We start from the raw sequence: 284,183 nt of genomic DNA on the forward strand, positions 1-284,183 counted from the left end.
CCAGGTTATAGAGGATTTGTTAGAAATCTTTGATAATTCACTTTTCACTAAATAAAAGTTCAAGGGAGTTCAGGTGAGCCTACTATTCACAGAATTGAGCTCCTGATGGACCCCACTTTGTCCATTCTACAAAATTCCTACTAGAGGCTTGAAGCTGAAATGGCCTTTGGGTCTTTCATCTTGTATTCCATGGCTCTTGTCACAAGGAAATGTCACAGGCTGATATTTCCCATACTTGTAGGTTGATCTGTGAAATTCAGATAAAGGATCCTGGGAGGAGAATGATAGGGAAAGCTCCAAGTTATTTTAGAGTGAGAATCTGAACACAAAGGTCCTTTAAAGTCTGTTGTGTGCAGAAGGGAACTGAAGACTTGGTCCTGACATCCTGCTGCCAGGACTCCTTGATTATCTGTGCTACTGCCCGGGACTCCTGAGATGTTGGCACAGATATGGGCCCCTAAGACAAGATAGATTCCCATGTCCCTTCCTGGAATGAGCACTAAAAGAAATGACTAAAGTCCCAAAGCTGGGAAGTGAGAACAGGCAGGGCAAGAGGCAGATGTCAAGAGACGTCTGAAGTGGACCACTGTTAGACAACCACTGTAGTTGGAGCTAGAGTGTACAAAAGGCCCTTGGAGTTTTGTGGGAAGTCAGTTCCTGTTTCTGACCCTTGGTAGATACATAGGTCCAAACTTCGGTTTTCCGGTAATGGACGACAGGAGGGCCTAGGTTTGGTTTGCCTGCAATGCAGTTGGTTTACAATGAACAGAACCTACATCCCCATCCTTAACTAAAAAGCCCAGGTTCTTCTTTGCCAAATGTCACTTTGAGACCTTTTCAAAACATTCTGCTCCGAGCCAGATACAGTGTTCTATAGATTGCTCTGTCAGCTCTGACAGAAAGGACAATTCCAGAATGGGGAATTAAAGGAACGAACCGGGAGGTGTCTCCATCCCTCTAGGAATAGTATCCAGGGAAGCTATTCTGGTTGGTGACATGGGCAGAGGCAGAAGCCAGAAACCGATTCTAAGGATCCCAGAAAGGACGTGGTAGGACTGTAATGAGGAAGTGTGGGGTTGGTAGTGGAGGATGTGTGCCTACAGGAGCAGAACTGGCTACAGAGTGGGGATAGCCATGAGGCGTTCAATGAAATACGTCTTCCTCAGCTCCTCTCCACCTTACATTTTGATACAGGGTCTTTTCGCTGAACCTGAGGCTAAGAGATTTATGTAGACTGGTTGGTCAGCAAGACCTGACCAAGGATTCTCTTCTCTTACCCCCTATTGCTGAGATTACAAGCGCACATTGCCCTGTCATTTTCTTGGAGACATCAGGGTATCAAGCATTTCCAGACTGAGCCATCTTTCTGGCCTCCTAAATCTGTCCATTCTTTTTCTATTTTCCATCTATAAATCAAGAATGTGAGAGCTGTCCTTGACATATTCAACCTGGAACCATTCCTAAACGTGCCTGCCCTCTGCCAACATTTCAAGTCTATCCAGGATCCGGGAGGTAACGGCTCCTGACTCAGAACTTTTGGATTTTTTGCATCACCATTTACAAATTATAAGTAAATGGTTTTGTGTGGCATGTATGTTCCTGCAGTTGGGACTAGTGTCTGGTAGCAAGCTAAGCAACCACGTTAATATTTTTGTAAAATTTGATCATAGCAAAATATATTTAGTGAGAACCTGTCACAAAGGTGCCACCTGAGCTTTAAGATAAGAGCGTTAACAGGCAATCTGTTTAGGAAGTGGCCAGAGAGTTTGGATCAGGCGTTTGAGACCAGGTTTATGGCCTGGATCCCCAAGCAAACTTCCAGGCAGGAGAAAAGTCACAATAAACGGATAAGTCCACTTCTGGAGTTGTTGGTTACTGAGTTCACGTTTTGGTGAATGATAGTCAAACCTAAAATCTCTTTGTCACTGTAGCTTTCTGGCATTGCCGTAGGAGACTCTTCCAGTGGCCCAAACACATAGAAACACACGGTTGGGTAGGTCCCGCTCGTCCACACTCCAGCCTAGGCAGGGACATCTCGAGAATGGGGTACTCGCGCCCAGGCGCAGCCGAAGCTCCCGGGACACAATCCCCACACACTCCACGCCCTTGTCACTGACATCCAAGGTCAAAAAGTCCGGTCCTCAGGCCCCCGTGCTGGGTTTTGCTCCGACCGCGTTTCCCGCGCAGGCAGAGCCTTGGGCAGCCCGAGCCCGTCGCTCGCCATGACGTCACTGCGCCGCCCCTGCGGAAAGCCTCCCTCACCACTCGTGGCTGTTCGTGGCGCTTGGGACGGAGGCATGGCGCGCGAGCTGCGGGCTGTGCTGCTGTGGGGCCGCGGGCTGCAGGCTACACTGCGGGCTCCCACGCTGGCGGGTGTCCGGCGAGGTGAGCGCGGCGCAAGAGCGCAAAGGCGGCGTCTGAGGCCGTGCGCTCTCTTGACTGGTGGGAGGCCGCACAGCAGCGGGGCTGCCACGTTGGGACGGGGACAGGGAAGTGCGGTTGCTTCTAGGGAGACGAATCGCAGGCACCCCCAGCATGGTCTGGTCAGCCCCTGGCGTTCCTGATGGCCGTCTCCCGCACTTGGGCTCACTCGTTCGTTTGCACGCAGCTGTGCACACGCTCAATTCCCGCAGAGCTCAAGCCCTGGGGTAGAAACTGAACAAAACCAATAGTCACCCCGGACTTCAGGAAACCGGTGAACTCGAAGGGGTTGGTCCCTGCATCCCCAGGGTCTGGAATTAAAGATACAACAGGGAATGTAGAGAGTAAAGGACCTTAATCTGTGCTTTCCCACCCACTATTCAAGTAATGGTGAAGGTGTTAGCGTTGCATACACATAAGGTATATGTATTTACAACTGTTTACATAAAAGGGCCCAAGTCAAATATGAGTTGTACTAAAGAATCTTATTCAAAGCTTCCACCATTCCTTACACAACTTTTCATGTTAGCATATACTGGTACAGTGGCTTTTCCAGCAGCTACTCATCCTCCACTAAATGCTCTGCTGAACACAAAAAATTGTTACTATGTGGTAAAGGTTGAGTGAGTGCTTTAGTCTTGAGGAAAGTGTATTCAGTTTTAGAATTGTTCCAGAGTGCCGTTTCTTTTGTTTGTTAGCCGATTTTGCCAAATTGCGACTTTATTTATTTATTTATTTGTTTGTTTTTTGAGGCAGGGTTTGTCTGTGTATGTATTCTCTAATAGCAAAACTGCCTATTCCATAGTATCTTCTCCAACATTTGAGTATGCCTTAAAAAAAAAAAAAAAAAAAAAAAACAGTGCACAGTGTCTAAAGGTCAGTGTGTAACTCAGTCGGAGTTTTCTGTTTGGCTTGCATAGGCCCTCAAGTGGTCCTCAGCACCACCAAGAACACTAAAAAGAGCTTGCTGTAGAAGACACCTTCTGTGATTTGCATCTACATGGATACTAGTGAAAGACTGTTTTACTCCTTTAACGGTGGATTGGCATCTTCTCTATGATTTCCTCTTTGTACCCTTGCATCATGTTCTGCAAACACCTCCTCGGCCTTGGCTAGACGGTCAGGTTTGTTCACAAAGGCTGACTCCAGAGTCTCCCCGAAGTATATCTGCAAAATTTGGTGCTCCTTTTCACCGACTAGGATTCCCTTTTATTTCCAGCTTCTGTGGTGGCACTAATTCTCCTTGGGTATTAAGCGGAGAAACTATATACGATTTGGCCACTTCATTAAAGCTCTGATTTCAGTCTGCTTCCATGTTGTATCAGCCCTCCAAACCCCCTGCTGTTGATTGATTGATTGATTGATTGTTTCTCCAGAGCAACCCTGGATTTTGACTTTGTGGTAGTCCTGAATTCACGGTTGTCATCTAGACTAAACTTGTCCTGGTAGGTAGGATACAGCTCCGCCAGACAGGAAGTGGCCCTCCATGTAAACTAGCTCTCGCCTGTGCCATAGAGATGATCTGATTGAAATTTCTAATTTCAGAAAAACAGCCAGCATGTCTCACAACTTACAACGCTGCTCACCCCTGAGGTGCCTTAGTGAAGCGGAGCTCTAGTAAGAACAGTTACAGGTCTGTAGGAAGGCTGGGTGACCTTTGTGAAGTCAAGCCCATAGCTCATGTGTTTTCTCTCCTAGCTCACTTGAGTGGCCCCTGTGGTCAGGTGACTTTCCCCCTTGAAAGCTGGACTGAACAACCTCTGCAAGGTTTCCTACTCCCCTGAACCAAAAGCTGTTTCTGTTGGAATTCAGTGATGCTGGGTTTATATTCTCAGAAAGATCTACTTTTGTAATAGATGCTTTTTGGCTTATGAGAATTTGATACCAGGAAATGAAAGCCTGTCCCTGTTGTAATTTAATGAGGCAAATTATATATTAACGAATTAATAGAAGGGATGCCCCAAACCAGCACACAAAAAATAATTTGAAATGAGCAACGTAGAAAGTGAGTGGTGAATTCATAGTAGGGAGGGATTACTATGAACAGTGGGCGAAAGCAGGCCTGGGAGGACACCACAAGAGGCCTTGAGCCAGGTCTTGAAGCAGTTCTTGTGGAAAGAGGGATGTGGTTGCAGCGAGGGCAAACATCATGGACACTAGCTAAGAGTGTGTGAGTGCGTGTCTACACAGTCAGCGATGTCACAGTCACATTATCAGTGCTCCTCTGTGAGCTCCAGGCCAGCCAGTGCTGTAACAGGAGAAGGCTGGGGCCCGCCTTTGAGGTTTGTGGCTTTTCTTTAGGGTGTGGGGGAAACATGAAAACCAATATTGTGCAGATAGTGTGTTTAAATGTCTTATTCAGACACTATATTGGGTTATTGGTTTTATTTTTCAAGGCATAGAAAGTTCAGCTAACCTGGAATCAAATCTGGTCCTCCCCACTTTTTAATGGATGTATTTTACAAAATACACTGGAAAAACATGCAATGCTGCCTGTATTGGATGTAATTCTGGGCCACAAGTCTGCACACTCCTTAGCAGCTGGACCTATGATGGCAGGACTTTACCTCTTCTGTTTTGTTTACTGTGTCCTCTGCTTTTATCTTCAAAATAAAGACACACCCCATCTCTTCTACCATACGACTTTTGCTGTCAAATTACCACTACTGGATGGACTTTTTTCTTAGATCTGGTTTGTCTTAACTGTGGAATCACCATATCACCCACACTAGCAGCAGGAAGTCAGTTCAGCTGTCCGTTGGTTCCCTTTGCAGAGATGGTAGACAATTTTTTGGTCCAGTTACAGAGGGTTAGTTTATAACCATCATGGTGGGGAGCATGGCCCCAGGCAGGCATGGCGCTGAAGCAGTAGCTGAGAGTCCACGTCTGATCTATAAGTTGTAGACAGCCTGTTTTGTTTTTTTTTTCTGTTTTGGGACTGTTTCCCTAATGCAGTTAGGCTGGCTTCAAACGTAGAGTCTTCCTGTCTTAGCTCTCCAAATGCTAGTATTGCAGCTGTGCACCATTCAAATTATTATTTGTCATTATTGTGTGTGCAGAGGACAACTTTTGAGAGAGCAGTTTTCTCCCATGTTTATGTGGGTTTCAGGAGTCAGACTCAGGTCACTGGGCTTGTGTGGTAAACACTACCCATTAAGTTATCTTGCCAGCTCCCCCAAATCTTTTTTTAAGACAAGGTCTCATGTAGCTCCAGCTGTTCCTTGAACTCTTGATCCTGTATTCCTGATCTTAGTTGTATCTCTTCCATCTTCTGTCATCTCTGAGCTCCCCTCAGTCAGTCTGTCTGGACTGCAGCCCTTGGGAGGAATTCCAGCCAGTGGTCTTCTAGGATGTCTGTCAGTTTAAGGATTATCTAATGTTTTCTTATGATTAGATAGAGATGCAGTTTTGGCAAAAAGATACCAGAGGAAGGATAATGTGTCTCATCATGATGTTGGCAGGTCTCCTGATGTGGGAGTCATTTAAAAAGGAGACCTGTCCTTTTCCCTCTACGATAAATTCATTGACTTTCTCTTTGAAATCAACAATGGTTTTTCAGGATACGAAAATATTGTATAGTTGTTTGTTGACATCTGTCAGTAATTTCTGTCTGCCACAGATATGAGCGTGATTTTTCTACTTGTTTTCCATGGCAATTTTCCTCTTTAAAAAAAAAAGCTTGTTCTCTCTTCCCTGTACATCAAAGTATGGATTCAGTTTGCTAGACTGAAGTCTGGAGTAGCTACTGTTACAGTTTTGCTCAGATCATCCCAGTTTCTACACTAAAAGTGCCTTCGGGTTGGACGTGTTGTCCTGACTCACCCCTCGGTGCTGAGTCCTTCTTCACTGTCTGGCTGCACAGAGTTCTAGGCTCACGTGTGCACCCACCACACGGAGCACTTGTTCCTTTTACTAGGAATGGCAGAATGGTTCCAATTTGCCCGGGACCAATGTGTTCCTAAGAAAGGGGTGACTACTAGACAGCTTGAGAAGGCCCTAGCCTGAGGGTGCTTGTTGCTTTCAGGGTGTTATCCATCAGTGGACAGGGTTAGGAAATGCATGTGGAGGTGGGGTGCACCCGGACAGGTACACACGCTGTGTGTCGGCTTTTATTTCTGGTCGCCATGATGAGGGATCTATGTCCTGGTTGTGTAGTACCTTACTCCAGGGCAGCACTCAGGTCCTAGTCCTTCCCCCTTTCCTGCTCCAGCTTTAAGAAACCAGGCTCATTTCACAGTGTGTTAGTGTGCTTGACCTCAGTCTGTACCCAGGACAGTTTCAGGCTGGACAGCTGGGGCTGGTGAAGAGCCAGTTTTACCAAGCCGAGCACGTGTGGGCAGTCCTTTGGAGGTCAGCTTTGTAACCTGCAGTAAAAATGACACTTTCTGGTAAAGCCTTTACACATATGGTCATCTTCAAAAGCATTTTAAAAATCATACTGGAAAACTAATTACTTGTAAACTCGTATCATATTCACCAAGTCTCCTCATAGCAGGAACTACTACATTATTTTCTAACTGTTGTGGGAGGGAGAGATACATTTTCTTTCCATATCCCTTATGCTCACATGGCCTGCATCCTGAGTGACAGATGATATACCTTCCATGTCTTTGACATTGACTTTGACAGTGCTCTTCAATATTGTGGCCTTCTAGCATCACATCTCTGTAGAGATTCTTCAGGGAAGGAGCCAGCAAAGCCCACTCTCCCAAGTGTCTCAGTCACTGTTCTTTTGCTGTAAAGAGACACCATGACCACAGCAACTCTTTTCCTTTGTTTGTTCATTTTTTTTTGTTGTTGTTGTTGTTTTGTTTTGTTTTTTGAGACAGGGTTTTTCCGTGTAGTTTTGGTGCCTATCCTGGATCTCACTCTGTAGCCCAGGCCGGCCTCAAACTCACAGAGATCCGCCTGAGTCTGCCTCCCGAGTGTTGGGATTAAAGGCGTGCGCCACTGCTGCCCGGCATCCACAGCAACTCTTATAAAGGAAGATGTTTAATTGGGGTGGCTTACAGTTCAGAGGTTTAGCCCATTATCGTTATGGCGGGAAGCATGGTGCCATGCAGGCAGATGGTGCTGGAGAGATGGCTGAGAGTTCTACATCTGGATCAGCAGCAGCAGGAAGAGTGAGAAACACTAAGCCTGGCTTGAGCTTCCAAGACCTCAGAGCCGCCCTGACCCCCATGACACACTTCCTCCAACAAAGCCACACCTCCCAATAGTGCCAGTCTCTATGAGCCTATGGGGCTGCTTTCATTGAAACTACCACACTGAGTGAAATTCACTTGCACAGCCTCACAGGTTGCTGCAGGCATGTTCTAGGAAGGGTTGAGCCCCCCTGGATGCTGTGCTTTATTGTGTCTATTGGCATAGTAGTTTGTTCAGGTTACTATGGCGATAGGGGGAAAAGTTTATTTAGAGATGGTTCAGCCGTTAAGAATGTTATTGCTCTTTCAAAGGACCTGGGTTCAGTTCCTAGCACACCTACCTGTAACTCCAGCTCCATAGGGATCTGATACCTTTGTTTAGCCTCTGGTCGTGTACACTTATGTGCATATAATTCATATACAGATGTTGGGAGCACAAAGGTCCTTGTGCTCACAGATAACACTAGGGAAACTTGGAATGTTAAACCTATGGAAAAGATGTATAACCTGTTTTTCCACCCAGAAGGCTGGGAGTGGAGGTGGTTAATAGCTCTGTGTTCTGCACTATCTGTAGGGCCAGGTCATGCCAAGCTCCCACGAGCAGGACCAGAGGTGGCTAATAGCCAAGATGACCTCTACACTATCTGTATGATGGAGACCAGGTCCTCCTCTAGGCCTTAAGATAACACAAGTAGACTATCAACAGAACTGAGAAGAGTTTTGATCTAATTATGCTTGTGCACAGGGGATTGTGTTACAGCAGGAAACATTTCCCCAAATTGTACCGTACTTAAATATGCCTACAGTAAACTGCCCAGTGTCGGACTCTAGAAGTTTGAACCAACACTGGCTCCTGAATCGTGTTGAACTGGATTTCCTACTTCCCCCTCACGGGTCATTATTCTGCCAGCCATTGTGTTTCAGAGACACACAGGCACTCAAACTCATTATTTAAAATAATAATAATAAGCCGGGCGGTGGTGGCGCACGCCTTTAATCCCAGCACTCGGGAGGCAGAGCCAGGCGGATCTCTGTGAGTTCGAGGCCAGCCTGGGCTACCAAGTGAGCTCCAGGAAAGGCGCAAAGCTACGCAGAGAAACCCTGTCTCGAAAAACCAAAAAAAAAAATAATAATAATAATAATAATAATAATAATAATAATAATAAAAAAATTACATTTTTATTTGTGTGTATGTGTGGGCATTTGTGTGCCGTGGCACACATGTGGAGGTCAGAGGACAGCTCTCAGGAATTGGTTCTCTCCTTCCATCGTGCAGGTTCTGGGGATTAAATTCAGGTCCTCAGGCTTGGTTACCAAGCATCTTTACCTGCTGAGCCATCTCACTGGCCCAGATATATTTGTTTTTAAAAACTACTCATCTCTGGCTATTCTTTTATTCCCTCCCTGGATTAGAGATTAAAGGTGAGCGGAGCTGGCAGGAGCGGGCTTCCTTTCAGTCCAGATGTTCACACAGACTGTCTTGAGGACTGACTGTACCCCTCAAGTGTTACAGACTTGTTAAATGTCTACTAATCCAGGCCAGGTTCATGCCTCTGGCTGGAGTACAGTGTCTGCTACGCTGCTAGGTTTGTGTGGCCGTTGAAGGCTTAGGCTGATCCCACTAAGTAGAGACACCTCACACCTAGTTCTATGCCAGAGGCTTCAGGACCCATCATGCTTGCCAGGAAGTTACAAAAGCAATTCCGAGTCCCCTCCTGGCTAAACATGACCAACCAGATGTCTTTTGGTAAAATACATAGGACAGTCAACCTGTAAGGGAAGGCCGCTGAGACTACAGCAGCTGTGCCTGAGATCCACTTCAGTCTCCGCAAGACAGGCACAGTGTGAGTGAGCTAGGACATCTGCCTTCCAATAGGAATTCCCATCCATTTTTCACAATTGTCCTTTCAGGAAAGCCAGTTCTGCACCTTCAGAGGACCACAGTCCAGTTTCGGGGCCCCACACAAAGCCTGGCGTCAAGGATCTCTGCAGGACAGCTGTATAGCACACAGGCAGCCGAGGACAAGAAGGAGGAGGCCCTGCACTCCATCATCAGCAGTACCGAGGCTGTGCAGGGTAAGCCTAGAGATGTAGGTCTTCTGGGAAGTGTCCACCATCTCAACGCCTGCAGCTCCTGGCGATCACCTGCTGTGTCTTGCCCCCTCTGGTGGTCGTCCGAAGAAGCTGCCAACTGGCAATAATGACAAGTGGTGGTAGTCACTGAAAGGGAATACTTCCCCAGCAGTTGCAGGACAGGAAGGCTGTTTCCAGGCCCAAGGGCCATCTCCAGGGCCCAGGGGCTCCACTTCTGGCTTTTGATGGAAACAAGGACAGAACTGTTGATGTTGACAAGTGAGGCTTTCTTATAATTTTGTTTTTTGAATAATTTATTAGAGCACATTCTTTTGGAGAATACACAGTAGAACCTGGTAGCTAAGGCCAACCTGGGTCTCCAACCACACACTCTGGGAACTCGGCCTCCCCAGTTTGCTGAAGCCTTACTTAGTCCTCACGTGGCCCTCTCTATGGCTGCAGCGTTGTTCCATGTCCTTTATTCTGAAAGAGTCTGTTTAAGTGTCCACTTCTCTCAGTCACTCCTCTGTGTTTAAGAGTCAGGACCTTAACCATTCTTTCAAAAGGTACAGAAATGGAAATGCAATTTCATTGATTGTGTCAATGACTCATTACCAGGTTCTGTCTCCAAACATGAGTTCCAGGCAGAGACAAAGAAACTTTTGGACATTGTGGCTCGTTCCCTGTACTCAGAAAAGGAGGTAAGATGTGTGTGCATCACTCCCCAGGCTGGTCAGGGGTTTGGCAAAGCTGCTTCCATGACATCCTAGGAAAGTGCCAAATCTAAGTCCTGTGCACGCTGTCAGAGGGCGTGAGGTGTGGGCTGAGGACAGGCCCCACTCTGGGTCCACTGATGAGGGGTTCTTACAGTGCCTGTTTTAATTTCTCAGATCAGTAATCCAGATGGTTCTTTGGGAGTTAATTAAATCTTGCTGATAGTCTTTAAGTCTCCCAGTGCTGGCCCAGGCATCCACTCTGCTCTGTTCCTGCAGGGCGGTGCTGTGCTTTGAAGCCCTTGTGCTTGTATTGCCTCCTCAGACTGCAGGCCTGGGCCTCTGTAGTGAGGACCAGAGAGCGAGCGCTGCAGCAGAACTTTACTTCTTTTCCAAGACAGGGCCTCTTATGACGCTCTATAGCTAAGGATGACCTTGTTCTTATTGTTTTCTCACCTTTATTTATTTTGTGTGTTCATATTCGATAGTACTCATTAGTGGTCAGTGGATTCTCTCCTTCTACCTTGTGGGTCCTGGGATCACACTCAGGTCACCAGGCTTGGCAGAAAGTGCCTTGACCTACTTAGCTCTCTTGCTGGCCTGGTCTGGAACTTTTTTTATACAGTCTAGGGCTTTCTTTTGGTTTTTCGAGACAGGGTTTCTCTGTGTAGCATTGCACCTTTCCTGGGACTCACTTGGTAGTCCAGGCTGGCCTCGAACTCACAGAGATCCGCCTGGCTCTACCTCCTGAGTGCTGGAATTAAAGGCGTGCACCGCCACCACCGCCCAGACTTTCATTTGTTTTTGCACTTTAAGCCTGGCTAGGAATGTCCATCAGGGCCCCAAATACTCAGGGCCACTGGCTTTTGAACAAGGGGGTGGGGGCGGGTGGAGTAGTGGGTGCAGTAGGCCAGCACTTCAATTCAACCTAGATGCCTTTCTCTTTGGCTTCCTTTTTTCCTGACCATTTTCCTTCACCCATGACGGGAAGCTGTCTAAGCTCTCAGAGTGCTTCATGTGTTCAGTATGCAGCACACTAGTTCTCTCAGTGGCAATCTCGCATTTAACAGCATGCTAGATGACATTGTAATCCCTAGTTTTGCCACAGTGAACATTTATGGAGCATTCCTTTTTGAACAGTGTTTAGTCCCTTGATGACTAGCACCCTTCTTGTGGACTTGCGTGTGTGTGGCTGAAAGAACACTCCGTGTTTTCTAAAAGGCCTGAAGGCCATGTGTCTGGTGCTTCTCCTCCTTTCCTTTGTGTTTGTCATTTGGAAAAATTCCTGGAAGATGGCAGCTCACCCATCCTTCACCCTTGCTTCCACCACACCAGCTGTGAGGGCTAACATCACGGACACGTGTCCCTGCGCTTCAGTTTAGAGATTCTTTTTGAGGAGGTTAACATTCATTTTTTTGGGTGCTGAGAATCATGCCCATAGTCTTAGTGCTGGGGAGAGTAAGACAATAGGATTATGAGTTCGAGGTCAGCCTGGGCCACACAGAGAGACTGTCTCCCAGACAGTGGCAACAACAAAAACAAAATCTGTATAGGTGTGACAGACAGGACTTGGGAAAAGTCAAGAAAACTGCCACCAGCAGAGGGTGGTTGTACACACCCGGAACTCTAGCACTTGGGAAGCTGAGACATGAGAATCAAAAAAGAAAAACCTGAAAAGAGAAACTTGCTCTCTCAGTGCAGCTAACGCTGAGATTCTGAAGTAGCATTGTGCCTATTTCACAGAATTAAAGGATCTTCAGGAAGCGCTCTCCTTGGTCTCGTGTTATCCACTTCCTGTCTGTTCTCATGAGCTCTGTGTGTAATTGAGGCCTCTGACCTCCTTTTCTGTAAAAGGTCAAGGCTTGTGTTTGACCCCCTGGATGAAATGAAGCAGCACTTTCTCTTTTCATGGTGGTCAGGACAGAAGCCAGACCCTGGTGTGATCAGGCAAGTGTCCTGCCTGTGTTCCCAGCCTCACCTCCTCTTGGGGTAGGGAGCAGAGTCTCACTAATTACCTAGGCTTCCTCTCATGAGTATTGAGTTCACAGTCTTCTGCCTCGGCCTCCTAAGTAGCTGAGACTACAAGCCTCTGCCACCGGGCTGCCTGGCTTGGCAGTGTCCCTTTCCTCATAGATAAGAGAGGCAGACATTTGGAGAATGTTTACCGTCTTGTGCAAGTCAAGGACCGCTCACAGGCTTCGTAAAGTCTGAGTTCACATGTAACTTCAGGCTTCATTGAACAGGAACCTGAAAGGAAAGGTTTGCTACAGAGCATGTGCTGAGGAGATGCCATCCACTGAGGGAGACTGGGTATTGTGTGCAGGTCCTCAACTACAGCCATTGCAACTCACCAGTCAGAGCTCTGTCAGCGCCTTTCATCTTCCTGCCTCTTGCTCCATTCCCTAGGTGTTTATTCGAGAGCTCATCTCCAATGCCAGCGATGCCTTGGAGAAACTGCGGCACAAGCTGGTGTCTGAAGGCCAGGTGCTGCCAGAATTGGAGATTCACCTGCAGACTGATGCCGAGAAAGGCACCATCACCATCCAGGTACTTCTGTCCCGGCATTACCTGGCTCTTCCTCAGGAAACAACCAGACTGAGCAGACTCGGGGAGGCGTGCATTCCAGTTCTAGCTGGCCCCAAGTGCTGTGCTGGCCGTTCTTCAGTCTGAGGACTGCTGCTCACCCACCGCAGGAAGCTCAGGCACTGACAGAAGAGAAGGAAGTTTAGAATTACCTCAGTGGTCTCTTGAAGAGTGAGACTTGTGGGGGTTTCTTTTTACTCTTTGTGGTCCTGGGCATTTAACCTAGAGCCTGCTACACACTAAGTAAGTTCTCCATCGCTGACTTCTTTGTACTCTTGGGTCAGAGTTTATCATTTCTTTTTGTTTGTTTGTTTTCAAGACAGGGTCTCCCTGTGCAGCCTTAGCTGGCCTGGAACTCGCTCTGTAGACCAAGCTGGCCTCAAACTCACAGAGATCCACCTGCCTCTGTCTCCTGAGTGCTGGGATTAAAAGGCGTGCGCCACCACCGCCTTTCTCTCTTTTTAAAAGATGTATTTATTTTTATTTATGTGCATGTGCGCTTATGTGCGTGCGTGCGTGCGTGCGTGCGCACCAACATGCATTCAGATGCCTGAGGAGACAAGAAGGGGGCAGCACACCCCCAGGAAGTGGAGTTGACCATATGGACGCTCAGAACCAGCTCTGGTCCTCTGCAGGAGCAGTCAGCATATTGGCGCTGGGCCATCTCCCCAGCTCTCGTCATTTATTTTCTTGTATGCTTTTACTGATTTGAAGGGAAAGTTTTGCTTCTGAAAAAGACAATACTTTTTTCTTCTAGAAAACATTCAGAAAATGTTTTCTTCTAGAAGTTTTTTACTTTAGCTCTTCCATTAAGATCTGTGATACTTTGCGGTGAACTTGCGTGTATGGTATGAGGTGAGGGCTGACCCTGTGTCCCTGGCTCCCATTTCTGCACTGTCTTAAGAAGTTGACTCCATTGCATCATCCTGGAACCGTGCTGAGAAACGCAGTGGCACACTGCCTGCACGGCTTCCGGTCCTGGCAGCCGCGGTCCCAGAGCACTCTGCCTTCACTGCTACTGCTTTATAGCAAGTCTCAAGATAGTTCTTTTGAAAAATATTCCAAGTTCTCTGGATTGCTGTATAAATTTTGAGTCAGTTTGTCAAGTCATATAAAACTTGGGAAGACTTGTTGGAGTGTGGTGAATCTACAGGTCAGCCTGGGAGGAAGGCAGAGCAAGTCAGAAGCAGAGAGTACCAGGTACATTTTCTCCCTTGGATCAGCCTAACAGGAATATTTTCTTTAAGGGGTCTGTAGAAAGTTCCAGGGTGTCTGTGGGATGGCATATACCTATAATAGTTTATATATAATATAGCACTGGGGAGACTAAGGAGAATCACAGATCCAAGGCCAGCCTGGGCTACATATTGAGACTCTCTCAAAGCAAACCAGAACAAGAGCAGCTTTAAAAATCCTGGTATACTAAGATAAGTATTTCTTTAAGTTATTTAATGACCAACTAGAAACCAAGTTTTATATAAGTTTATTGGCATAGTTAATGCATTGAAATTAATTTTAAATCATGCTTTAATTATAATTTTTCATGTCCCACAACAAAAGTTTCAGACGATATCTTGGACACTTCGTCTAGTAGCTTGGAGGGAATTAGTTAGAAGGTTTTTGTTGCCCTTTGTTTCGGGTCCTGGCCCATGCCTCAGGCATGAGCTTGCAGATGACAGCACTGAGGCCTTGTCCAGCCATGTTGCGCTGCCCACTGCTGGCACAGCTTCTTGTTCCAGCTTGATTGTCAAAGGTGCTTGCGCGCTTGTTCATTTCTATTTATTTACTTGGTTGTTGAGAATCGCATTGTGAGAACCGTGCTTACACTGTGTCTAGCCCCTCTCCTCCACCCAGCCCCCAGTGTTGAAGTTCTGTCTTGCTCTGGTCTGTGTTAATGTCATTGCCCGAGTCCTCAGTAGGGCTGGAGTCCTTCACACCGCCCTGGAGTGGCGTCCCCGAGGAAGAGACACTGCTTCTGACTGCTTTTCTCCAGTTCTCAGTTGATGAAGCGTTGGCATCTGGAGTATTCTTCAGTTGTGTGGAGGGGCAGCGGAGAGGGGTTGATGAAAAGCAGTTGTTTTTGTGGTGAGGAACTCAAGTAGGGTGTGGTGGGACTTTGAAGGAAGAAGAGCCTGTAATGGCGGAGACCTTGGGTTTTCACAGATGCAGTGGCCTGAGTCTGAATCTGCTCAGAATGCTGTCACCTGATAGTTTATGAATGGCAGAAAGTACTGTCACAGTCTGGACACTGGGCAGCCCGTGACCAAGGCATTAGCACATCACACATCTTTCCGTGTCCTTACATGGCCTCCGTATGCTGGCTAGGCTAGAGTCATCTGAAAGGAGGGGCTTAAATTGAGAAAATACCTCCATAAGATCTGGCAGTAGGACATTTTCTGAAGTAGTGATTGATGGGGCAGGACCCAGCCCATTGTGGGTGGAGCCACCTCAGGTAGGTCGTCCTGGATTCTGTAAAAAAGGAGGCCGAGCCAGCCATGATGAGCAACCCCTCCATGGTCTCTGCATCAGCTCCTGCCCTGCTTGAGTTCCTGCCTCATGGCTTTTGATGATGAACTGTTCTGTGGGACTGTGAAAGAAACAAACCCTTCCCTGTCCAAGTTCCTTTGCCATGGTGTTTCGTCACAGCAGTAGTGACTCGAAGACACCATGCCAGTAGGCTCCTCAGGCCTCTTTGGAGTTCGAGCTTGGTGTATGTCTGTGTGTTCCCAGGGATGGAACCCAACCTTGCGCAAGCCAGGCAAGCGTTCTGTTCTGGAGCCCAGGCTGACTGGGAACTTAGCAAGGAGCCCAAGCTGGCCTCAAACACACCTCAATCCTTGTGCCTCATCTTTCCAAATACTGAGATTACAGGTGTCAGTCAGCACACCTGACTCACAGCCTTTGACTTTTATTTATGTATTTATTATTATTATTATTATTTTATGGGCATTGTGAGGGGGTAGTTCCCATGACCTACTCCCCTTCAGATGTCCACATGCTAACACCATCCCTTGGGGGAACAGGACCTAGCAGAGGCCTGCTGCAGGAGGAGAAGACCTGTGGCCCCACAGGAGAGTTGCACTGGCCAGGGGACTGCAGGACATCCTTCCTGCTTGCAGAATTAAACCGCCCCCTCACTTTGCACAGGACGCCACAGTTGTAATCACTGCCTCAATTGTTCTGTCTGCGTCAGAAGAGCCACTAGAGGATGGGTGTGGCCAGGGTATTCCTCAGTGATGGGAGCTGGATGTTTACATGTTGACTTGCTGACTTAGTTCCTTCTTCCCAGGATTGGTTTTGTTTGTGTTTGGGGGCTGAGGATGGAACCCAGGCCCTCCACAAAGGAGCTAAACTACTGAGCTGCACCCTGGGCCTGGGGTGTTTTCAGTGATGAGTTCTCTGATATTGCAAACTGACAGGACTGAACTTTCTGATGAGCTTGTAGTATGCTTCCTCAGCCCTGCCTGCCCAGTGTCACAGAGACTATCAGTAATCCTGGCGCTGTCCATCTGCTTTGGCCTAGCTGTACAGGGACTGTGTGACAGTATCTCTCTCTTCAGGACACTGGCATTGGGATGACACAGGAGGAGCTGGTATCCAACCTGGGTACAATCGCCAGATCGGGGTCAAAGGTAGGTATAGCCTAGGGCATTGTCCCTCCCCTCCAGGGTGGGCACTGTGGGACCATAGAGAGGTTTCTGTTAGTGGCCTCATTTTATAGCAGAGATTGAAGTCACTGCTCAGAGCTGCAGCATAGTGAGTGATCACTTTGAAGCCTGCCTGTCCAAGTCCAGGAGAAGCCATTCCATTTCCTGATACTTGTCTTCCAGTTAGCTCTCAGCCACCCCCTGAGACAGTCAGCAGAGGTGGCCACTTCTCCCAAGCAGCATAGCTTTCAAGAATGACCTTGGGCCACCCTGCCTACAGGTGCAGTGGCTCTCGGGACAGCCAGCCATTAGTAGTCCCAGTGAGATGGAAGCTATGCTGGGCAGACAAGATGTCTCTGTCCTGGGATCCTCAGCGAGGATCCTGTGTAGTTTTCTGTCTCTTTCTGTTTGTGTAAATGGCATCATTAATAAGCCAAATAAGTCTCACAGGAATTTCTACTTTAAAAAATTTCTGTACTGTGACTTCTGCCCATGAAGTTCTTTATTGAGTTTTGTGTGAGGTAGTCTGCACTATCTCAGAGACCAGCTGTGAGCTACACGTGCTGGTTTAAATGAATGAAAACAGAATGAAGCCGGGCAGTGGTGGTGCACGCCTTTAATCCCAGCACTCGGGAGGCAGAGCCAGGCGGATCTCTGTGAGTTCGAGGCCAGCCTGGACTACCAAGTGAGTCCCAGGAAAGGCGCAAAGCTACACAGAGAAACCCTGTCTTGAAAAACCAAAAAAAAGAAAAAGAAAAAGAAAACAGAATGAGATGTGCCATCAGCTCATTGGTCACGCTGGCCAGATGTGCTGGAAGTTGCCGTGTTGCATGTATGTGGAAGACAGATCTGTAGGATGTTCTGGACAGTGGACTCCGGCCACGTGAGGATAGCCAGTCTGGCACTGGGGTGTTTGCAGAAGCATGTGTTCACCCTCTGTGTCTATGGGACCCCAAAGTGAAAGTATTTATAAAAAGTGGTGCCTGTCCTGAACACACTTGTTCTTCAGTGTGCTCTGACTGTTTATGCTCTGGATACTGTAAGCAGGGGTGGTCCTCAGGATGGGGGCAGAGAGCAGATTACAGAGAAACTGCTTTAAAGAAGATGCTTAGCATCCATGGATCTTGTACCCTGGCCCTGGAACTATACCCCAGGGCACCAAGGCACAGTGTGTCAGGGTTGTACTGTTTCCCAAAAGGTTTAGAGCCTAGGAGACATAGCACCCCGACAACTTTCACAGTTCTCTGGGCCCGCCGACCCAGAAGGTCAGGTTGCCTCTTTCCCTGTCTGGTATGACCTGAAGTTGTTGGCAATGAGCAGTGTGAATAGCGTCTAGCCATGTCCCTGCCTGGGCCAGCAGGATGGCTCTGGGCAGCTTGGTCCACCTTTTGTTGACTTAGTCCTTTATGAGAATGTAGGGTGGCAGAGAAGGTAGTGATGCTAACTACACTCTTGGCATATGCCAGAGGACCATGCTAGGCACAACCCAGGTGGAATCAGCCTCTCTGACCAGTCTTTCTACCACAGGCCTTCCTGGAAGCACTGCAGAACCAGGCAGAGACCAGCAGCAAGATCATTGGCCAGTTTGGAGTGGGCTTCTATTCGGCCTTCATGGTGGCTGACAAAGTTGAAGTCTATTCCCGCTCAGCGGCCCCAGAGAGCCCAGGTTACCAGTGGCTTTCAGATGGGTAAGTAAGAAGGGGCCCACCTAACAGAGGCGATGTCCCTTCCCTCATGGCACTCAGAATCTAATGTCATTTGGCACACAAACTAGAATTCCCTGGGAGCTCGCAGAGTTGACTTGGGGGTGTTGAGACAGGGTCTTTCTAGTTAGCACAAGTTATCCTGGAATTCCGTATGTATCTAGTTGGCCTTGAACCCACAACAGTCCTCTTGCCTTAGCTCCTGAATGTTGGGATCGCAGATGTGCACCACTGTATCCAGCAAGAGTTAGAAGTTCCTTAAGATGCAGTTGTACAGTTTGAGGGCTGTTTATAGGAAGCCTGACTCTTCTGCTTTGGGAAGCCAAGTGGCCTTGGGCATGGGTCACCGTGCTCTGTGGTACTGTCCTACTTGGGTTAGGCTCTTGGTAGTTCAGTGAAGAACAGGCCTTCCTCTGGTGCCCCAGCCTGCAGCTAGCCTTCCCTGGCCTTGGTGCTGTGGGAACCCCTTTTTCCTCCTGACCTTTATGTTTTCTAGTCTTGACGCAGTCACCTACCCAGCTCCTTGGGGTCAGGGGCAAGCCAGTGTGGGGCCTTTCCCAAGACAGGACTCACCTTGCCACCCTCTCTGTCAAGCACGATGCTCTCAGGAGTTTCTTCTCCCATGTACACCTTGGGGTGATGTCTGAGAAGGAGACTAGGGACAATAAATTCAGACTTCATTTGAAGAGAGTAGGGCCTTAACCAAACTGAAGCTTGCTTCCGTTTTTCTAAACTTGGTATCTGATTTTCTCAATTTTAATTAGTCCTTGAGGTTCCATACAATGGATTTTGGTCATAGTCAATCACACCTCTCAGACCTTCCCAACCCATCCAACTTGGTGAACTAACTCACTCTCTCTCTCTCTCTCTCTCTCTCTCTCTCTCTGCATATCAAGTTCAATTTGTGCTACTTATATATTCTTGGATGCCTTCATAGTGGTCTGCTTGCCAGATGACCTTAAAAGTGATTTTTCCTGCCAGGCAGTGGTGGTGCACACCTTTATAATCCCAGCACTTGGGAGGCAGAGCCAGGCGGATCTCTGTGAGTTCGAGGCCAGCCTGGTCTACAGAGCAAGATCCAGGACAGGCTCCAAAACTACACAGAGAAACCCTGTCTCAAAAAACAAAACAAAAAGTGATTTTTTTTATTTTTTTTTTTTCCCTTTCTGAGCAGCTCTCAATTGCAAATAACTCCTTAGCTAGTGCTCACCTCCCTTTCCCATGCTGGGATTTGTCTGGCTCGAGCTTTTGTTGGTCTTGTGCATGCTGCCTCATCTACTGTGAATTCCTGTGTGTAGCTGCCTCTGGCTCTTCAGTCTTTCCATCCCTCTTCACAATGACCCTGAGCTTTAGGAGGAAGGGCTGTGAGACAGATATTTAGTTTATGGCTAAGCGTCCCAGTCTCCTGGTCTCTGCACCTCTCAACAGTGTGGGTCTCTGTGTTAATTGCTGTCTACTGTGTTCTGTCGCTGTGACAGACACCACGACCAAGACCATAGAAGAAAGAAAATGTGTAATTGGGCTGATGGTTTTAGAGCGCTGAAGTCCGTGATGGTGGAGCAGAGGCGTGGTGGCAGAGGGCATGCTGGGAATGGTGCCAGTCTTTTGAAGCCTCCAAGTCGGCCCCAGTGGGACCCTCCAACAGGACCACACTTGCTAATCTTCCCCAAACAGTTCCACCAACTGGGGACCGAGTATTCAAATATGAACCTCCGGGAGCCAATCTCATTGAAACCACCACGTGTTGTGAACCAAAGCTTCTGTGAGGAGGGTTGGCAGAAGCACTAATCTGGGGTATACCTGTAAGTTGTTGAAAGTCAGTTGAATACTGTGTCCATTCAGCAGAGTCGTAGAACTAGCTTCTCCCCTGGGCCTATGACCTGCCTGGCCACAGGTTCTTCCCTGATAATTGTGCCGGGTAAGGAAGGGCTTCGACCTGTGGACTGAGCTCCCGTCTAATCAGACAGCAGCTGGTTGCTCTCGTGACGGCCGTGGCGCTGTTGCACCGGTGGGCGTGTCCTGCCGGCCCAGCCATGGTCGCAGCTTCAGGTCCACAGCTGGGGAGAAGAGTGGTGATGTCTTTTCTCCTTGGGAGTGTGCACAGCGCCTTCCAGCACTGGGAAAGCTAGCCAGTGGGGATGAAGCTTCCAGGTGAGTGCCAGCTTGATTTTCCATGTCCTGTGACTCAGTGTGTGGTGTCTGCAGCGGTAAGATCTTATGGTAAACTTTGAAGGTAACCAAGAGCACTGGCAGGAATGTGTAATGTTCTGGTTGGGGGGTGTGTGTGTGGAAACTCACTAGCTAACAACTCCAGAAGAGGTAGCCTATTCCCGGCACTGGGCGCTTTGCTGTCCTGTGTATTAAGGAGGGGCGCTGTTGCCCCATTATAGGGTAGTGGGTTTAAACTGTTTGTACGTGTGTGTATATATTTTAGGAAGCATCTGTAGTAGATTTCCATAGGACTTTTCTGAAATGTCCTTAGTATTAAGTTATTCCTTTCTGTATTCCCTCCTCTCCCTATGCTTCCGTCCCTCCATTTTATCCTTTATACCACTGTGTTCTGACTCCCCTCCTGTGATATCCACCTTGCCTGTGGCTCCTTAATAATTTCCTGACCTTGTGGGTATTCCAGAATGAGCGCACACTGAAAATTCAAAGCCAATATCCACAAATGAGAGAAAACAGAAGGCATTTGTCTTTCTGGGTCACATGGGTTGTTGTTGTTGTTGTTTGCTTTTTTGTTTGTTTGTTTGTTTAAGGGCAAACTAGCAAGGTTTTATTGAGAATTAGAGTAAGGTCTCCCTGCAGGGGTCTCTGAATGGGTTGCCCTGAGTTAGCTTTTTAGTTTCATCTGCACACTCCTGGGCCTGGAAGCTGCCTGCACACACCCTTCTTTAGTCTGTATTTCAGCAAATTCCTGAGAGCAGTTCATAGTGGACACTACACAGTGCTAGCAGGGAAGGGTTGATGGCAGAGCAGAGGACCTTACCTCTACTTGCATTTCTGAAATTGTTTCTGCTCACCTTGGGGGTCCTCTAGCCATTACCAGTCATGAGCCACATAGAATCAGCCCCTTCCCCCAACATCCTGTGCTCACGTGGAGCTGAGCTAGGCCTGCTCCAGTCATGTGCCCAGGAGGTTCTCCTAAAGGGTGACAGGATGACTGAGGAGTCCCAGCACTCATACCCTGTACCAATTTCCAGCTGTCCTTGACCCCAATATCTGTTCGGTGACATGGGGATTTTGCCAGAGTCAGAAGCTAGAGTGCTAGGTATGGGAGTGCAGAGCTGTAATTCCAGCATGCAGGATGCTGAGGCAGGAGAATCATGAGTTTAAGTCCAGCTTGGGTAACTTAGCAAGATTCTGTTTAAAAAAGGAGAACAAGGGAAGAACGGGCAGTCAGTCTTTGCTCCTTTCCACACTCTAGTGTGGGCTCCACTTGTGAAAATCTCAAGGAAGTGATTGAACCTGCCCACCAGGCTTCTTAGCAAGCTCTGGAACTCACTGTGCTCTCCTCGTGTTTCAGTTCTGGAGTGTTTGAAATCGCTGAAGCTTCCGGAGTTAGACCTGGGACCAAAATAATCATCCACCTCAAGTCAGACTGCAGAGACTTCGCTAGCGAGTCCCGGGTGCAAGGTGAGGACAGGCAGACCTGCAAGCAGACGTGCCTGGGTGAGGGCATGGGCACAGCACAGATGGGTCAGGAGAGGACTCAGCCTCCCACTCAACTGCTGCGTCTGTGCAAAGAGAGTTCCCCCAGCCCTGTTTCAGGAATCTCGGTGGTGGGGCTGTGTAGCCTCTGTCGCTTCCTGCTGGGGTTGGAAGTCTGTCGTGCCCTGAGATCCAGGGACTCTGCCACTTTCTGGGCAGAGCCTTCTAAACCTAGGCCTCTGAGAGCTGGGGAGAGGTGAGGGCTTCAGCAAGTCTCGGCTCTCACTGAGGGCTCTTGAGAGCTCAGAGCAGACCCTGTGCCACCAGATGGCCTCCTGTTCCCGTGTGGATGGTGACCGGAGGGGTCTGTGCCTGTCTAAAGCTTTGCATCTGCCTGCCTTGTGCAGAACAGGCAAGACCTCCCTGGGGGCTGTTGGTCCTCACTGTGTCTCTCTCTCCTCCAGATGTGGTGACAAAGTACAGTAACTTTGTCAGCTTCCCCTTGTACCTTAATGGAAGGCGGATTAACACCTTGCAGGTGAGGCCCTGGGCTGCCTGTGAGGCTCAGGCAGCTGCAGACACCCTCTCAAGGATGTAAGGGAGAGATGAATATAGGGGGACATTGCTTAGAATCACAGGAGAGATGAGAGCTAAGGATACAGGCAGTTTTCCTTGAGGTATAAGTCACATATCACAAAGTGCCTCCCCCCCACCCCCAGTTTAGTGAGTGGTAATTGTTTATACAGCAAGTCATACCTTAACAACTGGTTTTAGAACACTTCTAGCATCCTGAAAAGCAGCCCTGTCCACTAGCAGTTCTCATCCCAAGACCTTCCTGACAGCCACAATCAACTTTCTCTTTCTGGATTTGCCTAATTTGAACATTGTCTATCAATGGAGTTACACTGCAGCAGGCATAGCCTTGTTCCTTTTGGTGACTGAGTAGTATTCCATCTCTCGGATAGATCAGGATAGATCTCATGTATCGGCTTGCCTGTTGTCTCTGCTGAGTATACCCATGCCCCGTCCCCTGGTTAGTCCTTCCCAGCATGCTGTCACAGGGAGGGGCTCTTGTTCCAGGGCCTTTTGTATCTCACTCACCTTCAGCCTGCACCAATGTGGGGGCTTCCTAATCCCTGCTGGTCTGTCTGTGGGTCTCATCCCAGGTCTATGCAGTCATTGAGAAACACTGAGAAACATTGAGAACATGACACTTCCCTTTTGATATCAATCTTTAGGCCATCTGGATGATGGACCCAAAGGACATCAGTGAGTTGCAGCATGAAGAATTCTACCGTTACATTGCTCAGGCTTATGACAAACCCCGCTTCACTTTGCACTACAAGACAGATGCACCACTCAACATCCGCAGCATCTTCTATGTGCCAGAGACGGTGAGGTGCTTGGCTGTTCACAGCATTGCCCTGGATCCAGGACTAACTCACAGCGCACGCGGAGGGGTGGGGGCTCCCTCAGAAGAGCTGCATATAGTTGCCGGTGTATGTTTGCCATTGTGGTGCAGGCTTGAGGCTTCTGCAGACGACTGCTGCTCCCACCTCCCCTCTGCCTCCCTGGTGTGCAGCAGCAGCTCAGCCGAGTGGAAGCCTAGTCAGGTTCTACTCCCTGCCCTCCCTCAGTGGACCGTGGCAGCACTCAGTTCATATTGCTCTCTGGAACAGGGCTGGGCTGGCGCTGGCCCTACCTGTCCATGAGTGAGGTATTTGGGTAAGACTATTGACATCCGTGGATTAGCAGAAATGCTGAGTCTCAGTTCATTGGGACTTCCTAGATCAGCCCCCACGGCAGCTGCAGCCAGTGCAGAGTGGGTGTTTTCTAAGAGGGGGCCAGCAGGGTTTTGGCTTTGTGATCCCAGTGTGAGCATTGCTAACTCTCAGTCGGTGCCTCAGTGGACCAGTGAGGCTGCAGGCCAAATTCCAGCTCCGTGGCTTCATGTGTCGGGAGAGAGTCCTGTTTTCCCAGGGCCAGGCCCCGTCTGCAATGTGCTGGGAAGGCTCTGCTGATGTTGGCCTGGAGACTCTGGTTTGCTGCTTCTGACTCCTGGTAACATGTGACTGTTTGGGGGACAGAGGAGACTTGTTTGGTGTCCTCTGTTGGGTGCAGCTTGGGGAGGGTGCCGCATCCCCTCCAGAGCACTTGTAGATTTTAGCAGAGCTGACCCATGTGAGGACTAGGTACATTCTTCTCTCATCTTGGCCTTGTTCGCCCCAGGGCATCATCTGTGTGGCCTAGGGAGCTGTTGGCTCTCTGCCATGCTGCCCTTGATCCTACCTTCCCTTTGTCTGGAGGATTCTGCTGTTACCACCTGATCATATCTTTCCTTCCTTCCAGAAACCATCCATGTTTGACGTGAGCAGGGAGCTGGGCTCCAGCGTGGCACTGTATAGCCGCAAGGTCCTCATCCAAACCAAGGCTACAGATATCCTGCCCAAGTGGCTGCGCTTCGTCCGAGGTACTGCTGCTGCCACCCAAGCTCTGGTGTGGACCTGGTGTCCTCAGTGTCACGGTCATGTGTCTTCACGCTGCACACTGCATTTGCTGTCTCAAACCACCATCACCCAGTGGGACTCGGCATGCAGCAGGCAGGGGCCTGCAGCGCCTCTGGGAAACAGCTGAGGTGTCCTGGTGGATCAAGGAGGCAGAGGAGCGTTGAGTTCTTTCATGTTTAGAAATTTGGCTTGAATTTGAGATTTATGCCTGAGTTATGCCTGACTGAGATTACAGTTCAGTACAGAGTTCAGCATTCACTTTCATAGCGCACAGACCAACACTATCCATGATACAGTTAGACACTTTTTTCTTTTGAGACAGTCTTAGGTGTAGCTCAGGCCTCAGTCCCTCGAGTTCTGAGATTACACACTAGCTTAGTACTTTGAAGTTGAATGCCAGGACATGTTTCCTGTGTGCCCCAACAGGCACCAACCCCCTGCACAGGCCAGTCCTGCCCTGAGACGGTTTTACCCTGGGACTACTGTACTGCCCACCACCCTGTGCAGGACTGAGGAGCAGCGTCCCCTGCCCTTCCTGACCCTCTTTTATCCCCCATGGCTCCCATGAGGCCAGAAAGTGAGGAGAAGGCATTCAGAATGTGAAGACCTCAGGTAATGGCTGAGGTCTCATCTGTACAGCGGTTCTGATGTTTGCTCTCTCCTCAGGTGTGGTGGACAGTGAGGACATCCCCCTGAATCTCAGCCGAGAGCTCCTGCAGGAGAGTGCGCTCATCAGGTAAGCCTAGAGGACACCTGGCCTGGCATTCTCGTGAGGGCCGTCCTTTACTTGGTCTGCCCAGGTGTAGCTTCCAGAGCCAAAACCAGAGGGAGAAGAGAGGCCTGCGGGCAGGGTCCCCCCATGACCTCCATGTCCTGACCTTTGTCTGAGGTTTACTGTTGAGCAGCCCATTCATTCTGTGGTCAGGAAGAATTTGGGATTGGCTAGGCAACTGCTGAGGTCGAGCCCAGAGGCAGTGGAGCTATGGTGGGGCCAGGCTGGGCTGTCCCCTTTGGTCACAGGCTCCAAGTCGTGTTCTGGGAAGCACTTGGAGCGACTGCACAGTGGGTACATTTTATTTATCCAGGCTCTTAGGGTGGAGCACAAGTTCCTTTCCCCATTAAATATAAACGCACAATGAATGGAGAAAGGACTTGGTCCTCTTCTCAGCCCACTCTGATGCTGTGAAGAACCCAAAGCTGCAGAGTGCATGCCGGCAGTGCAGGGCGGCTCCGCCCCCAGGACAGTGCCTTCCCATGCTGGTGGGGAGGGTGTCGTGGTACATGCGCAGGCACAGGACAGCTCGGAATGCCCTAAAGGGGCAAGTGCACTGTGGCCTTGCTCTCCACTGATAAAGAAGGTTGTGGGCTGTCTTGGGCTGTCTTTGAAGAATTACTGGTGTTGGGAGATGACCCCAGCTCTGACCCATCCCCTCCACCCAGCCTACGTATGGCCACAGTTGGAGAGACTCTAGGCACCACGTCTCAGAGTTGGGTGAGGCAGGGGTGACCCTGGAACCAAGCCCAGAGATGATTTGGGTCTGGGAAGCTCTTCTGAAACTAAGGTCAGGCCTGACCTGTGTGGAGACAGCCTAGAGTCCTGGGGTGAGGTGGCCGGGCTTTAGCTTCCCAGTCTGACTGGGAGGTCGTGCTCATCCTCCACCACCAGCAGCGCCAGGCACTGAGGCATTCTCCTCAGGAGCCTAAGTGACAGGGGTGTTCCGCCAGCGCCTCCTTCCTGTTTGTCAGGACTGGTGATCAGTCCCGCTCCCTGTGCAGAAGCAGCTGCCCTAGTCAGAATGTTAAAAGAGTCAGAATCGTCCGGAGTGGGGGAGTGGGCTAAAAATATTTCTTCTTTGGACCCTCTGAGGCAGAGGTGTCTTCCTGATCCCGTTTCCCTCTGTTTTTGGGTGTTGCCAACCTACGAAGACTTCCTTCTCCCCAGCAGAACTCAGAGCCAGCAATTGGCATTGCTCTATCGTTGCTATTGTCTGTCCTCCAGCCCCCTGGGGCTGGGGCTTTTACTCCTCAGGTTGTGAGCATGCACGTTTTTGTGATGCTGTGTGTCTCCTGGGAGACACAAGAAATGTGCCAGAGTAGAGAGGGAGCTGGCAGGGAAAATAAAGGCTGTCGGGGTCTGCTTTGTGGTGACAGTTGGGGTTACCTCACAGGAGCATGGTGACTCACGGGGGCTGCACCAAGTCCACCCCAGCCAACTCCCCACACTTACACTTCAGCATTTCCAAGGCTGGGTGGCTGTGGCAGGAGAATGGTTGGAATTTCAAGGGAGGGTTGGTTTCTGTCCTGCGAAAGTCTTGTGGCCCTCTCTCTTCCTGGAAAAGGAACAGTAACCACAGCAGGGGAGCTGTCTGTGGTATGTGGAGTATCGTCAGTGCCGTCACTGCTTTGCGCCTGGTGGCAGTGGTCCTGTCGAGCGAGCCCTGAGGAAATAGTCCCAGTTCACTTGCTTTCCCCAGAGCAAGTGGCTTCCTTGTGGCATCGAGCCAGGCATTCTCTAGAAGGTCCTGCATTGGAAATGTGTGATGCTCCCAGGGAAGAAAGGTTGGTCCTGTGGGTGGGGTGGGATTTTGACTTGTCCCTCAATTAGTGGTGTTCTCTTTGACACTGGGGTAGAGGGATGTCTTCCAGGCTTCTCTCTGTTCGATGCTCTTGCTCTCTCCCAGTGAGTGTCATGTGAAGTGTAGGTGTGGAAGTTTGTACATATACACACACATCGTTGTTTTAGGGGGGGTTGTTTTAGTTTTTTTCCTTCTGTTTCTGTTTGTTTTTACAAACAGGTTATTGCCAGGCAAGCCTTCTACCACTGAGCTGCTTTCCCAAACCAGGGTACTTTTTTATTTAGAAGAATGTAGCTGTAATCTTCAGCAAATCTTCAGTATTTCACCTGGCCTAGGAACACCAGGCACTGGGATTCATGACTCTGGTTCATCACAGCAATAGAAAACCTAAGACGGTGACCGTCCTTTACTAAAGCCCTCTCCTGTGCACTTGACCCTGACGCCATGAATAAAACTACTTTGGTGATAACCTTTATGGGATAATGCAGTAAAAGTGTAAAAATGTCCTGCTTACAGAATCACATTTTGCCAAACTACACCGTGTGCGTGTAATCTACTCCGTGTGTCCCAGGTCATGGCTGTGCACAGTACTGACCTAACTACGAGGAGCTCTGTGGTGTAGGTGCCGCTTTTGCGTGCACACATACTGTGCTGTTCCTGGTCCCTACCGGGCTTTTCCTGGGTTTCGTTTTTGTTTTTATCAAGACCAGGTTCTCTGTTACAGCTCTGGCTGTCCTGGATCTCACTCTGTAGACCAGGCTGGTCTTGAACTCACAGAGATCCGCCTGCCTCTGCCTCTTCAGTGCTGGGGTTAAAGGCGTGCACCACCACCGCCTGACTTGTTTTCTGACTCAGCCATTTCTTCCTTTTGCTAGGATTGTTAGGGGGCAGTTTCTGGTGGCTTTAGCAGTGTTTGCTCCGTTTTAACCCTGAGCCTGTTCAGAACTGTTTTGTCATGTTCTACAGTGGCAGTCACTCGCCTTTTTTCTGATGCGTGAGTCCTGCTGGTGCTCAGGGTAGACACCTTCTCAAGATGTCGGCTGCTGGCTGTCCTCTGGAGATTCTCACTGCCACTCTCCGCAGGGTACAGTGAGCATCTCACTTGGGGCCAGTGCAGGGTCTCCTGTGTTCTGTAGTCTCTGTTCGGCTGCAGGTGTGCTGCTGGGCCTGTTCCTCCCATTTCTGGTGCAGTGTGCATTTCTCACGCCCCTGTGGCCCTGGTGCTTCGTAGAAAGCCCTGTTCACAGTCAGCAACTTCTGTTCTCTAGGAAACTCCGGGATGTTCTACAGCAGAAATTGATCAAGTTCTTCCTTGACCAGAGTAAGAAAGATGCTGAAAAATATGCCAAGTTTTTTGAAGATTATGGCTTATTCATGAGGGAGGGCATTGTGACCACTGCAGAGCAAGACATCAAGGTAGGCTGATTTCCGGTCCTCTCGGTCGGCCTCGGCCCTATTACACAGGAAACTGGTGGAGGCTCTCCTGGACGTGGTGATAAGGCAGGTGGGCACCTGCCCTCTGCTGCCAGGGGTCAGCAGTGGGAACTCTGGGCTCCTGGGTCTCCTAATAAACATAGCATATGTCCTTCACTGTGTGGGATTCTAACAAGTGTAGAAGGGGCCGCTCTTGGTGACAGAGGTTTCAGTTGGGTGTGGAGAGGAAGATGTGGCTGGAGCCGAGACACAACTCCAGTGTTTTCTGACTATCTCTTTTTTCTCTTGTCTTTACCTGGGCCCCAGTCTCTGGCATGGTGCCACCCACACTCAGGACGAGTGCTTCCCTCACTTAATTGTGGCTCCTTCAAGTTGATTTTCTTAGGTCTTTTGTTAGTGAGGGGAAACGAACAGGAATGGAGAGCTTAAATCTGTTAAAGCTGTTGGAATCCTTTGTTTGGTGCTGGGGAAGAGGCTGGAAGCCGCCTCCCAGACTCACCCAGAGGTGTGCTTTGCTATCTCCTAGGCACCTGAGTCCAGTCAAGGTGACAGTCAAGACCAACCATCACATACCCTTGTCCCACAGGCCTTGTGCTCTTAGCTGTAAAGCCAAACCTCTTGTCTCTTGACCCTGGCCCCAGCAGCTGGCAGGAAGAGGGGTGTTGGGGTTCAAGGAGAATATAGAAAAGCAGAGTAAGGATGGGGTACAGTTACTGTCTTAGTTACATTTCTCTTTTTCTTTATTTGGTTTTTCGAGTTAGAGTTTCTCTGTGTATCCCTGGCTGTCCTGTAATTCACTCTGTAGACAAGGCTGGCCTTGAACTCATAAAGATCCAGCTACCTCTGCCTCCCTAGTGCTTGGATTAAAGGTGTGCGCCACCACCGCCTGGCTCAGCCTGCTTTCTTGTACAACTCAGGACCACTTGCCCAGGGTTGGCACCACCCCACCGTGACCTGCACCCTCACATCAGTCATGAATGAAAAAGATGTGCACAGACTTGCCTCCAGGCCAGTCTTGTGGAGGAATTTTCTCAGTTGGAAGTCTGTTCCAAATGACTGTAGCTTGTGTCGAGATGGCAAAACCTAGCCAGTAGTCACTGTGTTCTTGGTAGAGTCCTTAACACCTCACTGGAGCCAGGAATTTAGCTGATTATACAGCTAATTGCTGAAAAAATGATGCATTGGTTCCTAAACAGTTTGGAACATTTTTATTGAAGTATCACTTGCATGCTGTAAAATCCATCACTGCCCACCAGATTGTCAACAGGTCGGCAGTACTTGTCTGTTAAAGTCTCCATTTGTTCTTTGTCCATCACTGTAACAAGAGTCAGGGGATCAGCTTGGAGAAGGAAAGATTGATTTTCACTCAGTGACCCTTTGCCTTTGGTATTTGGGGGCTTTGGTGAGGCATCAGGAGCATGTGGTGACAGGAAGCTAACAAGCTGTGGACAAGGACACCCCAGTCCTAAGGTCCCCACTTCCTGTTAGCCCATTTAGCCATGAGCTCATCAGTGTGCCAGAACCCTTGGGAGCATTTATGACCCAGTGTATGATACCATTCACTCCCATTGACTTCAGTTTTCAAGATTTATTCATTGATGTGTGCATCTGTGTGTGTGCATACATGTACGCAGTGTGCCATGAAGGCCAGAGAGTGTCAGGTGGTCTTCTCTCACCCTCATCTATGTCTTTTAAGGCATTCTATCTCCCTAAACTCGGAACTTATATTTTCTCAGCTTGCTTGGAAGCTGGAAAGCCCCAACTTGGAGCTGGGGCTGCAGGTGCATGAGACACCTAGTTGTGTGAGTGCTGGGATCTAAATTCCAGCCCTCGGCAAGTGTGTACAGCAAACTCCTGTAACCATTGCGCCTTTTCTCTACTCCTGAGCTCACTGTTAGCTAAAGCATTTGCTGGGCCAGGGCCTGTTCTAAGTGCTCAGTACATGTGTCCACTAGGTGGATTTTGTACAGGAAGAGCCAGATGAGCCCTGATGTGGATGTGGCTGCACCTTGCCTTGGCAGGCCTGAAAGCCTTTGTCTTTGTCTGCCTCTGTCTACTTTGCATCCAAGGCATGGCGTGTTCATTTGATCTGTCCCCGATTGTCCTTCACACCCTCTCCCCAGGCGCTTGTGCTGGGACGGGCAGAGGTGGCAGTGGCTTGGATAAGGGAGCATCTGAGCCAGCAGCTCCCAGGCCCTGCCGTAATTCCTGCCAGTCTTGTTCTGCACAGCCCGTAGGGGCTGCATTGGTCCTCTCTGTGGCCCGTTCCCTAAAGGCCTCTCTCTGCTACATACTCCAGAACTGGTACCACGAACACTCCTGGCTCTGAGGAGGCTGGGAAATGTGGGATTTTTGTCTGTGTCCAGTTGTCACTGAGGACAGAGAGAAGATACTAGGCCCCAGAGTAGTGTCTGCCACGAATAGAGGCTGGCAACCCTGAAACAGTTTGCCCAGCTCTTCTGGAAGCCACCTAGGTTAAAAGGTTTTTCCACAGACAGTGGGGCTCATGGGCCTGTCTGAACTCTGAGTCCACCATCGTGTCTGGGGGACAGGCCAGGGAGTCATCAAGAATCCGAGTTGGGGCGCTGCTTTGGTCTCAGCTCTGGGTAGGCAGTGATTCATCCACATGTCTGTAGGAGGACATCGCGAAGCTGCTTCGGTATGAGTCCTCAGCCCTGCCTGCTGGGCAGCTGACCAGTTTATCAGACTATGCCAGCCGAATGCAGGCTGGCACCCGCAACATCTATTACCTGTGTGCCCCTAACCGTCACCTGGCTGAGCATTCACCGTACTACGAGGCCATGAAGCAGAAACACACTGAGGTGAGTGGGCTCTGGCCTGCTGCCGGGCCAAAGATGGTATCTTAGAGGGTCTGAGCTCTGAGGGAAGGGCTTGAACTCCCAACTCTGTGTGGGGGAAAGTGACTGACTTTGTCACAGTGTTTGAGGCTGTGTGGTGTAAGGCAGAGCCCTGTCTGTGTGGCTGTCATTAGGTAGATGTATAATATGTGCATCTGCGCCCAGCCACCAGAGCCAGTGTCCTTAGCGTCCCTCTGTGCTGCGGGCTGATCGGCTTGGATGCCTGCAGGTACTCTTCTGCTACGAGCAGTTCGATGAACTTACTTTGCTGCACCTGCGGGAGTTTGACAAGAAGAAGCTGATCTCTGTGGAGACAGACATCGTCGTTGACCACTACAAGGAGGAAAAGTTTGAGGACACATCTCCAGGTTGACTCCCATCTCTCTCTGGGGCATGGTCCCATGTGACTTTTTTTTTTTTTTTTTTTTTTTTTTTGGTTTTTCGAGACAGGGTTTCTCTGTGTAGCTTTGCGCCTTTCCTGGAACTCACTTGGTAGCCCAGGCTGGCCTCGAACTCACAGAGATCCGCCTGCCTCTGCCTCCCGAGTGCTGGGATTAAAGGCGTGCGCCACCACCGCCCGGCCCCCAGGGCCTTCTTGACAAGTAGTGGGGAATGTCAGGGCCCAGGAGTTGATGATGCTCTTCCTATGAAGGGTCCTGCAATTGACTAGACTTTTGGAGAGAGTTGGAATTGCTCCTACCCTTTTGTTTTGTTTTGTTTAAGATAGGCATTCATTTTGTAGCCCAGGCTGGCCATGAACTCCTGATCCTCCCGCCTCACTGCTCTGAGTACTGGAATTACAGGTCTGTGCCACCATGGTTAGGCTCAAATTTTTCTTTTTAAAGTCCTAAAAAATTTACAGAAGACAAGGGTGATCACAAGTGTTTTCAGTGCCAGTGAAAGGCATTTCCAAGAGCCTCTATCTCTAGTTCCTGGGGAGTGAGCTAGAGATAGCTCAGGAATGTGCTAAATGGCCCCCACAAAGTGAGACCATGGTTAGGCCCTGGGCTCACTCACTTCTCTGGCACAGCTGGTGAACGCCTGTCCGAGAAGGAAACAGAAGAGCTAATGGCTTGGATGAGGAACGCACTGGGGTCTCGTGTCACCAACGTGAAGGTAACGCCTCCCTGCGGTTACTGTGGAGATGGTGTCTTCCCAGAGCCTGACTCAGCTGTCAGATGCCGGCCTGCTGGGGTCCACAGGATGGCACTGGAGCCAGGGTCGGACTCCACCAGGCACTAGCATCTCACCATCAAAGCTTTGTCTTGCCTGGCACTGTCACTCTCTCAAGCCTGCCAGTCTGTACTGTCTCTAAACCCCAGTGGGGTCTAGGCCTCAGGAGGGTGCTTCTGAACTTTGGCTTCCTCCTGACCATACTCTCCTGAGGACCTAACACAAGTGTCCTGTTTGTGCCTCCTGTCATGAAGAGGCCTCACCTGAGCAACTCAGGCTCTGCCTCTCCATGCAAGAGGGTCTTCTAGCCACTGGGGAGCAGGGTCGGAGCCAGTCCATACCCCTTGAACAGCTAGCTGTGATCTTTGTCATCATAGCCTGGACAGATTACTGGAGCAGTTGATATAGAAGCCACCATAGGGCCAGTCTGCCTTCTGCCCGGTGGCCTGGTTAACTTGGCCCTGCTTCAGACCCTGTCAGCCCTGGGCCCTCACTACTGTGTTCTTCCTCATCCTGGGCCTTGCCTGCAGGTGACTTTCCGCCTGGACACCCACCCTGCCATGGTGACCGTGCTGGAGATGGGGGCTGCCCGGCACTTCCTGCGCATGCAGCAGCTCGCCAAGACCCAGGAGGAACGTGCCCAGCTGCTCCAGCCCACTCTGGAGATCAACCCCAGGTATGCCCAGGCTCCAGCCCGCTCTGGAGATCAACCCCAGGTGTGCCTAGCCCACACCTGTCAGGGGCTCCTACAGATTGTGTGAGCAGAGGATCTCCTGTCTGGAGAGCATTTAAAAAAGCGTGTGTGGGATGTAAGGATGGTTGTAAGAGAAGGCCCTTGGAGTTAGGCAGAAGTTAAAAGGTGCTCCCTGGAAGTTTAAACAGAACATTGCTGATCTAATCTGTTTCCCATTTCCCTTCTAGAGCTCTGTTTACTTGAGTTAAACCACTTCGCCTCTGGTCGTTTTGTTTTTTGTCTTTTGCCTTCTCTGTGCCCTTAAAGCCATTTGTGGCAGGTGCCATTTTTAACTTTATGGGATGGATCTTGGGGCTCGTGGCAGAGTACTGTTCTCAACATTCACTGTGTGGATCCACCTTAGGACAGACACTTGTGTGACTTCCAGTTTGGAGCTGTGGGAACTGGTCACTATGAACACATGCTCCTCTAGGTTGTAGCGTCCTCAGTGGTCCAGGCAGTGTGAGCTGCTTCAGCCTGTCCCCACAGAGGGGACCCTAGGTCCATGATGGGGTGAACACCTCACATTTAGTGACTGCCTTAGAACCTGTCTTCCCAGACTTCTCTCCTACTGAGTTCTCTTCTTTGGTGTTCATCTGTAGTTAGTTTGTTTGAGATGGTCTCACCATGTAGCCTTGGCTGTCCTGGAGCTTGCTATGTAGACCAGGCTGGCCTCTCCCTGCCTCTGCCTCCTGTGTTGGCATTAAAGGAGTGTGCCACCATGCCTGGCTTTAGTTTCAAGTATCTGCTGTCTTAAGGTAGCTTTTTTTTTTTTTTCCGAGACAGGGTTTCTCTGTGTAGTTTTGGTGCCTGTCCTGGATCTCGCTCTCTAGACCAGGCTGGCCTCAGACTCACAGAGATCCTCCTGGCTCTGCCTCCTCAGTGCTGGGATTAAAGGCGTGTGCCACCACCACCCGGCCATCTTAAGGTGTCTTTTAATAACAGGAAGATCTTAATTTTGTTATAATCAAATGTATAAGCCTTAGCTGTTTTAGGGTTTCTGTGGAATCAATTCTTTAAAGAGCTCCATAGTTTTGTTGTTGTTTGTTTGTCTGTTTTTGTTTTATGAGAGAGGGTTTCGCTGTGTAGTCTTTGCTGTCCTGGCCTCGAACTCAGAGATCCGCCTGCCTCTGCCTCCTGAGTGCTGAGATTAAAGGCTGCACCACCACTGCCCGGTGATAACTGATACTCTTACAGTAATTGTTGTCTGGGTGACTTCTAGAATCTGGGTATTTCTTCATACTGAACAGATCCATTGTAGTTTTTAATGTTCTAATAATCATAACGTAGCAGCAGAAGCTCTGGGTTAGTGATGCTCAGCTAGAGCTGGCTTCCCTCTTGGTTTCCACGACACAGGCACACACTAATAAAGAAGCTCAGTCAGCTGAGAGAGCGCGAGCCGGAGCTGGCCCAGCTGCTGGTGGACCAGGTGAGAGCGACTGCATCTCTCTTTGGCTGCCTCGGGCGTAGGAAGCTGCTCTCTTCCTAGGGGTCACTTATAGGTCAGGCTGGACTTGAACCCCTGATCCTGATTTTACTGTCCAATCCCTCCATTTCAGATCTATGAGAACGCCATGATAGCAGCAGGACTGGTTGATGACCCCCGGCCCATGGTAGGCCGCCTGAATGACCTTCTGGTCAAGGCCCTGGAGAAACACTGACAGCCCAGAGACTGGACCTAGTGTGCAACCCAGACCTTCTCAGGCGACAGACGCCTGGGGAGGAAGGACTTGATGCACAGATAATGCCACCGACTGCTCGAGCTCAGCTTTATTTACCTCAATTAAACAGTATTCTTAGTCCGAATGGTGGACGTTCTGTCTGTCCTGGGCAGTAGAACGCTGCACTACCATACATGTCTGGTGGACAGTTGGAGTCTTCCTCACCACAAGCATACGGCTGTGATGCTTGATGGCATCAGGTTCACTTGAGGGTCATCTCCACTGGGTAGTGGTCACTGATGGCTTCCGCCTAGAGAGGTGGGATGCCGGGGAGGGCATGGGGCCAGAGAGGGTGAGCGGGTAGAAAGTCTTGCTGCTCCTGACCTAAACCACCTCCACCCACACATCGTGTGGGAAACAGGAGCACTGTCGGGAATCACTCAAGCCAGCTCTCGCTGACTCGGGTTAGCTTAAACCACGTGAAGGAAGGACACGTACCAGCTGCTTGGTGAGTCCGAATGCTGCTTGGAAGTCAAAGGGACCGACTGAGTTGGGAACAACGGCACTCTGGAGCAGAGCGCCAGCAACCACAATCCTGTAGGACATCAGAGGACAAGGCTCCTTCACCCTCTAGTCCCACACAGGTCATGGTTTCCTGGCCCGGGGGTCCAAACTTGATCCATCCGTGAGCATTAAGAGGGCCCTGCACTGGCAGGAGCTGGCATGTGAGGGACACCCAGATGGCCCCATCCACCTGCAGCCATTCTGACAAGAGAGCCAGGACCCTGTGAACCAGAGTGTCTGCCTCATTTGAGTAGGAGGCAGGGAGTGACGGCCATGATTCTGCGGCTGGACGAGTACATCCTGGCTGCTTACCTGTCATAGGCACAGTGTGTGGACGTGACCGTGGTGTCAGCACTGTCGGGGATCAGCCACTGGAAGGCGGGGCTCGTCCGGAGGCGGATGGAAGACCACTGGGTGGAGCTGACGTAGCTGCAGCCAGCATTGAAATCCCCCATCAGTATGACGTCCTGCCGGGAAACACACCTGTTGGTGCAGGGGCAGCGAGGGCCGGTAGAGCCCGCGGCCCTAGGATGCGCTCACCTCCAGGTCCCACTTTTTTCGGACATCCAGGTAAACATCATAGAGGGCGTCAATCTCAGTCACAGCATCTGATGGGGCTGCGTGCAAGGGCACTATCGCAAACGCGCTGACCTCTGAGGAGATAGCAGACATGCCAAGGCCATGGTATCCAGAGACCAGCCTGGACTGGAGTTGGCCTGCGGCTACGCAGGGGCCTCGTGCAGGGGTGATCAGTGTGTGACGGTCTCCCAGAGGATAACATTGTCCTTGGGAGTGGGGGTGCGGGGGCAGCCCTGCCACGGGCTTCTAGAGGTCTGGCTCTGGGCAGGCCGAAAGTGGAGCCCAGCAGCACTCACCAGTGAGAGGGGAAAAGAACTTAACAATGGCCGGCTCTCGGCTGAAGGTGTCATTTCCGCAGGGCTCACAGCCATCGTCATAGTAATAGCTGTCCAGAACAGTCACCTGGTCGGGCCTGAGGAAAGACCAGGCAGGAAGTGACTTTAGAGCTGGGGGCCACTCTCCAGCCTGTGCCCCAGCCTTCTAGAAACGTACAGTCCTGGGAACGGGAGGCTAGGTGGATACTTACCATGGACATGACAAGGCTAACCCAAGGCCTTCTGGTCTTGTCACAAGCTGTGAGAGGCATCAGAGTAGATGCCCACCTGGCCTTAACCTTGTCCTGTGGCCCTGTGCTCTCGCCCTGTAATATACATTGCTACCCCTACTCTGTAAGGGCCTCCTGGGTACCCTGGGTACCCTGGACTTTCTAGACCACCCTCGTCCTCTGCAGTACAGATTTGGGGTTGTATCTACACCCCGTGCTTGTATTCTCGGGCTTTGACAGCGTAGGACTTTACCTGTACAAGAAAAGGTACTGCTCCTTGTAGCTGTTGCGGCCCAGAGGCTCACTGACCACATAGCGATAGGTGTCAGTTTTGGCCCTGGATAAAGGAAACCAAAAAAAGAGGGAACCTCCTGGCAGCTGGCAGCAAGGTTCTATCCATGGAGCGCCGAGGGAGGGAGGGAGGGAGGGAGGGAGGGAGGGAGGGAGGGAGGGAGGCAGGCTGGCTGCTCCCCTGGAGGTGAACCCCAGCACTGTCACCCACCGATTGAGTTCATCCAGTAGCTTCCCAATGGCCACCAGGTGGCTGTCTCTGACCTCTTGGACAACGGCGATATCATAGCGACTCAGGATCTGGGGGAAGGGCCACAAGAGCTTATAGCAAGACAGGCTGGGTGGACAGCCCTGCCGCCAGCAGCCCTGGGCATCAGACAGCCAAATATCCCTGACATCCACCCAGGTGCTGGTAAGGCCTGAGGCTCACTGACTTCCGGGGCCTTAGGGAAGCTACCATCTCCCCTGGGGTCTGTCTGCTCTCAGGCATGGGCCACCCTGAACTTACTTTCACAATGTAGCTAGAGATGGTGGCATTGGACATCTTAGTCTCCCCGAAAGACCGGATGTTGAAGGCTGCGATTCTCAGAGTCACAGCCAGCTCCAGCAGGCTGACCAGGGTGAACAATACCCCCATCGGCGCTGTGCATCGCATCCTGTGGGATTGTGGGAGGTCAGAACAAAGAAGCCACGACCCTGCCGGCAGCCCTCATCCTCGCCCCGAAGCCGTCCTGTTCCCATGCTGTGCTAGAACACCAGCTGGAAGACGGAAGTCCTGCACCGAGTACCACGGAGAAGCCCCTGGGTCTCCTCTTGAACTTACCTGAAAGCTGATCCTGGGAGCAACGCTGGTCTGAGAGGCTGTGGTCGCCAGAGATGGGACTAGCCAGAACAGACCTGCTCTGTCAGTGGGGGGAATCCCCGTCTGCTCTAGGACTGGCTGGTGGACTAGGGAGAGCTCACTCACGGATGACCAAGCCTGATACGGAGATGCCTGTAGAAATAATGAGAATTCTGCCCAAAACCTGGAATATTCTGATAGTAATTTCTTCCTTTTAAAGGAAAATTCTTTTTACAAAATGTATGAAGGGAAAAAGCAAAAAGCAGAGTGCAATTGCAGAGCTGCTGGCACTGTGGGTCGCTGCCCCGGCAATGCCAGCCTGCCCTGCCCTGCCAGTTTTAAAGGTTCAGGCAGCTGTGACCTCCCCAGGGCACGTGTGTAACCTCCACCTGAGAGCACCGAACAATGGGGCCTCCTATGTGCCCCCCCCACTGGGGCCTCCTATGTGGCCCCCCCACTGGGGCCTCCTATGTGCCCCCCCACTGGGGCCTCCTATGTGGCCCCCCCACTGGGGCCTCCTATGTGGCCCTCCCCACTGGGGCCTCCTATGTGGCCCCCCCCACTGGGGCCTCCTATGTGGCCCCCCCACTGGGGCCCTGGGCAGCCCATGTGCTGACTTCACCAGACATGTGCGTGGTTATAAAATGTCTTTGCCCACCCTGTCTTCACCACCAGGGATGAGCAGTAGGTGTGCTGGCTTATCTACATGTGTCTGGTCTGGGGACCCTAAAGTCACCTTGTAGCCAGAGGATAACTTCCAGACATGTACATGGATTCTCAAGACAGCTGCTTTGCTCTGTGGCTTAGGACCGACCCCTTGCCTCCCAAGCTGGTAAGCTGCTAGAGACTCTGGATGGGAAATGCAAGGCCAGGCAGTGGAAATTCTTCCTGGGGGAACAAACTCAGGGGAGCCCCACGGGCCTACATCACAAGCAGTGTAACTTGGGGCTAGGTCTGCCATCATTTGTTCAATCCTTGTGATTTGTGTTCCTCCCCTGGGGCTGCTGGAACAAGATACCACAATCCATGAAAACTGCAGCCAGAGGCCCAAAACCTAGGTCTCGTGTGCACCCCATTCCAGGGCAAGATTCCTGTCACTCCAGCCTCCACCTTCATGACCGCATTGGCTTCTTTGGGGTCAGCTATCCCTCTTCCATTAGTGGAGCTGCATCTGAGCTCCTCCAGATAAGATCAGGATGGGGTCCCATCTCACCACCCTTGATCGAATCTGTGGTCCTTTTCCCCCTTAACTGTGAGTCCGTGCACATACAGAGGCCAGAGGTTAGGACGTCCTCCTCTGTTGCTCTCCACCTTAGTTTTTGAGACACCAAACTGGCCAGAGCAGGCCTCCAGAGCCCCCATCCTGCCTCCTAGTGCTGGGACACTAATTATACGAGTGCGGTGTATTTGACCCCGGTCTTCATGCTGTGGGTGAGTAAGTAGTTCACCCCTGGAGCCATCCTCCCAGCTCCCAAAGCTCTCTTTGCCAAGTGTCAAGATGTGGACATCTTTTGGGGTGCCATCATTCATCCCTCCATCAGAAGCTCTATGGGAACTGTTGTTGGCTCTCCAAGGACAACATGTTACAGGGACAGAACGTTCTTAGGAAGGAAGAGCTTGTATACCTAGGGAGAAGTGGAGGCAGGGTGTCAGAGCAGGCAGCTATAGGAAGTTGGAGATATCCCAGAGCAAGGTAGCCTAGAGGACAGGATTGACACAGGCTAAGGTCAGCAAACTATAGCAGATCTGCCAGCTGGCCAGGATGCCTGGCATGTAGGACTAGAAGGAATCAATGAGGGTACAAAGGTAAACACACCTCCAGGAGGCCAGTGTCCGGGGCACTGGTGCACATCTGCTCCTGTGTCTTCCACGTGGACAAGTCTCAGATGGAATCACCCACCTGCCTCTCTTGTTGGAACAGGGTCTTGTATAGATAGATGATCTTCATCTTCTAATCCTCCTGCCTCCACCTTGCACATTCTGGGATCTGTGCTGAGATTGCAGGCAGGCATGTGCTGGTTATGAAGAGCTGGGGAACAAACTATGATCGAGCCCCATTCGACTCTTTTCAAAAGTATGCATGCCCATGCTTCAGTTTTCCATCTGAGGCTGGAACAGACTTAGCCAACACCGAGTTCCCACACACCCGGCAAGGCTGCTGTGGCACCTGGTGGCTCAACACAGCTCACATTGTTCTACCTTGTTCATGCATCTGAGAGACCAGTGGCGGGATGGGAGCAGGCCTATGGGCCGGCAACATGTACAGAAAGGTGACTTGTGCCAGCAAGAATGCCATGTGTGGCTTTCAGTATAGGCCCCACCCCCTCTGGTTCTCAGCACATGGTAGGTAGCTAAGGTTCCTGGTTAAGCTGTCACCCGCTCCCTGCTCCTGGAAGCTCCCAGGTACCCCTGCCATCCTTCCAGCCAGCAGAAAGGTTAGCTTAGGCTTTAGGCAGCAGCTGGGGCCTGGGCACCAGTTGCATGTGGTGGCCCCCACAACAGGGCTCCCTGAGCAGCTGGGCTTGGGTCCACCTAGGTTTGATTTGGGGCCATTCACTTAGAATAAGGGCTTCTCAGCTGCTCTGTGGTTTGAGGGTCAGTGGACACACACTAGTTAAATACGAGTTTACCCCTCTTAGAAGGAAACCTCTGGAATGTTACACAGCCTCACCTTCTCTCCTGTGTTCCTCTGTGTCAACTACAGGTGTGCAGTCAGTAGCTGCAAAACTCAACATGCACAATAATAGTTATTTTCTCTCTCGTCTGGAGGCCAGGTGGGATGTCTTTGTCCTGGGGCTGGACCAGAGGGACAAAAGAGAGGAACCTGTGTGCTGTCTCTGCCATGCCTGACGTCAGCAGGAAGACATTCCTTCCATGCCAGAGCCCACTTTGGAGATGTAGGAGCAGGCACCATGGAAGGTAGAAGCAGCTCAGTGCTTCTGGAATTCTCAGTCCCATCAACAAGGAAGTATGTGTTGACAGCCAGTGGCTATGAGGAAAGCTGGCTACTTTTCAGATCAGGTGAGCTCTTTTAAGGTCAGCTCTTAATCTACAATATTCTCTCTTTAAATTACTCTTGTCACTGGTACCAAATGGGGAAACAGCAAATAACAATGGTTTATTGAAGTATGGGCCAAGTCAAAGGATGTGGGACAAATCCTCTTAAGCACCGTGACCAGAAACAAATAACCCCGGTGGGGCGGGCCAGGTCGGGCTCAGTGCCACAGCCATGCTGCAGAACTCTCGCTAGAGAAGGAGCACAAGGTAACTCCAGTGAGTGCGCTCACGGCCAGATGTGTGAAGGGAGCGGTGACGTCAGCATTCTGCACATCGTGCTCAGTGCGGTTCAGACCCACCATGAGGACTACTTTATTCCTTCCTGTAGTGTCTGTGAGGAACTTACTGAGAAAGCATCACTGTGAAAATCGATGCAGGCCAAGACAAGGGTGGTAGCAGCAAAATTTCTGGCGAATGGACATATCCCAGGAATAATTATGATTAAAAATAGTTTATCACCAGGCGGTGGTGGTACATGCCTTTAATCCCAGAATTCAGGAGGCAGAGGCAGGTGGGTCTCAAGTTCGAGGCCAGCCTTGTCTACAGAGCGAGTTCCAGGACAGGCAGGACTGTACTAGAAACCCTGTCTTAAAAAACAAGAACAAAAAATTTAATAATAATAATAATAATAATAATTCATGTTTGCTAACTTTTCCAAATGTTTGCTATAAATTGTGAGGTCATAAATTCTGTTTGGGTTTGCCTAACTATTAAAAATACATCTGGAAGTGATTTCCTTTGACCTAAGGGCCTCTAAAAGTATTATTAATGAATCTTCACTAAGTGTCTGCACCGAAGAGGCCTGGAAAGCTTTGACCTAGTGAGCCAGGCATGGTCTGAACTGGGGGTCATATATCTTACCTTCCTTAATACACCTTCGTTTCTCAATTGTATCATTTATAAGAGCTTGTTCCATAACTTCCTAAGAACTGTTGCCATACATTAAACATTTTACAATACATGAGTTTGTACTGATATAAGACCAGCAGTGAGATGGACCAGTGGGTAAAAATGCCTGCCACACTAACCTGGCAACCAGAGTTCAGTTTCTGGAACCCACATAAAGGTTTAGAAGAAATGACTCCCAAAAGCTGTGTGCACACACACATTTTAAGGTGAAAAATATCAGCAACCTCTGGGGAGTGGTGGGTACAAACATTTCTCCAAAACAAGATCCAAGACTCAGCAACTGACCCCACCATCCTGAGTGCCTCTGATTACCACTATCTACAGGGCAGTCTCCCCATAGGTAAGAGACAAGAAGGGAGAAGACCCTGAACCCAAGTTCTACAGTCCCCAGTAAGGGCTGAGGGTCAGGGGCCACTGACATCACAGAAGGCAGCCAGTACTTCCTTATTAAAGAACACAGTGGCATTCGGGAATGATTTGTGCCCAGACAACCTTGAGTCTGAGCAGACCTCTGTCAGGAGTGTCTAACCCTGTAACACTAACATGGTCTATAAATAGCTGCATTCATAGCTGTCCTGGGATGCATGCAGCCCATAGGATGCATGGCAGACACACTTGTGCCTACATCTAATGCCAGCCTACAGCAAATAGAGGAGATGGAGCAGAGTGGTCATCAGCACCGCCATGAAGACACACAGCTGAACCAGATGGGAAATAGTACCCACTAAGGACAGTATCACCAATAAATTTCCTCAAAGAGAAATGAGAGAACATAGTAAAAAGAAACTGGAGATAAGCTGGTAACTGCAAGGCTGATGTTTATTCAGATCCTGTAAAACAGTGATCTGTTGATCTTACAAACATTTAACAAACCATTTCAGACAAGTGACAGACCTGGAGATACAGGCATACAATCCCAGCTGTTTAGATTGACACAGAGCTATCAAATTCCAGGCCAGCTTGGGCTATACTGTGAGTTCAGTGCCAGCCTGAGTGACTTAGTGAGACCCTGTCTCAAAATGTTTAAAAAAAATTTTTTAGCTCAGTGGTAGAGTACTTACTTGCCCAGCATGTTCAAGGTTGTAGGTACCCTCAACACACACAAAAGAAGCAATCAAGTAGTTTTAAATTTAAGTTCTTCTTGTATTCAAAATTAATTATAAATTTTAAAAGAATGGAGACCTAGTGAATGATAGACATTGTATGGCTTCCAGGTTTGGTTAATGGCACTGGGATTACATAGTCAGCCATGAGCCACAGTGTGCAGAATGAGATTGGCACGGTGTGCCCTGAGCCTGGGTGATAGATGCATGAAAGATCCTTGATGTCTATGGTCTAGATATATTGAAATTTTCCATGATTAATTTTTAAATTTATAAATAAATCAAACAAACAAAAAATCCTAAGGACCTGAATCTGTATTGCTGGGACGTGGCCACTCATATTTCATTCAAAATAAACCTTTTTATTTCCTTAAAAAGAAAAAAAACATTCAGTCATACAAGCAGATACAATGTGGCACCCAAAAATATACTTGAAATGAAAACTCAAGATTATTTAACCCTGAGATTTACATCTCAAGAGAGCTCCTTGAAGAGGGAGTAGTAGAATCTTGGATGCAGAGAGGGAGAGTCTTGGATGCGGAGAGGGAGAATCTTGGATGGGGAGAGGGAGAATCTTAGATGGGGAGAATTTTGGATGGAGAGAGGGAGAATCTTGGATGGGGAGAATCTTGGATGGAGAGAGGGAGAATCTTGGATGGGGAGAGGGAGAATCTTAGATGGGGAGAATTTTGGATGGAGAGAGGGAGAATCTTGGATGGGGAGAATCTTGGATGGAGAGAGGGAGAATCTTGGATGGAGAGAGGGAGAATCTTGGATGGGAAGAGGGAGGATCTGGCAAACTGAGCAGGTGGGTTCTGGGCAGAGGGTGGGAGTGTAAGCATTTGATGACAGGGAGCTGGTAAACTGATGTGGACCATGGGGAAGAGAATTTCTTAGTTGCTGTCAGGTCTGGACTCAGAGCTATTGGGTTAGAGGTAGTTTTTCCTGCTCCAGAACTACTCTTGGGGTTTCTGGAGTCAGGGACCTCATCTCAGACCCTGCTAGGCTAGGGATACCACCCCTAACCTCTGATGGGCATCCTAACGTTCCAGTCATAATGGACCCTAAGTGGTCCTCCTGCCTTCCCTGCCCATCAATCATGGTGGCCCCACCCACCCAGATTTTCAAACCTCTGAACCATCCTAGGTCCCTGCTCCCCCTCAGCTTCTCCAGATGCATGCAGCTTCTCTACTTCTCCCTGAATGTGCAGTCACTACACTAACTATTACCAATACCTCTAGGGCCTCCCTGCTCATCAGGACTCACCACACGGTCCACAGGGCTCCCAGAACACCTCATAAATTTGTAATCAGATCCTTGATCACATTATTCTCCTTAAAATCTGTTGTCAGGTTCTCATTGTCCCTCCTATGAAATCCAATGCTAACCATGACCTATGGAACTAGCTCGGAGCTTTCCATTCAACCTTGAGAGCTGGGTCCTTTCCTGTCTTTTTGGTTTGGGTTTAAAGGTGACCTCCGCTGGAGAAACTGCTCTCCCTGCATTCCTTCCCCAGCACAGCCCCACTTTCTTCTTCTCATAGCCCATGCTGCCTGGTCATGTAAGGTGCTCAGCAGTGTTTGTCTTGTTTACAGGCAGCTTCCTGTAATACCAGGAAATACCAGCTTCCTGAGGCCGAGACCATAGCTCTTCTGTCTGTGGAAGTCTCTGGACCTTCAGACAGTCACACAGACAAAGCTGCAGGATGGCTGAGCAACAAGCTCGCCCAGTCTACTCCTTCCAGAGCTCCTTGAAAAGCATCCTTTGTCTAGGGATCCCCCAGAGAAGCCCGGCAGAGAGCAAGAGGGGCACCCAAATAACACCTGCCACTTGGGTGGCACTGGCCAGAAGCTACCAGGGGTTTGGTAGCCGCTACAGCCACAGGGCCACTTCCTCACGGCCACTGAGTACTCCTCAGGGCCACTGTGCATTGGTCCCATACACATCACATCCTGGGGACAAAGGCAGCAGCCATGTCTTTGCCATGACATTGCTTTGTTCCCAGAGCAGGCCCCAGGTACTCCTCAGTTCAGCAAGCTGCCCTTGGCCCAGGACCCAATGTGGGCTCACCAGCTCTGCTCACTGGAAAGATGCCATTAACCCAGAGTGGAAAATTCCTCAGAAAACAGCACCCGGTTTGTGACTCCCAAGCTGCTGCACAGCTGCGCTTGGCTAGTCATGCTGAGCCCAGCACACCAGTGAGCAAAGTCAACTGTATGGCCTGTGAGACCAATGGCACTCCCAGGCAGACCCCCGAGTCCCTCCCCCACGTCCACAACCCTGCTGCCACCACGACTGCTGTCTTTCTGCCTCTGCTTTCAGGGAACATGGAAATGGAAATGTAGAAAATTGCCGCAGAAGTCAGGGCCCTGTAGCCTAAGCCCATGGCAGGAAGAGAGCCTGTGTTCCCGATGGGCACATGACACCGAGCTGTACCTAAGCCCATGCAGGAAGAGAGCCTGTGTTCCCGATGGGCACATGACACCGAGCTGTACCTAAGCCCATGGCAGGAAGAGAGCCTGTGTTCCCGATGGGCACATGACACCGAGCTGTACCTAACATGGCAGGAAGAGAGCCTGTGTTCCCGGTGGGCACATGACACGGAGCTGTACCTCCCGGGCATAAATAGCAGTTTAGGTGCTGATGTTACTTTTATACCATCCGATTCACATGGCATGTCTTGTCTTAACTTCTATTCTCTCTCCACTAATGGATCTGACACACATACCTGTGACTGACCAGTCTCGTCCTCCAGAGGGTGTGGTGGTTGGAATAAGAATGGCCTCCATAGACTCATATATTTGAATGCTTAGTCATGAGGGAGCAGAATTGTTTGAAAGGATTAGAAGGATTAGGACGCATGGCCTTGCTGGAGGAAGTGTGTCACTGGGGGTGGGCTCTGAGGTTTCCAAAGCCCGTGCCAGGCCCAGGCTTTCTCTCCGTCTGTGGATCAGGATGTAGGTCTCAGCTTCCTCTCCAGCACCATGTCTGCCTGCATGCCACCATGCTCTCTACCGTGATGGTGAGGGACTCAACCTCTGAACCTGTAAGCCAGCCTCTTTTATAATAGCTGTCTTGGCCATGGTGTCTCTTCACAGCAATAGGACAATGACTAAGACAGAGGGTAATCTAAGCTCACAGAGCTAGGACATGGGTAGTGCACTCTGGAAGCACAGAGCACCGAGAACCCAGTGGGTGGAGGGAGGTGGAAGACCTTTCCTGTAGGGAACAACAGTGCTCTGGTAGATTACAGCGTGAGCACCTGGCACGAGGCAGCTCAGACCTTTTCTTAGGCTTCTGAACCCCAATCCAGGTGGGTGAGCAGTGACCTGGGGTGATGGCGGAACTACAAAGCACGGTTAGAACACGAGAGGTGAAGGAGGCCCCAGGGCACTGCTCAGATGCATACACTTCGAGAAAGCAGAGGACCTGACATGGTGTACTGGGTAAAAGGCAGAGAACTTTAGGGCAACAGCTCCCGTCAAGGAGCTACGTGCCCAGCTCTCGGGAGAGGGAGGCTTCCTACACCTGAACCCGAGTCTTGTACTGGCCAGCAGCCCTGCGGCCAATGGCAGTGCTGACAGTACCCCTTTGAATAACAACCACCAAAGTTCCAGCCACTGACCCTCGGACTAGCACATGCCTCTTTTTGTCTTGCTCCACTCACTCCTTCCTGGGAGAGGCAGTTGGCCGCAGACTTCCCCAGCCTGGCCCTGGCCTTGGCTCTGCTGCTCTCCATGCTTGTCTTTGGTTTTGTTGTTTTTTAAAGACAAGGTTTCCCTACGTAGCCCTGGATGGCCTGGAGTTTGCTATGTAGACCAGGCTGGCTTTGAACTCATAAAGACTCACCCGCCTCTGCCTCCCAGATGTTGAGATTAAAAGCATGTGCCATCACACACAGCCACTCTCTGCCCTTTGCGACAACAGAGAAGCAGGGTAGTCCAGCAAGGCAGTCCTGCCTCAGGTATGGGGAGACCACGGCTCACCAGGGCCCCAGAGTGCTTCTCCCACACCCTTGCCTGTGAGCCGTCACGTTCTCTTCTCTGAGTTGGGGACATACACACAAGACGTATTTTCCAGGGGAGCCTGTGGAGATTCAGCATTTCACAAGACCACAATGATGCCTTCAGGACATTCATCTCCCACAGCGTACAACAGGAAGCTGTCCCAACTCCCTACCATCACTGAGGTGGTGGCCTAAATAGAGACAGATAGAGCCCCATGCTCCAGACACAGGTCTGGAGTTGAAGCACAGCATCCTGGCTGTGGAACAGGAAGGTCCCCCCACCCTGGGCGGAAAATGGGAAAGGCGGCTGCCCTGCGTCCCCTCCAGACAGAGTCACGCGTCCCTGAGGAACGGCGTCAGTTCCCCTGCCTCTCACATGCATCCATATCCACTCACTTTACAATGGTGGCATTCTGGACTCTCAACTTTGTGACTTGTGTGGAAGTACAGCTTCCCATCAGGGGTTAGCACTTCTCCAGCTTAGGCAGGAACAGCAAGAGTACCTGGGTGCTAGAGTAGGTCCAGCATTTTGTCTTCTGGTCAACCCAAAGCCAGAGTTGGCCAAACATGTAGATTCGTTGGGTCTGTGGAGCTGCTGGGGTAAGGCAGTAACTCTGCCTTCAAGAACTCTCGGGAACAGCTCCTTTCCTTGCTTGGGCTCCTGGGAGGAGGCATTGATCTCCAGAGGCACCTCAGCTCACCAATGACACAGCAGCAGCCAAATGGAAAGCCCAGCTGGCTAGGAGACCACCAGCACTCTGTAGACATCTTGATACTCCCATGTGCATGGTGGCTGGTTATGAAAGAAGAAAATGGAGTATTGGTAGGGTCAGTTATCTCAGCCAATAGGCACTACCGTTTTTAATTTTTATCACAATCCTGACACACTGGCTCATTTGTTCTGTTTGCATGGAGAGAGCCTGGATAACGGGACCACAAAGGCATAATCGATGCAGCAGTTTACAGACCAGGGCAGAGAGCTCCGTGGAGGGAGAATGAGCAGAGTGTGCCCGTGACGTCAGCAGCTCCGAAGGAGGTTCCAGATTTCAGTGTGGGGGGTGGGAGCCCTTGAGTTCAAAAGACAGGGTTCAGAGAGCTGAAGGGGCTACACTTACCAGGGTGAAGTGTTGGAGAGGAGGCTGGTCACAGATCAGCGTTCCAGGGTCAGGGCTGCAGAGGACTCCGTCAGCTACAGCTGGGACTTAACCATGCCTGGGAAACCACACGAGAGCACGGACAACACCAAAAAAAGGGAGGCTGTTTTTGTTTTTGTTTTTTTGTAAAGCAACAGATGAACGAATAGTCTCCAGAATCAAAACAGGATCAGTACACTTTGGGTACCCACAAGCCACCTTGCCAACTCTCGGGTATTGGTAAGGTAGAGTACCCAGAGGGGCATCAATCACCTTAAAACCACACTAAATTAACTACAGCTTTGGGCAGCCCTGGATTACTTGACCTAAGCCTGAAGCAAACTGCAGAGGACCAAGGAACTCGACCTGCCAAGCCAAAATCCAACACGGTTAAAGGATACAACAGACTGCATCACCAACACTGTAAAGTTCTAACACCCAATAAAAAGGTACAGGTCGCTAGTGAGGATCCTCTCAGGAACACAGAAACCATGCAGTGTGTCAAAGAACAGAGGCTTCATATAGAGAACTATTAAACATGAACAGAAAATTAAGTAGGCAGAAACAAAAGAAATGCCACAGGACACCTCAGGATGGAGATGGGTGTCAAGGGAAGGATTCAGATCTGGCAAAGGGGATGACATCATTCCTCCTGGATGGTGAAGATCCTTGACTTGCAGGCCAAGGCTGGTGACTGAGAGAACTCCCTGCAAAGTTGCTAACAAAATTAGCCAGAAGGCTGCTAATAGCAGAGGTGGAAAGACAAGACCCCCTGGTATGGGGTGAGGTTTACTTATAGAAATCCAACGTGAGATGGCTCTAGCCATCTTGGCGGTAACTCCCATCATGCCTCTCATAAGATTCTGCCCCTCAATCTACCCTATAGGATGAACAAGATTATTAAGATAGTCATCCACCATCATTCAAGTTGTTTCTTCTCTTTCTTCTTAACCTTGATTGATTTATTTAGTGCATATGCATGTGTTTGTATGAGGGCATGTACACCAGTGCAGGCAGGTGCCTTCAGAGGCCAAAGGAAGGCACCAGATCCCCTGGAATTGGAATTAGAGCAGTTGTGAGTGCTGGACATCGGGCTGGGAACCACATTTAGACCCTCTGGAAGCAGTAAGGTCTCTTACCTGCTGGACCACTTCTCTAATCCCCTTAAACATTTAAAGTAGTTACTATTATTGTGCGTATAATGTATGTGTGGGTACAGGCATGGGTGTGCCTTGGTGTACATGTGGGTGTCAGAGTGCAGTTCACTGGAGTGGTTCTCTCCTTTCATCATGTGGATCTCAGGAGTTGGACCAGGTCATTAGACTTATAGCTAGTGTCTTTATCCACTGATCCGTCTAACTGGCCCTGAACTGTTTAACTGACCTTTGAATATGTCAGGAGTCTTTCAGAAAGCCAAGAAGAGTATTTCAGCTGGCTGCAGCTTCTTTGTCTAGCTTGGCATATAAGCTCCTCTTCCTGCCTTAGGAGAGGGGGACTCTTGTCTTTCCAATACCCAGGGCACACTTCTACTTACTAAAGTTTCCAATAATTTGGACTTTGCAAGCTGGATATGGTGGTACAAACCTATAATCCCAGCACCTAAGAGGGTGAGACCTGCCACAGTTTGAGGCTAGCCCAGGGTGCATAGTGAGTACTGGGCTGACCCCAGCTCCAAATCTAGACCCTGTCTCAAAACAATAAAATAAATAAGACTTTGTGCAGTCCGGAATCCACCTCTTCAATCTTTGGTGGATTAGTTCTTACACACTAGGATCAGGGTTTCCAAAACATGGAACTTACCAGAAGCCAGAAGCCAGCTGAGTCACATGGAACGTGCCTAAGGCAACCCCTGGACCCTTCATGCCAGTCTGAATCAGAGGAAGCATTAACAAATCATGCAGGACCAGAAGAAACCCTTTCTCCTCAAGCGCCCTCCACTGATGAAGATTAGCATTGGCAAGAGAGAAAGCTCCTGTCCCAGCAACGCAGGGAGCATTCAGAGTTGAGAAGCAACAAACTAGGAATTGTTATTATAAATTTTCAGAGGAAACACAACCTAGAATCATAAAACACTTTTAACATTTACTAAAAGCAAACCCTGTCTCGAAAAACTCACTAAAAGCCGATCCAGAAATGAGAGTTAAAGGAACTAGCAGACAACAGTGTAGCAGCTAATGTAACTGTCTTCGTATATTCCAGAAGGAAGAGGAGAATGTGAGGAATGGAAGGCCTAACTGGACTCCTTCAGACAAAAAATAATATCTGAAATGGCCAAAAGCCTGCCTCAGAGTGAGGTGATCTGACCCCCACACATTGTGCTTCTTACACACTCCTGTGTTCACACACATGCACACATACGCCTGCATTCATACACAGGTGTATACACACACACCTGCATTCACACACAGGTGTATACACACACACCTGCATTCGCACACAGGTGCATACACACACAACTGCATTCACACACAGGTGAATATACACACACCTGTGTTTACACACAGGTATATACACACATACCTGCATTCGCACACAGGTGTATACACACACACACACCTGTGTTTACACACAGGTATATACACACACACCTGCATTCGCACACAGGTGTATACACACACACCTGAGTTCACACACAGGTGTATACACACACACCTGCATTCGCACACAGGTGCATACACACACAACTGCATCCACACACAGGTGAATATACACACACCTGTATTCACACACAGGTATATACACACACACCTGCATTCGCACACAGGTGTATACACACACACCTGTGTTTACACACAGGTATATACACACACACCTGCATTCGCACACAGGTGTATACACACACACCTGAGTTCACACACAGGTGTATACACACACACCTGAGTTCACACACAGGTGCATACACACACAACTGCATCCACACACAGGTGAATATACACACACCTGTATTCACACACAGGTATATACACACACACCTGCATTCGCACACAGGTGTATACACACACTTTCATTCACAAACAGGTTTATACACACACACCCGCATTCACACACAGGTGTATACACACACACACCTCTACACAGTAAATGAAACAATTAGGAGACTAAAGAGAGCATACAGACTGGGAGAAAATCTGTGCCAGTGATACATCTAGCAGGGGGTTAATATCTAGACTATATAAAGAACTAAAAATTAAATAATAAAAAAACCCACCCACCTCAAATCAGTCACTAGATGGGTAAATTAATTAAGCAGAAAGATCTCAAAAGTACAAAGAGGACCCTACCCACTATGCTACCTCAGGACCATGTGGAGTCCTGTGACCACAACCCTGGTAGATCCCCATTCTGGTGTCTACCCGACCTACCTCCACCTTAGGACTGTGCGATGTCCTGTGCCCCACCTCCACAGAGCACCACCTGTGGTGATGTTTTATTTGTGCTTTAATAAATAAAGTTTGCCTGGAGATCAGAGGAAATAGCAAGCCAATTTATGTAAACGAAGTCAGGCAGCGGTAGCACGTGGCCTTAATCCTATCACTTAGCAGGTAGGGTCTCTGTGTGTTCAAGGCCACACTAGGGAACACAGGCAAGCGTGGTGACACACGCCTTTAATCCCAGTACCAACCATAGAGACCTGGAGGTCTGTACAGACAGACAGAAAGTGACAGAGCTGTGTAGGAAGAGGAAGTGAGGTAGCTGGGCTAAGAGAGCCAATGAGAGGGCAGAACAGCAAGGCAATAAAGTAACAGGAAGTAACGTGCATTTGGAAGCTGCAGAGTTGATAAGGTAAGGTTAGCTGTGGCTTTCCCTATTTCCCTAATCTTTCTCTAAGACTTTCAATCCTATATTTGGCTCCATGTTTTTTTATTTAATAAGACCATTTAGAAATTCATCTCCAACCACCCATTCCCAATGTGACCCCAGCCTCTGCCACCAAGGACCACCTAGAGAACCCAGTGAATCCTCCAGACTTCTGAAGATTGGCAGCAAGAATCATGTAAGCCCACAGAAGGCTTGCTCCTGAGCTCAGAAGCTGCATCTAGCCCTAGCTGAGCTGAAACCACATTAGCACATCAACAGAGTGGCCCCAAGACTGAACCCCAGGCACCATTCAGCTGATCCATGCCTGACAAGTTGGGGTAAAAACAAACAAAGGCCAGACCAGATTATCACACCAAGAAGCACCAGCAATCCTGACTACAGATCACAAAAACACAACATGAATAACCAAAATAGTATGTTTCCTCCAGAAATTAGCACCTCCCACACCATAAAGTTCTGAGAAAAGCAATTTAGCTGATGCACAAGACAATGATTTCAAAATAGCAATTATACGTATGTTCAAGGAACTTGTCTTAGGATCTCTATTGCTGTGATAATACACTACCACCCAATCAACTTAGGGAGGAAAGCGTTTATTTCATCTTATAGCTCATAGTCCATCATCCAGGAAAACATGGACAGGAACCAAAGCAGAGGCCATGGAGGAGTGCTGCTTACTTGCTTGCTCCTCATAACTTTCTTATAGCACCCAGGACCACCAGCTGGGGTAGCACAACCCATGGTGGGCTGGGCCCTCCCACATCAATCATCAGTCAAGAAAATGCCCCACAAGCTTGCCCAAAGGCCAACTTGATGAGGGCATTTTCTCAATTGAGAGTCACTCTTCCCAGATGACCCTAGTTTGTGTTTAAAACCGGCCAGCGCAGAACTGAAAGAAGACATAAATAAATCTCTACAGAAACACAATGAAATAATGAAACTAATTCAGGAGATGATAGTAGAATTTAATAAAGAGATAAGACTTTATGAAGGAAAGCCAAACTAAAATAAAACTCTAGATAAATAACTTAGATGTCAAACAAATCTCAAAAGAAAGACTTACCAAGAGATTGAATTAAGTGACTGATTATTTCTTTTTGTCTATTCTTTTTCATCCCCCCACCTCTGGCCCCACTCCCCCCGGAGCTGAGGACTGAACCCAGGGCCTTGTGCTTGCTAGGCAAGTGCTCTACCACTGAGCTAAATCCCCAACCCTGTCTATTCTTTTGGGGTATTGTTTGTTCTTTTTTTCCAAGGCCTCCAGGTGCATGATTAAGTTACACTAAACACCTATGGGACACAAAGGCAGTCCTGTAGTTGGATGTTTTCTGTCCTGCCAGCTAGCTCCCAAATAACCACACAGAAACTTATTGCTACTTATAAAAGCTCGGCCAATAGCTCAGGCTTCTTACTAACTAGCTCTTACAACTTAAATTAACCCACTTTTATCAATCTACTTTTTGTCTTGTGGCTTTATTACCTTTACTCTGCATTGCCCATGCTGCTTCCTCTCTGTCTGGCACTCCTCCCTTCTTCTTCCCGGCATCCTGTGTGCCTGAAAATCCTGCCTAGCTATTGGCCATTCAGCTTTTCATTAAACCAATCCAAGGGACAAATCTTCAGTGTACAAAAAGATTGTTCCACAACACAGTCCTAAGAGGCAAGTGTATAGCACTGACTACATCTAAAGACTGGAGGGATCTTGTTGTTGTTGGTTTTGCTCTCTGGGGGACCGCTACCCACCTCCCAAATAAATCACACACAGAGGCTTACTTATGAATGCCTGGCCTTAGCTTGGCTTAGTTTCTAGCCAGCTTTTCTTAACTTTAAATAATGCCATCTATCTTTTGCCTTTGGGCTTTTCCTTTTCTATTCCTGTATACCTTTCTTTGTTTCTTACTCTGTGGTTTGCTGTGTAGCTGGGTCGCTGGCCCCTGGAGTTCTCCTCCTTCTCTGACTACTTCCTTTTTTTTCTTTTTTTCAGATTTCTCCTTCTATATATTCTCTCTGCCTGCCAGCCCCACCTACCCTTTCTTCTGTCTTGCTATTGGCTATTCAGCTCTTTATTAGACATCAAGTGTTTTAGGCAGGCACAGTAACACAGCTTCACAGAGTTAAACAAATGCAACATAAACAAAAGTAACACACCTTAAATAATATTCTACAATAGGATCCCATGTTAGTAACTTAAGAAAGCATCTGGAGGCCTAATCAAAAACAGGGCTGAGAAAGAGGAGATAATTAAAAACCTATATTCCACTGAACTAGAAAATCTAACACAGATGGATTAATTTCTAGATATATATGGCTGACCAAAATTAAATCAGAATGAAGCAAGTCATTAAAATGGAGCCATAGGGACTGGAAAGATGGTTCAGTGGTTAAGAGCACTGCCTGCTCTTCCAGAGGTCCTGAGTTCAATTCCCAGCACCCACATGGTGGCTCACAACCATCTGTAATGAGATCTGGCACCCTCTTCTGTATATGTAATAAATAAAATCTAAACAAAAAAAAATGGAGCCATAATAACCAATGAAATAGAGGTAGTAATTTTAAATCTCCCAACTGAGAAAGGCCCAGAGCTAGATGGAAACAACACAGAATTCTACCAGATCTTTAAAGAACTAACATCAATAATTCTCAGATTATTCTATACAACAGAGAAGGAAAGAACACTTCCAAATTCTTTTTTTAAATATTTATTTATTTATTTTATGTATATGGTACTCTATCTAGATGTACACCTGCATGCCAGAAGAGGGCATCAGATCCAATTACAGGTGGTTGTGAGCCACCATGTGGATACTGGGAAATGAATTCAGGGCCTCTGGAAGAGCTGCCAATGCTCTTAACCTCTGAGCCATCTCTCCAGTCCCCAAATTCTTTTTATGAAACCAGAACTATGACCTTGGCACCAAACCTGATGACCTGAGTTTGATGCCCAGAACTGAGATGGTAGTAGACAAGACACTACCTGGGGCTGTCCTCTGACCTCCACACTGGCTTGTGAATATAAGCATGTGCATGCATGCAGCAGTAATAACTAAAATAAAAAGGTTTTTTATTCTTGTTTTTTTTGAGACACAGTCTAAGTAAGTGCAGCATTGACTGGTGTGGACAAAGCTGGTCTTGAACTCACAGAGACCTGAGAGTATCTGCGTCCCAAGTGCTGGGATTAAAGGTAAATGTCAGCACATCCAGATTTTTTTTTTTAAGATTTATTTATTTAATGTATATGGTGCTCTATCTGCATTTATCTGACTTTATGCCAGAAGAGGGCATCAGATCCCACTAGAGATGGTTGTGAGGCACCATGTGGGTGCTGGGAATTGAACTCAGGTCCTCTGGAAGAGCAGTCAGTTCTCTTAACTGCTGCATCATCTCTCTGGCCCCCACATCCAGATCTCAAAATAAAAATTCAAACCTATGCTATGTAAATTTTGTTAAAACAGAAAGAGAGAGAGAGAGAGAGAGAGAGAGAGAGAGAAAGGAAAGAAAAGAGAAGAAAAGAAAACTTACAATGCTTGTATACTGTTGGTGGGAACTTAAGAGGTAAAGTCTTTATGGAGAATAACATGGTGATTTCCCAGGATTTTTTTTTTTCTTTTTTAGGACAGGGTTTCTCTGTAGCTTTGGAGCCTGTCTTAGAACTCACGCTGTAGACCAGGTTGGCCTTGAACTCACAGAGATCCTCCTACCTCTCCCTCCCTAGTGCTGAGATTAAAGGCGTGCGCCACCACTGCACAACTTCCCCCGGAGTCTTAAAGTAGAATGATAATCCAGCAATTCTGCTTTTGGGTCTCAAAGAGGTATTTCTATTCCCATGTTCATAAAAACATTATTCACAATAGTTAAGATGTTACATAACCCAAAGTCAATCCATAGATATATAGATAATCAAAATATGAGCCTGATATATAGGTACATCATGAAATCAAGTTCAGGCTTACTAAGGATCTTCTGATACATGCTATGATATGGATGCACATGTCTGTATGTTATGTGTGGGGGTCACAAATGGGCATTTGTGTGCCTTGTCAAGCATGTGGAGGTCAGGGGACAAGTTTCAGGAGTCAGTTTTCTCCTTCCACCGTGGGTTCCAGGGGCTCGACTCAGGCCATCAGGCTTGGCAGCAGGCAGTTTTACCCACTGAGCCATCTTGCTGGCCCTTGCATGGATAAATCTTGAGGTCATTATGTTAAGTAAGACAGTCACAGAGAAATACTGATTCCACGTCTAGGAGATGCTTAGACTGTAGTTGGTCGAGCACCCAGAACACAACCCCTACGTACTGGCACTGCCGAGGCTAAGGGAAAGTCAGAGGCGAGAAGCAGCAGGCCGACAAAGCCAGTCTCTGCCTGCACTGTGTCCATCATGGATCTGGCACGCCACCTGGAGAAAGCTGGCAAATGTGATGGCTGTCTTAGTGAGGCTTCTATTCCTGTGAGGAGACACTGTGACCACTGCATCTCCTATAAAGGAAAACATTAAATTGGGGCTGGCTTACAGGTTCAGAAGTTTAGTCCATTGTCATCATGGCAGGAAGCATGGCAGCGTGCAGGCAGACACGGTGCTGGAGAAGGAGCCAGCAGAAGGGAGAGTGACACTGGGCCTGGCTTGAGTATTTGAAAACTCAGAGCCCACCCCCAGTGACACACTTCCTCCCACAACACCACACCTATTCCAACAAGGCCACACCTCCTAACAGGGGCTGTGCTCATTCAAACCACCACAGTGACATCGAGGAGGTAGTGATGCAGACATCAGAGGACTCAACAGTGACATCACTCTACCTACCACCTTAGATGCTGGAGCTGGCATTGCCCTCAACAACCAATCCATCAAGCTCATTTCCTGGTATAGCAGTATAGTGGAACCTCATGGTCCACACAGCCTCCAAGGAGTAAAAATCCCTGAAACTCCTACCCCAGGAAGAACAAAACAGTGAGGTCCTGCCCCTACTCAAAACCCAACACACCAAGCAGTTTCTATCCCAGACCCACAGAAGAAGGGAAGGACTTAAGAGAGCCCTGCTCTCTAGAGTATCATCAGTGTAGTTCAGGGTGTGTGTGTGTGTGTGTGCACACGTGCGCGCACGCACGTGCTCATTATTAACAGCAAACAAGTAAAGCAGACTACATTAACAAAATTACCAGTAACAGAGGGATATTACAGATGATAGATGGGACATTTCCCCAATAAAAGAAACATAAAACAAAACTGAAAGACCCATTTATATTATTCAAATAGTCAAAAAGTGAAAAGTTTCACAATACATTCCGTGTCAAAGCAAAATGTGAGTAAAATGGCACACCAATCACTGTCAACTGAATAGAAATTGATTCAGCCTCTTGAGAGGGTAAAATTTAGCAACAATTGAAGGGAACTCCCTCCCAGACCCTGGATCAGGCACAAACTACACTCAAACACCTGTTTTCACATCAAGATCCTTTATTAAGCAGGGAGAAAAGTTAAAATGGCTGCTTTCTGACTCAGGCAGAAAAACAGCAACAAATGACCTTGCAGGTGGGATTTTTAAGAGGAGAAAGGGGGAGGTCTGTGTTAGAATGGCTACATAGGATACAGTGGTAGAGGAGGTAGAGAACAAGGAAAAGGGGGCAGGGGTATTGGTCCCAGAGAGACAAAGGATTGCGTTTGGGTAGAGGAGACAGCCATGGCACATAGGCAAATGGCAGTTTATAAAGGTATAGTTGTTAGTTTTCTGGCTGCGTTGTGTTCTTACCCTGCAAGGAACGTCACAAAACACGACAGAATCCGCTTATAGAGTTTATTAGAAACGAAGGATAGAAAGTGTGCAGGCCTTTGGGAGAGACACGTGCGTGGAGAAGGGGAGTGGGGAATATGGCGCCGGACTTTTAAAACCGGCTGGGGGCATGGCCAGGTCACGTCACTACTCTACGTGTGTACGTAGGGCACATGGTGGTACCGCGCACTTGCATCACCATGCAACGTCACGGGACTCTGATCACGCGAGACCCCTTGGCCCGGAACTTGATGGGTGGAGACTTCCGGGCCCACCGGTATCCTAGCTACGGGACGCTCTTGATGCGGAAGTGGCTGGACGGAAGTGTCCGCCCCGTAAATGGAACCGTGTTGTGGTATTCTAGCTACGGGACGCTCTTGATGCGGAAGTGGCTGGACAGAAGTGTCCGCCCAGTAAATGGAACCGCATTGTGAACCCTTCAATAGTGGGAACCCCGTGATACGATGAGGTATTTAATTTTAATTGGGCAGGTTAATTAGGTGAGCCAAAGGGGACTTCTGATTGCTGGACCTCAATACTTCGATAGCTGGACCTTGGTATTCAGCCATAGGAGGAGGTGTGGGGAGGCCCCACCTTGACCATACAACTGCCATGACAGGCTTAGAGGCCCACACACAGCTTCTGTAACAGGCTTACCAGTAGGTAACACCCAGATCCAGAAAAAAACATGAGCTGACCCCACCCAGGAGGGCCTGCATCTAAGGGGAAACACCTGACATTCCAAACATTCAGTATACCCCTAGACAAATGTCAGCCAATCAGGGTCCTGAGTCCTGGAAATCCCTCACCCTGGCCTCTGCTATGATAAAAACCCCACCCTGCCTGGGCTTGGGGCTCTCTGCTCTCACCACTGCATTGGACAGAGAGTCCAAGCTCAGAGCCTGAAAATAAAGACTCTGCTTTTACATATGGGATTTGGTCTCTGTAGCCGGAAGTTTCTCCAGTGCCACCTGGCCCTGAGGTCCTGTAGCTGCTTATAAAAGCTCAGAGGCTTATATTAATTACCAACTGTGTGGTCTATGCAGGCCTCTTGCTAGCTAGCTCTCGCATCTTAAATTAACCCATTTCTGTTCATCTATGTATCGCCATGTGTTCTGTGGCTTTACCTGAGTCCCATTACAAGTTGCTCCCTGAATGGTTGCTCTTTACTTTCTTTTCTCCTTTTCCTATCTCTCTTGGATTTTCTGGCCTGTCTCCATCATGCCCTGCCATAGGCCAATGAAGCTTTATTTATCAACCAATCAGAACAACATATATTCACAGCATACAGGAAGACATCTCACAGCACTTCCCCTTCTGTCTAATCAAAAAGGAAGGTTTTAATTGTAACATAGTAAAAATACATATAATAGAAGAGTTATCAAGCAAGAATTACAGTTACATTATCTACTTCTATTTATATTTGGCAAAATTAAAAAATATTCTATCATCTATCCTATTTTTGTGTCTAAAATTTTATATCTAATTTATCTTTTATCATGACTAAGGAAAGCTATAATTATAACTATTTAGTCTTCAACTCCATTAAAGACCCCAGAAGGATATAATATTACCTGAGTAAACAGGAAGTGCATTGCAAGCAACTTCCATAATTCTAGAAATGACAGAGACAGTTAGCTGCCTGGACAGTCACCCAAGTTCCTCTGCAACATTAGGGCATCCATCTTCAGCCTATAGGTCTAGAGTCTCTCAGTTGCTTTTCCCTGTGTCCTGTAGAATGTCTGGCAGTCTCCTCTGCAAAGCAGACACCTGAAGGACCACTTCACATTGTTTTGGCAAAATCAGTGGTCATTTTCCTATGGACCCTGTATGTTCAGTTTATACAACATATTATCAAGCAGTCCAGGCATGAGCAATTTCTTGTTCAAATGGCCAGTTTTGCCAAAAAGAAGATAAACTTCATATGGAGTGTCTTCAATACCCATCTTCCTCTTTGAAGTAAATCAGTGCTGCCAGGAGCAGACGTGTCTCATTGTCTAGAAAAGTCTAAATTCTTAAAATATTTTAAATGCCATATTCGGTAGGTCTCTGAAGTGTTTGAAGATTACCTACCTAATTGAAATATATCTTTGTATACCTAAAAAACCTAACTAACATGACAAGTTTTATTATCATAAATGACTATTCTGTATTTTTTTTTTTTTGGTTTTTCGAGACAGGGTTTCTCTGCGTAGCTTTGCGCCTTTCCTGGAGCTCACTTGGTAGCCCAGGCTAGCCTCGAACTCACAGAAATCCGCCTGGCTCTGCCTCCCGAGTGCTGGGATTAAAGGCGTGCGCCACCACCGCCCGGCATGTATTTTTAATTATATATTAATTACAGTTTTAAATGAGTTGCATAAACATAATACCTTAAACAAGAGTAGAAATATATATATAACAAAATTAACTTTAAATTTGTATCAATAAACCAAAATTCACAGCAATGTAAAACATTTCAATAAGTTGTTGCTCTTTAAAAGTACATTCAATAATCTACCCTTTTAGCATATCATATCTATATCCCCTTTTCTTCTTTAGAAAGAGATTGCATTTATAATCACCCTCCTTTAAATAAAAATAAACATTTATAAACACTATTTTGGGTATTTGGGCATAGCTTTTCATACTGCTTCCTTCTGATTGGGGGCACTAGCAATCTTATGGGGGTCCTGAAAAAATTTGAGATAATGTTTAAGTCCTGGGAAGACCAGCTATAACCTTTGTTGATAGGTACCATCTGTTAAAGTTCAGGAGGTCTCCCTTGATCAAATCTGATCCATCTTAACCTGGAATGAACCATAGCCTTTTGCTTCCTATGAAAATAAAGGCAAAGTCTCCTTTCCAAAGCAACATATCCTTTTTTTTTTTTTTTTTTTTTGGTTTTTCGAGACAGGGTTTCTCTTGTGTAGCTTTGCGCCTTTCCTGGAACTCACTTGGTAGCCCAGGCTGGCCTCGAACTCACAGAGATCCGCCTGTCTCTGCCTTCCAAGTGCTGGGATTAAAGGCGTGCGCCACCACCGTCCAGCGCAACATATCCTTATATCCAAGTTTTGAAGTCAAGATACCTTTAAAATATATATATTGGTTTAACCTAGCAGCCTTTACAATCAAATGTCTTTCTGTAGTTAAAAATTCCAAAGACAACACAATCCAGATTCTCTGTGTAATATCCATCTTTATGTGGCTTATTTTTCATATATCTTTTTATTTTTTAAGACCTTATTTTATTTTTATGACTATCTATATCCTTTCTCTTCTCTCTCTCAAGCCTACGTACCTTTTACATACATTGTAAACAATTTAGAGATTTATTCCACCTGAACCTGTCTTTTGTGTATCTATAATCCATTTCTAATCATTGCTTTAAACTGCAGTATGGCTTGGACTGAAGCGGTGGCTTTGACTGCTGACTCCGCCCATCTCAGCTTCCAACATGGCAGAGGTACCTTTACCTCCAGCTCTGGGCAGTGGGTCTATGCCTCCATCAAGCAGCATGTAGCCCAGAACCCATTTTTTTTTTTTTAATTAGCAAAAGCTAAATCCACCATGCAATATGCTGCTCAGCTTGGAGATTCTTCTGTGTACTGCAGCAGGAATCCGCCATGCTGCAGGTCAAGCCTGCATGCTGTGGTGTCTCTGTATCATGGCTTTCCTGAGAGATATAACTAGGAAGCTGCTCTTGACTCCATTTTAGACCTGTTTTTTAAAGTTTTCTCAGGTTTTGGGTGGAAATTTTGATACCACATTGAGTGCCAAAATGTATTCAGTTTTCCTGTGTCCCGCCTGGTCCTGCAGCCACTCAGATCCAAGTAAACACACAGAGGTTTATAATAATTGCGAACTGGATGTCTTATGGCTCAAGCTTCTTGTAGCTAGCTCTTATAACGTAACCTATTTTTATTAATCTATAATTTTCCATGTGGCTGTGGTGTTACTGGTCTGCTGGCATCTTGCTGCTCCTTGGGCAGCGGCTGGTGTCTCCCCCTTCCTCTCCTTTCACTGTCTCTCTTGGAATTTCCCACCTGGCTCCATCCTGCCCTGCCATAGGCCAATGCAGCTTTATTTATCAACCAATCAGAGCAACATTATTCACAGCTTACAGAAAGACATCTCACAGAAGAGCTCTGTGGTGGTCTTTTGGGGGTCCCTGCGATCTGGGCATAACAGAGGAAGTGGCCAAATAAGGGAACAGACCTTGGTGGCTAACTTTAGGAATGTAATCTAATAGTTCTTAGCAAGGCAGAGGGAATGGAAGGGGGCACGACATGCCAGGGCCATACTTGCCACATTGGAGGTGGCTAGAGTTCCTTCAACAAGGAAAATGCCCTTGGGGCTGGAGAGGTGGTTCAATAATTAAGAATGTTTGTTGCTCTATTTTGAGGACGAGTGTTCAGATCCCAGCACCCATGCTGAGCAGCTCACAAAGGTCTGTGATCTCAGCTCCAAAAGATATGATGCTATGCTGGTTAGGGTTTTGTCAATTTGACACAAGCTAGAGTCATCTGGAAAGAGGTAACCTCAATTGAGAAAATGCTTCTATCAGGTTGGCCTTAAGGCAAGTCTGTGTGTCATTGTCTTGTTTAATGACTGATGTGGGAGGGACAAGCTCAATGTGGGTGGTACCATACCTATGTAAGTGGTCCTTCACGGCCTCTGTTTCAGTTCCTGCCTCCAGGTTCCTGTCTTGACTTCTCTCAGTGATGGACTGTAAGCTGTATGGTGAAATAAACCCTTTTTCCCCAAGTTTCTTCTGGTCATGGTGTTTATCACTGCAGCAGAAAGCTAACTAAGACAACTTCTTCTGGCTGCTATATGTACCACATATACACATGTAGACTTTCTCTTTCAAATAATAAGTCTAAAACCCCTTATATTTACTTAACCATAATAGAATCTATTATTACTTTATTGTACCCTTACTTGAGGCATTAAGATAACTTTCAGCTTTGAGGTTTTCTTTGAACAAGGAATAAGGCCACAATAAATATCCTTGGTATATACCGTCAGGTCCAAAGGAAACTCCATTTCCCCAAATTCTGGTGGTTAGGCAAAAGCCAGCATCCTTCAGGAACTGGTTCCCCTCTACCAAAAGAAGTCATTTCCCTTATCACTGGCAAAGGGACAAATGGCTACCTGTGGTGCCTATTAGCATACCAAAGCTGGCCTCCAGGCTCCCTCAGTATCACAAGTACCTGTTACACATTTCAGAGTCCAGGCTAGCATCCAAGGTCTTCTCACCTTGTGCAGTCATGTCCCTCCCTCTCCAAGGACTTCCCCGCTCACAGGCTTTCCTCCTTCCTCCTTACAACCCTGCTGTTTTGGCTCTGCTCTCTTTGGCCCTCTCTTTTATCTCTCGCCCCTCACTCTACTCTGCTCCTGCTTCTCTCCTGGCCAGATCCAGTCTGCTGGCCATGTTGTCGGCTACTTTCTCTCTCTGCTCTGGACTCTTGCAGATGCCTCTGGCTGCCCTCTCCTTCATAGCTACAATGAAAACTTTCCCCTTAACCACACCATGGAGTAGTCATATCATCAGTTTATATATATACACTTTAATGCACATAAACCCGTAGGATATTTCAGTAAGATAAGCCAATTTCCTGGGTCAAAGGGCATTTTTCACTGTTATTAAATCAAGTTTTTCTTTTTCACTTTTCCTCTTTTTTGATGTGTGTGGTATATGTGCAAATGGGGCATGGAGTGTGCATGCCTGTGCCTGCGTGTACGGAGGCTGGAGGCCAGCAGGTGTCTTGTTGAATGTTATTCCTTTGAGATAGGATCTTACTGAATCTGGAGCTAGGCTGAAAGCCACAGACCCCTGCAATCCTCCTGCCTCTGCCCCACAGTGCTGGGGTTACAAGCACACACCTGGCTTTTTACAAGCATGCCGGTGGTTCAAACTCAAGTTCCCATGCTCCTGCAGCAAGCACCCACTCCCTGAGCCGTCTTCCCAGCCCAAAGACATGAGTGCTTCCAGCTTTAATCCTTCCTTTACTGGCTCTCCTACTGGACATGAAATGGTATTTGTGGGTTTAATTGAAATCTTCCTATGATCAATGAAGCTGAATATGTACATTTTAGCCATCTGTATTTTGTATTTCTTTGACATACTCATTTAAGTCTTGGGTCTACTTTCTAATTGGGTTGCCTTTTGTTCCTCTGTTTTTGTTCTAACACATTAAATTCCCATTTCTTTTCTTCTACTTGTTTGGGTTAATTTGTTCTTTTCTCAGACTCTTTTTTAAATATTTATTTATTTTGTATACTCTATTCTGCCTGCCAGGCCAAGCAAGGCTTTGGCGTATCCCTCACACAGATGGACAACTGGTAAAGAAAGGCTCGAGGAATGAGGGATGCCTCACAAGTCCTAGTGACTCATGAGGACCAGATCCTCAATTGGCCTTAACAGCACAAAAACAAAAATGAAATTTGGCTATCTACATTGTCTTAACTACCCAGCAGGGAAATGGGACCAATTTTTAATTTTTTTTTTTTAACAGTTCAGGGAGCTGCAGTCCTCAGACATTATATTTAACCCATATGGAGTGTTAATGGACAATGATTTCTCACTATGATCCTTTTCCTGATATATATGTATTTCCCTGATGTAGAACCAGACCTTGGCTTACTTCAGCTCTGCAGTGTCTATCCACAGCTGAGAAATGGGCCTATCTTCTTAAATAACAAGGCCAAACCTCAAAGCTCTACTTACCAACTATGGAACACTGTTTCTTTCCAGACAAGCACTTCTCACAGCTGTAACATGGCCTTCTGTACCCTAACCATCTATGCTCCCTGATTAAAAGAGGCTGCCAGATACTCTGTCATCAATATCCAAATGTCAAGATATCCAAAGGTTGTCCTTGGAACTTTGCTAGACTATCCTATAAAAAGGACTCCAGGGTCTAGAGAGATGGCTCAGTGGTTAAGAGCACTGGCTGTTCTTCCAGAGGTCCTGAGTTCAATTCCCAGCAACCACATGGTAGCTCACAAACATCCGTAATGAGATCTGGTGCCCTCTTCTGGCCTGCAGGTGTATATGCAGACAGAACAATGTATACAGAATAAATAAATAAATCTTTTTTTAAAATAAATAAATCTTAAAAAAAAAAAGGACTCAATAGGGTTCTATTAAATTGTCTCTATTAATAGTCTTTAAATTGTCGATTAGATGCTGACTTTAAGTGACTTCTTGTGGTGATGTATTGTGTCCCCAAGATACTGTGTCTCCCAATAAAATAAAACTTGCCTAGAGATCAAAGGAAAAAGCCAGCCACTATATAGAAGTCAGGTAATGGTAGCACATGGCTTTAATTCTATCACTTGGCAGGCAGGGATCTGTCTGGATCTCTGTGAGTTCAAGGCCACACTGGGAACAGAGCCAGGCGTGGTGGCACATGCCTTAAATTCCAACACTAGTTAACCATGGAGGTCTGGAGGTCTGTACAGACAGACAGGAAATGACAGAGCTGGGCAGGAAGAGGAAGTGATATAGCTTGTCAGAGACAGCAAATCAGATGGCAGAACAGCAAGGAATATAAGTGTGGGTAGACAGGAAGTAGCTCACTTTGGAAGCTGTGAGTTGGTGAGGTGAGGTTAGCTGTGGCTTTCCCTATTTCCCTGATCTCTCAGGTTTTCACCCCTATATCTGGCTCCATGTTTTTATTTAATAAGACCGTTTAGAAATTCATCTACAACTCCTATTACACAGTTTCCAGGAGCTTATTCCTCATGCAGGAGACATCCTACAGGGCTCTGCTGCATGGTCCATCCAGCTGTACAACGACACTTCATCTTACTAAACAAAACTTACATTAATCATGATGCTAAATTTTTTCCCTTATTAACTTCATCCTTAATGTTCTCCACAAGGTTGTAATAGAGGAGACCCAATATGCAATTCTGAACTTACATCTTGTAATAGACAATAGTGATAAAAATCACCAGTCTTGCTAACCCCGAGGACAAAGCCCACCAACAGTTCTTCAGACAGCTTTCTTGCCTGTTCTTTTCCTGCAATAAGGGCAAAACCACCCTATTTTCTTAACCACACTCTCAGTAGAAATTATAGTAGTACTAACAGTCTCATTTTTTCATGTCACAAATACTATCTCCCTCAAATAACACACTCCAAGAATACACATTACCACCAAGCGGCAGTCTTATGTTCTGAATCTTTGCCATCTGTCAGGTTTTATTGTGGCTCCTTAGATGGACACTCCTCTAACTGCGGCCCTTTCTACACAGCCCTTTTTAATCATCTCTAAGCAGTTAAGAGAGATCTGAGCCTCCAAACCCCTAAGAGCAGTTTGGGGGACCTCTGAAAAGGGGGTTAATGGGCCACCTAACTACCTTCTTGCCACTCTGGGCAATGTTTTCAGGACTCAGAGCTAAAACTGCTAAACTGAAGGCTTTGTTTGTTTGTTTTTTTAATCAAGTAACCTCTCTTTCTCTTCTGCTCTCAGAAAACTTTAAATAAATTTCAGATCAGCTTAACATCCTTTAGGACAACTCAATTCTTTGGCTGCTGTAGTATTCCAAAATTAAAGAGGACTACATCCGCCACTGCTAAGGATGGGGTTTGTGCCCTCCTTGCTTCTCCTTCCACACCAACAAATCCAGATTTGTTCCAGAGGGTGCCCAAAGGCACAGGAACCAGACAAAAACTTCAACAAGCCTCCTCCTGTGGACGGCCTTTTGGTTCCATCCCCCTCTGGACCCTCCCCTTGACCACACCTTTCTTCCTTCTTACCCTGCTTTTTAAATGCCTTACTTACCGGAGGCGCCTTCCCTATATCTGAAAAAGAACGTTCTCACATAAGCTCGCGCCCTACAATGGCTCCATTCATTCCTGATCATCTGCAGGAGGCCATTTGGACACTGGAGTGCTGGCTGCAAGGAGCATTGGTTCCTTTCACCCCAGAGCAGATACGATTCTTTACATGAGCCCTCGGTCAGCCTGCTCTCTTGCTCTGATGTCCTGTAGTCCCCTGTGGCTTCTACCAGCCTGCTTTGATGTGGCACTCCGGCAGTGGAGCCCCGTGACTGCTGCACCCACATTCTTTTACCTGGACTGTACGACGATCCTTGGCTTCAAACACTGTCATCCTTACTTAACCTCTGTTACAGTGCTCCTCCATCTCTAACTTTTCAAAGTGAAATAGCCTTTCACTAGCCACACACCCCCCTTTTCCTTAATCTCTGCATAAGAGAGCGGGGTACCTCTCTTAAACAGAACTCACCAGCTCTCAAAGGCAGCCAGTCCATTTACTCATCTAAATGTTGGGTCTGTCTGTCCACCAATGTCCAGTGAGCCTGGGCTGCTCCTCGCCCCTCTTCACCATGGATCCAGACCCCTGTCACACAACATCTTTACATAATGACCGACCTCTTCCCAAGTCCTATACCCACAACAGGCCTCCCCAGCAGCGCCACCTTCCCCAGCCCTTAACCCCTGCTCTTTCCACAGTCCTAACTGCACGCTATCACTCTCCTTCAACTGATCGGCTCTATGGGCATCCTCCCCATTCTGGCCCGACTCACCACTGCCAAATACCGCCAGCCCTTCAAGACACAATGCAAATCCTTACCCTGCCTTCTATGGGGGGCCCTGATCTATGGACACCCACTTCCTCTTACAAGTCTCTCTGTCTCCTGCTTCTCCCCCTCCCCCTGCCCCTCCCTGCGCAATCTCTCATCTCCATTCTGTAAGCAGAACACCCATTTTCAGCCTCTAACACCCATTATTTTTCAGAGGTTCCTCACGGAAGCAACCAAACAATCCACCACAGCTGATGGAAGTTAAAACTCTCAGCAGGGAGGTGGTGGCGCACACCTTTAACCCCAGCACTTGGAATGCAGAAGCAGGCAGATCTCTGTGAGTTTCAGGACAGCCAAGGCTACACTGAGAAACCTTGTCCCAAAAAACAAAATAAAAACAAACCAAAACAACTTTCCTGCTAGCCCTCTCAGATCGCGGTAGAGCCTAGCTTCACTCCCCCATTACCACTCTTTTGAAGGAAACGGCCAGTGAGAGAATGCATTGCTTCCCTGTGGCGGGACACTTGATTCACACTGTAAACCCTGAGACTGGGTTAATCAAATATAATCAGCCTTTGGCCACAGGCGAAGCCAGCAACTAGTGGAAAGGAAGTAGTCAGAGTCAGAGGACAGTCAGAGTCTGGAGACAGTGGAGAGATGCACAGAAGTCATAGGGAGGGACATGGAGGGTGGCTGTCTGGTTTGGTTTGGGGCAGTGGAAGAACACTCCTGCTGGGTCACTGGCTAAAGAGGAAGGTCAGCTGGTTGCTTCTCGGCCTCTCTGAGCTAGCAAGCTTTCACATTAGCATCTGACTCCCGAATCTTTACAGAATGATAGAGATTTAGTTAAAAAACTGTATTTGGCTGCAGTGGCAAGAGGTGGTTCCAGCCAGACGGTCCCACAGGCCTCTGCCTGAGCAGCGGGTGAGCTGTGGGCAGTGACTGTGGAGTTGCCGTCAGAAGCTCAAACAGCAGTGGGTTTGGGTTTCTTTTTATCTGTCCTCAGGCGGACTTAGAAAGTTCAGCAGAAAAGTTGACTGACAGCGTCTGTGGAACTTCTGATGGCGGGACCCACATGCCAAAGCTCCTGGTGTCCACCACTGCCAGACTGGGGGGAACTGACCTCTACTGTCCTATAACTCCCCAAGTCCCCTGGCCCACATACATCCAGTCTACTCCTTCAGAGACACTGTGGCCCTTTTGTTCTTCTGATTAAAAACAATTCTGCTTCTGCAGATGCCTTTCTTCTTTCTATTATTTCCAAGTTTCCTCCATCAATCCCAATCTAACAGTTGCAGATGGGTGTGGTGGTGCACGCCTTTAATCCCAGCACTCAGGAGGCAGAGGCAGGCAGATTTTTATGAATTCCAACATTATGAATTCCATACATCCTAGGGCTGAGGGTGTAGTTCATTGTAGAGACTGTGTCTGGAATGTATGAGGCCCTAGGTTTCCTCCCCAACACTATCAAACCTGGGGTACAAAAACATACATGAATGTTCACAAGCAACATTACTTATAATAGCTAAAAAGTAGAAACAGGGGTTGGAGAGATGGCTCAGTGGTCAAGAGCACTGGCTATCTTCCAGAGGCCTGGGCTTCAATTCCCAGCACCTATGTGGCAGCTCACAACCACACCTAACTCTGGTTTCAAAGGATCCAACTCCCTCTTTCTGCCCTCTTTGAGCACCAGACATACACAGGGTGCAGACATACATGCAGGCAAAACATCCATATACATAAAAACTAATAATAAATTTAAAAACACCACATGTCCAGACACAGATAAGCAACATGTAGTATATGTTACAACAGATTGCTCAGCCACGAAAACAAATGAAATATCCACTCATGCAAGCCAGACAGAAGAGGCCACTTGCCTTATGATCCTATTTATATAAACACACAAAACAGTACACACAAACTTAGAAGAACAGAAAGCAGATTGGTGAGGGGGGTTGGGGGATGGAGGACAACGACTAGGAACTGACTGCTAACGAGAATAGTTTCTATTTGAGACTATAAAATGTTCTAGAATTCAATAGCAACGACAATACTAGAGTCTTGTGGATAAAGAGCTGCTGAAGTACACACTTTAAAGGGATTTTATGCTGGGTGGTCGTGGCACACACCTTTAATCCCGGTACTTGGGAGGCAAAGGCAAGTGGATCTCTGTGAGTTCGAGTTCAGCCTGATCTACAAAGAGTTCCAGGACAGTCAGGGCTGTTACATAGAGAAACCCTGCCTCCAAAAACCAAAAAGAAAAAAAAATCCCTAGTTCTAATCCTTCTGATCAAATGCTCAGCTCAGACACCTACAAATTCAAAGCATCGGGTCACGACAATTCTATCACCGTAATGTTTCCATCCTTTTTACTCCGCACCCTCTTTCTGACTCCTGGGCTAGGGTGTGGCCTCTTTCGCCCCTTTAACACGCTTCAGCGACTACCGAGGACCTTCTCCTCCGGGGGAAGTGGAAACCCTTCACATGACTTCACAGGGGCCTCTCACGACTGGGCTGCACTAGCCAGGCATTCTGGCTGCACCTGGCGCTTAGCCGCCTGCGCTCCCCATGAGCGGATGCGACCGCACTGTTTTTTAATAAAAACTCTGTACATAAATAGATAAGTACATAAATAGTACGTAGTAGATACACACATAAACAGATGTGCATGGGTGTTTTGCCTGCATGTGCATTTGCACACCAGAAGAGGGCACAGGATCCCATGGGACAGATGGTCGCGAGCCGCCATGTGGTTGCCGGGAATTGAACTCGGGACCTCCTGCGGAGCAGCTCTTAACCGCTGAGCCACCTCTCCAGCCCCGCCACCGCACTTCTTCGAACACGACAGTCACTGCCCTCCACAACAGGATTCATGCAGCGCGCGCTGTCACAGCGCAGCCAGCAAGACGCCTCCCCGGGCTCGCCCCGCCTCACGCTGTCCGGAAACGCTCGCAGCTGCGGAAGAACACCGGAAACGACCCTCTCTCCCTCTTCAGCCCCCTCACACCACACACATAGTCTCGCGCACGCGCAGGCTCTGCGCCTGCGCACTCGTCACTCTCCGCTTGCAAGCCTCGGTGCGCAGGCGCAGTCCCGCGGCTCTCCGTTGAGAAGGTGCGGCTGCTGCGCGGGAGGTAGGAGGAGCCCGGGCATGGGGCTAGTGACCTGGCGGGGGTGTGGGGCCTGTCAGTTCCCGCGGCACCCCGTGTCGTGCGAGGCCGGTCGGCGTCGGTCTCGTCAGCCTGCGCCACCAGCCACTCGATCTCAGCCGACCGTCGGCGGAGTGGCAGGAGCGGAGCTCGGTAGACAGGGGCAGCGCCCGCCCGCAGGGAGCCGGGGACAGTGCTATGGCCACCGGACAGCCCAGCTGTCCCAACGGTGTGTCTGGCTTTAGGACCGTCAGGCCGTTTCCCCAGGCAGGCCCCCTTTCCCCTTCCTCGGGCCTCCAGTAGGGGTAAGCGGGGAGGGTCCGCCCCGCCCCCGGATCCATTCATTCCCCGGACGCCTGCGGGGAGCAGGCAGTCAGGTAGGGCGCTGATGAGGCAGGGGTCCTTTGCCCTCTGGAAGCTCGCAGCCTGGTGGGATCCATTATGTCGTTTAGCAGATATTGGTGGAGCATCTACCGGAGAGGGACATCATCACTCGATTGTCATCAGAGATGTGGGGACTCAACACTAATGAAGTGTCAAATTTACACATCTAGCATGATAAAATTCAGTTTGCTTTATCCTGATTTTCCAGACCCTTGTGCCTAACCTCTCTCCCTGCAGACCTCTCTCTTCTACCCTGTCTCTTCACTTCCACTGTATCAAACTCTTGGAAGTTCGTGAATTCAACAGATAGTTGCCTAGCACTTATTACAAGTTGGGTACCAGACAAACCAAAGAAAATACAAAGCAAATAAATTTGTATCTAACTGATGTGCTGAACTTCATTAACAGATAATTCAGTAAACAAAAATGTAGGCTCTTAAAACCTGAACCACACTGTGTAGGATCTCTGCCCTGCTACTTCAAAACTGTTCCCCACTCTGCTTGTGCCTGATTCCTCAATCTAAAGATGATGACAGTAGATTGCATTACATAGGATTTCTGTAAGGATTAAGTGAGTTAAAGGTTTAAAAAGCAGTTGGCATAGTGTCTGGTACACAAGCATCCAATAAGTGTTATGCACTGCAAATGATTGTAAATTGTGACAGATGTCACTATGACAACCATGTGTGATAATACGGAATGTGGAGCAGGGCCCATGTGAGGGAGCAGGGAAACTCCTTTAAGATTATTGCATTACTAAATTTTGAATGAATAGATTTCTGCCGTTGGGTTATTTAGGGAGGTGTGTGTGCGCAGCGCGCACATGTGTACAAAGGCCAGATGAGAATGTTGGGTATTCTGCTCTATCACTGCCTGCCTTAATCCCCTCAAGACAGGGTCTCTCACTGAAACCCAGAGCTTGCAGTTTTTCAAGTAGGCTGGCTAACCATCCTGCCTCTGTCTCCCTCCCCTCTGCCCAGCACTGGGGTACAAGTGAGCGCTACCACACCTGGATTTTTTCCATGGGTGCTGGATATGTGAACTCAGGTTCCCATGCTTATGCAGCAAACATTCCTAGCCAGTGAGCCATCTCCCCAGACCCAGATTATTCAGTTTTGACTTTTGAACCCCAGTACACTGTGTGCCCCAGTAAACACTCCTGCCCATAAGGCCCAGTGTTTACCTGCAGGCAGTTTAGAGAGCTCTTGTGGACCAAGGGCAGAAAGAGTAGTCTTTTCTCTCTCCGGGTATACAAGGACACGCCCTTTATCTCTTTAGTCCAGTCATTTCGCAGCATTTGCTGACAGCCCCGTCAGCTGATAAAGCGACAGCTGGAGTCCGAGGCCACTGTAGAAAGACAAGCTCCCTGTACTTGGGGAACATTTATTAGTGGCAGCCAGCCTTCACATTTTTCTCCAAATTTCAGTAAAAAACACACTCTCAAGATACACTTTTTTTTTTCTGCCAGAGACAATGCATTGGTAGGCTTCTAGGTGTTTGTGCATGTGTGCATGTGTTGTGTGTCACGTGCTCTGGGCTGGGACACACTGTGGGACAATTACAGTTCTGTCCAGGCTATACCTTGGAGATTTCCCCATACCCTACATGCTCTTGTTCCTTCCTGGAAGAAATGACATAAAATAGCAATATCTGTCTGATTATGCTTAGACGCTTTTGGTTTTCCACAGATACCCTGGATCACTATGGCGATCGTGGAGAATCAGTTCACATGTGTTCTGTCTCAGAAGCAGCAGTTGGACAGCAACATACTCTCCCCTTGTGAGCATTAACAGAGGGAAGTGTAAACATGTTTAACTACAGGTCCAAATTGAAGAAAGATATTTAAGTCATTATGGGGAGGCAAACAGTCCTCTGTTCACAGTTGTGCAAAGTCTCCAAGTAAATCAGAGAGAAGAGAAGAAGCCTTAGTGTGGTAAGTCCTAAGCAGGCTTACGAGTTTCTCATCTACGGACATGTTTCCAGATCTATCCTCACTCTCCTAAAGACAAACCTGAAAACCTTAAAACGGGTCAAACGATGGATGAGTCAGATGATGATTTCAAAGAACTCTGTGCCAGCTTTTTCCAAAGGGTGAAAAAAAATGCAACCAAAGAAGCGTCAGGAGAAAGGAAGAAGCGGAAGGCCTCCGTCAGCACTCAGAAACGAGGCAAGCCGAAAGAAACCCGTCACACTGCCACCAGGAGCAAAGCCCTTCAAGGCCCTTCAGAGAAGAAACCTCGAACAGACAGCCAGGCCTCTAGGACTAAAAAGCAAGGGGCACCCAAATCCCAAGCAGGAGACCCAGCTCTCCCTGTGAACGGAAAGGGAGGCGTCCTTGCTCCTAGCCCTCAGCTCGTGTTGTGTGAAAGAGCACGGAGCATTCAGACAGGTAACCAGCAGGCCCACTGCCGCCCACTGCCACCCACTGCCGCCCACTGCCACCCACTGCCACCCACTGCCGCCCACTGCCACCCACTGCCAGATTTGGTTCTGGAAATGTGTGCTTTTGTAAACCAGGCCTCAGAAAACTTGCTAGTAAAGACCTGGTAGCATACACCTCTAATCCCAGCACTCAGCAGGCAGGGGCTATGAGTGTGAGGCCAGCCTGGTCTACATATTGAGTTCTGGGACAGCCATGGCTATGTAGAGAGAGCCTATCTCAAACAAAAGGCCGGAGAGTAAATACTCTGTTTTTACAGATCATATAGTTTGTGTTGCAACTACAATTGGTCCTTCTTGTCTGTGGGGTTCCAAATCTGCAGGTTTATCCTCTGTCACATGACCGACATTTGAGAAAAGAAATAGTCTATGCTTAAATGTCCTGACTTTTATCTTGTTTTTATTCCCTAACAACTATTTATACAGCTGTGTATTGGGTATTATATTAATCTATAGCTGAATTAAAGCACACTGGATGTACACAGGTTAAATGCAGATAGTATATTTTGTAAAAGGGACTAGAAATTTGTAGGGACTTCTAGACTTATCTCCCCTAGATACAGAGGTCACCTGTTCATAATCATGCTGTAGTGAAAAAGCAGATGTAGATGATAGGAAGTGAATGGGTGTAGCCTTGTGCCAGTAAAAGTTTACAAAAACATGGATAGCCCTCGGACCATAATTTGCTCAATCCAATGTCTGTGTCCCTTGGTGAATTTTCTATGAGTATGTTTAAGAGCTCTGTGCTCAGGGCTGGAGAAATGGCTCAGTGGTTAAGAGCACTGGTTGTTGTTCTTCCAGAGGACTCAGGTTCAATTCCCAGCACCCACATGACAGCTCACAACTATCTGCACATAAAAGTAAATAAATGGTTATTATTTTTTTAAAAAGCTCCATGCTCTGTTTTTCATAAATGTTTATGTGGTTGACAGTAGTCATGTCAGCATAAAAATAATGGTGCTGTTAGTATTTTTGTGAATTAATTCTAAGGTAGGTAAGTTGGAATGGGCCAGCCAATTTGGTTAGGCAGAGGAGGCTTTCAGAGGGTGCATTACAGGTTCAAGTTCCCTGCCCTGTTGTCCTTGGCATCCTCTGCTGTATGAGGATGACATACCCTCTTCACACAGAACTGAAAACCAGCCTTGCACCTATGATGTATGATGCGTTTTCTGATTTCCTCACCTTCTCTTCTTTATCCTAAAGACAGTTTTTTCTAGTGCGGGTGCCGAGTCTTTCAGCAGTGGTGGCAAAGCCTGAGCCCCTGGAAACCACTGAAGGAATGCGCAGTGCTGCCCAGGCATTCTGGGCATTCATGCTCCCTTTGTGCAGCTGGTGAAAGCTCCATGTGCTTTGCACGTGCATATGTGTGAAATAGGTTTGTAGCTTCAGGGTTTCCTCAGTCTCTATGGAAGGCCATAGATGAATCTCAAGTTAAAGAATCAGTCTAGAAAGAGAGAAGCACTTGTCATTGGTATTTCTTTAATAAGAGCTTTATTGAGATATTACTCATATTACATAATTTTACTCTTAAAGTGTACAGTTTAGTGTTTTTAGTACATTTAGAGTTGTGCAACCACCACCACTACTATCTAACTTGAGAGCATTTTCGTCACCCCCCAAGTGAACCACAAGCCATTGATGAACCCAGGACCTTCCTGCCATTGATACATGTCTCTTCGCCATAGCGAGTGAACAGACAGGTCCTGTTCATACAGGTCAGGTCAAACCGGAACTGACTGGAAAGGACATTTTGGAAATTTGAGTCAAACCTGTAGAACAAACGCTGTGAATATTTTCCTCCTTGCCAGAGAGTGCTCCCAGTGGCGGCTCCCAGCCCCTCCCATCCCGTCTCACTACGACTGGTGTGCCAAGCCTCTCCCAACCCAGAGCCTCGGAGCTGGTTCTCCAGCGGATGAAGCAGTTCAAGAGAGCAGACCCTGAGCGCTTGAGACATGCTTCAGAAGAGTCTTCCCTAAAGACCACACTGGAAGAAAATGCCCCAAGCAGCCCTCGAGAGGAGATGGTGGTAGAAAACGGTATGGTGAGCATGTTCTGCTTTCTAAGACAAAGCAGTGTATAAGAAAGGGAAACAAGAAACCTTGTTTGCTTCATTTCTGTATACAGTTTCTTTGTCTGATGTTTATCTCAACCTCATTGGAGCTAGCCAAAGGATGGAATGCCCCTATAACATTTATTTTATTATTTTTAATTATGCATATGTATGTGTCTGTGTGGGGCTATGTACATGGAAATGCAGATGCCTGTGGAGGCCCGAAGTGTAGGTGGAGTTTTCCTATGCCAGCAGCTACACCTAAATAACCACTCAGAAATTTAATATTAATTATAAATGCTTGGCCAATAGCACAGGCTTGTTACTAGCTAACTCTTACATTTAAATTAACTCATACTTCTTATCTATGCTTTGCCACGTGGCTTGGCGCCTTTTCTCGGTATGGCATGCCTCTGCGTCTGCTGGCGGCTCCCCAGCTCTGCCCTTCTTTGTCCCAGCATTCTCAGTTTGGCTCTCCTGCCTGACTTTATCCTGTTCAGCTGTTGGCCAGTCAGCTTCTTTATTAAACCAGTCTGAGTGATAAATCTTCACAGTGTACAAAAGGATTGTTGTACAGCACAGAAGAGTATGTTGGGTCCCCCAGCGCTAGAGTTGAAGGCAGTTGTGAGCTATCTGACATGGGACCCGGTCACCAGACTCCGGTCCTCTGCAAGAGCACTATACTGGTTCCTGCTGAACTGTCTCTCTAGCTCCCAGTTTCTTACTGGGCTTCTCACATGGTCTTGTTTCCTCTTTCCTCCCTCCCTTCTCATTCCCCTCCCCACTTTTTACTGTGAAATTATTTTTTTATAGAAAGTTTTTTTGTTTGTTTTTTAAAACCACAGTAGGGGCTGAGAAAATGGCTCAGTGTGTAAAGTATTTTCTGTGTAAGCACAAGGACTTGAATTCAAATCCCCAGCATCTACAGCTGGGCGTGGTGGTGCACACAGTAATCCTAACACTGGAGAGACAGACAGGATGATCCCTGGAAAGGTCGAAAGCAATGGAAGAAGACACCTGACATTGGCTCTGGCCTCCACACATGTGTGCAGCACACACACACACACACACACACACACACACACACACACACACCAAAAATCAAAACAAAATAACAAAAAACCTACAAGAAATCTTCTTGTATGCCAGTATTCAACCTTCCTAAGGCTGCAACCCTTTAATGCAGTTCCTCATGTTGCGGTGACCATCAACCATAAAATTATTTTGTTGCTATTTCATAACTAATTTTGCTACTGGTACAAATCCTAATGTAAATATCTGATGTGCATCTCCAAAGGGGTCATGAAACACAGGTTGAGAACTGCAGCTTATGCACTCTACCTAGATCTAACAGTTGTAACATTTAGCCACACACATACTTTTTGGCATGTAGTTTTTCACTCTTTTTTTTTTTTTTTTTGGTTTCTCGAGTAGCTCTGGCTGTCCTGGAACTTACTCTGTAGACCAGGCTGGCCTTGAACTCGGAGAGCTCTGCCTGCCTCTGCCTCCTGAGTGCTGGGATTAAATGAGTATGCCACCACCACCCAGCTTGTTTTTCACATTTTAATTAGCTTTGTTCATGATTCTGGAATTGGGCAGCAGACTAGACCCAAAATAGTTCCAAATGCTCCTGCCTTATGTATTTTGTGTCTCTACATGTATCAATGATGTCAGTGATGGTGTGACCCTTAGATTTTCTCACATAGGCGCAACTCCATCATTTTATCTAACTTCATAGCAGTTCCCCAGTTGTCCAAGCTATCTCTTGTAGCTTGCTTTTTCCTGAACAAAGTTGACGTGTTGCATATTGCTTTAGCTCCAACAGTTTTTTTGGGGTAGGATTCAAACAAGATTTTTCTGTGTAGCTCTAGAATTCACTGTGTAAACCAACTTAACTCAGGGTCAATCTGTAGTTGGAGTTTTCCTGTGTCTACCCAGCTCCTGCAGCCACTCAGACCCAAGAAAACACACAGAGACTTATATTACTTATGAACTGTATGGCTGTGGCAGACTTCTTGCTATCTAGTTCTTATATTTTAAATTAACCCATTTCTATTAATCTATATCTTGCCATGTGGCTTCTGGCTTACATCTTGCTTCTCATGGCGGCGGCTGGCAGCATCTGCTGACTCAACCTTCCTCCTCCCAGAATTCTCCTCTCTGCTTATCCCGCCTATACTATACTTTCTGCCTGGCTACTGGCTAATCAGCATTTTATTTATCAGTCAATCAGAGCAACACATTCACAGCATACAGAAAGACATCCCCAGCGCTTCCCCTTTTCTTTTTTTCAAAAAGAAAAGTTTTAACTTTAACATAGTAAAATTACCTATAACAAAATAATTATCAAGCAAGAATTATAGTTATTATATCTAGTCTATTTGTGTTTGGCAAAATTAAAGAAAATATCCTATCTATCTTACATTTGTGAGTCTAAGTTTTCATATCTAACTTATCTTTTATCATAACTAAGGAAATTATAACTACCTAGTCTTCAACTACATCAAAGACCTCAGAAGGATATAATATTACCTGAGAAATGGGAGAAGGACGCAAGCAACTTTTGGGAGTCTTGCGAAAGTAGACAGAGACAGCTGGCAGCCTGGACAGTCATCTAATGTTCCTTTGTAAAGTTGGGGCATCTGTCTTCAGCCCACAGGCCTAGAGTCTCTCAGTCACTTCTCTCTGTGTCCTGCAGAATGTCTGGCAGTTTCCTCTGTGAAGTAGGAATCTGAAGGACCGTTTGCCAAGCAAAGTTCAGTGATCACCTTCCTATGGGTCCTGCATGTTCAGTTGATCAAGCAGTCCAGGCAAGAACAGTTTCTTGCTCAAATGGCTATTTTTGCCAAGAAGAAGATAAACTCCATATAGAGTGTCTTCAATGCCCATCTTCCTTTTCTCTGAAGTAAATCAGTGCTGCCAGGAGCAGACATGTCTCACTGTCCAGAAAGTCTAAAATTTTAAAACATTTTAAATTCCATATTCTGTAGGTCTTTGAAGTGTTTGAAGACTACCTATCTAAAATATATCTATGTATTAGAAAATGACTATAAATTTGACTATCATAGAAGACTAATTGTTAATCTGTATTTAATTATCCATTAAAATTTAAATGAATTACATAAACATAATACCTTAAACAAGAGTAGAAATATATATATTATAACAAAATTAACTTTATATTTGTATCAATAAACTAAAATCCATAGCAATGTAAAACATTTCTAAACAAGTTGTTGCTCTTTAAAAGTAGGTTCATTAATCTACCCTTTCATCCTATCCTACCTATACTATCTCCTTTTCTTCTTTAGAAAGAGATCGTATTTATAATCAACCTGTTTTAAATAAGAATATTGGTTTTCCTCTGTCCCACATCAGAGGGCTCTTTTGATATTGAACAGAAGAATCTCTCAACTTTTTCTTTTAGCAATATGATTGGGTTTAGAGAAGGAGTGAGCCAATTCCTTTTCCAAAGCCAGCTTGGTGTATTTGGGAATTTGGGCATAGCTTCTCATACTACTTCCTGCTGGATGAGGGCACTGTATTCTTATGGGGACATAAAGAAAATTTTAGGATTATGGAGTAGTCCGTGAGGCTGTATTGTCTTAGCCAAGTTGCCTTGAAACCGTTCTGGATGTTGGATCATCTAGGTCATGGTGTCATTCGGAGACCTTTCAGGGGATCTTGGCTGGACAAACCTGATGTATCTTTTTTTTTTTTTTTTTTTTTTTGGTTTTTCAAGACAGGGTTTCTCTGTGTAGCTTTGAGCCTTTCCTGGATCTCGCTCTGTAGACCAGGCTGGTCTCGAACTCACAAAGATCCGCCTGCCTCTACCTCCTGAGTGCTGGGATTAAAGGTGTGCGCCATCACTGCCCGGCATACCTGATGTATCTTAATCTGGAACAAATCCATAGCCTCTTGCTTTCTGTGGAAACAAAAGCAGAGCCTCCTTTCCAAAGCAACATATCAAAACTATTTCTTTATATAACTGCATATATTACTTTTTTTTCTCTTTCAAGCCTATGTACATTTTTACACACATTGTAAATCATTTAGAGGTTTATCCCATCTGAATCTGTCTTATTGTGAATCTATTGCTTTAAACTGTAGCATTCTCTACCCACTTCAGCTTTCCAACATGGTGGTGGTACATTTACCGCCAGCACTGAATCTGGAAGCCATGTGTACCATAAACTCTCAGAAGCAGTGAGTCTATCTTCTATCAAGCAGTGTGTAGCCCATTTTTTTTTTTTTTTTTTTTGGTTTTTTCGAGACAGGGTTTCTCTGTGTAGCTTTGCGCCTTTCCTGGAGCTCACTTGGTAGCCCAGGCTGGCCTCGAACTCACAGAAATCCGCCTGGCTCTGCCTCCCGAGTGCTGGGATTAAAGGCGTGCGCCACCACGCCCGGCTCCATTTTTTTTTTTTAATGTCTGTACTAGCAAAGGCTAAAGCGACCACAAAGTGTAATGTGTGGCTTGCAGATGTGTAGGGTGTTTACCCACCACCCCCACAGTTCCCCAGAGTTTTCTTGAGTGCAATCAGCAGGAAATAAGATAGAAGGATTTATTGTGGAGAATATTGCAGAGATAAACAGAAAATAAAGGATAGCCTCGAGAGGGCCTGGAACCTATCCCAACGGGCCCCGACTGTCTCTGGTTCAGGGTTTTTATAGAGACACCAAGGGGTGGAGCAAAAGACCTCCTCCCCCAGCACAGCCAAGTGCAGGCCATCTCAGACACCTGCACTCAGGCCCGTAGTCCTGATCATCCTCTATTCAGACCTGCTGGGTAAAGCCATGAGGAACCCGAGAACGGGCTCCCACACAGATGCCTCATTTCCGCCATACTGTAGGTCAAGCCCGCACACCACAAACCTGCCATAGAGTAGCTCAAGCCTGCAGGCTGTGGCTAACTTGAGAGAGACAACTAGGAAGCTGTTTTTAGCTCCATTTTAGAATCTTCTTTCTCAGGTTTTAGGTGGAAACTCTTGCCCCACGTTGGGCACCATTTGTAGTTGGAGTTTTCCTGTGTCCACCCAGCTCCTGCAGCCACTCAGACCCAAGTAAAATACTTACGTGACTTATAAACTGTATGGCCGTGGCAGGCTTCTTGCTAACTAGTTCTTATATCTTAAATTAACCCATTTCTATAAATCTATACCTTGCCATGTGGCTTGTGACTTACCAGTATCCTTACACCTTGTTTCTCATGGCAGTGGTGGCTGGCAGCATCTCCTGACTCAGCCTTCCTCCTCCCAGAAGTCTCCTCTCTGCTTATCCCGCTTATACTTCCTGCCTGGCTACTGGCCAATCAGTGTTTTATTTATCAATCAATCAGAGCAACAGTCACAGCACACAGAACGACACCCCAGCATTAGTCCTAATGCTGCTAACCCATCCCTGATACTAGTATTATAGGCTTGAATGTCTTACCCAGCTCTGAATAAAATCTCTTTAGTTCAGATTGTAGAATAGTTCTCAAGGTTTTTTGTACATTAACTTTTGAAAAGTGCAGAGCAGTTAATGGGCTCATAATTTGCCACATTTTGGATTTGCTTGGTTATTTGTTTATGGCATCCTTTCATCTCTTCTCCGTAGCCAGAAGCTCTTCTGTGTCCTTCCCACCAGTTCACAATCCTGTGGCCACTTGTAAATAATCACTCAGAAGCTTAATATTAATTATAAACTGTTTGGTCTATGGCTTGGGCTTCTTGCTAGCTAGCTATTACATCTTAAATTAACCCATATCTGTTAATCTATGTGCTGCCACGTGGCCATGGTGTTATCAGTCTGCTGGCGTCTTGTTGCTCTTTGGGCAGCGGGCTGGCATCTCTCTCACTCCACTTCTTCATCTCTGTCTTCAGTTTGAATGTACCACCTAACCTTATTCTGCATCACCACTGGCCACACAGCTCTATTTATCAACCAGTGAGAGCAACACATATTCACACCATGCAGAAAGACATCCCACAGCACTTCTCCTTCCCCTTGTATTATAGGGCACTGTAAGTGAATCGGAGGTCTGGCCAGCTCTGGGTTAAACAGCTTGGCATCCACTCTTGAAAGGGGCTGTGATTTTGAGTTCCTGTTGGCTCGTAATGTCAGGTGATCCTGTAAGCAGCATTGATCTTCATCACTGGTGAATGTGTACAGAAGGAAAAGAAGGGGTTCTATCAAGGGATAGAGTGCTTGCCACACAAGCACAGGGACCGGAGTTGGATCTTCAGCACCCACATGAAAGCTGAGACGTATGAGGCCCACCTGTAATCCAGGGCTGGGGAGACCGACACAGGAGATCCCTGGGGCTAACTCGCTAGCTGGATTAGCTGAAACCCTGCCCCCAGTAAACTAAGTGAACAGTGATCAAGGAAGACACCCAGTATCAACCTGTGCCTCCCCACATACATACATGTGCACATGCATGTGTGCTCATTCTTTATTTATTTATTTTACAATACTATTCAGTTCTACATAATAGCCACAGATTCCCTTGTTCTCTCCCTTCCTGCCCCACTCCCCTTCCCCCCAGCATACCCCCCATTCCCACCTCCTCCAGATCGAGGTCTCCCCCGAGGACTGAGATCGACCTGGTAGACTCGGTCCAGGCAGGTCCAGTCCCCTCCTCCCAGATTGAACCAAGCGTCCCTGTATAAGTCCCAGGTTTCAAACAGCTAACTCATGCAACGAGCCCAGGACCTGGTACCACTGCCTAGTTGCCTCCCAAACAGATCAAGCCAATCGACTGTCTCACCCATTCAGAGGGCCTGATCCAGTTGGGGGCAACATGTGTGCTCATTCTAAAGTAAAGGATTAGGAAGAAACACTAATGGGGGATCCACAGCTAATTAACAATGGGATCTCTGGGTCCCGTATTTGCTGTCTTCACTTTGAGAGCCCTAAGGATTCTCAGGCACAATGATTGGATGTCTCGTTGAGTCATCTGTCCTTATGATATGTGGTGGCAGGAAGTAATACACACCATCTCTGTTTAGGAAAAAGAGGAGCTGGGGCTGGGCTGTAGCTCAGTGGTTTCTCATATGTGGACCCTGGGGTTTGATCTCTAATATCACAAAAGAAATAATGCACCGAAATGAAGATGTGCTGGGTTTGAGCTTGTGACAAGAGTGGCATAATGAAGTAATATTCAAGGGCTTGAGAGTTGTGAAGTTCCCAGGGCACCTTCTTTGTGAGTCCAGGGGTCTGTTCAGAAATATCACAGGCCACCTTTTGAACTGTCTCAAGACCAGAATCACTCCATCCTTTGGTCAGCTGCTACTAGGAGACTTGACCGTCAAAGGTGGTTCACACTGCCCTGATTCTTTTTTTTTTTTTTTTTCCTTTTATTTTATTTTACAATACCATTCAGTTCTACATATCAGCCACGGGTTCCCCTGTTCTCCCCCCCTCCCACGCCCTCCCCCGAGGACTGCGATCAACCTGGTAGACTCAGTCCAGGCAGGTCCAGGCCCTTCCTCCCAGACTGAGCCAAGCGTCCCTGCATAAGCTCCAGGTTTCAAACAGCCAACTCATGCAATGAGCACAGGACTCGGTCCCACTGCCTAGTTGCCTCCCAAACTGATCAAGCCAATCAAATGTCTCACCTATTCAGAAAGCCTGATCCAGCTGGGGGCCCGTCAGCCTTTGGTTCATAGTTCATGTGTTTCCATTCATTTGGCTATTTTTTTTCAATAATTGAGTAAAACCGAAATTTATTATAAGCCACAGTTGTCCTAGGGACCTCCATACTATATATATAGCCTCCATGGTTCTATGGGTTGTGGTCTGATTGTTCTTTATTTTATATCTAGAATCCACCTATGAGTGAGTACATACCATGACTGTCTTTCTGGGTTTGGGTTTCCTCACTCAGGATGATTTTTTCTAGTTCCATCCATTTGCCACACTGCCCTGATTCTTTTACACTTAGTAAGGGGTCGTCGGCATTAGACATGCAGAGTCCCAAGCTGGAATCGGCACAGCAAAGCCTGCATTTTGACACGCTTCAGGTAACCTGTATGACAGTAACGGATGGAAAGAGCCGTTCCAAGAGTGCCCTGCCCAGTGCCCACACTCTCCCGGGCGGTGCCCCTGTAAATGGGCTTGCAGAGTGGTGCTGGGTTTTAGTTTCTTTGTGCTTTGCCTAGTGCCCATGATCCTCTACTGTAGACAAGATAGCAGGGTAAGAGGTCATGGAGCCTGTCTGTTGTCATGGCCCTGGGTGCTTCTCCACAGAGTATAAGCCCAGGCTCCCTGCCGCAGACAGCGATGCTGCTGTGGCCCTGGCCTTGGAGCAGGAGTTCAGAAGGGAAGAAGCGTCTTCACATCATGACAGCTTGGAGGAGAAGGGGCTGTTCTTCTGCCAAATGTGTCAGAAAAACCTCTCAGCAATGAATGTGACCCGGAGGGAGCAGCATGTGAACAGGTAGGAGCAGCAAGGGCGTCCCTTGCTGTGTGCCAGTGACCAAATTCCAGGTCACCTCCAGTGGGAATGTTGATGCCTTACATGAGGACAGCACCTCAGTGTCACTAGTGTACCCCTCTTTCTAGAAGCCTCAGGATGTTCCGTCCACTTGAAGGGCACAAGGCTTGGCTTTCATGCGCCTGCCCCCACCCTCGGTTCTGGATTACTTCCACCTCCTCCATAGGGAACATCCTTCCCCTTGCAGGTCACTGTGTGCTGTCCCCTTCCTCAGTCTCCTGACAACTGCTTCCTGGGCACTCACGTGGGATCACACAGTACTTGTCCTTTTGTGTCCACCCTCCACTTAACCGTGTTTTCAGAGCTCATCTCTGTGCTGTGTGTCAGTGTGTCATGTCCCAACAGCATCTTTTTAGTGGGGTAGAACACATATTTACTCTTTCATCCACTGCCAGACACGTGGGTTTCCACCCTGTGGATTTCACAGTCGAGCTGCTGTCTGTGAACATGTGTTTCATGGCTGTGTTTGAATTCATGTTTTCATTTCCTCGGGGCTTATACTCGGGACTGAAATTGCTGGATTGTAAGGTAGTCTGTGTTGACCGCCCTCCATTTCTTTAGACACCTTTGCTAACACATACCTAAAGTTAGTGTCTGAGGCTGACTGCCAGGAGACATGCAGGTGTGAGGGGATCGGCTTTTGGGGAATGTTTACATGTCGATGTAGAGCAAGCATTTGCTATAGTCCATGTTACTTGACAGGGTTGTTCTGTATTTACTGACTTTCTGCAGGTGTCTTGATGAGGCAGAAAAGGCACTGAGGCCTGCTGCACCTCAGATCCCTGACTGCCCAATATGTGGTAAACCGTTCCTCACCTCCAAGAGCCGAATCAGTCATCTGAAGCAGTGCGCAGTGAAGATGGAAGTGTGTCCCCAGCTCCTGCTCCAGGCTGTGAGGCTACAGACAGCTCAGCCCGAGGTGGGCAGCGGCCCTCTGGTACCCAGGTAAGACAGATGAAGAAACCAAATAATGGGATTTTCACTCCAGTTAGGCTTTCACTGAAAAGCTTTTTATAGTGTTGAAGAGAACTAGCTCTCTCGTGGATTCTGGCATGAGACATTTAAGGACACTGGACACGGTCGAGAAAGGATTAAGGAGCACAAGGATTTTGCATGCATATGGGGCCACCCATGCTGAGAATTGCCACTGCTTCCTTGAGGGCCTTCCTTCGATGTTGCGAGTCCCATATCCTGCAGTGACCGACCGCTCTAGAGCATCTCAGAATTTTGGTATTTGCTTCACTTCCCTGTCTTGCTTGTGCAGCAGGTTTCTTTCTTTCTTTCTCTTTTGTGCCTTGAGTTTATTTTGTTTTGTCTTGTTTTCTCAATTGCAATAGATAACCTCTGATTCCAGTGCTATGATTCCATATGCTTTGCTTATATTTAAATGTCAGAAAGACAGGAACACTGGCGTCTTTACAAACAAACAGAATGAGTTGTTGGACAATATTTCGGCATATAACCACTCAGATATTTAACAGTAAAGTACGGCATCCTCAGGGGACTGATGTGCAGAAGAAGAAATTAAGACACTTGGCTTAATATGCTCAGCCACAACCAGCAACAGATGTTGGTTAATGGAGAGGGCCAGAGGTGGGGGTTGGAGCAGAGCTAGCAAAGGGCATAAGTGAAAGCTCTGGGAAGAGAGCTTCTCACTGAAACACCGAAGAGTTCCATTTCTCTGATCGAGTATGGAGGGATAGCATGCAGATTGGCCATACATGCCAACCAGTGCGGCAGGTTTCTATCTTAGTGCAGCTTCATTTTCATACGATTAAATGTCAAATTATTCAGCCCGGTTCAAAAAGTTGACTAGGCAGAACTGTAAGACTGTATACTACTCCGTGAGAATCCCACACCATGTTTTTTGTTCATATTCACCCCCACTCTTTCCCCTAACTAAGAATGTATTTTTTAATTGCATGAAGGAATGCTTATATATTAAAATAGGAGGCTCCCCTAACAGCCGGGAAGCAGTCCTCAACATGCAGACGCCAGGCATGCAAGCAAGAGTGTCAGCTCTGTTCCCTGTCCCTGAGCTGAGTACATCCAGATTGACCCCAGCTTCACAGGGAATGGAGGTAGCGTGGGCACCAGGCTTCTGTGGGAAGCTGTTTATCCTAGTCACTGCCTTGCACATGAGTTATCAGTTGCTGGGCTGGGCCACAGCTGAGATCACAGCGGGCAGAGGAGGTTCTCCAAGCCAGGGAGTCTACCTACATTCAGTATATCCATACTAGCATTGTAGGGCAGGAAGCCTTGAGACCTTAAACATTTAATCTATTGCTTGTCTCACAGACCAAACATGTATACTTTTAAAATGCCTCCAAATAGTGAAACTACATGTACATGGGTCCTTCTAGAAGACTGGTGAGTAGAAGGTTAAGGGAATTGAACATCCTCAAGGAACTTTGGACCTCCCCTAAGGGCGCTTTGAATGTTCCTCTGCTGAGACCAAGCCGAGGTATTTGGACTTTGGAATATTCAGCATTTCATGCTAGAGCACCATGCTGGTCTGAGTGTCTTCTTGCCCTCCACACTCCTTACATGCTTCCTCCGAGCCCAAGCCTGCCTGTGGCATTGGGTGCAGCATCAGCGCTGTTCTTCATGCCTACTTCCGGCTGCTGGCTGGCACGCCTCTCTCTTGCCTATGGTTGGCTGAGTTTGGGATTGTTTACATCTTCCAAGGCCACACCTAAGAGTCTCCGACTTTCCCTGGGTAGGGAGAGCATGAGCTTTGGCAGGAGCCTGAGTTGTGACAGAGGCTGCAGGGCAGGCTCAGAGTTGCTCCCTGCTCCTCCTAGCCCAGCTGCTGAGGGTTTCCTTTCCAGCCAGAGAGGCCTGCGCGCAAGCCTTGTGGAAGGCAGAGCCGCCAGCTCTCAGGACAGCTGCTTGGCGGCAGCAGAGTCTGGGGGCCTTGTCTTTGGGGCCTTGGATAGAGGTGCTGCTGTAGTTCTGAAGGAGGGGAAGGATCTGTGGGGCCAGGACTGCCTTGGGGCCATCTGAAGTTTCAATGGGCAGAACTTGTTGGCTACAGAGAGCCTACTTGGAGCTATAGACTACAAGGGTTTAGCCACATCTGATGGCCAAGAAAGAACCCAGGCCCCCCGTGCATGGACTGTGCTGACTCTCTGGGTTTGGATGAATGAGCTCACAAGGGATAGAATGGACAGTGAAAGCCCAGGTGACTGTTGGCTCACTGCAGTGGGGCAGACGCGTCCATCTCTTCTGTTTCCTGTAAGACAGAAGAGGCCCAGAATCAGAGGCACTTGCTGACCTTTCTCTGTGGCTATCTTTTAACTTCAGCAACCATGTTGGAGGTTTGAAACGGAAAGGAGCCACCAAGAAGGAGCCACAGAAGAGGTGGAAGGTCAATAAGCCCGAGGCTCCATCTGAAGATCTGCTGGTGGCCATGGCTCTGTCTCGCTCTGAGATGGAGCAGTGTCCACCGGTGCCCCTGCTCAGACTGGAAAATGCTTTTTCTGAGAAGATAAGGCTAGGATCAGGTACATGTGGCTGGAGCAGAGGCCGGGGAGAGCTTGGTGCCCGGCTGCTGGTTGACGGTTGTGCAGCTGCTGGGATGAGCGGTCGGAGCACTTCTGACTGAGTCACTTCTGTTTATCTCTAGAGAAGAAAAGTCGCAGGAAGAGACCCCCGGTGTGTCCCCCACAGTTGTTAACCCAGGACTCTGAGACCACAAGTAGACAGATTGAGGATCGTGTCGCCCAGCTCCTGTCAGAGGAAGTGGAACTGTCCTGCACCCCACCACTTCCTGCCAGCAAGATTTTAAAGGAAGAATTGGAGCATGCCGGCTGGCGTCTGCAGCTGCCTGCCGGAAAGCAGAATTTTCTGTGGGAGTGCAGTGCCCTCACAGGAGCCCGGGCTGAGGAGACCTTCTACACAGCAGGCCTGGTTCCTCCACTTGTGCCCCGACGGCCTCCCAAGGTGAGCCCTGCTCCTCCTAACACATGGGCTAGGTAAAAAGAGCAGTTAGCGGGGCTGTGTGAGGAAAAGTCCAGTGAGTGGAATAGGGAGGACGCAGCAGAGGCATTGGCTGTTCCTCATGTCTCTCTGTAGCAACTCAGTGGCACTTCTGTTAAGGAAAAGGACTTTGGCCCCCCCCAAATTTAGCACATTCCTGGAAAGCTTATTTAAAATGTGAAGTTCAGGCCCACCCCTGCCCAGCTAGTAAATCGTCTGAGATAGCCTTGGAACCTAGTTCCTGAATGCATACTTCAGACAGTTGGCTAAAGGTGGTCCTGCATTGGTGTTCACCAGCCATGGTCATTTAAATGACATGAAGTGGGCCACCAGCTCCAGGGGACCCTTCTTCTGCACACTGGGAGGCATCAGGTAGACCTGAGCCATGGCAGAAGCTGCCAACACTGCGGGTTTCTGGGGCTGCTCCTGGCCCCCCTTGAGGGCCCTGTCCTGTCTGCAGTTTTAGATGTAGCTGTGAATGTGGAGGGTGGCTGCGGCAGAGTGTGTCGTTGACAATAACAGTCACTAGCTTTTTAACTTCTTTCAGGAACATGAGCTATCACTGCCCAAACAGCGAGAGCCAAGTACACAAAGGCCACCTGCCTCCCACAGCGGCCCTCCTGTGAGCCACAGCCCCGAGAGCCAGTTGCTGTCCTCCAGTCAGAGGGAGCACCAAGCTCTTCAAAATCTTGTGGACTTGGCCGTGGAGGGGATGAGTGCCAGCCCAGGGTCCCGCAGTCTGGGAGTACCCGCAGGTGAGACACTGGGTGAGGTGGTGGGTCTGCCTATGCAGTCTGAGGGGCTGGGACTAGTGCATGGGCTGCTGGTGGGCTCCATGCTCATCCCAGTCCAGTGGAGAATGTAGTGTAAGGTGTTTTTCGTGTTTTCCTCAAGAACATGTGTGTCTCACAGTCTTCCTTAAACTAGCCCAGGCAGAGCTTCCTGGGCTAATCTTGTCTGTTTTACAATCCTTCTGCTTCCCTGTTAGGGAGATGGTAGACATAACTGGGGGAGGGTTACTTTAAGTGAAGATACCCTCAAATAACATGTCCAGCCAAGGGTAGAGTTGACACTGCCTGCTTGGGAGGTGACATCCCTTTAATCTGTAAATCCTCCTCTCAGGGTTGGACTTGGGACCCAGCAGCCTTCCACCGACTGGATTTGTCCTGCCGTCTAAGAAGACCCTTCAGAGGAGTGACCACGCCTCAGTAAGTGTGAAGACTTGTGTTCTGCAAGTTCACTTGCCAGGCTGCCCTGGCTCTGTGGTCTGTTTCCCAAATGACATACCTTGACAACCCTTGCTGGAGCTGCGAGTCCCAGGCCTCCTGTCTCCTCTTCTGGGTCATTGCTCCTCTTGGACACGGTGGATTTCCTCAGCAGCCAGTTCTCAGAGCCAGCTTTGATGATAAGTCCAGAGATCACTGCCACCCTGCGTGACTGCCACATCCAGGCATCTGTTCTGTGTGCTTGTTTCCGGTGATTTCCGTCATTCATTAGGAACCCACTGGGCCCCTTGTGTGTATGGATTATGGAGTGGGCTCCAGCTAACAACCCCGTATACTCTGTTGGTAATGAATGGCCTGGAAGATGGTATTCCATAAAGTGGGTGTTATTCCATAACACCTTTATGCAGAGGACCGTCTTGATGTCCCTGCATGTAGCTAGGAAGTATTGGGTTCCTGAAGAGCTTGGGCTCAGGGTCCTGGTCTTTTGCACCAGGCTACTCTGAGAACCAGGCATCCTGGTGTGTACATGCAGTACTTAGGGGCTGTGAGGACATCTTTATCAACCACTGTCCCTCCTACCATAGGTCAGGGAACACACACCATTATAGGGAACCCGAGAAAGAAACTAGCATTTGCCATTCTGGTTTGATGAGGTCTTTTTTTTTTTTTTTTTTTTTTTTTTTTGGTTTTTCGAGACAGGGTTTCTCTGTGTGGCTTTGTGCCTTTCCTGGAACTCACTCTGTAGCCCAGGCTGGCCTCAAATTCACAGAGATCCGCCTGCCTCTGCCTCCCAAGTGCTGGGATTAAAGGCATGCGCCACCACCGTCCTCAATGTAGCCCAGAGATGGAACCTCGTCCCTTGTATGTGCACATCCTGGAGAGAAAAGCATGGTCCTGGCCCTGTAGCACCCTGTCATGGGCAGTTCGGAAAGCCACGAGGGGACTGACAGCTCTTTTTCTCCTCCTGTTACAGCTCACCTCTCTAGGGTTGCTGATATCTGACTTTGGGGCAATGGTCAACAATCCACACCTAAGTGATGTCCAGTTCCAGATTGACAGCGGAGAGGTTTTTTATGCCCACAAGTTTGTTCTCTATGCCCGATGTCCACTTCTTATTCAGCATGTAAGTACACAGGGTGCTGGCGGCCTTCACCTCCTCTCTCTCCCTTTTTTTCCAGAAAGAAAGTTTTCCTTCTTCCTCTGCTAGTACTTGCATCATTGTGGACTCTCCCAATCTCCCTCTCTCCCTCTCCCCCCCCCCCTCTCTCTCTCTCTCTCTCTCTCTCTCTCTGTTAGACCTTGGGACCCTTTTGCCTCTGTCTCCTAAGTGCTGAGATTACAAGCTTAAGCCACCACGTAGGAATCCCGCAGATCACTCATTCTTTGTCAGACAATTCTAGACACCAGAGTGTCCAGCCTTTAATCCTGCAGTGCGGTATTTTCATCTGCAAATGTAGTGGGCCATATTCATCTCTATCCTGGGACTCATGCAACCCACAGGCCCAAGTGAGACATGCCTAGAGCACATGAAACACCTGTCAAGTGGAACTAACCTATTCCTTAAACATCCATCCCCACAGGATTTTGGAAACAAAGGTCCAGACTACAGAATCTGGCTAAGAAAATACACAAGACTGCCCCCCACCCCCAGAATCTCAGGCTGTCTGAGAGGCTAAAGATGAACCATTGTTCACTCCAGGTTATAATAAGTCTTCTGTGTTTGCCTGCCTTCAGGTAAACTCTGAAGGCTTCTCTGCTGTGGAGGATGGGGATCTGACCCAGCGCATCCTGCTGAACGATGTGAGCTCTGAGGCCACCCAGGCCTTTCTGAACTATCTCTACATGGCAGACACTGACATGCCTCCCAGCCTAGCTCCTGACCTGCGTTCCCTAGCCCTAAGGTTGGCATTGTACTTTCCTCATACTCCACAGCCTTTGGAGTTGGTGACATGGATTGGGAGACTGACAGGTCAAGGCAGGGTTGTCCAAAGGTCAGGGCTGAGCCCGTCAAAATTTCATTATATCTTTTAATCCCAAGTTTATAGCAGCCCAAACCCTGAGCAGCACATGAGAACTGGCTAGAATGGACGCTTGCAGGGGTATGAAGAGCTGGGTGGGGAGAATTATACTTGGCATGGTGAGATGGCAGCCTGTGGCCTCAGCACCTCAGACACAGACATAGCATGTAGCTCCTCGATTGTCCCCATAGGAGTCACCTAAGCACCAGGCAGGCACGCTTCCTCAAATCTCCAGGGTAAAGCCTCACCCATCCCAGGCTGTGTAACTCTTCCAGTGCCTTTTGGAAAGGAACAGCTCAGCTGACCGGGTTCCAGAGCCTTCCGATAGGTGGTCTGCTGCGGTCTCCCTCAGGCCCAGGGGCCGAGTGACTCTCAGTGCTACCTGGTTGTGCTGCTGAGGTTGCCGGTCAGCCACACACACCTTCACTTCGTCAGCACCCCGGGTGCCAGCTAGAGCTATGACCGAGTGTATTCCTGAGCGAGGGGAAACTGAGGCCACAAGCGACAGTCTGTGTTCCTCTTCTGAGATCTGCTCTGGCCCCCAGTCCCAGGTGCAGCAGATGTCCTGTACCGAGCAGTGATAATATAGTGTCTCCTCTTGCAGGTTTGGTATGAGTGACCTTGCTCACCTGTGTGAACAAGTGCCCGTCATGACAGACTTGGAGGGAGAGGAAGAGGAGGAAAAGGAAAATGAGAACTGTGAAAGCAGAGCAGAGAATTTCCAAGAACTCCTGAGGTCAGTGTGGGTAGATGAGGAGGAGGAAGCAGAGACTTTGTGGAAACCTGAAGTCTGTGAAGAAGACAGAGAAAACGTGAATGAAGCAGAAATGGAGGAAATTTATGAGTTCGCAGCCACTCAGAGGAAGCTGCTCCAGGGGGGGAGCATGGCAGACACAGATGAGGACACTAACCAGCTCACGGAGGACAGTCCTGTTTCTGAGCCTTCCCTAGCAGGTGCCCAGAGTGACAGGCGGACAGAACAAATGGAGTCACCTGGGCCCATCTTCTGGGAAAATGAGAGAGATTCCGTTCCGCCCCAGGGCCAGCACTCAGACTGGCTAGGGAAAGCAGGGACCCAGGAGGCACTAAGGGAGGCAGCTGGCCAGCCCGGCTCCTGTAGCCCTTCTGAGAGCCAGCGGGTGAGGAGGAAAGAGTGCTCACCTTTGCACCCAGCCAAGGCCCATGACTACAAACAGCTCTTTGCATCAACTCAGAGAGAACCATCTGAACTCTCAAAAGTAACAGCTGACTATGAAGAGCAGAGTGACACGGTTGGTGACGGGGAGGCAGAGGTGGCCCCTTCCCCCGCTGAGGAGCAGGCACCCTGCTTCCTCCTGTCACAGCCTCCTGGAGGTGGAGGTCCCAGCCAGTCACGGCGTCCCCTGTATCACACAAGCGATTTGTCCCCGTCAGTGTCCCAGTCCCACAGTAGCATTTCCAAGGTGGCATCCCCAAGCTCACTGTCTCCAGTTACACCAGCTAAGCAGAGCAGGGACAGTAGCATTCTTACCTTCCTGAAGGAACCAAGCCACCAGAGAGGTAAACGAGGTAGTTCCATGTCTGGACGCAGAAATCACAGCATCCTGATTTCCCCGGCAAAGTCTCCACCCATTGACCTGACCCAGTCGGTACCTGATCCCTTGAGTCCCAGGACCCAGGATCCTCTGCATCATGTAAAGAAAGAGGACGAGATTATCCTTTTACTAGATTCAGACGAGGAGCTGGAACTAGAGCACACCAAGACAAAGTTAGTTCCTCAAGAGTCCCCAGAAGGAAGGAAAGCTCTAGAAGTTAGCCCCAAGTCCTCTGAGCTGTTTTCAGTCATTGATGTTGATGAAGAGCAAGAACATTTCCAGAGCCCCCCAAAGAGAGAAGCCAGGCTGCAGAAGGAAGAGGAGGGGCAGCCGGGAAACCAGTCCTCTCTGGGAAGCAGAGAGGCCCCCTGGCTGTTCTGCAGCCGGAAGAACAGTCTAGATGAGGAGAGCACTACAGACACCTCCTGGCTGGTGCCTGCCACTCCGGGGGCCTGCAAGAGCCGTGATTGCTCCTCACAGACCCAAATCCTAAGCCTTCAGACCAGGAGCCCATCAGATGAGACTGTGGAGCACACGCCCAGGCCTTCCCCCATAGAACGCAGGGCTGTGCCGGAAGCAGCCCAGAAGTTCTCAGTGATCATGCCGCATAAACTGCCTGCGCCTCAAAGAACTTCTGAGAGCGGAAGACAGGCCTACGGAAGCCCTTCCCGTGTGCACCCCAGGTGCCTCAAGCGCTCCTCTTTACAGCCATCATGCCCTGCCCCCGATTTTACCGGGTGGCCCCAGAAACACTCATCACCCAGGCCATGCCTGCCCAACCAGGCTGCAGCTGATGAAGTGGTCGAAGTTGGGGACAGTGATGACGAGCAGGAGGTGGCTTCTCATCAGGGAAGCAGCAGCCCTGTGCTAGATGGTGACCCCCCGCTTCCCATGGGTGACCACTGTTGGCAGGAGGAGCCCCTCTCCCCAATTCCAATTGACCACTTGAATCTGGAGCAGACTGGGCCCCTGACCACAAGCAGTCCCAGCCATCAGTCCCAGAAGGCTCTGCGTGGCGGTGACTGCCACTCCACAGAGCTCCTGGGCACCACCCCCATCCGAGGAAGCTGTGGTGCCCTGAGAGAGTCCCAAGAGGCTTCCCAGGATGCCTCTCCTGGGAGTAGCAAACTGAGTTTCATGAGCCCAGCTCTGTGGGATGACTGGGATGAAGAAGAGCCACACTCTCCAGAGGCCCCGCCTGTGGCCCAAATGCTGAGGGCCAGAGCTCAGAAGCCAGACAGCCCAGAGACGCCAAGTGAGTGGCCGTGAGGCCTGAGAGATCTTGTCCTTACAGTTTACACTGATAGGGTGTGGAGGTCTGGGGTGGAAAGCTGGCTAGCAATGCTGAAGGACTGGCTCATCTGGGCAAGACCTCTCCTTTTATCCCCCAGACTCTCCTATAAAGTAGAAAGAGAAGTGGCTGGCTCCCTAGGATATACTTCAAAACTAGCAAGTCATCATTTCCTAAGCCTGCCCGTATCTCAACTAATGCACTTATTTAAAGTTCCTTTCTGTGAACTCACCTCCAGAACCAGCAGCCAGAGGTTACAGTGTCAGCAAACACCCAGTTGTACCTTAAGATTGGGCAAAGTGTGGTTCCTTAAAAAGTTCAATAATGGGTTAAGGATACAGCTCAGTGGTAGCATGCATGGGCCCTTAAAGTCAGTCCAGCACCCGTGCACACATGATTTAAAAATACAAGCCTGGGTGCGGTGACACATGCCCGTAGTTCTAGCACGTGGGAGATAGACCAGAGGGTCAAAAGTTCAAAGTCATCATCAGCAGTATAGCAAGTTTCATGTCTAGGCTGCATGAGACCCTGTTTAAAAAAACAAAAGCTGAGTATAGTAGCACGCACTTTTAATCCCAGCACTCAGGAGGCAGAGGCAGGCAGATCTCTGTGAGTTTGAGACCAGCTGGGGCTACAGAGAGATCCAGGACAGCCAGAGCTGTTACACAGAGAAACCCTGTCGAGAGAGAGAGAGAGAGAGAGAGAGAGAGAGAGAGAGAGAGAGAGAGAGAGAGAGAGAGAGAATATATACAGTTAGGGAGAAAGTGCAAACTGGAGGCCTGAGTTGACTCTCCAGACCCCATATAAAAAGCCAGCATTGGGGGGTGGAGACAGGAACACCCGTGGGGCTCCTCGGTCAGCCAGCCTAGGAGAATTGTCAGACAGGCCCAGACGAGGTTCCAGGGAGAGAAGGTGGACAACTCATGAGGAACATCATCCAGTGTTGGCCTGTGGCCTCCACGTGCACCCTGACACTCACACACACACTCACACAAACCTCCACGTGCACCCTCACACTCACACACTCTCATGCAAACAAGAGTAATTTCATAGAACCCAGAAATTCTGTTCTCATCTGTCTATCCCAAATAATTGAAAACTGGGATTCAGACAGTCCTTCATAGTGACACTAGTCACAGAAGCCCACAGGTGAGAGAAACCCAAATGTATTTCAGTAGATGAATGGCTAATAGAGTGCGACCTGTCCACACAGTGGAAAGTTGCTCCTCATGGAAAGGAGAAAGGTAATGATGGCCATGTGCTGTATGCACGAGATTTAAAATGTGGTGGTAAGGTGACAGGAGCGATCGCAGATTGTCACTGACTTTTCTTTCTGTGCAGTGTGCAGAATCCAGCACAGACAGGAGGTTCCGGGGCTGGGGGAGGCAGGCTGCTGCTGCGCACAAGGTCTCCTTGGGTCTAGACCAGGCGGAGCTGGTGGACGCCTGGGATAGTAAATACCAAGTGGCACTGCACTGTTCACCTTAAACTGTTTATATCAATTTCGTGTTTTAAAAATAAAACAATGGGCTAGTTAGTGTGCAGACTAGCAGTACAGTGCGTACTTAGCATACATGGTGGGCTCCAGCACCACAGACAAAAAGTGTGACCCCGCCCCGCCCTGGGTCTTACTTCCCTCGCCTCTCAGTCAGTCAGAAAGGCAGGGGGAGAGGACTGCGGCTCTGGACCACACTGAAGTCACGTGGCCACGCACCTGCTGCTTCCTTCCTACATTCCCAAGGGCACTGGGCTGCTGACACACTTGGCCTTCAGGGGTTGCGGATCACCGGAGACCCCATCACCCCACTGCTCTGCTACAGGGGCCACTGGTGACACAGAATTTGCATCTCTCACCAGTTCCCAGGCACTGCTCAGAGAACCACTACAGGAGACTCGAGACTGAAGTACTTTGGTCTCAGTCTGAGGCAGGCAGACTCTGAAGTGGCAGGGCCAGAGTCTCCAAGTTCTGCCACAGCCATGGGCGGGATAAGGACTGGCTGGCCAGTCTTATTTTCCCACTGGTCTTTTGGTTTGGTGTGGTTTCTGGGTTCCATTGTTGTTGTTTTGAGGCATGGTCTCCCTCTGTGTCCCAGGCTGCCCTTGAACTTGAAGTAATTCTCCTGTCTCAGCTTCCAAAGTGCTGGAATTATGAGTGTGAGCTTCTGTTGCAGCATGTGATTGTAAGAGGTGGAGGGATTTTTTTTTTTTTTTTTTTTGGCTTTTGGCTTTTGGTTTTTTTGAGACAGGGTTTCTCTGTGTAGCCCTGGCTGTCCTGGAACTCACTCTGTAGACCAGGCTGGCTTCAAACTCACAGAGATCCACCCGCCTCTGCCTCCTGAGTGCACCACCACTGCCCTCAAGCAGGTGGAGTTTTGTTGTTTGTTTGGCCCAGGCTGTCTTGGAATACTTTTGCCTGAACATCTCAGTTCTGCACCACCTGGCATTTCCATTAATTTTTAAATTTTTTTTTTATTTTATTGTCTTTCAAGACAGGGTCTCTCTGTGTAGCCCTAGCTGTCATGGAACTTGCTTTGTAGACCAGGCTAGCCTTGAACTCAGAGATCCGCCTGCCTCTGTCTTCTGAGGACTGGAATTAAAGGCATGCACCACCACCACCCAGTCCCCCAAAGATTTTTATCCTTTTTTTTTTTTAAGATTTATTTATTTATTATGTATACAATATTCTGTCTGCATGTGTCCCTGCAGGCCAGAAGAGGGAGCCAGATCTCATTACAGATGGTTGTGAGCCACCATATTGGTGCTGGGAATTGAACTCAGGACCTCTGGAAGAACAGCCGGTGTTCTTAACCTCTGAGCCATCTCTCCAGCCCGGTTTTTATCCTTTTTTAAAAAAAAAAAATTATTTTATTTTATTTTATTTTATTGGTGTGAAGGTGTCAGATCTCTTGGAACTGGAGTAACTGACAGTTGTGAGGTGCCATGTGGATACTGGGAATAGAACCCATGTCCTCTGGAAGAGCAGCCAGTGCTCTTAACCACTGAGTCGTCTCCCCAGCACCCCACAAAGCATTTTTAAGGGGAATCATACAACGTATGATTCTTCATAACTGGCTTCTTAGCACAAGTTTTTCAAGGTTCTTCTGTGTTTCCTTATTTATTATATCTGAATACTATATCCATTCACCATTAGTGGACCTTTGAGTTGTTATGAATAATTCTGCTTTGTGTGGATAAAATTTTCATTTCTGGTAGTTAAGTCCAGGAGCACTGGGTCATAGGGTAACTGGTTAGCATTTTGAAGGACTGCCACACATTTTCCCCCAAGATGTGCTTCATTTTACACCCCCGCCAAGTATGTGTGAGGTAAGGGTTCCAGTTCTCTCTATTCCTGCCAACACATTTCATGTTTCCAGTCTAGTGGCTATGAAGTGGTATCGTACCGTATTTTTGATATCTGATGGCTGGTGATGCTAAGCATCTTTTTATGTATTTAGTGGTTAATTATGTGTCTTGGAGAGATGCTTGCCCCTGTGTTTATTTAGAATTATATTCTCTTTTTTCTTCCGTCTATTTCTTGTGTGTGTGCATACAGAGGTCAGGAGACAGCTCTGGGTCTTAGTCCTCTCCTTCACTCTGGCTCAGGGACTGAGCTCAGGTGATCAGGCTTGGGGTAGGCACCATTGCCCACTCACTGAACCATCTCAGCAGCCTACAGGTCTTTTTCTTGCTGAACTAGAGGTTCTGATGTCTTTAACATTGGGTTAGACCACGCGCTGGGCTGTTGTTCACCAGACATTAGTGTCATGTGCATGGCATGGTTCTTTATAATTGCTGGATGCTCCTCCCATTGGGAAGCTACAACTCCAAGTGGTGAGGGTGGCCATTAATGCTCTCCTAGGGCATGGCGTTGACTGGGGTCTGTCATTTCCCCTGTGACACTTCCAGGGTTAGAAGTGGTGGCAAATCCATGCCTCTCTTGCTAAGAACTGTGCTTCTCATGTTTTATCCAGAAGGTGCTAACAAGAAAAAGAACTTGCCCCCCAAAGTGCCTATAACTCCAATGCCAAGGTATTCGATCATGGAGACCCCAGTGCTGAAGAAAGAGCTGGACAGGTTGGTAGTGTTCGTTTCGGCCTCCTCTTAGGTGGTCTCCTGTGAGTAACCAGGCCCAGGAAGTAGAATGACCCAGCACCTCTCTTCAGGTCTGGGAGAGGAGCTGGCCCTGAGCCTGGGAGGGAAGTTCTGCAGGCCGCTTTACAGAGAGGGCGTGCTTGTTTGAGTAGGGTGGATGCTGGGTTTTTCTTCTCTCCTACCAGATCTGAGCTCAAGAAGCTAACACATGAGGCTCCTGTGGGTTCCCTGGGAAATAGGTCTCCATGTTCCATACTGGTAGACATGGGACCCTAGCCGTGCCGTCCAAGTAAGGGGTTTCATTTTTTATGATGATGTGAGAACTGTCGCATTCCAGCAGACACTGCTCTCCAGCCTGGGTGCTTGGTGAAGCAGCTGCCTCCACTGCTGCTCAGAACACGTGGGATTCTCTGGCACGGATCTCCTTTAGAGCAAGCTTGGTTGGCGTGTGGCCAGATGGTCAGCTCTGAATGCTCCTGAGCGTCAGACTCTAAGATTTCAGTCTAGTAAAGCCATGCGTTACTCGGCAGAAACAGCCGCACCGTGGGCCCTGACGTCCGCTTGTTTCCACACGCAGGTTTGGAGTCCGTGCTCTGCCCAAACGCCAGATGGTTCTCAAACTGAAGGAGATTTTCCAGTACACTCACCAGACTCTGGAGTCAGACTCAGAGCCTGAAATCCAGTCCTCCCAGGTGCTTCCAGAGGAACCTTGCAGCCAGGACCCCACCACTGAGACCTACAAGCCTTCAAGGTCAGGGGGCTACACCCAGCTCAAGGCCACTGCAGGTCTTAGGACCCCAAGAGCCAAGGGTCCCACTAAGATCAAGAGCCTTCAACATCGAAAGAAACAGCCCAGTGAAAGTATTTCCCACCCGAGCAGGTTGCCAGCTGGGGAGCCGCCGTCAGGCCCTGAGGGGGACGCCCCACTTCCAGCCTCCCAGGAATCCATGGCTGCTTCTGTGGATGGTAGTGATGACTCCTTTAGCTCTCAAAGGTAACAGAAGCAGCAGGGGCCGTCACACATGTGTCCTCTGTGTGGTGCAGGGTCCGTCACACATGTGTCCTCTGTGTGGTGCAGGGGCCGTCACACATGTGTCCTCTGCGTGGTGGGTCTGAGAGGACATTAAGAAAGCCTAAATGGCCGGGCGGTGGTGGCACACACCTTTAATCCCAGCAGTCAGAAGGCAGAGGCTGGCAGATCTCTGTGAATTCGAGGCCAGCCTGGTCTACAAAGCGAGTTCCAGGACGGCCACCAAAGCTTATCTTATCTCAACCCCTCCCGCATTCCCTCCCCAACCCCCCCCACCCCTCTCAAAAAAAGAAAGCCTAAATGGTCAGTGTCCAAAAGCCCATTGATTTCTGGGTAAAGGTTTAAAGGTTCACTCCCTGAGTTCCTACAGGCCTTTAAAACTGTAGCCTCCTTATATGTCAGCGCTTTCTGGCTGAGAGGAGGCCCACCTAGACCGGCCCAGCCAGGGAACCGGGAAGCACAGACCTGTGGGACACTGTCAGGAGTCTTGCCACATGTGAGCCCCACGGAGCTCTGAGAGCAGTCATCTCTCCCAGGGACGCCTGGTCCTGAGGGCTGTAGGAAAAGCATGTCACAGACCATGACCTGTTCTTTTCAGTTCCTGCTGTGCGTTTGGAGCTGCCCTAGAGTCTGCAGGTGAAGACAAGGATGACGAGGAGGAGGTGAGAGCATCGCAAGCAGCGCTCCGGGCCGCAGACACAGCGGAGGCAGTGAGACGCTACATCTGCTCCAAGCCGGCCCTGTACAGGAAGGTCCTGACCTACCAGCCTCTCGAGCTGGCTGAGCTGCAGGCTGAGCTGAAGCAGGATGGCATTCCTGTGGCCATGGGCAAGCTGCTGGACATCCTAGATGCCCAGTGCGTCACCTTCACAACTGCTGCGGCCCGAAAGGAGAAGCTGCAGCAGAAGAGACGGCAGCCCTTGGGCAGAAAGAAAAAGGACCAGAAATGACAGGTTTCCTCCTAGAGGCTGCCTGCCCCAGGGCCTGGACACTGGTGCACGTCGGGCCTCCGTGGGTGTCTGTAAGGATGACATCGCCAGCGTACGCTCCGGGCTGTGCCGGCTGTCAGTGTCGTCCTGGATTTAGAGCCAGGTGCTCCTTCCTCCCACCCCCCTCGGTCAGTGCCAGTTTTCCCCCTTTGGCCCAAGCAGGATCCCCATCCTGTGTGTTCCTGAGAGGCAGTGGGCGATCCCAGCTGACCAGGGCAAGACCTGAGTCTTCTTCGCTTACATTCTGCGTCCACTGCCCCCAAGCACAGCTGTCCAGGTAGCACGTTCTGAGATGGGTATTGGGCCCAGCCTGCCTTCTCAGCATTCAGACTGACCCAGACCCCCAGGGCGGCCTGCACCCTGCAGCACACTGTCACCGTCACCAGCATTCTTTAAGCAGGACCGTGAATAGGGCCCAGCACAACTCTGAAGACCCCCAAACAAGCATGCTGTTTGTGGGCTCCTCCCATGCCTGTTAAGCCTCCTTGACCCAGGAGCACTGTGGACCTTGGGGAGAGCCAGAAAAAAACAGAAGTTGGGGTTTCCATAGCCTGTGAATGTCCTTGTCTGTTTTAAATACAGTGAAGTTGTTTTATATGAGTGCAATAAAAACAAGGCTTTATTTAAAATAAAGGAATAAGTAAACCTAGACGTTCCTCTCTGGGAAGTTCATGGGGAGCACAGTGACTCGAGCCCCACGGCCTGCCACCCACCAAGGCCTTTGCACGCATTCTAGTCTTGGGGTGCTAGGACTGCTGAGCACCCTCGTATCTACGGTTCTTAGAGAACAGGCAGAGATACTAATTTTCTCCCGCGTGCACCCTCACTGTCCCCGTGTTCACACTAATAGTGCCCTCACAGGCACCAACTGCTGCTGCTCAGGGAAGCAGACCAGAGATAGTCTGAGTCTCATCTGGGGTGTCACAAGTGCCAGGCTGGTCCTGAGTCAGCCCTGCCTTGTGAACACAGTGATGTGCGGCACCGATGTAGAACTACGTCAGACCACAGGGAAGATCGGCCAGCCGTTCTCTCAAAGCTGGAACGTGGATCGAGCAGCTGCCTGGGGCATACCTAAGGCTGGGCTCCTTTCCCAGCATGGCAACAAGGAAGAAAGTAGAGTACCCTTGGGCCCCCGGGGGCATCGAGGACAGATTCCTGGAAAGAGGCTGGCAGTGCGTAGGGGCGTGAAGATAGAGCTCTGTGTCTGGACTGTGTGTTCTGGTCATGATTGGCGGAGAGAAGCCAGGCCTGGCCTCCGACATCTGGGGCAGGCAGCCTCGGGCAAGCTGAAGAGGGTGGCACATTTGAGACGTGATGGAGTCATCCCCAGGATGGACTGTTGGAGGGAAGAGAGGCTGAGCTGTCAAGACAAGACAGACACAGGATCTTAGGACTGCAACAGGCTTGTGGTTGGGATGTGCTCTATGTGTCCTTCCTAGGAAGAAGCAGGGGTCCTACTGCCTCAGAAGATGTCCATCCCTCCCAGGGAGAAGCCGGGGACCCTACTGCCTCAGAAAATATCCATGACCCACAAGAAGTAAAGAGGCCAGGTTGTCCCTATTGAGGGAAGAGTTTAGGAAAATTAAAAAGCCAAAAAGCCTTTGGATGGCTAAAAGCAGGGAGACAAGCCAGGGATTGAGTCTGCCTTGCCCTGTTGCCAGGCTGGGTCCACTTAACTCCTGGCAGCCACCAGTGCTGAGTAGTAGGCTAAGGCTGCACATGTGTGTGCCATGGGTAGCCAAACAGTCTCGAACCCCTACACCTATGAATTCAGGATCATTTACTTGTTCTAAAACAACCAGTGAAGAGTTGCTGCTTCTAGAGGAAGGAGGTTAAGATGAACCACTGCTGTGAAGTTGTGGCCACCATCCAGAACTAGTAGCAGGTGAACAGAAACTTGGGGGGAAAAACCCTCAACCTTCCCACAAAAACACAGGGCTGAGCCAGCCACTGGAAGAGGAAACCAAGACACAGGCTGCCTCCACCTCCCGGGAAGCTGAAGCCACGTGGGTACAGGGAGCCCCTGTTGAATAAACTGGGGATGGCGTGTTCCCTTCCAGAAACCGCCTGTCCTAGGATTAGCTGAGAAGAAAGCACTTAGCCTTGACATGTTCACTGAACACAAGTGAGACAGAGTCACAGCAATGTGACCGGACCTCATGCCTGTTCACTTCCTGTGGTCCAGCCCTTGCCATGGCCTAGCCTTGTCTACTTAAAGCAGCCTGTGTTGAGCCACAGCCCAGCTTGGATAGATAAGGGAGCTCACAGGGAAAAGCCCTTGATCTGCAGGCAAGAAGTCTCACACTCCCCAAGTTAGGAAGAACTGAGACCATTTCCTGTCCTGCTGTCTTGCTCTCAGGGGACAGAAAGTCTTAGAGTGAAGATGACCTTGAGGAATGTATTCACATGCATGCGCGCGCGCACACGCACACACACACACACACACACAGAGAGAGAGAGAGAGAGAGAGAGAGAGAGAGAGAGAGAGAGAGAGAGAGAGAGAGAGCAGAATTGCCCATGTATGGGCTGGTGGCCCTTGCTGGGAGCTTAGGAGGGAGCTGGTACTGGGATGCTCCCCAGGGTCCTCAGAGAGGAAGTTATTTCCTCTCCTGCCAAATCCCTAGAGGAAGCAGCTGAGCCTCTTGGGCCTCTTAAGTGTGGGAGGCCCACAGGCCTCTGTGCTTTCCAACATCCTGTAGGTACCTGGTTTTAGGCACCTTTGCTGCCCTCCTTGGCCAGGACAGCAGCCACCGATTTTACGCTCTGTCTGCCTGGAGCCTCACCATTGTGTCCTCCAGTGCCTGACATGTTCCTGTGTGCTCAGAGAGGACGGACAGAAGGTGTCTGGAAACGGCACTTCTAACCTGCCCCCAGGTCCCTCCCCTTTCAATGGGAGATGACCAGTAACAATCGCAGGGGCCTTACCCGTCCCTGGTGTCCCTGCTGTATGAACCCAACAGACTCCAGAGACTCCAGGCGCCTGCTGAAGAGCCCAAGACCCCCGACACTTGGCATGAAATGGTTGCTCCCTGTCACTAGATGTTCTAAACAGTTCAGTTGTTGCGACTTTTCTCCTTTGTTCCCTCTGAGCCATGTCCTTCCCCTGCCTTCCCTGCCAGAGCAGAACACCCACCGCGGCCTGGGCCCCCACTTCAGCACCCTGGAGCAGCCTTGGGAGACAAAGTGACCTTCCTGCTGTGAACGGCTGCATTCTGCTGTTTCAGGATCTAGGCGGCTGTCTTTGGGGCCTCACAGGAAGACAGACTAGAGCTAGGCCAGAGGGGCCTTGGGTGAAAGGGAAGAGGTCTAGTAAGAGAGTCCCAGGGCCCCAAATCCTGCAAGTGCACGGGCGTCGAGGCCCTGCTAGCACTTGCTCTCGGTAGCGTGACCTAAGGCCAGGTGCGGACTTCCTCCCTGCTCGCTTGGCTTCCCCACCACCCGCCTAAAAGCCACCACCTCCTGATGGAGTCTGTCTGCTTTTGGTGGGTGGAGGAAGACATGTCAAGAGTCTTGGCATTGCGCTACCTCCTGAGCACACGCTGTAGGGATGCTCAGACCCAGAATGGAGACCCAACATTATCTCCCCACGCTTTAGACGAAACCAGCGAGGGGAGCCTGGGGCCAGCTCACTGATTTGTCAGCAAGGCTGTTGGCTTTTAAAACTAGACAGGAAGGAAGGTTGAGGTGGAGCCCCGCACCGGAAGAGCGAGGAGCTGAGCTGCAGTGACAGTGGGTGCAGGATGTGGTGGGTCTGTCACTCCTCACCCTGGTGTCATCAGTGTGGTAAACTCCCCTCACCCCTTCAGAGAAGGTTTCCTCAGCTGTGGACAGACCAAGCCCCCAGACTCAGCTGGTCTGCCACTGATTACCCGAGGCATCCCACCACAACCATGGCCTCCTGCCTCCTGGAGCAGAGCTGAGCCCAGGAGCATGCAGATGGAGCTCCCTGGGCCCCGACTCCAGCACCCTGGAGCAGCACCAAAGGCAGGGAGGTAAGGAGAGCCCAGAGCGTCAGTGCGGGAGGAGGGGAGGAGAGGGGGTGGACAGCTGGTCGGAGGGACAGAAGCTCTTAAGGCCTGAGCGATCCTGGCCACGGGGAGACTCCGGAACACTGACCCCCTGGGTGCCGGGGGCTGCTGGGGCTCCATGACTCAGTGTAGAGCAAGCTCACGTGCTCTAGGATAATGGTCCAGGACAGGTTCTAGGTGAGAAAGCCCAGCTCCTCTGTCTTGGTGATGGCATGGGAGGAGGAGGACGCATTGCAGGTTGTCACTAGTGAGCAGCAATGTTATTGGAACCCTGCCCCTCCCAGGCTGCAGATCCCAAGCAGGTGACCCTCTTCCTGGCGTTCAGTTCCCATCTGTAAGGTCAAGAGAGATGGTACCTACAGCTCCCAGGTCCAGTTCCCATAAGTACCCCCTCTCCTAGGGCCACTCCTGGCCACACCCTGTGGTAGTTGAAACTTGTCATTCTGAGACTGAGAACCATGAGAGACTGTAAGAGGTGCTGCTGCAGGGCCAGCTGAACGCTGGACACAGGGAGTGTTAGCTATGGTGTCCACCCCATGGGCAGGCTCCTAGGCCCTGGACTCCCCTTGGTCCTGACTCTAGAGGCTCACCTCAGCTATCCCACAAAGGCTGTATCTACCCTCACACTGGGACTCCAGGTCAGGGAAGGTGAGTGTCTCCTTAGGCCAGGGGCTACTCTTCCTTCAGGATGCTGATCTCAGAAGCCAGATAGTTGCCATGGTACAGGTCAGGCCTTGGGAGGGGGATAAGGGTGAGGTGTTGGTAATGGAGAGCCCAAGGTACTGTGGCCAGAGATATGAGCATCGCAGGTGGCAGCCATCACAGTAAGCCCCACCCAGTTTCTAAGCCAAGGTAGGCAGAGCAGGGCAGCCTTCTGGAAGGGAATCAGCAGGCCCAGACCAGGCCTGCAGCCCGGGCAGAGAAGATGAAACAGAATAGTCTCCAGCAGACATAATGCTCTGCCAGAGCCAGGAAGTGATAACCTAGGCCTTCCTGAAACATGGTCTCCTCATCCTGTTGGTCAATAGCAGCAGTAAGGTATCTGTGGGCATCCGGGTACCGTAAGCAGTGTCTAGCCCTGGTCCATGCCCTGATAACACCCACCAGGAAGCAAGACAGGGCCCCTAGTGTCCTGGCCTTTGATGTGGACAGGATGACACTGTATCACTTCGTTTGGTCCAACTACATTTCTGTTTTTCACACAGTTGCCAGCAAGTCACGATGTACCTTACACAGAGGAACACAAGCTCAGTGGCTCTGTGTACATGTTCATATCACCACTCAGATCACTGGGTACTGTGTACATGTTCATATCACCACTCAGATCACTGGGTACTGTGTACATGTTCATATCACCACTCAGATCAATGGGTACTGTGTACATGTTCATATCACCACTCAGATCACTGGGTACTGTGTACATGTTCATATCACCACTCAGATCACTGGGTACTGTGTACATGTTCATATCACCACTCAGATCAATGAGCAGAAACTGGTTCCTGAGACGTCTCTCATCCCCCTCTCAGGCAGAAGCAGTCACCCCAGAGCGATTATTTTAACATCTGTCCTTACAGATGCTGGCTTGCCTGACTTAAAGCTCTCTAGAAATGGAATCCCAGAGCATATACTCTTGTGGCAAGCTGTGAGGCCACCTGTGTGGTAGATTGGATCGGCAGTTTGTGTCTTTTCATGGCCCCCAAATTGCCCAGGCTATTATTGATGGATGCTTTAGATAATTGTGACTAAAGCTGTCAAGAACATTCTGGTAGCTGTGCCTTGGTGGAAGTAATGCCTATGAGCCTAGATCTCTCTGTCAAGTGTTTTCTCATCTCCTCCTGTGATGTTCTTAGTGTCAGTGTAGAGGGTGCGGACTTCTTGCTAAGATCGTTCCCAGTATTTGACTGTTAGGATATCTTAACATTTCAGCTTTGACTTGATGGTTGGTAGTAAGCAGAAGTGGAATGGACTGTGAGCACTGACCCTGTGTCTGGAACCTCGGAAGCTCATGTCAGTTCTGAGTGTTTTGAATTTTCTGTGTACAAAACCATCGCTGTGAATGTGAGACATATTTTCCATCATCGTGATGCTTTCTTCTGTGTGCATTTCAATCTGCCATCTCACATTTTAATTTAATGATATTAATATCTTGTATAATATTATATGTACTAAATAACATGATAATAGTTAATATTCTGTATTATTATCATGTGTATATGTGTGTGGTGTGTATGTGTGTATGCGCACACATATGTATATCATTGCATGCATGTGGAGATCAGAGAACCATTTTAGGAACCGCTTCTCTCCTCTGATCGCAGGTTAGAACTCTGCTTGTCATTTTGTGCAGCAAGCACTTTTTAAACCTCTTAAGCCCTCTTGCCAGCCCCATCCTCATTTTTAAAAACACTAAACCATCAAACAAAACATGCTATGCTTGGTGAATAGAAGTAAGATCATACTCCATCTTTGTATTATTTAAATACTTTAATGAGTATGTATTACTTTCTGTAAGCAATCTGCTGAAGTGTGAGGAAGAATCAGTGTTTGTTATTGAACTGTGAGTAATTGAAATTCATAATATAAGAAGTAATTCCTTAGTTCCACTACCACATATTTCCAGCTTTTTCTATAGCTTTTTTCTATAATGAGACAAAATGGTATCCTGTTATTATTATGTTATAATTTTTAGTTTTTGAAGTACCTTAACTTCTAAATGTATGTGCCATATGTGTCTGTACTTATGTAAGCACATGTACTTGCAGGTGCCCGCAGAGGCCCGAACAGGGGGAGGGAATCCTTGAGGCTGCAGTTACAGTGGCTGTGAGCCACTTGATGTGGGTGCTGGGACCTGAACTTGGCTCTTCTGGAAGAGCAGTCAGCACTCTTAGCCACTGAGCCACCTCTCTGGCCCTGTATTCTGTACTTTAACTTTTCAGTATAAAAATGTATTGTAGAGCCTTTGATCCCAGCACTCGGGAGGCAGAGCCAGACTGATCTCTGTGAGTTTGAGGCCAGCCTGGTCTACAGAGCAAGATCCAGGACAGGCACCAAAACTACACAGAGAAACCCTGTCTGGAAAAACAAACAAACAAAAAAATGTATTGTAGATCTGAAGCTCATTGGTACAACCCTTGCCTACCAGGATCAAGATTCTGGCTTAACTCTCAGCATCACAGAAAAGGATCCTCATTTAACTACACTCAAAATTATGCATTTTGTATAAATTATACATTAAAATAAGATGTTTTAAACTTTTATGACATTGAAAGATTAAAAAGTATACTGTGAAGCCTGACAGGATGGCACACACCTTTAATCCCAGTACTTGGGAGGCAGAGGCAGGCAGATCTCTGAGTTGCAGGCCAGCCTGGTCTACAGAGCGAGTTCTAGGATATCCAGGGTTATGCAATGTGACCTTGCCTCAAAATAAAGAGTGCACTGTGTACATTATCATAGTTTGACACATTGTTGGCCTTACTTTACTCTATGACCTTCTAGTATTTTGATGTAGAACCAAACCCAATTGTTTTTCATCAATCTCTTGTTGGATAGAAATTTAGTGTTTTGCCCCTTCAGCTCCTTCCTGTTGTGAATGTTTTATGGACATTCTTGTAGTTGCATCTTTGAGTATCTGTATAATTATTTATTTAAGATAAATTCCCACAAGCGGGGGCTCGGGAAATGGCTCAGCGGAAGTAAGAGCACTTGATGAGAACACAAGTTCAAATTCTCAACGCCCATGTGTGCTGTGGTGGGCAGAGAAAGGAGGATGTCTGGGGCTGGCTGGCCACCACCCTGGTTCCAGATTCAGTGAGAAACCCTGTCTCAGAGGAGCAGGACATCTGACGTCCTTCTTTGGTCTCCGCACATGTACAGGCATTTGTACTTACACATGTTTGTGCATACACCACACACATATCACACACACACACACACACACACACACACACTTGCATGCACATATACACAAAAAATTTAATTCCCATAAGTAGAATTTCTACTGGCAAATTAAAATCTATAATTTGGGCTGGGGATGTGGTCACTGTGGTAGAGCTTGCCTATCATGCACAAGGGGACCCATCCCCAGCCTTACAAAAAATATTCCATTGTTTTTATACTAATTTGTATTTCCATCACCAATGTGTTAATATTTCTTGGGCTGGAGAGATGGCTCAGCAGTTAAGAGTACTTGCTGCTCACCTAAGTCAGAAGCTCATTCTTTAGTAAAAAGGGCCCTGGCCCCCGTTTTGGGTAACTGTTGTCTTGCTTGCTGACCTTGACCTTGATATCCTCCCTATGCTAATTCCCTGCCGGGTTCCACCCTCCTAAATGCTTAAGGGAAGTTCCTTGTATGTATATCCTGCATAATGGGTGTTAACAGCTTAGATGCAAGGTTGTAAAACATCAGTAGCGAAATTCTGCCCTCCAGGGTTCTCCCATTGTGCTTAAGCCTGTCTTTAAGACCTCCTCCCTCCTTCAATAAATGGCATTCAGCATTTAAAAAAAAAAAAAAAAAAAAGAGTACTTGCTGCTCTTGCTGAGGACTCAAGATTTGTTCCCAGCACCCACATGGGGACAGCTCACATCCATTTATAACTCCAGTTCCAGGGCACCTGACACCCTCTTCTGGCCTCTGCAGGTACTGCACATACATAGTGAAAATACATTCATGAAAAATACTCATAACACATCAAATAAAAATAAATACATCTTAAAAAATACTCCTAATACTGCCACATTCTTGTCAGGGTCACATTATGGCTTCATATTTGCCAATTAGATGAAACTAAAAGCTCGGTGTTTTTCTTTCTTGATCCATAGACAGACTGTTTTTTTTTCAACATCTTGGTCACATATTTCTATGAATTATACCCATCTTTTTTCTATTATATATATATATGTGTATATATATATATATATATATGCATACACACACACACACACACACACACACACACACACACACATATATTTGAGACAGGGTTTCTTTGTGTAGCTCTGGCTGTCCTGGAACTTGCTCTGTAGACCAGGCTGGACTTGAACTCAGAGAGCCACCTGCATCTGCCTCCTGAGCACTGGGATTAAAGGCATATGCACCCCCCCCCAGCTATTTATTTATTTATTTATTTATTTATTTATTTATTTATTTATTTGAGACAGGGTTTCTCTGCGTAGCTTTGTGCCTTTCCTGGAGCTCACTTGGTAGCCCAGGCTGGCCTCGAACTCACAGAGATCCGCCTGGCTCTGCCTCCCGAGTGCTGGGATTAAAGGCCACCACCGCCCGGCCTATTTATTTATTTTTTAAATATTTAATTGGGGGCTGGGACATGGCTCAGTGGTTAAGAGTACTGGCTGCTTTTCCAGAGAACCCTAGCATCCACACAGAAGCTCAAAGCCACCTGTAACTCCAGTTCCAGGGCATCTGAAGCCCTCTTCTGGTCACTATGCACACAAGGCACACACGATGCACAGACGTGTATGCAGGCAAAACACCCTATACATGGAATCTAAAAATATTTATTTATTTGTATTCATGTGTATATGTCTGTGTGAGTATAGGCCATTTGTGTGCAGGGTGTGTGCAGGTGGCCTCAGGGGCCAGCGGGAGTTACAGGCAGTTGTGTGCAGGTGGCCTCAGGGGCCAGCGGGAGTTACAGGCAGCTGTGTGCAGGTGGCCTCAGGGCCAGCGGAGTTACAGGCAGCTGTGTGCAGGTGGCCTCAGGGGCCAGCTGCAGTTACAGGCAGCTGTGTGCAGGTGGCCTCAGGGGCCAGCGGGAGTTACAGGCAGCTGTGAGCTGTCTGATGTGAATACCGAGAACTGAACATCTCTGGAAGGGCAGCAAACATTCTTAAGTCCTGATCCAGCCCTCCAGTCCCATTTTTCTTTTTTCTAATTATTTCCTCTGTCTATAATGCTCTTTTCATTACCGTCTAATCCTTCCAATTTGTGTCTCTGTGTGTATTTGTGTGTTTGTGTGATGTGTGTGCAGGTGCACATGCCTGTGTATGTATTCTGGGGAACAGAAGTGGACATCACGTGTCCTCCCGATCGCTTTCCTTTTGAGACACTGAGCCTGTTTGGCTGCATTGGCTGGCCAGCGAGCTCGTGGTCTGCGGTCTGCTCCAGCACTGGGTTTGCTGGCACACGTCACTATAGCGGCTTTTACTCGGGGCTGGGGATCCGAACTCAGGTCCTCGTGCTTGGGCAGCAAGTCCTTTCCCCGCTGAGCCGTCCCCCCAGCCCATTCCCCTCCACTTTATGCAGCTGTCTCGCAGAGTTCAGGGCTGCCGCCGCCGTTGCTAACGCACCCCCACCATCCCACCGCACAGACAGCCAGCTCTTGTCACCTGCTGATGATTACATGCATGCCAGCACTCACCTTAGAAATGCTGTCTTCTTCCTTCTCTCCACCGTCACTGTCCACCACGCCTCCCAGTGCTTGAAAGGATGAGGCAGGAGGACTACATGAGTTCCAGGCCAGCCTGGGCTAAAAAGCAAGCAGTAGGCCAGCCAGGGCCGCACTCTGCACGTCTCATAAGCAAACAAACATGCAAACAGATTTTCAGATTAGAGCCTGAGGGATGGCGCAGTGGGCAAGAACACTTGCTGAGCAGGCACAAGGACCTAGGTTCAAATCCTTCCCACACATGTAACAGCTGGGCATGGCTGTGTGTGTCTATAATCCCAGCACTGGTGGGCAGAGACAGGAGGGTCTCTGGAGCTTTCTGTCTGCCAGTAGAGGTCAGGTTGTATCAATGAGGTAATGTGGAATGTACAGCAAGACAACTCACACCCTCAGTCGGCCTCTCCGTGTGCGTGTGTAATATCACACACTCCTGGGCGTATATACCACACGCATACACCATCACACACACTCACCTACAAACTTTAAAATTTTACTGGTTGAGTGAATGGATGAATTAAAAAATCCCTTCTAATTAACAGACATTCCTCTATTTTTTTTAAGGCAAGGTCTTGCTATGTAGCCCAGGTTCTCCTCAAATTTGTATTTCCCCTGCCCCTGCCTCCAAAGTGCCAAGATTAATGTCATTCACCACCACACCCAAGGACCAAGTGTTTGAACCATGTGTATACCAGAGATGGTAACACAACCCAGGTGCTGGGACCGGTGAGGCCTCGGTTTCCATCCCTGCTCAGCTTCCATGCTTTCCAGCCACGTGTCCAGAGGAAAGTCACTAACCTCAGTGTTCTGGTCTATGAAATAAAAGAGGCAAAGGTAGAGAGTCATCCTTATAAGAAAGTTAAATGATATAAATACAGAGCTCAACAGAGTGTGTGGGATGCAGCATGCCTTTGGGAAATGTCATGCAACATTAGCTGAATGGGATAGGAATGGGGAGGTGTCCCCAAGAGGAAAAAAATTAACTAGAAATCTGCCCAAATATTATATCCAAGAGTTCCATACAGAACTACTCCTGGTGCACACATGGTACAAGGCTGCTAACCAGCACTGTGCCAGGGAAAAGGTGCCTGGTTGCCAAATTGTTCAAAGTGAGTGACAAGTCAGAAAGATGAAATTATGAGACTGGAGAGCTGGTTTAGCAGTTAAGGACACTGGCTGCTCTTCCAGAGGTCTTGAGTTAATTCCCAGCAACCACATGGTGGCTCACAACTATCTGGGATCTGATGTCCTCTTCCAACATGCAGATATAGCACTCATATACATAAAATAAATAAATCTTAAAAAAAAAAAGTACATCAGGTGGTGGTGGTGGCGGTGGCGGCGGCGGCGGCGGCAGCAGCAGCGCACGTCTTTAATCCCAGCACTCGGGAGGCAGAGCCAGGCGGATCTCTGTGAGTTCGAGGCCAGCCTGGACTACCAAGTGAGTTCCAGGAAAGGCGCAAAGCTACACAGAGAAACCCTGTCTCGAAAAACCAAAAAAGAAAAAGAAAAAAGAAAAACAACAACAACAAAAAAATCAAGTAAAAAGCTGTTATTTTCTAAGCTGTAAATGAGAAATAAGGTTTACTAGATAATCTATTAGATAATCTATTAGATACTAGATAATCTAGTATCTAAATATGAGCACGAATCCAAGCATATCACTATCACAGCATCGATTGTAATCGCACTTGCTTTCCCCCTTGGTTTGAACATTTTGGGAACCAAAAGAACAAAAGGCAGCAGGATTGTGCAGGAGTGGAGAGAGCGGCCTCATCCCAGCTGGCCTCGACATTCCCAGGTTAGTCCAGCTTGTGCGACTTAACCTTAAATGCGTTGCATTTATGGACTCTCCAACATGGTTATGATCAGAATGGTTGTTTTTCTTACTGCTAAACTTCAGCATTTTCTGTCTGAAAATGTTCATGCCAAGTTAAACTGACACCAATCCCCAGTGCAATTTCAAAACCAGGAGTCCATTGACAGCAACCTCCTCTTCAGTTAACCAACCACTGAACCAGAGAACCAGGGCTGCCAAGCCCAGGGCAGCCAGGACTCGCCAGATTCTTGGCAGTGATGACACCTGGATGGATCTTAACAGGTCCGCTGCCAGCAGTAGTGGACCACGACCTCTGCTGACCCCTCCTCCATTATTGTTTCTCTTCTAGAACTGTCAACAATGGGTGACTGGTCTCTACCTGAGAGTCCATATGGGACTGCAGTGGCCCCTGTGCCTGAGAGGAGGACATAAATGGACGGGCTGTAGGAGAGCTTCAAAGAAGCAGTGGCTTTGGCCAAAGGGTGGGATGTGGAGTGGCTTTATCTCTGGCTGTCTCTGTACCTCTGTCCTCAGCAGCAAATGGTGCTTCCTATAGGCCCAGGGCCCCTGAGCTCCAGGAAGGTGGGAAAGCTGAGAAGTCACTGTGTTACTCTCTGGGAGTCATGGGCCTTCCCTTCCCTCTCCTTCTTCCCTTTCCTTTTTCTTTCTGAGACAGGGTTTTTCTGTGTAGTTTTGGTGCCTTTCCTGAATCTCGCTCTGTAGATCAGGCTGGCCTTGAACTCACAAAGATTTGCCTGCCTCTGCCTCCCGAGTGCTGGGATTAAAGGCATGTGCCACCACCGCCCGGCTCCCTTTCCTTTTTGAAAAAGTAAAATCCTACTTTTAAGAGTAGTTTTAGGATTTGTCACTTGAATTGGTTTAATAAAACGCTGATTGGCCAGTAGCCAGTAGGAAGTGTAGCCATGGAGACCAAACTAAGAACGCTGGGAAGAGGAAGAGTAGAGTCAGGAGTCACCAGCCAGAGGCAGAGGAATCAAGATGAGAATGCTGTACTGAGAAAAGCTACCAAGCCACGTGGCTAAACATAGACAAGAATTATGGGTTAATTTAAGTGTAAGAGTTAGTTAGCAGTAAGCCTGAACTATTGGCTGAGCATTTATAATTTAAAAAAAAAAAAAGAGTAGTTTCAGGCTTGTGGAAGAAGGCTGATTAAGTATGGAGTTCCCGCGTACTTCTGCCTGCCCCAACAGACTCCACCATCCACACCCCCTAACAGTGTTTGTAAACGAATGGCTACGTTTGTTAGAGTGAGGGGCCTCGGGTTCTTAGCTGGCACACGATCACCAGCAGTCCGGTCACACAAGGGTCCCCACTTGCACACACACAGTGACACCCAGATGCCGTGACGGTATCACATGGAGCGCCGGCCCTGCCTCCGTGTCCTCAGCCCTGGCCCCCGCCAACCTCACCACCGTCTTTCCATGCCCATTCATTTGTCTTTCCCAGGGTAACCAGATGGAAACCTGACTGCTGCCCTCCCAGACTGGCTGCTTCCCGCCTGCCTCCTGTTGGGTTCCTTGCTTATAACAGCATCACTGTTGCCAGGTCACGAATGAGGAAACCACGGTGTAGAGAGAGGGCACAGCCTGCCCGGGGTCACCCAGTGGCAGAGCCAGAGTCCAGACCTCCCAGTCTTGCTCTCTTGGCCCCGCATCTCTGTGATTAGTTTTCCTGGCTAGGAAGCAACAGAGGTCCACCAGGCAGCAGTCTGGAGTCAGTCCTCACAGCTCCTGGCTGCAGTCTCAGACTCCATGAGGAAGCAAGAGCTGAGGACTGATGGAGAGACATGCCTGGCCCCCAGTGCTGGCTCCCCAGCTGAGCAGGTGAAGGCCCTTGTGGATCTGCTGGCTGGGAAGGGCTGTCGGGTACTACAGACCCCTAACAAAATGCCAGACTCCCCCCTGGGACCCCATAGCAATGGTAAGTCTTCCATGGGGTGGGAGGAGGGGGTGCCTGAACCCTCCCACCTTGCCCTGGGACCTTACCTGTTTTGTCCTGTGTCCGGCAGACTCAAGGATACGGAGGCACAGTGAGGTCCTGCTGAGCAGGGTGGGAAATGACCCAGCACTGGGCAGCCCCTCCCACCGCCTGGCCAGCCTCCTGCTGGTGGAGGGCCTGACAGACCTGCAGCTCAGGGAGCATGACTTCACACAGGTGGAGGCCACACGGGGGGTCTGGCACTCTGCCAGGGCCATCACCCTGGATAGGCTCTTCCTGCCTCTGTCCCGGGTGTCCATCCCACCTCGAGTCTCGGTCACCATTGGAGTGGCCGGCATCGGCAAGACTACTCTCGTGAGGCATTTCATTCGTTGCTGGGCCAGAGGACAAGTGGGCAAGAATTTCTCACTGGTTCTGCCCTTGACCTTTCGGGATCTTAATGCCTATGAGAAGCTGTCTGCGGACAAACTCATCCACTCCATCTTCCCAAACACTGGAGACAGTAATCTGGTGGTAACAGCCCCAGACAGAGTCCTCCTGGTCCTGGATGGCTTGGATGAGTGTAAGACGCCCCTGGAATTCTCCAATACCGTGGCCTGCACAGACCCAAAGAAGGAGATCCAGGTAGACCACCTGATCACTAACATCATCCGAGGCAACCTCTTTCCAGAAATTTCTGTCTGGATCACCTCCCGTCCCAGTGCTGCTGGTCAGATCCCTGGGGGCCTCGTGGACCGGATGACTGAGATTCGGGGCCTTACTGAGGAAGAGATCAAAGTGTGTCTGGAGCAGATATTTCCTGAGGACCCGACCCTCTTAGGCCAGGTGCTGAGTCAAGTAAAGGCCAACAGGGCTCTGTACCTGATGTGCACTGTGCCAGCCTTTTGTAGGCTCACGGGGCTGGCCCTGGGTCACTTGTACCACAGCAAGCTGCCTGTCCCGGACCCAGAGCCGATGCTGCCTCAGACCCTGTGTGAGCTCTACTCTTGGTACTTTAGGATGGCCCTTGGAGGGGAGGGGCAGGACAAGGGAAAGGTAAGTCCTAGGATTGAGCAGGTGGCCCAGGGAGCTCGCAAAATGGTGGGGACATTGGGCCGCCTGGCCTTCCATGGGCTGGTCAGGAAGAAGTACGTGTTTTATGAGCAAGACATGAAGGCATTTGGCGTGGACCTCGCTTTGCTGCAGAGCGTGCTGTGCAGCTGTCTCCTGCAACGGGAAGAGACTCTGGCCTCCTCGGCAGCTTATTGCTTCACTCACCTGTCTCTGCAAGAATTTGTGGCAGCCACATATTACTACAGTGCATCCAAGAGAGCCATCTTTGACCTCTTCACCGAGAGCGGCATGTCTTGGCCCAGGCTGGGTTTCCTCGCGCATTTCAGGTGTGCAGCCCAGCGGGCCACACAAGCTAAGGATGGGAGGCTGGATGTGTTCCTGCGTTTCCTCTCTGGCCTCCTGTCTCCAAGGGTTAATACTCTGCTGGCCGGCTCCCTGCTGGCCCAAGGCGAGCACCAGAGCTACCGGGCCCAGGCGGCTGAGGTCCTGCAGGGCTTGCTGCGTCCTGACCTTGCAGTCTGTGCTCGAGCCGTCAATGTCCTGTACTGCCTGCACGAGCTGCAGCACACAGAACTGGCCTGCAGTGTGAAGGAGGCCATGCAGAGTGGGACCGTGGCTGGGCTCAGCGGCCCCTCGCATCGCACTGCTCTGGCCTACCTCCTGCAACTGTCCGAGATCTGCTCCCGGGAGGCCAGCTTGTCCCTGTGTCTCAGCCAGAGTGTCCTCCAGAGCCTGCTGCCCCAGCTGCTCTATTGCCGGAGTCTCAGGTGAGGATGGGGTCCGTGCAGGGAGGAAGGGCAAAGGAGGAAGACTCAGCATGGTTCCTTGTTTCATCATGCCCCTTCCCGGTAGTCTGCTGAGACTGCTCTAGCAAAGTGCCACAGCTGGGTGCAGAACCATCCCGGCAATGGATTTAGTTCTGGAGCCAGAGGTCTGAGGTCAAGGGCATGGGCAGTGCTCCCTCTGAAACCTTGGCAGGAGGGCCCTTCCTGCCTCGGGAGCGCCCGGGGGCCAGCAGTCTTTGATGTCCACTGTCATCTGGCCACTGCTCCTGAGTCTCTGTGACAGACACTCACTTTCCCTATAATAAGCACATCATCGTGTCGGAGCCTAGGGCCACCCTGTGTCAGTGTGATAGCCTCCTGGCTAGTCCGTCTGCAGTGAGCTCACATCCAGATGAGGCTGCATTCTGGAGACAGCAAGGTTAGAATTTCAACATGGCTACACAAATCCAACTCAGGAGACCCCCCCCCCCCCGAGAACCAAGCAGTGTGACTCACCCCTGTAACCCCAGCAATAAGAGGCCAAGATAGGAAGATTACTGAGTCCAGGACAACCTGGGCTACATAGCAAGATTTTATATATATACATGTATGTATGTACACACACACGCACACACACACACACATACACACACAGCCAGTCAGTGTTGACAGAAGCCACACCCTCAGCCATACTCTGAACTTAGCAAGCAAAGAGGAAAAGATGTAGGATGTGGGCCAATCAGGCCCCGAGAGTGGTTTTGGCATCCTCAGAAGTAAACCTAGCCAAGGGTGGAAAGAGCACAGCTCACAGGAACCACCTCAGTTACTCCCACAGGGAAGTCTGAGCGCTGTGAGTGCACCGAGTCTGGAGTCCCGAGCTGAAACTCGGATCACAGTGGGAATGAGAGGCGGTGGAGGCCTCACCCTGCTCGTGGGCTGCAGGACTACTCATTGTCATGGCTTCCCCTGGCCAGGCTGGACAACAACCAGTTCCAGGACCCTGTGATGGAATTGCTGGGCAGTGTGCTGAGTGGGAAGGACTGTCGCATTCAGAACATCAGGTAACCCAGACCCCCGTGTACCACCTGCTGTGTGGGCTAGGGGATCTTTCCTCTCTACTCAGCTAGCCAGAGCACCCCAAGGACACGTATCTTCTTGGTGTGGCTCAGGATGCAGTCTGATCTTCTCTACTCCTTTCAGAAAGTGCCAAAGGCTCAGGCACCTGGTCTGTAGGAAAAGGGAAAGGACTGGAGAAGGCGCAGACTGTCCTGGCCTTGGGGATGATGTGTCTCCAGGGCTCATGTGCTGCCCTGGTTCGGGCATTACCGTCTCCATGCTCTTCCCAATATCCACTCTAATAATATTCTGAGCACAGGATTACATCTCAAATAAAAAATTGAAAAGTTTAATTAAAAATTTTAATTTTTTAAATTAATTTTTAATTTAAATTAAAACATAAGGTGAAATTTTAAAAATGTTTTTAGATTTATGTGTATGAATGTTTTGCCTGCATGTATATATGTGCCATGGCTTGCTTTTTGTGTCTACAGATGTCAGAAGATAGTGTCAGATCCCCTGAAATGGGAGCTATGAAGGGTTGTGAGCCGCCATGTGGGTGCTGGGAATTGAACCTGGGTTCTCTGCAAGGACAAGTGCTCTTGACAGCTGAGCCAAATCTCCAGACTCGTTTTTTTTTTTTCTTTTTTGGACACAGGGTCTTGTGTAGTCCAGATTTGCCTCAAATTCACTATATAGGTAAGGCGATCCTGAACTTTGACCCTCCTGAGGGCTGGGATTAGAGCAGTGTGCCGTTATACCCAGTTTGTGCCGTGTGGGGACGGAGCCCAGGGTGCCATGCATGCTAGGAAAGCTTGTTGCCTGCTGGAGCCACATCCTCACTTCTAGTCTCAAAGACTTAAGTTTAAAATTTTGTCTTTATCTGGGTGTAATGTACATGCCTATGATCCCAGCACTCTAGAGGCTGAGACAGGAGGATTGCTTGGGCTACACATAGTGAGATCCTATCTCCAATAAAATCAAATCACATCGTTTATGTTGTAATTAGAGAAGTCTGTATGCTGACTTCAGTGCCTACGAAAGTTCTACACTTGATGTAGCAACCCTTGGGTTTGTAGAGTGGTGATGTCAGGAGGGATTTCCAGAACTGTGGTGTCACTTTGGAGAAAAGGATTAGGAATGAGGTCTAGGGATGGCTTTGCCTTGTTAGAGAAAAGTTACCTTGACAGCCCCTCATTGTCAGGATTCTGTCTTGCACAGGCAGCTCTAGCCTTTTTAGCATGTGACAAAATGATCACTTTAGTTTTGCTTAAAATGGGGCTAAAAATGATTCTGAAGAAAGCCCAACATCCCTTTTAAGGTCACAGCGCTTCCTCTCTGGTCCTCGGTGACACTGGTTTGCAATGTCCAAGTCATTCTGCCAGAACCACGTAAGGCTGTTTGTAAGACATGTATACGACACTATGCAAATTCTGGGGCAGCAAGAGTGGGCTGGCCTTCAGACACTGTGGTGGTGGAGAGCAAGGAGACAGGCTTTCTGTAGTCTAGACTGGCCTTGAACTCAAGATCCCCAATAGTCCAAGTTTATAGTTACAGGTGTGTACCACTACATCTGGCTACTATTCAAATTTATCTGTTTGTGTATTTACTTATTTATTTATTTATTTATTTATTTATTTATTTATTTATTTATTTATTTTTGAGGCAGGGTATCACTACTATGCAGTCCCAGCTGGCCTAGAACTAATGTGTAACACAGGCTGGCCTCTGACCCACAGAGATCCGCCTGCCCCTGTTTCCCAGTTTCCCAAGTGTTGGGATTAAAGGCATGTACCACTACATCTGGCTCAAATTTATTTATTTGTTTGTTTGTTTGTCTAGGTTTTTCCAGACAGGGTTTCTCTGTGTAGCTTTGCGCCTTTCCTGGAACTCACTTGGTAGCCCAGGCTGGTCTTGAACTCACAGAGATCTGCCTGGCTCTGCCTCCCGAGTGCTGGGATTAAAGGCGTGCACCACCAATGCCCGGCAGAATTTTTTTTTTAATATCAGAAAATCCAATATAAAAATTTGCTGTATTTATTGTATTTGTGCTACTGTATGTATGTGTACATGTGCACATCTGTACATGCACATACCGCAGCATGTCTGTGGAGGTCAGAGGACAGCTTGTAAGAGTCAGTTCCCCCTTCCATCACTTGGGTTGTCAGGCTTGGTGGCAAGCACCTTTACCCTCTGAGCCACCTTGCTGGCCCATATGAAAGACTTCTACCATCCAAACTCTTGGCTGCACATTGTAAAGTAGCTATTATGTGGCATGCTGGGCAAATTTCCTTGGGGCCCTTTGTCAGGGTGAAGGTCATCAGGCCCACTCTGACTCTACCTTCCCAGGCTCAGGGGTCTTCCCATTCCTGGCTTTCTGTCAGGGCGAAGGTCATCAGGCCCACTCTGACTCTAGAGTCTTCCCATTCCTGGCTTTCCTCTCCCTAGTCACTTGGCCCCACTTACGTCCTTGTGGGTGATGCTGGGAAAACAGGACTAATCGTGAGTCTAGTAGAGGCGATGAGAGGCACAGACTTGAAATAACCGCTTTCCCTTTTCTTGGCAGCCTGACTGAGAACCAGATTGGTAACAAAGGAGCCAAAGCTCTGGCCAGATCCCTCCTGGTCAACAGAAGTCTCATCACACTAGAGTGAGTTGGACACCACAGGCCCCTGGAACGAAGAGAATTTTAAACCATCTCCCCGCCCATGAAATGTCTTGAGTTTTCTCTGTCCTCTCACAAACTCCCCAGAGTCAGTCCATCCAAGGCAGTGTGATGCTCTGAGCTCCTGACAACTACATGTCCTTCTGGCTGGAAGGACAGCTGAGCAAGCAGACTCGCTTTTGTCTCTTAAACTTCATTTCACAAAACACTTGATTTTTGACCCTGACCTAGAATCATTGTTGTCGTCTGCACTTAGGCCACTAGACTACCACATCCTGTTCCCTCCCCCTCATCATGTGGGGCTGCTTTGGGGAACTCATTTATTTACACACACACACACACACACACACACACACACACACACACACACACACACACGATCTCTGCCATGGTTCCATCAAACATGAAATCCTCAATCCCAGTTCATTCCCTTTAAGGACTGTAGACTCATGTCTGTGCTGGTTTGGATCCCTCTTCCCACCCCAGTTGTCTTTTTTTCCCTTGCTTCTACCAGCCTCCGGGGTAACTCCATTGGACCACAGGGGGCTAAGGCCCTGGCAGATGCTCTGAAGATAAACCGAACACTAACCTCTCTAAGGTATGTGGCTCCACTCCTGGCCTCAGGGGAGGGCCCAGAAAACAAAGCCCTGGCTACAGGAGATACTGTGGAGGCTTTGGGGTGCCAGCAAGCTTCAGACTCCAGGTGGCCCCAACTCTGTGTGCCTCTGTAAGACCCCAGGGTTTCTGAGGACAGTGGAAAGCCTGCCTTCCGGAAGATGACAGTGCTCGGGGATGGCTTGCTGTGTCTCTGAGGAGCCTGGGCTGTGTTCATCCAGTTGAGGGTATCCTGCTGTTCTAGTCTGTGTTTCCAGTTCTATTATTCAAATGAAAGTTTTGTCGTCATTGTTTTGAAACAGGGTCTGGCTGTGTAGCCCTGGCTGGCCTGGAACTCACTCTGTAGGTCAGGCTGACCTTGAACTCACAGAGATCCGCCTGCCTCTACCTCCCAAGTGCTGGGATTAAAGGTGTGCGCTACCATAACCAGAACCAGGTGAAATTTAATAACATAAAATTTATCATTTTGAAGTATATAGTTCTTTGGCATTTGTGTTATTTTTGTTTTTTTTTTTGAGAAACTCTTTCTCTGTGTATCCCTGTCTGTTCTGGAACTTGCTTTGTAGACCAGGCTGGCCTTGAACTCAGAGATCTGCCTGCCTCTGCCTCCCCAGTGCTGGGATTAAAGGCATTCGCCACCTCATCTGGCAGTCCTTGGCATTTTGTACATTCAAAATGTGCAACCACCACCTCTGTCTAGTTTCAAAATATTTTTGACTGTTAGTATTTGCTTTTTCCTTTTGGGGGGACATTATGTATAAATGGAATTATACAATAAGAACTTTGTGTCTGTCTTCCTTAGCTAGCATGTTTTCAAGGTTCAGCCACAGTGTAGCTTACTGTTTTCTTGCATTGACTGGCTGAATAGTTTTCCTCTGGATGGGTGGAGCACAGTCTGCTTATACATTCATGCATTCAGAGGGCTTCTGTCTTTTAGCTGTTATGAATAATGCGGCTAGCAACTCTGTGTAGAAGTATTCAAGTACCCATCTTTAATTCTTTGGGAAATATACCTAGAAATGGAATTGCTAGGTCCCATGCCACATCTAAGTTGAGAACTGCCAGACTGTCTTCCACAGAGGCAGGACCATTTACATTGTCATCAAAAGTGTAAGGCTTCCGGTTTCTCCACATCTCCACTCTTCCTTGTACTGTGGCTCTTGATTGTGATGAGGACTAATGATGACCTCATTTTAATTGATGTAGACAGCATGGACACTTTGTTCCTAGTTGGCAGGCAGCTACTTAGAGACTCAATACAGGAGGGCTAACAGAGGAGGGCCCTGAGGAGGGCACATAATCATTGGTAAATCTTTCTCGGAAGTCAGTTGCTTCCTGTCTTGGGCCTCTGAGGCAGGTGTCCCCATTGCAGTGTGAGTCCAGGGCACCGGTGACACACCTTTTCTTACCTTTGTAGCCTCCAGAACAATGTGATCAAGGATGGTGGTGTCGTGTGCATGGCCGAGGCCCTGGTCTCCAACCAGACCATCTCCATACTACAGTGAGTGGCAGACTCTGATCCCTTCTCTCTTCTGCTGAGCCTCTGCCTTGTCCCTGAGAGAGAGCAGGAGTCTCTCTAAGTCCCAAGGCTTTCAGACCCACCTGTACGGTCCCTGGAAAACACTGTTTTTCAAGAGAAAATTCTTCCTAGAATTACTGAAAATAGAGCCCCTGCCAACCCAGGAAATCATGGCCACAGATACAGGAGAAGAACACAGCATTCTTCTATTAAATAAGCACTAATTGGACTATAAGGCAGAATCACGGGCAACCTGCCAATGAGGTTGTAAGGACAGAGGTCCTACCCTTCCCTACAGCCCGCAGAGGAACCATTCCATGCATGTTCCCAAGGCCAATGACAACTTGTCTTCAAGTCTGAGGAGCTGGCAGCCCCACTTTTCAGCAGCTTATCCTAAACTTGAAGGTAGAGAGGTCTCATGTGCTCCTTAACTGCTCTTGCCCCAGACAAAACTGCTCCTACCTTTTTGACGATCTGGTACTTCACAACTTGGAGCCAGGTGCCCAGGCTAATTCCCACAGTGGCAGGGAGACAGGGGCACTACCTTGTTTGATGTTTATCTTGGAAAAGAAGGCCTCAAAGAAAGACCCCAGGAAGCCTGGCGTGCTGGCGCACATCTTTAATCCCAGCACTCGGAAGGCAGATGTAGGAGGATCTCTGTGAGTTCAGGGCCAGCATGGTCTACATAGTAAGTTAAAGGCCAGCCTGAGCTGTCCAGCCTCTGCTCCCAGCTGCACTTTCTCCTTAACTCTCCCAACCAGATCCTTTGTGAGACCCCTTTGTACTGCCGTGAGATTGGTAATGGTGCCCTATCTGTCCCTGACCTCTCACCCAAAACCCAGCCTGGCTTTGGGCTGGGAATGCCTGTGGCGGCTGGCTTTGCTGATGGACCCTTCTCATCTCTCACAGGCTGCAGAAGAACCTAATTGGGCCAGTGGGAGCCCAGCAGATGGCAGATGCCCTGAAGCAGAACAGGAGTCTGAAGGAACTCATGTGAGAAAGGGCAAAGGGCCAAATGGTCAAGCACAAGGCTGGTGCACCCTACATAGTTGTGAACACATGGATGATGGGATGGATGGAAGGATGAAGGGATGAGGAGATGGATGTGAGCATGGTTGAATGAGTAGGAGGATGAGTGGATGGTTGAATGGATGGACAGATGGATGGATGGAGGAGTAGATGGAAGGAGGAGTAGATGGAAGGAGGAGTAGATGGATGGAGGAGTAGATGGATGGAGGAGTAGGTGGATGGAGGAGTAGGTGGATGGAGGAGTAGATGGATGGATGGAGGAGTAGATGGATGGAGGAGGAGATGGATGGAGTAGATGGATGGATGGAGGAGTAGATGGATGGAGGAGGAGATGGATGGAGGAGGAGATGGATGGAGGAGTAGATGGATGGATGGAGTAGTATATGAATGGAGGAGGAGATGGATGGAGGAGTAGATGGATGGATGGAGTAGTAGATGAATGGAGGAAGAGATGGATGGAGGAGTAGATGGATGGATGGAGTAGTAGATGAATGGAGGAGGAGATGGATGGAGGAGTAGATGGATGGATGGAGTAGTAGATGGATGGATGGAGGAGGAGATGGATGGAGGAGGAGATGGATGGAGGAGTAGATGGATGGATGGAGGAGTAGATGGAGGAGATGGATGGAGGAGTAAATGGATGGATGGAGTAGTAGATGGATGGATGGAGGAGTAGATGGATGAAGGAGGAGATGGATGGAGGAGTAGATGGATGGAGGAGTAGATGGATGGAGGAGATGGATGGAGGAGTAAATGGATGGATGGAGTAGTAGATGGATGGATGGAGGAGGAGATGGATGGAGGAGGAGATGGATGGATGGAGGAGTAGATGGATGGAGGAGGAGATGGATGGATGAGTAGATGGATGGATGGATGGAGTAGATGGATGGATGGAGGAGTAGATGGATGGATGGAGTAGTAGATGGATGGATGGAGGAGGAGATGGATGGAGTAGATGGATGGAGAGAGGGGCACACAGGAGGTTTAGATAAACTGATGGGTGGGTGAATGCAGGTTAGCTGGTTTGGAAGTGCAAAACACTGGACAAGGAGAATTGAAAACCAGACCCCCAGGACTGGGTGAGCCCCAAACATCACGGGCTTGTTTACATCACTGTTTCCCTGTTCTCAGAAGGAGACATTATCTCTTGGCCATCTTCATATAAAGTCCCACAAACACCTTGGAGAGTTGACTCTCAGTTCTTTCCAAAGAGTTAAGGAAGATGTGGTCACCTTTGGAGACTACAGATGAACACACTGAGGCTAAATGAACTGCACTGACCACCCCGAGACAGAGGTGGCCTCCCCTGAGCTCTGGCCCCTGGGCCCAGCCCACCACCATCTGTTTCTTGCAGGTTTTCCAGTAATACCATTGGGGATGGAGGTGCCATGGCCCTGGCTGAGGCCCTGAAGGTGAACCAGGGCCTGGAGAACCTGGAGTGAGTCTGCCTGAGAACCCTCCATGGATGATAATTACCCTCCCAGAACCCATTCCCATGAGAGAGCCTTACCAGCCCTGGCCCTGACACTGTGTCTGCCCCTCCGTCCACCTTTGCCTTAGTCCACCTACCATCTCCGCTTCTCCGCAGTCTTTAGAACGACAAGGTCTATGTGCCTTGTCATAAGCAGGCCCCCATGGCTGAAGAAAAGCCTTGGTAGGTAGGGCAGGGGCGGGCTGGGTACTGCTGCCGCATCAGGATGGCTTTGCATCATCACTTTCTCTGGAGCAGAGTAACGCACACTTCCTTGAGGATGTATGCAGCCCCCATGTCAGGGCAGTTGAAGCCTCGGGGATTATGCTAGACCACATTGTCTTTACCTGGCAGGCTAGAAAGTGGAGTGACGGGAGGAGAGAGGGATGAGGAGAGCAGTTCACAGGTCCCCGACTCCCTGTTGAACCCATCGGTGTGGCTCCAGGCTAGACCAGACACATCAACAGCGCCTTGTCTTGCCCTGCAGCCTACAGAGCAATGCCGTCAGTAACGCTGGGGTGGCAGTACTGATGCGAGCCCTCTGTGTTAACCGGACCCTGTCTAGTCTCAGGTAAGTCCTGGTCCCCAACCCCCGCAACCAGGACGTTGCCCCTTTGACCAGTGGGAATACAGGGCCTCTGGGACCTGGAAAGGAAGGCTGAGACTGAGAAACTGCTGTAGAACAATCTGTAGTTGGTTTGGGCGTGGCTCTAGAACCCAGCACCCTGTGCCTTTTCCTGCTTGGCCAGTTGTGGCCCCCAGTGGGATGCTCCCTTCCATGCACAAGTCCTTCAGGTGCCACTAGCTCATCGTAACCCAGACCTTGTCCTTTTCCTCCTGTGCGTTCCTACCTGCTGCTAGTCCTGAGTGGGACACTGATTTGAGCCCTGACTGGCTAGAACAGGCTCTTTCACGTTTCAGCCCAGTGGCCTGGGAGGCCAAGGGCCTGTCTGTGGTTTCTTGGGATTTGGGAAGCCTAAACATCTGGACTTGCTCTGTCTTGTCTGATTGGATGTTCAGAGTCTCATCTCTCCCCAGCCTACGAGAAAACTCCATCAGCCCGGAGGGAGCCCAGGCCCTCGCTCAAGCTCTCTGTATGAACAACACTCTGAAGCACCTGGAGTACGTAATAATTGGGTCTGGAGGGATGGAGGTCAGAGGGAGAGTGTGCTTCCTCACCTGCTCAGACACCAGGGTTGGTGGGCACCATTATGATAGGTTAGAGCCTTGGGATCTTCACAATTCACAAGGCTGGACCAGGGCTTGGGAAGGGGCAGCCAGGAGACCTGGTATCTACTGGCAACCCTGACACCAGAACTCTCCAGCCTTACCCCTGGAGATGGGTAAGCACGTGGGAGAGGACTCTAAAGAGCTGGCATGGGGCCATGCCCACAGGCAGTAAATCCTGTTCATAGTGCTGTGTCCTGGTTGCATGACCTGTAACCACTGAGTTTAACACGGGATATTCTCTAGTATGCTTGGTACACCAGTTCTCCTTCAGCTTGAGCCACATCAGTGCTGACAGTGTGTCCCTTGGGAGGTTGAGGAATGACTGATATCTGTAGCTAGAGTTTTCCTGCCTTGCCCACAGTCAGGAAAATCTCTGTCACCTGCCAGTCCAATAGTCGCTCAGACCCAACCAAGTAAACATAGAGACTTATATTGCTTACAAACTGTATGGCTGTGGCAGGCTTCTTGCTAACTGTTCTTATAGCTTAAATTAATTCATTTTCATAAATCTATACCTTGCCACGTGGCTCGTGGCTTACCGGCATCTTCACATGCTGCTTGTCCTGGCGGTGGCTGACAGTGATTCCTTCTGCCTTCCTGTTCTTTCTTTTCTTCTCTGTTAGTCCCGCCTATACTTCCTGCCTAGCCACTGGCCAATCAGTGTTTTATTTATTGACCAATCAGAGCAACACATTTGCCATACTGAACATCTCACAGCAGATATCCCCTAGTGACCAGGATTGGGGGAGGTTCACAGTGGCTTCTACTTGCTTCTGTTCTTTTTTTCCCAGTCTGACAGCCAACCTCCTCCATGACCAAGGTGCCCAGGCCATTGCGGTAGCAGTAGGAGAAAATCACTCCCTCACACACCTTCAGTAAGTCCACTTACCCCTCCCCAACCTCCATTCTCCCCAGCTTCAGGGTTACCCACAAACCAACTGTGGTAGATGGAACCTGGCTTTGGGCCATGCCTGAGGCCTTCCCGGGCTACCTGCCTCCAGCAGGTATGCCTCATCCTGGGTTTGGATTCCTGAGGTTATCCTCAGATAAGACCTAGATTATGAGGCAAGTGTCATGGCTGTGACTTGGGGTGACCTATGCTTTATGAGAATATTTGAGCTTGTCCCCATGGCTACCACTGGTAAAACACTGGCCCTCTGGGGACTGAACCTGAAGGGAACTTCAGGAATCCCTATGCCATATCCTGCATAGACTCACCCAGCCACCAAACCCTCCTCAATGTCATAGTCTCTCCAGTTCTGTTCTTGGGCCATATAGTCATGTGTCTGTGTCTTTCCAGCCTGCAGTGGAACTTCATCCAGGCTGGTGCAGCCAGGGCCCTAGGACAAGCACTTCAGCTGAACAGGACCCTGAGAACCTTAGAGTAAGTGTGGTCCATGGGGACGAGGGGCAGTCTCCAGGCTCAGGGCTGGTGTGGTCCATGGGGATGAGGGGCAGTCTCCAGGCTCAGGGCTGGTGTGACCTATGGGAATGAGGGGCAGTCTCCAGGCTCAGGGCTGGTGTGACCTATGGGGATGAGGGGCAGTCTCCAGGCTCAGGGCTGGTGTGGCCTATGGGGATGAGGGGCAGTCTCCAGGCTCAGGGCTGGTGTGGCCTATGGGAATGAGGGGCAGTCTCCAGGCTCAGGGCTGGTGTGGTCCATGGGGATGAGGGGCAGTCTCCAGGCTCAGGGCTGGTGTGGTCCATGGGGATGAGGGGCAGTCTCCAGGCTCAGGGCTGGTGTGGTCCATGGGGATGAGGGGCAGTCTCCAGGCTCAGGGCTGGTGTGGTCCATGGGGACCAGGGGCAGTCTCCAGGCTCAGGGCTGGTGTGGTCCATGGGGACGAGGGGCAGTCTCCAGGCTCAGGGCTGGTGTGACTTATGGGGATGAGGGGCAGTCTCCAGGCTCAGGGCTGGTGTGGCCTATGGGGATGAGGGGCAGTCTCCAGGCTCAGGGCTGGTGTGGCCTATGGGGATGAGGGGCAGTCTCCAGGCTCAGGGCTGGTGTGGCCTATGGGGATGAGGGCAGTCTCCAGGCTCAGGGCTGGTGTGGCCTATGGGAATGAGGGGCAGTCTCCAGGCTCAGGGCTGGTGTGGTCCATGGGGACGAGGGGCAGTCTCCAGTCACAGGGCTGGTGTGGTCCATGGGGACGAGGGGCAGTCTCCAGGCTCAGGGCTGGTGTGGTCCATGGGGATGAGGGGCAGTCTCCAGTCACAGGGCTGGTGTGGTCCATGGGGATGAGGGGCAGTCTCCAGTCACAGGGCTTGTGTGGTCCATGGGGATGAGGGGCAGTCTCCAGGCTCAGGGCTGGTGTGGTCCATGGGGATGAGGGGCAGTCTCCAGGCTCAGGGCTGGTGTGGTCCATGGGGACGAGGGGCAGTCTCCAGGCTCAGGGCTGGTGTGGCCTATGGGGATGAGGGGCAGTCTCCAGGCTCAGGGCTGGTGTGGTCCATGGGGACGAGGGGCAGTCTCCAGTCACAGGGCTGGTGTGGCCTGTGGGGATGAGGGGCAGTCTCCAGGCTCAGGGCTGGTGTGACCTATGGGAATGAGGGGCAGTCTCCAGGCTCAGGGCTGGTGTGACTTATGGGAATGAGGGGCAGTCTCCAGTCACAGGGCTGGTGTGGCCTATGGGGATGAGGGGCAGTCTCCAGGCTCAGGGCTGGTGTGGCCTATGGGGATGAGGGGCAGTCTCCAGGCTCAGGGCTGGTGTGACCTTTGGGGATGAGGGACAGTCTCCAGGCTCAGGGCTGGTGTGGTCCATGGGGGCAGTCTCCAGGCTCAGGGCTGGTGTGGTCCATGGGGGCAGTCTCCAGGCTCAGGGCTGGTTTGATGACCAACAACAACAGCTTCTACCATGAGACCACAGACTTGTTTTAGTCCTCACCTGTAGTGTGTGTGTGTGTGTGTGTGTGTGTGTGTGTGTGTGTGATAGCTTTACTGATATAATCCACGTACCATAAAATCCAGCTGTGCAACCATCACAACCAAATCTGAGAACATTTCCCTAACCCCAGAGATGCTGTACGTATTGCTGCTTCCCATTCCCACTTCCATCCTTGCAAGACACCAATCATTCTGGGCATTTTACATAATAAATTCATGTGGTCTTTTAGGATCTGTATCTTGTATGTGTACATATATGCCAGGGGTTGGAACTGGGGCCTCGAGAATCTTAAGCACACACTCTACCACAGAGTTACATCCCCAGCAGAACAGTTCTTTTCTAGACTGAACTATTTCCGTTCATGTTGTTCTTTGGTTTTCTAACTTTGTTTTTTAATAAGTGTGTGAGAGCTGGGCAGTGGTGGCACAACCTTTAATCCCAGCACTCGGGAGTCAAAGCCAGGTGGATCTCTGTGAGTTCGAGGCCAGCCTGGGCTACAGAGCAAGATCCAGGACAGGCACCAAAACTACATGGAGAAACCCTGTCTTGAAACCCCATCCTCCTCCAAAAAAACGTGTGTGTGTGTGTGTGTGTGTGTGTGTGTGTGTGTGTGTGTGTGTGTGCGCGCGCCCACTTGTCATGGCATATGTGTGGAGGTCAGAGGACAACTTTTGAGAGCTGGTTCTCTCCTCCTTCCTTTCACTCTGTGAGTTTCAAGGATCAAACTCAGATCACTGGGGTTGATGGCAAGCACCTTTTCCTGCTGAGCTCTTGCAAGTCCCCACCTTGTTCCTTTTTCAATCTTTGGGGGTGTGCACATGTGAGTGTGGGTGTGCACATCTCAGAGTGTACATATGGAGGTCAGCAGACTCTCAGGTGTTGGGCCCCACCCTGCTGCGTATGCCAGGCAGTCGGGCTGTAAGCTTCAGGGGTTCCTGTGTTTGCTCCCAATCTCCCTGTAGGAGAGCTGCGGTCACAGACGTGTGCTGTTGCAGCCAGCTTTATGTGGGCGGCTTCCTCGGCTCCTTCTGCTTTGAGATAAGCGCTTAAGCCACTGAGCCGCCTCCCCAGCCGGAGCTTAGACTTTTGAACCCTTTGCACCGCCTTCCGGTTTCTTCTCCATCTGTCAGTTCATCACTTCACTAGCTCCCATTTCTCACTCTTTCCTGTTGATTTACTCCTAGACACTGGTGCTCCTCAGGGTTCTGCCCTCGGGCCTCTTCCCTTGAACTTCTCTGGGAGCTCTCTTTTCTCCCAGGATTCTAATAACCCAACTCCTGGTAACTCCTACATCACTACGTAGGGTGGTTTGAATGAGGACAGCCCCAGTATTCATAAATTTGAATACCTGGTGGCCTGTTGGTGAAATTCTTTGGGAAGGATTAGGAGGTGTGGCCATGTTGGAGGAGGTGTGTCATGGGGTGGGCTTTGAGGTTTCAAAAGCCCAGGCCATTCCCAGTGTGCTCTCCCTGCATTATGCCTGTGGATCCAGATATAAGCTCTCAGCAACTGTTCCAGTTCCATGTCTGTCTGCTGCCTGCTGCCATGCTCCCCACCATGATGGTCATGGACTCTAACCCTCTGAAACTGTAAGCCCCAAATAAACCCTTTCTTCTAAAAGTTGCCTTGGTCAAGGTGTCTTAATGCAGCACAGAAAGTGAGCCTCTTACCCAGCTGTGTCTGGACCCCAGCCCATGGATCCACACCCATGTTGCCTTGTGCCCCTGGCGTCTCACAGGTATTGCAGGTTGCTGCATTTTCTTGCCCACAAACCTGCTTCTTAGTTCTCCATCTGACCCTTAGACCAACCAGTTGTGCAAGCTAGAGGCCCCTGCTTCCACCTCCACTTCCAGCTCATCTCCATGTCCTGCTGACCTTCTTTTCCACTGTCCATCCCACCCTGTTTCTGTCTGCCGCCACCATCCAGACCACAGCACCACTGTGCCATACTGGGTGACCTCCATCCACATCTAGGCCATCCCCTCAAACTGCAGGCCAGAGATCGTCCCAAAACATCCATCTGTCTTCATTATGGGTGAGATCCTTAAATGACTGTACCGGCAGAGTCCTGTGTAACCCCAAAGCCTGGATTCCAAGGTCCCCAAAGGTTTGCTTCCCTCACACTTCCAAGCCTCAGTCCTCATCACTCCATGACCTCAGCAGTCTCCCATTGCCTGATTCTGGCTTAGTTTATTTCTTCTGGGCACCACACTGGGGTAGACACTGGACTTCCCTGCAACTTAGACCTGGTGCATCAATTTGCTCATTTAACAGTGCTTCCTAACTGAGTTCTGGGAGAGCATTAATAAGTTACTCATCTACTGTTGTGATAAAACACTATGACGGAAAGCAAACTGGGGAGGAAAGAGCTGGTTTCACCTTACAGTCTGTAAGTCCATGACTGAGGGAAGCCAGGGCAGGAACTCAGAGGCAGGATCTGGAGCAGAGACCACTGAGGAATGCTGATTCCTGGCTTGCTCAGTTTATTTTCTTATATACCCCAGGACTACCTACCCAGGGTTTGCACCACCCACAATTCAATGGGCCCTCCTACTTCAATCATCAAAACATAAAATGGCTTACAGGCTTGCCTATAGGCTATTCTTATGTATTTATTTACATTTTGTTTTTTTGAGTCAGGGTTTCTCTGTATAGCCCTGGCTGTCTTAGAACTCACTCATAGAGCAGGCTGGCCTCAAACTCACAGAGATGCCTATAGGCTATTCTTATGGAGGTATTTTCTCAATGGATGTTCACTGGTCTCAGAGGAGTTTGGCTTGGGTCAACTTGATAAAAACTAGCCAGCTGCTGTAAGCCTGTACGTATTTAAGGTTTCTTCCCTCTTTCAATAAACGGCATTCGACATCCAATCATAAAAAAAAAAAAAAAAAACTAGCCAGCACGGGGCAGAGCTGTGCCTGCTGCTTGGCACCCTCAACATGGGATACACACAGACGTTTGCTAGAGTAATGTACGCAAATGCTTCCTTACACAAGGCAATGTTCGTTTGTCCTAAACTCACTTATTGTCCCAGAACTTGCTCTTTTCCTCCAACTGGAAGTGGGAGAAAATATACAGAAATCCTAGCCAGCAAGAATCTTGCAGAGACGAGGACTTCAGGCTAGTCTTCCCACTGGTTTTGAAAAGCATACCTTTTGGTCTCAGGCCTTGTTGATGGTAAATGCCATGTCCCTTTTCTTGTCTGCCTTTGGCACTTTGTTCAGATTCATAGACTCCCAGATTCCCCTATGCATTAATATGAGGCCAAGGGCACAATGGCTTCCCAGAAGGGACAATTATCTAAGGTGACTGGGTGTAGGTCTGGTGTGTGTAAAGGGCCTAAACTCCATAGGCCTTGGCCAGAGTGTTGGCTTGTGCCTCTTGTGGACCAATGGGTCACACTGTGTTCAGCTTACAGGAGAATGCCATAGGGCATGAAGGAGCCTCGGCAGTGGCTGCGGCCCTGAAGGTGAACACAGCCCTCACCGCTCTCTAGTAAGTGCCCTGGGTGTGGGAGGCCAGCAGACCGCCCTGCCCCCTTCACCACCCTCTCATGCCACGGCCGACCTCATTAGTCCAGGGGAGCTGTTTGGCTTTTCCAATACTAGTGACTGGGCAATCAAACATCTAGGAAGGACTGAAGTTACAGACGTCATTCACCCCAGCCCTTCTGGAAGACCACCTCTGCTCCCCTTCCTGTGTCTAGATCTTGCTTGTAGGTGTCAGAGTATAGGTGGGAGATGCAGTGTTCTTGGAAGAATCACAGGAAAACAATCCTTAGTGCTATTTCTCAACTTTCAGGCCTAGCTGAGAGGTATAGAGTATGGAGGGAAGCCTGTCCCAGAGCAGGGAGGGGCCAGGAGCACAGGGGGTCCGATTACCCACTTTGATTATATTCCCTCTCAAAGCCTACAGGTGGCCTCCATTGGCACCCAAGGAGCCCAGGCACTTGGGGAGGCCCTGGCTGTGAACAGAACCTTGGAGATTCTTGAGTGAGTATTCCAGTTTCTGCTGACAGACTTTTGCTTAAAGAAATCAAGCTACAGATTCAAAAGGAATAAACATGAAGACAAATACTTATTTACATAGACACTCATAGATAATTTTCATGACTGTTTTTGGTCAGATGCTCCATCTTCCTCGTTCCCACTTCACGTGTCTCCCTGAAATCACTATGGCACTATGCTCTGGGTTGGGCCTGCCCCAGACAAACACGACCAAAGGCTCTATTTAACAGTGGGCACCTCCTGGGGTGGGGGTCAAGCTCTATGCCCATGTCATTCCTGCTCCCCAGCTCCCTGTAACCACCGTGTACTGTAGACCTCTGGATGGAGGGAGAGTTACCTCTCCATCGCAGCCTAGGTTCTCCTCCTCTGGAGTAGAAAAAAGAACAGGCTTCCGTAAGTGCTTAGGCAGAAGCCGCCCCAACTCCTGTGATTGGAATGTCCAGACAACCCCACACCCATCTGGAGGGACATCAGCGCCACCACTCAGCCTATCCCTGCACCTTAGGCTTCTTGCTTGCCCTGACAGCTTACGAGGAAATGACATCGGGGTAGCTGGTGCCAAGGCCTTGGCAAATGCTCTGAAGTTAAACTCCACTCTCCGAAGACTCAAGTAAGTGATCGTGTGACCCATGTGCAACCCAGAGCAGCCAATTTCTGCCAGCGCTTTTGGGATGAAACACAATTTCCTTTAGTTGCTTCCTTCTGGGTGGGTGTTAAACGACCACACTGTCTGACCATTAAAGTCCATATCCATCCTTCTCCTTAAGTCCTTTACTTAAAATCTGCATTAACGGTCCTGGGTAGAGTACCTGGCTGCAGTTGCTATGGTGCCTGCGGACCATCAGCCCAGAGCTGCTTATCTCATCCACATCTCAACAAGGCAGTGTTGCCTCCTTACGTCTCTTCTGTCCTGAAGCTCACCGCGGTCTCCATCTCTCCTCTGCCTAGTCTCCAGGAGAACTCACTGGGGATGGACGCGGCCATATATGTTGCTGCTGCACTGTCTGAGAACCATGGTCTGCATCATATTAAGTGAGTACATCAGTGGCATCCGCCTTTCCAGCTTCTTCTGCTAAGCCTCAGAACTGTTCCCAGATCAGGTTCTGCCGTTAGCCCAGTTCTGGAGTCAGGTGATAGGAAGCCCACTCTAGCAGCTCCACGGGGAGACCAGGTCTAATAAGGAACATGCCAGAGCGGTGTGCGTGGGAGGGCTCCGGAGGGCAAAGGCACGCTGGCGTCCTGAATTTACTGTAGCAACAATCACTGTACCAAGGACAACTTGCAGGTGCTGAGTTCCGCCCTAACTCTTCTGTTCCAGTCTCCAGGGGAATCCCATTGGGGAATCTGGTGCCAGGATGATCTCAGAGGCTATCAAGACAAATGCTCCCACATGCACTGTGGAAATGTAAGGGAAGTAAGATCCTGGTGAACCATGCAGAGACTCAACTGGAAGCTTTTGATCAGCGTGACCTCTATTTCTGCATAATTTCCTGGAACCTGAATGCTGCTGAACCAGCTCTCAAGCTGGTCTCCTGAACAGAGGAAGGAAGGGCACTTCCAGCAGAGGTCACAGCCATCTTTCCTCCCCAGGGTCAGTCAGGGGGAAGATGGATACTCGTGACAGCATAGAGGAGGGAAGGAGCCGCCACCAAGGGGCACTCAAGAGACAAAATCTCAACGCTCCACAAAGTAGGAAGCTGGTCCTGGGTTATTCATACCCTGGGGTCTTCAGAGTCCCAACTTAAAACCAAAACAACAACAACAAAACCAACTGTGTTTCTGCCCTGTGCACTCTCATGGTTAACAGCATTAGTCTTAAATCCAGCTGCAGTCTTCAAGCCCATTAAGGACATTAGCTTGGCAAAGGTGATAATGGGCCCATTTTTTCTCTTCTCAAGAGAAGAAAAAAGTTTTGGGGTGTGACCCTTAGATACATATGGAGAAAATATGAGAAATTTGTGAAGACAAATGAAAGGTTAATTCTGAGATTCTGCGTTCTTCTGTAAGATCTCTCAGACACCTAGAATGGCCTGCCGTATTTGGAGTCCAGCACACTGGCTATCCATTGTAAATTAAGTGTTGATACCCTGATGCCATTATCCTGTATTTGGGCATCCAAAACCTCTGCGGTGGCCATGGCTTCCCCTGGGAGACAGACAAGCTGTGCTTCCATGTGGCAAATGCCCTCCATTGTCTGGTTCAAACAGGAAAACCTAAATGAACTTTACAGATCTCAAGTAAGCCACTAAGATAAGTGCTTATAAAGACCATAAAGTGGGTTGAGAATGGTGGCACACGCCTTTAATTCCAGCCCTCGGGAGGCAGAGGCAGATGGATCTCTGTGAGTTCAAGACCAGCCTGGTCTACAGAGCAAGTTCCAGGATATCCAGACCTATATAACAAAGCCCTGTCTTGGAAAAAACAAAACAAAATAAAAATGAGTGTCCAGAAGCTAGACATGGTGGCACACACTTGTAATTCTAGTACTTGAGAGGCTGAGAAAAGAGGATCATGATTCGAGGCCAGTTTAAACTACATAGTGACAAGACCAAAAATACAAAACTGAGTACTCAGACGAATTATCATGGAGGCTGACAGTGAGAGGTATGGCTCTGGTTACATAAGAAAAGGGCATCTTAGCAAGTCACATGGCAAATGTTGCCAAAACAAAGGTGATTAAACTTAGCCAGGAAATGTTGTGCACTGGTAATCCCAGCACTTGGCGGAGGCAGGAGGATCAGGAGTTCAAGGCAGTCTTTGGTACATGGTTGAGTTCCAGACCAGTTTCTGCTGCATGAGATCCTGTCTCAGGAAAAACAAAAGAAAATCCAGTGACTGAATCTAACCTCGCAGCCACGGGACAAGTGCGCATGTGCATGAGCACTGACCTCTGTTCTGTTTACCGAGATCTACCTGTAGAGGCCTGCCTACACCAACTCCAAGTGGAAGGACTTTCCACAAAGCTGGCCTGACTGCCGAAAAATGTTACAACAGTCTGGAGATGGCTTTAAATTAAACAAATGAAAAGGACCTCACAGTGACATACAGGATCCTTGATTGGCTCCTAGGTTGGAGAAAAAATATAATTTTCAAACAATGTTACTTGGAGATTGAAGCTGTGTTCATTTTGGTTTTGAAGGGTATTGTTTCTGGGTATAGAATGTTATTTTCTTCCTTTGGTACTTTCATGATGCTGCTCTCAGACCGGAGATATATCCAGCTCAGTGCAGTAGGTCCCAGGTTCCATCCCCTGCACTGCCAATAACCACACCGATGTCGCTCTAGTCCTCTGGCTTACAGGAAGCTCGGCAGCCAGGAAGACATCAGCCAGTCAGGAGGCAGGGAAAGCTGTACCCTGTGGAAACCTACTTACGGTGGTCTGAGGGTCAAACACTGGGCACAAAGGGCGGCGCTCTCTAAGGATGATGAGAACAAGCCCCACTAGAACCAGACGGTCCCCTTCCAGAAGTCTGTCCAGACCCCACTAGCAAGGCTTCACAGCTATCACAAGGTCTAGCTGCATCACCACAGAGCAAGCCAAAATGTGAGTCTGGAACTGAGACCGACACTAACCCGAACAGCGGCTTGGTTCTCCTCCTCCTCCTCCGCATTTGTTGTTTTAACTGGACAGTCTGCTGTCTTCTGCATTTCCCCGCAGCACCCCTCTGCTGCTGAGTGCACCCTGCTACTCTTCTTCTCAGACATGGTCCGCCTGTCTCGGCTCCTCCAGCTTTCCCGCTCCGTCTGTTTTCCACAGCACGGGACAACTGTTGCCATTCACTCTGCTCTGCGCTGCTTCCTGGTAGTCTTGTGGATTTACCACTGTGAAGATTTCCTCTTTCCCCTCCTCTCCCCTCCTCTCCCTCCTTTCCCCTCCTCTCCCTCTTCCTCATTCTTCCCTCTTTGCCTCCCTTCCTCCCTCTGGTTTTACTAGAATTTGAGGAGAGTACAGAGAGAAATGAATGCATTCTGTGCAAAGGTTTATCTGGAGGCCTTTCAATTTTGTGAATTTGTAAGCCATTAGTAGACATCACTATGCAGATGTTGGGTATGTATCAGGATATGTCCAAAGTGCCTCCACCACCTGCTACTCACGCCCCCCGATTTGCTGTGTCCTCAGTTAACAAATGCCCAACTAGGATACCTCACCTCTAGGAACTCTTCAGTACAACTTTCCCACAATGAGTACTCCCCAGAGCCTCTTTATCCTCCCAGCATCTCTTCAGACACTGGAATCTAGTTCGAGGCCATCACCTGAGCTCTTTGATAACACTAAGCATGGGCTAGCCCACAGCTTCCTATGTAGATCAGGCTGGCCTTGAGCTCACAGAGCTCCACCTGCCTCGCCTTCAGAGTGCTGGGATTAATGGGGTGTGCAGTACCATGCTCAGCCCAGAGTGGTTTTTTAAAAACCTTACCTCTGGAGGTTTTTAATAAGTACATGCTACTTATTCACAGAGCAAAACCCAACTAATTCTTTAGCAAAGCCCAGGAAGTTCATAAGCTGCTCCTTACTCCACATCAAGCATTGCAGCCTTCTGTGCCTGTCATTTCACAGACTATGTCTTCTGATACCTCTGTGCTTCTGTCCTACCTGATCTTTAAAAAAAGATTTATTTTTAACTCGTGTATGTGTGTGCCGACGCGCGTGTGTGCGCATACGTGCATGTGAGTACAGTTGTCCAAGGAGGCTGCAAGAGTGTATCAGACGCCCTGGCACTGTAGTTACAGGTGGCTGTAGGTCACCTGATATGGGTGCTGAGAACTGAACTCAGGTCTTCTGCAAGAGCAGCCAGTGCCCTCAATCTCTGAGCCATCCCTCCAGCCCCAGTGTTATGCTGTGTTGTGCTTTTTCAAACTTAAAAAAATCCTTTGAGACTTTCACACATGTATCCAATGGAATGTGATCGCATATACTCCTCCCATTTCTGCTCTCCCCCAACACATACCCCCTCCTAATTTCAGATCTTTTTTGCTTGATAACCCACTAAGTCAAATTAGTGTAGTCCATATGTGCATGAAGGTGGGGCCACCCACTGGAGCGTGGGAAACAGCAGTGGGAACACCCTAAAACGAAGAAGAAGAAAGAGTCTCCTTCTTGAAGCAGCTGTTAACTGCCAATAGCTCCTCAGGGACGGGACCTAGGGATCACCTCCTCTATCTATGTGGGGATTTTGGCTGCCTTGATCTTACATGGGTCTTGCATGCCCATCCAGGGCTGGGGTGCAGGGTCACGGTAGAGCACTTATCTAGAATAGCAAGGCTCTGAGTTCCATTCCCAGCACTACAAAACAGAGAGACAAACAGACAACAGCTTCCCCCAGAAGACCCAGTCCAATCTGACTTTCATAGACATTTTTACTGACTCTCCAGAGAAGGCTTGCTGCTCCTTTCTCTGGGTTTCCAAGCCGACAATACCCTGACACTGTATGCATCTTGCATGCAGATGCTAAGATACATTCATCTCTGAACTGTTGTGAGTATGGCAGCTACAAACCATAATTGCTCAATAAATATTTAATGAAAAGAAATCTGCACAGGAAGTGTACCTATGACAAAAAAAGTTCATGGCCAAGGCCAAAGAGACTCCACATACCAATGTATTAGGTTCCTAAAAGTTCTTTTTATTATTTATGGAGACAGGGTCTTTATCCTCCTGAACTAGCCATCCTGTCCTGACCTCCTGAATGCTGGGATCATAATCACATCACCACAACAGTATTGGGGTTTCTACATTATAACTGCTCTTTCACTATTACCATTCACATCCTTGGAAAACAATCCCTCAAATTACTTAAATGTGCCATTGCTCAACTATAAAGTAGCACTGCAAATACAAGGTCAGGGCCCCTGGGCTACACGGTGAGATCAGAACCAGCCAGAGATTCTGTTTCAGAAAGCAGGAGATTTAAGGACAAGGCCAGGAAGGTCTGCCCTTTTGCTTACACAATGTGTGGACCTCTAAAGCCTCTCCCAACTCTCAAGCCTCTAAATATGACAATTTGATCCTCCCCCTCCCCCAAAGTAAACTGGGAAAGAGTTTATGTTTTCTTCTTGGCTCAAGTAAAAGGGAACGTTTTTCTCATATTTTCCATTGTTAGTCTTTTGGCTATGTTTTTCTTAACTTTTAAAAAGAGTTTTAAACTTATGTGTGTGTCTGCATGTACATACATATCACATGTACCTGCAGAGGCCAGAAAGGAGCCACAGCTACCCTAGAACAGAGTTATGGGAGGCTGTGAGCCACCTAATATGGGTGCTAAAACTGACCTCGGGTCCTCTGCACAGCAGCAAGCACTTCTCACTGCGGGGCCATTTCTCCGGCCCTAGACTTTCTTTATGATGCCTGTAACTAATGAAAAAAAAATGAGTATTTAGCCAGGGGTGTTGTACCCAGTACCTAGAAGGGCAGAGACAAGAAATTTAAGTCAACCTGATCTTCAAAGCAAGTTCATGGCAGAGGCAGGTGGATCTCTGTGAGTTCAAGGCCAACTTGGTCTATATCGAGAGTGCCAGGCCAGTCAGGGCTACACAATGAGACCCTGTCTCAAAAAACAAACAAACAAAAATGTTCAACAATGACAAATGCTAGTTTAGTTTTATATGCAATAGGTATTAGTTAAAAAAAAAATAATAATGCTTTCAGCCGGGCGGTAGTGGCGCACGCCTTTAATCCCAGCACTTGGGAGGAAGAGCCAGGTGGATCTCTGTGAGTTCAAGGCCAGCCTGGACTACCAAGTGAGTTTCAGGAAAGGCGCAAAGCTACACAGAGAAACCCTGTCTCAAAAAACCGAAAAAAAATTGCTTTCAAGTAAAGCTTAATTATATAAAAATACAGAGTCGGATCCATTTAAAAAACTGGCGTTTGTTTGTGTGTGGAGTTACGTGTGGGGTGTTATCATGTCTCCGTTGATGTCAGAGGACAACCTGCAGGAGTCAGTTTTCTCTTTCCACCATGTGAGTTCTATGGGTTGAACTCAGGCTTGGTGGTAAGTTCTTTTCCCTACTAAGACATCTCCCTTTTCATATCTTCTACATTTGATGGAGAGGTAAGTAGCCATTGAAATCTTCTGACTTCATAATCATAAACTAAATGAAACCAATCCCACACTTTCTTTTGTCTATGTGTGGTGTGTGCATGTGTGCAAGTGTTTGTGTGTGCACATGCATGTGGAAGCCAGAGGACACCAGGCTTCCTGTATTACTCTTTGTCTTAGTCCCTAGACAGTCACTCCCTGAACTGAAGCTCGCTATTTTTCGGCTAGGCTGGCTGGCTGGCAAGCTCCAGTCACACCACACTGGGGCTACAGGTATGTGTAGTCACACCCAGATTTTTGTTGTTATTGTTTTGTTTTTGAGTCAGGGTTTCTCTGTGTAAGCCCTGGCTGATCTGGAACTTGCTATGCAGACCAGGCTGGCCTTGAACTCCCAGAGATATGCCTGCCTCTGCCTCCCCAGTGCTTTGATTAAAGGTGTGCAGTAGCATATCTTGCCACACCCAGCTTTTTTATGTAGGTTCTGGGGATCCAAACTTAGGACCTCATGCTTGTATAGAAAGTGACCATACCCAATGAGCCATCTCCCTAGCCCCATGCTTTGAATAGCATGTCAATTCTACTTGTCCTTTGCTTTCATTTCACATGGAAATTCTTTTGAGTACCACTTTACCAAATTTAGTTCTGGTTTATTTTTCAAATGAGAAACATGAATCAGTACTGGTGCTCTCCGTTCTGACGGCTCCTTCAGGAAGACACTCAGGTGCAGGACACCTACAGGGCATCTCTGTGTCATAGGCGAGCATCGTGTTTAGGAACTACCAGCTAGCAGACGAGGGACTGGCTCATAGGTAAAGCATTTGCTGTGCAAGTCTAAGGACCTGAGTCTGATCCTCATAACTCACACAGAGCTGGGTGTAGTACAGTGTGTCTGTAATTTCAGGACTCCACCGGTAACTGGACCTTTGAAGGTCTGGACCAGCTGGCCTGCACTGTGCAACAGTGAACAAGTGATTCTGACTCAAATACGGTGAAAAACGGACTAGAGGCTGCCCCCGACTTCCACACATGCGCATAGCATACGCACACCAGCACACTTGTGTGTGGCGTACATATACAAAGAGTTCAAAAAGGAGTACCAGGAGTGGTGGTGCATGCTTTTATTCCCAGAACTCCAAGGCAGAGGCAGGCGGACCTCTGTAAGTTCAAGGCCAGACTGATCTACATAGGAGTTCCAGGCCAGTCAGGGCTTCATAGTAAGTCCCTGTCTCAAAAGTGAAAAAATAAGAAATGCCAATCAGGCTGGGATGTAGTTCAGTTGATAGAACGCTCGCCCTGCAAGTGTGAGGGTCTGAGTACAATCTCCAAACCTCACAAAATTCCAGGTGCTGGCCGGCGGTGGTGGCGCACGCCTTTAATCCCAGCACTCGGGAGGCAGAGGCAGGCGGATCTCTGTGAGTTTGAGGCCAGCCTGGTCTACAGAGCAAGTTCCAGGACAGGCACCAAAACTACACAGAGAAAACCTGTCTCAAAAAACTGAAAAAAAAAAAAAAAAATTCCAAGTGTCATGCTCAGAATCCTGGGCCTGGGAAGGTAGAGATGAGCTGACTGTCTAGTCAGGCTAGGCTAATCGGTGAGTTCCCAGGTCCCCAAAAGACCCATTCCTGCTCCCCAAAAGGTGGACAGTTCCTGAGGAATAACCACAGATGTTGTCTTCTGGCCTTCATACATACATGCACATACATGCATGCATACCAGCATAAACATGTATACCGGTTCTCACACACACACACACACACACACACACACACACACACACACACTCTCTCTCTCTCTCTCTCTCTCTCTCTCTCTCTCTCTCACACACACACACACACACACACACACACACACACACACACACACGGATGCCTGTAAGCAGAAGCAGACAGCAGTAGGAGTTGGAGTGGAATTTGCTCAGACAGACAGACAGACAGACAGACAGACACACACACACACACACACTCTCTCACATGGATGCCTGTGAGCAGGAGCAGACGGCAGTAGGAGTTGGAGCGGAATTTGCTCAGACAGACAGACAGACACACACACACACACACACACTCTCTCTCTCTCTCACATGGATGCCTGTGAGCAGGAGCAGACGGCAGTTTGAGTTGGGACAGCCCAGCCAGCAGTCCACAAACAGCCGAGGCTGGGGACTGTGAAGGCGGCATGTGGTTTGAAGTGACTCTGCCTCCCACAGAGAGAAAACAAAACATTCACAGTCTGAAGCCTCTCCATGGCTTGAACTTCAAGGAAAATTTAATCATAACAGCAGCCAAGACTTACATGGTGTCAGTTCTCTTCTCAAGGCTTTTCTTGTGGATTTGAATTACTTAGAACACATGTATTTCCCAAGTGTTGGGAAATAAGACAAAAGAATATCTTTGTTGGGGTTTGTTTCAGTAACGGTTAAGCCCAGATGGTGTAGTGAATAAAACATATGTTACCTTTCCAGCCTGCTGATTCCCTGTTTACCTATAAATCTGAGGCTCTTAATCTGCCTGGGTCCCTTGGCAAGGAGGTCAGAAGTCATTGTCACTCTCATCCAGGGGCTCGGGTTTCCGGACCCTTCGACTGGGCTTGGCTGGTGAGAGAGCAATGCTCTCATCCTCCAAATCGTCGTCGTCTTCTTCATCGTCTTCCATGTCAATTTCACTGTCCTCTGAGTCTTCCTGAAGCAGAAAGACGGCAGATGCACTGAGGTGCTAGCTCACTGTGACCTCTTTCCCTAGAGACTCCACTTCACTCTCAAGGACAGTTCAAGAACCAGCAACACCCCTAGAGTGAAAGGCTGTGGGAACACAGCACAGGCCAGCTGGACACCCCCCACTAGACCGAGGCTATAACCAGTAACTCAACACCAGCCTTTACCCGGGGTGTCCAGCCAGGGTCGGCTTTCCATGGATGTCTTGGGAATACCCTTCACTCATGCTGAGGAACCTAGATGCTGAATGGCTCCCGCAGTCTAGAGACCCAGTAGACAGGCAGACAGCAAGAAGGGCAGGGAAGGGAGGCCGATTCCAGCTGGAGATGGAACGCAGCGCAAATGTGGACAAGAAGAAAAGGTGAAGGGTACCCAGCTCCTGCATGGTCTGGATCCAGGGAGCACCAACTCTTGAGTTGTCATTTTTACAGCAAGTCCTGTGTCCATGTATTCCAAGATGGCTGGCCACCCAGTCCAGATTTTCCCAAGAAGTACATACATGTTAGAATTCTCTTTTTTTTTTTTTTTTTTTTTCCCTCCCGGAGCTGAGGACCGAACCCAGGGCCTTGCACTTGCTAGGCAAGCGCTCTACCACTGAGCTAAACCCCAACCCCTAAAATTCTCTTCTTTAAACAACTACCTCCTTCTCCGGCTACCCTGCTCTGTCGGCTTCACTCCCAGCAGAAATCCTTGGGAAAGCCAGGCCTATGGTAGTACAAGCCTACAATGCCAGCACTCCAGATACTAAGGCAGGATGACCGGGAATTGGGGGTCAGCCTGAGCTACACAGAAAGACTCTGTCTCACAATAAAAAAAAAAAAAAAAAAAAAAAAAAAAAAATGAAGAATGAACTCCTTGGGCAAATTGCTATACTCAAGTGTCCCCAAGTGTCCCCTCCCATTATATGAACACAACAGGCTCTATCCCATAACCCCACACCACTCTTATCAAGCTAAAGGATTCCAAACCAGTGGGATCCACAGTCCTTCCCACCTTTCCCCACCCACCCCTTCTTCCCTGAAGTCCACCTCCCCACCTTCCATGCAAACCCTGCAGTGTGCCCTCTATGTCCTCTATGCCTAGCTCTCTGCACAGTATGCTCCAGCTCCTTTGCTGGTCCTCTGTAATTCTCTGGCTTCTGCACTACGCAGGTAGCTCAGGCCTCAGGCCTCCCCTTTTCTCTTCCTGCTCTCCAAACAGTGAAAGTCACATTTTATCATGGCTCCCATCTAAACATGGATGGCTCCCAAGTTCCACTTCTGGCCCAGCCCTGTTTCTTAGATTCCAGACTTTTCCTGATCTACCCTCTCAGCCCCTTCCTCAAGTCATCTCTGTCTGGGGAAGTTAAAACCCCAGGCTTTCCGTTAGTTCCACGGAAGCATTCTGCATTTCTCTCCTTCATCATCCTGGTATAATCAACTAACAAAACAAGATGGTCAGACCTCAGAAACACCCAGAATCGGACTGCTTCTCAGTACCAACACCACTGTGGCCTCCGGCTAAAACACCCTCACCTCCAACCTACACAGCTGCACTTGCTGCCTCAGTTTCTCCCTCCTGGGCTGACGATCCTCCAGGATCTCCCAGCTCAGCTTCTCCCTCCTGGGCTGACAATCCTCCGGGATCTCCCAGCTCAGCTTCTCCCTCCTGGGCTGACGATCCTCCGGGATCTCCCAGCTCAGCTTCTCCCTCCTGGGGAGACGATCCTCCGGGATCTCCCAGCTCACCAGGTCCTCTTCCCACCCCGCACAGTCTGTATTGCTCCCCCTGTCTCTCACTGCTCTCGGCCAGTCCTTCCATCCTACCACGGCCTCACTGTAGGGGTCCACACTCCCTAGGCCCAGGGGCTCTGCCCACCCCAACATGGCTCCTACTTTCACTCATTCAGGTCTCTGCTTCAATTTTTCATTAGAGAGGCCTTGCCTGAACATGTGAAAAGATCCCTGTCACTGTCATTTGTCTCTAGAAACTACTTTATTTATTCCCTAATACCTATGACTGTGGTATGTCTGCTTGACTGTTACTAGAACGGATGTGTCCCAAAGGCAAGGCCTGGTTTTTCCCCGCTGCATTCAGGACCTGACACTGATAGGATCCATCAAATTCATGTTGAACACACACACAAAAGTCAAGCCCCATGACAGAGGAACTGTGTCAACACATTCTCCATGAAATAAACCAGCGGGAAGACCCAAGCCATGGCAGACGCATTCATTCTGAAAAGCATGCAAGCAGATAAAGCGGAACAGACACCACTTTCCAGGAAGCACTGGTTCCCTTAGGCCAGATGCTCCCTGCCTCAGACTCAGGTGGACAGGGGTGGATGAGCGCTACCTTATCATGAGCATCCTCTGTTAAAAAGAAAGTTACTGTTGAGTGACTGCCCTGCCTCTCTATCGAAGCTTCTCTGTGTCCTGCCCAGCAAGACAGTGCCAGCTTGCCCCTGTGAATTTAAGTGACACTGCACTGTCATACAGAGCCTAAGGTCCTCTTCTGACCCTGTGCGGGCACCGGTGCCACACCCCAGACATAGGTCTGTACCTCACAAACTGTCCTAGGATTGTGCCTCTCCAGGAACCTTTGCTACATGGGCCGAGCAGCATTGCCAGGGTCTGCAGCGGAGCCAGGGTCTGCAGCGGAGCCAGGGTGCAGAGCCCAGCAGTGTCCGCCCAGCCGCATTCTGAGAACCACTGCCCTTTCTGTTCTCCAGTCAGTTGTCTACCTGGTGGAGTTCAAGGCACCAGCAGCCTGACCTCGGCCTCCTGCCGGGCCCTGGTCTAGGAGGACACCTTTCATGTTCTTGCTCTAGAATCATAGGATGGTGCTGAGGAAAGGTTGGTGCTGGGTCATGGCCTTGGCATCAACATTTCATATTGATCCAGGTTATAATTCAGGACCTGAGGACTGCCCCACCTTTCTCATCTTTGGTCTTGGTGTCTGACCCTCCTTAGCATGGTAATGCAAGAGACCTGCCTCTCTCGCCATGGCATCTATTCTGAGGGCTTCCTGCCCGAGAGAGGAAGCATCACCCCGGAGGAGAGAGGCTTTGCTGGCCCTGAGCAGGCTGACACACACCAACAAACAGATGAGGCAAGAAAAGAAAACCAACCTGCTTCCTGGAGCTGGGAGTCTTGCATTTACCTAAGAGGGCTGGTGCTGCTTCCGTCTTTGGAAAGCGAGAATGGAAAGAACAGTGAGAAGGCGGAAAAAAAAAGGGCGAGCATATTTGTGTGAAATGAGAAACAAGCTGCTGCAAACTGTCACATCAAGCAGTGTGCTGGGAACAGGTCGTCCCCGACTGCTGCAGCACCTGAGCTAGTCTACAAGGACAGCCCCAAGAGCAGGAGGCGCAGGAATGGCAAGAAGGTGTTGGCACTCACATCTTCGTCAGAGTCTCCACCTTGCATTGTGCCCACGATGCGTTTGCTGGGCCTTCCTGAGAACAACAAAAACATGACATTATGAGATCCTAGGAAAAGATGGCAGGAAATGACATTTAAGACTTGCTTTCCCTTGGAAAGCTGGGGAAATACTAAAGTACATACTAAAAAATGTACTTAAGTAAGTTCCAACTAATTAGGATTACCACAAATAATAATAAATTTCCTGCAACCCTTTCCTCCTTATTTTGAGAAAGAAACTCACAATATAGCTGAGGCTGCTCTTGAACTCTTGATCCTGCTGCAGCCTCTACAGTGCTGGTGTTAAAGGTTTGTGCCACCATGCCCAGCCCTGCAAGTCTACTTTGAAAAACGAAAAGGGCAATAAAATTCAGTGTGTGACAGTGTACATCTGTAATCTCAGCACTCAGGGCCTGAAGCAGGAGAATTGCTGGGAGCTGAAAGCTAGCTTGAGGTACAGAATGTGCTGTACCATGTCTCAACAACAACAAAAACTAATGAAAAGATAAAATCCGCATGGGCTGGCCAGATGATTCAGCAAGCCTAATCACCTGAGTTCAATCTCCAGAACGTATGTGGTAGAAGGAAAAAACCGAGTCCCAAAAGTTTTCTCTGGATATGTGCCCATGTGTGCACGTACATGTGTGTATAATGAATGAATGTAATAAAATTTACATACAAAAATTATACATGAAGGTTGGGGGTATAGATAAGTGGGAGAACATTTATCCATTTGCTTAAGGCCATGGCTTTAATCTCCAGCACCACAAAACAACCATGAATCAAGAGTGTCTGTTTGTCAGAAAATTAATTTTTTAAAAAAGCTGTTTAGCCAAGAACCTGTCGCAGACTGGTGAAGATCAGGAGATCTGACAGCTTACTGCAGGACAGAATACTCGTGTGGATCCTGGAACACAGGGTGGTTTTGGTGGGAAAGCAGCAATGTCCTGACTATGGTCTCCTGAATAAAGTCGAATAGGAAGGGCGTGGTGGAAATCCTAGTCCTGCTCTTATCTTACTGGGAAAGCACCCAGAGTCTCCTAAGTATGTTGGTTATGGAATTTTCCTACACAAGTTTTTTCAGGTTGAAAAAGTTCCACTCTGGGTTGGGGATTTAGCTCAGTGGTAGAGTGCTTGCTTAGCAAGCACAAGGTCCTGGGTTCGGTCCTCAGCTCCAGAAGAAAAAAGAAAAGGAAAAAAAAAGAAAAAGTTCCATTCTGTTCCTAGGTTTAAAAAAAAAAGTGTCTTTGTTTTTCAAGACAGGGTTTCTCTGTGTATCCCTGGCTGTCCTGGAACTTACTCTGTAGACCAGGCTGGCCTTGATCTCACAGAGATCTACCTACCTCTTGGGATTGGGATTAAAGGTGTGTACCACCACCACCCCAAAATCAAGAGTATTTTTAAAACACATCCTCTGAGTATTGAGGGGGGAAAGATCACTGAACTCCATTATTAGTTTACATGCAGTAGAACTTTCATGGTAAAAAGCTGTTGAAAAAGAAAATCTTTTATGAACTAGTGTCTCCTGTGCTTGGATCTAGGTCTAAGTTTCCAAGTGAAAATGTTATCAGGGTCACTGCTGGCTGGGTCCAGGCAGTGAAGGGGGAGGCTGCTCATGGCAGGCCCGGAGACACAACTGAGCACTGTCTCCAGAAGCTTTTCCCTGGGCCAGACAAGGTGCACAGAACTGTGGCATCTGAAGGCCCTTGCCATAGCTTTTAGAACTGGACTACATGATTTCACTCTGCAAGTACGTAAGCAGGATTTGAATGAATCATTGCTTTTCTTAGATTAACACCTTTTTTCAGTGTTGGTTCCCATCCATCAAATGGGAGATGCACCAAAAGCCTCTGTTTATGTCACGAAGCTGTGAAAAAATAAAAGGTTAAAAAGAAACCAAAGCAGGCGATTGTCCAGGAGGAAACACTCGTAACAAATGAAGAGAGCTGGGCCCAACATTAACAAGCAGCTCCCAACAAACGCTAACACCAAATGATGGAAAGATGACGATATCGCCTCTGAAATTTACTAGGTATAAAACAACTCTCTCCAGTCCCAACATCTTAGAGGAGGAGGCATCAGGACTGTGAGTTTGAGTCCAGTCTCAGTTACATGATGAGATCCTGTCTCAAAAGACCAAAGTACCTACGCCCTGAACATTAGCTGGGTGGTGGGTAAGAAATGTATTTAAAGGCAAATCCAGGGCAATTGAGTAGCTATCAGTTGGGTATGCTGGCACCTGCAATCTGAGGACTCAGGAGGCTTGTGGTGCAAGGACTCTGAATTTGAGGCCATCCTGTGCTATAATAGCATGATCTTGTACCAAAAACAAAAACTAAAGTGAATAGAATTTTTGACATAAGAATCCCATTTGAGCCGGGCGGCGGCGGCGGCGGCGGCGGCGGCGGCGGCGGCGGCGGCGGCGGCGGCGGCAGCAGCAGCAGCAGCAGCGTTAAGGGTACACTAATGTAGTGGCACATGATCTAGCCATTAAAAAGAATAAAAAACCACATCTCTATTTACTGATACAGGGATGGTTACTGTAACAGGGCCCCAGACCTTAGCACAACTGATTCCATGGTGGAAGTATCATTCAGGCTGTAAAACCCAGCACAATAGACAGTAACACCAGCCAAAACTAAAACAAAGGTCTCATCCATCAAAGTCCATAGTTATGGGAAAGTCTCTAAATGTACTAACCTTGCTTTCTGGCTTCTGTAGTTCTGCTTCTGGCTAACTTTTTATTAACTGAAGTATGCCAATGCAGAACATGGTTTTTGTGCTTAAAAGTTCACCCTGAGAAAGGCTCAGTGCTACACTGGGATTCCAAATACCCAGTGTAGTCGCCAGCTGGCAAAAGATTTTCTATTGGCTTAAATCCATGTCCAAGCAGTCTTCTCTGGTATTCAGCCCACAACAGTTACAATATATTCAATTTGGGTGTGAATGTAGTGCATGTGTGAATACAAATTCATGTGTGTTAATGCATGCATGTGGAGGCCAGAGGTTGACATCAGTGTCTTCCTAGATCACCCTCCATTTTTTTTTTTTTTTTTTTTTGAGACAGGGTTTATCTGAGTAGTCCTGGCTGTCCTGGAACTCTTTCTGTAGACCAGGCTGGCCTCCAGCTTAAGAGATCCTCCTGCCTCTGCCTCCCAAGTGCTGAAATTAAAGGTGTGTGCCACCACCACCTGGCTCCATATTATTTTTTTGAGACCTGATTCAGTAAGACTGGCTGGTCAGCAAGCCTGAGTGATCCTCCTGTCTCCACCTCCCCAGAGCGAGGATTTCAGATAGGCATGGCAACGCATGGCTTCTTACCTGGGTGCTGGGAATCGAACCAGGTTCTCACGCTTGCACAGCAAGCATCTCACTGACCGAGCCTTCTCCCCAGCCCCAGTGCACTTACTTTTCAGAATAAAAGTTAGTTATAGAATCATGATGCAAATCTGGTCCCAGTTAGGTTAAAGAATTTTCAGATGATCTTTTTACCTATGTCTGACAGTATGTGTGTATGTATCTTACATGTGCATGGAAAGTCAATTTGTAAGGACAAAGCCCCTGAAAGCTAGCTATGACCCTCTAGATTGAAGTGGAACATGAGGAAGACCCCATTTTTAAAATGGTTTTTATGAGAGGAACTCATGTGATCCCTTCACTCTGTGTTAATTCCTTGGCCACAAGATATAACTGCAGACCCCAAATGAGAAGAATACAGAGCTCAGTTCCATAGGCCATTTCTGAGGTATATGTGGGATACTCCAAGCCACAAATGTGAATCAGCTATTCCCAGGGTCACAAAGACGAACATTATAGGTGCTGAGCATGGTGGTGTGTGTGTAATCCCGACACCTAAGCGGTGGAGCAGGAGGATCAGGTTCAAGGTCATCTTGAGGTACTTTGTGAATTTGAACAAAAGGACTGTTAGAGACAATGATTACCAACAAGCAGTTTGAGAGACAGATCCTGAAGAATAAAATAAATGGACACAGGAATGGCTCCAGGGACCCTTCACAGGACCCTGCCAGGGACCCTTCACAGGACCCTGCCAGGGACCCTTCACAGGACCCTGCCAGGGACCCTTCACAGGACCTCGTGGACCTCATGCTAAGCAGCACCCCCCAACTTTGCCCTTGGTGTTCTGAGAAACAGACAAGGCGGCTGAGCATCAGGAGTTACACTACCTTGCATGAGCACCTCCATGGCTGTGCGAGGCTTAGACAGCCGTCTCTCCTCCAGCTCACTATCCGATTCATCGTCCTCTTGGATGTCTATGTCTGAGTCATCATTACCTGACAGGGACAGCAGAGGGCAGAGGAAAGGAACAATTCTTTCAATACAGCCAAACGTCTCCAGTCTATCTACGAAGACTCAGTAGAAATGCATCTGCCTTCCTCAGCCCTTTTCATTTGTTAGATCTCATGAGACCCCTGGATTTTCTCAGGTACTTAGTGAAGTGTTAATACAGATCATAATATGCTGTATTTGCTTAGAGCAATTTTACAAAGCAAAGAGAATTGGTCCAGATGCCTTAAAAGCTTTATGACAAACGGAGTAGCTAGCTGTCAAGGTAGCTGGAAGCCTTGGTTAACAGGGGAAGCCACTCTGTCCATTGCCAGGCTACGTTACTAACTCAAGAGCCTTGATCCTAACAGAGATAAAGAATGGAAGCTGGATGAAACAGAACAGAGCAGGGTGGAGAGGAGGGAGCCTAGGCCTGGGCCAGAGTGGGTTGTCTGAGAAGGAAAGTGTTGAAGTGACTAGCTCACAGGACATTCTTCACTGCAGAAAATTCTAGTATAAAGGCATGCATTGGGTGGGCGGGCTTGGGGCTCAGTGCGAGAGCATGTACTTTTCTTCTACAAAGCTCTGGGTCCAATCCCTAACACCACACACACAGAGCTAATTAGAAAAGCTGTTTTAAAATGAAATTTATTTATGGGGGGGGGGAGGCTCATGCATGTACTCTATAAAAGGCTATTTATTTATTTATTGGGGGGTTTCATGCATGTACTCTATAAAAGGCTATTTATTTATTTATGGGGGGTTCATGCATGTACTCTATAAAAGGCTATTTATTTATTTATTGGGGGGGTTCATGCATGTACTCTATAAAAGGCTATTTTCAGTGCAATCTTTTTTGTCAAGAACAATCACTTTTTTGAATTAAAAATTCTCTCTCTCTCTCTCTCTCTCTCTCTGTGTGTGTGTGTGTGTGTGTGTGTGTGTGTGTGTGTGTGTGTGTGCATGTGTTTGCATGCCACATGTGTGGGGAGGCCTGAAGAGACTAGAAGAGGATGGTGGGCTCCCCTGGAGTTGGAGCGGCAGGCAGTTGTGAGCTACCTTGTGTAGGTGCTGGAGAATGAACCTGGGTGCTCTGGAGCAGCAAGAGTTCTTAATCACTGAGTCATCTCTCCAGCCCCGAAATCACTCTCTATACATTTAGAAATACTTGTTCGTAGACTCTGTGCCTGCAAGAGGAACATTTTCTAGACAGAACCAACAGAGACAAACTATAGTGGGAAGAAGCAGCTCTCACTGCCTAGAGCCTTACTAAACCCAGGGCATGATGGGGGTTTGGGAAGGGGACTTGGAGGGTTCCCAGTCCCTGGCCTGACACTGACTTAGAAGGCAGCCTGGAAACCCAGCAGTTGTTGGTCTTCCAAAGGCTCTGCTTTGTGCCTGTATGGGATAACTGTATCCACCTGGGCACTAGGGGAAGGTGACTTGCTGTCTTTAGTCACAAGAAGAGCTGTGTCCTTCAGCTTGGAAGGGAAAGCCTGGAAGCTTGACAGTGCCTCAAAGAGTGTCCTTCAAGATCACTTTGAAAACTACATCTAAAAGTCTTTATTCAGAGAACTGATCCATAGTAACATAATTAACAACTATAACACAAAACCACCATTCAGTTTCCTTCTTATTTCATCCACAAAAATGATGATATTAAATGCAATATAGATTTTTTTTCAAGCACACAGAGGTTTTTATTAACAAAACAAGCAAGCTTGGTCAGCCATCCAACACCCGATACAGCGGGTGGAGGAGGATGGCCCTGAGCTCTCACTTGAGGGGTTTATTTTTTTATTTATTTTTCTATTATCAACTTGATGCGGTACAAATTCTTATCCTAACAGTGAAATGTTTCACTGAGGCTTGCCCAGTGACTGAGTAAAACCAAAACTTATTATAAGTCACAGTCATCCTAGGGTCCCCCTTGCTATGTAGCTTCCCTGGTTCTGTGGGCTGCAGTCTGATTGTTCTTTGCTTTATACCTGATATCCACGCCTTAAATCCCAGCACTCAGGAGGCAGAGGCAGGTGGATCTCTGAGTTTGAGGATAGCCTGGTCTACAGAGTGAGTTCCAGGACAGCCAGGATGACTACACAGAGAAAGCCTATCTCGAAAGACAAAAACAAACAAACCTAGAAGAAAATATTCTTCTCTCATACAACACATCCCAACCATAGTTCCCTTCCCTCCACTCCTCCGAGCTACCCCCACCTCCCCAACCCCATCCATTCCACCTTCATTTCCTCTTCAGAGAAGAGCAGGTCTCCAAGAGATGACAGCCAAACAGGACAAAACATGACACAGTAAGACAAGGGGAAGCCCTCACATCGAGGCTGCACAAGGAAGTAACCCAGTAGAGGAAAAGAGTCTCAAGAGCAGGCCAAAGAGTCAGAGACACACCCGCTCCTGCTGTTGGGAGTGCACAGAAACGCCAACCTAACAGCCCTAACACCTAACGTGTACACAGAGGACTGTGCAGACCCGCGCCTGTCATTCCTGTCTCTGTGAGAAGGAAGCTTTCTGAGTAAATTCCAATGGCACCTGATACACCAGCTGTGAGAAAACGGCTTTCAGAGAATGTCTTTGCACCTCTAGTCAACAATGACGGATTTGTTCATGTTGAAGAGGTCAAACATCATCATTGTTCTTATCACAATAAAAAATCTGAGAGGAAAAACTAAAGAAAACAAAATGTTTTGTAAAACGTAAGTAACTGCCATAGGAATGTAACTCCCTGCATACCTGTCTCACGAACCTGCTGACCTGGGTCTGATTCTCAGGAATTCACATCAAGGTGCAGGGACAGAAAACCAGTCACAGAGTTGTCCTCTGCCCTCAACATGCGCTCCACGGCACACTCACAGCTGCACACTCACAGCTGCGCACGCACGCACGCACGCACGCACGCACGCACGCATGCACCGGGCAGAACCCTTACATCCACAGCACCTTCCTGAAGTGGACGAGAACAGCAGCCTTACTTCCACTCTTGAGCAGCCGCTTCTCCTCCTCCTTCAGCTTATTCTGCATTAGACGGAGAGTGTTTTCCGCTTCCTATGGGGGAGAAAGACCAGATTCAGAATGACGGCCTTTGGTGGACGGTCTGACTCTGCACCACTGTGAATACTGCAGGGTTTGTCACACGGAGACAAAAAAAAAAAAAAAAAAAAAAAAAAAAAAGACCTTCGGAGGAGATGGCTCAGTAGTTTAGGGCACTGGCTGCTCCTCCCCAGGACCCTGGCTCATTCCTTACACCCACACAGTGGCTCATAAACATCTGTAAGCACCAGTGCAGGGAATCTGATGTCCTCCTCATCTGGCCTCTGAGGGCACTGTACACGGTGCACAGACATACATGCAGGCAAAATACCAATACACAAAACAGACACTCATCAATTTTTAAAAACTTTTACAAAGTTTACCTAAGCAACCTGTGAGGTCCCTGAACCTGTGCTCCTGCTCTGCCATCTACCCAGCAGCCCGTGAGAATGATGCTCTGGCCCATCCCCTCCTCCCACGACCACTAGAACTGTGAAAGAAATGAGTGACACAACCCAAGGCCACCATGAGTGCCTGCAAGGGCAGTGGACACAGGAATGTGTCCAACACAGATAGGCACAGTTCTCCGCTCAGAAGAAAAGAAAGAACTGTTTCCATGTTTCTGCCTGTACTGCATACTACTCCAATCTAAAGATGCTAATGGACAGGTCAGAAGGGCAAGGTCACAAGGAAATACTGGTCTTAGTTCCTGGTGAATGGCCAGAAGGAGGCAGTATGTCAGGTGTGTTGTCAAATGGAGCCCTGATTAAGCTGGGCATGGTGACATGTATGGTACAGTCCCTGCACTCAGGACGCTGAAGCAAGAGGCTGATCTGGGCAACACAGCAAGACACTGGCCTCCCCACCCTTCAAATGGGCAAGCTTTGGATTCAAATATAGACTCGGAATCAATATATAAGGCAGAAAAGGAAGATACCAGATGTGAACTTCTGGCCTCTATAGGGACATGCGCCCTTACACATGCACATACACATGTACACGTAACACACAAACATGCACAAATGCAAACCACCAACGAAACTAAACAACTGGCTTTGAAGTTTTGTTTGGGATTGTAAGCATTACAAAATGCCCTTGTATTAGGCATGGGACAGAGCAACGCAAACGTGGGCCCTTCCAGGTCACTACACAGGTCAGGTGACCATTTCACTTCCCACTGCCCAAACTCTGACAACACATCAAATATTTGACAACTAAGAATCCATGCTGTGTAGTCAGCAAACACAGTCTTCTGCAGTCTGTAGAGCCGTATTTTCGTACAGCGACACATACAAACCGATACGGCTCAGACGACAGTGGCACCCACCCCAGCAGGGCCTGTCTGTAGACGAGCCAGGGACTCACTTCAAACCTCTCCTGCTCCATCCTGTGATGGTCCTCAAGTTGCTGCTCCAGGTAAGCCAAGTTCCGAAATTTCTCTAGATAAATGTCATATTGCTTTTGCAATTCTTCCTCAATCTTCTCATACTCATCCATAAAGGCTGGCCTAAAATGAGCAAATGAAATAAAAAGTGAGTTAATCAATCTCAGGAGTTTGAAAATTGTATTTCAGAGTTCCAACTTCCATCACCATGACTGTCTTTCAGTTATTCATGAAACCTCTAATACACAAGGTCCTCCACTCTGATAACTGCTTAAAAAGAATTCACTTTTCTCCTTCCTACCCATCAAATGAAGTTATGTTTTTAACCATGTATTCTTTATAAAAACCTGAAAAAATAAACCCTGAAAATAGGAGAATTATATAAAAAAATTACTTATAAACCACCAACTACATGCATTGGATGCAACATAATTTTCTCAAAATTTTTTTTTTAAAGATAGGGTCTCATGTAGCCTAGGCTGTCCTGAACTCATGAATCCTGATCAGCTTCCTGAGTCCTCGGATTTCACATGTGTGCCACCATGTTAAGCCCCTTCCAGACTTCCCTAAATATATAGATAGAAATGAGTATGTGTGTGCATGTATTTTTTGAGACAGGGTTTTACTATGTAGCTCTGACTGGTCTGGAACTCTCTATGTAGGTCATGCTGGCCTTGAACTCACAAAGATCTATCTACCTCTGTCTTCCAAGTACTGGTATTATAAGTGTATATCATCATATCCAGCCAAGAATTTATATTTTTAATAAAAATTAAAAAGTAAATCTATTAGCAAGTAATTTTGTGGATTTCACTTCAATGGATTACAGGGTCCAATAAGGTTAACATAGTCATGTGCCACACACATTTCTCAAAATCAGTAAGTTATCTGTTATTTATTTATCTATTTGTCTGCCTGTCTGCCTGTTTGTCTGTCTGTCTGTCTATCTATCTATGTATCTATCTATGTATCTATGTATCTATCTATCTATCTATCTATCTATCTATCTATCTATCTATCTATCTATCTATTCATCCATCTATCTATTTGGTTTTTCAAGGCAAAGTTTCTCTGTGTAGCTTTGGTGCCTTTCCTGGATCTCGCTCTGTAGACCAGGCTGACCTCGAACTCACAGAGATCTGCCTGCCTCTGCCTCCTAAGTGCTGGGATTAAAGGTGTGTGCCACCACTGCTGGCTCAAAAATCAGTAAATTGAACATACACATTATCTTAGTTGGTATAATACTCTCCTATGGACATGACAAAACATAGTCTTCCACAAAGGTAAACAGGCTACTAAAAATGAGAGCTGTTTTAAAACAAAATAAAATTTAAAACCTGTAACATAAACCTTTTTCAACTGGTTGGATAAATTTTCTTTTTTCCTCTTAGGGTTAATTTTCTCTTCCCTTTCTTTTCCTTTCCTCCCTGCTCCTCCTGAGTGCCGGGATTACAGGCATGGGACATCATGTCTGGCTTTGTTACTGATCTTAGTGGGAAAACTCTGCTCTTAAAAAATATAATGAGGGGCTGGAGAGACGTCTTAGCAGTTAAGGGCACTGGCTGCTCTTCCAGAGGATAAGGGTTCACTTCCCACCACCCACCTGGCAGCTCATAATCTGTAACTCCAGGTGAATGGGATCTGATACCTTCTGCTGGATTCTGCATCCACCACATGCACATGTACACAGGTATACATGCAGGGGTTGTATGTATACTACCTAAGACACAAGGGTCCCTTTAGCCCAGGAGTTGGGCGACTGAAACAGGCCCCCCCCCAATTTTTTTTTTTTTTTTTTTTTTTTTGAAAATTTCAAGGCATTTTCTGGATGTTGTGGTGGTAATCTAATTGTACTGAAATATTATTTTGATTGTATGTTAATAAATAAAGTTGTCTGGGGGTCAGAGCTATTAGAGCCATAGCAAGAGTGTGGCGGTGGTGGCACACGCCTTTAATCCCATAAGATCTCTGTGTGTTCAGGGATACAGTCAGCATTGGAGACATATACCTTTAAGACCTAGGGGGCTGTACATTCAGACAGTGACGAGGCAGTCATGTGTTTGGGTTTACAACCAATGAGAAGGCAGAACGACATACTATAAAAAAACAAACCGACAGGAAGTAGGTCTTTTTTCGCGAAGCTGGGACAGCAGAAGGAAGGGTGAGATTTAGCTCTGAGCTCTGACCTCTCGACTTTCTCTTTTACATTGTTTCTGTGTTTCTTATTTAATAAGACGGTTGGTTACATCAACAGGATGTCTTTTCAGAAAAGCTGCTTCTCATATGGATGGAGGCTGCGGTCACCACCTTCCACCTGAGCTGAGTATGTTCTCTTTTCAATTTTATGTTCCCCGAGTACATCGCAGTCTGGACTTAGGTTAAGCCCTTGGCACCAATGTCCTGATAGGAATGCTGGGTGCCAGCAATCAACACAAACTGTGGACAGACCTTTTCTCCCGCACAGCCCCCGAAACTCCTTGGGCCACTTTGATTGGTTCTGGCTGCTGAGATGCTTGTCCATGGCATCAAGAGAACCCAGGCCAAAAATATGGAACACTTCACCAATCTGCAAATCACCCTTGTGCAGGGGCCATTCTAATTCTATTGTTCCATTTAGTATATGTACTGCCCGAGCAAACACCTGAAACAGTTTTTAAAATAACACAAGGAGTAGGGAATGTGGTGGTTTGGATGAGAATGACCCCCATAGCCTCATATATTTGAATACTTGGTCCCTAGTTGGTGGCACTGTTTGGGAAGGATGAGAAGGTGTGGCCTAATTGGAGAGGGTGTGTCACTGGGGCAAGCTTTGAGGTTTCAAAGACTGTTCTATTCCCAGTGTTCTCTTTCTTCTGCTTGTAGATCAAGGTGTGAATTCTCAGCTGTTCCTGCCGCCATGCCTTTGCTCCATCAAGGACTCTATGCTCTGACACCATGAGCCCAGCTGAATGCTTTCTTTCTTTAGTAACCTTGGTCATGGTGACTTTTGCCACAGCAATAGAAAAGTAACTAAGACAGAGGTTGAAACAGACAGGGAATGAGAACATTTATCTTTTAAACTAGAATAAAGCAACTTATCTATTAAAAAGGACTTATAGGGCACAGTGACACACACCTTTAGTCCCAGCACTCGGGAGGCAGAAGCAGGCAGAACTCTGTGAGTACGAGGCCAGCCTGGGCTACAGAGTGAGTTCCAGGCCAGCAGATATACACAGTGAGATCCTGTTTTGAAAAACAAACAGACATGATTTAGGGCTTTAACTAGAATGAATTATGCTTTAAAGATGACTTTGTAAGTGAGCAGTGACTTCAGCAGAGGAAAGAGCAAGGTCCGGTGTGACTGGGAGGACCCTGGGTGCCTTGCCCTTGGTGCCTGCTGTTTGCCAATGCTCTCTCCCAAGACTGTGAAAAGAAAAGCAGAACACATTGCGGCCAAGGATGGACAATATAAACCAAGGAAAGAGAGGCGCACAAAGAAAATATGAGGCACACACAAAGGTCCCGATGACACAGACGATGTTCTGGGCCACTGTTACCCTCTACTCCCCAGGACGACGGCTGTTCCACTGAGGCAAAGGCATGCAAGATAACGTGCTGACAGGTGAGGATTCTCAAATCTATTCAAACCAAAAGATGGACATATGTGCTGTTTCAATTTCATCTATGATAAGATTTTAGAAGGCCACACCCAGTATTATTACCACCATCTGGATTTACTGTCTCATATTCCAAGAAACCACAAAAACTTTATAGAGGCTGCGGAGTTCAGCTATGCTGCAGACTTCCTGGAATCAATACAGAGAGTGAGAGATGTACAGCGGTCTGCTTTTAGGACAAGCAGAAGAGAAATGCGACATGGGGTCTCTGGGTGTGACGCTGCTTTTTGATGCCTGAACAGCTAATGGCACTTACATTCTTTCAACCTTATTTCCACCTTTCACAGACAGCTGCTGCTCACTCTACCTGACACTCTGTAGGGTCTGTAGTCGCTTCCGATTTCTTTCCAGTTCTAATTTCCTCTTTTCAATTTTGGCTTCTAAGTTAGCTTCGTCAGAGGCCACATTATTGAGCAGGTCTTTAGTCTTCTGCACCTGTGCCTACATTGAATAGGAAATAGTAAGGTAAGTGCGGGGAGGGCTGTCACCTGACTCTAGGCACAGAACTCCTTAATACTCTGGGCAAAGCAACCCCACACAATCTATGCACAAAAGCAAACCAACAAACACTCCCCCACCCCCCTGCAACTTAGCTAACAAACTATTCCAGAGACAGGAGTAAAAGGAGGACACACAGACGGAAAAACTGCCGTTCTCTTCACGAAAAGTGAGTGTTTCTGTGCACGGAAGGAAACAAAAGTCGAAAGAAGAATGTCCTAATAAAGACAGAGAGGCCTAGGATCTGTGTCCAGCCTGCTTGGTTAGGACTGATCAATTAGCACTGCCAGCCTGCCTTCACTTGGGCTGCTCCCTGGTTACAAAGTATCGACCTAGGGAATGGAGACACACACATACACACACACACAGTTAGCTCAGAAGGGAACCCAACACAAAACCCTAAAAATAAGTGGAGAGACTGCTTTATTGGTGGAGTCAGTGCAGAAGCGGCCCCCACAGCAGCAACTAGCTCTTCTGGTGAGACGTGCTTTGGAAGAGGGTCTAGGCACAATGGCCCGAAGCTCTGGGCTGCTGGCACCGAAGGGGTCACAGATCACTGGCTACAGTCACAGGCACTCCTGTCTTTCTAAGAGCAGGTTGGAGTGAAGGGGGCGTGGTGAGAACAAGTGGGCTGGCTTCAGTTCGCTCTGAGAAGCGGCTGCTGGGGGCCTGGGCGTTCAGAGCACCAACTGAGCTACACAGGAATCGGGAGCACGGCCTGGGTGTGTATGAACCTCCTCCCATGTTCTGACTGCCCAACCCAGCATGAAGTTCTTGATGGCAAGGCGGGATGCACTCTGGTACTCTGCACATGCGTTAATACACCATAAAGGTTTCTTGGGCTGTTTACTGGCAGGTCTCTGCAAACCATGGGAGCCACAAAACAAACAAACAAACAAACAAACAAAAAAAAAAAAAACAGAATACTAGACACTCTCCAAGATTCTCAGAGATAGGGCATCTTTTGAAACTATAATTACTGACAGTGAATTTATGGCTTCATTACTTGGTGCAAGTTAACTAATCATTTCTGTGGAAATTTTTTGTGTGCCTAAGGATCAGTCTCAAAACCCTGACACACTCTAAAGAAATTTTTTACAAAATCCAATACAAATGTAAATTCATTTTAATAGGAAGGTGGGTCCTTACTCAATAGTTTCTTATTTATTTATTTATTTATTTATTTATTTATTTATTTATTTATTTATTTATTATTTGTTTGTTTTTTGAGATAGGGTTTCTCTTTGTAGCTTTAGAGCCTTTCCTGGAACTCACTCTGTAGCCCCGGCTGGCCTTGAACTCACAGAGATCCTCCTGCCTCTGCCTCCTGAATGCTGGGATTAAAGATATGCACCACCATCCCCTGGCTCTCTTTGAGATTGAAAGAAACATTATGCACATTGTATATGTTTGTGTGTGTCTATGAACATGTGAGTGCGGTACCCACAGAAGCCAGAATAGAGAGCATCAGATTCCCTGGAGCTGGAGTTTCAGGTGGCTGTGAGCTGCCATGTAGGTGCTGGGAACTGAACCTGGGTCTCTGGAAGGGCAGTATGTGCTCTTATCCGTTAAGCCATCTCTCCAGTACCCTTAATCAACAACCCTTGCTGATAATGACTCTTCTCTGATTCAAAGTCACAGTGCAGCTTAGGGAATTGATCTAACCTTAAAGTCTGTTATCTGTTCCTCAAGTAAGAAAAATCAGTGTGGAAACAAACACTTCAGCTTTCTGAGACGATGGGCTGGTACTCAATCCTGTCTAAGTACCCATGCTGTCACTTTGCTTTTGCTTTTAGAATTACCAAGCATCAGAGGTAAATACTTTCTGCCAATGAAGAGCTCACAGAGCTGGCCACTAAGGAGCAGACACTGCCCCGTCTAGAGGACCATCTCTACATTCAGTGACGACAGCATGTTTGGCCATGTTCACTTGACTCAGAATACTGGCATGCATAAAATGAGGCTATTTACAGATTTTTAAGTTTAGAAGTAATCATACATTTCATGAAAAGACAGACTATAAGATAAAGCACTTTCTCCTGATCTAAGGGAGGGGAAACTGCCAGTGACTGATGTCCAATCACCTTCAATCCTTTGCGTTCCTACTAAAGACATGAAAACCAGACATGAGCACAGCACATGGCCATTGTCACCTGTCAGGCTCAACCCTGAATCCCTGCTTGCACGAGGGAATTAGCCACAGTCCACAGGAACCGCCATGGCAGGCTGCTGTCACATCCCTGTGGTGGTCCACAGTCCTGAATGCTCTTCAGCTTTCCTTGGATTTCATGACCTTACTTTTTGGAAAGCATCAGCCAGTTAATTGATAGAATGCTCTGGCTTTGTCTGATAGATTCAGATTATGCATCTTTGGCAGGAATATCACAGAAAAGACTTCATCCTATGAGGTGTCATAATTTCAAATTATTTAATTATGATGCTTCATTTCCTCACTTGATTGAGTGGTGATGCTAGGCTTCTCCATAAGAACTTGCTTTTTCTCTTTGTAAATAAATATTGTAAAGCCAAATGTGGTGGTGCGCACCTTTAATTCCAGCATTCAGGAGGCAGAGGCAGGTGGACCTCTGAGTTCGAGGCCAGCCTGGTCTACAGAACAGCCAGGGCTACACAGAGAAACTTTTAAAAAGCCAAAAAAAAAAAAAAAAAAAAAAAAAAAGTATTGTATTGGTAGCTTCCTTGAAGCATTTTTTAATTTGAGAATTGACTGTTTTCTCTTTCACTGATCTATACTATAAAATAAACTACTGTAATTCATTTATGTTGATGTGTAAACAGTCCCTGGCTTGGTCAGTCGAAGCCCCTCAGGTTGGCACCATGTCTCTCCTACAGACTCCTGGTAACCTTTGAACACCTCCCTTCCTCCTGGCACAGTAAGAAGTTCTACTTCTCCTACCAGCCCTGGAACGAGCCACTTTTCCTGGGCTCCCTGGCTCTCATTAGTGGAGAATGGCATTTTAAAGACAGGGTCCAGGTGCTAGTGTACTCAGAGCTAAGTGTGTGTGATGGTAGATATGTACACAGAATGGATGATGTTCGCATCTCTAACAGCACCTAACTGACAGTGGGTGAGCAGGAAAGGACGGTGAACGTTCTACCCGTACAGTGCAGCTTAGAATGAAGGGCTCCGGTGTGGCTCAGTGGTAAAGTACTTATCTAGCCTATACAAGGCCCCGAGTTCTAAAGCCTTCTCTACACAGAGACAAAAAGTAAGCCTGGAAATCGTTTAAGTGCCCAGCAGCAAGGAATTGGCTAAATAAAATAGGATAATATTCATCAAAATCTTGAAATAAGAACTGTTTGATTACTTTAAAACTGGTGAATTTTAACAACTTGAGAAAGTGCTTTTACCTCGGAAGGGAAAAGCAGTGGCTACAATACAGGGATCCTGAAATACCCTCTAACTCCCCTCAGTCTCTCGCTCTAGGAAAAGCAGTGGCTACAATACAGGGATCCTGAAATACCCTCTGACTCCCCTCAGTCTCTCGCTTTAGGAAAAGCAGTGGCTACAATACAGGGATCCTGAAATACCCTCTAACTTCCCTTAGTCTCTCGCTCTAGGAAAAGCAGTGGCTACAATACAGGGATCCTGAAATACCCTCTGACTTCCCTCAGTCTCTCGCTCCAGGAAAAGCAGTGGCTACAATACAGGGATCCTGAAATACCCTCTGACTCCCCTCAGTCTCTCGCTTTAGGAAAAGCAGTGGCTACAATACAGGGATCCTGAAATACCCTCTGACTTCCCTCAGTCTCTCGCTTTAGGAAAAGCAGTGGCTACAATACAGGGATCCTGAAATACCCTCTGACTCCCCTCAGTCTCTCGCTTTAGGAAAAGCAGTGGCTACAATACAGGGATCCTGAAATACCCTCTGACTTCCCTCAGTCTCTCGCTTCTAGGCCCCCGTCCTCCTGTCTGACGCACAGGAAATCCTATGTTGTGGCGTCCCAGGTGTAAAAACAAACAGCAGCAGTGCAGTCTTACCAGGATATCTTTTATTGCAATTCTCATCACTTTTTCAGTCTCATTTATTTCTAGAGGTCGAGCAATGGCTTCTGTTCTCAGTTCCTAGGAGAGAGAAAGTAACTTACACATTTGCAACAAATTCAGTTTTTAATTCCTATTAGCTGACAACTTTTTTTCTTGAGAGCCTTGCTGTTTCCTAAGATGTGCTTGAACATGAAACTCCCACCCTCCGACTCCCAAACTTCCTAATTCTCCAAAGTTTAACACAGTGCTAGGGACTATGGTTCACCATGCACAAGGCCTGGAATTCAATCTCTGACATAACAAAAAAATAAACAGCAAACTTTCACACTAGTTCACATCTCTGTATAAAACACCTCTCGGGGCTGGAGAGATGGCTCAGAGGTTAAGAGCACTGACTGTTCTTCCAGAGGTCCTGAGTTCAATTCCCAGCAACCCCATGATGGCTCACAACCATCTGTAATGAGATCTGGTGCCCTCTTCTGGCTTGCAGTCATACATACTGTATACATAATAAATAAATAAATCTTTGCCGGGGCGGTGGTGGCACACGCCTTTAATCCCAGCACTTGGGAGGCAGAGCCAGGTGGATCTCTGTGAGTTCGAGGCCAGCCTGGGCTACCAAGTGAGTTCCAGGAGAGGCACAAAGCTACACAGAGAAACCCTGTCTCGAAAAACAAAAAAAAAAAAAAACCAAACAAATAAAACACCTCTCATCATCACCTTCTATAATGCCCTCCAATGCCTATGTGGGCTCTCCTCAGACTCCAAGTCTTCATTTTCAGCTCAAGACCCAAAGCCCAACGACAAACATGAAATTAACATCCATTACCTTCACTCCTAAATTTGCTTCTGTTCAGATGACGCACCCCATGAAGACTAACCACTGGACAGCTTGCTGTCTGTGTACCCACCAGCCCCTGAATCTAAGCTTCCGCTTCGGCTCGTCCCTAGCGTAGAATGGAAGTCGGCTATCACAACAGAATGGAAAAGTAACAGAGCAATGGAGGCTGACACACTCGAAAGAGGGCAAGGAAATCAAGTCTGCTTACAGTAAAACACGTCAGACGGGAATGCATGCTTTAATCACACACACACACACACACACACACACACACACACACACCGTGTGTACACACAAGGACGCCACAGCACTGTTCTTCTTAACCCAGTGGTTCCCAGACTGCTGTTTTGTCAAAACCTGATGCAGACTTGTAGTATTAAAACAGCCTGGACATGGGGGGTGTGTCCAGTGTTCAGCCAAGTCTGGGAACCATGCTTAACCAGCTGCTTTCAACGGAATAGATGGTGTACACTGCATGATTGACACTGGACAGCAAGTTAGCAAGTTTCATAACAACATCTTCCTCCAGCTACCCAGAAGTGCTGCTTAGATCACTGGCCACAGATTTTTGTTATAATCACCTGGGAAACATTTGACACTCCTAATGCCCAGGTCACATTCCATAACAGTGACACCAGCAGGAGAGCCAGTTTTATAAAGCTCGCTGGGGAAGTCTGGGGCAGGGAGTCCTAGGAGCCAGGGGGTGAGAAGTGAACTACTGAGAACAATGCAGAGAAGAGGCACAGGAAGAGAGCCACAGCTCATGCCATGTGTCTGCCAGCCCCGAGCTAGAAGCTAAAGACACTAACAACCAAAGCACGGGAAGTGCCCCTCCTAACCGAGGGGCTGTTTGCAATCGATAGCCATCAGGAGAAGGAGAATCGGCTTTCTCCAATGGAGTGACACTGTGTATGTTAACCACGCTAGGGCAGGCCTCATGCTCATGATTAGTTGGCCAACACAAAATGGACTCCATGCTTTTTGTTTTGGTTGCCTTTTGCTTTTTAGAAAAAAAACCATGAAGTTGGGTATGTAAGGGAGGGGAGATCTGGAAGAAGTTGGAGGAGGGGAAAGAATATGATTAGAATATATTGTATGAAAAAATTATTTTTAATTAAAAAAATTAAAACCAGTGGTGGCGCCAGTGTCCATTAGAATCAGCAAAGGGTTCATATCCTATATCATTTCCTACACATTAACCCACTTAATCAGGTATAGTTGATTAAAAATTGGAAGATCTATAGGACAAGACGCAAAAGAAAACTTTCATTCCTTAACTGAACACTACTTACCCTCAGCTCAACCTCTTTGCCCAGCAAGTCATACAGAGATGCTCCTTTGGCAGTGATTTCGGAAGCAAGCTGTCTGGCTGCTTTCAAATCTGCAATCTGGAAGGAAAATTGCAAATACAGAATCCTCATTATCCAACAGGCATTGAGCTGCCACTCTGTGAACCTCAATCATTTCCTTCCGACAGGTATATGACTACAGAGCATGCGTTTCAGCAGCCCTATCTATTACGTAGAACTCAGATCCTAGGACACAAACCTAGGAAACACTAAGTTCAAATGGGACCAATTTCAGGACATCTGGTCTCTCAGAAAGCCAAATGTGAAGTCAAACTGAATTCACAACTACGAGGGATAAGCAAAAGAAAGCAAAAGAATGCTTCTGTTTGGACCAGGTCTCTAACATAAGGACCAAAGGGGCAGCCTGAGAGACATTCTACTGTAGCGACCAAGGCCAAGGCCGTAGTCTTTCCTTCAAAGAGCTGCTATGGCACCAGAGGAGGTCAGTCTGCTAAGTACTTAGAATCTCATGAGCCACTCCAGGGACCACTGGCAGGAAGATGATGCCAACCACGCTGACGATGACTCCGCATTCAGACTTTCTTAGGGTCTGCATGTCCCCTTCTTCCTCAGTGTGTTAAATCCCAGGGACTCCAAACCTCGGCAGAAGTCCTTGCTCTCTCTCCTTTTTATGAACAAGTAACCCTTGCCATCTCTCTCAGGTTAACCTGCCAGCAACAACTCGCCTTGGTAACTCTCAGCAGATTACTTCCTTCCCTTTTCTCTGGTCCCACCCTGTGTCCCCTCCACCTCCCATTCTGGCTTGTCCTCTTAAGGCCCAGGGTACCTCCCTCCAGCTGCTCCTACTTTTCCTGCCTGACTGGCAGCAAGTACCCACATTTCTCTCTACGATTTACCTGTTTTCATTTCTCAACAGTGGTATGGTTAGGGTTCAGTGTCTGACTTCTCCTTTCTGACAGACACTTCTAACCCCACGGTTTGAATTCCGGCATGTTGATGCCTTCGAACTCGCAGCTCCAGCATCACACACAAACCACTGGCTAGGTACACCCAAAGGGACCCACAAGCTTAACGCATCCGCAGCCAAACTCAGAACAAAAATCTCACTAGCCACACTGGCTAGTTTCATCTTTAAGTTACTAAAACAATTAAATAATACTAGAGCTCGTTTTCTTGATTAAGCTAGCTACTTCGGCCAGTGGCTTCTGAAGAATACAGCTCAGATGCGGCCCTAGCACATCAGCACATCAAGTCTGGCAACACAGTATCTCATCTACCTCAATTCATACCCAGACCCGTATAAATCTACCATTAAAACATGCCAGGATTTGGGCTGGTGAGACAGCTCGGCTGGCACAGAGGTGCTTGCCACCACACCTGCTGACAAGGACCCACATGCTGGAAGAAGAGAATCGAGTCCCAGTTAACCTCTGGCCTTCTTGCCCCCTGTGACGCTGTGTGCCTACACATAAATTAAGTTTCAACCATGTCTGAACCTCGACTGTGGGCTCTGGCTTGTACCTGCGTGTGTAAGCACGATAATCACAATGCTTCCTGTGGCAGGCCTCTGCGAAGAGCTGTCATGGCACCAGACTGATGTGTGTGTTCTCAGCTGGGGTTTTCATTCCTCAGTTTCCTAGCTGAGCCTTGCACTTTTTTTTTTTTTTTTTTTTCCCTTCTTGAGACAGGGTTTCTCTGTGCAGCTTTTGAGCCTGTCCTGAAACTCACTCTGTTGTAGCCCAGGCTGGCCTCGAACTTACAGAGATCCACCTGCCTCTGCCTCCCAAGTGCTGGGATTATAGGCGAGTGCCACCGTCACCCAGCCCTCTGAGAACCTCTTTAGTTGCTTCTGCTGAGGCCTTTTTATGGCAAGATGTGAGAAAGCCCTGAAGATAAACTTTCCCGTCCTAACACCATAGCCTAGTGGTTTTCCACTTTTTTTGTTTGTTTGTTTCTCTGTGTAGCCCTGGCTGTTCTGGAATTCACTCTGTAGACCAGGGTGGCCTTGAGCTCAGAGTTCCTCCTCCCTCTGCCTTCCGAGTTCTGGGATTGAAGGCGTGCAACACCACTGCCTGGCTTAGTTTTCTCTTCTTGACCCTTCTCCCCATCTCAGATCTGTGGGATTTCCAGAGCCTTGTTGGGGACTCTGGTCCTAAACAGATAGGTGCCCATTCTATGGGCAGAGATGAAATGAACAGCTATTATTTCCTCTAGTCTGGTCTTGTCTACCACCATGGTAAGCGAAGGACAACTTAGCCTTCTCTGGCTTGCTGCTTCCGCAAGCCGCTCAGAGGCCTGGCAGCTCAGCGCTAAGTCAGCTCCACCCGCTATGTCCCTGGCTCTTACCTTTTCTGAGATGTGGACGTTCTAATCCCCAAGACTGGCCGAAAACTTTGGGGCTCAAGGGGCCTTTCAGCCTCAGCCTCCCAAACAGCTGAGAATACAGGGGCATGCCACCTTGTTTGGCTGAGAGGAAATCCAAAGCTTATATACATGTCTGCTGAAAACCCCACTGTCCGCCTCAGAATGAAAGTCACGGGCTTTTCCCAGAGCGCTTGCTTCCACCAGAGGGCTTCCACTCTTCCTCAACTCTGCAAAGCACACTCTGGTCTCGGGACACTAGTTCCCATGCCCACCCCTCCCCTCTCACTTCTGCAGAGCTGTCATCTCCCCGGAGGCCCCACTGATGGCCCCATTTATGACAGTCCTGGCCCTCACACACTCCATTCCCACACTGCTCTGCTGTTCTCCAGGGTACTGAACTGCATCAGACCTTCCGCATCTTTATCTTTGCTCACAGTCTGATTCCTCCAGCCCTCTTGGTTTATACCTGTAACCTCATTGCTTAAATACAATCTGATAAAATCAGGCTTTAAAACAATTAGATTTTTTTGACTTTGCTTCCATCCCCACATTAATGAGCACAAACTGTTACCACAGACTGGAGAATGGCCTGAGTCAGCCAGTAAGGAAAGGGGTGCTGCAAGTCATACACACCCCACCGCCAGTCTGAGAAAGGAGCATTCCCTAGGCACAGACTCCGCCATCCTTACCTTAGAGCCAAGATCAAACTTGAATTTGCTGATATCCTCCTCTCCTATGTTAGAGCCCTCCATCCCTTTGGTCTTCATAGCATTATAAAGAACAGATGTGATCTTCAACAGTTCTTTCACGGCATACCCATCTGCTTGATAAAGCTTCTTAGTATTGAGTTTTATATGTGCCTTTGTGGCCTGTTTTGAGATAGACAAAGTTCTGTTTTGATGTTTTTCTTCAGACAGGGTCTTACTATGTGATCCAGGCTGGCCTGAAACTCACTATATAGCTGTTGAAGCTAGATTCAAACTCTCAAGTCTCCTGTCTTATCCTTCTAAGCAATGGAATTACAATGTGCTCTCCCATACTCTACTTCAAAGTTTAAGGCCCTTTTCAGGTATCGTCCAAATCTCATGTAGGTAATTTGAAAATGTCTCTGCCAGCTACTGATACAACTCAGTGGTTAAGGATAAAACATACTGTAAGTATCTCATATTGTGATAAAGTGGAACCTTAGAAAAAGACACCCAAACTACAAATGTATATATCTTTTTTTTTTTTTGGTTTTTCGAGGCAGGGTTTCTCTGTGTAGCTTTGTGCCTTTCCTGGAACTCACTTGGTAGACCAGGCTGGCCTCAAACTCACAGAGATCCGCCTGCCTCTGCCTCTCCCGAGGGCTGGGATTAAAGGCGTGCGCCACCACTGCCCGGCTCCAAATGCATTTATCTTTGACCTAGCAATTCTAATTCTAAGAACTAACTCTAAGCATAAACTTACAGACAAAATGAAAATCACAGGCTATTTGTAACAGAATTCTTTCAAATAGCAAAGGTTATAAACTATCTAAATACCTATACAAATATCATAATTGAGGGATATTCATGTAAGCAATATTAACTCAAGTGTAAGAGAGGAAATTCTATATGCATTTGGAAAGTTCTGCAAAATATACTACTAAGTGAAAAAAGCAAGACACTACACAGCATGTGTAACAGGAAATATATATGCATATTATTATTATTAATATTTAATTAAGATAAATATTATTGATATAAATATGCATTATGATTTGTTTAAATATGCATAAACAAACTGTGGACTCAGTTTTAACTAGTGGTTATTGTGATTGGAACTCAGCCCAGGACAGACAAGGCAGAAAGTCATTTTACTCTGTATAAGTTCATGATCTAAACATTTTTGAACCATAAAACAGATTACTCATCCAAAAATAAACAAACAAAACCAAACAAGCAATGAGTCAACACACATACACACACATATTTTGGTGAAACGGCTCCACAGAAAACTGGCAGTGTATGGTTTTAGAAAGCAAACAATACTCAATTCAAAAACCGTCTCAGATAGGATTCATCTTTTTCTAACTTATTTGACAAGTCTATAAAATAACTGTGAACTAACCATGAACTGGGCAATTGCCTTAATGAAGAAAACTCGGTCTTGTTCGGTCTCAATGTCAGAAGGGATGTCAGTCTGTGGCTCATATCTGTCAGAAAAAACAAGCATGAGCCAATACAACAGAAAGTTCCTTAAAGTCAGGTGTAAGGGTGCAGGCCTATAATCTCAGCACTTAGCAGGCAGATCTCAGTGAGTTTACCTAAAATATAAGAAAGCCAAACAAAGCGACCAAACAAACAAGGCAAAAAAGGTCCATTAAAGAGAAAGTAGATGATTGAGTATTGCTACTCAAGGCAATATGATTAAGAAAAACTTCAAAAGCAAACAAAATACTCAAGGAGCAAATTCCAACCCAAGAATGAGATTAAGTGACAGAGCACTCGATGGCTGAGTGGATAAACAGGCTTATTACCAAGCCTAGCAATCAGAGTTCAACCTCCAGGACTTACATAGTGCAAAGGGAAAACTAACTATTCTCTAACCGCCACATGTATGTGGGGTTAGCATGAACCCACACATTTATGTGTATTCACACATGCTTAGCAGGTAAAGAGGCTTGCTGTATAAGCCTAGACACCTGAGTTCAATCCCTAGAAGGAGAGAATCAACTCCACAACCTTGTCCTCTGATCTCCGCTCATACATGTGGGTCATGTGTGTGGAGACAGATGAAGCTGTAACCAAACCAAATATGGGACTCAGACTACAAACTAAATCTATCTCAAACTTCCAACTCTTAAGAAAATAGCCAAGATTTTGACTCAGGCTGATAGCCCTTGGCCCAAGATAGACATGAGAGCTAAACAATTCACTTTAGGAAATAGCAGTTGCTGAAATTACTTATTTACTGATAATTCACCAAGGCTCAGAAGACTGTGACTCGCAGCCTGTATCTGTATAGTCTGAAAGGTAAGAATGGATTTTACATTTTAAAAGCAAAGAGAAGGGGCTGGGGTAGTGGCTGAAGAGCACACACTGCTCTTGCCGAGGACCTGCACTCAGTTCCTAGCACCAATGTCCGACGGCTCACAACTGACTGTAACTCCAGAACAGTCAACAGATACATCATGTAGACTGAATTTTGTGTGTAACAACACATACAATATTTACTCTCTGGTTCTTAACACAAAAGGTTGCCAATCCTTATCATATAAGACTTTTAACACAGTGAAAAATCTACACTATTTCTTGTTTTGGGTTTTTAGTTTTTTATTTTTAATTATGTGTATGTGGGGGTCCATGTGTAAGCATGTGCACATCACTACCGGCGCCCACTGATGTCAGAGGTGTGAGGCCCTCCCACAGCTGGAGTTATACACAGTTGTGAGCCTTCCAACGTGAGTGCTGAGAATCAAACTCAGGTCCTCTGCAAGAGCAGTACATGCTCCTAACGCTGAGCCAGCTCTCCAGCCACATCTGCAATACTTCTCCTGCAGTCTATTCTGAGTGTACAAGGTCCCCGCCATGTTGTGGTGAGGACAGTCACTTCCTCTCACGTTCTTTAAACTCTGGCGATATCTTTCTTTCAATTTTTAAAATCTGAGAGAGGGTCTCTCGCTATGTAGCCCTAGCTGTCCTGGGACTTGATATGTAGGCCACCAGCTTGACCCGGAACTCACAGATCTACTTGCACCATCATGTCTGGCAACTCTGGTGATTTTTCACAAATTACAACTACGTCCACCCTATGTAGAGTGAACTATATTCTTCCTTTTGTATCACAACAGTTTCCAGATCCCAGTTAGTGACTGAATGAAACCAACTATTCATGCTGAGATGTGAATAAAGTGCAGTCTAACCTTTTCACAAGCCACAGAAGCACTTCAGAGACGAGCCCAAAGTTGGGTGAGCGGAAATTCTCCATAGAAATATGTCGTGGGTATCCCAAGGCTCTCATCATCTCTGTGAAATCTGTCCAATATAAAACACAATTCAGTCAGTCCTGTCAAATGGCAACTCTTTGGAGAGTAGTTAATCTTATTGTCTCTGCTTTTTCTTCTTATTGGTTCTTCCCAACATAATGTCCACTCAAGGTGCCAAATCCATCAACTCTATAAGAGGAAAAGCAAGGGAGATTAGAATTTACAGTATCTAATCCATCACCTGAAAAACACCTATGTTCAATGGAATAGATTTTCTTCAAAGAAATGGGGCTTAGGGCATATCTGAGGCTTTAATTTCTATACAAAATAAAAACTACCTAGCCTCATAAAACATCATAAGAAAAAAATGTTGATAGTGGTTATTTATGGGAGAGCCTAGGTAGGATGAAGTTAAAGATTATATGTTGTTATATTCAGTGAGTATTTATGATTTCATGACAAATTTTAAAGACAGTTACCTCATATTCAGAGAAATTTTAAGAGAATGGTTGAACTATATGTAGTATTTAGATTTACTATAGAAACAGATTAGTAAATAGTAATATTCTAAGTTGTGAGCACCTGAAAAAAAAGCTACACTGCTTGAAAGAAAGCAGGATTTAGAAATGAAAACAACTACTGGGTGGTAGTGGTGCACACCTTTAATCCCAGCACTAGGGATGCAAGGGCAGGTGGGTCTCTGTGAGTTCGAGGTCAGCCTGATCTACAGAGTGAGTTCCAAGACATCTATAACTACACAGAAAAACCCTGTCTCAAAAAACAAAAAACAAAACCCTATTTCAAAAAACAAATAGCTAGGCACAGAGAACAGAAGAGAGATCCCTGTGATTTTGAGGCCAGCCTGATCTACATAGCAAGTTCCAGGCCATCCAGGACTGCTCAACGGGAGACTTAGTCTTAAAACAAAACACAACAAAAAGAAAAAGAAACAAGGAAGGGTGCTGTAGTCCAGATGGCAGAGCACTCGCTTGGTGGTCAGGAAGCTTTGGAGTCCATCCCCAGCACTGACTAAAATCCAAAATCAACTCAGGAGGATCCCAAGTTCAAGGTCATCCTCTGCTATATAGTGAGTGAGAGGCCAGCCTCGACTACATGAAACCCTGCCTCAAGAACAACACAAACAAACAACAAAAGCCAGTGGAGTCAGAATCCTTGTTACAGGGCGAGAGTGGAACCTGGAACCTGCTCAGGGCCAGTTTGCAGTTGACATGAGGCAGCGCTGAAGAGTCCAGCCACCATGGAGATGAAAGACGGCTGCAAACTCCTTGTCACCTAAGAGGTGGCATCTAATCTTCTCCCCATCCTGTGCTGATCTGGCCAGCCAGCCCAGATACCAGGTGTGGGTGTGGAGAAACTTTCCACTGAACTCACCCGCCCCCACCTCCCAGTGCAGTCTGCCTGCAGGTTCAAGTACCACCAGGCAGGGCTCTGCCAACCTCACACCTGTGTGAGAGAGATTTAAGAACTGTTGATGGAGGGATGTGACTCTATGGAGTGCTTGCCTAGCATGGGAAAGGCCTTGAGGTTGTAAGGTAATTATTACATGGCAAGAGATGCTGGAGCCCTCCATCCATTAACTCCACCCTATGTATAAGACAGAGTGGGGCTCCCCTCCCCCCCATAGAGATGCTCAGGCAGACCGGGCTGGGCTCAAATTCACTATATACTAAGGATGACTCCCCATCCATCCGCTTCTTCCTCTCAGGTGCCGGCAGTACAGGCCTGTGCTACCATGTCTGATTTTATGCAGTGCTGGAGACAGAATCCAGGACCTAGTGCATTCTAGTTAAGATGCTACATTCCTAGACCCAGATGTGTTTACATTATTGAAAATATGAAGAACCCAGCATTCAAGCGGAAGAGAAGGGCAGATCCCTATGAGTTTGAAGCAAGTCTGATCTGCATAGTAAGTTCCAGGCTAGTGAAACCCTGTCTCAAAAAAGAAAGAAAAGAAAAGAAACTGTAAAGAAAGCTAACTACAGTCAGGTGGTGGTGGAGCACACCTTTGATCTCAGCACTGGGGAGGCAGAGGCAGGCAGATCTCTGTGAGTTCGAAGCCAGGCTGGTCTACAGACTAAGTTCCAGGACAGCCAGGGCTACACAGAGAAACCCGGTAGGTAGGTAGGTAGGTAGGTAGGGACGGAGGGAGGGAGGGAAGGGAGGAAGGAAGGAAGGAAGGAAGGAAGGAAGGAAGGAAGGAAGGAAGGGAAGGAGGAAGGAAGGAAGGAGGAAGGAAGGAAGGAACAGAGAGAGAGAGAGAGAGAGAGAGAGAGAGAAAGAAAGAAAGGAAGGAAGAAAGAGAAAGAGAGAAAAGAAAAGAGCACATCCAGAGGCAGGTGGACCTTTGTGGGTTTGAGGCTCACCTCGTTTACAAAGCAAGTTCTAATCCAGCTAGGGCTGTTGTTACACAGAGAAACCCTGTCTCGAAAAATCAAAATGAACACAACCAGCATTTCTGAGTTCCCACAATATGCTGAGATTCTGAACATGTTTCCTGGCTGTACAATGTCTACTCATGTTTCTTGAAGACAGCTATTCAAAACGTCCTGTTGACAATTCCAAATAACCTACTAGGACGATAAAGCAGGGTGAACTGCACCAGATTGTGGACTAGAAAGATGGCAGAAAACAAGTAGCAGTCTCCAGTCAGGCTTCGCCCAAACACTGCCTTCTGCTGAAGCTATCACGTCCCCACTTTAGCCAGGAACAGACTCTCACACATTACCCAGTTATGCAGTATTCATTTAAGGTAAACATTCTGAAATACTCTTCTTGAATACTCTTCCCAGCACATCTTTACACTGTTTTAAATACCCTCAAGCCCCAGAAAACACGATTCTCTCCCAGTTGATCCTAGTAGTTGCTACTCTTCTGCACCGAGGCAAGCTTTTGGGTCACACAGCTCTGTCACTCTTCCTGAAAGACCCCCGCTCCATTATGAGGACATGGGGCGTTGGGCCGATGAAATGTCCCCCCCCCAATAACTTAGCCTAAGAAACGCCATTCTGAAGGAATCAGAAAAACAGGAGTTCACAGCCGTAGCCAGCCACCCGGCCTTGAGAGAGATAACTATGGCCAGCCATCCGGCCTTGGGAGAGAGAGATAACTGTGGTCGGCGGCCTTGGGAGAAAGACAGTTGAGTCAAATCAGGATATTTTATGGCTGGCCCCCTGGCCTTGAGGAATAAGCAGCTGGCCTGGGCAAGGCCAGATCAGCCACACACATATGACCCCAAGTTCACCCTGGCCTTCTTTGAAACAACCAATAGGGACCCTGTAACTATGCTTCTTGCTTCTGTAACCGCGCCTCTGCCCTGGAATCCCATAAAAAGTCCCCTTTGCCCTAGGAAGGGGCGCAAGTCCTCCGAGAGACTTCGCCCCGGGTACCCGTGTATCTAATAAACCCTCTTGCTTTTGCATCTGATCGGTGGTTTCGGTGTGTTCCTTGGGTTTGGGGTCTCTCATGAAGGAAGATCTCCCCTGGGGGTTCTTTCATTCCTAAGCTGTGTGGCCCACGAGAAGTTATACTCCTTGCAGTTTAAAACCAGAAACAAAACGTGTGAAATATAACACACATGACAGACGTTCTCCAAAGCGTAGTGACTAATATAAACGTGCCACTTCCCCCCTCTGCGGCAAAGTTCTCCTCAGTATTTGGCGATCAGACAAGCTGGATTCAAACCCCAAAACCGCTCGGCCTAGCTATAACTTGCCCACATGACTTTGACCTTCTGCTGCCTGTTTCTTCATCTCTGGACACCGGGCATAAGAACTGCCTCGGAGTAAACGAAATAATGCCCACAAAGAGAAGAGTATGTGCCAGGTTATTAAAACAACAGCAACAAACCTCAAAAACGAACAACCAACGACAAAAAACTAGCAGCAACAGCCATTCACCCAGTCACCTCCTTGGTTTCAGTGCTTCTTTCTACAAACTCTAACACAGGACAAAGTCTCCATTTCCTATGACCTTTCTAATGTGGCTGCGAAAAACTGAGATAAAATGGGGTAAAACTAAACACACTCAGATCCTCAGCCGCTGGAGACACATTCCAAATGTTCTAGCCACACGCGGCCAGTGAGGGACAGAACTTTCCAAAGGTGCTGTAAAGTTCTGTCAGCCCCTGGCTAGCCTGGGGCTGGGGACCACCGCCCTGACTGGGCCTATGGCTCAGGCAGGGGAGCCCCGAGTTTCTGGGAAGCCCACGGGAAAGCGGGGTGCAGCCTTACTGCGGAGGTCGCGAAAAGACATGGTGCTTAGGTCCCCAAGAGCCCAGCAGGGCGCCGCTGCTCGCCTCTCCGGAGTTTGCAGGCCCAGCGCTCGCCGGTCTCTATAGCAACCTGCAGAGCACTTGGACAGCGAGCCGTCAGGGCCAAACAAGACAGGGAGCGAAACGGTGCGGTGCGCGCATGCGCACGACACAGACCAGCAGGTGGCGCTTCTCACCGTTGAGCGCTTTTGTCTCCTGTCTCGTTGTGGCTCTCATCGCCTCACTTCTATAGAGCACACTATCTATCACCTTATGTGACCGAGTCGCCTTCGTATTTGTAAAAACATAGTTAAAGTAGCCACAGACTGACGGGAACGAAGATATGGTACCCTCTGCAGAATTCGAGAACTGAACCCGGAGGGATTTCGTGTACGTACAGCTTGTCAGTCTTCACGACAGGCCGGAAATCAGTATCAAGATCCGTGCGCCAGAGGTTGTCCTGGAAACTGGTTAATTCTGAGAAGTGCTGGTGTGTCGCACCTCAGTGCGGTGGGGTCAGCCCAGACTCAGCAGGACTCCTCCCTGGTAGCTGCTATGAGTCGGGGACAACCGCGATAAAGGAAAACTGGGGAGAGAAGAGATGAGATGAGCCAAGAGGGGTGGGCGAAGAGGAAAGCAACGCCCCAAGATGGGTAGGCGCAGGATGTAGAGGTGCCCTTGACCTAGACATTGTGGTACAGACCAGGAGTAGATGCTGAAGGACTTAGTATGTGGAATAGGGCCACACATTTGTGGCTAGTCCAACATAGGCGACAATGCATTTGGACAGAGGGAATGGTCTTTGCAACAAATGGTTTGGAACAATGAGAAATCCACAGCAAATAAATGAAACTCCACTATTATCTGTATACAAAAACAATGGTTCATAAACCTAAATGTAGAACATAGAACTAAACTTTCTATAACAAAACGTAAAGGTTTTGTGATTGAGATGATTCCAAATTAGCTGTAATTTTTTATTTCCACCATCAAGGCAAGAGTTCCAGTTTGTCCACATTCGTAGGGAAAAAAATGGCATTATCTACACACTGCCTAACAACTTGTGAGGAAATGGACACTTAGACAAGTGTCACCCAGAACCGTCTTCTCAGCATGATTCAGAGCTCTGCAGGTTTGTACCCCAAACCCTCGTTCTCCCAATCACAAATGAGGAAGCTGAGGACCCCAAAAGGTCACCCCATAGAATGACTTTTTAGCATGCTAAAGCTAAACTTTTTTGTGTCTTGCTCTAAATCTGAGGACCAGTGAATTTACCCTAGGTTTCTAGCCCCTCCCCTTGCCCTCCTCCCACCCTGCCCCAACCTGATACCATCCTCTCCCAAATTAAGGGACCCAAGAAGACTGGAGTCTTTACTGTGACATCATAGAACCAGTTGCCATGGGAGACCTGCAGACCCACCCCGTAGGCAGGGGAGAGCAGGCCCTGCTGCACACAAGGCCTGGCCACTCCTCCCCCACCATACTGGCCCTCCATGGAAGCCTTGGTCTGTGCATTCTCTGAGCTTCGAATAAGAGAAGGTGCCTGGCTGCAGGGAGGAGCAGTAGCAGAGATGCCATTCTGTCCTAACCTGGGCCAATCCTAGGGACATGCATGCTTGGGAGGGGAGGAACTCCCAATCTAGGCTGTACGACTGGGCTAGTCCTGTCCCCTTGTACCTACTTTGCTTATACTGGCACCAGCATACTCTTTCTAGGGTAGAGGGAACAAAAGAGGGCTTGAGGTGCTGAAAGAGATCTCAGTGCCAAAGTCCTGGGCTTCTTAGGCCCCTCTGTTAGGGGAGCAAACAGGAGAAATGGGAATAGACAAGAACTGAGGCTGGGTAGCCTGGACATGGAGCCCATCATATAAGCTGGTACCTGCAGTTTTTGCCCAGATGCTGGGCCCACTGGCCACCACCCTCCTGCTCTCTCTCTCTCTTGCAGATGCAGTGAGCTGGGCCCCAGGACGCCCCAGCCACCCTGACACACCACCCAACATCTATGAGGGAGGGCTGGGGGCCCAGCAGCAGCAGGGCCCCGGTGCCCAGGGAAGCAAGCCCAAGAACTTCCGATTGCGTCACCTCCGGAGCCTGGCTCTCTACCTGCCAGGCCACATGCAGCCTGCTGGTCAATGTGGAAGCCACTGGCTAGGCCGGCTCATGGCTGGGGGCAGCCTGCCAAGGCCTGAAGGCTCGGCCTGGCCCCTGGACCTGCCACAGGGGACCTTGGGTCCAGGTAACAGCCATTGCTCAACCCTTCTGGAAGCCCAACTGCCCAGGGACAGCCTGGGAAATACAGGTGAGCTCTGTTAAGGCAGGACTGGAGACATGAGGGGAAGACTCAAGGGAAGTCAGACGGGCCTCTTCCATTCCCCAGCCTTCTGCCAAGAACTAGGAAAGAGCAAAGTGGCCAGGACACACTAAAGTAATGTCATGCTCCAGGGGCCAAGATCTTGTTGAATTTTTCTATCTGTGTGGCCCGCTATTGATCCCGCACCGTGGATATACACTCTAAGTCCTGTGAAATCTCAGGGGTGGTAGTATGCAGCTGGCACAGCTGGAGCCTGGTGGGATGTAGAAGTGGGGTGTAGAAGATCTGGGACTCAGTTCTGGGTTCTAATCCTCGTTCTATATCTTGGTGGACCTTGGGCAGCTCTCCCTCAGTTCATTTTTCAAATGAAGGGTTCATGACATTTTCAGCTTGACCCACTGATGTCCCTTTCCCGACTAGTTCTTTCAAGAGTGTAGCACAAGCCCTTCAATTGTCTTGAGGGTTGTAAGGTCCGGGGACACCAAGGTAGGGTTTCAAATTGGGTCCCTGAGTGACTTCTCTTTCCTTTTTCCTCAGCTTCCAGTTCCAGCATGGACCCAGCCAAGGGTGTCCCCTCCCAGTCTGGTCCCCCTGAGGGCTTGGGACTCAGGCCCAAGAGGTCCTGGAGAGCCTTGGAGGAGACCATGTGTCCCTTGTGCAAGAGAACCCGCTCTGGGGCCTTGGAGAGGACATAAGGATCCAAAGTGCCAGGGCTGGGGACAGTAGGGGGAGAGTGGCCGAGGAGGAGGAGGCCAGGTTTACTGAGGAAGGGTTCAGTCCCAGCAGTAGCCTCCCCACTGAGATGGCCCCCATAGTTGCCCAGCACCAGACCTGGGCTAGTCTGGGGACAGTATGAGGGAGGGAGGAGGAAGTCCCATGGGAGGGACAGAAGAAATGGAAGCATACCCGTGCCCTTGCAGCCTGCCCAAACTCCGGTCAGCCACTTGTACCTGGGAGGCCAGGCCGAGCAGAGTCGGGTTCCTGAGAGGCCAGGGAGTCCTCAGGTCTAACCTCAGTAAAAGCCAAGGCCTACACACCTTCTTGTCTGTCTGTCATCAAGTCAACCCAGTCAAAACTGCCCTGCAGCCATTCAGGTGAGCTATCCTGGGGGTACAGAGTCATGAGCCAGGTCCAGGGAGGCTTTGTAGGGGAGCCATCTGAAAATGATAGCTCTGGAAGGCAGGCAGCGTCTCATTAGGCCTGATCATAGGGCATGCCATTCCAGGGACAAAGGGATGAAATGTAGGTTTGGTTTAAAGAGGGAACCAGGAGGAGACCGACCAAGGCAGGCATGTTGGCCTGGACCCCAAACTGCTCCTATCAAGGGATTAGATGAATTTATGGCCCCACAGGAACCCATCAGGATGGCCACAGGCCTTCTTCCAGCTGGACTAGACTTCAGGTTCCTGGATGGTGACGACCTTGGGTATTAACATTTGGTACTAGATCAAGTCTTTGTTGTAGGCCCATTCTGTGCCCTGGAAGATGTTTTGTAGCCTCCCAATAATGCCAGCAGTACCCTCCTCCAGGCTGTGACCACACAGATTGTCTCCAGAGACTTACCCACTCTGGTTGGGAGCAAAGCCATGGCCTCCATTGACCATGTGCCTGCATGACCCTTGGAGTCTTAGAAGCTATGATGGAGATGGGGGCAGAAGAGTTGGGGAAGAGAATTACACAGTTTCACACTTGGATCAGGTTCTAGCTCAGAGCTGAGAGCCAGGGTGTGGGTATGAACTGACAGGCAGCTGCTTTCAGCAGCAGACGCCTTCACCAGGCTCACACTCCTCTGCAGGACAGTGGCCTGCATGGCTGAGGCACCAGGAAGACTGCAGCAAGCAAGCTCCCAGCCCTCAGCCCTAGCCCAAAGCACCAAGTGTGAGAGCCAGCTACCAGTGACAGGACGAGACTAGTGAAATTGTTTATTTGTTTGTAATGAGACTACACACTACGATTCGTTCAGCCCTGGGCTGGACACTGCAGTAATTGGGGACAGGAGGGAAGAAAGACAGGTCGAGGACTTTGAATTGGATTTAAGACTATCCAAGTCAGAACCTTCTGGAAGACTCTTCCTTGACCACACAGGGCAGAAATTAAAATCACATGATCACCACTGACTGAAAAGGAAGGGAACATGGGGCTGGGCCTCAGCACACAACCGAAACCAGTCAGGACACCAGCCACCTGGGGCCGGCTCTGCTGAGGAAGGGGAATGCTTTTCCTGCCTTGGCCTTCCTGCTTTGTGAGGGCCCTTCCCTCCCTGAGGCCAAGCAGCCTTGGGCTGGCTCTAGGGCCTGAGAGCCCTAATCCAGGAGATGCTGAGGGAGGGAAGCCTGTCAATAGAGCTGTTCCTAATCAGTCTGGCACAGTGAGAGGCTGTGAGGGCGCCCTGCATGGGCACCTGTGATACTGCAGCAATACTGGGCAGGCCTCTGGGGGCACAAGGAAGGGACACTGCAGGTACAATTCACGGCGCTGACAAGAGCCTCTGCCTCGGGGCTGAAGGTCCACAGGCACCAACTGCCCTCTGCTCCCAAGGCCAAGTCTCATGAGTCCACAGTAGCAGAGATGCCCAATGCAGAGCTCAGCCTTCTGTCTGCATTGGCCAGTCCTTGAAGCTTCAGCTTCTAGAAGGATGAGCAAGGGAGGAACCCAGAAGCCAACAGCTCCCAGTTCTTGGCTCAGCTCCAAGTGCAGGTCAGCTATATGGAACTTGCCCAGATTCGACAGGCAGGATGATCCTCTGGACAACAGGAAGCAGGGAGTAGGCGGCCTGAGGAACAAGGAACCGTCCATCTAACTGACTATGGTGAGGGCTGATTCCGAAGCTTTACGTTCTTGTGAAGGGCAAGCCCCACTCTTCCTCCCCAGTCTCCAGCCTTTCATGAAAAACTGCTTCCACTGTCTAAGCCTCTTTAGGGCATTCCTATAAAAAAAAAACCTGGCATTCTCTTTGCTGTGCCTCTTTATTCTAAGGTTCCTGTGTCTTCAGCGTCAAAGATGTCCATCTTCTTTTCACAGCAAAGTTCAGTCCGTTCTGTAGGGAAAGATGAAGGAGCAGGAGGCAGGAGAGGCCTGGCAAGACCTTTTCCAGTGAATGTAGCCAACACCTGCCAGGCCATTGGGATGGTGCCAGTGCATGGAGGCAGGACAAGGGCTCCAGGTGGAGGGAGAAGTTTCCAGAAGCAGGAAGAGAGCCTGCAGGGAAGAGAGCAGGGCATGTGAAGGCACTGCAGGATGCTCACCCACTTCACCCTCTGGCCTGTGGGCTTCTGCGGAGCCAGGGTACGCCAGAGCATGAGCCCTTCTCCAGCCCCCAGTCTCGCAGTGGCCAGCAGGCTCCCTGGAACTTAACACAAATACAAGCACCTGGATGTGTGCCAAGCCTCAATGTGGATGGCCAATGGAGTGGGCTCTGCAATACCCAAACCTCTTCCAGTTCTGCAATTCTCTGTTCTCTTGGCTTGGGAGACCAGCTCTCAGCAACCAATATGGTTGCATCCAGGCAGAATCTTAACCTCATTTACAAGTTGTCGGCATGGGCTTTGGACAATGCCACATGGAGATGCCCTGGTGACGGCACTGGTGGTGAGAGCAGTCGTCTGGGTCACAGGTCACTGGTGCCTCTTGTCAGGTAAAGCCGAGTAACTGTGGGCCTCCAGTAGGAGCTGCTTGGCCTTTCTATACCTTCCTAATGTTTGAATCACATGACACCATCATTTTAACAGGAAAAAAAAATTTGTTCAGATCCTGGGGAGATGGCTCAGTGGTTAAGAGCATATGCTGTTCTTTCCAAGGACCAGGATCTACATGGCACAACTGCCTATACCTCCATTTCCAGAGACTCCAATGCCCTCAAATTCTCAAGAGATAAATTAAAAACATTAAAAAAAAAAAAAGTTATCCAGGGGCTGAAGAGATGGCTCCATTGGAAAAGTGATTGTTATATAAATATAAGGATCTAAGTTTGAGCTCTAGCACCCACATAAAATGCCTAGGTAGGCAGCTGAGAGAGAGACAAGAGGATCTCCGAGGCTCACTAGCTAGCCAGTGCAGTTAAATCAGTGAGCTACAAGTTCCGTGAGAAACCCTGTCTCGAAAGTAAGGTGGAGAATAATCGCCCCTGCGTTGAGTTCCATGCTCCACCAACGTGCACACGTGGATGCAAATTACACACAAAGTCTAGGGAGGGAAAAGAGATCCGGCAAGTGGTGTGAGGCCTTTGGTCCCTTGCTCCTCCAAACGCTTCTGGACCCACTGTGAACTGCTCCCAAGTACCTGCCTAGAGACTTCCTGTCTCTACAAGCACCAGACTCCCCAGGTCCTACCATCTGTTCCTACCTGTTGAAGACCAGCACACACTCTTCTCCTGAGCCAGCATAGCACCGGGCCTGCAACTGGGGCAGGCCGACGGGCCGGCAGGTGGCCACCAGCTCCTTGCAAAGGACAGCAGAAGTCAGACAGACAGGAAAACAGGCTCCACAAAGTGCTGAGGACAGAGGCCTGGGGGAGGTCGCCCCAATGGCATCACATGGTCCGGCTGTATTGGATGCCACCTTTGGTGGAGATGCCGGACCATGGCAGAAAGCTGCAGAGCAGGCTGTGGGCCTGGCGGTAGAGCCTGTGTGGGATGGAGCAGGGACTCAGATTGGCTAGCGCTGAGCCCAGGTGCTGGATGTAGTCTGTAGGCTCTGTCAAGGAAGATACCAATATGGCCCCGTCTGCCTTGCCTGCCCACATGCAGCGTCCTTGGAGTCTGATCAATGACCCACAGCATTGTTCCCACGTGGCACACTGCACTCAATTAGAGGCCAAGGGCCTATTAAACCTCAGAAAATACTAGAAAGGCTCATTAAGTGGACTATCAATTTGGGAAATAATGCACAGTAGAGTCATATAGGAGAATCACCATAAGGTAATTAACAAAGACCAGGGCAGGATCTATAAACCAAGTGTTCCTAGTTCTCCAGAGGGAACAGAGCCCACCCCAACAAGGACATGGTTCAGCAGTGCTAACCCCTGGATGCCCATACATGCCTGACTTCATGTGAGCTGGGGCTATGGAGCTTGGGCAAACCTGTTTCCTGTTTTACTTCTCTCAAAACACCCACAGGTACATGTGGTGTATTCTGGGCTATTACCCCATGGCTGCTGGGACATCTGGTGTCCTTCCTTCCAGCAAGGACACCATTAGAGGAGAGAATTGGGGGGTGGGTGAATACACCTTCGATCATGCAACTCCATGAGGAAGGTCTGAACCCAAGTGTGTTCTGCCACTGTTTACTTTCTTCTCTGCATCACAGGCTGCATGGGGGGTGGGGGAGAGACACTTGTATCTGCTATGCTTACTGCTGACCCCTGGAACAGGATATGTTCCCTATTTCTTGAGTGGATGGATCGATCCTAGGCCCAAAGAGTTAAAACCCAACCTTCCTGCTGGGCTGAAGCTGCTAGGAAGTGCCAATTTTCCTAACATATGCAACCAATCAGGTGCATTAGACCTGCCCATACTCTGAGCTACTCAAGGAGCAACACTACAAGCTAAGCCAGTGACTGTCACCCGAAGGTGGCCACAGTTCCAGCTGACTTTCTGGTTCTTCTAGCCCTCTAGCCAGGAAACCACAAAGCCTTCTTCCTCCCTTCCAGCAGTAAAGGATATAAGATGGTCCAGGGAGGGTGGCCGCCATTGATGTAGAGGACGTAGGTGAAGCCATCTTTGAGGACCCCTCGGATGGAGTAATAATACGGCAGATAGTGATGCTGCTTAAAGTCTCTGTTTTCATAGAAGTTTATTGCTGTATTGTTGGTGGTGAGGACATGTAGGTAGATGGCTTTGCAGTGGTCCTGGGCAGTGGTTGAAATATGATCCTTTAAACTTTCTAGTAAAAGGGAACCTGGGGAGAGGAGAGGAAGGTTTCCCACAGCAGGGCAGTTAAGAGGACGTAGATAAAGGCACAGTTCTGCAGGAGTCTAGAGGGCTATGCTCCCAGACCTGAAACTAGTCTCTGGTCACCTCCCACTGTCAAAGTCCCTAAAAGATCCTAGCTAGAGACCCACATCCTGGGCCTTGGCTTGGCCCACCCTAACGTCCACCCATCTATGACCTGCTGGAGTGTGGGAAGGGACTGGGCCTGCGATAACCACAGGTTCTCCAATGACTTGGGGCAACAGCAGGATGTCTGAGAGGCATTTCGGTGAGGATCCAGTGGTGATGGTGTGCCAGGACCCCTTGAACCGGACCAATGACTCATTGCAATGAACGTTCTGTGAGTGGAGCTGATTGGACAAAAGGTGTCTGTGTGACACCCTAGAGCACCCAGTGCCACTAGGAGGAAGGAAGAGGTGTTGGAAAGACGGAGGAGCCAGGTGGTTTTTGTTTTGTTTTTTAGTTGACTTTTGAGGGAGGGTTCTTTTGGGGGAATGCTGCAGGGGTGAGGAGAGTATGTGAGGGATTGGGTGCATGATGTGAAATTCCCAAAGACTCAATAAAGAATTATGTTTCTTTCTTTTTTTTTTTTAAAAAAAAAAAAAAAAATGCTAGCCAGACAGAACCCATAAACTACGTATCACTGTGGACCACAGATGTATCCTGGAAGTGCTCTGGGTCCACAGAAGACACTTACCAACCTTTCAGGCAACAAAAAGTGTAAACCAGAACCCAGAGGGTGTGAGAAAGGCCTGCGCTGAAAAAAGGACTTCTACTCACTGCTGTGTGGTGGGGTAGGGTGAGAATCTGATGACCTAGAGTCTGATGAGTGCTGCCAAGTGCTGTCTCTCCAGCTGTCCATGGTCCTTGTTGTGAACTGAGGACATCTTGCTAATACACACGACTATGTCTGGCAGCACAGGAGAGTTAGGGAGGGCTACTCTTCCCGAGGCTGTACTGGAGTTGTGGCTGATCTGTTCGTGACAGATCTGGGAGGGATGTAAACAATGAAGGCCTGTGGGTGGGACGCTGCACTGGGAGGACATTACCTGCCCCCACATTTGGACAAGGAAGAAGAGACGTAGGGTCCTCTGTGAGCTGAAGCCCTCAGAAGAAGTAACTGGTGTGGTGGGGGTTGATAACTGGTCAGGGCAGCAGTGGTTCAAGCCATGAGCTTTCTGCCTCTTACCTATGCCGTGTTTTCTGAATTCTTTCACCACTCCCAGGCTTAGAATGTATGCAACTTGTGTATCCACAGAAAAGCTGGAGGCTAGAATATCTCCATCCTAAAGGGAAAGTCAGAGATAAAGTCAGGGCAAAGCAGAACCTATCAGGGTTCTGTGTGTCCACTCTCCATATCCTGACATGTGCAGCCACAGGTAGGAAGAGGCAGAGCACAGAGGACAAAGAACACCCATGATGGCCCATAAAACAAGAGGGTGTAGGCCCTGTTGGCAGAATGCTGCTATGGTGAGAACATACCCATGAGGAGCTTTGCTTTTTCTTTTTTTAAGGTTTTGAGACAGGGTTTCTCTGTGTAGCTTTTGGAGCCTGTCCCAGAACTTGCTCTGTAGACCAGGCTGGCCTCAAACTCACAGAGATCCACCTGCCTCTACCTTCTGAGTGCTGGGATTAAAGGTGTGTGCCACCACTGCCCGACTCCACAAGGTACTTTATGCCAGAACCAGTGACATTACAGTAAGAGACAAATGGCTGGGAATGGGGATGTAGCTAAACAGTAGAATGCATGTCTGGCAGATATAAGGCCATTGGTCTGATCCCACCACGAAAGGAAAACAAAAAAGAAAACGATTGTCCAGAGTGGTCACACATAGGTTGTCAACAAGAAGTGATACAGTTGCCATGACGTGAGACAGTGGACAAGTGAAAAGTTGCCTGACATTCATTTGTGTGTCAGGGGTGAGCATGCATGTGCAACATCGCTGTGTAGAGGTCAGAGGACAACTTTGGGAGTTGGTTCTCTCCCTCCTCCATGTGGGTGCTGGGAACTCAGCCTGTCAGATTTTTACTGCTGAACCATATTCAAGTGCAATGTTTTAAAGTTTATAAAGAAAAACATACTGTCCCTGGTGACTATGAAAAGCAGGTTAAGACAGCTATCCACTCTGCTCTGCTGCCCATGCTGGGCAGAGTGGCACACTGTGATGTACTATAGCATGGTACTCCATGAATATCTCTTGTAATGGACACATAATGCCTCCTGAGTCATGACTCCGACCATGAGGTTCTCATGTTATTCCAACCTCCTAATAACAAGAAAGATCTGCCATTTGTAAAGTTTTCTCTTCCAAGAAAGGATACCAGGCAACTTGGCTTTTCTGCTTCCCATTTACCAAGTAGCTCCTATGTGTTAGGCATGTGCTAGACCAGGCCCTGCCTCTTGACCCTGCTTAGCTCTATCTACAGTGAATCTGGACATAGCAAACTTGGGGAGGGGATAAACTCACTGCTATAGTTAACAGAAGCCCTAGGCTACTGATGCTAGCCAAAAACCTAGACAAAAGAGGGGCCCGAATCTGTGGAAAGGGTGAGCATAGTTAAGAGACCCTTGGGCTATGCGCACGGTGGAAGTGGACAATCACTAGGGAAAAGCCCCAAGGAGGGATCACAAGGAAACAAAGTATGGGCAAGTGAAGCAGTATCCAATACAAGATGGTAGATCCAAGGGATACTGGCCCCTGCTTTCTCTCTATCTTAGCAATGAACAACGTGAGGCAGTGGCTCAAGAGGAAGCTGGGCTGGACAAAACCAACCAACAACGTGTCAAGATGTAATTATGTGTGAGATGGGGTAACCTTTAGTGGTCTGGGATCGTAGAGGAGATGTTTCTTCCTCTTCCACTAGGAATGGGACTCAGGGCCTCCTGCATATTAGGAAGCACTCTGCCCCTGAGCTACAGCTCCATCTCACCTCCTGCACTTTTAAAGACACAACCTCAAGCAAGCTGGGTGTGGGGTGCACACCTTGGACCCCAGCACTTGAGAGGCAGAGACAGGCAGATCTGAGTTTCAGGACAGCTGGTACACAATGAAAGCCTGCCCCCAAACAAACAAACAAACAAACAAATGGAAGGCAGGCAGGGAAGAAGGAAGGAAAAAGAGAAAGCAAAAGAAACAAGAAAATAACTTCAAGCAAAACACAATCATTTGCTGGCTGATGGGATTCTCTTTCCTTAAGTACATAACACTGCTCCATTGCCATGACCAAAATCACCAGAGACTTCTAAGGGAAATCAACCACAAAGAACACCGTTTACAGTTATGGCCTTCCAGTCTACACTGGAAGCAGTCACCCGAGTCCTTGAGGGTTCGGAGGGAGGTAAGTCTTTGAGTGGTCCATGAAATTGGATAAAAAGAAATACATTTTCACTGATCCCTAACGGACTGGCACTTCTGTGCCGACCCCAACAGCACAAATCAGGCACTGTCACTTCGCACACCAGTGGGGCAGATTTCCAGTGTGTCACTCTGTTCGTTCCTATTTCAAAACGGCCACCTTTACCAAGTCCACTAGTAGGTCCTATTCGTTATTCATATTATTCCATGTACAAAAGTACATGCCACTGGGGCTGGAGAAAGAGTTCAGCAGTTAAGAACATGTATTGCTCTTGCAGAGGACCTGAGTTTAATAGTGGGCAGCTCACCATGCAACCCCATACAGACATACATGTATGCACATAATTAAATAATAATAACTAAATCTTTAGAAGAAAAGTCCATGTAGCCACACCCACATATAAATATACCCACTGGCTATCAGTGTTGTTCGCTGCTCTAATTCCTCAGGTCACAAGATGCTGAGACACAAGCCAGAGCTGGCAATGTGACCGACCCTACTGCAACGTCCCTGTCCAGCTGCCACAGAGGCAGTCACTGTCGCACAGACACACCTCTTTATGTATTTTGGTCCTATTCTTTATTTCAGCTACTATCATCCCCACGATGGCACCTCTGTAGGTTGCAGCAAGAGAGAAGAACTTCTTGTTGGATGTGATGTCACGATACCATGAGTCTGGGTACCTGAGGGGGAGAGCACAGTGCAGTGAGTCACAGGGATCCGAGGCTGCCCGGCCTACCAGTCTCTGGGAGCCTCACAGCTGTCTTCTCGGAGGAGCCACCTGTCCAAGTGGGACTTCTTTATGTAAAAGGGGAAAGCCCCCAACGAAACTGTCTCCACAGATAGTTCCTGGAGGGACAGCACAGGCAGCCTGCGTCTCAGTGTGAGCTGAGACTTCGGGGCCCTCAGTGACCCACGGACACCTGGGTAGTCTATGGAGGAGTCTGTGGGGACTGGTGAGATGGCTCAGCAGGTGCTGGTGCGTGCAGCCAAGTTCAATACCCAGGACCCACACGTGGAGTCCTGACTGCTGCAAACGGTCCTCCGGGAAGGTTTCAGCACTGAAGACCAGCAAGGTGATTCCAGGAAGAGCCAAAGTTCATGGGTATGCAGACTAGAGTTGACATAGCTTTCTAGATATGGGTGGGGACATGGCACATGACCAAGGGGCAGGAAAGGCTGACAGCCAGGTACTTGAGGGGTGTCAGGTTACACTCAGTGTGGCTCTAGACAGCCCAACGGTCCTCAGCAGGCCTTACTGCTGTCCTTACTGACACTCCCATTTCCTGGGACTACTTTCAGTAGTGGGATTACTAACTTCAAGGATAGTATATGTTTTATCTTACAAAGTACTGTTAGCCCACACTCCTAAGAAGTTGGCAACTTATGTATTTCAACAGAGATGCATTTTGGGGGGATGTGTCCCTACTTTTCTGCTGCCACGGAGTAACAAGTGTAAGGCAAGGAGTCACAAAACACCAATGACTTAAAGGACCTACTTAGCTTTAATGTTTCAAAGTTTTTGTCTGTCTGTCTCACTAAGAAAATGCTTTGTCATATCATACAATAATCTAGACACAAGGCAAGTAAAAACACAGGAACCCACAGGTACTAATAATCCGCTCTGCCTCAAAATGCTGAGTATTGAACTTTGGGGGCTCAGTAGATGATCCCCAGCAGTGAAGGTCCAGATGTAAACCTCTCAGGCCTCCTGACAAGAGATCTAATTCCACTATTAATCTTGATCGTCAGCTTGATTAGATTGACAAGTGCCCAGGAGATTAATTAATCCACCACACTTCTGAGTGTGTCTGCGGAGGCACTGACACTATAGACTACTGGGAAATGTAAGACCATGGCAGGTGGGGCTGGCTGGAGGAAGCAGGTCACTGAGGCCACGCCCTTAGGGGCAATAAGCTTGCCTGTGGTCTTCTACTCCCTTAACTCCCTGGCCACTGTAATGTGAGCTGCCCACCCCCACAACCCTCTGCCACCAGAGCCTGAAACCTCTGAAATAGTGTGGAAAATAAACTCTGTCATCCTGAAGCTGTTTCTGTCCGCTATTTTGGTGATAGCAATGATGAAATTAACACACCCTCATTCCAGAAGGGTCCTACTCTATACCTAGAAAGAGGGACTGCTACAGAGAAAAGCAGAATCTGAGCAGATTTCTGGGCCTCACTGTGTTTTCCACCTTCAATCCATTAGTAGATAATATTCTTTGTCCAATAATCTCTATATGACAGTCCATGCTTCACTGAACCTAAGCACAGAAAAGGAGAATTCACCACAGGTCTTCGGATCCTTAATATGAAGGCTTCCATGTCAGAAGATTGAGGTCAAATAAATGTGTTATTCTCTTCTCCTGCTAACATGTCTTTTATTAAAGTGTTGGCCACGATTCTCATGAGGGGCAGGATCCCTTTCCTTCCTCTACAGTATAGAGGTTTTTATCCTAGGCATATTTTTAAATCAAAGTGGAATATGGTATGTATTTGTACTCTAGTCTGCTTTCACTTAATATTTGGTAAAAGAAAGAGGAAGGAAGGGAAGGAGTTTTGTCAATAAATACACCACTTTGACAGATTTTATTCCTGGATAACTAATGAACCTCTTTAAAGACAGGGTCATTCCCACAGTCCATGCTGGCTTAAAGCTCAATATGTATCTCAGGCTGGCCTTGAACTCGATCTTTTCATGCTTCCATTTCCCGAATTCTAGCATTCCAACACTGCATTTTCACATATACATATCAATGTATCTTAACCAATTTCTTACACTGAAGTCGATCCTAAATTTCCTGGTTACATGCAGGCTTGGACATCTTGGTAAGTAAAATTTCTCAGCAGGACCTTTTAAGGAAGGTGAGCAGCGGGTCAGAATGGAGGCCTGAGGTTCACTGCCTAGTTTGCCATCTTGAGATAGCACCTATGGACCACTCTGGCCTGCTAGACCCCTGATGCCTCCTCCAGTCTCAGGAACTACGGATCTGTGCCTCCCATCCACTGGGAGTCCAGTGCCCAGCACTCACTCAATGGGGAACCAGTCGGCACACAGGTGCTTCACGGTGTCTATGTCATCGTGGCAGAGGAGGCGCAGGCTGACCTCGCTGAGGGCGCTGGAAGGCACCACCTCTGTCATTCACACCTGTGGAGAGAGGAGACAGCATCACCTGCAGGCTTGCTCACCTGTTCCTTCTCTAAGTTAACCCGGGAGGGGGTGAGGTGGAGACCGCTAAGAGCTTCCCAAGATGGAGAGGAAGTTCTTCTGTGGTTGCCTCCATTCTGCAGATGGAGAAGAGCTGATAGCCTCTAGTCTATGTCTCTCTCCTCTCCTCGTGAGCTGCACCCCACCCTTCAGCTCTCCCCTAGAGTGACCACAGCTCCTGCCTGGCTGGTCTTCCATCTCTTAACTGCTGCCCCTTCACTTGGAAGAGACAAATGATTCTAACAAGTCTGACTTTGGCCCAGTGTCAAAGAAGACATGGGCTCAGCAAACCCCTTCAAGCAGTCCGGTGGGTGGAACCTAGTGAATGATCAGATATTCAGGGCAAATAGCATTGGCTTCACTACCAGAAAGGTCACACACTGCCTCTCCTCCATGTCTAGCAAGAGAAACTCTGAGACACTGAGAGTAACCAGATGCTGATGACTATGGGGAAGGGGGAGCTGAGGATCACACTCATGGCTATGCTGCCAGCCCTGTCTTAGTTAGAGACAAAGGCTCCCTAAGTTGTCCAGGCTGGTCTGGAACACACTCTGTAGCCTAGGCCTGGGGAAGTCAAGTGCTGAACTCTACCAAAAGGGAAAACAGCCGCTCTTTTTCTTTCAGTAGGAAGCAGGTAATTCAAAAGAAAAGGACTACACATTTATTCTATCTTCTAGGAGGAACTGGTAGTTAATTTCCAGGGCTGAGGAGGACTTACAGAACAACCAGGTCAAAGCAGAAAGGCTGACACTCAGGGTCACCACTGTGGAATTTCCTCTCAGGAGGAAATCTCCAAGTCCAGTAAAGCTCCTCAAAGAGTGTGAGATCAACAGATGAGGGCTGCTGAGGGCCAGGTGCAAGGCACAGGCACAAACGAAGTACTTAGCACCCAGGACTCAGTGTGCAAACAAGGACAGCCCCCAAGCTAACAGGCCAATCTCTCTCTCTAGTGTCCTGTGCCTCCGGCTATGACCAGCGGGATACAACCCAAGCCTTTGGGGGTTCTGAAAAATCACTGGGCCTGAACCCAACCACAGCCTTCAGACCCAACTTCCTGATTGCAGTGGGCGCTGGGCATACAGCAATAAAGGAAATGACATCCCACAGACAGGTAACCTTTCACATCTGGTCTCTTCAAAAGGTCAGACACATTAAAGATACAAAAGTAAACGAAAGAAAAAAGAAAAAGCAAATGGAAAGAGACAATCTAGAATCCAATGTGATACCTAAACCTGTACCATGAAAAAGAAAATCAAACATTTCAGTGGACCTTGAACACAGGCTGGCTGGTAGATAGGCGGTATATTATGAAACAGCTGTTCATTTTCTTGATGAGGCAGAGGTCTCACAGGGCAAGGTCTTCTTCAGGAGATACATGCTGAAACATTTTGGAGCGAGGTGTCCTGGTTTCTACTTTAAATGGTTTATGGCTCTCTCTCTCTCTCTCTCTCTCTCTCTCTCTCTCTCTCTCTCTCTCTCTGTGTGTGTGTGTGTGTGTTTTGTTTTGATGTGTGGTGGGCTCACAACAACCCCAAGTCAATCCTGGGATCTCTGGGCCTCAAGGCAGCAGGGTGCTTCCACTGCTCAGCCAGGGCTTCAAGAAGATTCTAAAACTGACTCTGATACAAGCTGGAAACTTCTACAAGATCAGTCCCACAGCTTCCTCGCTGGCCTGTGCATGCTCCTCTGACATTCTCAACAGCATCTTTCATGCAAATGCCTCTCTGACAGGCTATAAACACAATGTGTGTACCACCTCCTTCACCTTCAACATTACCTTCATTTACAAACATCTGCTGCCTCCTGCTTTCTTCAAACAAAGCATGAGGCAAGATTACCCAAAACTCCCCCACGAGCAAGCAGGAACCACAGGCCCCAAGTCCCCTGTGAGAGTCCACCCACACAAGGTTTACTGATTCGAAAAAGCCAACACAAATAAAATGTCAGCTCCTTCCTTAGGAAACACACACTAGTGATCGAGAGAGGTCACTGTCTAGTACTACCTCAGTAGTATGGGCTCAGGGCCTAGAGTGGCGGGTGAAGGAAGCAACAATCACTATTCACAGCTCGTTTGTTCAAATGAGCAGCTGCCTGTGGCTGAGAAGCCATCTCCATAGCTGCCTGTGCTGCTTCCAAAACCGCAGAGTAGGAAAGTATAATTTTCAGAGTGACAAGAAACAAACACCCACCTCTCTATTTCCAAACCACCTCCCTCTTAAAACCCAAGCTTTCATGCTCCTAAGGGAGCCCATATCATATAGATTGAGCACATATGATTTGAGACACATCTCTTCAAATGCAAAATGATACAGGAGGATTCCACCTGGAGATTCTAGAACTAGCTAAAAAAAATTGATGGTACTAGCAATCAAAAACTATACAGAATGTGGCTGAGGGTCTGGTTCAGTAGCGTGTGCTCGCCTATCAAGCACAAAGCCTTGGGTTCAATCTTTAGCACCACATGATCTAGGCTGGGTGATGCACAGTAACTCTAATCATAGAACTTAGGAGGTGAAGACGGGAGAATCGGGTGCTCAAATCATTCTTGGTTACAGGGCGAGCTTGAGGTCAGTGTGGAATATATGAGGCTGTTTAAAAACAACATACACATATGGAAGCCAGGTGGGATCATGCACATCTGTGACCCCAGGAGTTGAGAGGCTCAGGCAGGATAATACTGAGTTTGAGAGAGAATGTGATACATAGCCAGATCCTACCTCAAAACATCAAACAGTACCAACCAGTCCCCATCCCCCAATCCACGTAGACCTTGTTTATTAAGGTGCATATTTGACTACATGTTTGTTACATCTCTTATAAAAATAGCATCAGGGGAAAAGATCTTCACCAACCCCACATCTGACAGAGGATTGATCTCCACAGTATATAAAGAACTCACGAAAGTAGACATCAAAATACTGAACAGTCCAATTAAAAAATGGGCTAAAGAGCTAAACAGAGAATTCACAAAACAAGAACTACAAATGGCTGAAAGACATTTAAAGAAATGCTCAACATCCTTAATCATCAGAGAAATGCAAATCAAAACGACTCTGAGATACCACCTGTCAGAATGGCTACGATCAAAAACACCAATGACAGTCAATGTTGGAGAGGATGTGGAGCAAAGGGAACACTCCTCCACTGTTGGTGGGAATGTAAACTTGTACAACCACTGTGGAAATCAGTATGGCGGTTTCTCAGAAAATTAGGAATCGATCTACCTCAGGACCTAGCCATCTCACTCTTGGGCATATACCCAAGGAATACTGATTCATACCATAAAGATACATGCTCAGCTATGTTCATAGCAGCACTATTTGTAATAGCCAGAACCCGGAAACAACCTAGATGCCCGTCAACGGAAGAATGGATGAAAAAAATGTGGTACATATACACAATGGAGTACTACTCAGCAGAGAAAAACAATGAAAGCATGAAATTTGCAGGCAAATGGATGGAACTAGAAAAAAATCATCCTGAGTGAGGTAACCCAAACCCAGAAAGACAGTCATGGTATGTACTCACTCATAAGTGGATTCTAGATATAAAGAACAGACCACAACCCAAAAAATAAAAAAATAAAAAATAAAAATAGCTTCAGATGGTGAGGTCCAGAGTCCAGACCCAATCTTTTACCTTTGAGTCAAAAATTCTCTGCATTTCAAACTAAAAATCTATCTAGTTTTTAATTTATCAAATTTGTATGACAAAGTCAGGCTTTGCTCAGGAGACTAGAGCCTCAGCAATGAGTAGAGTTCAGAAACTGTTGGCCACACAGACGAGGGTAGCACACTGGGGTCCCCTTTATACTCATCTACAGTTTGCTAGAGGAATCCCAAGACAAAAAGTATATTAGTCAATGTGAGAGGTGCTCCCAACTATCTGGGAAGGGACACCACTTCGTTCTCCAACCATAGGGACCACAAGGAAAATAACAGAAACCCTTCTCCTGCATCCTCCCCGGGAGTGTACCAAGACACTGGAGTTCCAGGAGAAGAGGTCTAAACGGTGTCTACCTGTTTGGCTGGTTGGCAGCTCTTTTCACATTCAACATCAGGCTGGATGAGCAGAAAGAACAGGGGCCCAGGTAGAAAAGAAAACACACAGCTGAGGCCAGATGTTGAAAGACCCCCGCTCCATTATGAGGACATGGGGCGTTGGGCCGATGAAATGGCCCCCCCAATAACTTAGCCTAAGAAACGCCATTCTGAAGGAAACAGAAAGACAGAAGTACACAGCTGTAACTAACTAGCCATCCGGCCTTGGGAGGGAGAGATAACTGTGGCCAGCCATCTGGCTTAGGGAGGAGATAATTGTGGTCAGCGGCCTTGGGAGAAAGACAGTTGGGTTAAATAAAGATATTTTATGGCGGGCCCCTGGCCTTGAGGAATAAGCAGCTGGCCTGGGCAAGGCCAGATCAGCCACACACATACGACCCCAAGTTCACCCTGGCCTTCTTTGAAACAACCAATAGGGACCCTGTAACTATGCTTCTTGCTTCGGTAGCCGCGCCTCTGCCCTGGAATCCCATAAAAAGTCCCCTTTGCCCTAGGAAGGCGCGCAAGTCCTCCTAGAGACTTCGCCCCGGGTACCCGTGTATCTAATAAACCCTCTTGCTTTTGCATCTGATCGGTGGTTTCGGTGTGTTCCTTGGGTTTGGGGTCTCTCCTGAAGGAAGATCTCCTCTGGGGGTTCTTTCATTTGGTGGCCCGTACGGGGACTGAGACCCCTCCCTGAGACCACCGACCCACCGTCAGGAGGTAAGCCGGCCGGCCTTGGTGTATGTCATCTCTGTCCTGTCTGAGTGTTGTCTGTTTGTCTGAATGTTGAATGTTGTCTGTTTGCGCGCCTGATAATCTGTCTGAGTCAGTGGATCGGAAGGGCTGACGAGCCAGACTTCGCCACTGCCCCCCTGGAAGACGTTCCACGGGGAGTCTGAAGTCCCCTCTCTGGGGCACGGTCTTTCTGGTTTTGCTTTCGGTTTGGAACCGAAGCCTGAAGTCCCCTCTCTGGGGCACGGTCTTTCTGGTTTTGCTTTCGGTTTGGAACCGAAGCCTGAAGTCCCCTCTCTGGGGCACAGTCTTTCTGGTTTTGCTTTCGGTTTGGAACCGAAGCCTGAAGTCCCCTCTCTGGGGCACGGTCTTTCTGGTTTTGCTTTCGGTTTGGAACCGAAGCTGCGCAGCGTATGTTAAGTCTCATTTGTGTTTGTCTGTCGTTTTTTTGTTTTCTGTTTAACCGTTCTCCTCCTAGAAACAGTCATAGGAAGCCGGATCAGCAGATCTCTCCCACTCCCCGTTCCTCCTGACCCCTCCACCAGCGTGTTGTTTCCTCTCCCAGCGTTCCGCCGCTCCGGCGGCAGCGGCGGAAGAGGCGGCGGGATGGAGCCGGCAGGAGGCATTTCCTCCCCGGGGGGAGCGACAGCCGAGTCTCCGCAGCCACCAGGAGCGGCGAGTCTCCGTAGCCACCATGCATGAGCTGGCCGAGAGCTGCTGAGGCGCCGGGCCGCAGAAGCGGAGTTCGAGTGCAGCGGGCTCCGGCGCTCGCGGACCAGTCCTGTCCCCCCGGCGCCGGGCGCCGGTGCTCTCCCCGCCTCCTCCTGTCCCCGCGGCCGCGGTGCGGTCGCGGGGGTCCGGGCGGCGCTGGGGGGGGGCCTCCCCTCCTCGCTCCCTGCTCTCCCCGGCCGTCCGCGTCTCCCGCGCGGGCGGAGAATCGGGGCTGCGCCAGTCTTTCCCTGCCGGGTCTGCCCGCTGGGGCGGCTCGCCTCGGCCGGCACCTAGCAGCTGACTTAGAACTGGTGCGGACCAGGGGAATCCGATCGCGAAGGCCCGCGGCGGCGGCGGCGGGCGCGGGTTATGGCGGGGGCGCACAGGCGGGGCCAGGGATGGGGTCGGCGGGGGAATTCCCCATTCCCCCTGGCCGGCTATCGGCGCCAAGCGCGCTTCCGCCGCGGAGCGCACTTGCTCCCTCCCCAATTGCTGGTCGCCTACGAGGAAGGCGCACAAACCAGCCAAAGACAGCGAGTCTTCCCGAGGCTCGGGGGTTCCAGGAGACGATAAAAGACCCACCCAATTGCCTAATGCAGCCTTTCCCCCTCACCCGCCCGAACTGGGACTCCGCGACCCCGAAGGTAGGGAGCACCTAGGTCTCTATCGCCAGTTGCTCTTAGCGGGTCTCCGAGGGACTCTGGACCCCCTACCAATTTGGCTCAGGTTACCAGGAAGAGACGCCAGCGTTTTTGGAAAGACTTAAAAAGACAGGGAGAGTTTTTTTTTTTTTAAAAAAAAAAAAAAAAAAAAAAAGTCCTGGCCACTGTAATGTCTCAGGGACAGGTCAGAGAGGGAGTTAGGACTAGAGATCTTGACAAAGACCAATGTGCTTACTGTAAAGAAAGAGAACATTGGGCTCATGACTGCCCAAAGAAGCCTCAAGGGTCTCGGAGACCTAAGCCAAGGGCCAAGGACCTCCTCAATCTGGAGGATTGGGGAGGTCACGGCCAGGAGCCCCCCCCCCCCCGAGCCTAAGATAACTCTCAAGATTGGGGGGGCAGCCAATGACCTTCCTAGTGGACACCGGGGCTCAACATTCAGTCCTGGGCCATACCGGAGGCTCTCTCAGTGACTGCACAGCTTTGGTCCAGGGGGCCACAGGTAGCAGGAGGTATCAATGGACCACCGAGAGAAAGGTTCAGCTGGCATCTGGACAGGACCCAAAGGGACCCCCCTACAAGTCCTAGCCCTTTGAACTGTTCGTGGACGAGAACTCAGGCTTTGCAAAAGGAGTGCTGGTACAGAGACTGGGGCCATGAAAGAGACCTGTAGCTTATCTATCCAAGAAATTGGACCCGGTAGCTACAGGATGGCCCCCCTGTCTGTGCATGGTAGCCGCCCTTGCTGTTTTGCTCAAGGATGCAGGGAAACTGACTTTGGGGCAGCCATTAACTGTGTTATCCTCCCATGCGGTGGAAGCTCTGGTCCAACAGCCCCCAGATCAAATGATGTTCAGACCAGTTGTCTCCCTCAACCCCGCAACCCTGCTGCCCTTGCCAGATCCATCCAAGGAACACAATTGCCTCCAGATTCTGGCGGAGGCCCATGGCACCCGCTCCGACCTAACAGATTTTATCTGGTTCACGGATGGGAGCAGCTTCCTCCAAGAAGAAGAACGGAGGGCCGGAGCAGCCGTCACCACCGAATCGGAGGTAGTTTGGGCCTCACCACTGCCACCTAAAGCATCGGCCCAAAAGAGCAGAGCTGATCGCGCTGACCCAGGCCCTCCGGATGGCGGAAACCCGGAGGACCAGAAACTAACAAAGAAAATGGGGGCGGAATGGAGCCCCGAGCGACAAGCTTACATCATGGATGGACAGAGGCCTTCCTTACCAAGAAGGAGACCGCTAACGTGGTAACCAAGAAACTCCTAGATGACATCTTTCCCAGGTATGAAATGCCCCAGATATTGGGGTCAAACAATGGGCCCGCCTTCGTCTCCCAGGTAAGTCAGGAGGTGGCCAGGCTACTGGGGATTGATTGGAAACTTCATTGTGCATACCGCCCCCAGAGCTCAGGACAGGCAGAACGTGCAAATAAAACCATTAAGGAGACTTTAACCAAATTAACGCTTACAACTGGCACTAGAGATTGGGTGCTCCTCCTCCCCCTAGCCCTTTACCGAGCCCGGAACACTCCTGGGCCTCATGGCCTAACCCCGTTCGAGATTATGTATGGGGCTCCCCCACCAATTAAAAATTTCCTTCACCCTGATATCTCCTCTTTTGCCACTAGCCCTACCCTAGAGGCGCACCGCCAAGCCCTCCAATTGGTACAAAAGACGGTGTGAAAACCCCTGCCTACCGGGAGCAACTAAACCGCCCGGTGGGGCCTCACCCATTCAAGATTGGGGACTCTGTCTGGGTCCGACGCCATCAATCCAGGAACCTAGAGCCGAGGTTGCTGCGGGATAGCGGCTTGGGTCCACGCGTCGCATGTGAAGGCTGCCAAGGAACCCGACGAAACTGAGGGCACCGAGACATCTAGTTCAACGCTCTCTAAACCCACTAAAGATAAGACTCACCCGGGGGTCCCCTTGATCCCCCTAATAGTCCTCCTGACATAAGGAGGGGCATCACCAGAGAGCCTATTTCCCTGACGCTGGCCCTGTTACTGGGAGGAATTACCATGGGCGAAATAGCTGCCGGGGTAGATACAGGGACCGCAGCTCTTATGGAAACCGGCCAATTCAGACAGCTCCAAGTAGCCATGCTCAACAGAGATGGTTTAAAGGATGGTTCCAAAGGTCACCATGGTTTACGACCCTTGTCTCCACCATTATGGGCCCCCTAATTATCCTCCTGCTCGTTTTATTGTTCGGGCCATGCATCCTCAATAGATTGGTGCAATTCATCAGGGATAGGGTTTCTGTTGTCCAGGCCTTGATCCTAACCCAGCAATATCAGAGGCTCAGACAGTCAGAGATGGAGCTGACCCCCTATTCTCCATCCTAAAATGAAAGATTCCATTTGGTACAAAAGAAAATGGGGGAATGAAAGACCCCCGCTCCATTATGAGGACATGGGGCGTTGGGCCGATGAAATGGCCCCCCCAATAACTTAGCCTAAGAAACGCCATTCTGAAGGAAACAGAAAGACAGAAGTACACAGCTGTAACTAACTAGCCATCCGGCCTTGGGAGGGAGAGATAACTGTGGCCAGCCATCTGGCTTAGGGAGGAGATAATTGTGGTCAGCGGCCTTGGGAGAAAGACAGTTGGGTTAAATAAAGATATTTTATGGCGGGCCCCTGGCCTTGAGGAATAAGCAGCTGGCCTGGGCAAGGCCAGATCAGCCACACACATACGACCCCAAGTTCACCCTGGCCTTCTTTGAAACAACCAATAGGGACCCTGTAACTATGCTTCTTGCTTCGGTAGCCGCGCCTCTGCCCTGGAATCCCATAAAAAGTCCCCTTTGCCCTAGGAAGGCGCGCAAGTCCTCCTAGAGACTTCGCCCCGGGTACCCGTGTATCTAATAAACCCTCTTGCTTTTGCATCTGATCGGTGGTTTCGGTGTGTTCCTTGGGTTTGGGGTCTCTCCTGAAGGAAGATCTCCTCTGGGGGTTCTTTCAATGTGACAGAGACCAAACCCAGTGGCTGATCACTGAAGAGCTTTGGGCAAATCTGTCTTAGTTTGCTTTCTATTGCTATGATCAAGCATTCTGACCGAAAGCAATCTGGAAAGGAAAAAGGCTTATCTGGCTGACATTTCTGATGACAGACAGTCCGTGACTGAGGGAAGTCAAGGCAGGAGTACAAGGCAGGGGGAATCTGCAAGTGGGACCTGAAACAGAGACCATGGAGGGATGCTGCTCACTGGCTAGCCCTTCACAGCATGCTCAGACTGTTTTTTGTACAACTTAGACCATATACCCACGTGTGCCACCACCCCAGTGAGCTGGGCCCTCCAACACCAATCATTAACCACGAACAATCCCTACATACTTGCCTACAGACATCTGATGGTGTATCTACAAACTTGCCTACAGACAGTCTGATGGAGGCATTTTCTCAACTGAGGTCCTTCCCAGATGACCCTTGCTTGTGTTAGGTGACCAAAAAAAAAAAAAAAAAAAAAAAAAAATCTAAATAAGGCATCTCCTGTTCTTGGTACTGAAAAGTACTGAAAAATAAGAGCTGGATGATGTGTTCTGTGCTGTGAGGTGCACGTTACTGGAACAGTCAGCACACACAGGAGGAGGCTTGTTTGGATGGAGCATAGACAAGGAGCAGACTGCTGGGGTCAAGGTAGGAACTGCCGGATGGAGTAAGTGCTCTCAGAATGAATTCCCAATTCAATTCAGTGGAAGAGTTTTACAAACAAAACCACCTTCAAATAACCCTCTGTTTCAGAAGGTGGGAATAAAAAGCTAGTGAGGTACTGTCGAGAGTGGTGGTACAAACCCATCATCCCCAGCACTCAGAGGGCCAAGGCACACGGATGATGAGTTCAAGACCGACCGGGGTGCTATAGAGTTCTAGGCCAGCCTGGGCTACATTTCAACACTCTGTTTCAAAAACAAACAAACAAAAGAACCCAGCACTTGGGTTAGAGACTCAGAAGTCCAAGATCATCCTCAGCTGTAGAGAAAGTTTGAGACCAGCCTGGACTACACAAGACCTTGCCTGAAACAGACAGGAAAACATCTGCTTGGCATACTTGACTGACAGGGTCAGGAGTCAGGCTGGACTTCCTTTAGGATTCATCCCACCCAAGAACTCTTCTGCTGCTGTCTAGAGAACAGCTACAAGAACCCTTCCAGCTGGTAGGGGCAGTGGGGGATGGAAATCTGACTGCTTTGCTTAAGAAAGCATAGGACAGGGGTTTGGTTTCAGTGCCTCTGACCTGCATCAGGCCAACCCCCTGCCTCATCAATCTTTCCATCTCTAATGGGGGTTGTTTTTAAAAAGTGTTTTCTCTCTCCTCTGCTGTTTCCATTTATGTTGAACTCTGTATAAATTACCACCCGATCATGAAGTCAGCTAGTTGTTGTTTTGGCACCCGGAATCAATCCCAGGCCCCAGGCACTCTTTTTAATTGTACTGAAATGTGATTTTATTTGTATGTTAATAAATAAAGTTGCCTGGGGGTCAGAGCTAATAGCAAGCTAATAGAAACTGGGTGGTGGTGGTGAACACCTTTAATCCTAGCTCTTGGGAGGCAGAGCTAGGTGGATGTTCAAGGATACAGCCAACATGGAGACACACCCCTTTAATCTCAATACCAACCATAGAAGACCTGGAGGTCTGTACAGACCGGGCAGTGACGAGGTCATGTGGTTGGGTTTACAACCAATGAGAAGGCAGAATAGAAAGTCAATAAAAAGGAGAAACACACAGGAAGTAGGTCTCTTGCGGAGAGGTAGGACAGCAGCGGCAGTGAAGGGTAAGGTTTTTAATCTCAGCTCTTAGCTATTGCTCTGACCTCTTGGCTTTTAACTCTGAATTGGCTGTGTTTCTTATTTGAAAAGACGGTTACATCTACACATTCTACCACTAAGCAGAAGCAGCAGCAGATCTTAAAGAACATCTTAAAAGATCATCATGCTCCTGTCTCAATTTTCCTCAATTACGGCAGATGTTACATTCTCCGCTACTCGCATTCGTATTATTTGAGCCTTCTGCAAGGAGCTTGGGTTATTTTGTTATCAAAAATACTTTTAGATACAGTGTGAAAATTCTGAACACATTTTATGTTAGAATAATCTCATGGGTTGTTTTAATTAATGACAAAGAAACCTTACAGTGTCTTCAGATTCTGAGTAGAATTAAGAGCTACTAAGTGCTACAGTCGAAGAGCTGCCTTGTAAAGCCTGTCAACCTCTGCAAGGCACCTGGGCACTGATGCTGGAAAGAACTGTTCTAAACACAGATTAAAGCAACAGGAGGCACTTGGAGGTGGACTGCTGAGCAGACTTGCAAAAGCATCTTAAAGGGCTCCTGTGTAAACAGCAAAGAGCAAACACTAGTGGTTATACAAAATCCAAAATTAAAAGCTTTTACAAGTTTTAAGGTAATCACTTTATAAAAGGCTTAAAAAAAAACCTCTCCTACTCTTAGAAGGAGAGGGATACTCTTGAACTACATGTGAAAATGCGTGGGTTGCAATTTGCCTTGTGTGCACAAGGCCCTCACTCCGTTCAGTCCTTACCACTGCAAAAGAAAACAAGTGCAGGGGCTGGAGAGTGGCTCAGTGGTTAGGAGCACTGTTCCCAGCACCCTGACATTGACTTACAACCATGCTTACGTAAGTCTGTTTCCAGGGGATCTGACGTCCTCTTTAGACCTCTGTCAGCACCGCACACATGATGCACACACACATAAGATAAAATAAATATTTTTGTAAGAAAAGAAAAAAAAGTACAACAGAAGGCAGAATTAAAAATTCTGTGCTCATCCCACCCCCATACAACTGTTACTAGTTTCTTGTAGGTCCTATGAGGGAAATGATTTTCATAAGGAGAGGGTTTGCCTGGTTAGCAGCTGGTGGGCTGCACGTGTGCCCAGACTCTGTTCATTTGCTAGGTAGTGCACTTTGACACACTTCAGTGAAAGGTTCAAAGTAGAGGCCAGAGGATAAGGCAAGTAACCCGAAACTCAGGCTGGAAAGCGGCAGCACATGTCTGACCCAGAGAGGAGTATCAGAGCGCACGGGCGAGCCACTTCTGAACAGGTTACAAGCGCAGTTCCAGCAGGCCTCTTTCCGAGACAGAAATGTGAGCAGCACTCCACAGCACTTTTTGAATGCCACGGCAATGACAGAAACACTATGGTATCAACATTTTCCAGAAAAGAACCCTTTAAGTACCCCCCCCCCCAAATAAATAAAAATCACCCACCTATTTCCATGCCATTGTGCCCAAATCAACCCTGTTTCAGGAACAAAGGGAAAAATGTCTTTTTGAGCCACAGTCTTGCTAGCAGTGTGTGCTAGTTAGCACAGGCTGGTGTCAAACTCTTGAAAAGAAGGGGAAAGGATTCATTTTTGTTTTATGTATGTGGGTGTTTCGTCGGCATGTATGTTCATGAACTCTGAGGGAGCCTGGTGTCTTGAAGCCAGAAAAGGACATTGGATCCCCTGGAACTGGAGTTCAGATGATTATGTGAGTTACCACGCGAGTGCCTGAAATTGGATTCCAAAGGGTTCCTCTGCAAGAGCAGCAAGCACTCGTAATTACTGAGCCGTATCTCCAACCCCTGCCCCCCAATATCAAACTCTTGATTCTCCAGCCTCAGCCTGAGCCTTACCAACACTGGGATTACAGGCATGAGCCATCACACCAGCTTCACTTTATTTAAAGATTTCTTTATTATTGTGTGTATACCTGAGGATGTTTAAGTGCACTATATGGGTGCTCAGTGACCATGGAGGCCAGAAGAGGGCAGCAGATCCCCTGGAGCTGGAGTTTTAGGTGGTGTGAGTGGCCATACTAGGCTAGGAACCAAACCCAAGTCCTCTGAAAGAAAAGCATTCTTAACTGTGAGCCATCTCTCCAGTCCTTTTATTTCATTTTATTCTTTTGGTAACAATAACCACTCCACAAAAACAAACAAACAAGCAAACAAACAACAAAGCTGGGCGCTTTCAAAACCAGTCTATTTGCTTAATGACATGGTCTTGCTATGTAGCCCATGCTTACTTGAAAACTGATTATATATCTCAGGCTGGCTTCAAACTTGTGACAATCCTCCTGCCTCCACCTCCGGAACACTAGGATTAGAAGTCTATGTTGTTATGCCCTATACAGCCTTTTAAAGCAGCAAAATACCCTCATCTTCTACGGAAACCAAGGCAACAGAACTCCCTCCAGTTTGTTCTTTGTCTCTACTTACAACACCTCCTCTTCCTCCGAACTCTGAATCTGTGTTTGGACACTTATTTCTAGCACCAGTGCTTAAAATACCATGCTATTCCTAGGATGCTGGCTTTACAATGCAGTAGTAAGGCTGGATGGTGGTGGCGCACACCTTTAATCCCAGCACTTGGGAGGCAGGGGCAGGCGGTTCTCTGTGAGTTTGAGGCCAGCCAGGGCTACAGAGTGAGTTCCAGGGCAGCCAGGGCTACACAGTGAAACCCTGTCTCCAAAAACCAAAATAAATAAATAATAAAAATAAAAGTCAGTATTATGTTGCACGAAGCCTAAATGGTCTTATAATAAAAACCCGAGGCCAGATATTGGAGGAAATGCTGAAAGATCAGAGAGACAAAGGAATAGGCCACAGCCACTTCTCACCACGCCAACTTCACAAATCCTCTGACTGATTGAATGCCCCTGAGTCCTCATCAAAAGCTCTCTAGTTCCTGTCTCCTCACACCTTATAATAGCCCACCACTGCCTGGCTCTGTTTCTCTCCTAGACTGGATCAACCTCATGTAGTCCAGTGTGGCCTTGAACTCACAGAGATACAGACAGATCTCTGCCTCCCAAGTGCTAAGATTAAAGGTGTGTGCCACCACTGCCTGGCCTTTATGTTTAACTCTGTGGCTGGCTCTGTCCTCTGAACTTCAGGCAAGCTTATTTCTTAGATTACAAATATCACCACAGTATTAAGAGTCTATTTTAGGACAAAATAGGTAGTTATCTACCTATAATTTGAAGAAACATTTGAAAATCTCTGTTGTAACACTCACAATTGAGTCTCATCACACCCCCCCCACACACACACACACAACCCCCTAGACAAGATCTCTCTATGTAGTCCTCACTGTCCTGGAACTCACTATGTAAACCGGGCTGGTCTTGAACTCACAGAGATCCACCAGTCTCTGCCTCTCAAATACTAGAACACAGGTGTGTGTCACCACATCTGGCCGAATCTCACCATCATTTTGAGGGTGCTTTCTCTCCTGGCCAGGTGGACTCTGACTGAGGTAAAGACATGGAAAGGGGGTCTGAGCTGAAACACAGGACAAAGTTACCTTATTTGCTGTCACTTTCCTGACCATCTTAACTTGGACTCACCTCAGGGTCACTGCTATGGTCCTGCCAACCTCTAGAGTGAGGTGCTCTAGCTCCGTAAAGCACTGATCAGCATTACCATAGATCCCAAACCACTTCTGCAGGAAGTCCTAGCGCCCAGGCTAGACACCTTTCTTGTCACCCCATAAACACTGAGCAACCCGCTTAGTGCTCAGAGAAGAGAGTAAACTCTTGTATGTTTGTGTTTGCCATTTAAACACATGGGCCAGTGAGCAGTGTGAGTATCTGGGCTTCAACCGGACCCTCAACTATCCTGCCAGCCAGCCTCCATCAGAGGCCATGCTAAGAAGAATGTTGTACAGGTAAGGAAATCTGCCCTGAAGTTACCAAAGTTACTTAAAACCATTTGCTGCATCCAATCCAGTGTTTGCTCTGGCCTGGACTCAAGTTCTAAAGACTCCTGTCTCTGTCTGTCTGTTCCCTGTGATCAGTGCGGGACTCTACCCACCTGAGCCGAGGCTGCCACAGCCATGCTGCACTAAGAGGTACATGGAGGCACTCACAGTCTCTAGGCACCAGCACAGCCCTGGTCATCCATAACCTGTGCTCTTGGTTCAGGACCAAGATTACAGATATCTTTAATCCCTCAGATCTGACATCCAGAAATCATCTTCCATTCCTGACAGAAGCATGTTGCTATGCAACTTGGACAAGTCAAATCTAGATACTCTCCATACTGTGTGTGGGTGTGGGTTAAACAATGACAAAGTTTCTTCAAGTTACAACTAAAGAGGTTAGAGATAGGACACACAGACTTAAAACACACACATACACACACAATCGAATTGTATGTTTTGTGCTGGAGCTGGTGTGGTCATACCAGACCAGGCCTGATTCTGTGACAAGTTTTAACAATTTTCATAGAAACTCAGTCAGGGAAGCCTGACATGGAACTGTCTAGGTCTGTGAGTTGAAATTCTGGCAAACCACAACCTGTTGGAAGAGCACACCCAACTCTCAGGGGGTTTATGTCCTGCATATTGTTCTTGTTGCACACAAAAACCCTAAAAGAGGGAGATGGGAAGATTTACGCTTACTGCCATGACCTGTCTACCACTTGGAACGATGGTCCTTCAGGTTCCTCTAGTGTTTAATCCTATCCACACTCAATGAGTAGTTCACCAATGGGTGGGTTTGCTTCTCTCTGTGTGTACTTATTTGCTGGGTTTTTTTTTGCTTGTCTCAGACCCCCTTTTCCTGACGTTTTAACTGGGAACAGTCACAAGACGTGTAAACTTTCCTCCATGTCACATGGCTATGTGGACTCAAGTATTTGCATGAATGATTTCTGCTGGATTTTAGGCTTTCAGTACTTTGACAAAGGAAAACCTCTGTAACTGTCAACTTTCTCTCTTGATTAGCACTCTAGACGACACCACTGTGAGGCACACTGTTAGGCTGTTAGTCTTTTCTTTCAAGACCAAAGGGTGACAAGAATGACCCAAAAGCACAGGGCTCAAGCAAGGCCTTGGCAGAGTTAACAGATCAATAAACAGCCAAAGTTTATGTTTACTGCAGCCTGTGCTCCCCAAGCCTCGGGTTTTGACACCCAGCGGGGCAGGTGGGCATTTGCTGGAGATTCAGGAAAGGCCCGGTGTACCCCCTCCCCTTCACGGCCCCGCCCCAATTTTCCCAGGAGAAGGCAAAAAGCACTGGCCATAGATCCCCTCTTCTCCTTGGCAAGCGTTTCTTCCAATTCAGAGGAGACAAGCCAGAGTCGATTATGGAGGGTCAGCTTGGCTAGTAAAGAGAAATGGCAGGTTTTCATTTGCCAGAATGAAAAGTACTGCTGGAATGAAAAGACGCAGAGGAACCCCAAGCAGGGTCCTCGGCTTTCAAGAGTGCAAGTAAGTCGGCAATTACCACCGGCGCAACAAGTCCCCAAAGAGAAGCGGGAGCGAGGCGAGACGACCAGACCCCTCACCTCCAGCAAACCCAGAGGATGCTGCCTTTCCATTTCCAATTCCTGAGATCACTGGCTGAGCGTCCCCGAAAAGGCCAACTCCCGACGCCCCTCCGCGCCCCCGCCGCCGCCGCCGCCACGGTAACAGCCTGGGCGCTAAGAAGCAGGGCTGCGCAGGGGTCTGTAGAAGGACGCGCTCTCTGGGAAACCCGGCCTCCCACGGCTGGCCAGTGCCCTCGGGGTCGCCGCTGCGACCTCCCCACCGCCCCGACTTGCACCCGCCGAGGCCTCGGCTGCCTCACCTCGGACGGGAGCCGGCGGCAGCGTACGGCGTCGCGGGGCTCAGCGCATCCTGGGGGAGCCGGGAAGCCGGACGTGGAACTGCGGGGCCCCCCGCGACGGGTTATGTAACCGGCAGGGGCCGCAGCCGGGACGGAGAAGGCGGCCCCGCGGCACTTCCGCCTCTCGTGCTCCGCCGGCGGCGCAGCCCGGAAGATCATTGGCCGCTGCACCACGTGGCTCCGCCCTCACTGACGCCGACGCCACCATCTTTGGAGCGGGCCCCGCCTGCTGTCCCAGGCTCCCGGCTTGCCGGCTCCCAAAGCTGCTCGCACCGGCTGCGAAAGCACAGGACAGCTGCTAGCTGCTGAGCCGCCCTTGCTTGAGTGTGCGTACACGGGCAGCGGGCCGGGGTTTCTGCGCCCTTCCACGATCAAGCGGGTCAGAGGAGCCAGAAGGCCTACCGGACGCTGAACGGCACGGGGGGCCCCGCCGCTGGCCTGTTCTTCCCTCCAAGAGGTTAGTAGACGCTGGTGATTGCAGGAAGCCCTGACTCAATGGCACCGCCCCGCTCTCGCGCTGACATCCTCAGAAGGGTGGTTCTGGGCTGTCACTGCAATGGGCAAGTTACGGTGGCTTTCAGAACGGGAGTAGGGGTTTTGTATCCAGATGTAATCAAAGATAATTCAGTTCTTGTTACCAGGGAACTCGTGTAGACAGTTTATCCTTTGCTTTCGGATAACTACAATGATCTACATAACCAAACCAAAAAAAAAAAAAAAAAAAAAAAAAAAAAAAAAAAAAAAAAAGAACAGAATCTGTACAGTTGAGGGCTAAAATAACCCTGAAAAGATGTAATTAATATCCAAGATAACACATCAAAATATTTTCGTGTCTCAAATTCTGTAAAACAGCACTATTTTTGAAATATCAAAGCCGTACTCTTTTAACATTTTGAAAAGTAAGGTGTTCCTCAGGATTTTGGAATGTGGGGTTTGCATTTGTAGCTAAATGGTAGAAGGGCCCCTACCTTATGCACAGGGCTGGGTCCCATCCTCCACAACACACACACTGTAGACCAAGAGTAGTAGATCCTCCACAACACACACACTGTAGACAAGGTGATAGAAATAACCACGAATAGTTAACTATCTTGCCTGTGTAGTATGGTGCATATGACTGGCAGGATTTTTGTAAAGCAACCAGTATTTATATTTTCTTTTTATGACAGTATAAGTTGTAGAATTTTTAAGGAGGACTGGAAAGTCACTTGGACAAAATGAAGACTTAAAATGTACAACTTTGTAGACTGAAGTATCACAAACAAAAAAGCAGCTGTGATAAGCATGTTTGGACCCACTCAGGTCATTTTGAGCCTTCAATACAATTACACTTCATGTATCATTACTGAAACTATTTCTAATTAAACTTGCTGCAGAAAAATATTTAAGATTGATCTTGATGTGATCTTGGCACACGCCTGTAATCCCAGCACAGGAAAGCTGAGGTAAGAGGGAATGTGATGTATTCACCTTGTGTCACATTCTTGAAATAACACTGCTAAGACAGCAATGATAAATCTGTGTTAAATGTACACTCCATTACTCAATATTCAGATTTGAAATTTCAAAGTAAAAAGGTGAGGCTATGAAAAGGAAATTGCCTACTCTCCACTTCCTCCCTCTCTCTCCCATTTCCTACTTGCTAGAACGTAGTGGTAAACTCATTCAGTGACAGAGGAGAGGCAAAGCCCTAACCTGCATCCTCATTACATTATCTGGGCTGGGGTTCAGCATCAGCATCACCTTGGAGCTTGTTAGAAATGAGGACGCTCTCAGACTGTCTCGGTCAGACTTGGTGTTTAACTCAGTGGCATCCAACAGCATTCACAGGTGAATGGAAGGACACTAAAGATGGAGAAACACACCTTGGGTGATGAAAGAGTAAAGGCATCCTCCGGCTTCCAGGGTTTGAGAATAAACTGACAAAGCCTTGGCTGCGCAAATTCAAAGGTGTCTGATGAGATCCTGTCTCAAGTACGTGCATGTCTGAATGTGTACGGGCACATGTGTGCGCATGTGCATGTGTGCTTATGAAGGCTCAGAGTTGATGTTAGAGGTCTTCCTGGACAGCTTTCCACTTGATTTACTGAAGCAGGGTCCTTCAATGAAACTCGAGTTCACCAATCCCAGCTATACTAGCTGGCCAGCTTGCCATAGGATTCCTTCTCTACTTCCTGCGTGCTGGGATTACAGGAGACTGCAATACCTGCCCAGCTTTTATGTGTGCTCCAGGGACCTAAATTCCACTTCTCATGTTTGTGCAGCAAGTGTTTTATTCACTAGGCCATCCCCCAGCCCTAAAACCACTATTTTTGAACACTGATGAGGAAATAATTACTATCTCCCTGGAGCTTCCTATTACTAGATGTTGTAGTAAGCAAGTCTCATTTATCCTCTGGACAAGGTCAGCACTGCGGTACTGCAATGATAGTAAACACATCTAACTCCTTAAAAACAAAACCAGAGCTACTCTCCCCCATGTGGGTGTCCTTAACCTGATCCTTGCTTCCAAAGTCATCTACAAGGTTTAATCAATTAATGTCACTCTGCTCTCCCCTGACTCACTGACTAGTTCAGCTAACCCTAAGCAGGACAAGGGGAGGGGGGCATCTTCTCGTCACTGGGATTAATCCGAATCAGCACAGGACTAAGCATCCAAGACTGTGCCTTCTAGTTCATTTTCTTCTGATGTGTTTTTACCTAGCTCCTCCACTTCACTCAGCAGGCTACTAGCTTTGTAATAACCAGCCTCCCCCACCCCCTTCAGTCTACTGAAGTGAGTCTGTTACAGCTTGAACAAAGCTGCATCTCTCTCCTTCAGTTTCTCATCAGGAGCCCTGTGCTGAGTTCTGTTTCTCTTCCCTTTAGCTCCTAAGGACTTTATCAGGCATATTAATTGTTTTCCTCTGGCTTACTCATGGCTCCTCTCACGTCTGGCTTCCAGTCAAACAGACTGCTAAAGGTACTGCAGTAGGGGTAAGCTAGAGAAAGCAAGCTGCCAGGCCTGGCCCTCAAAGAGAAAGCCTTAATTCTGCCTCAGCTCCTCAGCACTTCCCTAGCCTTGGAGACAGAGATAGAATCAGGCTTCTCTGGCCCAGGATCAGCAGCAAGCTTTCAACTACATGCTTAGGCTCTTTGCTTCTTCTCTGACGTCCCAAGAATCTCCAAAATCAGAATCTCTCCAGAAGTTGAGGCATTTTAATATTCACCCTAGTTGTCCTCATGGTCCTTGTATTCTATCCAGCCCCTTGCCGAACAGAATCCAGTACTGCTCTCTAACTCCATCCCTAAATGATACTAAACTTCCTCTGGAAGGCACCAGGCATGGCCTTACTTCAGATCTGTCTGTGGAAGGGAGTCAGTAGATGGACTGGGGGAGAGCAGAGCAGAAACGAGTAATAATGTTATTCTGACACTATTTAGGCATTGATGGGGAATATTGAAAGAAGACACATCTACATACTTTGATTACTGAGGCTGCACCACACACAATGAGGATTCACCCATAAACCCACCATAAGATAAAAATAGCCTGAGCTAAAATGCATTAGGGGCCGGGGAGAAGGCTCAGTCATAAAATGCTGGCTATTCAGGGATGAAGAGCTTTCAGATCCCTGGCACCCACAGAAGCTGCTGCAGTGTCGAGCCTACAGCCAGAGCATGGGGTTCTGAGACACACAGGTTCCAGGGTCCTGCTGGCCAGCCAGTCAGCCAGAATGACAAGCTCTAGGTTCAGTGAGTCCCTGTCTCAAAAAAAACAAAAAATGAAAAACAAAAAAGGGTAGAGAGCCATACAGTCACTGACATCTAACTCTAGTCTCGTATACCCACCTGTGCACTTGTACAAGTGCAGACACTCGAGTGCACTCGAGTGTGCACACGCACACATTAAAAGTTGGATGTGGTGGTGCATGCCTGTAATTCCAGAACTTTGGGAATTGGAAGCAAGGAATCAGGAATTTAAGGTAATCCTTAGCTACATAAGTGAATTTGAGGCCAGTTTGGGTTATATAAGATCCTCTCTCAAAAAACCAAAATAATAAAAAAATGAATGTACTACATCTAACGTGCCAAACATCATTGCTTTGCCTACTTTAAATATGCTTAGAACACTTACATAAGCCTCTAGTTAGGCAAAAACCATCTCATGTAATTTGTTGGCCACCTATATCCAAACAGTCCTGGCAGCATAGTACACTGTAGAGTGCTGGATGATTGCTCTGCTCAAAGGGTTCACTGGGGGTGGTAGCACCTGCTGCCCAACACCTCAGGAAAGTATTGTACCACATATTACTAGCTTAGAAAACAACCAAAAGTTGAAGTATGGTTTCCACTAAATGTGAATGATCTACTATTGGAAAGCTAAAAAACTATTATGTGGAGGCATGCTAAGTTGGGGACCATGTGTATTTCTTTAGGAAAAATTCCTAGAATGTTAGTTAAAATTGTTTTTAATTAGCCACATTCTAACTTTGAAAACAAACCCAACTGCCTGCCAGGTAGGTTTACCAGTGACTCTACCTGCTGCAGCAAGGCACATGGCCAGTGCCTTTCCTAGACAACTTAGTAGGTTTGATTCTTTTTCTCAATTTCTTCTGGAGATAGGTTCTCATGCAACCCAGACTGGCCTTGAACTTGCCATCTAGCCAAGGCTGGCTTTGAATTCCTGATCCTTCTGCCTCTACCTCCCAAGTACTAGTATTATATAGATAGTGGCTAACATGCTCAGCTCCATTTTTTTTTTTCAATTTAAAAGAACCATCATATTTAAACTTCACTCTTTTTACAAACTTGTTCAAGATGTTTTGAGTCTGACTTCACACAAAGTGATTTTCTGACATTAAACCATTAAAAAAAAAGAAGAAGAAACAATGCATGTCTGTGGCAAACATTTTAGATAGAATTAAAGGATTCCCAGGGAAAATGTTTCCTCCTCTGTCTGACTCTACTACTAGAAGTCTCGGGTAATCGTGTTTATCATTTTCTTAGTATCTTTTCAGGGATCTTATTCTCATGGTAGAACACTGTCTTTTCAGAAATAAAATCCAAGTGTGCACTTGACTGGGATGACACACACCTGTAATCTCAGAACTTCTGAGACACGGAAACCAGGAACTTGAGACCAGCCTCTGCTTACTAACAAGTTCTAGACTAGCCTGGAGAACCATGAGACCATGTTTCAAAAACAAAGTGGGGCTGAGGAAATGGCCCAGCACATAAAGTATTTGCTGTTGAAGCCCAGGAACCTGAATTTGATCCTTTGAACCCACATGAAAACAAACATAACAGGTGTGGTATGCCTATAATACCAGCACTGGAGAACCAGAGAAGGTAGATCCCTGGGATTTGATGGCCAGTGAGCCTAGGTAACTTCACAAGGTCCGGGCCAGTAAAGGATCCTGTCTCTAAAAACCTAAACCAAACAAAAAGGTGACAGCAGTTGAGGAATGATGTCCAAGGTTATCTGCCCTTCTCATGCTTACTTAGGCCAACACACAAGTGTAGACACACACACACACACACACACACACACACACTAAAACAAAACAAAGTGCAAGTGTCAAGCTTTGAAGTTCAGTTCTTTTCCTCATTAACAGAGGAATCAGGCACTGTGGATTCAGAACACACTCTGCTTTGAAGAAGATTCATGTGATAAGGATTTCAACAAGTGTTTATTGTAAAAACAGTAGGATTTTTAGAATTGAGTATGAGTGAATATATAGTTGTCATGTTAAATACTCTGCTAGTCCTTCAAATGAATTCTTTTATTTTCTCAACAACACTGAAAGGTGCTGTCCACATTTTGCAATGAAACATCCACCCAGGGCCTTTATAGTATGCCAACTGCTGAGGACGAAAGCTAAGAAACAAATTGGTTTCAATGACACCAAGTGCTTCATCATTAAAAGCCACAAGTCCTTCATTTGAATCACAATTTTCCTGACATACTGAAGGAAAACCATGAGTTTTCAAAAGCAGCCTTTTCAGGAAAACATCTGAACACGTCTTTTCCAGGACCTTGTGAACAAACTAAAAATAAAAAATAAGCCTCTTCATAGTAAGCTCAGCAGACAGTTTATTGGCCAACACCTACTTCTGCTTTGGAAGTACTCAGGAGAGAATGGCTCCACAAGACAGTTACTCGTAGAGTGGATTATCCAGGCTTGTATTTCTAAAGGGTTTATTACTATGCATGGATCAAAACCAGGACAGGTCTGGGAAAACAGCTCCATCAGTAAAGTATTTGCAAGCATGACAACATGAGTTCAATCCTTGAACCCACGTGAAAACGCTAGTTACTTGTAATCCTGGTACTAGGGAGGTAAAGACAGGATCCCTGGGCATTCCTGATCAGCCAGTCTAGCCTAATTGATGAGCTCCAGTCAATAAGAGACCATCTCAAATGAGGTGGACAGTGGCCTTAAAGGTGACACTCAAAAATGATTCTCTGACCTCCACAGGCATATACATTCATGCACACATGAACATGTTGATAAGGGTGCGCATGCACGCACACAGACACACACGCGCTGTACATGCATTAAAAAAAAATCCAATCCTGGAAAAACAGGAGCCACATATTTTACTTCCAAAATCCAAAGAAAGTTTTCTGTTATGAAGTAATACAGGTAGGATTGCAGAGATAATTGGCTTGGCAGTTTAGAAAACTTGCTGCTCTTCTGGAGGACCCAGGCTCAGTTTCCAGCACCCTCCCAGTAGTTAACAACCACCTGTCACTCCAGTTCTGGGGGATCTGACACCGTCTTCTGACCTCTTTGAGCACCAGGCATGCATGTGGTATACAGACATATGTGCAGGCAAAACATTCACACATATAAGATGGATCGCCATGCCACTTCTTACAGTCAGGGCCAAAGGTGGAATAAGTTGACCAGGTGACCACAGAGTGTCTAGTGTCAGACTGTTAGGGCAGTACCATGGAGGGTCTGGTTCTCCACTAACATTGAGACTGGGCCTGACAACTGGACAAGAGATGATGCAAATACTAAATACTTGTTTATTTCTTTATAGTCAGAGTAACTGGAATACTCAGATAACTGTTTTATTTAACAAAGGACATACTCACTAACCTCCAACCAAGTCTTTAAAATCCTCTTTCAGTAGTAACAATTTAAAAAATAACATATGGAGTACTTTTATAATAAAAAAAATTGTATTTCTATGTGTGTAAGAGAGATTGGCTCTTGTTATAGATCTCCAGTTTGCCTCAAACTCATCTTGCTGTCTCAAACTTCTGAGTGCAGGGGTTTATAGGTATATACCACCACACCAGTCTCTCTCTTTTTGATGGGTTTCAGTATGCAGCTGCAGCACTGGCTGGCCCGGAACTCAAGATGAAAAACGTGGTTGGCCTTGAATTCAGAGATCTGCCTGTCTCTGCCTCCTGAGTGCTGGGACTAAAGGCCTGTGTCACCATGGCAGACCACACTAGTCTTAAGTTATTTTTAATTAAATAAGATGTGATCTTTAGATGTTTAGATCTTCAGAAGGAAGACACTTGGCTAGAGAGAAAACTCCCATTCATACAGATTTTTCTATTGCCATTGATATTGCCATTGAAAGTGCGAATGGAAAACCTTGCAAATGATGGACTTTGTTAGCTTTTGTGTCTCTGTCTGTGTGAGTGTATATGCACGTATATGTACATGGGAAGATGTTTAAGTGTTTTTTGTTTTGTTTCAGGAATTATAAGCTTGGGTTAATATTTTATGTCACAGTTACTTAACACATTAATAAACAATACAATCATATTAATAGAGAAAAATTCAACATCCATTTATAATAAAAACTCAGCAGAATGGGAGTCTTTTGCTATTACAATGTATCAGGCATCTCAAGAGCAATATAGTGTTATGGGAGTGAATTTGGATTAATTTTTAGTTGCATATATTAGGTAGCCAGGAAAAAGTTTATGAAGGAAACATAATTCATAATGGGGAAAGGAGAAGATTATTCATATATTTAATACAAATGAGGCAAGATGGTGGTAGAAAATAGCAAGACAAGCAGTCGATAGTAAACAGTGCTACAAATGTCAGGAAATGGTAAAAGTGTAAAGGAGTAATATTTATTCTGTTTTAGAGACAGGTCTCCTGTAACCAGGCTGTCATCAAACTGTGGAACTGAGGATGACCTTGAACTGCTGGGTTTTCTGCCGCCACCTCAGTTTGTAATGCTTCGGTTAGAAGAGGGCACGCACATCTCTACACCCAGTGTATGTGGTGCTAGGGACCAGACCATGTCAGGCAAGTACTCTACTTACTTCCCATCTTTGTTCACCTTAGACTTTTTCTCTCATCTCTTACTTTATGCAAGTTCCAAGTTTTCATGTTTCATGCTTTTTGGTCTGTTTGTTTGGCTTGGTACTTAACGTCTACAAGGGCTGAGGAAAAATTTTGTGTATGTGTGGTTTTTCAAGACAGGGTTTCTCTGTGTAGCCCTGGCTGTCCTGTAACTCACTCTGTAGTCCAGGCTGGCCTTGAACTCACAGGGATCCACCTGCCTCTGCCTCACTAGAGCTGGGATTAAAAGGGTGTGCTACCACTGCCTAGAGGGCTGAGGACAATTTTGACTCACCCATTTTAGGGCTGACTTTTTCTCTGTTTCTGGACATTGGAATTTGCTTATATCTTTGTAATAATCAAAATATGGCTCAATATAAAGAGCCATAGCTCTGTATTGGGAGATTCTTAGCCCAAATGAGACATCCATAAAAAAATGGCAAGCACAAAACAAGAGGATAAAGATGATCACGTGAGTTGCATCAAGACATACCTTTGCTTTAAGGACTACGTACTGCTCTTCTTCAATGTATGTGTTTTGAAATGGTCTGTAGGGAAGTTTGTTCTTATTCTTTTGTCTGTCATTGAGCATTTTTCTCTTTTATTCTGGGCCCTTAGATAGCCTCCTTAGTGATCCATTTCCAGACACCTTAGCTATCAGTAAATGTCCCTTGTAATATATGTTAGTGATTTGTAAGGTTTTCTACTTCCACTTTTTCTTTTCCCAGAGCATGTTAGATCCTTCTCCTGTGCCAGAGTACTGTACTGAAGCATGGTAGGCCAAACCCTAATGAATCCTCAATCTTGATAAACTTGAGATGGATACACAACACAAGAAGAGTTAGCATGAATTATATGTATTTCATTGCCATTTTCAGTATGCTAAATGAAATTATGTTGGCTGCCATGCCTTTAATCCCAGCACTCCGGAGGCAGAGGCAGGTGAATCTCTGTGAGTTTGAAGCCAGGGTGGGCTATTACACAGAGAAACACTATATTAAAAAAAAAAAGGAAAGAAATTATGTTGGTGTTGGGCATGGTGGCACACTCCTTTAATCCCAGCAATACGGGAGGCAGAGACAGATCTCTCTGTGTTGGAGGCCAGCCTGGTCTACATAGCAAGCTTCAGTGCAGCCAAGGCCACAGAGTAAGACCCTATCTCGAAAGAAAGAAAGTGAGAAAAACTGGGATTTATTCAGAATTTTCAAGGTACTAATCTTGTTTGTTACCCTCCTCCCCAAAACTCCTTCATAAACTCGCGATTCTTTTAACATTTTATATTTCAAAATATCCTCTAAATGATCAAAGAGAAGCATTATGGGCTCTTTGCAATGGAGGACAGCAAAGTTAAAAACTGTCCAGTCTGGGTGGGTGACCGCGATGGGGTAGTGAAGCAAGAGGATCCTAAGTGCAGGGCCTGCTGGGGCTACACAGTGAGTTCCAAGTTAGCCTGGGTCAACCTCTGTTTTAAATAAAGTTTAAAAAGAAAGGATGAGGGAGGGCCTGGGTACAGCTCAGTGGTAGAGTGTTCGTCTACTGTGTGTGAAGCCATAGGTTCATCCTCAATACCACAGAGGAAAAATTTAGGCAAAATCATCCAATTAGTGGCAGTTCTGGAAAGATTTCTGATTTTGAACCTACAGTTCGCTACTCAGTGTTGGTTACAGGACATTTGCCGCTGTGGCGGGTCCTGCCAAAGGACATCGCTCGGTGTCAGCCGCGCGCCCCACTCTCTCTGTTGGACTACTCCTGGGGACAGCGCCTCGTGCCCCTAGAGTACCCTGGGTCGGACGAGCAACCTCGCTAACCTGGCCTGAACCGGGGACTCCCGTACCGTGGCCCACAGTCCGGAAACGCAGGGCCGGGGCCCAGGCTAAGCCCGGGACTCGAGGCCTGCCCTTCACCTCACCCCGTCCGCTAAGCATCCCAGGCCCACCGCGCCGGCGCGTCCCCGCACTCTCCGTTTGGGAGTCATCGGTGCTCGGCGGCCATGGACTGCGCCAACAGAGCCCACCAGCAGGCCGGGCACTCACCACCGAGACCCAGCCGGCGGAACCGGAAGCAGCTGCTCGTAGAAGCTCGGGAATAACTCCGTCTCTCAGTTGCCGGGTGCGAGTCTGGTCCTCAGGAAGCTGCTCGATTGGTCCATGGAAGAGGGCCCGCCGCCTTGGGAGCGCGCCGACCAATCAGAAGGAGGGGTGGCTGAGCCGGGGGCGCGTCGCTTCCGGCGGTTTCCTCAGCTTCTGCGCGGGGAGCACGGGAGCGTGGGAGTTTTGCGCTGGCCTCCGCCTCCTTTGTCGCGTCTCGGCTGGGCGTGGCTTCGTGCCGCTGGCCCGGCGGGGCGAGCCTGTCAGCGCTGGGGCTGCCGAGCGGGTCCCTGGCGAGGCTGTTTTGGAGGAAGATGCCGTCGCCTCAGATTCTCAAAGGAGCCTGAGGGTTTCGAGGAACCTGAGGGGGCGTGGAAAGGCCTGGCAGCCGCAGCGGAGGTTCGAGGGACTAGTCTCTCCCCTCGAAGTGTCCCCCATCGTGGGGACTTGAAGGAGGACCCCTTGGCTTCCCCACATGGCGTCCACGCTCAGCACGTCAGATGAGCAGGTGAATTCTGTCGCTGTTTGCCCACGGGTGCCCTGACCTCCTCGCCACAGGGTCGGACGCGCGGGTCCTGACTCTGCCTCCTCAGGTAGCCCTTTCCCCGAGCTGCCTTCGTTCCTAGGCTCACCAACTTCCTCATTTCGGCATCACCAGATGGGGAGGAGAGCCCTTGTCAAGGGGTAACGGTTTCTCCAAGTGTCTTGCTGGAATGCTTCTCCCAATGGCAGCTTGCTAGGCTCCACACCTGTTGGACAATGACGATAAAGCCCAGGTGATTTTTAACCACACCAAAAGCGCCATGGGGTTGTAGGAACAGATCTTGAAGGGATGGGAGGAGCTGAGGAAGACAGACAAGACTGCAAAGGATGTAGGAAACTCCTGAAAACTATCTCAGGATTCTCACTGGACTGGCCAGTCTTTTTTTCTTTTTCCCTCTTTCTCCTCCTCCCTTACCTAAAGATTTCTCTCCTCAAGAATTGTTCACTCAAATTTTCAGGAAAGGCTACATTCTCACGGTGTACACTCTAGATTCTCACGCTTCTGTTTCAAAATTTATGTCCCCCCCCCCTACTTGTAGAATCCCTCGCTGAAGAATGTTTTACACCAAGCCTTTTCTTTTATTCTTTATTTTATATTGGTTTTTCGAAACAGGGTTTCTCCGTGTAGTTTTGGTGCCTGTCCTGGATCTCGAGCTGTAGACCAGGCTGGCCTCGAACTCAGAGATCCTCCTGACTCTGCCTCCCGACCGGCTCTCCTTTTCTTTTTGATATGTGAAGGGGTTTAGCTCTTTTCAGCCTTCATAGATTAGCACTCGAACTGTCCTGCTAGCTTCTTTACTAACAGAGCTCTCCTATTCCAGGGACCACAGCTGTTTGAAGATCTGGATGTGTATTTTTCTCAAGAGGAATGTGTGAGTCTGCCTCCTGCCCAGAAGACCAACAGCAGAGAAGCCCCACTGGAGTGTTTTGAGGATTTGGACTTGATAGGTAAGACAGTTCTGCATTATGGAACTTTCATCAGTTCTAGGATGAGAATTTTATGACTTGTCCACATTGGTGGTGAAGTGGGACCTGTGTGTGAGATTCGTGTGTGTGTGTGTGTGTGTGTGTGTGTGTGTGTGTGTGTGTATGTATATATGGATTTATATGGCTATGGCAAGAATTTGGATGACAACAAGTTTCAAAGTCTGCAGTGATTTTTTTTTCTTAGCGTGAGCGCTAGCGCACTTGCATGTGTGTGTGAGAGTGTGAAGGCCAGAGGTTGATGTCAGGTGTTCTCAATCACTCTCCACTCTATTTACTGAAGTCTGACTAGCCAGCTTGCTTTGGGATCCCCTATCTCCACATCCTGAGTGCTGGGATAACAGGTGGGCTACAACATCTACCTGGCTTTTATTGGGTGCTGGGGATTCAAACTCCTGTCTTTAGTTTACACAGCAAACATTTTATCTGCTAAGCCATCTCCGGAGCTTTGAAGTGAGTTCTTAAAAGAAACCCAGTCTACAATGGTGACCTTGGTTTCACATACTATGGACCAATACCTTGTAATCTGTTGAAATAATTGTTAGAATCAAAGTAGTTTTACTTGAAAAACTTCATTAGTATAGATTATTGTCATTTGCTAAAGATTGGGAACTGATTTTCTCTTGAGGTATTCTGACTTTCCCACTCAAGGAATATGGATGCAGTATCCCTATGCCTGAACAGACATGTCTTGTCTAGGGTTGGGTACCTAAACTGTTTTTCATAATTCATGGGCTTATATTTTCTACTTCTGTTATGTTCATGTTCTTTTCCACCTTCTCTTGAACATGTTTATTTATATATTTATGTTTATAGTTATAAATGTATTATAGTATAAATAAATATATAGTATATTTGTAATAGCTCTTTTGCTACTTTCTTTGCTGATTTTATTATTCATTTGGTTTCAATCTTGAAACAGGGTCTCTATGTAGCCCTGGCTGTTCTGGAACTCCCTATATAGTCCAGGCTGGCCTTGAACGCACAGAGAGCTACCATCTCTGCCTCCAAGTATTAGGATTAAAGGCATGTGGACATGCTAATTATAATCATCTGTATCATTTCTGGATCTATTTCTATTGATTGATTTTTCTCCTTGTTATGAGTTGTGTGTTCCTTTTCCTTACATGCCTGGCAAAGTTTGACTGGATTTTTAGACATTGATTATTTTATATATTTGTCTTGTATCTTTTAAAGATTTATTTTACTTTTGTGTATATGAATATTTTGCTTTCATGTATGTCTGTGCACCATGTGTATGCCTGGTGCCTGGGGACATCAGAAGAGGGTGTTGGGTTCCATGGAACTGAAATTACAGACTGTTGTGAGCTGCCATGTGACTGGGAATTGAACCCAGATCCTTTGGAAGAGCAGCCAGTGCTCTTAACAACTGAGCCATCTCTCCAGCCCCTACAGATGTGATTTAAAAAAGAAAGAAAACCTTCAACTTGCAATTCGTTGAATCTGCAACTATAACCTATGGGTATTTTGTGATGGCTGTATTAGGGAAACTATTTAAAAGGAATTCTTTATCTGGGTTTAGGTTTTGTTAGCCCTCCTTGAGATAAGACAGTCACTGTCAGCGGTCTGTGCACAGCAGCTTTATCATGATCATTCTTACTTGAAGGACGAAATCTTAGAGACCCTCTAGGATATAGAACTTTTTAATAATTTTATGCTTATTAAAATAGGTGCTTATTAAAATAGTTTTCTTTTCCACTATGTCTAATCTCCATTCCAGTTTTGACTACTCAACTCCTATTTGAGATAATGAAAAATTCCTAAAACCTAAATAGACTAAACAGAAAAAGTACATTTCTAGGCACTGCCTACCAAGATTGTCCTCAGTACCCATCTCACCAAACCCTGTCTTAGAGTCATCCTCTGCTCCTTCTCTTTGCAGATTGACCTAGAACCTTGCAGTCCATCCAAACGGATAGACTTTTGATTTGGGGAAGCCAGGAGAGCCTGCTGGCTCCTGATTTTGTGTATTATTAGTGTCTGGGTAATACGCTAATCCATTTTCAGTTTCTGGTGTGCCGCGTAACTACTTTAACTTGTTCTTTCTCTAGTATCACTTAAAGGGTGGTGTCTGTGTTTTCCTTTTATCACCAGGAGGGGAAGACAAGACTGAACCCAGTCAGCAGTTAAGCCTAGAGTCTATGGAACTTGAAGAGCTGTCCCTGGACACGCACTCCACTGCAGCACCCCTCGTGCATTCCTCCGAAAAGTCTGAGGATGACGTTGGAACACATGAAAGGAAAATGTCAGGCGGAACTTTGACTTGCAAGACCAAAGTTATAAGCCTCTTGGTCACCATTGAAAACCAAACCCCATTAGTAGAATTATCTCAATGTTTAGGAGTCAGAACACTTTCTGATATTATTGAAGTTCCCTGGGAAGAAGCCAAAAATGTGTACAAGTGTCCTGACTGTGACCAAAGCTTCAGTGATAACACATACCTTGTTCTGCATCAGAAAATTCATTCACGAGAGAAAAGGTACAAATGTAGTACCTGTGAGAAGACCTTCAGTCACAGAACTAACCTGAGGACACATAAGAGAATCCACACTGGGGAGAAGCCTTACAAGTGTACCAAGTGTGCTGCCAGCTTCCGGCAGCAGTCACACCTGTCCCGACACATGAATAGCCATATGAAGGAGAAACCATATACATGTAATGTATGTGGGAAAGGTTTTATGTGGCTTCCAGGATTGGCAGAACATCAGAAGAGTCATGCTGATAAAAAGTCTTATGAATGTGCTGACCGTGATCAACATTATTGTCAGGAAACAAATCTGGCTTTGCCTGAAAAAACAGGCTCATCAGACACCCCATTCCAGCACGCTCAGTGTGTGAAGAGCTTAGAGCAGCCCTCATACCCTGCTCTCGCTGAGAAGGACCATAAGGAGGACTCTAAGAACTGCAGTATTGACGATGAAGACTTTTTTTCATTCTCCAGATTCAAACCTTTACAATGTCTTGATTGTGACATGACCTTTCCTTGTTTCTCAGAGCTTGTTTCTCATCAAACCATTCATGACATGGAAAAACCTCATAAGTGTAAAACATGTGCAAAAACTTTTGCTTTAGAATCAGAACTTGCATCCCATGAGAAGAACCACATAAAGGAAGAACCTTTCAAATGTACGGTGTGTGGGAAGAGCTTTAGAGTGAATATGCATCTCATCACTCATAAACGAACCCATAGGAGAAACACCAAGTAAATATAAGCTTTTGCTACTGTGTGGGCTTTTCAGTATCTTTATGATGGGAAACACTTTATGTGTGGGGCACTATGCTAAGCAAGCACTTTACACACATTCCATGGAATGAAGGCAGTATTATTTATTACATCTGATTTAGAACTGAGGAGACATAGTTACACAAATGGCATGTGAAGCCAGGATTTAAACTCAGTTACTGATCAAATTCCATTTATATGAGCCAGAGAAACATAAAACTTGTAAAATTCAGTTTTTGACTGCTGGGTGGTGGCTCATGCCTTTAATCCCAGCACTTAGGCAGCAGAAACAGGATCTCTGTTAGGTAGAGGCCAGCCTGGTCTACATAGTGAGTTCCAGGACAGCCAAAGCTACATAGTGGGACTCATTCTCAAAAAAACAAAACACAAAATAATTCAGTTTTTGTTAAAATGAAGTTATTGCTACAATTTTTTTTAAAAAAAAAATTGGTTCCTAAGAATTTTAGGAAGAGGAAATTTTATTTATTTATTTTTTTGCCAGTTCTGTATATGTAGTATCTAGGAAAGTGAAATGTTTTTATATTTGCTTTTATACTTTTCTTGTTAAAACTATTTCAGTGTAATGTTTATGTGGAATATTTTGTTTTAAATGTGAATTTCTAGTTTAGGACTCCATATAAAGTTACCAAATGGGCCGGGCGATGGTGGCGCACGCCTTTAATCCCAGCACTCGGGAGGCAGAGCCAGGTGGATCTCTGTGAGTTCGAGGCCAGCCTGGACTACCAAGTGAGTCCCAGGAAAGGCGCAAAACTACACAGAGAAACCCTGTCTCGAAAAACAAAAAAAAAACAAAACAAAAAAAAAAAAAGTTACCAAATGGGCCAACTTTGTTTTTTTTTTTTTTTTTTAAGTGTGTGTGTGGGTTCTTGCTGTGTAGCCCAGGCTGGCCTCAGCATCATTATTTTCCTGTTTCCATCTCCCAGGTGCTAGGTTTACTGGTATGTGCCACTGTATCCAGCTAGTTAACAACTGGTCGACAGTATTTATGGATTTCCCATTTTCAGACCTGATGGCAGGGGCAGGTCCTGACATTCTCTAGCAGTTAGACTTTGGTGGGGTATACTTGTTCCTCCCTAAGGGGATTTGCTTTTAGATTTCCACTGAAGCACACTCCTGGCTGGTTATATAGTTAGAACTACTTTTTAGAGAGCATGCTAAATAGTGTGGGTATATTATTTTGTATAACCTTCAAACAGATCTGAGAGAAGGGATTATCCATGTTTTATAAATAAACTGAAGCTTTCAGAGGGTAAAGTCAATACTTCATTAAGCACACAAAACATCACACTGTGATGAGGTTGATATCTAAACTCAAGGGTTCTGTAATTCCTGATGTCATGCATTTTGTGACACTCCACTATCTGTTGGTATTTGTGCCACAAGTTTAGGAGACAATGACACTGGACAGGGAGGGGAATGACAGTCATCATGGAGGCTGCCCTGGGACTTACTACCTGAAGCCTAGTATGTCCTTATTTTTATCCAAAACTTCATTTCATTACTCTTAAAAAAGCAACAGAAGACTCTCTATTGAATTTCTTGTCACTATATCAAATCAGAGATTTTTTTTTTTCCATTTTGAGACAGGGTTTTACTGTGTTGCTCTGGCTGTCCAGGAACTCACACTGTAGACCAGGCTGGCCTCAAACTCAGAGATCTGCCTCTGCCTCCTGAGTGCTGGAATTAAAGGTGTATGCAACCACAAACTGGCTAGAGATTTTTTTTTTTTATTATAACATTTCCTGTCCATCTCCAAAGAAAAAATACATATAGGATTATTGAATTTTGAACCAAAATAATTGATAACAAATATGCCTTTAGGTACTGGTATTACAGATAAATATTGGAACAAAATATTGTCATTGTTCTACACTATATGACAACCAAAGAATGTTGTAAGTATACATTCTTATAGAACTACACTTTACAACAAAAGTATACCTATCAGTAAAACTATCTATATGGTCTTTTGGCTAGTATGCAAGTATGATTTCATTTTATCTAAATAGACTGTAAAAAATATAATATTTACTAAAACGGAATTACTGCTAGGAAATTTCATGCACAAAATATAAAGCCCTCTTGAGGATCAGTGGCTAAAATGTAGTACCTTCTACAGAAGAGCAGGATGAGAATTTTATGTACAAAAAAAATGCCAGCCGTGCAACTAAGCTCTTAATATTTACTAGAGACGGGATGATCACTGTTGCTCAGTGAGAAAAACTTAAGTCAACAGCCTTGCCTCATCTGTCATCCCTTTCCTGGAGAGCACTATTTCAACTTACCCACAGTTGAGACTGTGTGGCCTGTATGTCAAGGTTAGACTTGGCTGTTTCTCCACATTTAGGCTATAAAGCATCATTGTGTCAGGATTTGGAGCCTCACATTTAAAATGGCCTTCTGGTCTCTTCAGCCCTTGGTCAAAGATGCTTTGAATTGTACGGAAAGGTAGTCTCAAGTCTTTAGCTAACTCTAGGATATAACGGTGGTTGATAACAGCAACAAGAGCATTAGTTTCCTACTCTTTCTTCTCAGATGGGGAACTGGTATGCCCTCATCCGCTCTCGTATTTGAGTGAAGACTGAAGAGTTACAGGATGGGGAATGGAATTGGGGAAAAAAGGTCCTTACTAATAGGGTTGGTACAGAAAGGTATTGGAAGGTACCTGGACAAAATGTGGTAATATAACAAATGGAAGTTGTCAGACACACACCCTTTTTTTTTTTTCCTTCTAAGAAAATACAAAAGGTGAGTTTTATGCTGCACATCTTAACATGGAAACCCACATTTCTAGTTAGAGCTCTATTCACAATTTATCTCTCAGTGTTTGTAGTTTTCTGCATTCTCCAGATTTTGAAAGATTACCCACAAAAGATTAGAAAAAAGGCATTTTTACAAAAATCATTACTATATGTGAGAGTAATTAAATGGCCTGTGGTGAAATATTATTAGTGACTGGTTTGCAGAAAAAAGGAAAAAAACGAATGTTAGTTACTGTGAAATAGGCATATTTTTAGTTATTTTTTTATTGTGTACTTGTTCCTAAAACATTAGTAGTATGCCATTCTCAAGCTGCTCTGCCCCTAAGGAGTTGAAGGAAGAACTCTGTGTGCCACTGGTATTTGGGCTATTTTTATGATAATGGCTTTTTCATCCTCCTAATTATATTGCCAACTAGAGTAGATTCCAAAAGATTGGTTGCTCTTAACCCAGGATATTAGCAAGTCATGTTAGGTGCTAATTACAATTATTGGGTACAGTTAATAAAGGGACAAGAAAATGGAATGTAAGAGTCTATTGCTATGAATGGTTAGCTAACTACATATTGTAGGAGGGATGTTGACTCTGTGAAGTGTGGAAACTTGGTACTGAAAACATGAACTCAAACTTCATGGGTTTTGTTGATGCTACGATGAAAATGTGACTAAAACAGTTCTTTAACATAACTTGGAACTTGGGGATACCAAGTTCTGTTAAACTGTCATCATTGATGACAACAACATTTCCCAGTGGAATTTAGATGCTAGTGTTTGCACTTTGTATTTAGGTGATGTTAGATTTTGTTGTTGAAGGAGTTGAACTCAAAATATTTTGTCTAGAATTGTGCTGCTACAAATACCAATCTGTTCATATGTCCCTGTAATCCTGAAGACAGCTGGTCCAGTAACCCAGGCAGTTAAATGGCCTTTTTGTCTTTGATGCCTAAAGTTCCATAAAATTAAGTAGTAGTGTTCTGGTGACTGTAATGTAAGATGCCAAACAATCTGAAAAGATACATTTTGCTTTAAATAATCTCTAATTTATTGTATATGTATTCAAAGGGAGGTGTAGGTTATATAGCTTTTTTAAAAAATAACCTATTTTGAATGTTGCAGGGATCTCATTAGGAAACTGCTTTTGCTTTATTTGTTTAAAAGGTAAATTATGTTTAAGTGTGTATATTTAACTGTTTTAGTCTTGTATATTACAAGAACTATTTATGTGATATAAAAATAACTATTACCTATCTTTCCAAGGCTAACTACAGGTGTTTTGTCCCTTTGAATTGAGATCCTTGTCTGCAAGAACTGTCTAGGGAGAAAGGGAATACAACATATTCATTTATATAAACTTATGAATATTCTACTATGTGTAGTTATTTTGATGCCTAGTTAATAGGTTTTCTGTGTGTACTTCTGTTTAACATTTCAGCTTACTGTTTTACTGTTTTTGATGAATTCTCCTTGGTCTTAGCTCTAGATTGAAGTTTCTCAATTGTGATTGTGCATATCTGATGTGCAATTTATCATCCAATAAATGTTATTTTTATGATGATGGCAAGACTGTGAACTTTTAAAATGTATTCTTCAGTGATTTTAGGTTGCAGTAAAGTTAAGGCTAATTCGAAAAGGCTAATTGGATAGTAGTTTAGAGAATGTGAATGAATTACCTTACCCACTTGATAAAGGAAACAACATGCCTTGTTCACTGGAATTCAGTGTAAGGTTCCAGCATTATTTTAAGACAGCACTAGATGTCTACCTACCTTCCAGTCTTCAGTAGCAGTATAGGACATTAGTATCTCTAGCTCCACCGGGTAGCAGTTGTCTAAACAGACCCAGCTGGGAAGGAATATGGTAAGTGGTTTTCCCTTTTGGTTTCCCGTGGCCTTGAAGTGATCCTAGGCTGGCTAAGCAGCTACCAGTAGTACAGGTTGGAACTGATGCTTACCAGATGCTATTTGCCTCACCAGGCGGGCAGGAAGCTGGAAGCTGAGGTCACTTCCAGTGTCCACTTCCCATCTGTGTTTTGCACACTGCTCTGGCTTTTGGGGCTAGGTATATAGCGGTGGAGTTTGCTAAGGCATTGTCTGCCCTGTGGCCACCCAGCAACTCTAGGGTCTCAGCAGAAACTGGGCTATGGACAGAGATGTTCCCTGAGGTTATTCCGGGCTAAGTCTGAGTGCGTCTGTGCAAGGGTAGTGCGTTGAAGCTATAAAGACCTCATCTCCATGCTGCGATGGAGGCAAGGACCATGTTGGACCAGAGGAAGCAGCTTTGTCCCCTCAGCTTCTTGCTTGCTCTGGGTAGAGCATTTTCTCTGGAACCTACGTCAGCAGCTTGCTTTTGCTACGTCTGCTGCTTGATTGACTTTGAGATTGTTTTTGTTATGTTGCCCAGACTAACCTTTACCTCATGTCCTCAAGCTGTCCTGATCCTCCCACATACCCCTCTAGAATAGCTGAACTGGAAGCACAGCTAGTTCCTTGGAGCATTGTACTATCTAATGTGCTTCTGGTTAGTCACAGTGTGTACTTGGCTCACCTTGAGTAAATGGTTTCCCCTGAATGATTTTAGTCACATGTATGATGGCACTGACTTATCTGATGTCAGTCCAGGTTTCTCCTCTCTGTGGCACTCAAGTCCAGTAGTCAAGTACCTGAGATATCCTCCTTTGAACATTTTTGATAATGTCCAAATACCTGTCCAAAACTGCGCATGCATTTAGCCTCTGCCTCCAGCACATGGTACGCCATCCACACAATTGCACCTCCTCTTCCTCCCCTCCCACTGTGGTTCCAATGTTTGTCTCCCAAAATTCATATGCTATAATCCTAGCTCCAAGAGGATAGTATTAGAAGGTGGGGAACTTTGGAAGGTAATTAGGTCATGAATGTGGAACCCGTATTTAGTTCTGAAGTTTAGAAACTTCAGAGCACTAGCCAGCACTTTCCACCTTAGAGGAGCCTTCAAGAGGTAGTGCACGCCTTTAATCCCAGCACTTGGGAGGCAGAGACAGGCAGATCTGAGTTCAAGGCCAGCCTGATTTATAAAGTGAGTTCCAGGACAGCCAGAGATACACAGAGAAACCCTGTCTTGGTGTGGGGGGGGGGGCACGATCTATAAAATGGCCCTTTCCAGATATGGGGTCTGCCAGCACACTAGTCTTGTACTTCCCAGCATCTAGCAATGTGAAAAACATCTCTGTTGTTTATAAGCTGCTCCAACTCCTCATCCATTCTGTCATGAATTTCTATGAATGATACCTCAAAAACATTTCTCAATCCTGTTGGGGAAGTAACTCAGTGATAGAGTGCTTATTTAGTATATGGGAGGCTCTGTGGTGGGTCCTAGCATTACAAAGCAAAAACTAAACCAAAGAAACCCCCCCAAATATTTCCCAAACCTGTTTCTCTACATCTCCTTACCTTTATCCAACAGTAACTAAATCTATTCAGTGAACTTTATCCATTAGTTAACTAAAATATAGTCTGGTAACATCTGATTATGCCACCATTCAACTTGACACTTTCCACTGACATTCTGTTGTCTTTAGGATAACATCTAAGGTTTTCAATACAACCATTCCTGTCATTCCTTGACGCCCCTGCTGTCTAGCTACATGTAGATTTCCAGTTCAGTATACCAATTTCTTCCTTGAATATTGTACATATATCTCTTTCAGGGGAGGAGAGGTTGGGCAGTGCTGGAGATTGACCTTAGGGCCTCATACATTGCTAGGCAAGCATTCTCAGTTCAGGCACTATTTATAGAAAAATATGTCACGAAAGGGAAGTTAGTCTCACAGAATTGAGTATAAGTTTCATAGGATACGGGAAACAAAAACAAGGGGCCATCAAGATAGCTTTGGTATGTCAGGGTGCTTGCTGTGAAAGCCTTAAGATTAAGACCTAAGTTTGATTCCCATAATTCATATAACGGGGAAGGGGGAGAACCAGTCCCACAAAGTTGTCATCTGACTCCCACATGCACAAAACACAGAGTCACGGAGGCAGGAAGATCTGAAGCTCAAGATCATCCTCAGCTACACAAGACCCTGCACCAAGACCCAGAGAGTGGAAATGAAGGATGAGCAGGTGCAAGGCTGCTCCTTTTGGAGGCGTACTTCAGGACAAGCCTGTGTCTTCACAAACATGCTTGTGTCCTCATACATCCCAACTATCCCTGGTAAAGGCTTATGGGTAACTTTCACGTTAGGATATTCTTCTTGGCTGCCCTGAGTTGTAGGTGCTACAACTGGCCCTGGATCAGCTGGCTGTGGGGCCTGTGGTAGAGACTTAACTGTGAAGTTGTTTCATCTTTTCTGAGTTATACTTCATATAATAAAATTCATCCTTTAAAGTACACAATTAAGGTTTTTTTTTTTATATTCACAAGGTTGTGTAACAACAGCCCCCAAAAGAAACAGCAGCAGTCACCCCATACTCTACCTTCACCATAGCCTTTGGCAATCACTAATCTATTTTTGTCTTTTGTTATGTGCCTAACTAGACATTCCACATACATGAAATCATACATGTACGAGCTTTGACACTTGGTCTCTGTCACTGAGCCTGTTTGTAGGTGCACACATGGTGTAGCATATCGGTATTTCCTTTCTTAAGGTTGAATAATACTCCGCCCCCCCCCCAGACGGGCCACATGTTGTCTCTTCATTCTACGTATGTTCTCTCTTGGGGTACTTACCCTGTAAATCTCTTATGTGATGATACAGCTTGGAAGAGTCAAGCTGCAAGTGGCATTGTTCAGTACAGACCTAAATCAGAAAAGCCACCCAAAATCTGTTCTCTAGACATTGCTCAAACCCAGAATACCTCAGTCAACTCCACTGATGTGCTTCTCAGAGGCCATCTTCTGTACTTCAGAATTTCAGCAGCCTCACTGAGAACACTACCCAATACTTTTGATCCCCAAATTGACAGTACAGTTGATTTAAAAACTGCCAGGCACAGTGGCACACACCTTCAATGGGCTTATGAGTTAGAGAAGAATCAGGAGTTCAGAATCATCCTAGGCTACATAATTCAAAGCTAGCCTGGTTTATGTGAGAGTGTATAAAAATCTGTGACAGTTTGAATGAGAATGGCCCCCAGACCCTCATCTATTTGAATGTTTGCTTTCCAGTTGCTTGGCTGTCTAGAAGGATTAGGAGAGGTGGCCTTGTGGAGAAGGGTGTCACTGGGAGTGAGTGGGCTTTGAGGTTTCTCTCCCTCTGTCCCTGTCTCTCTGCCTGCTGCCTTTGGATTAGATGTAAACTCAGCTTCTGCTCCAGGCCATGCTTGCCTGCCACCATGCTTCCACCATGCTGGAAATGGACTCAACCTCTGAAACTCTACACAAGCCCCCCATTAAATGCTTTCTTTTATAAATTGCATTAGTCATGGCAATAGAACAGTCACTAAGATAGAAACCCCAGAAAAAATAATAATAATGTTTTGTTGTCAGATACTCAAGAGGCTGAGGCAGGTCTGCTTGAGCCCAAGAGTTTGGGGTCAGCCTAGGCAACACAGAGAGACCCCATCTCAAAACATCAAGCCATACTAACCAAAGACCCAATAAACTAAAGAAACAAACTATAACTCAGACCTATCCTAATTGGCTGGCTGGCTATGAGATGTGAGCTAGAGTATTTGAATTCTGAACATTGTGGTTTTCTTCTCCCTAAAATAGCAACAATAGAAAAATAATCTCCAAGTTTCCTGAATTAAATGAGTTCAATCCCCATGACTGAGGAAAAAAATGTCTTGTATGCCAAGTACTTACCAACATCTGTTGCTTATGAAGTAAGCAATACCATCTTTATTTCAGTGGGAACATGTTTATTCCAAAGCCGAAACAGCAAAACTATTTCAATAGATACTTAAATTTCCCTTAGGAACTGTGAACCACACATGGTTGGTACAGGGAAGTCTGAGGAACTGGTATAAATTGTGTTCCAAGGATCCTAAACTTAATTCACAGGAATGTCAGGCTGTTTTACTGGCTGGCAATTAGGAAATTGAGAATTTGGTCCCTTGGATTTTGGCAAGTGACAGCTGTTTCCATTACAGATGTGTCCCAGCATTCCATTGGTTAAGACAGAAGAATTACAGATTTGAGGCTATCCTGGGTTACACAGGAGTTTGTATCAGCCCCCACTGCAAAAGCAACAACAACTGTACGAGAGTGTATTACAAGCTGGGCACTGGTAGGGCACACCTTTGATCCCAGCACTCTGGAGGCAGAGGTAGATGGATCACTGAGTTCAAGGCCAGCCTGGTCTACAGAGTAAGACATGTCCTCCTAGGACATCCAGGGATACATAGAGAAACCCTGTCTCGAAAAAACAAAACAAACAACAGTGTATTACAAAAGAATGGGAGAAACTGTTTGCAAGTCATACATCTGACAAGGACATCATTCCAGAATATTTAAAGAATTCTTACAACTCGGCAACAAAAATGGCAAAGAATCCATTTTAAAAGGGTCAGAGAGAGTTATGGTGGCTCACACCTGTAACCCCAGGACTCAAGACTGAGGCAAGAGGATTGCTGCAAATTCAAGGCAAGTCCAGCTGCCCTAGCAAACAGAGAAGACTGTCTCAAAAACAACAAAAATAAAAGGGGTTCGGAAACAGAGGCAGCATTTTCTCAAATGCATGGCTGGCCTGAGCTACATAGTGAGTTATAGGCCAGCCATGGCTATACAGCAAGACCCTGTCTCAAAACACCATGGGGGAGGGAAGTTTTGAAGAGCCATTTCTTCAAAACAAATATACATACAATAAACAAACACACCATTAGTCATTAGGGAAGAGAAAATCAGGATCATGACACACCACTTCACATTGACTGGGGTAACAATAATCAAAAGACAAATTCCAGGAACACTGGACATGGTGACACATGACTGTAATCTTGACCTTGGGAAGTGGAGAGAGGAGGATCAAAGAGTTCAAGATCATCCTCATGTAGGATTGTGAGTTCTTTGCCAGCCATGAGACCCTGTCTCAAAAAAACAAGATCAGTAACAAAAAGACAATAATAAACTATGTTGAAGGTATGGAGAAACGAACCCTGGTACATTGTTGGTTGAAATGTAAACTGTGGTGTATCCACTTTGGAAAACAATTTGGTGTTTCCTAGAAAAGTTGAACAGAAAATTATCACATGGCCTAGCAATTCAACCTTTAGGCATGTACCCAAGAGGAATGAAATAAAAACTTAAATATTAATGTTCATAGCAGCATTATTCTATTTACAATAGCCAAAGTGCAATTACACAATGTTCACCAATCAGTGGATGAACTGAATGTCCTTCATACAATGCAACACTACTAGGAAATAAGAGGAATAAAGTCCTGACACGTGATACAATGTGTATGGACTCTACAATACTATGCTCTAGAGGCACAGGGTGTGACAGGAACAAGGAATGATTGCTGATGTTTAGAGTACTTTCTCTGTGATGCTGACAATGTCCTAAAATGACACTGTGACGACAGTGCACAGCTTTGACCACTGAACTGTACACTATAAATGCACAAGTCTTCTGGTATGTGCAATACTTCAATGAAGCATTAAAAAGGAAGCATTTTAGTTTTAGGAACAGAGGGAAATTTTTCCAGTCTATTGAACTGTGAGGAGTCATTGCCAATTGTACTGAGAGGGACAGTTGTATTCTGGGATTGGTTTACACCTTATCTGCTGTAGATGGGAAAATGCTCTTTAGATGTATAGACCTCCACTATTGTCAATGCTTCCTTTCTCCTTGGGTCTTCCTGGGGGTAACTCAGGGATCAAACACTGAAAGCAGGAGTCACCCCTAACCTGACACCAGTATGTTCTAGGCTGGACCCAGAAATGTGGCAGAACCAATGGGATGCCTAGGAGCAAGAGTGGCGTGTGATTCAGGAGGGCCAGAGTTAGACAAGGTTAGGCAAGATGGAGAGTCAAAGAATGTACTTTGAGGATGAAGGGGCCATGAGTCCAAGAAGGCAGGAGGCTGCTATTGGAAAAGTCAAGGAAACAGATCCACCTCTCAGAGTCTCTGAAAGGTGATTTGGGCTGAGTGAAGCTGACTTCAGACTTCAACTTGCAGCAGTGTAGGAGAGGTTTGTGTTAGGCCACCAAGTTAGCATCATTGTTACAGCACCTACAGAAAACAGATGCAGACATGACCAAGACAGAACAGGGAAGGGTATGTGTGTTTGGCGGTGGTGCTGTTGCGGTGAGAACTATAACGGCTCCAGCCAGGAACTGTATGTGGGCTAGGGCAGAGGTAAGGGCAGGCTGAATATTGAAGATAAAGGCCGTGACTTGGTACTGATGTTTTTAGAAGAATGGCCACACTCTACTATTTGTACACAAGTAATACATCTTATCTGCCTGAACGGGGAAAGAGGACGGCTTGCCTAGGGTGATACTGATTGGGTTCTACATCCTACTTTGAGAAAACAAGAGTTTGGCATAGGATGGTGTCTCAGGCCCAGTTCTGAAACTCTTAACTTTTTTTTTTTTTTTACTTTTTTTTTTCTTTTTCTTTTTCATTTATTTATTTATTATGTATACAGTGTTCTGTCTGCATGTATGCCTGCTGGCCAGAAGAGGGTGCCAGATCTCATTACAGATGGCTGTGAGCCACCATGTGGTTGCTGGGAATTGAACTCAGGACCTTTGGAAGAGCAGCTAGTGCCCTTAACCAGTGAGCCATCTCTCCAGCCCCAACTCTTAACATTTTATATAAATATAGTGTTCTGTCATTTTAAAAAATGCTCTGGAGGTACTTATCATAAATTAGCCTATTTCAGTAATTTTTCTGGAGTCACTGAGTTTTGTAACCATCACCATAATCTAACTGTGAACACTGAAAATGCCAGTCACAGTCTTAAAGCTAATGGCTTATTTGAGAAAGAACAGGCAGAAGTTCCCTGTCCACCAGAACAGAAGAGCAGGAGCTACTTCTCCCGGTGGCTTTTCCTTATATTTTGGGCTGGAGTTGCAACATCTTTTGTAAATCAAAAGAACTTTGATATAAAAGGATCCTTCGAATACAACTTTTTAAATAAAAGTGCCATCTACCACCCAGTGGTAGTGGTGCAAGCCTTTAATCCCAGCACTTGGGAAGCAGAGGCAGAGAGATCTCTGAGTTCGAGGCCAGCCTGGTCTACAGAGTGAGTTCCAGGACAGCCAGGGCTATGTAGAGAAACCCTGTCTCAAAAATAAATAAAAATTAATTAAAAACCACCAACACTAACAATAAAAAGTTAGTTGCAGAAAGACTATTAGTGGACTTCCCAGTGGATGTTTTCTTGGAATTCTGGTGAACTCCTCAAGTGTGCACATGAAAACAATTGTATTTTATAAGACAAAGCAACAAGGAGAATTTAATTAAGGATTAATTAATTAACTAAAACCACTTGTGGCTCATCCTCATTCTGTTCGTGTGACTCATCCTAGTCCTCAGTAACCAGTCCCCACTGCAGTGACTGCAGTTCTCTTCCCGGGCCCCATCAGTATTCACCCATCACTCCCCACGGGTCAAGAAGACACTCCGGGACTTACATGCAAGTAAGGGAGAGACAAGAGGCCCTTCCCTGGGACTAAAGCACCTAGTATCTGTTTAGTCCCCGTGGTGGAGCCTGTGGTGCTGGTGCAGATTGGAGCTTTGGCGAAAGCTTTTCCCACACAGGCTGCACTGGTAGGGTTTCTCCCCAGTGTGGATTCTCTGGTGCAGTTTCAGAGTTGACTGCCTCCCAAAGCGGTTTCCGCACTCCCCACAGATGTAGGGCCTCTCTCCCGTGTGTACTCTCTTATGCCGTTTCAGTTCTGAATTCCAGGTGAAGCTCTTCCCACAGTCATCACATTTATAGGGTTTCTTGGCTGAGCGGGCTGCCTGGTGACTAAGACATTGCAGAAGGCTGCCCAGGCTTCTTCTGCCTCCTTTACTTTTCTTTAATTCTCTCAGTGGATGACCTCTGAGGGGGTTGCTGATATATTCCAGTTCTCTGCAATGTCTCTGGTAGTGAGCAAATGCCTTCTGAGCATATGGGGGTCTGGCCTGCCTCTGTGACAATCGGGGTTCACTCATGTTCACCCCTCTTGGCTCAGGGCTGTGCAGACTACCCCCTTTAGGTCTCCCGGGTGACACTGCATGTGTCTCTGCTCCTTTTGCCCTCTCCTGTTGTGGGTTTTCCTTCTCACTTCTCATCCTGGAGGCCTCTATAATTAGAAATAATTTGCTTCATTTTCTGTACTTAGAAGAAAGAGCTTCAGCAAAAGAAGTATGAAGTATGTTGTGAGCTTTGTCAGGGTAGACAGCCTGTGTGTGAAGTATGTTGTGAGCTTTGTCAGGGTAGACAGCCTCTGTGTGAAGTATGTTGTGAGTTTTGTCAGGGCAGACAGCCTCTGTGTGAAGTACGTTGTGAGCTTTGTCAGACTCCTCTGGACCCAGAAACAAGGGGCTCCTCACCCTTGACATTGGTGAGTTAGGATCTCTGAGGGTTAGGCCTGGAAATCTGCACAGTTAACTAGTTCCTGAGAGTGTCTCTAATTTATAGTAATGTTAGGAACCAAATTATCCTTCTGTCCTTCCCATTTCTAGGAAAAGATATAGGAAAACAGGAATAGCAAGGGAAAAACAAGCAAACAAAGAACAAAAGACATCAGAATGAAGTCTTGACAATGAAGAAGGAAGACAGCTGACATGACAGCATCTACTGTATTGCCTAGATTGACTTCAAATTCTAGGACCTATGTGACCCTCCGAGAAGTTGGGACCATAGACATGTACCACTGCGCCTGGCTGAAGGTTAAAATTCCAATACTTAAAATAATTATTTGAGCCGGGCGGCGGTGGCGCACGCCTTTAATCCCAGCACTCGGGAGGCAGAGCCAGGCGGATCTCTGCGAGTTCGAGGCCAGCCTGGGCTACCAAGTGAGTTCCAGGAAAGGCGCAAAGCTACACAGAGAAACCCTGTCTCGAAAAACCAAAAAAAAAAAAAAATAATAATAATTATTTGAATAAATATCCTTCCCTCACGTGGACAAAGATTAACAGCTTCCTTCACTTCAAAAGAATGATAAATCCAGTGACTGTGGTGTTTTTCTCAGCATGATGTTGACAGCCTAGGTGTTTAGAAACTGGACTATAGAATAGATATGGATCCTAGTGAAAGAAACTGTCCACCTTCTGGCAGGACTGAGGATCAAGATGGATATGAGCTAAAATGGACCAGGGAAACTGGAGAATCAGCCATAGCACTATCAAGCAAGACCTTGAAATGGAAATGTTGTTTTCATGAACTGCATGGCACCCACCAGGCATGGCACCCACCAGGCAGATGTGATTGTCAAGTGTTTGAAACAGAGCTAATGTGACTGAGGAACTGAATTTTGAATTTTAATTCATTTAAAATTTAATATGGAGTTCAAATAGTTATTGCCAAATGATTTTCATCAAGGTTTTGTTTTGCTCATTTTTTGAGAGAGGATCTCATATCCCAGGCTGGTCTCAAACTTATTATATAACTGATGATACATATATGATCTTAAGCTCCTGATCTTCTGCCTCCACCTCCCAAGTGCTGAGATTACAGGCCTGTATCACCATGCCTGGCTTCATCAAGGTTCTTAAGAAAAGTTCAATGAGAAAGGAGTCATTTTTCAGTAAATGACCCTGGCTTCAAAGAATGAAGTTAGATTCCAGTCTGATTGAATGCCTACCCCTACATTTATGTGTTGACAATCTCCAGCGTAGTAGTAGTGGGGGGTGACTGGGCCATAAAGATGGAGTCCTCATCAATGGAATTAGTGCCCTTGTCAAGCAGACGGAAGAAACTTGTTTCATGTTTCTCTTTTCAGTCACATGGGGACACATGGCAGGCGCTATCAGTCCTCCTTAGTCACTGTAGCTGCTGGTACCAACTGTGGACTTGTGTGTGTGTGTGTGTGTGTGTGTGTGTGTGTTGGAATGTGTGAGAACGGGGCAGGTGTGTGTGTGTGTGTGTGTGTGTGTGTGTGTGTGTGTGTGCCTGCCTGCCTTTGTAAGGCAGAAGTGAAGAGACAGAAGATATCAAGTGTCTTGTTCTATCACTCTCTGCCTCAGTCTCTTGAGACAGGGCCCCTCACTCACCCTGGGGCTAGATCCTTCTGTCTCCCCCCCCCAAGGCACTGGCAGTACAGGAGCATACAACCAGGCCTGCTTTTCTTTTAGGGGGCACTGGGGATGTGAACTCAGCAAAGACTCTTACCCACTAAGTCAACTCCCCAGCTGACCTTGGACTTAACTTTTGAAACTGTTAACAATAAATATGTTATTTATTGTCCAGCCTAAGGGACTTTGTTATAGTAACCTTGGTAACATATACTAAATGTCATGTACAAAAAACTAACTCAAAATGAACCAAGGTTCTAAACACAAGAGCTAAACGTAACTCTTCAAAGAGAACGTATCTGTGAATCTGAATCATTTGATTGGGCAATGGTATTTTAGCTATGCCACCAAAAGCCCAAGCAAAAAAAAATATTAGAGACTATCAATGAATCATTTGATTGGGCAATGGTATTTTAGCTATGCCACCAAAAGCCCAAGCAAAGAAAAGTATTAGAGACTATCGACGGGAAAAACATTTGGGCTGGTGAGATGGGTAAAGGCAGCTGTGGCCAAGCCTGATGACTGGAGTGTGACTCCCGGGACCCACGGTGGAAGGAGAGACCCGAGTCTCCAAAGTTTCTTCTGACTCCCACATGCATACAATATACATAAAATAAGTAAAAATGGAGTAACAACTTTACAAAACATTTGTGCTTTATGGCACACCATCAAAAACTGTAAGGATAATTCACAGAATGGGAAAGAAAACATTCATGAATTATCATCTGTGAGGTCTAGGATCCAGAACACTTATTTTAACTCTTAAACCTCAACAATAAAAATACAAATACCCCAAATTAAAAATGGGCAAAGTATAGGACTAGAATTTTTCTATAAGCTGGGAGTGATGGCAGAGAACTACCATCACAGGATTTAGGAGGTGAAGAATGGAGAATCAGGAGTTCAAGTTCAGCCTCAGCTAAGTAGTGGTTTTGAAACCAGCCTAGGCTACATGATACCCCAGAATTAACAAAAGACAAGATATACAATTTTCTTTTAAAAACGTCATATTTATTTTGAGTGTGTGTTGGGGGTGGCTACTTGTATGACCGAGTATGTGTGGTGGTCTGAGGACAGCTTGCAGGAGTGACTTTCTCCTTCTGTCATGTGGGTCAAGCCTGGTGACAAGTGCCTTTCCCCACTGGGCCATCTCACTGGCCAAGATATATAATTTAATAAACATATGAAATAATGCTAGACATCATAACTCATTAAGGAAATAACAATCAAAACCTCAGGGGATAGTCCATCATCATAATAAAACAACTGGGCACAGCGCTAGCAAGGACGTGGGCAAGCACCCTCACACTTAGCACCCTCACACTTGGTTGATAGGAGCCTCAAACGGTGCAGCCACTTGGCAAACTAATCCAGTAGTTCTTCCAAAACAAACAAGCAAAAACCCAAACAGGCTGGGCATGGTCATGCACGCCTTTAATCCCAGCATTTGGAAAGTAGAGGCAGGTGGATCTCTGTGAGTTCAAGGCTAGCCTGGTCTACATGAGTTCCAGACCAGTCTGGGCTGCATAGTGAGACTCTGTCTCAAAAAAAAAATCAGTTGTCATAATTTTAAAAGGTGGGATCTGTCCAGGAAAATGACTTGGTAAGTAAAGGCACTTGCTACTCAAGGCCAGAGACCTGAGTTTGACCTCCACAACCCAAACAAGGGTAGAAAGAAAGAAATAACTCCACAAAGTTGTCCTTTGACCTCCACATGTGCACTGTGGTACACAGGCCCCTACACACACACACACAAACACACACACACACACACATATACACACACACACACACACACACACACACACACACACAATAAATTTTTAAAAGGTGGTCGTATGCAACATGCTTGCAGAACCATGAGATGCTATGATGGAAATAAAGAGTTGAGGAGAGGGCCCAAGGATACAGAGTGTTTACCTGTCAATTTGGGGACTGGTTCCTGGTAGACGGGATATTTCCCCCCATGATGGGGACTCAGCTGGTCATGAGATCCTTCCCAGGAAGGCCCTTCCAGAGAGTTCTCTTGAATATCTCTGCTCGCAGTTTGAGGTTCAGAGTCTGGAAGTTCTTGTTCTACAAGCTGAGCTCCTGTTTTCTCCAGGAGCACCTTTTGCCCTCGCATGCACACGGTCACCTAGGAAAAGGGGTATCCATTAAGTCTCCATTCCTTGACAGACTGGAAGCAACATGCCACTCACTGCTAAAGAGTGATCCCTTTACCCTGAGAAGTCCTGGCAACGACCTGGAGTTCAAGTTCAGCATTTATAGACACCACCAAGACTTTCAAAGGAGGTGAAGGGAGGACATGCAGAATGAGAGGGTGGGAGTGCTTCACACAGCCTGGGGCCAGGGTCCTCAGAGGAGAGCTGGCTAAACTATCAGGACCAGCGATGACAATGGCCCCTCCCCCTGCCATGCCCACCCTACACCCCAACCCTCTCTACTTCTGCTGGAGATAGGCCCGCTGGGAACAGAAAGGAGTCTGAGAAGGGGCCATTGGAAAACAATGCAACTTGGTAGGTTTTTCTGCTAAAGAGGCCCAAGGTACTCAGATCTACGAAGACAAACCCACTGTTCTCTCACAGTGCCGTTTTCCAAAGCACATCTGACTTGCTTCCTTCAGGGGCTCCAGCTGGGGTCTGACTTAGGGAATAGGAGGGCGTGGGGCAGCAACCCCGGGGAACCGAGCAGAGACGTCCCCATCAAAGACAATGTGGCAGACCCTTCACTGGAACAAAGTCCATGGAACTTCACCCAAAATTAGTTTCCTGTCGAACAGACTAGACCTGTTAGCTAAGAATTCTGATTGTAGCAAAACTTCAAGACGAATGGGTCAGGGAAGATCTGACAGCAGATTCCAGAACCTTAAAACTCCTCTTCTAAGGCCATGAGATCTATGAAGGAATATCTTAGTCTTCTACCTCCTCAATGGGTGCCAGTGGCTGGGTTTTCTGAAACCCTGTTACAACTTTTTTTTAGGGGGCAGAGGGGTTCCTGGAGGCTGGAAACAACTTTTGAAGCCATCCATTCCTCTGGAATCTTTAACTAGCTAGGGAGCACGAGACAAAACACTACCTCAAAAGACAACAAAGAAATCCTGGGACCCACAAAAAAAGGACCCTCCTTACCCACTGCTTTGGTTTTTTGGATGCTTTGTGCAAATCTTCCACCAGCGTCACAATCTCCTTGCTGCTCATTGGATATCGATGCCTGACCTGCGCCTGGATCTCTGGAGGTAGGATGACCAGAAACTGCTCCATCACTAGGAGCTCCAGAATCTGCTCCTTCGTGTGTAGTTCAGGCTGCAGCCACTGTCTACAGAGCTGTCGAAGGCAGGAGAGCGCTTCCTGGGGTCCAGACACTTCTTGATAACAGAAGTGTCTGAAGCTCTGGCGGGAAAGCTCAGGATCAGCGCAGGCTTTTTGCTCAGGGGGCCCACGTTTCTCTTCCAGCTTCATTATTATGTGTCTTTCTTGCTTGTCAGAATCCTCAGTGTGGGTACTCAAAGTTATCTCCATTTTAGCTGCCATTTTGGGGGCTCTCGGGAAACAATGTCACTCTAATCATAAATTGATCAAGTCTTCTGGGTCATTGCTCTGGAGAAATCTCTGAAGGCTAGAAAAATGGTAGGAACGAAGCCCCTCTGGGAGGTTAGGGATGGAAGGACCGCAATGACATAGCTTTCTCATTTGCTAGCCTTTATGCCTGGCTCTTAAGACAAGATAGTTCCTGGCAGTGGGAAGAGTTGGTCAGTTTATAAGGAGAGAAGTCATAATATTCCAAATGGGCACTGGAGGGAATATTTTATTTTGGTATCTGGCGAAACGCACGACACGATCTAACAGGCTGATAGAGGAATCCCCAGGAAAGTTCAAGCTGTCTTGTGGATAGCTCGTACCAACTCTCCAGCATCCTGCAGACTCCGAGTCCAAGTACCTCTGAGAGCAAAAGCGCAGTCAAGCGAGGCCACAGCGCGCCAGGGGTAGCGAGTGCAGCTCCGCGGCCCAGCCAGCTCGGTCTGGAGAAGCTGCAGCAAGGGGGCGCGCAGCTCTACCGCAGTGCTGGGAGTCAGCTCCAGTAGCCACCTGCGACGATCTGGAGCAGCTCAGAACCCAGCCCCGCCAGCGGGCTACCCGCCTCTCCAGAGACGGGAGACGGGAACCCCAAGAGCACGGGCTGGGGGCGGGGCCGGAGCCGGGCCGCGGAGACGCCCACTGGCTGAGAGAGCTACGGGAAGGCCCACCTCTCCTCTACGGGATTGGGCCTCTGGAACAGTGTCAATTGTTTATTGGATACTTGATTCATCAATCAGTCGCAGTGCCTCCCGGGAGTCGTAGTCCAGTGGCTAGTCCAGGAGCATGCGCAATGTTCTGTCTAGTGCCCAGACAGTTGACTTTATCACTTGGTTGGTTGGGGGAATTTGGGGGAGCAGAAGGTCGAGGGGCTCGAGTGAGTCCTCCGCCCGCTTGTTCGCGATGTGGAGGGCTTCAGGTCAGGCCTCACAATGGCCGGGAGACCCTCCCTCTTAGGACCGGTCTGTGAGAAGATGGGAAGCTGGATCCAGGCATTGAACGAACACACCTTGAAACCATCACTGCAGAGTAGGGCTTGATTGACTTCTCGGACCTCACCTCTAGGGTTTTTCCTACTCTCTTGGTCTAACTCTCGCACTGACTCAGCGAATGCTTAAACAAAGTAGTCTGCCCATTGCAGGCTGACAACCTGACACCATCTACAATATGCAAGGGCATTGATCGTCTCCACAATCAATGAATCAATAATTTAGTGATGAACGGAACATAAGGGATCAAGGGGAGTCATTAAACCAGGAGAGCATCTATTACACTTTCTTCAGTTCCACAGGTACAGGATATGACCGAAGGTGTACGGCAAATACAATTTAATTCTATTATTGAAGATCAACATTATCTTTTTCACAAACTTCTTTATATGCTTGAAGACATTAGACTTTCTCCCCATATATTAACAACTTAACCTTTTCAAAATGCATTTCTTCTATGATTTTTTGCCTTTCTCCCACAGCTTTTATTTTAAATTTATTTTTTATGTGTATGGGTGTTTTGCCTGCATGTATGTCTGTTAACATCTGGTGCGCATGAAACCTAGAAGAGAAGGTTGGAGTCCCCTGAAACTGGAGTTATAGATGGTTGTGAGCTGCCACATGGGTACTGGGGATCAAATCCAGGTGTCCTTGGATTTTCTTTTACTCTAGCCCCATGTTGGAACCCCAAAATGTTGTTGGTTGTTTTTTTACTCTTAGCTCTTTAGGCTCTTTGCGGGGCCTGCCAACCAGCTCCCAAATAAATCACACACGGAGGCTTATTCTTAATTATAAATGCCTGGCCTTAGCTTGGCTTGTTTCTAGCCAGCTTTTTTTTTTCTTTTTTTCTTTTTTTTTTTAGCTTATCCTGTCTACCTTTTTCTTCTGGGCTTTTTCCTTTTCTTACTTTTATGTATCTTACTTTCATTCTTACTCTGTGGCTGTCTGTGAGGCTGGGTGACTGGCCTCTAGCATCCTCCTCTCCCTTTTCTCTTGTTTCTTCTCCCAGATTTCCCCTTCTATTTATTCTCTCTGCCTGCCAGCCCCACTTATCCTTTCTCCTGCTTTGCCATCCAGCTCTTTATTAGACCATCAGGTGTTTTGACAGGCACAGTAACACAACTTCACAGAGTTAAACAACATAAAGGAATACAACACATCTTTGCATCATTAAATAAATGTTCTACAGCATAAATAAATGGAACATTTCTTAAAATAATATTCTGTAATACCCAGGTCCTCTGGAAGAGCAGCCAATGCTCTTAATAGCTGAGCCATCTCTCCAGCCCCTTTTATTTTTTACTCACGTTTTTTTTTTTTTTATAGAAAACTTTTTGTTGTTTTAAGATCTCACAAGGTAGCACAACTTATAATCCTCCTTTCTCAGCTTCCCCAGTGCTGGGATTATAGGTATATGCTAGGATGCTCTAGAAAACTATTTAATTAATTTTATTTTATTTCTTAAATTAATTTATTTCTTGAGGATGGGAGGTAGCTCAGTCAGTATAGTGCTTGCCACACAAGCATGAGGATCCATGTGAAAAAACTGGATGTGGTAGTGAGCTGTTATAATCCCAGTGCTGGGGAGGTGGAGGGAGGGCAGGTGGATCATTGGAACTCCTTGGCCACCTAGCCTAGCCTAGGTGCTAATTTCCAGGCCAATGAAAGACCTTGCCTCAAAATAACAAAGTATACAAACAAAACAAAACAAAAAAAAACAAGAAAACAAAAAAAAAAAAAAAACCAAAAAAAAAACCCCAAACAAACAACAACAAAAAACCCACGAGGGCTGGAGAGTGGTTAAGAGCATTTGCTGTTCTTCTAGAGGAATGCATTGTATTCCCAGCACTGTCTCGGCAGCTCAAAACCATGTGCATCCAGGGGATCCAACACCTCTTGCTTCCAGTGGTATCTGAACTCCTGCACTCCCACACTCCCACACTCCTGCACACATATGTACATACTTACATACAGACACATACACCTACATATAATTAAAAATAATAAATCTTTAAAAAGTTTAAAAAGCAGCCAGGCATAGTGGCATATGCCTTTAATCCCAGCAGTCAGGAGGAAGAAACAGGCTGATCTCTGTGAGTTCAAGGCCAGCCTGGTCTACATAGTGAGTTCCAGGACAGCCAGAGCTACATAGTGAGACTCTGTCTCTGAAAAACAAAACAAGAACAACCAAAAAAAGTTTAAAAAGCAAGTAACAAATGAAAACCTAATCAAGATGTCTACTGAGAAAGTGTTTAAAAATAATTCCTGACTTTCTGCCCCAGCAACAGGGGTTGGAGAAGGGGATTAGGGGCGTGCAACATCAGGGTCACAGGGTGTGGGGGGGAAGGACATCAGGGTCACAGGGTGTGGGGGGGAAGGACATCAGGGTCACAGGGTGTGTGGGGTGCAACATCAGGGTCACAGGGTGTGTGGGGTGCAACATCAGGGTCACAGGGTGTGGGGGGAAGGACATCAGGGTCACAGGGTGTGTGGGAAGGACAGCAGGGTCACAGGGTGTGGGGGGAAGGACATCAGGGTCACAGGGTGTGGGGGGAAGGACAGCAGGGTCACAGGGTGTGGGGGGAAGGACATCAGGGTCACAGGGTGGGGGGAAGGACATCAGGGTCACAGGGTGTGGGGGTGCGACATCAGGGTCACAGGGTGGGGGGGGGGGGGGGGGGGGGGGGGGGGGGGGGGGGGGGGGGGGGGGGGGGGGGGGGGGGGGGGGGGGGGGGGGGGAAGGACATCAGGGTCACAGGGTGTGGGGGGAAGGACATCAGGGTCACAGGGTGTGGGGGGGAAGGACATCAGGGTCACAGGGTGTGGGGAAGGACATCAGGGTCACAGGGTGGGGGGAAGGACATCAGGGTCACAGGGTGTGGGGGGAAGGACATCAGGGTCACAGGGTGGGGGGAAGGACATCAGGGTCACAGGGTGGGGGGGGAAGGACATCAGGGTCACAGGGTGGGGGGGAAGGACATCAGGGTCACAGGGTGTGGGGGGGGGAAGGACATCAGGGTCACAGGGTGGGGGGGGAAGGACATCAGGGTCACAGGGTGTGGGGGGGAAGGACATCAGGGTCACAGGGTGGGGGGAAGGACATCAGGGTCACAGGGTGTGGGGGAAGGACATCAGGGTCACAGGGTGGGGGGGAAGGACATCAGGGTCACAGGGTGGGGGGAAGGACATCAGGGTCACAGGGTGTGGGGGGGGAAGGACATCAGGGTCACAGGGTGGGGGGAAGGACATCAGGGTCACAGGGTGGGGGGTGCGACATCAGGGTCACAGGGTGTGGGGAAGGACATCAGGGTCACAGGGTGGGGGGGGAAGGACATCAGGGTCACAGGGTGGGGGGGGAAGGACATCAGGGTCACAGGGTGGGGGGGGAAGGACATCAGGGTCACAGGGTGGGGGGTGCGACATCAGGGTCACAGGGTGGGGGGGGAAGGACATCAGGGTCACAGGGTGTGGGGGGAAGGACATCAGGGTCACAGGGTGTGGGGGGAAGGACATCAGGGTCACAGGGTGGGGGGGGTGGGACATCAGGGTCACAGGGTGTGGGGGGGGAAGGACATCAGGGTCACAGGGTGTGGGGGGAAGGACATCAGGGTCACAGGGTGTGGGGGGAAGGACATCAGGGTCACAGGGTGTGGGGGGGTGCAACATCAGGGTCACAGGGTGTGGGGAAGGACATCAGGTGAACAGTTCCTGAGAAATGACCTCCACAGCTGATCTTTGGCCTACAAAAGCATATACAAATGCAAAGGTACACAAAGAAAATTTTAGGTAAAAATTCACATAACAAAATTAACCAGTATAGAGTGAGCAATTACAGTGTTATTTACATTGCTACATAACCACTGTATCTAGTTATAAGTCATTCTCATTACCCTGAAAGAAAACTTTGTACCTGTATCTGGTTCCTATTCTGTCGAAACTGACCTGTCCTCACATAATATTCCATTGTACAGGTAGAACAAAGTTCTGTGCTTCTATACTTTTATATCTTTTTCTAGGGAGCAATTTGACTCGATATATATTTCTAGACCACTTTAAAGTCCATTCCTAACCTATCTACTTAATTGAAAATGGCCCCAGTCAGTTGCTAAGTAAATCCTGAGTTCAGATGTAGAAGAATAAGAATAAGTCCTTACTTCTCACCTTGAAGAAAAATCAACTCCCAATGGACCTTAACATAAGAACTGAAACTGAAAATGCTGGAGGAGAAAGAAGGGAAGACATGCCAAGAGGTAGGCATAGGTGCAATGCTTTCGGAGAACACTCCAGTTGCTCAGGAAATACCTGAAATGAAAAAGTGAGGCAGCTGCCAATCAAACAACATGACCAAAGTCACAACTGTCTTGACAGCAACACCTCCCAGACGCTCGGAAACCTCCAGTCCAGTCTCGGATAGTCCATGGAAACTTCCGTTGAGGTTCAGATGCCCAGAGAAGACTTCATTGCATCTAGAATGCCCCCGCTGTCATGACCACAGACAGCTGCAGCTTTAGTCAGGGCTGCTCCAGGGACCCTGTGGTCTGAAAGGAGCTCCTCCCAAGCAGGGATGGCTATGATGTCCCTGGGGAGGGGGTCATCTAAACATGGACTTAAGTACGCTGCCTCACTCTCTTTGGAAATGGTGGTGCTGGAGTTGTAGTTGCTGCGGAATCTTCGCAACCAACTCACCCCCACCTGGCAGTTGTTGGATTCTATTCCTGGCAACAGCCACAGAGGCTGCGTTGGAGGGATCTGACGGCTGCCAATCAAATACTCTAGCCCTCAAGACAGCTACCAATTTTTATTATTTATTTATTTATATTCATTGCAGAACTAGGGATTGAATCTAGAGCCTCATGCATTCCAGGCAAGTGTTCTATTATACCACTGAGCTATACACCCAGTTTCAATCATTTTCTTTTTTATAACAATTTTTTTCTTGGGACTTTCTCTCTCTGTCTCTCTGTCTCTTTGTCTCTCTCTTCTTTCTGTTTTTTTTTTTTTTTTTGAGAAGGGTTTCTCTGTGTAGCCCTAGCTGTCCTGGAACTCACTCTGTAGATCAGGCTGACCTTGAACCCAGAGATTCACCTTCCTCTGCCTCCTGAGTGCTGGGATTAAAGGTGTGATCCACCACCACCCAGCTGAGAATTTCTTTTTTAATTTAATTAATTACTTTTTATGTATTTGGGTGTTTTGTCTGCACTTATGTCTGTGCACCCCATCTATGCCTGGTGCCTTTGGAGGCCAGAAGAAGGCATTGAATCCCCTGGGTGGGACTGGGGTTAAAAACAGCTGTGAGCCGCCATGTGGGTTCTGGAAACCAAACCCGGGTCCTCTGGAAGAGCAGCTCCTTGCCTGCTGAGCTATCTCTTCAGCCCCACTGTTGATAACTTCATACTGTGGACAGTGAAACATGGTCATATTCAGTCCTCAACCATCTTTAAGGGGAAAAGAACAACTGGGCGTCATGGAACACACCTCTAGTCCATGCACTTTGAAGGCTGAGGCAGTAGGATTACTGTGATCTTAAGGCCAGCATGACCTACAGTGTGAGACCCTATCTCAAAACAACAACAACAAAGGACAAAATCATTAGGAATTCTTTACAACAGATACCCATGATGCCCTTACTTCCCAATTATAACCAGTTAAGTTTTTCTCCCCCAACTCCTGGTCTTCCTACTCCAAGTCAGTTTTAAGGTGTCCTAACTCCAAGTCAGTTTTAAGGTGTCCTAACTCCAAGTCAGTTTTAAGGTGTCCCATACTTTCCGGAAGGAAGTTCTGCAGAACTTTGAAACCTTTAAAGAATGACTGTTTCCCCCCTATATTTCTTGTAGTCATTTCAACACTCAAGTGAATTGACCAGAGGACAGAGCTCCCCATCTCCTTGGCATTACTACTCCCATGAGTCAGCCCAGTTCTGCTTTCTAGATCAGCTTTAGGAGCTTGGGCACTGTAAGCTTGTCTCTGAGAACTTGATCTGATGGAGTGTGCTGATCAATATTTTGTGCATTCAAGATGATACAGTTTGATGAAATCACCAAAATAATATTAATTGGCTCATTCTGGAGACATACTGACTATTGCTATGGGCAGAACTGAAAATTCAGGTTGTTGCTTTGATCTTAGCTAGAGAAAAAATTCAGGACAGGATAATATTGTTAGTTTTTTAAGGGCAATTCTGAAAATGTAGAAGAGGAAATATATCACTTTTCCATTCTATCTGAGGAACAAGACCCCCCAAGCCAGAAAATGTGAAAATGGTCTGCATGGAAAGTTTAGTTCTCACCATAAAAAGGAGACTGCCAGCAAATAATATAATTTCATTCACTAAGCACTTATGGAGCATATACTTTGTAATAGGCTTGTGTTTCAGATATGGAAAGTGAAGATACTTTGAAACTACTTCTAAAACCTATGGACTTCCCTTTTTCCTGGTAATGTAGCTGCTACACGATTGTCCCACATTAGCCTGGCTTCTGTCTGGGCACAGGTGTGTGAACTGTGATGGCAGATGACGCTTTTGGCTGTTCTAGTAATGGGAAGAGCCATATAGGTGTTACGATTCCAATATATAAGTTTCTTGAGGTAAGTTTTGTCCTAAACTAATCGCTGGGTCCCTGGAACAGAGGTGCTAGAAGACTGAAACTCGAAGCAGAGGACATGCTTTATGGATGGGTTACCCTTGGGCTCCTAAACTTGGATAATTTGGCATATTTGACAATCCAGTGACCAGACTCATAGCAAACCCGACGGTTCTGGCTGTTAGCTGGAATTATTTAAGTAAAGCCAATTCAGGGCCTTTTGGGTGAGCACTGAAAGGCAAATGGCTTTGCCTAAGTTTTCTCTTTAATTATTGCATTAGGTAGAAGGCAAATTTGGATGTGGACATACAGAAGAGGGTAATCAGGTGATGGAAGTAGGAAGCATGATTAGTTAGCCTGTAGTATTGAGACTAGACAGAGAATTGGATCAAGATGATGGATGGCAAAGATATAAAGATGAATTCTATTTTCATCCGAAGTTGATAATGCAGGGTCTGAATTCATGGGATTATAGTAAAATTTTCCAAGAAACTTCATGTTTCTTTCCTTAGGAAGTAAAAAATTCAGTAGAAATATGTTATAATAAACATGGACATCAGAGACAGAGACAGTGAAATAGGTCTGGGCTAGGTCAATAACCCCTGGACCCGCAACAGTACATATCTACCCTGTTATCTGTAGCTCACAGTAAATTTCTGGTAAATAAATACAGAACGTCTCAATAACACTAACCATCTTCCGAAAGTGTAGTATTGTCAGGACCATGCCTTGACTTTGCCGAGGACAGAGCTTCTCAGAAGAAAAAGAATGCAGGGCAAAGAGGCAGCAGAGGTAAAGAAGACGGCTCTCTCCTCAGCTGGCGTCTCTCCCCTTCCCCAGCAGCCTTCCCAGGGCCCCCTTCACCTCTTTGTTCCTTAGAGTGTAGATGAGCGGATTCACCATGGGTGTGACCACAGAGTAGAAGAGAGAAATGAATTTGCCCTGGTCCTGATTACTGCTCTTAGCTGGAAGCAGATACCCATAGATAGCCGAGCCATAGAAGAGGAAGACCACTACCAAATGGGACAGGCAGGTATTGAAGGCCTTCCGACGTCCCTCCACAGAGCGGATCTTCATCACTGCCTGAGCGATGAAGCAGTAGGAGATCAGGATGATGCTTAGTGGGACAGCAGTGAAGAAAGTGCAGACACCATTGAGCACAGCCTCATTGAGGCTCGTGTCTCCACAGGCCAATTTAATCATGGCGGGTACCTCACACAGGAAGTTGTCCACCTTCCGGTGTCCACAAAATGGGAGCTGCAGAGTGAATGTTGACTGAATCACAGAGTTGCCCAAGCCCCCCAGCCAGCTGATAGCAGCCAGCAGCCAGCAGAGCCGTGGATTCATGACGGTCATGTAGTGCAGGGGCCGGCAAACTGCCACATAACGATCAAATGCCATCACCACGAGCAGTATGCACTCAGTGGCCCCCAGCCAAAGGAAAACATAGAGTTGAGTTACACACCCACCATAGCTGATGGTCTTGTCTGGCCCCCAGAGATTTTTCAGCATTTGGGGCACTGAGCTGGTAGTAAAGGCAAGGTCCAAGGAAGAGAGGTTGCTGAGGAAGAAGTACATGGGTGTGTGGAGCCGGGCATCCAGACGGGAAAGCAGGATGATAGTTGAGTTCCCAAGCAGCGTCAACAGGTAAGAGGAGAGGATGACTGCGAAGAAGAGCATCTCCAGCTGCGGGTGGTCAGATATCCCCATCAGAATGAAGCTCCCAGAGGAGCTGTTGCTGTCTGCTTCCATCGCTGGAGTCACTGGTAGCCTGCTCTGGAAAACTGCTGGGGGGAAAGCAAGGGAAGAGGCAGCTACTGCTCAATCTGCATCCAGAATGTTCTTCAGGCTCCACAGTTAAGTACCAATTGAGCCTTTCCGGGCACAAGCTTTCATGTGATCCCTGGTTGTCAGATGAGTTGGGATGTCAAAAGGGACCTAGCACAGAGATGAATGAGTCTCTTGTGAAGATAGACAACAGAATTCAGAGCAACAGTATGGCAGGGCAGAGGGGAACTGGCAGATTTGAATTAGATACAGACATTCTCAAAACACAAATTCCCTCAGCAGTTTTTCTATGCTCTGATGGGGGAAACACACTGAATTTGGAAAATCTCTCTAGACGTTTCTGATAAATTTCTTTCTCAGGCTGGAGAGATGGCTCAGCAGTTAAGAGCACTTACTGCTCTTGTAGATGACTCGAGTTAGGTTTAGTACCCTCATCTCACAATAGCCCATAATCCAGCTCCAGGGGATCTGACATCCTCTTCTGGCAGCTGCACTTATGTGAACATTCCACCCCTAACGCCTATATACATCATTTAAAATAAAGTCCTTTTTTTTCTTTTTTGAGACAGGTCCTCATTATGCAGCCCTAGCTAGACTGGGAGTTGCTATGTAGACCAGGCTAGCCTTGACTCACAGAGATCCCATGTGCCTGTTTTCTGAGTGTTGAGATTAAAGGCATGTGCCACCATGCCTATCAAAAAATAAAATCTTTAAAGAAACGTATTTTCTCTCTCTTTGATAGTCCTCCCTTCTCAAGTTAAAAGTCCTGGTCTGGAAAGTTCCTCGTGTGTCTATCAAATGACAAAAACAATGAGATGGCCGGGAGCTAAAGCATTGGTTGCTCTTCCAAAGGACCAGAGTTTAATTCCTAGCCCCCAGCTGGTGGTTCACAAGCATCTGTAACTCAAGCTCCCGTGGATCTGATGCCATCTTCTGCCCTCCGTGGGCACTGCGTGCATGTGGTGCTCATATACATGCAGGCAAAGCACCCACACAAACAAAGCCATTTTGGATTTTTGTTTTGTTTTGTTTGAGACAGGGTTTCTGAGTGTGTGTGTGTGTGTGTGTGTGTGTGTGTGTGTGTAAGCACATATCTGGAGGCCAGAGGCCAACCTCAGGTGTCATTCTTTCTCAGATACCTTCTATCTTATTTTTGAGACCTGGGGCTTATTGATGAGGCTAGGTTTGCCAATCAGCACGTCCCAGGGACCCGCCTGTCTCTACTCTCCCAGTGCCGGAATTCCAAGTGTGCGTCCCCGCACCTGCCTCTCTTTCACGTGGTACTGGAGCTCAGTCTTAGGCCTCGTGTTCATATAGAGAACACTTGACTCACTCAGCTATTTCTCCAGCCGCAGGGAAGGAATTATTAAAAACTGCTTTTGAGGTGAGCAGAGGAGCCTTTCTAGCGAGTCAGGGATGACAGAGTGTCAGAGCGCCTTCCACGTCTAACACTAGGAAAAGGATTGCTTCTCCTTTTCTTCTAAGAGAACTGAGGGGTTAAGTTATCCATCCTGACTCTCTGGAAGTTCTTCCAGAGGCTTCCCTTCCTACCCTCCTGTTGAAGTATCTACTGCTGCACGGGGGAGGAGCTGATGGGTCCTGCTCCCTGCCGTCACCGCTGTGGGGACTGTGACTGTGGCTGCTCAGGAGTTGTCCTACCTCCTTCCGGTCTCCACTCTGCACCTACTGAGCAGTTTCAGCCTTGAGATACAGATGAAAAGGAAAAGGATAGGCTGTTGCTAGCGTGGGGAAGCTACTGGAGTTCAAAAGAAAATACCAGACTGACTAGATTCCTGGCCTGAGTTTAACAAAGTCTTGGGCTAGGGAAGTGTACCTCCAGGGTTACCTCCAGTAACCCTGTTCATCAGGCCCTTTTCCCTCTCCCTTATGGGGTGTTTTCTTTTGGTTCCTGGTTTCCTTCCAATTTGGGAGTGTTTTATTTTGTTTATTTTTGAGATGGTCTTATGTAGCACAGGCTGTCCACACCTCATCATGTAGCCAAGGCTGGCCTTGAATTCTAGGTCCTTCTGCTTCTACCTCCCAGTACTGGGATTATAGGCATGGACTCCTATGACTGGCTCTAATCTGGAAGTGTTAAATTAATCCAGACTTATTTGCATTTAGGAAGAGCCTAGTGAGGGTAATATTGAACTCTCCATTTTGGAAAGGATGCACTATGGGTGTTTTTTGTTTTGTTTTTGAGACAAAGTCTTTTTTGTGGTTATTTGTTTTTTGTTTTTTGAAACAGGGTTTCTCTGTGTAGCTCTGGCTGTGCTGGAACTCACTGTTTAGACCAGGATGCCCCCCAAGTGCTGGGATTAAAGTCATATACCACCATGCCCATCTGAGACAAGGTCTTATATAGCCCAGTTGTCCTAAAATTATATAATCACAGATGGCCTTGAACTCTTGCTCTGCCTTCTGAGTGCTGGGATCACAGGCATGTACCACCATGTGTGGTTTTTATGCAATGCTGGAGCTTGAACCCAGAGCCGAATGCATGCTAAACAACAGATCTACATCCTAGGCCTGGATGTGCCATTTATGGTATTTAGTCACAGAAGCACAGGGTACAGGACCCGTCGGGATAGATGTAATTTTTAGGAATAGCTAACATGAACTATAGATGGTCCTTGCCTTTGTCTGTTGATGAATTTAGTTTGAAATGCCACATAGGAGCAGCTCACAGCTGTTTCCAACTCCAGCTCCAGAGGGTCCGACGTCCTCTCTGACCTCTGAGGGCACCTGCACAGATATGAACACAGCTGTTGTGAAATGGCGTGGGAGAGGCCTTGGCAGGTTTGAACTAAGGTGCCATGCCAGCGGCGGCCAAGGGGGCACAGTGGAAACTTACTCACACCAGGCAGGCACCGCACCCACGTGGAAAGTTTTATTATTAAAGGAGAAAGGGAGAAGGGAAGGGAGGGGGAGAAGAAGAGAGAGAGAAAGAGGGAGGGAGGGGGGGGAGAGAGAGAGAGAGAGAGAGAGAGAGAGAGAGAGAGAGAGAGAGAAGAGAGAGAGAGAGAGAGAAGTAGGGGGGAGGAGTTTTTTCCTCTTAAAGGGGACTTCATGTAGGATGACATCAGGATGCTGGGCAGGCCCTGGGGGGCAGTTCAGAATGCCAGCAATATCAACACACACACACACACACACACACACACACACACACACACACACACAATTAAAAATAAAAATGAATCTAAAATAAGTGTTACATGCTGAGAGAAGCAGCCAAGATTTATTTCTTCAAAAGAATCTTGGGGTTGGGAGTGTAGCTCAGTGGTAAAGTACTTGCCTAACAAGCACAAATTCCTGGGTTCTATTCCCAGAGGGGCAGGAAGTGAGGAGGGACAACATGGGACCTTGCATTTTTTTGTTCTTTCCCCCTTCCCCAGCTTCCTGCCCATTTCTTTTCCTAAACTTCACAACTCTCTTTTGCCCACCTGTGCATTAGCTTCCACCAAGTCTGACATTTGGGCATGGCTTTCCTGTGTGCAGAAGTTATCCTGAATGTGGGTGCACGTTGTCAAAGTCCAAAGGTTGCACTGACATTATCCCAAGTCAAACGGTAGTGGAACCATTCGAAATAAAAAACACAACAAAAAACCCTAGGCAGATGTCATGGCAAATGCCTATAATCCTAGGACTTGGTAGATGGAGGTGGGAGGGTCAGAAGTTCAAGGTCATTGGTATCTACCTAGCAAGGTCAAGGCTAGACTGCACTGGGGAGACCCAGTATCAGGAAGGAAACAAAACCAAAAACAAACACCTAACCAACCAACCTAATTCTGTACTCCTAGGACTACTAGAGTTTTAAAGTGTGTCTTATTTTTATTTATTTTAGAAATGTTTTATTTATTTAAGAAATGGATGATGGTGATAATTCCAAATAGCTAACTTGAACCTGACTGTTTTGAATAACCTAGTCTAAGTTAATATTATCTTTAATTGGTCAGAATGAATATGTGTCTTTCAAAATACATTACTATTATGAATGAAAGGCAGGCAGGAATCACAAAACAAAACAAGATTGTTTTTTTTCTAGAAGGAATGAAGTCTGCATTAGAAAGCAAACAGTTGTCAGGTCCAAAAGAAACCGGGGAAATGTCTACCGTGGTGTCTATTAGCAAACCGTGCTGGCCTCCAGCTCCCTGGGTACTAGTGGCTCTTCTCACCCTGCCCCTACCTAAACTTCTGCGGCTCACCGGCTTCCCTTCCCCCTCTTCTGGTTCCTGTATACCCTGGCGGTTTAGGCCATGCCCTCCCTTCACCCTCTTGCTCTCTCTCTCTTCCTCCCTCCACCCCATCTCTCTCCTCTCATGGCCGGGTAGATTCATGGCCATGGTTAGTCTACTTTCTCTCCCTGTTCTGGATCCTCCCGGATGCCTCTGGCTACGCTCACCCTCACCATACCTTGGAGCCATCATATCCTCACTTTATATACTGATCACTCTATAAATAGAAAGATTTAGGTATTAAACAGAGGAAACATTCATTTTCTTCCCTAAATCTTAGAGAAGGGAGAGTCTGGGTCCTAAAAGAGATCAGTTTAAGACCAATAAAAGAAAAATATGTTCATTATTAATAGTAAACTCAAAGAAATGACTCCTCCCAAGTAACATTTCCATTTTAATATTTAAATTTAACCAACAGTTACAATGGGTAGTTAAAGGAGTCAGTCTATTTGGAAGGGAAGATTAGTGAAGTTTCATTAAAATTCGTATTTTATTCTACAGTGGATGATAAAATCCTTGGTGTCAGCAAGAAGGCTGAGTGGGTAGAGGCCTTGCTGCCAACCCTGAAGACCTGAGTTTGATTCCTAGGACCTACATGGTAGAAAGGACCTACGCCCACAAGTTGTTCTCTGACTTACGCATGCACACAGTAGAATGTGTTCTCCAAAATAAATAAAAGTTGGGGCTAAAGAGATGGTTCAGTGGTTAAGAGGATTGTCTGCTCTTCCAAAGGACTTGGGTTCAATTCCCAGCACCTACACGGTGGCTCACAACCATCTGTAACTTCTGTTCCAGAGGTTCTAACATCCTTTTCTGACCTCTGCAGGCACCAGGCATGCATGTGGTGTACATACTTTCATGCAAGCCAAACATCCGTATACATAAAATAAAGGTAAGTTTTAAAATCATATTTGAAGGGAGCTTGAGCTAGCCCATGTAGCAGTCCTAAGAACTCTGGGTTTTTTTGTTTGTTTGTTTGTTTGTTTGTTTGTTTTAAGGTAGAGGGCTAAATGCACGGTGGTGCATCAGATACCTAGGTACATTCAGCACTGAAAACTCAGGATGCAGACGGCAAGATAGGCCTGCTTTTTCAGGAAATCTCCAGGTTAAACTGTAAGCAGTTTGCAAAGGGTGTCCCCAAAGAGAAGCAGGCAAGAGGACTGTTCTGAGCGGGTCTGCTGTGTGTAGCTTTAGCACTCCTTACTCAGAAGGTCATTCCTGATTTGATATTTGGAAGGGGAAATGGAGAACATACTTTTTAGAGAAGCGAGTAGGAAGAAGTCCTGGAAGAGAGGCCAGATGTTATGGGTAATGGAAGGTTTTGTGTTCTCTTTGTCCTGGGAATGTCTTCACTACTATAATAGGATTGTAAAGACCCAAGCTGCTGAGCATGCTTCCTGCTTTATAACAACGGACTGAGACTTAGGAGAAGCTGTGATTGGACATTCTGAGAGTCCAGTTGCTAACACAGCAAACATTCTTTTCCCCCAGCCACGGGCCTGCCAGGAGATTCAGCACCCTACCTTTGATTCTTGCTGCCAGAGGACTCTGTAACCAGGGCCAGCTTTACAATCCAAAGGGGACTATGATGAGGTGTGTGTGTGTGTGTGTGTGTGTGTGTGTGTGTGTGTTTTATTGCTATTATTTTTTATTCTTTCCCAATTGTCTATGGATGATTTTTGCTAAAGGGTTTTGAACAGAGCCATGTTAAAAATTTCCTTTTCAGTTCAAATACTTTTCTTTTATATCTCTCCTCCTAGTTATGCACCTCTATACCTCTAACCTTTCTCCTAAAGGAAACAACACAGCCTATTTAAAAACTTTTATCACTCTTGCTCTCTCCTACCAGTTTTCCCGCATCTCCCCCCCCCCCTTTGTCTCTCTTATACTCTGGATTTTCCAATAATAAGCTGAGGGATTGCCTGCAGAACTCTACCTGTGATTTCAGAATCCCCCATTCTTCTGCCTGGTGCTCAGTGGATGGAGAGGACCAGCGTGTGAGTTCAAAGCTCAGTGCGGGTTGTCCACAGAGCTCCTACACGGAGCTCTTGGCTTTTAACCTGACATTTATCTTGACCTTCTGAGCAGCCTGGATCTGCCACCCAGAGGCCTGACTCATGGGGCTGATACTAAAGGACCCAAGAGGCGGGGTGCCTCAGTCCCCCCTTATCCATACAACCCCCGCCCCAGGCAATTAGCACATAGGGCCTGTGTGGCCAGAATACAGGAAAGAGGTGTCCCTGAAGAACCAGCTCAGTCTTTCATCTGACCTCTCTCCCCAAACACAGAGAACTAATTGAGCTGGAAAGAAGAACTGTGTCCCATAAATAATTAGTGATTACATACAGTTTCTTTTTCTTTTTTTCAAGCTATTTCTTAAAAATACTTTATATGGCAAAGGGAGCCAGATGTCTTACCCCACTGACAGAGAAGCAGACAAAGCATAACGGAATCCTGTGTCTGACCTGGTGTTAAGTAGGTCCTGCCCAGTGAAGGCTTTTCTCACTAGGGCACCAACAAGTCCTCCTGTCTGTGAGATGTATTTTTGAGATTTTGGTCAGGACCAGGAAACTTACACACATGTACTGTGCCATGGAAAAGCAATAATTTTCTGACACCACTACAGAAACTTTTGGGATGTAACTGGGAACATGGCTAAGTTATTAGCTGTTATAGAAATTAAATTACTCCACAAACAGATGAGAAACCTCATTCATTCAAGGAATGGACACTGGGCTGAGGATGCAGCTCAGTGACACAGACTTACCCTGCCTGTGGAAGGTCCCGGAGACAATCCTCAACACTACAGGAGGAAAAATGCTAAAAATGTACAGTGGAGGAATATAGCATAAATAAGATTAGCCTGACCCCTGCCCAGCGGGATCACTGTCCGGTGTGCAGACTGCAGCATCTCAGAATGCTAAGCAATACCTGTCAGCTTCTTCTGTCAAACATGTGCTCAGTAGCTAGCAAGCATGATCACAATCACCAAATAAGCATCTTTCAGCCCTTTGTATAAAAGAGGAACTAAATCCGGACAGTTCTATGTAACTTATCTAAAGGCAAATGGCTAGCGACAGAGTCATTAAAAGAAAGTCTATAGGGCTGGGGATATGGTTCCTTTAGAAAGTGTCAGCCATGGAAGAATGAGGACCTGAGTTCATATCCTCAGTACCCACATTAGAAGCCAAGTGTGGCTGGGTGGTGGTGATGAACACCTTTGATCCCAGCATTCAGAAAGCAGAGGCAGGCAGATCTCTGTGAGTTTGAGACCAGCCTGATCCACAGAGCCCAGGACAACCAGGGCTACACAGAGAAATCCTGTCTTGAAAAACAAACCAATCAAACAAACAACCAAACAAATAAACAAAAAGTCAAGTGTGGAGGATGGAGAGATAGTTCAGCAGTTAAGAGCACTTATTCTTCCAGAAGACCCAGGTTCAGTTCCCAGCACCTACATTGTGGCTCACAACCATCTGCCACCCCAAATCCAGGAGATCTGATGTCTTCTTCTGGACTTTGTGGGCACCAGGCACACATGTGGTATACACACACACACACACACACACACACACACACACACACACACACACACACACACATATGCAGGCAAAACACTTATACACATTTAAAAAAATGAAAGAAATATAAAAATCCATAAAAATTTTTAAACTGGGCATAGTGGCACACACCTTCAATCCCAGCACTCAGAAGACAGAGGCAGGTGGATCTCTATTAGTTTGAGGCCAGCCTGGTCTACATAGCAAGTTTCAGGACAGCCAGGGCTACAAAGATAGAGCTTGTCTCAAAACTTAAATAATAATAATAATGAAGTTTTAAAGTTAAAAAAATCCAGTGTGGTTATGTTCAGCTATGACCTTGAGGGAAAGCGTTACAGAGATAGGGAGATCCCTGAGCACAATGGCCAATCAGTCTGGCCAGTTGGTGAGTGCCGGATTCAATGAGAGACTTTCCCAAACTCTAAGGTGAAGATCAACCGAAGAAGAAAACTTCTGGACCACTACACTTGCATACACATGTACCTGTATGCACATATGAAGACATACACATACTCTACATGCACACATACACACGTTGATGGTTCACGTTATAATCCCAGCACCCAGGAAGCAGAGGCAGGAAGAATATGAGCTTTGGGTCAGCCTGGGCTTCATAGACAGACTCTGATGAAAAACAAAAAATTAGGTTCATTTGACTCTAGAGTCCATAATTGAGAAGAAACTGGAAAATGTCTATGTCCATCATCAGGAAATTCAATAATATGACACTTGTAGAGAATCCGGTGTACACTGTCATTGTTCTCTGCATGACAGGACTTCTATCAGTGAATTATTATTTTATTTACCTTTTCAACCTTATTTCCAATTTCTACTCTCATTCTTCTGTATCCACTCTTGGGTATCTACTCCATGGACTGTGTTTGGTGTATCAGCATTTAAATATATACATTATTGTAGGATATTTGTTCTACACTGTGTGAAGCTGTGTTGCTGTGATTGGTTTAATAAAAAGCTGAACGGCCAATAGCTAGGCAGGTGAGGTTGGACGAGACTTCAGGAGAGAGAGGAACTCAGAGGGATGAATCTAGGCACAAGAGAGATGCCAGGGAGACAGAGGGAGTTAGACATATACAATGGAGGCGAGGTAAAAAAAGCCACATGGCAAAACATAGATTAATAGAAGCAGGTTAATTAAGTTATTAGAGCTAGTTGGAAATAAGCCTAAGCTAAAGTCCAAGCTTTCATAATTAATAATAAGTGTCATTATTTGGGAGTTGGCCATCCCCAAGAGTAATCACCACAAGAAAGTCCTACTACGATATGTACCTCGATAAAACACAATGTCTTGCACTTGCAAATGTTTCTGTTTATCATAACAGTGTTGTGTCATTGCGTCCCTTCTGCTCTTACTCTCAAATGCCCTGTCCACTGTATTTTCATTTTGTTTTAAAAGACACATTGTAGTGGTTAATTTTTTTCTTTTAAAAATATTTTTAAACATTTAGTTATAGGTAAATGGGATGGGGGCTGTATGCACATGTGAATGCAGGTTCCCACAGAGCCCAGGAGAGGATATCAGATGCCCAGAGCTAGAGTTAAGCCTATTCAGCTGTGAAGTAATTGATGGATTAACCCACTATGAGTTTGGCATCCTCAAGTTCCAATCATTCCCCCCAAACCCATTAGCTTTTACATAGCTTTAACATAAAGGCCTTTCAGATTCGTACTGTGACGATCAGCAGTGATCAATGCATGTGTATGGCTCACTGTATAGGAGGCTTGTTAGCCTGATTTCCACAAGGACAGTCATTCTACATCCTGCCAGAGGTGTACAGCAGTTCCAGCTGTTCTGCATCTTCTCTAACATCTGGTATTGCAGTTTTTAATCATGGCCATTATAACACATAGTTCATCCTGTTTTAAGTTTACATTTGCCCAATAACTGATGAAATAGTACAAACCACTGTGTACCTATTTGCTATCACCACACCCATTTTAGTGAGTTGTCTTTTATCACCTTTTTTTATTTTTGACTAGGTCTCATGTAGCTCAGGCTGACTTCAAACTCACTATCAGAATTTTCCCAGGGGCCTTCCCTAAGAAGATTCCTCCCAGAGTCCTGGGGAAGACATTACGTCTGGTGTGGGGTTATCTGAGAGAAAGGAATCTATGTACACCATGCTCTTTCATCCATTACGTTATTTCTCTAAGACAAAATTCTATCTATACAGCTTTATCTCCATACTCACATTCAGCTCCTCTCTGTCCCTTCTTTTTCTGTCCTCTCATAGCCTAATAGTAACTAAGCTCTTATGCTCTCAATCTCATCTTTGTCCTCTGTTCCTACACCCTCCATCTTTCCTCCCTCTTCTCCTCTCCTGAGCCAGTCTGCCTTACCATCTACAGAAACTATGCCTTGTTCTCACACAACTCTGCTCAGACCAGGAATCCTGCACCACCTTTCACTCCACCTGGAGATGCAAAAATCTCCTTTGTTTTGAGTCAATTGCTCTGGAAGGCTGTTTTACCCATCTAGGAAAGGAAGATCTGAGCTTTATTTGCATAAGAAACAAAGCTATGCATCTATAGTTCACCTGTCTCCTAGGCTCTGTAGGGTTGTTACCTAGGAGATCAGCAGTATGTCTGAGAAGTTTATGCTTTTATTATATGGCCTAGTAGTATATGAGTGCACAAGAATTTCATAGCAAGAAAAAGCTGAATATTAAAAGCTGAATAACATCAAATATCCCTTGATAAATGGATTCCCTCTAGAAAAATTCCTTGACTTTTTTTAGGTATAGCTTTAATATATACAGCTGAATCTCTATAATATATTCTTGTGGCTTGCAGCAACTCACCATGTAGATGAAGCTGGCTTTGGATTCCTAATCACTTTACTTCTAATAATTTAGTAGTCACTTATAATTCTTTTTTGTTTCATAATTTAAGTAGAGCCACGTAGTACCTATCTTTTATCACTCAGTATAATTCACTGTGAGGTGATCTGTCCAACTTGTTTCATGTACCAGTTGTTTATTGTTTTTATTACTAAGTGTATTCCATAGAATAGATGTACCAGTATATTTAAATATTCATCTATTGAATGACATTTAGGGTGTGTTCCACCTTTCTTTATTATTAATACAATTATTATGGACATTCATGTTCTAGCTTTTGTGTGAATATGTTTTACTTCTCTAGAACAAATGCTCAAGTTAGGATGGATAATCTGCATGAAAACTGTAGTGGTTTGAGTGAGAATGGCCCCCATAGGCTCATATATTTGAATATTTGGTCCCAGTTGGTGGACTGTTTAGGAAGGATTAGGAGGTGTGGCCTTGTTGGAGGAGGTGTGGGGCTGAAGTGTCAAAAGCCCACTCCTGGCCCAGTGCCATCCTCTCTGCCTATAATTTTTGGATCAGATGTGAACTCTGAGCTACTGCTCCAGGACCATGCCTGCCTGCTGCCATGCTTCCCAATGTGATGATCATGGGCTAATCCTTTGAAAATGTAAGCAAGCCTCAAATTAAATATTTTTATAAATTGCCTTGGTCATGATGTCTCTTCAGAGCAATAGAACAGTAACTAAGACAAAAAGTAGGCCAAGCCTTTAATTAGAAGTGTAGAACATAGTTCTGTTGGCACAAACTTTTCATCCCAGCTACTTGAAGGATGAGGCAGGAAAAGCACAAGTTCAAGACCAGCTAGAACCATAGAGAGAGTTCAAAATCAGCCTGAATAACTTAGTGAGACTCTTTCTACCTCTAAATAAATAAATAAATAAGAATGACGGGGGATTTATCTCTGTGGTAGAGTGCTTGTCTAGCACATGCAAAGCCCTGCGTTCCTGAGTTCCTGAACTACAAAATATATTTAAAGTAGAGGAAGAAGAAAAATTGGAGGAGGAGAGAGAAGTAGTAGCTTGGAACATTCATCTGGACCCCAAACTCCTGGAAAAGAGGAGCTGAACATTGAGTTACAATTGGTCATGCCTACCAGAAGAAATCTATACAACAATACCTTAAGGATAGGGTCAGTGGACACATCTATGCTTTGGAATGATAGTACACTCCCAGCTCCATGGCAAAATGTCTCTGACACTCAGAAACTTTCCAGGTTTCCCCTGTATGTGTCCTTATCTGGCTCTTCACCTGCATCCTTTAAGATCCTTATAAGCTGACAAATGGAAGAGTTCCATGAGATATCCTAGCACATTACTGGACCCAAGGGGTTTGTAGGAACCTCCAGCTTGCAGTCGATTGGCCAGAAGCCTAAACAACTTCTGGGTAAATTCAGGGAAATAATACGGGTGTCCATTTCCCAATTGGCATTCAGCATTATGCTGTAAATTCTATCAAGAGTAATTAAGAATAAGGACCAGAAGATGGCTCTGTAGTTGAGAGCTGTGCAAAAGATGATTTCTATTCCTAGCACTCACATCAGGAGGCATGCACGTACCTGTAACTCCTGCTACAGGAAGTCCAGCAGCCAGGAGAAACTGCATGCATGTGTGTTTAACACACACACACACACACACACACACACACACACACACACACACACACGGGGGGGGGGGTAGGAGAGGAAGAGAGGGAAAGAGAGAGAGACAGAGACAGAGAGACAGAGAGAATATAAGTGTAGGGCTGGTGAGATGGTTCTGGGGTAAATGTGCTTGCCACCTAAGCTTTAAAAACCCGAGTTTGATACCCCGCACCTGCATGGTGGAACTCCTTCAAGCTGTCCTATGATCTCCACATGTGCTCTATGGTACACAAATAAATAAATAAATAAATAAATACAGTCAAAAACAAATTTTAAAAAGAAATGACTACGAAAATGACTGCTTACATATTCATGTATGAGTTAGGGTTTAATATCCAGAAAATAGTTCCCTTAACATGTAAAATGACAGTTCAGCTTAAAAATTAGCCAAGGGGCTGGGGACATAGCCCAGTTTTATCCCTTGACTTGGGAGGTAGAAATGGGAGCATCAAACGTGCAAGGCCATCCTCAGCTACATACTGATTTGAAGGCCAGCCTGGAATACTGAGGTTTCCTTCCTTCCTTCCTCCCTCCCTCCCTCCCTCCCTCCCTCCCTCCCTCCCTCCCTCCCTCCCTCCCTTCCTGCCTTTCTTTCTTTCTTTCTTTCTTTCTTTCTTTCTTTCTTTCTTTCTTTCTTTCTTTCTTTCTTTCTTTCTTTCTTCTTCCTTCCTTCTTCCTTCCTTTCTTTTCCTTTCTTTGTAAGCAAACTGGGAATTGGAGAGATGGCTCAGTGGTGATGTGTGCTTTCTGCTCTTGCAGAGGACCCAGGTTTGGTTTCCATCACCCACATAGTCGCTCATAACCATCTGTAACTCCAGGATCAGTGGATCTAATGCTCATTTCTGGCAAGGGCACTAGGCCCACAAGTGGTGCAAAGACATACATGTAGACAAAATATATAAAACTTATAAACATAAAAGTAATAAAATTAAAAATGGGCGCCGGGCGGTGGTGGTGCACACCTTTAATCCCAGCACTCGGGAGGCAGAGCCAGGTGGATCTCTGTGAGTTCGAGGCCAGCCTGGGCTACCAAGTGAGTTCCAGGAGAGGCACAAAGCTACACAGAGAAACCCTGTCTCGAAAAACCAAAAAAAAAAAATGGGCAAATGATTTAGATAGAAATTTCTTCAACACCAGAGAAACAGCCAACAAACACCAGAAAGATGTTTGACATATCAGGAATGGGGAAATAAAACATAAAATGCTATAAAAAAAACACAAAATAAGAAAACAGTAATTGCCAGTCATATAGAGAATCAGAAACTTCACGCACTGTTGGTGGGACTATAAAACAGTTCAGCAGGTTTTTTTGTTTTGCTTTTTTTTTTTGGTGTTGTTTTTTTTAGATTTATTTATAATGTATATAATGTTCTGTCTGCAGGCCAGAAGAGGGTATCAGATCTCATTAGAGATGTTTGTGAGCCACCATGTGGTTGCTGGGAATTGAGCTCAGGACCTCAGAAAGAGCAGCCAGGGCTCTTAACCGCAGAGCCATCTCTCCAGCCCACCAGTTCAGCAGTTTTTAATATGGAATTGTTACATGTAGTAAAAAGAATTGTAAACAGGCACTCAAGCAAACACTCCCAGAAGCATTATTATTATACATAATAGCTAAAAGGTGGAAACAATCTCAAATGTATCAATAGATGAAGGATAAGCAAATTATATTACATCAGTAGAATGGAATATTACTAATACATTCTACAGGTGGATGAACCTCAAAAACTCAGCACTGAGGGAAAGCAGCTGGAACAAGAAAATCATATCTGTCGGTGGGAATAGTAGGAGATCTCCAGTCACCAACTATGATTGCAAGTGTGAGATAACTCTCTAGTGAGTATGGAATTTTCTTTACAGATGATTAAAATTTTAAATGTTTGGTGAATAGATAGTCATATAACATTGTGAATATAAGGTCATTAAATTGTTTACTTTGAAATAGTTAATTTTGTCTTATGTCAGTACCATTTCATAAAAAAGTTACTTATAAAAATTAATTGAAAGAGGTTGACTGGCTGCTGGGTGGCATTGGTGGCGCATGCCTTTAATCCCAGCACTCAGGAGGCAGAGCCAGGAGAATATCTGTGAGTTCGAGGCCAGCCTGGGCTACTAAGTGAGATCCAGGACAGGCACCAAAGCTACACAGAGAAACCCTGTCTTGAAAAACAAAAACAAAAGTAAACAAACAAACAAATCAATTGACCGTATATATGTGGGCCTGTTTCTAGACCCTTTATTCAGATTGTTTCAATGATCTGTTTGTCAATTCTTGTGTGTCAAAACGATACTATGTTGTTTTGATTAAGGTAGCATTAGAGAAGCTGGGTGGGGGTGGTGCACACCTTTGATTACCACTCTCAGGAGGCAGAGGCAGGAGGATCTCTGTGAGTTCGAGGCCAGCCTGGGCTACAGAGCAAGCTCCAGGACAGCCAGGGCTACACAGGGAAAACCCTGTCTTGAAAAAACAAAATATAAAAAGTAGTGTAATTAAGAAATATGGTTCCTTATAATCAATTCTTATTTGTCAAAACTATAATTAGGTTATTTGTGTTACTTCATCTTTTCACCTTGCCTTAGATACATTGATCAGTCTTGGTAGAATTGATGTATATGATGTTGAGTCCTTCCAATTTCTGGACATGGTATATATCTCTGTTTATTCAGTCTCTTTGACTTCCCGATCAGTATTTCATAGTTCTTGCTGGCCCCATTCTCATGTTATATTTATACCTCTCTCATTTTTGAAACAATTATAGATAGTACTATTTCTTTTTTTCTTTTTTATTCTTCTTCTTCTTCTTTTCCGAGACAGGGTTTCTTTGTGTAGTTTTGGTGCCTGTCCTGGATCTCACTCTGTAGACCAAGCTGACCTCAAACTCACAGAGATCTGCCTGTCTCTGCCTCCTGAGTGCTGGGATTAAAGGCGTGGGTCACCACTACCCGGCTGATAGTACTATTTCTAGTGTACAGAAATATAACTATTTATTATCCATGTATTCTATATTCTGGCTAAAATGACTAATTAGAGAAATCTTTGTAGACTCTGAAGATTTTCTACATTGACAACCATGTCATTTGTAAAAAGACACATTCTTAGCTTTTCCCTTCCAATTTGTTTTCATTTCTCCTTGAATGATCCCACTAAGACTTCTAGCACTGTTAAGCAGGGCTAAGATTGAGTTGTTCTCTCAGAGGGATTACAGCAATCTTTGATATTAGTCTATCAGCTACAGCTTTTTCATAGAAGACCTTTTATAGGTGGGAAATGTTCTATTCATCTCCGAGTTTATGTAAAGTATTTTTAGATCTATTTATTATTGTGTGTGTGAGTGTTTGCCTGTATGTATGTACTTGAACAATATGCATTCAGTACCCACAGAAGAGGCTATTGGATCCCTTGGAACTAGAGTTACAAATGGTTGCAATTCACAACGTGGGTTCTGGGAATTGAACCTGAGTCCTCTGGAAGAGCAGACAGTGCTCTTAACCTTCAAGCCATCTCTCTAGTCCCTTGCTTAAAGTTTTAATCAATTTAATTTAAATAAATTCCCCCCCCCAAAAAAGTAAAAGCCGGGCAGTGGTGGCGCATGCCTTTAATCGGGAGGCAGAGGCAGGCAGATCTCAGTTCGAGGCCAGCCTGGGCTACCAAGTGAGTTCCAGGAAAGGCACAAAGCTACACAGAGAAACCCTGTCTCGAAAAACCAATAAAAATAAAAATAAATAAATAAATAAATAAATAAATAAGTCATACTTTTCTCTCTACCTTCACTACAACATGATTCTGAGTTGTGAGTTGCGTTAAGATGAGGTCAGTTCTGATGTTCTTTCCATAATCACGGAGTGGCTCTTCAGAGTTGTCCAACAGTTGCTATATGCTGCATATTGTCCACATTTTATAGCTATTTTTAATGTAATGGCAAAGGTAATGAAAGCATGCACACTCTCTCTTACCCAGAACTAAAACTTCAATACCATTAGCTTTTTTCTGCCTTTCCATTCCTTACACACTGTATTTCCTTTTATGTTTTAGTATACTAGCTAGAACACCCAATAATGTTGATTAAAACCTACTATGAGCAGGTAATTACAATACCACCATCGGGGGAACCAAAGTGGGAGGGAAAAAAAAATGAGATTTAGTAGAAGGAAGTTGGGGGTTAGCAAGAAGAAGACTTGCCATGCCTGGAGACCACATGGCGAAGGAGAGAAACGACTCCAAACGTCTCTCCTTTGACTTCCCAGTGCGCACCATGAATGTACCGCCCACTACTGTCTTAGTTACTTTCCATCACTATGCTAAAACACCATGGCCAAGGCAACTTGCAAAGAAAGCATTTAATTTGGGGCTTATGACTTCAGAGGGTTCGAGTCCAAGACCATTACGGTGGGGAGCATGGCAGCAGGCGGTCAAACATGGCACTGAGCAGTAGCTGAGAGACATCTTGAGACAAAACCACCAGGCAGAGAGAGAGAGATGCACACCGGGAATGGCATGGGCTTCTAAAACCTCAAAGCCCACCCCCAAGTGACACACCTCTTCTGGCAATGCCACACCTCTTAACTCTTCCCAAACAGTTCCACCAACTGGGAACCAAGTATTCAAATATATGAGCCTGGGCGGAGGGGATTTTTACTCACTCCATCACACCCCCAAAATAAAAGGTAATAAAAAGGAAGTGAGGAAATGGGGTATTCTTTTAAAGAGATTATTCAGGACTGGGCCTGTGGCTCAGAAGTCGAGTGCGTGTCCAGGATGCCTGAAGCCTCTGCTCAGCTCCCTACCAAAAAATAAAGGTCATCTGAAGGGAATCCTGGGACTCCAGCCCCTTCCTTTACTTCTCTGCTTCCTGTTCATCACAAGACCAGCAGCATTGCTTCACCGAAGCTTCAAAGTGACACTTCACATCACGCTGGACGGAATTTGGTCACAGCAGCTGTTATAGTTTGAATTTGAGATGTCCTCCCAAAAACTCGTAGGTTGAGGGTTTTCGAAAACGAATGGATTCAAGGGCTCTGACCTAACCAGCCTACAATACCATTGTATTATAAACCCATTAAGGGTATATAATATAATATAATATAATATAATATAATATAATATAATATAATATAATATAATATAAACCCATCAAGGGTTTCTAATACGATGGTGTTGGAAGGGGGCAGCAAATAGGAGTTGGGCCTGTTTGAGTAAGGAGGTCAGCCTTCGTTTTGTTGTGCTGTGTTTTACCGGCCCTGACGTTTCCTGTTGCTCTACTCCCTGGATGGCACGAAGTGAAGAGCTTGACTGCTCCATGTCCTGCCCCCCCCCCCCATGTCCTGTCATGCCATGAGCCCAGAAACAAGAGTGACTGCTGGCCAAGTATGGAAACCTCTGGAATTCTAAGGCAGAATCTACTCTTCCTCTGAATTTCTTTTGGGTATTTGGTCACAGATGAAAAAAAATCTAACACAGCAATGGAAACAATAGACCATGTGAAAGACCCTAACCCTTCAGGCTTACACCCCCCAAGCCCCAGGAGAATAAGGAACTAAAAAGAAAACTAGTTCCAAGGGCAACCTGACTCAGCCATTATTCAACCACCCCTGCCACAATGTAACAATGTAAAGAGATCTCTGTTAAGAGATGCACTCAACTGTGACTGGGAGAATTGCAAGTGTTCCAGGAAGGACCACTATGACCTTTGTGTAAACTCTACTCCTGCCCTGATTAACCCGCCCCCCCCCCTTGAGGTTTCAGGAAAAATGTGCATGTGGACGTGACTGTACCCACCCTGTGATCAGGCCATGATCTTATGAAATTAGCCTCTAGACATAAATCAATTGAAATGAAATTGTATGGGAATTGTAATCTTATGGCTTTTGTGGGTTTTTCCTTTAAAAGTACCCATGTGATTGCAATAGCACGACTCTTGCTCTCAGGACAAGAGTAGCCCGTCTGTACAGTCGCTTCAATAAACCTCGTGCTGTTGCATCAACTGGACTGGAGTCTGGGTTCTTGGGGCGCCCACTAGAGAAGGTAGCACCCTGAGTCTGGGGTCTATCACATGGACCTGAGGTTGGGAGATATTAGCTTGTAAAGTGTTTGTCCTGCAGGCAAAAGAGCCCTGGAGCTAGCTGGCCAGAGCCCCTCAGTCTCCAGCTCCAGGTTTAGGAGGAAACCCTGCCTCAAAATATAAGATGAACAGCAATAGAGAAGGACACTAGACACCAACTGCTGCCTTCCACATGCATGCTTGCACACTCACACGTGCACAGGTGCACGTGCACACACACACACACACCATATATATATATCACACAAACACATATACATACACACAAAAAGATGGAAGTCAACCCAGGACCTTGCACTTGCTAGGCAAGCACTCTACCACTGAGCTAAACCCCCAACCCCTATAGATCTTATTTTAAAATTAGTATTGGTCTAAGATTCCTGTTGTTTTGTCAACAGAAGCCTATCAGCCTTTATTGTCACTACTGTCTAATTAGATCTCATTTCTTTATTTTACTTTATTTTTTACTTCTATTTATGTGTCTGTATGTGTCCATGTGAACATTTGCTTTGGGTGTGTGGGAGCCCAAAGGGCCAGAAGACAAGAGCAGACTGCTCTGCACTGGAATGACAAGTGATTGTGAGCCGTGCGATGTGGGAGCTGGGGACTGAACTCGGGTCTTCTGGGAGAACGGAAAGTACTCCTAACCTTTGAATCATCTCTCTAGCCCCCTCCCTTTTAAAATTAAATTTTACTTTTTGAAAAATTTTAGTGTGTGTGTGTGTGTGTGTGTGTGTGTGTGTGTGTGTGTGTGTGTGTGATTGTGATTGTATGCCATGTGTGTAGGGAAAAGGGACCAGGGAAAGAAGACCCTGACCCTGCCTTGACCCAGAGGGCCGGAGACTTGGAAGTTCCTGCCTCTGTGAGTCTGGCCATGCTGTACTTTCCCAGTAGCCCACTGCTCATGCCCCAAAAAGCCTAAAAAATCGGCCCTCTCTGCAGAGCGCTCCGCTGTCTCTCTTCCTGTTCAGAGGCAGCCACCACCTTGTGTTTCTCCCCAGTAAACCTCTGTGTGAGGTTGTTACATGGTGTGAGTTTGTGGATTTCTTGGCTCCCAGTTGCTAAGATATCTTTGTGCCCAAAAAACCCTTACATCTGTATTGTGACTCAGATAGGCTAGCCTTTAAGGTATACCATGAGGGAGATGAGAAAGCATGAAAACAAAAATTCCTGAAGTTGGCTAAGGCCTTTCAGCTGGCCATTGCACCTGCCCAGGCTCCTTATCTCTCAAAGCCCGAGAACCTTCAGGTCCCTGCTTCAAATGTAGTTAAGAGGGGCACTGGTCCTGGGCCTGCCTGAACCCTTACACACCACCTCAACCATGCCCCAGGTGACATCAAAAGGAACAGTGACCTGTTGATTGACCAGTTAGGTATAATAAAAGACAAGACCTGACAACTCTAGACAGATCTCCAAAATGTAAGGAACAGCTTGATACCTCTGGCTGATGGATAATTGACAGTCCAATATGGAATTGGATTTTGCCCTTCTTAACTCCCCTTGTCCTCCTTTTCCTAATGCTATTAATTGTACCTTGTCTTATAAACTTCTTGTCTAGATTTATTCAACAACAAATTTAAGAGGTTTTTTTTTTTTTTTTGTTTTTTTGTTTTTTTGTTTTTTTGTTTTTTTTTTTTAACCAGATCTTTAACCAGTCGCTATTACAGAATTATCAGCTTCTAACTATGGGATCAGAGGGCTATGACACTCAATTATTTCCTGACTGTGAAGATTAATTGATGCCTCCATTGAAAGGGTTTTGAAGTGAAAATGCCTCAGTTACCAAGATAACCAGGCACCAAGGAATGCCACAAAAACCACACCATGCAACAGACCTCATGTTGTGCCCAGGTCGCAAGACCACCAAGCCAGACCACCACAGAGCGCATAGCTGATGCAAGCACACAGAGGTTTTTTAATAACAAAACAAGCCAACAAGCCCCGGGGCTTGGTCCCTATTCCAAACACCCGACACAGCGGATGGAGGAGGACGGCCCGGACTGTAAGGGGTTTATATAGGAATGGTTTACAAGCAGCTTGGGATTGGATGAGGGGGCAAGGGTTGAGGTAGTTCTTTGAAGTTACTGCCTAAACTATAAGCATGAGGTTACTGATGGCTGACAGGATTCAGGGTATCTGCAGAGACGTACATTTTTACTCCCTATGTCCTGCTTTTGTTGAACCCAGGATACATACATTCAGATTTATTGTTCCAGTCTTACTCTCCTCTGAGGTCAACTTCTGGTCAATTTAGAGGAGGCAGGGGACTGTCTCTCAAGATGGCTACTGAGTTTTCCCTTTGACTCACAAAAGAAATTTATTGAGGAAGTGGGGATGCAAAATGGCTACCTCTGGGTGGGGATGGAAGCAGCAGCAGCCCAGGTCATGATGGCAGGTTAATGGGAGGTATGAAGCATGCACATAGGGAAAATATGGCAATGGTAGCAATGATAGAAATGTGTTGCATTGGCCATTAGTGAAAGCAGGGCCATTGTCACTGTGTCATTGAAGGTGGAGGGGTGGAGGAGCTCCTGGTTCCAGAATGTGGGCAGTTCTCAGTTGACCAGTACCCATACAACAGGAAGTAGTTTAATGATAACATCACCCTTTCCAGACCCCTGATTAGCTATCAATAGTAAACAAAAAAGGGAGGAATGTCGGGGAAAGGGGCCAGAGAAAGCACCCTGACCCTGACCTGACCCAGAGCTCCTGAGATTTGGAAATTCCTGCCCCTGTGACTCAACTTTAATGACCAAAACAATGTGTCTGGCCACGATGTACTTTTCCATTAGCTCACTGTGGATTCTCCAAAAGGTCTTTAAAAGCCCACCCTCTCTGCAGAGCCCTCTGCTGTCTCTCTTCCTGTTCCGAGGCTGCCACCACCTTGTGTTACTCCTCAATAAATGCCTTGTATGAGGTTTGTTTCATGGCGTGATTTTGTGGTATTCCTTGGCTCGAGATTGCTAAGATACCTATGTGAGTACAGCTCTGAGGGGAAAGGCCTCCCCAGCAGAGGTTTGCAGCTCTGAGAGGAAAGGCCTCCCCAGCAGAGGTTTGCAGCTCTGAGGGAAAGGCCTCCCCAGCAGAGGTTTGCAGCTCTGAGAGGAAAAGCCTCCCTAGCAGAGGTTTGCAGCTCTGATGGAAAAGCTTTCCCAATGGAGGCGTTACAGCTCTGAGCTGGGAATTGAACCCCGGACCTCTGGAAGAACCACCAGTGCTCTTAACCACTGAGCCATCTCTCCAGCCCCATCTCTTTGGTTTTTCAAAATTTTCATTCAAGAAGTTGTTTACTTCCTTGAGTAGGATTGTTTCAAAGGCTTTTTAAAGTCAGTACTGAATATGTTTTTCCAATTTCTAACTCACAGCTTTTGTTATTGGTATATAAGAAGGGATGCTATAAGATTTTGCACATTAATTTTATATATTGCCACTTTGTTCAAAGTGCTTATCAGTTCTAAGAGTTTTCTTATGGAGTCTTTATTTTTTATTTTGGTTTTTCGAGGCAGGGTTTCTCTGTGTGGCTTTTGGAGCCTATCCTGGAACTCACTCTGTAGACCAGGCTGGCTTTGAATTCACAGAGGTCCACCTGCCTCTGCCTTCCAAGTGCTAGGATTAAATGTGTGCATCCCACCCCGCCCAGCTATTTTTTTTTTTATTTTTTTTGAGGCAGGGTCTTTCTACATAGTTCTGGCTGTCCTGGAATGCTGTGAGCTGCAGAAATATGAAGTATTTTCTGCAGTGAATTTCTTATATGCTATTGTAGTTTTCCCATTTGATTCTTTCCCCAAGAACGTCTAACAGTGTGGTTGATCATTTACTGGGCACAACTTCTCCTACACAGTTGGGAGTATTTGTTTGATAACAGTCACACAGTCAATACCTGTTTCCCACAGCCATCTCCAGACAAAAATATTTCATCTGAGATACTTCTCAAACATCCAAGGACAGATTGCAGATAGATAAGCATTTAGACTGCAGATAGATAAGCATTAGTGTGCCCTGAGCTCATCTCAAAGATAAGAGAAGATAACCTCACCAACCTTAAATCTTTAACTCCCTACCTCCATTAGTCACTCTCCTTTTGGGTTGTAAATGAAAGTCTGACAGTCACTGCCTGTGTAAACTCTGATCTGCTTTTATGACCCTGAAAGAATTCAAGCCTTGTGACCTTGCTTTGGCCAGAGAATGGCTGATTGTATGTGTATGTAAACTGGAAACTTCAGAGACTTGGGGGAGAATGAAGATGGAAAGAACTAAGAACAATGAGAGGACAGCAGAAGGACAGAGAGGAGCTAAGTGTGAGAACAGAAAAGAAGCTGTGTAGATAGGTTTGACTGAGAAGAATAACGTGAATGGACTAAAGAGTTCGGTGTGCTTGGATTCATTTGACATCCCTCAGATTAGATTCCCAGCCACTTGTAGCGTCTTCCCCTGGACTCTGGGAGAATTCTCCTCAGGGCAGGTACCTGGGGAGTATTCAATACTGGAACTCACTCTGTAGATCAGGCTTACCGTGAATTCAAAGAGATCCTCCTGCCTTTATTTCTCTGCTGGCTTTTGGGTTAAAGTCTATTGGGTCAGAATTTGGAACAGATCCCTGCTTATCTCATAGCTCCATTTTTTGGGAAATATATATTCACTTGTTTATGTTGAGGTATTTCTTGAACACAAAAGTAGGTGCATTTTGCCTTTTAATCCAATCAATTGATTTGTATCTTTTGATTGGAGCACTGAGATCATAATATTCAATGTTACTATTGAAAGGTATGTATTGTTGGTTAAACGGCACACTCCTGGCTGGCATGCCAGCAGAGGTGAGTGCTGGTCGAAAGAATCACAGGCCATAGTTACCTTTTTAGAGCTTTATTGGGGGGGGGTGGAGAGAGAAAGAAGGGGAGGGGAGAGAGATAGAGGGAGAGAGAGGACAGATGGAAGGAAGGAGCAGAAAGGAAAGAGAGGGGCCCCGGACTTCCCTTCTGGACCAGAGGTGTCTTTGCTGATCGTCAGCTGACTGTAGATATGTCTTTATATCTGGGTTCTCTGGTCTCTTCATTTATGTGATTGTTTTTAATGACACCCTTGGGCTTTTTTGTTTATTATAAAATTGTATTATAACTCGATGTCATAAAAAAAAGAAAGGAAAGAGAGGGACGCACAGAGGGCCCACCCGCTTTTTAGGCTGGGATACCGTCACATGCTGATGACGTAATTAAGGACAGAATCCTTACATCCCAGACTTTCGCTTATTATAAAAAAAGCAGGTAGATGGGAATAGGGGCGTCGTTCCTCTCAAAAACTGCTTCCAGCTGACTTTTGGACGTCGGTTGGCTCTTGGGGGAATGGAGAAGGGGAGTTTTCCGAGGTAGACAGGCGTTGTGGGATGCTGTTTGTCATCCATTTGCTCTGGAGGCATGTATCCCTCTAGGTCGGTGTCACCTAGAAGGAAGGTGGTGGCTAGAACCTTGATGTATGCATCAACAATGCATACCTCCGCACCCATGATGGATCCCTGGGTGATAGAAGAGCTGGCACACAGATGTATACACTGAGGATGCACACCTCCATACCCTCAATGGATCCCTGGGTGATAGAAGAGCTGGCACATAGATGTACACACTGATGATGCACACCTCCATACCCTCAATGGATACCTGGGTGATAGGAATCTTCACCAGGTGACAGGTGGGACTGAAATTTCAAAGACATGCTGATCTTCCTGGGACTTGTGATAGGACTGGAATCTCCTGGGCCCACTGTTCTCACCAAGGTGAGTGATAGTAAATGTCATGGAGGGCCATGAGATGGCTTGGTTAAGTAAGAGCCGCTGGGGACAATGCCTGGGATACACATAGTGTAAGGAAAAAACTGATCCCTGCAAGTTGTCTACTGGCCTTCATGTGAGCATATTTGCATACACACACCCCACACACATAAATAAATAAACACATACATACATGTAAATGGTATGGAAAGAGTAAGCAAACACATTTAATTCTGCCTGATAGTGTTGACCTAGGTAGAATGGTAAACGTGGGAATGTTGAATCCTAGCCCTACTTCCTCTTGTATTTAGTTCAGAGAGTGAATGTCAGTTATATAACCTTGGTAAGTTAGTTTGTTCATCCCTGAAATCATGATTGACATAATGAGCTTGGAATGTGAATTCATTAAGATTCTTTCAGAAGCAAGTAACATAAACCATAAAGAAATACATTAGCTCACATAATTGGAGACCTGGGTAGAGGAAGGCTGAGTCAGTAGGGACTTCTGTGCTGCCGCCACTGTTTTCCAGCTCTGTGGCCCTTCTCCGTCCTCACACAGCAATCGTGCTAGGGCTGCAGCTGTCCCAGGCTCACACAGGTGCACGCTCATGTCTGGATGAAGAGGGAGTGTGCTTTCTGTAGGCTTGTCTTTGAGGGAGACTTTTCCCCAGAAGCTTTTGCATACTCTTTCTCAGGTGATATTGGTCCAGGTGTCATAAAACACTCCTTTCTGCATAACTAATAATTATATAGTTAGTCTTTCCAAGGAGCTGAGTGAGATATACCTGAAAATAGTCAGGGTTCTGTTAAGAAGGAGGCAGGGGGAAAGTGGATATTAGATAGGTAGCTAACCAATGTACACTATGAGTGATGGTAACCATCCAATAAATAGCAGCCATAGATTTAATGTCATAATAATCCTTTAGAGGCACGACTTCCTATTCATGCTATTTTAAAAAAGTGATTAATTTACACTGAAAATAGTATTTACAGGGCAGAGAAGAGGAAAAGAGACTCTCTTTCCAATGCTACAGATAGCTGTACTACTCTGGGGTTGATGTTTGTGATGGTTAATTTTTTCGTCAACTTGACACAAGCCAGGTCATTGGGAAGAGGGACCCTCAGTTGAGAAAATGCCTGTAAACGTCAGCGCTTACCTATCAAACCAGGGTCTCCTGATATATAGTCAGTGAGAATTGAAATCAGGCTGTGTTGGAGGGGTCTCAGCAACACTGAGGCTGAGACAAGTTTATTGCAAGCAATTAGACCCTTTTATCCCCTTATCAGAAACAAAGTACAATGGCGGTTGCCAGGGATAATACATTGTGCCAGAATACACTGATGTTTGCCAGCCATACAGGATACACAAGATGAATGTCTAAGACTAATTGTCCAGCCAAGCTTCCATACGCTTCACTGACTTTAAGGGAACGTAGAGACACACAGGTGGCCGGAATGCTCCACTCCCTGAGGGAATGCTTCGGTTTCTCAGGAACTGAAAGCACACAGTGCCCCAGGAGCCACAGACTCTAACCTGAAAAACCTTTGACGCATGCCTCTTAAGGCATCCAGACCAGGCGAACTCCATGATTCCCTGAAAATGTCCCCATCAGATTGACCTGTAAGCATGCCTGTAGAGCATTTTCTTGACTGATAATTGATGTAGGAAGGCTCAGCCCACTGTGGATGATGCCACCCCTGGGCAGGTGGTCCTGAAGTGTATAAGAAAGCAGGCTGAACAAGTCAGTAAATGGCATTGCTCCATGGTCTTGAGAATTCATTTCAAGTACACAAGAGCATCAGAGTGCTTGGCTCATACGCTGATTTAGGTTCTAGAGAAAACAACTTTGGTTGAAATAAGTAGAAAAGAAATGTTTTGTGAAGAATATATAGTTGCTCACTAATGGAAATCCTAATTGGAGAAGATACAAGACAAAGGAGCTGAGGAAGCAGGGACCACAGCTAACGACAATCCACAGGCAACCCAGCATCAGTGGCATGGGTCTCTGCAACACCTCAGATGTCCATACCACTGAAACAGATTCTGGATATTACTTTCCTGCTGGATGCAAGTCTCGAAGGCAACCGGGAGACTTGCATGGTTATAGCTCTCGGCAGTGGGATGCTCATAGGTGTTTCAGCAATTCTGGAAGCTCCATTGGAGCAACTGAAATGTAACATCCACGAAATAGCAAAGGCAGAAGGAAGGGCAATAACCAGCTGGAGAGAGAAGAAAGTGAGTTCAATACTAGATACACTGGACGGGTGGTGGCACACGCCTTAACTCCCAGTACTCAGGAGGCAGAGCCAGGTGGATCTCTGTGAGTTCAAGACCAGCCTGGTTTACAGATCAAAATCCAGGACAGGCACCAAAACTACACAGAGAAACCCTGTCTGGGGTGGGGGGTGGGAGCGGGGAAGAGTACTAGATACACTGAAAGCCAGAGGGATCCAGAGGCTCAGTTAGAAGTTTGCACGCAGAACTCAGAAGATATATTAGGTGTATTCAAGTATACACTAAAATTGATGTTTAGCCATGTACCATCTATCATAAATCTAATTTAAAGTTTATAAGGAATATATGAAGTGCTTCATATATGCTACCTCTTTTGTGCCCAGGACTCAAGACCCCCAAGCAAGACCACCACAGATCCATTATCTGATGCAAGCACACAGAGCTTTTTAATAACAAAACAAGCAAGCTTGGTCGGCCATCTAACATCTGACACAGAGGGTGGAGGAAGACCGCCTGGAGCACTCACTGTAAGGGGTTTATATAGGAAAGGTTTACATGCAGCTTGGGATTGGACGAGGGGGCTAGGGGTGAGGTAGTTCTTTGAAGTTACTGCCTAAACTATGAGCATGAGGTTACTGATGGCTGACAGGATTCAGGGTATCTGCAGAGACATACACTTTTACTCCATATGTCCTGCTTTTGCTGAACCCAGGATAGATACATTCAGATTTCTTGCTCCATTCTTATTCTCCCATAAATTCAATTTCTGGTCAGGTGAGTCCATTACTCCCCATATCCTGTTTTATCAAGTCCCGGATATATAGATTTATTGTTTCAGCCTTATCTTCCCATGAGTTCAACTTCTGGTCAGTTCTAAAACTGCTGGTCAGCAAATACCTTTGGAGGAGGGGCAGGGAGAGCATCTCTCAAGATGGCTACTGATTTCCCCCTTTTACCTTGAAAGACCCTAGCCCTTCAGGCTTACACCCTTAAGCCTCAGGAAAAGAGAAACTTCAAGCACCAGGAAATGAGAAACTAAAAATCTAGTTCCAAGGGCAACCTGACTCAGCCACTACTCAACCACCCCTGCCACAATGTAACAATGTAAAAAGATTTCTGTTAACCTCTGTGACCTTTGTGTAAACTCCACTCCCGCCTTGATACCCCCCCCTTGAGGTTTCAGGAAGAATGTACCTGTTGACATAACTGTACCCCCTCTGTGATCACTCTGTAACCAGACCATGGTCTTGTGAAACGAAACTGTACAGGAATTATAATCTTATGGCTTTTGTGGGTTTTTCCTTTAAAAGCCCCCATGGGGCTGCAGTAAGATGCTGCTCTTGCTCTTAGGAGTAGAGTTTGCCCTTCTGTACAGAAGCTTCAATAATAAAACCTCGTGCTGTTGCATCAACTGGACTGGAGTCTGGGTTCTTGGGGCGTGTAGAGGATCTTAAAAGTTCTTATTAATAAAATCAAACCCGAGGCCAGTTATTGGGGTCAATGCTGGTAGATCAGAGAGATAGAACAAGCCACAGCTATCTCACCTTGCCGAATCCTTAGCTGGTCTTGTCTCCTCAGACTGGAGGCCTCTGAGTCCTCATCCGGAATGGGTCTCAGCTGAATTACTGCTCAAAAGCCTGAATGCTTAACCAGCCAAAATCTTCTAGTTTCTGGTCCTCACGCCTTATATATCTTTCTGCTTTCTACCACCACTCCCTGGGATTAAAAGCTGGCTTTCTGGGATTAAAGGTGTGTGTCACCATGCTTGACTATTTCCAATGTGGCCTTGAACTCACAGAGATCCAGAGGGATTTCTATCTCTGGAATGCTAGGATTAAAGGTGTGAGTGCCACCATTTTCTAGCCTTTGTATCTAGTGGCTGTCTGTTCTCTGACCCCAGATAAATTTATTAGAGTACACAATATTTTGGGGAACACAATACCACCACAGGGGCGCCCACTTGAGACCCTAAATTTTGGGATCCAACAACCTGACATTAAGAATGGAATGAAGTACATGGCATACCCTCATCGTACAGTGGGGAAACCGGCATCTGGAGTTTCAGCAATGCTCAAACTCACTCTGTTCACTACTACCAAAGAAGTGCCTTCAGATCTGCCTGGGAAGGTTTGGGCAAACATCACTTCATCGTTCTAAAGAAAAAAATTACAGTAGCAGGAGGCTGAGGCAGGAGGATCATGGTGGAAAAACGACAAATATGAGCTACATAGTCTCAAAAATAAAACAAAAAGTAGAAATAGTCAAGTCAATGGGAAATGAGTAAGTTGTAGCTTGTAAAAATGTGTCATTGATAAAATTTGTAGGTATCAGTATGATTAATCTAAAAAAGTAATAAGCAAAACAATTTCAGAATGTGACATACAGTATATCATTTATGGGAAACTTACATGCTATGCAAAAAGCAATACTATTCATTAAGTAGAAAATATTGTATGCATATCAAATTCATGGCAGCAGTTGCTGAATAATATTCCACTGTGTGTGATATAGCACATTTTATTTATCCATTTAGAAATCAGTGAACATTTAAGCTGTACATAGTTTTGACCCACTGTGAATAATGCCGATTACATTTTGGGACAAGATATTTTTGTTTTTTCTTTGACACACACTATCACTCTATAGTCTAGGCTGGCCTTGAAATCACAGAAGTCTCTACCTCAACCTCATGAGTGCTGGGGTTATAGGCATAAGCCACCATGACCAACTGTGCAGGCCCGTTTTTGTGTAGACATCTTTTCCTTTTGGAGAGGAATGGAATGGTGGGGTAGCAAACGAGGACGTTCTCTCCTTACAGGGCTTTCTCCCCACCTCAGTGCTAGGGACAGAGTCCAGGGGCTCACACACAATAGACTAGGGGTTCACTTTGAAGCCGCACATCCCTCAACCCCTATATTTAGCTTTTTAAGCTTCTGGACCGTTTTCCACCATGTTTACATTTCTATTAGCAGTGTATGAGGGTTCTGATTTCTCCAATACTGTATTATCTTTTATTATACCATTCTAGTTTCTGTGACGTTTCAATGACTTTGGTTTGCACTTTCCTGGTGACGAAGGATTTTGAGTCTTTCTGTATGACGTTTGGCTGTTTTATGTATTATTTTGAATCATTTTAGTATTTTGTTGTTGAAAATTGGTTTGTCTATTATTATTGGTTTTTTTTTCATATAGTTTCTGTTAACTTTGTGGCACTAGGGCCTTCGGCACACCAGGCAGGTGCTCTTCCAGTGAATTACCCCGTGTCCCTCCCACTCCCAGCCCCCTTTTGAGGCAAGGTATCGTCAGATTATCCAACAGGGAACTGAATATTATAGCAGGCAAGACTGGAGCTTGTGATTCTCCTGCCTCAGTTTCCCAAGCAGTCGAGAGTACAGTCGTGCACTACCAGGACTAGCTCACATGGTTTTTGTTTGTTGAAGGTGCTAGAGATTGAACTCAGGGCCTTGCACACTCTAAGAAGCCTTTCTACCGCCGAACCACATCCTCTGCCCATCACATGGTTCTCAATGTTGATACTTGTGACAACCTTTCTGATCTTGGGGGGCTGATTGTAGTGGAAGTTTGGGACAGAGAAAAAATAAATAAATAATTTTTTTCAGTGAGAAGTCTATTTTTATCTTTTGTTTACAATTTATAAGCAATATAATTAGATGTTCTTACAGTTCTGCAGGCTGGAAAGCACAAGATCAAGGTGCCAGCAAGTTGAATCATCTAATGGGCGTCTGTTGCATGAATCTTAAAAGTTCTTATTAATAAAATCAAACCCGAGCCGAATTATTGGGGTCCATGCTGGTAGATCAGAGAGACAGGACAAGCCACAGCTATCTCTCACCTTGCCAGTTCCTCAGCTGGTCCTGTTTCCTCAGACTGGAAGCTTCTGTGTCCTCATCCCAATGGCTCTCAGCTGATTGCTGCTCAAAATCCTGAAGCTTAACCAGCCACATGCTTAACCAGCCAAAATGCCTCTAGTTTCTGGTCCTCACGCCTTATATATCTTTTTGTTTTCTACCACCACTCCCTGGGATTAAAGGCTGGCTTTCTGGGATTAAAGGCGTGAGTCACCATGCTTGGCTGTTTCCAATGTGGCCTTGAACTCACAGAGATCCAGAGGGATTTCTATCTCTGGAATGCTAGGATTAAAGGTGTGAGTGCCACCATTTTCTAGCCTTTGTATCTAGTGGCTGTCTGTTCTCTGACCCCAGATAAATTTATTAGAATACACAATACCACCACAGGCGTCTTTCTGTTTCCAAGATGCTACCTTGATGATTCATGCTCCAGAGGAAGGGAACATTGTATGCTCTCACCTCGAAAGGCAGGAGGGCAAGCTGGTGATGACTTCATGGTCTCATTACCTCCCATTAGCCCTTGCCTCTTAGAACAGCCAGTGGCTACATCTGACTTTTGGAACTAACAGTTGGATCAGAGTGTAGAGTCACAGCCATGTGGCACATGGTATTTCAGCCAATCACAGAGCACTTGCATGATTGTGGCCCCATAAGATTATGTAATCTAGGCACACTAGAGCCACCTGATGTTTGCCCAATGAGAAATCACCTAACAATGCATTTCTTAGAATCTATCTCCACTGTTAGAGGACCAACAATTGTATCTACTAATGGGCTGAAATGCCTACAATTTTCTTAAGAGTTTGCTCTGTGGGGCTAGAGATGGCTAAGTGGCCCCTCTTCCAGAGGACCCGAGTTCAATTCCCAGCACCCACATGGCCCCTCACAACTGTCTGTTTAACTCCAGCTCCAGAGGTTATGGCATCCTCACATAGATATATATGCAGGTAAAACACCAATGCACATAAAATAAAAATAAATAAATTATTTTTTAAAAAAGAGTTTGCTTTGTGTCTCAGTGTCTGAGAACTTAATAATCTAATTGTGTATGTGTCTGTGTCTGCAAGACTTTTTGGAAAATCTTTTTTGGTATATCTCTCAAACATGAATACTTAAATCTACTCTAAAAAAGGTAGAATCTAAGTCAATTCAATCAATCACTTTTTAAAAGTTGAATAACCCATGTGTAAAATTGGAGAAAGATGTTTTCCTTATTCCATTTTGGGGAAACTGAAAGTGAAAATAAGGTGCCATTGGAAACTGACCAGGAAAAGCAGATTGTTACCAAATGAAATGATATAAGTATCATACCTATTATTTATTTAAACAGCATAATGAAGCTTAGAAAATGTCCTCCTCTTCTTCTTAAACCCCAAAAATTTTCTTTAGAATCCTAAATAAAAACAAACCGTTAAAACCAAGCAATCAACAAAAGCCTAAGACCATAATATTTGCAAATATAAAAAAATCAAGACCTAAAACAATGCCTATCCTATAGACGAGCTCAGTAAATTTTTTAAAAATGTTGAATAAGTGAATCAACATACAGAGTACATATCTTTCAGGAAGTTTTAGGAAGTAAACATCCTTAGGCAGAGTAAAACAAGAAACCAGTCTTGGGCAAAGTTAGTATATATTAATTTGGGGATTACAGAAGGTAATAAACACAGCACCAGGAATTTAGGTTGCAGTGGACTCTTGGTTGGCTAAGTAGGTTTTTATAAATGGTAACTCATAAACTATGATAAGTACTGACTGGGCATAAAGAATCTTCTAGAGTGGTTTGTATGATGATTCTGGACTAGCAGGGCACTGGGTATTAAAAGTACAGAGAATTAAGGGCTGGAATGTACACTAACCCTAAAGGATAGGCGAGTTCCTCATTAAGAATGAAGATATTGAATTTCCAGGTCATCTTTCTTCTAAGAAGTCACACAAACACGACAGACAAACGTAAAAAGGGGAATAATGACGTAGGAGTAGAGGGAGGTGAATTCCAATGAGATTTTAGTTTAAATACTCATTTATACATCGTTTTTAAAAAGATACTTAACACCAGTATAAGCGGATAATGAGAAATTATTCTGAGTATATACTAAGCTCTTGGAGACTTGCTCTATGTACAATGTCATTATTTTGTTCTTTAGGCTTCCAGGAAACCAATAATAAACCAATGCTCCTGAACTATTAATGAATGAGTCACTCTGGGGCTCATTAAAAGTACAACAGTAGAACATGTAGTTTCAAGTCATTAATAAGTTGCTCTGGTGATCATTACAGACAGCTAGTATCCCTTCTGGGAAACCCTCATTATGAGACATTTGGGATAACTGGTGTTCTCATAAATTAATACCCCAGGCAGGAGGCCAAGAGGGTCCTCTTACAAAGCCATCTTGAGAAGTTACAGGTCAAGTTTTGTTGTACTCTAGGGTAGCTAAAAGCTGCCTTTGTTCTCAGTCTTGTCCCTGTGGGAAAGACAGCTCTCCTTCTCAAAGACTGTTTAGGGTAGAGGTTGTCAATATCACTTTCCCGCTTATAAATGAAACTATTGACAGGTCAATGTGTAATGTCTGGGGTTTGCTTTAAACACCCTAATGCAAACAACACTCTCACAACAAACTAAAACCATTAACACTGAAGAGGATAAATTAAATGAGATTGCAAAATATTGATAATTTTGAGACAGGGTGCCACGTCAATGTAATTTTTGAGGCATCCAGAACATTCATTATACTACCTTTATGTATGCTTGATAATTTCTATTTCTAAAAAAAAATTAGATAGCTATTTAAAAAGGATTTTTCATCTATATATTAAGTCAGTTATTGCTCTTTGTATTTATGGGTTCTTTCAGGTATAAATGAACAGAAGTTCCTATTCACATTAACTCTAACAATAAATGGAGCTTACAGAATTCATGTAAGTCCAGGGCAGGCATAGGCCTTAAGGATGCTCTGTTCAATGACATAGCCAAGGACTGAGTTTCCATCCTTTGTTCTTCCTTCCTTGGCATTGGCTTCATAGTAAAGCTCAGGTCTCCTAACTTCAAGAAGACTGCCACTGGTTGCTGGGCTACTTACATGTATTATCTGGCATGAGCTGGATTTGTTCTAGCATTCCTAATATCAATCCGGAAGGGAACAGCTTAAGCCACATGCCTAAACTAAAAACCCTGTTTCTTAAACTGTGTTTCACAACCCTACATGGGATTGATGAAAACCACTAGTTCTAAAGTTTATGTACAAAGGCAAAAGACCAGAATATTGAAGAAAGTTGGAAGGCTGATATCATTGAAAAAATGAGCTCAAAATGATTCACAAGCTTAAATACAAATTACAAAACTCCTAGAAGATATGAGAAAGGTCTAGATTAAATTAAAAACTCTTCTCTTGGGGCTGGGGAAGGGCAAAGTTGGAAAATATTTGCTGCACAGGATGAATTGGGTTCCCAGTACCCAAGTTCAGGACTGACAGCACATTTTTGTTGCTGTTACTGGGTTTTGTTTTTCCATAGGGTCTCTCTTAGTAGCCCTAACTATCCTGGAACTCCCTATGTAGTCAGGCTAGCCTCAAACACACAGAGATCTGACTGCCCCTCTACACCCCCGTACTGCGATTCAAGGTGTGTGCCACCACCTGGCTATGGCAGCACATGTTTTAACCCCAGCACTGGGGAGGCGGTACGTCCCTGGGGCTTGCTGCTCAACCAGCCTAGCTCAATTGATGAGCTCCAGGTTCAGTAAGGGACCCTGTCTCAAAAAAACAAGGTAGAGAGTGATTGAGGAAGACACTTGATATTGACCTCTAACCTATGCAAGCACACAAAATAAAATGAAAATGAAACAACAAGAGCAACAACAACAAAAAAAACTACTTCCGTTGACCTGCCCAGTGAGAGTAAGTCTCCTTGAATCCAAAGAGATGCCAAAGACGTGTGTGTGTGTGTGTGTGTGTGTGTGTGTGTGTGTGTGTGTAGTAACCAGGGGACTCCAGGGGTCTGAGCTCCAGTAGTACAAATAAAGCACTTCTCATTTTTAATTACTAAATAAAGTAAAGTATGAGCACCATTTTACAGTTAGCTTAAGCAAATAGTACAAGAACAGCAAGGCAATACACCTGGTGTTGTCTTAGAACCTTTGGTCATGTAAAAAAAAACCCCAAGAATATTCCTCCCGGGGCTTTTCCTTTCCCACAGAGATAAAATGGACACGCCAGAGCATTCCCTTCAAGTCCTTATTTTCAAGCGTATTCACTTAGAGTTTGTGCAATGTTTTTCTAGAAGGATGCCTTGTGGGAAGAGCCATCTGCATTCTTCCCTATCCATAGATCACAGTAAATCCACTGCTTTCTTACACAGGCTCCCACAACCTCCTTTTGA

At 47.1% G+C, this 284,183-nt stretch overlaps 10 protein-coding genes and 1 pseudogene across 20 annotated transcripts; 5 read left to right on the forward strand and 6 right to left on the reverse strand.

Annotated features, from left to right (window-relative positions):
• The first annotated feature begins 2,241 nt into the window (after positions 1-2,241).
• Positions 2,242-35,022, forward strand: Trap1 (TNF receptor associated protein 1). The gene is made up of 18 exons (XM_028894793.2): positions 2,242-2,385; positions 9,477-9,641; positions 10,257-10,339; positions 12,758-12,898; positions 16,495-16,566; positions 18,109-18,269; positions 21,811-21,920; positions 22,400-22,473; positions 23,174-23,329; positions 24,285-24,405; positions 25,109-25,178; positions 28,287-28,434; positions 31,089-31,274; positions 31,540-31,678; positions 32,341-32,426; positions 33,014-33,159; positions 34,573-34,645; positions 34,776-35,022. Exons 1-18 carry the CDS (start codon positions 2,298-2,300, stop codon positions 34,875-34,877), a joined length of 2,121 nt encoding a protein of 706 aa, XP_028750626.1. The 5' UTR covers positions 2,242-2,297; the 3' UTR covers positions 34,878-35,022.
• On the reverse strand, positions 34,969-38,005 carry Dnase1 (deoxyribonuclease 1). The gene is made up of 9 exons (XM_028894794.2): positions 37,679-38,005; positions 37,364-37,511; positions 37,067-37,155; positions 36,818-36,901; positions 36,317-36,432; positions 35,982-36,094; positions 35,754-35,908; positions 35,376-35,472; positions 34,969-35,187 (listed from the first exon to the last, which is right to left on the reverse strand). The coding sequence occupies exons 2-9, from the start codon at positions 37,508-37,510 to the stop codon at positions 35,140-35,142; spliced, it is 849 nt and encodes a 282-aa protein (XP_028750627.1). The 5' UTR covers position 37,511; positions 37,679-38,005; the 3' UTR covers positions 34,969-35,139.
• A 34,258-nt stretch (positions 38,006-72,263) lies between these two features.
• Positions 72,264-100,375, forward strand: Slx4 (SLX4 structure-specific endonuclease subunit). The gene is made up of 15 exons (XM_028894877.1): positions 72,264-72,339; positions 72,509-72,949; positions 74,808-75,035; positions 83,279-83,468; positions 84,258-84,470; positions 86,832-87,031; positions 87,154-87,470; positions 88,054-88,261; positions 88,629-88,714; positions 89,706-89,855; positions 90,467-90,633; positions 91,355-93,579; positions 97,587-97,689; positions 98,285-98,701; positions 99,336-100,375. Exons 1-15 carry the CDS (start codon positions 72,264-72,266, stop codon positions 99,685-99,687), a joined length of 5,373 nt encoding a protein of 1,790 aa, XP_028750710.1. The 3' UTR covers positions 99,688-100,375.
• Positions 100,376-103,215: 2,840 nt separating this feature from the next.
• Positions 103,216-134,591, forward strand: Nlrc3 (NLR family CARD domain containing 3). 3 transcript variants are annotated; one of them, XM_037200772.1, is made up of 18 exons: positions 103,217-103,718; positions 113,448-113,921; positions 114,010-115,759; positions 116,731-116,817; positions 119,379-119,462; positions 119,992-120,075; positions 121,510-121,593; positions 122,521-122,604; positions 123,995-124,078; positions 124,599-124,682; positions 125,150-125,233; positions 126,133-126,216; positions 126,642-126,725; positions 131,638-131,721; positions 132,135-132,218; positions 132,739-132,843; positions 133,182-133,265; positions 133,552-134,591. In XM_037200772.1, the coding sequence occupies exons 2-18, from the start codon at positions 113,753-113,755 to the stop codon at positions 133,640-133,642; spliced, it is 3,210 nt and encodes a 1,069-aa protein (XP_037056667.1). In that variant the 5' UTR covers positions 103,217-103,718; positions 113,448-113,752; the 3' UTR covers positions 133,643-134,591. The 3 variants fall into 3 exon arrangements, with proteins under 3 accessions (XP_037056668.1, XP_037056667.1, XP_028750701.1); XM_028894868.2 differs by having other exon boundaries at positions 103,218-103,718; positions 132,760-132,843; XM_037200773.1 differs by lacking the exons at positions 133,182-133,265; positions 133,552-134,591 and having other exon boundaries at positions 103,216-103,718; positions 132,584-132,831.
• A 6,912-nt stretch (positions 134,592-141,503) lies between these two features.
• Positions 141,504-175,261, reverse strand: Cluap1 (clusterin associated protein 1). 4 transcript variants are annotated; one of them, XM_028894809.2, is made up of 13 exons: positions 174,966-175,116; positions 170,653-170,764; positions 168,858-168,942; positions 167,456-167,635; positions 164,385-164,480; positions 162,246-162,329; positions 158,055-158,188; positions 154,073-154,214; positions 152,650-152,722; positions 149,563-149,670; positions 145,358-145,413; positions 145,087-145,143; positions 141,504-141,945 (listed from the first exon to the last, which is right to left on the reverse strand). In XM_028894809.2, the coding sequence occupies exons 1-13, from the start codon at positions 174,985-174,987 to the stop codon at positions 141,796-141,798; spliced, it is 1,299 nt and encodes a 432-aa protein (XP_028750642.1). In that variant the 5' UTR covers positions 174,988-175,116; the 3' UTR covers positions 141,504-141,795. The 4 variants fall into 4 exon arrangements, with proteins under 4 accessions (XP_028750642.1, XP_028750643.1, XP_037056501.1 ...); XM_037200606.1 differs by lacking the exon at positions 174,966-175,116 and adding an exon at positions 175,183-175,261 and having other exon boundaries at positions 141,507-141,945; XM_028894810.2 differs by lacking the exon at positions 145,087-145,143 and having other exon boundaries at positions 174,966-175,113.
• LOC114710649 lies at positions 156,634-156,729 on the reverse strand (annotated as a pseudogene).
• A 26-nt stretch (positions 175,262-175,287) lies between the features above and the next one.
• On the forward strand, positions 175,288-178,331 carry C8BH16orf90 (chromosome 8b C16orf90 homolog). 3 transcript variants are annotated; one of them, XM_028894829.2, is made up of 4 exons: positions 175,288-175,375; positions 175,980-176,117; positions 176,930-177,283; positions 177,833-178,331. In XM_028894829.2, the coding sequence occupies exons 2-4, from the start codon at positions 176,099-176,101 to the stop codon at positions 177,988-177,990; spliced, it is 531 nt and encodes a 176-aa protein (XP_028750662.1). In that variant the 5' UTR covers positions 175,288-175,375; positions 175,980-176,098; the 3' UTR covers positions 177,991-178,331. The 3 variants fall into 3 exon arrangements, with proteins under 3 accessions (XP_028750662.1, XP_028750661.1, XP_037056504.1); XM_028894828.2 differs by lacking the exon at positions 175,288-175,375 and adding an exon at positions 175,401-175,638; XM_037200609.1 differs by lacking the exons at positions 175,288-175,375; positions 175,980-176,117 and adding an exon at positions 176,131-176,524.
• An 872-nt stretch (positions 178,332-179,203) lies between these two features.
• On the reverse strand, positions 179,204-216,978 carry Naa60 (N-alpha-acetyltransferase 60, NatF catalytic subunit). 3 transcript variants are annotated; one of them, XM_028894826.2, is made up of 7 exons: positions 216,896-216,978; positions 189,610-189,725; positions 187,132-187,261; positions 184,411-184,507; positions 182,955-183,189; positions 181,637-181,979; positions 179,204-180,493 (listed from the first exon to the last, which is right to left on the reverse strand). In XM_028894826.2, the coding sequence occupies exons 2-6, from the start codon at positions 189,717-189,719 to the stop codon at positions 181,823-181,825; spliced, it is 729 nt and encodes a 242-aa protein (XP_028750659.1). In that variant the 5' UTR covers positions 189,720-189,725; positions 216,896-216,978; the 3' UTR covers positions 179,204-180,493; positions 181,637-181,822. The 3 variants fall into 3 exon arrangements, with proteins under 3 accessions (XP_028750659.1, XP_028750657.1, XP_028750658.1); XM_028894824.2 differs by lacking the exon at positions 216,896-216,978 and adding an exon at positions 206,521-206,651; XM_028894825.2 differs by lacking the exon at positions 216,896-216,978 and adding an exon at positions 206,240-206,335.
• A 182-nt stretch (positions 216,979-217,160) lies between these two features.
• Znf597 (zinc finger protein 597) lies at positions 217,161-221,724 on the forward strand. Its single transcript, XM_028894811.2, has 3 exons — positions 217,161-217,457; positions 218,314-218,440; positions 220,592-221,724. The coding sequence occupies exons 1-3, from the start codon at positions 217,425-217,427 to the stop codon at positions 221,701-221,703; spliced, it is 1,272 nt and encodes a 423-aa protein (XP_028750644.1). The 5' UTR covers positions 217,161-217,424; the 3' UTR covers positions 221,704-221,724.
• Znf174 (zinc finger protein 174) lies at positions 217,473-240,863 on the reverse strand. Of its 2 annotated transcripts, none has more exons than XM_028894815.2 (3): positions 239,785-240,862; positions 238,574-238,790; positions 217,473-217,698 (listed from the first exon to the last, which is right to left on the reverse strand). In XM_028894815.2, exons 1-3 carry the CDS (start codon positions 240,184-240,186, stop codon positions 217,601-217,603), a joined length of 717 nt encoding a protein of 238 aa, XP_028750648.1. In that variant the 5' UTR covers positions 240,187-240,862; the 3' UTR covers positions 217,473-217,600. The 2 variants fall into 2 exon arrangements, with proteins under 2 accessions (XP_028750648.1, XP_028750647.1); XM_028894814.2 differs by lacking the exon at positions 217,473-217,698 and adding an exon at positions 233,734-234,720 and having other exon boundaries at positions 239,785-240,863.
• A 7,748-nt stretch (positions 240,864-248,611) lies between these two features.
• Positions 248,612-249,575, reverse strand: LOC114710625 (olfactory receptor 15). Its single transcript, XM_028894823.2, has one exon. The coding sequence runs from the start codon at positions 249,548-249,550 to the stop codon at positions 248,612-248,614; it is 939 nt and encodes a 312-aa protein (XP_028750656.1). The 5' UTR covers positions 249,551-249,575.
• Positions 249,576-284,183: the final 34,608 nt, after the last annotated feature.

Source organism: Peromyscus leucopus, chromosome 8b (assembly GCF_004664715.2).
Source record: "Peromyscus leucopus breed LL Stock chromosome 8b, UCI_PerLeu_2.1, whole genome shotgun sequence".
Taxonomy (NCBI): Eukaryota; Metazoa; Chordata; class Mammalia; order Rodentia; family Cricetidae; genus Peromyscus; species Peromyscus leucopus.

Coding starts and splice junctions, on each gene's coding strand:
- Cluap1 (XM_037200606.1), bottom strand. CDS start 175,222: ATGAGAGCCACAACGAGACAGGAGACAAAAGCGCTCAACG. Junction 158,189..162,245: donor TTGCAATAAAAGATATCCTG/GTAAGACTGCAC, acceptor TATTCAATGTAG/GCACAGGTGCAGAAGACTAA. Junction 149,671..152,649: donor GCGGCTGCTCAAGAGTGGAA/GTAAGGCTGCTG, acceptor TGTCCCTGTCAG/GTAATGATGACTCAGACATA.
- Trap1 (XM_028894793.2), top strand. CDS start 2,298: ATGGCGCGCGAGCTGCGGGCTGTGCTGCTGTGGGGCCGCGGGCTGCAG. Junction 31,275..31,539: donor TGAAGCAGAAACACACTGAG/GTGAGTGGGCTC, acceptor GGATGCCTGCAG/GTACTCTTCTGCTACGAGCA. Junction 31,679..32,340: donor GTTTGAGGACACATCTCCAG/GTTGACTCCCAT, acceptor TCTCTGGCACAG/CTGGTGAACGCCTGTCCGAG.
- Znf174 (XM_028894814.2), bottom strand. CDS start 240,186: ATGGCAGCTAAAATGGAGATAACTTTGAGTACCCACACTGAGGATTCT. Junction 238,791..239,784: donor CCAAAAAACCAAAGCAGTGG/GTAAGGAGGGTC, acceptor CCCTTTTCCTAG/GTGACCGTGTGCATGCGAGG. Junction 234,721..238,573: donor ACCAGTCCCCAAATTGACAG/GTAAACACTCTG, acceptor TTCTAATTATAG/AGGCCTCCAGGATGAGAAGT.
- Znf597 (XM_028894811.2), top strand. CDS start 217,425: ATGGCGTCCACGCTCAGCACGTCAGATGAGCAG. Junction 217,458..218,313: donor TCAGCACGTCAGATGAGCAG/GTGAATTCTGTC, acceptor CTCCTATTCCAG/GGACCACAGCTGTTTGAAGA. Junction 218,441..220,591: donor TGAGGATTTGGACTTGATAG/GTAAGACAGTTC, acceptor TTTTATCACCAG/GAGGGGAAGACAAGACTGAA.
- Dnase1 (XM_028894794.2), bottom strand. CDS start 37,510: ATGCGATGCACAGCGCCGATGGGGGTATTGTTCACCCTGGTCAGCCTG. Junction 37,156..37,363: donor TCTCTAGCTACATTGTGAAA/GTAAGTTCAGGG, acceptor CCCTTCCCCCAG/ATCCTGAGTCGCTATGATAT. Junction 36,095..36,316: donor GTTCTTTTCCCCTCTCACTG/GTGAGTGCTGCT, acceptor CTATCTCCTCAG/AGGTCAGCGCGTTTGCGATA.
- LOC114710625 (XM_028894823.2), bottom strand. CDS start 249,550: ATGGAAGCAGACAGCAACAGCTCCTCTGGGAGCTTCATTCTGATGGGG.
- Slx4 (XM_028894877.1), top strand. CDS start 72,264: ATGGCGATCGTGGAGAATCAGTTCACATGTGTTCTGTCTCAGAAGCAG. Junction 72,340..72,508: donor CAGCAACATACTCTCCCCTT/GTGAGCATTAAC, acceptor AGTCCTAAGCAG/GCTTACGAGTTTCTCATCTA. Junction 93,580..97,586: donor AGACAGCCCAGAGACGCCAA/GTGAGTGGCCGT, acceptor TGTTTTATCCAG/AAGGTGCTAACAAGAAAAAG.
- Naa60 (XM_028894826.2), bottom strand. CDS start 189,719: ATGACAGAGGTGGTGCCTTCCAGCGCCCTCAGCGAGGTCAGCCTGCGC. Junction 187,262..189,609: donor GCCGACTGGTTCCCCATTGA/GTGAGTGCTGGG, acceptor TCTCCCCCTCAG/GTACCCAGACTCATGGTATC. Junction 183,190..184,410: donor ATTCAGAAAACACGGCATAG/GTAAGAGGCAGA, acceptor TCCTCTCCCCAG/GTTCCCTTTTACTAGAAAGT.
- C8BH16orf90 (XM_037200609.1), top strand. CDS start 176,479: ATGGAAGCCTTGGTCTGTGCATTCTCTGAGCTTCGAATAAGAGAAG. Junction 176,525..176,929: donor TGAGCTTCGAATAAGAGAAG/GTGCCTGGCTGC, acceptor TCTCTCTTGCAG/ATGCAGTGAGCTGGGCCCCA. Junction 177,284..177,832: donor GGACAGCCTGGGAAATACAG/GTGAGCTCTGTT, acceptor CTTTTTCCTCAG/CTTCCAGTTCCAGCATGGAC.
- Nlrc3 (XM_037200772.1), top strand. CDS start 113,753: ATGAGGAAGCAAGAGCTGAGGACTGATGGAGAGACATGCCTGGCCCCC. Junction 119,463..119,991: donor AGAAGTCTCATCACACTAGA/GTGAGTTGGACA, acceptor TGCTTCTACCAG/CCTCCGGGGTAACTCCATTG. Junction 126,726..131,637: donor AGGACCCTGAGAACCTTAGA/GTAAGTGTGGTC, acceptor CACTGTGTTCAG/CTTACAGGAGAATGCCATAG.